The sequence below is a fragment of the Desmodus rotundus genome, chromosome 13 (genome assembly GCF_022682495.2).
Source record: "Desmodus rotundus isolate HL8 chromosome 13, HLdesRot8A.1, whole genome shotgun sequence".
Classification (NCBI taxonomy): domain Eukaryota; kingdom Metazoa; phylum Chordata; class Mammalia; order Chiroptera; family Phyllostomidae; genus Desmodus; species Desmodus rotundus.
In genome coordinates, this window is record NC_071399.1 from 42647932 (window position 1) to 42883927 (window position 235996).

Genomic DNA, 235996 nt, shown 5'->3' on the forward strand with positions numbered 1-235996 from the left:
TGTATTCTCTCTGTGGCTCAGATACAAATTCCAGCAGGGGTCGCTGTTTCTCAGTACGTCACAAGGCTGCACGTGGAACAGGCTTTACGTGAGTAGGGAAAGAGACCTTTATCAAGTCCTTCCTATATGCCAGAGTTTGCATTCTTTTACATGTATCTTTATCCACTCCTTATTTATTCAAAAATATTTGTGAAGTTTCGCAGACTGGTGGCTGAAGGGAGGCAGGGGGAAATGAAGGCTAGAAGGGGAAGGGACTAGTCAAAGAACATGTATAAATGACTCATGGACATGGACAACGGAGAGGGGGTTGACTGTGGAAGAGAGGGATGGGCTGGGTGTAGGGGGGAAAGGGAAAAAATTGGGACAACTGTAATAGAATAAACAATAAAAAATATTTAAGTTTCTACTGTTCTCCAGGTATTTATGTAGGCCAGAAAAACTAAAATATGTCAGATGTTGATAAGTGCTATGAAGCAAAAATAAACAGAGTAAGGGGATAGAGAGCAGTGAAGACTGGTATTTTAGCTGAGGTGGCCAAGGAGGGCTTCTCTGAGGAGGTGACCTTTGAGCAGAGACCTGAGTGGACTAAGGCAGCAAGATAAGCAAATGCCTAGAAGAACTTTACAGAAAGGGTCCCAACAAAAGCCAATGTCCTGACATGGGAATTTGGCTGGTGTGTTTGAGAATAGCAAAGAGGCTCCTGTGTCCAGAACACAGTGAGCAAGGGACAAGGGAGAGGTGACTCGGATTGATCAAGTAAGTCCTTGTAGGCCATGATAGGGACTTTGCATTTTGTCTTATGCATGTTGGGAAACTATCAGAGAATTGATTCTCAATACTTCCTGTTCATTAAAATCATCTGAGGAGCTCTAATTCCAACACCAGGGCCTCACCCTATACAACTGGAATCAGAACTCTGGAGTTGCAGCCTGGGCATGCTGATTTTTTTCTAAATGCTCCCAGAGATTCTAATAAGCAACCATGACTCAAAACCACAGCATTCAACAGCATGTGTGAAACCAAAATAAAAACAGCAAAAACATAATGTGAACACTATGATTAATAATATGTGCCTTTCTGGAAGACTTTAGATCAAGTAAGTGCATGGAAATGAGGCATCATCAGTCATTGAAGACAGCTCTTTAAAGCCAACAACTTTAAGTTGGAACTCCTGTCTTCCATCAACACAAATGAATCTTTACTGGGGAAAATGTACTTTCTAAAAGCATCATGAGTCACTCAATGCTATGATGGCAGTCATAATAAACATGGTGGTATAGCTAAAATACAGGCGTATTTTTGTTCCTGTATATTTTTCAGAATATGAAGTTTAAATATACACTTCTCTAAAGCAAGGTTTGGACTTCCATTGTGCCATTGTTAATAACAAGCATAATGAGAGACTGGTGGTCACACCTCTGTAAATTGTGAAACACCTCTCATAACTTGCCCTTCTTCCTGGGCCTCTGCTGGCTTTTTCTGTCCACATCAGCATGTGATCTGCTGAAGGAATCTGTGGAAATAACATTAATTTAATTAAGCGAACGTATTGACTTTGACCTGGAAAAACAAATGTATTGAGGGTCTCCTAAGGAGATTTCACAGGTGCCTGGGACCCTGGCATTGGGTATGTGTAATTTTTAGATAATTTTCTCAAGCAAGATAGGCCAACCAAGACAACTGTGCTTTTCTTTCAACATTAGAACCTCTGCACAGAAGAACTATGAATATTACATATACATGCTTGCTTGGACCCCATTTTACCATAAAATAAAGTGTGATGAGATTCCCTCATAACCTCTGCCCTGGGAAGATAACTGATTACCAACAGGTTGGAACACTCCCTCCATTTCCAGCAACTCCCTCTAGGAGTTTTGCTGAATCCTGCAGGCTCCTCTTCCTGACCACTTCCTTTTTCACCCCACTCCTTCAATCACGGCACCAGCAACCTTCCTAGCCCTGGGCCCAGGAAACCTTTAGATGTAGATATTGGCATTTTCTTTTCCCACATTCAGGCTGAAGGTTGAAATTCCTGTGGATAAAAATCAGATATCACCCTGGCTGGTGTAGCTCAGTGGATTGAGCATGTGCCTGAGAACCAAACAGTCACTGGTTCAATTCCCAGTCAGGGGGCATGCCTGGGTTTTGGGTCAGGTCCCCAGTAGGGGGCATGTGAGAGGCAACCACACACTGATGTTTCTCTCCCTCTGTTTCTCCCTCCCTTCACCTCTGTCTATAAAAACAAACAGAATCTTAAAAAATAAATAAATAAAAATCAAATATTGGTTGGAAGTGACATCTAATAGAGATTAAAGTGCACAAGAAGCGTTTTGATTGGTCTCTGAAATTTTCATGACCTTGCAATTAAAAAAAAAAAAGAATGTTGGATCTAAACAATGTGGTTTGGCACAGAGATAAGAAAGAGCACTCTGCTGGCTAGCCCTTCTTTGTTCTTCTCCAGAGCACCTAGTGGAGTACAAAAGGCACAGTATATGGTGGTGCTCTAGGCTTGCAGATCATAGTCCCTTAACGTTAAGCTTGGCAAAGACTGCATGCTGAGTAGCTGGTCACCTGCTACCCCAACTTTATTTTTACAACATGGAGGTAAAGCACCCAGTCAGCTTCTCGCTGAACTTTGGGTGCATGAAATCTCTCCATATCTACCTGAAGCAAAATGTTTGTCCAAACCCAATCCATCCTTTTGAATACTCTGTATAATGTAGTATATTTTTAAATTAGATTTTATTACTTTTTTTATTAAATCAGTATATGCAAAATCTAAAAAGGCAAAGGTCTCTACAAGATTTGAGTTGAAAAAAAGCAATCCTCCATTTTCTCTGCTCTGCCAATTCCCTCTCCCTGGGGAACACTTCGAATTTTTTTCATATGATTATTTATCTCTAAATAGCTTTCTTATATAACTACTTGTTGGTTTATTAGTTTTAAACATTCTATATTAACTTTCTACTATACAGGATGGGACTTCAGTTCTTTGTACATACCCTGCCATTCACACCAGCAACAATTCACATTTGTCTGTGTGTGGGGACAGGGTGCCCCCATTCCCCACAACAGTGATATAGTGACTTTTGTTAGATTAATATTACTGTTACATTATTATGCTCGTGTGAATTCTATTTTCACATAAGCCACATAGTGTAGTATGATTAGATTTGTCTTCCCTGCACCGTACCATAGTTTGGTTTCCCTGGAATTAAGCTCATTTTAAAATTTTGCTTATTATCTACATATTTTTACTAATTCAACCTCCAAATATCCTGTCAATATGATCAAATACATTAAATATTCTATCTATTTCATCATTTTAAAGTGTTCTTCTGGAACTTTTTGAGGGCCAGAAAGATCCTTTCAAAACTACCTTGGGGTTTCCTTTACCTCTCTACTTTGTCATCTCCTGCATTGTGCACCCTACATCATCTTCTTTCTTGATTTATTCCTTTTTGAGGGTGTTGGGAACATTTTTGTAATATCTTCCTAAGAAATGGAACATGGGAGGTATATTTTTTCTAGGGTCGTGTGTGTAAGAAAATGTTTTTTCTACCTTCCCATTTGATTGACATTTGGCTGGGTGTAGAATTCCACTGAAAGCCATTTTCCTGAGGAATTTTGAAAGCTATTGTCTTTTAGCTTTCAATGTCACTGTTAAAAAGCCGAAGCCATTCTGATTATTGATATTTTGTATGACAACTTTTTTTTTCTTTAGAGGCTTCTAGTAACTTGAAATTTCATGGTGATATATGTTGGTGTGGGTCCATTTTGTCTATTTTGCTGAATGCTCAGTGGGCCTTTTTGATGTGGAAACTCATGGCCTCTGAGTCTGGGCTATTTTCATGAATTTTAAAAAATTGTCCTTCTTCCATTTCCTGTTCGCTCTAGAACTCCTGTTATTTAGACGTTATTCCTCCTTGACCTTATCCTTTCGCTCTGATTTTCTTACCCTTTCTCTCCTAATATTTTTCTTTTTGTTTTACTTTTGAGATTTCTTCAATTTATTTTTCAAACTCTGTAATGTATTTTTTAAATTTCTACCATCATGTCTTTAATCCAAAGTGTTTTTTTAATTCTAAATTGTAATTTATGACAGTACCCAGCTCATATTTCTTGACAACTGCATCTTCTAGTCTAACTTTTAGAATAGTCCTATGGTTGTTTTGAGGGGTCTTCCCCTGTATAGTCCCTATTCCCTCCAAGTTGTTATTCTTCTTATTTACTTCTTTCTTAGTCTGTTTTCCAAATAGCACATTTCCTTTAATGTACTGTGATTCTTGGCTGTCTGCTCATATTTAAGAGGAAGGGTCTTCAATTAAAAAATGGGCAAAGGACTTGAACAGACAATTCTCCAAGGAAGACATACAGAGGACCCAGGGACATATGAAAAGATGCTCAGCATCACTAGCCATCAGAGAGATGCAAATTAAAACCACAATGAGGTACCATCACACACCAGTCAGAGTGGCCAACATAAACAAATCAACAAACAAATGATGGAGAGGATGTGGAGAAAAGAGAACCCTAGTGCACTGTTGGTGGGAATGCAGACTGGTGAGGCTACTGTGGAAAACAGTATGGAATTTCCTCAGAAAACTAAAAATGGAACTGCCCTTTGACCCAGCAATTCTGCTGCTGGGATTATATCCTAAGAACCCTGAAACACCAGTCCAAAAGAACCTGTGCACCCCAATGTTCATAGCAGCACAATTTACAATAGCCAAGTACTGGAAGCAACCTAAGTGCCCATCAGCAAATGAGTGGATGAAAAAATTGTGGTATATTTACACAATGGAATTCTATGCAGCAGAGAGAAAAAAAGGAGCTTATACCCTTTGCAATAGCATGGATGGAACTGGAGAGCATTATGCTAGGTGAAATAAGCCAGAAGGTGAGGGACAAATACCATATGATCTCACCCTTAACTGGAACATAATCAATAGAAGAAAAAAGCAAACAAAATATAACCAGAGACATTGAAATTAAGAACAATATAACAATAGCCAGAGGGGAGTGGGGAGGGTATAGTGGGGAGAGGGGTCTACAGGAGCTACTATAAAGGACACAAGGACAAAATCAAGGGGGAGGGTAGAGGTGGGGGAGGGAGGTGGGATTGGCTGGGGTGGGGTGGAGGAATGGGGAGAAAATGTAGACAATTGTAACTGAATAAAAATTTTAAAAAATAAAAATAAATTTAAAAAAAGAAAAGGCATACAACTGTAATTGAATGACAATTAAAAAAAATTTTTTTTAAAGAGGAAGGGTCTAAACAGCTGATTGGAATCTCTGTTCACATGATCTTTACTATAGGGAAATCTGGATGAGCCATTTTATTGCAGAAACCCAGAAGGTGGCATTTTTAGAATTTTTTCCCTTCAGGTAATCCAGATGGGAGGATGAAAGTATGACTGTCCTGAGTTCCAGATGGGGGAGGAGGAGGAGGAGCTTAGCATTCAGTGTGTAAACCTTCATTTACCCCTTATGTTTGCCATCTAGTACCCTACCTCCAATTATGCCAGCTGTCTCCTGAGCCAGTCTCTCCAGACACTAAACTACACCGAGCCACTGAGGTGGTAGGGCAGGAAAAGGTCTCAACTGTGCAGGGTGAAGAGAGACCCAATGATCAAATTCCTACTTGTTGCTCTCTCCTGCTTCCTAAGGGACTTGTTGTTTTTAATTTTACTTATTTATTTTTAGAGAGAGGGGAAGGCAGGGAGAAAGAGAGGGAGAGAAACATCAATCAGTTGCCTCTCACACACCCCCAAATGGGGACCTTGCCCTCAACCCAGGCATGTACTCTGACAAAGAATCAAACCAGCGACCTTCCAGTTCACAGTGTACTCTATCCACTGAGCCACACCAGCCAGGGCACAATCTGATTTGTTTTATAGCTTCCCTATAAAACAAGCTTTCAATCCAGCTTTCTGAAGTCAGCTAAGTTACTTACCACTGCTTTTTAGTTTCTAAAATTGTCTATATTCTCTTCTCTCCAATTCTTGTGGGCTTATACATTTAAAAGAATATATCTTACCATCTTTGCTGTCATTTAGTGACCTTTAAAGCAGAAGTAAATGTAAATTTATATTTATATTTAGTTCTCATCTCTATCCAGGAGTCCTAATGAAGCCTTCTTTATATTAAACATGCTTTCTGTCTACTCTTCCCAACAGTTTGTTCAAAATACTTGGAAAAGCTATCTTTTCTTCCAGGTGTAGTTTCCTAACCTGTTCTTTTCAAACCCAAAGCAGTCTGTCAGATTGATCCTGCAGAGGTTAGCTCACCACCTGCTCTCCTTCCATTGGGGCTTCAAGCTGTAAGCCAGTTTGTGGCATCCACTCAGGACAGACCCAGAGGGACTGAAAATGCAGGGATCTGGAAAGAGTAGATGTGATTCCTATCAACATCCTGACTGAGAACCAGGCAGCCTCGAATTCTGATCTGGCCACCTCAAACCCACAACAATTATTTTCTGGATTTGTATTTAATTTTGGAGGGTGTTGGGCACTTTTTTGTAATATCTTCCTGAGAGATGGAACATGGGAGGTATATTTTATTCCATCTACTTAGTGATTTAGAAAGAGGAAAAACAGCAGTGATATACTTGCCTTTGGCTGCAAGTAACAGAAACTCCAACCTAAATTGACTTAATAAATGATGTGGACATTTTCTTAGGTTACATAACTGAAAGTCTGAAGGTTGTTCAGCCTGCAGGGCTGTTTGATCCAGATGTTCTACAATGTCATCACTGACTCAGTTCTTAATGGCTTTTCATATTCTTTCAGTTTTTCTCCATCCACATTGTTCTTGTTTCATTCTAAAACCAGTTCCCCTCATGGTTATAGGAAGGCTATGCCAATAGCAGTGCTTTCTGACTTATGATCAATGTGTGTGCACATGACACTGTGGAAGAAAAAGGGGAGGCTTGCGTGGCAGTCTTATAAATTCAGAGACCTAAAGTAACCACATAGGATGGTGTGCAATTAAAATTTCTTAACTAAAATTAAGTCATAGTTTTCTGGTCAAGATGGAGGCATATGTAAACATGCTTCTCCTCCTCGCACAAAAACAGCAAAAAGTATAACTAGACTACAGAACAAATATCACCTAAATTTGTCAGAAAATCAAGCTGTATGGAAGTCCAACAACCAAGGATTTAAAGAAGTCACATTCATCCAGACAGGAAAGAGGGGTAGAGATGCTGAGATGTGCAGAGAGGCATGGAGACACAGAATGGGTGGTCTCCCACATCCATGTGTGGTGAATGAAAGAATAGAGAGGGTTACCTAGGAAGAGAAGGATCCCAGCCCCAGACCAGACCACACCGCCCATGGTTCCAGTACCAGGAAGATAAGTCCCTATAATTTCTGGCTGTAAAAACCAGTGGGAATTGGAGTGGTAGAAGAAACTGCAGGATTCTCACGAGACTCTTCTTAAAGGGCCCACAATGGACTTCGGACTTTCACAGACCCACTCCTGCTCAAGGATTCAGCACCAGGCTAACAGCTGGAAGGGCACCAGTGATATATGGAGAGAAATTGAAGTGGCTAGCAACAAGGCAAATACCAAGAGACAGCTTCCTGCTGGACAAAACTCTGTAAGCCAGGCAGTGGCATTGTCACCGTCCAAGCCCTCTCCCACACAGAGCCACAGAGCAGTGACATGGGTTGCCCCACCCTGGTGATTACATAAGCCTCCATCCCACACAACATACAGGTGTGCTTTTCTATAAGAGGACATGCTACTAAGATGGGAGGCAAAGCAGCTCTACCTAATACACAGAACCAAAGAGGAGGGGGCACTGAAAAATTGAGGAGACAAATAAACATGACCCAAATGAAAGAACAGATCAAAACTCCAGAAAAAAAAAACCTAAATGAAATGGAGATAAGCAACCACCTATCAGATGCAGAGTTCAGACCACGTTATCAGGATGCCCAAAGAACTCATACAGTACTTCAAAAGAATAAAAAAAGACCCAGACAGAAATGTAGGTTACATTAAAAGAAATAAAGAAAAATATACAGGGAATCAATAGTGGAGGGGATGGCCGAGAATGAAATCAACAGTTTGGAACATAAGAAAGAAAAAAAGCATTCAATCATAATGGCAACAAGTACAAAGAATAAAAAAAAAAAATGGGTGTAAACTAAGGAGAGCCTGGGACAACTCCAAACATACCAACATCGGAATCATAGAGGTGCCAGAGAAGAGGAAAAGCAAGAAATTGAAAACTTATTGGAAAAAATAATGGAAGAAAACGTCCCTAATTTGATGAAAGAAATAGACATGCAAGCCAGGAAGCACAGAGAGTCCCAAATAACTTGGACCCAAAGAGGACCACACCAAGACACATCAAAATTGAAATGCCAAAGATTAAAGATAAAGAGAGAATCTTAGAAGCAGTGAGAGAAAACCAGATAATTATGTACAAAGGAGTTCCCATAAGACTGTCAGCTGATTTCTCAAAAGAAAGTTTGCATGCTAGAAGAGCCTGATAAGAGGTATTCACAGTGACTAAATGCAAGGGCCTACAACCTAGATTATTCTGCCAAACAAAGCTATCATTTAAAACGGAAAGGCAGACAATGTGCTTCCCAGACAAAGTAAAGCTAAAGGAGTTCATCATCACCAAGCTATTATTCTGTCAAATATTAAAGGGATTCGTTTTTTTTTTCACTTGAGAAAGCATTAGCATTTTATTTATTTATTTACTTATTTTACTTTTTTAGTCTAAATTATTATTTTTAATTATTTTCAATTTTTTTATTTTTTAAGTTTTTTATTGTTCAATTACAGTTGTATGCCTTTCCCCCCCACCCCTCCACCCCACCCCAGCCAAGTCCACCTCCCACTCCCGCCCCCACCCTCCCCCTAGATTTTGTCTATATGTACTTTATATTAGTTCCTGAAAACCCCTCTCCCCACTTTCCCCTCAGCACTCCCCTCTGACTATTGCTAGATTGTTCTTAGCTTCAATGTCTCTGGTTATATCTTATTTGCTTTTTTCTTTTGTGGATCATGTTCCAATTAAAGGTGAGATCATATGGTATTTGTCCCTCACCATCTGGCTTCTTTCACTTAACATAATGCTCTCCAGATCCATCCATGCTGTTGCAAAGGGTATAAGCTCCTTCTATCTCTCTGCTGCATAGAATTCTATTGTGTAAATATACCATAGGGTTTTTTTTAATTTTTACTGTTATTCAATTACAGTTGTATGCCTTTTCTCCCCATTCCTCCACCTCACCCCAGCTGAACCCACCTCCCTCCCCCACCTCCACCATCCCCCCGATTCTGTCCATGTTTCCTTTACAATAGTTCCTGCAATCCCCTCTTCCCACTGTCCCCACCCCACCCCCCCTGGCCACTGCTAGACTGTTCCCAACCTCAATGTCTCTGGTTGTATTTTGTTTGCTTTTTTCTTCTATTGATTATGTTCCAGTTAAGGGTGAGATCATATGGTATTTGTCCCTCACCGCCTGGCTTATTTCACTTAGCATAATGCTCTCCAGTTCCATCCATGCTATTGCAAAGGGTATAAGCTCCTTCTTTCTCTCTGCTGCATAGAATTCCATTGTGTAAATATACCACAATTTTTTCATCCACTCATTTGCTAATGGGCACTTAGGTTGCCTCCAGTACTTGGCTATTGTAAATTGTGCTGCTATGAACATTGGGGTGCACAGGTTCTTTTGGATTGGTGTTTCAGGGTTCTTAGGATATAATCCCAGCAGCGGAATTGCTGGGTAAAAGGGCAGTTTCATTTTTTGTTTTCTGAGGAAATTCCATACTGATTTCCACAGTAGCCTCACCAGTCTGCATTCCCACCAACAGTGTACTAGGGTTCCCTTTTCTCCGCATCCTCTCCAACATTTGTTTGTGGATTTGTTTATGTTGGCCACTCTGACTGGTGTGAGTGGCCAACATAATTAAAACCTCATTGTGGTTTTAATTGGCATCTCTCTGATGGCTAGCGATGCTGAGTATCTTTTCATATGTCCCTGGGCCCTCTGTATGTCTTCCTTGGAGAAGTGTCTGTTCAAGTCCCTGGCCCATTTTTTAATTGGGTTGTTTGTCTTCCTGGAGTGGAGTCCTGTGAGTTCTTTATATATTTTGGAGATCAGGCCCTTGTCTGAGGTATCATTAGCAAATATGTTTTCCCATACTGTTGGTTCTCTTTGTAATTTGGTGCTGTTTTCTTTAGCCATGCAGAAGCTTTTTATTTTGATGAGGTCCCATTTGTTTATTTTTCCCTTTATGTCCCTTTCTTTAGGGGACGTGTCTGTGAGGATGTTGCTGCGTGGAATGTCAGAGATTTTCCTGTTGATGTTTCCCTCTAAGACTTTTATGGTGTTACGACTTATATTTAATTTTTTTATCCATCTTGAGTTAATTTTTGTGTAGGGCGTAAGCTGGTGATCGAGTTTCATTTTTTTGCACATAGCTGTCCAGATCTCCCAACACCATCTGTTGAAGAGGCTGTTTTTGCTCCACTTTATGCTCCTTCCACCTTTGTCGAATATTAATTGACTGTAGAGACTTGAGTTTATTTCTGGGCTCTCTTTCTATTCCATTGGTCTATGTGCCTGTTTTCATGCCAGTACCAGGCTGTTTTGATTACAGTGGCCTTGTAATACAATTTTTGTGTGTTTTTTTAAATATATTTATTGATTATGCTATTACAGTTGTCCCATTTCCAACCCTTACTAAACTCCATCCTGCCCACCCCCTCCCTCCCACATTCCCCCCCTATACTTCATGTCCATGGGTCATACATAAGTTCTTTGGGTTCTACATTTCCTACACTATTCTTACCCTCCCCCTGTCTATTTTCCACCTATCATGTATGCTACTTATTCTCTGTACCTTTCCCCCCTCTCTCCTCCTGCCACTCCCCTATTGATAACCCTCCATGTGATCTCCATTTCGGTGGTTCTGTTCCTGTTCTAGTTGTTTGCTTAGTTTGCTTTTGTTTTGGTTTTAGGTGTGGTTGTTAATAACTGTGAGTTTGCTGTCATTTTTACTGTTCATATTTTTATCTTCTTTTTCTTAGATAAGTCCCTTTAACATTTCATATCATAATGGCTTGGTGATGATGAACTCCTTTAAGTTGACCTTATCTGAGAAGCACTTTATCTGCCCTTTCATTCTAAATGATAGCTTTGCTGGATACAGTAATCTTGGATGTAGGCCCTTGCCTTTCATGACTTGGAATAGTTCTTGCCAGCCCCTTCTTGCCTGTAAGGTCTCTTTGGAGAAATCACCTGACAGTCTTACGGGAACCCCTTTGTAGGTAACTGTGTCCTTTTCTCTTGCTGCTTCTAAGATTCTCTCCTTCTGAGTAATCTTGGGTAATGTAATTATGATGTGCCTTGGTGTGTGCCTCCTTGAGTTCAGCTTCTTTGGGACTCTCTGAGCTTCCTGAACTTCCTGGAAGTCTATTTCCTTTGCCAGACTGGGGAAGTTCTCCTTCACTCTTTGTTCAAATAAGTTTTCAATTTTTTGTTCTTCCTCTTCTCCTTCTGGCACCCCTATAATTCAGATGTTGGAGCGTTTCGAGATGTCCTGGAGGTTCCTAAGCCTCTCCTCATTTTTCCGAATTCTTGTTTCTTCATTCTTTTCTGGTTGGATGTTTCTTTCTTCCTTCTGGTCCACACCATTGATTTAAGTCCCAGTTTCCTTCGCATCACTATTGATTCCCTGTACATTTTCCTTTGTTTCTCTTGGCATAGCCTTCGTTTTTTCATCTAGTTTTTGAACAAATTCAACCAATTCTGTGAGCGTCTTAATAACCAGTGTTTTGAACTGTGCATCCAATAGGTTGGCTATCTCTTCCTCGCTTAGTTGTATTTTTTCTGGAGCTTTGAAGTGTTCTGTCATTTGGGCCATTTTTTTTTTTTTTTTTTTTGTCTTGGCGCTTCTGTTACTTTAAGGGGTGGAGCCTTAGGTGTTCCCGGGGCGGGGTAACTCTGGTCACTGAGCTGTGACGCTGTGCGTGGGGGAGGGGCCTAGAGGGAACAATGGCGCCCGCTCCACTGTCCACGGTATTGCAGTCACTCCCTCTGCTACCCACAATCAAATTGGGCCCCTCTGGTGCTGGTTCCCGAGTGTATGGGCTTGTGCACTCTCTAGGCCCCTGTGGGTCACTCCAATGAACTCTCCTGTGAGGCTGGGAGTCTCTCCTGTTGTTGCCCCAACCCCCACGGGCGTTTTCAATCGGAGGTTTGAGGCTTTATTTCCCTGTGCTGGAGCCCTGGACTATGCGGTCTGCTTTGCTCCCCGACGTACGTCCCAGTTTATCTGTGTGCGAATGTGTAGCCGGGGGTCCTACCCTCCACTCTGCCAGCCCTGTTCTCCGCCACTCTGAGTCTGGCCCTCTTGGTTTGTCTGTGCACAAATGTAGGGCCATCGGGTCTGCTAGTGGACAGACTGCCTGCCCCGTTCATCCCACACTCCGCCAGTCTCGGTCCCTCCACGGCCACGCGAGTCCTCTCCACCCCGGTGCCCGTCTCTGCCCCTCCTACTGGGCTGGATGTATGTTTCTTTTTTATCTACTTGGTGTCAGACTTCCTTGCCCCTCGATTTTCTGTCAGTTCTGGTTGTGCGAGAAGACTCAGTGTGTCTACCTACGCCGCCATCTTGGTTCTCCTGTAATACAGTTTGATATCAGGTATTGTGATCCCTCCTGCTTTGTTCTTCTTTCACAAAATTGCTGCAGCTATTCGGGGTCGTTTATGGTTCCATATAAATTTCTGAAATGTTTGTTCTATATCTGTGAAATATGTCATGGGTACTCTAATAGGGATTGCATTGAATCTATAAATTGCTTTGGGTAGTATGGCCATTTTGATGATGTTAATTCTTCCAATCCATTTGTTTGTGTCTTACTTAATTTCTTTCTTGAGTGTTGTGTAGTACAGGTCTTTTACCTCCTTGGTTAGGTTTATTCCTAGGTACTTTAGTTTTCTTGTTGCTATATCAAATGGGATTTTTTTCCTGATTTTTCTTTCTGCAGTTTCGTTGTTGGTATACAGGAATGCCTTTGATTTCTGAGTATTGATTTTGTATCCAGCTGTTTTGCCAAATTCATTTATTAGGTCAAGTAGTTTTTTGGTGGAGTCTATAGGATTTCCCATGTACGCTATCATGTCATCTGCACTAGTGACAGTTTCATTTCCTCCTTTCCAATTTGGACGCCTTTTATTTCTTTTTCTGGTCTGATTGCTATGGCTAGGACTTCCAATACTATGTTGAATAGGAGTGGTGAGAGAGGGCATCCTTGTCTTGTTCCTGAGCTTAGGTGGGAAAGCTCTAAGTTTTTGTCCATTGAGTATGATGTTGACTGTAGGTCTCTCATATATGGCCTTTATTATGTTGAGGAATGCTCCCTTTATTCCCACTTTGCTGAGTGTTTTTATCAGAAATGGGTGCTGTATCTTATCAAATGCTTTTTCCGCATCTATTGATATGATCATGTGATTTTTGTATTTGCTGTTGTTGATGTGATGTATTATGTTTATTGATTTGTGAATATTGTACCATCCTTGCATCCCTGGGATGAATCCCACTTGGTCATGGTGTATGATCTTATTACTGTATTGCTGGATGCGGTTTGCCAATATTTTGTTGAGAATTTTAGCATCTATGTTCATCAGCGATATTGGCCTGAAGTTTTCTTTCTTTGTTATGTCTTTATCTGGTTTTGGGATAAGGATGATGCTGGCTTCATAAAAAGAGTTTGGGAGTCTTCCATCAGTTTGGATTTTTTCGAGTAGTCTGTGAAGGATAGGTCTTCCTTAAATGCTTTGTAGAATTCCCCTGTGAAACCATCTGGTCCAGGGCTTTTTGTGTGTTGGGAGTTTTTTGATGACTGCTTCAATTTCATCTGCTGTTACTGGTCTATTCAGGCATTCTGCTTCTTCATTTAGTTTTGGAAGATTGTATTTTTCTAGAAATGTGTCCATTTCACCTAGGTTTTCAAATTTCTTGGCATACAGTTAGTTCTTCGTAGTAATTTCTTACAGTACTTTGTATTTCTGTGGTATCAGTTGCAATCTCTCCTCTTTCATTTCTAATTTTGTTTATTTGGATCCTCTCTCTTTTTTTCTTGATGAGCCTGCTTAAAGTCTTGTTGATTTTGTTTATCTTTTCAAAAAATCAGCTCCTGGATTCATTGATCCTTAGAATTGTGCTTTTAGTCTCTATGCCATCTAACTCTGCTCTGATCTTGGTTATTTCCTTCCTTCTGCTTGGTCTGGGCTGTCTTTGTTGTTCTTGCTCAAGTTCTTGTAGGCGTAGGGTTAGGTTGTTTGTTTGAAATGTTTCTATCCTTTTAAGGTAGGCCTGTATTGCTATGAACTTCCCTCTCAGGACTGCTTTTGCTGTGTCCCATAGGTTTTGGGTTGTTGTGAGTTCATTTTCATTTGTTTCCAGAAAGTTTTTGATTTCTTCCCTAATCTTGTTCTTGACCCATTCATTGTTTAATAGCATGCTATTCAGTCTCCATGATTTTGAGTGTTTTGGGTTTTTTCCTTTGGGTTGATTTCTAGTGTCAGTTCCTTGTGGTTGGAGAAGATGCTTGATATGATTTCAATTTTCTTGAATTTGTTGAGACTTGCTGTGTCCTATCATGTGGTCTATCTTTGAAAAAGTTCCATGGACACTTGAAAAGAATGTGTATTTTGCTTCTTTGGGATGAAAAGCTCTGTATATATCAGTTAAGTCCATTTCCTCTAGGGTATTGTTAAGTGACACAATATCCTTCTTGATATTTTGTTTGGAAGACCTGTCCATTTTTGACAGTGGGGTGTTAAAGTCCCCTACTATAATTGTGTTGCTGTGAATATCTTTCTTGAAGTCCTCCAAGATTTTCTTTATGTATTTGGGTGCTCCTATGTTGGGTGCATATATATTTACAATGTTTATTTCTTCTTGGTGGATTCTTCCTTTGAGTATTATGAAGTGACCTTCTGGGTTTCTCTTTATGGCCCTTCTTTTGCAGTCTATTTTGTCTGATATAAGTATTGCTACCCCTGCTTTTTTTTCCTGTCTGTTTGCTTGGAAAATTTGCTTCCAGCCCTTCACATTCATTCTGTGTATGTCTTTTGTCCTGAGATGGGTCTCTTGTAGGCAGCATATGTGTGGGTCATGTTTTCTTATCCATTCAGCTATTCTATGTCTTTTGATTGGAGCATTTATCCACTTATATTTAAGGTTATTATCGATAGGTAGTTATTCATTGCCATTTTTTCCTCCCTGTGTTCCTCTCTCTTTCTCTTTTCCTTCCTTTCCTTAAAGCAGTCCCTTTAGCATCTCTTGCAGAGCTGGTTTGGTGGAAGTGTATTCTTTTAGACTTCTTTTGTCTGGGAAACTCTTTATTTGGCCTTCTATCTTGATTGAGAGCCTTGCTGGGTGAAGTAGTCTTGGTTGCAGGCCTCTGGTTCTCATTACTTGGAATATTTTTTTCCATTCTCTTCTGGCTTGGAGTGTTTCCATTGAGAAGTCAGCTGCTAACCTTATTGGGGCTCCCTTGTATGTTACTTCCTGTTTCTCCCTTGCTGCCTTTAAGATCCTCTCTTTGTCTTGGAATTTTGCCATTTTAATTATGATGTGTCTTGCAGTAGGCCTCTTTGGGTTCCTCTTGTTTGGGATTCTCTGTTTTTCCTGGATTTGGGTGACTTTTTCTCTCATCCAATTAGGGAAATTTTCCATCATTACTTTTTCAAACAGGTTTTCTATCCCTTGCTCTTCTTCTTCTCCTTCTGGTATTCCTATTATAAGGATATTGTTACGTTTCATGTTGTCCTGCATTTCCCTTAATTCCTCTTCATTCTTTCTGAGCTTCTTGTCCTTTTCTTGCTCTTTCTGGGTCTTTTTTTCTACTTTGTCCTCCAGCTCGCTGATCCGATTCTCTGCTTCATCAAGTCTGCTTTTCATTCCTTCTACTGTGTTCTTCAATTCAGAAATTGTATTCTTCATTTCCTCTTGGCCCTTGTTGATAGTTTCTATTTCCTTTTTCATGTTCATATTGTTTGCGGAGAGTTCATTGTAGTTTCCCTGTAGTTTTTGGTAATTCTGTGTGAGCTCATTAAGCTTCCTTATAACCAATTCTTTGAACTCATTATCTGATAGTTGACTTTCCTCTATTTCATTTAGCATTGTTTCTGAGACTTCCTCCTTTCCTCTCATTTAGGGATTCTTTCTTTGTCTTCCCATTGTTTGTGAGACTCTTCCTGTTAGCCTCTGCTTCTTAAGTTGCTCTATTCTGTCTCCCTGGGTTTTGGTGTAAACTTCTGTGATAGAATACCTGTGAGATTTAGTGTACTGTCTCCTTGATCTCCCGATCTCTCTGAATTTGGTCTTTGGTTCATGTTGCCTCTGTGTATGTCTTTGGTGTTTGGTTCTTGCTGGCTCTTTTCTTTGGTGGGTCTTTTTCACCAGCTGTCCCCCACCTCTTGTTTTCTCTTGTGGAGGTGTAGGCAGGTTGTCTTGGAGCTGGTTCTTCCATGTGTGCAAGGTTGTGAGGCTTTTGTCTTGTTCTTGTTCAGTTGTTTGTTCTTAGTAATTTCTTCACTATTTAGTTGTATTTCCAGATAGGTTCTGGGTTGAGTTAGTGTTACTTCCACTCCCTCCTTCACCCTCTTATGTTCTTAGCTGTTGGTGTTTCCTTTGTTGGTGGGTTTCCTCTTCTAGGAGGTATCCTGGTGTTCATGGCTTCTACCTACTCTTTTTTATGGTAGGTTGTAGGGAGAAGGTGAAATGGTTTAAGAGAGCAGGAGTGTATTATATGTTATTTAAAGTACCAGCCCTTAGAGATGAGATAGGAGATCCTTTGTATATATATTTTGTTAACCGTGATAATCCACCCACCTAGCCACTTTTTAGAAAGGGTGGAAAGAAGATAAGACTTTTGTTGTGGAAGGGAAGGATTGTGAGTTTGATCTGGAAAGCTGTGAGCTTGTGGGAGGTCAGATTATGAGGTAACGTGAGACTACAGGGTAGAAAATATGTGTAATGTGTGAGAGAATAGATTTAACCACATCAGCAATAAAGTTCAGGAAACAGTGAAGTAGGCTGAGATCTGAGAGGGGTTCTATGTAGTATTTACAGATGTATGGAACAGCTATTATTTACAATAGTAATGGAGCAGCAATCATATGACAGAATCTATGTGATCTGGATAACCAGAATAGGGAGTATAGGTCCTAGAGCAGTGTGTTAATGGAACACAAGTGAAGTGAAAGACAGTTAATTAACAATACATTGTGAAAGAGAGAACAAGGGGAAACCAGTCAAACAATGCAAATTAACTATTTAAGCGAAGAAGACAAAACAGAAAGAAGAGAGATACAGAAATACTAATAAAATGAATGATGTAAGAATAATGAAAAAAAATACAAATATATAATATATTGCAAGTTCTCTGGAGTAGCAAAGTAAAATTTGTTTCACTGTCTCAGCTGTTGGGATGCCCCCTCTTTGGGTCCAACTTTTGTCTTTTCAGAGTTCCAGGTTTTATTGTCTCACTTATGGGGATTTAAAAAAAAAATAGATGGAAGGAAGTAGAGATATAAAGGGAGAGAAAGGAGTAGAACAAGAAAGAAGGAAAGAGAGGAAGAAGGTGTTAAAATAAAGAAAAGATAATAAAAAAATAATAATAAAGAATTACTTTAAAAAACAAAACAAAACAAAAAATGGCCTGCTGGCTTCAAACTGGCCAAGCCAGTTTTGCTGGTCTTTTTGGCTGCAGCCAACTCAGGTGGCCTATCGAGCTCTTCTCTGTCCCAACCAGCACTCAGGCCCAAACCCACAGATTCAGGCACTCACCGTCCTCCAGGCTAGGGGTGTGCACTCGTGGCCTTCCTAGATTTGCACTCTCCCCAGTGCCTCTGGTCTCAGGTCTCTCCAAGTTGCACTCTCCCCTCCCCCCCAGGTGCTCACACTCCCTGGTAGGTGCCTGTGGTCCCAGCCACCTGGGACCCCCCTGCCAGATGTGCACACCTTCCCCCCTGTCCCGTGCTTAGGATTTGGGCTAGATACCCACCACAGCCCAGAGGGAGTGTCTGACAGTTGGGAGGAGCAGAGACTGGAGCTGTTGCTGCAGGGGAATTCCCCAAGGTGCCCCCGGGGGTCTTTTTCTTTTTGAGAAAATCCTCCTGCTCAATCCTGCTGCTCCATACAAGGAAGGGCCTGTCCTCTCACACAGCCCACCTCTCCAGCTAGACTGGGGACTGTCTGGGTCAGGGCCCCACATGGCCCAACTCTGCACTCTCCCCAGCCAGCACCCACAATCTCCGTGTGTTTACCACACTTTGTCTTTATTCCCCTCCCTGGAACTTCAAGCAACCAGGTCTCTCTCGGTGATGCTCAAGTCTTGTTTGGCAGGGGAGGGAGCCGTTAACTTGGCTCTCTCCCAGGAATCCTGCGGCAGACCTGGTGGGTGCGGGCCTGGGGCTGCAGTAGCCCTGTTCCCCACGCTGATCCCAGGGACCTTTTTGTCCTGATACAACCCCCTTACCATCTGTTTTTTCAGTGTCCTCTGTACTTTTTGGTCTCCCATCTTCATAAATGCTGGAGTACTGTTGGCTATTCGCTTTGTTCTTCAGTAGATCGGGTAGGTGTTTTACTCATGTGCAGGGGGAAGTGGACTCTGCTCCCACCTATCTCACTGCCATCTTTCCTCCTCTAAAGGGACTCATTTTTAAAAAAGAACAACATTATGAACCTTAAAATGGGAATAAATACATAACTATCAATAAGTGAATAAAAAACAAACTAAGCAAACAAGCAGAACAGGAACAGAATCATAGATATGGGGATCATTTGGAGGGTTATCAGTGGGAAGGGGAAGGGGGAAAAAGGAGGGAAAGGTGCAGGGGTTAAGAAGCACTAATTGGTAGGAACAGAATAGATAGGGGATGTTAAGAAGAGTATAGGAAATTGAGTAGCCAAAGAACTTATATGCATGACACAAGGACATGAACTAAGAAAGGGAATTGTTGGAGGGAATGGGGGGTACCAGGCAGAGTGGGTAAAAGGGGAAAATTGAGACAACTGTAATAGCATAATCAATAAAATATATTTTTAAAAATAAATGAGTCATAGCAGATAGTCACATCCTATGCCAATATCTTCCTTGACAAACATCAATCTTTAACTGGAGTGAACCTGTCTATTGTATTTTTGCTTCTACAATAAAATACCTTTGGAATGTCAGAGTAATCTCTCTTTTTCCAGATCCCTTAGGGCAAAAATCTCCCACCAGAACACCAAGACCAAAGAACACCTCATGGTTATCTTGTTACGCACATACTATCTCTATGTGCTGTAAATGTTCATTGTTAACTATCCTGTACCCACCAGTGTAAAACAAGTATTTCTCTCTTCATTTTACTCTTTATCCCATCTCAGATAATTCCCTGCTTTGCTTTCTTCTGCCCCTTAATCTACCACCAATGAATTTCATGTAACCCTCCTTTTGCCTCCTCCATTGATAGTAATATATAAAATAAACTGTAAAACTGCCATTCTCTGGAGCATTTTCTTAATCCATTGAGATGTTGACTTCCAGAAATTGTTGTCAGTTTGGCTCAAATAAACTCATAAAAATTCTCTACAAACGTGGACTTTTTTTTTACGTCAATAAGAGAGACAAGAAGAATAGGAGACTTACCCCTATCTATTAAATAAAATTCCTTTTCTTCATGCTAATTGTAGATCACTAGCTATGAATGTTTGCACTAATAACTATGAACAGAGAATGCCTTGGCAATTTAGCTCAGGTCTGGGAGGTGGGGAGTTAGTCAGGAGACCAGGACAGGTCAAAGGAAATGAATGCCTTAAAACTAGAATAGCAATAGGGTCAGGACAAAAAGAAGAGTTTTCAGGGGAATATTGAAGTAATTGGGAAATGAAGTAGGAAAACACTTCAAGAAGGTGAAGCAGGAAGAAAGACAAATGGAGGGAGATTTGGGCTCATGGGAACCTAGAGAGAGAGAAAACCAGCCTTAAGACACTACATTTGTCAATCCCAGTTTTGAGTGAACTATATTCCCTCACCCCCAAAAAAGATGTGTTGCAGTCCTAACCCCAAGCACTTCACCTTGGTCCTATTCCTTATTATTCTTATCATTTCTCCTCCACTTACCCTCTGAAAATATTTTTCTTTCCATTAGTCACCTCATATTCTTTTTTCCTTTCATATAATGTTCTTATTCTCTTTCCACCTTCATTAATCTTAGCTCATTTGTGGTTGATAACATGGTAGTGTTTTGGGGGTATGTTTGCTGGTGTGGGTATTGTTTTCTGGACTGTTTTGTTCTGTTTTGGTAGCTCCTGGACAACAGCATACAAGAGGTGGTGTGGGTTGTGACTCTCAGTCAGCCAGGCAGAGGGAAGAACCCACCAATGAGTGTGCCAACAACAACCAAAACCCAAATACAACAAAAAGCCCACATAATACTCTATAAAGGGCATCTTTAGATGCCCTATCCATCTCAGGAGTTCAAGGAGACTGCATCACTGAGAATAAGGACTCCTACCACAGAAGACCACACCACAAACACAGGGAATCAAAGCAGTCAATCTAATATGCCAAAACAAACTTAAAAAGCCACTTAAAAAGAAACAACCTCCAAATTAAAGGAAAGGAGGAATCCCCAGAAAGAAAGCTGAATGAAATTGAGGCTAACAATTTATCAGACATAGAGTTCAAAGTAATAGTTATAAGTATGCTAAAGGAACTCAGTGAGAACTACAAGGAACTGAGTGGGGACTAGATCAGCATGAAAAAAAAAACACACAGAAACTATGAATAAGAGCCAGGAGGAAATGAAGAATACAAATCTGAAATGAAGAATACACTAGAAGGAATTATCAGGCTAGATGAAGCAGAGGATCAAATCAGCAAGTTGGAAGACACACCCAGTCAGAGTAACAAAATGAAAAAAAGACTAAAAAATAGCAAAGATAGTTTAAGGGAGCTGCATGACCACATGAAACAGAACAATATTCACATCATAAGGATTCCAGAAGGAGAAGAAAAAGAGCAAGGGATAGAAAACTATTATTTGAAAAAATAATGACAGAAAACTTCCATGGGAAAAAGTCATGCTAGTTCCGGAAGAACAGAGGGTCCCAATCAAGAAAAACTCAAAGAGGCCTACTGTAAGACATATCAAAATTAAAATGGCAATATCTAAAGACAAATAGAGAATCTTAAAGGCAGCAAGGGAGAAACAGCTAGTATCACACAAGGGAGCTCCGATAAGGCTACTAGCTGATTTCTCAACAGAAACACTAAAAGCCAGAAGGGAATAGAATGAAATATTACAAGTAATAAAAAGCAAAGACTTGCAACCAAGACTACTCCACCCAGCAAGGCTCACATTTAAAATGGAAGATTAAATAAGGAGCTTCCCAGACCCCCCCCCAAAAAAGCGGGGGTGGGGGGGTCTAAAACAGTATATCTCCACCAAACCAGCATTGCAAGAGATGCTAAAGGGACTGCTTTAAGAAGACAAAGAAAGAGAGAGAGAGAACACAGGGAAAAAATGGCAACGAATAAATACCTATCAATAATAATCTTAAATGTAAATAGATTAAATGCTCATATCAAAAGACATGGGACAGCTGAATGCATAAGAAAACATGACCTGCATATATTCTGTATATGAGAGACCTGCCTCAGGTGAGTTTTTCAAGTGAGTAATGGAAAAAACATTCCAAGCAAATGGACATGAAAAAAAAAGGTGGGGTGGCAATACTCAGACAAAGTAGACTTCAAAGCAGAGGTCATAACAAGAGACAAAAAAGGTCACTACTTAATACTTAAGGGAGTTGTCCAACAAGAGGATAATAACCGTAGTAAACATATGCACCCCAAATAGGAGCACCTAAATACATAAGGACAATCTTGGAGGACTTTAAGAAGGAGATTGGCAGCAACACAGTCACTGTAGGGGATTTTAACACATCACTAGCAACAATGGATAAATATTCCAACAAAAACTCAACAAGTGTATTGTGACATGAATAGCGCCCTATGGACCTAATTGATATTTACAGAGCATTTCATCCCGAAGAAGCAAAATATATTTTCTTTTCAAATGCACATTGGACAGTTTCAAAGATAGACTACACAATAGGACACAAAACAAGCTTCAACAAATTTAAGAAAATTGAAATCATATCAAGCATCTTCTTGGATCACAATGGCTTGAAACTAGAAACCAAGCTCAAGGAAAAAACTCAAACATTCACATACACAGAGACTGAATAACATGTTGTTAAATAATGAATGAGTTAATAATGAGATCAAGGGAGAAATGAAAAAGTACCTGGAAACAAATGAAAATATACACACAACAACCCAAAACCTATGGGACACAGCGAAGGCAGTCCTGAGAGGAAAATTCATAGCAATATAGGCCTACCTAAAGAAGATACAAAAATCTCAGATAAACAATCTAACCCTACATCTAAAGAACTAGAGTAGAGAAACAACAACAAACAAAGCCTAGTGAGCAGAAGGAAGGAAATAATCAAGATTAGAGCAGAATTAAATGTTACAGAGACTGAAAAACAATTCAAAGGATCAATGAATCCAGGAGCTGCTTCTTTGAAAAGATTTAAAAAATGGACGAACCTTTAACAAGACTCATCAAGAAAAAAAGAGAGAGGACCCAGACAAATAAAATCAGAAATGAAAGAGAAGTCACAACTGATACCACATAAATACAAAAGATTGTAAGGAATTACTATGAACAACTATATGCCAAGAAATTGGACAACCTGAGTGAAATGGATAAATTCCTAGAAACATACAATCTTCCAAACTGAATCAAGAAGAAGCAGAAAGCCTGAATAAACCAATAACAACTAGTCATATCGAAGTAGTAATCAAAAAATTTCCAGCACACAAAAGCCCTGGACCTGATGGCTTTACAGAAAGCCCTGGACCAAACATTTCAAGAAGAATTAACCCCTATTCTTTTCAAACTATTCCAAATACTTCAAGCAGAGGGATGAGTCCTAAACTGTTTTTACAACACCAATATTATCTTAATTCCAAAACCAGGTAAAGACACAACAAAGAAAACAAAACTGTAGGCCAATACCTCTGATAAAGACATGCTAAAATTCTCAACAAAATAGTGGCAATCCAGATCCAGCAATACATTCAAAAGATCATACATCATAAGAAAGTGGGGTTTATTTCAGAGATGCCAGGATGGTACAATATTCACAAATCAATAAACATGATACACCACATTAAAAAAATGGACAAAAATCACATGATCATATCAATAGATGCTGAAAAAGCATTTCATAAAATCCTGCACCAATTTATGATTAAAACAGTCAGCAATATGGGTATAGAGGGAGCATTCCTCAATATAATAAAGGCCATATACAAGAAACCTACTGCCAACTTCATACTCAATGAGCAAAAACTAAACTCTTTTCCCTTAAGATCAGGAGCAAGACATGGGTGTCTGCTTTCACCACTCTTATTCAACATAGTACTGAAAGTTCTAGCCACAGTGATCTGACAAGAAAAAGAAATAAAAGGCATCCAAATTGAGAAGGAGAAAGTAAAACCATCATTATTTGCAGATGACATGATAGTGTACATAAAAACCTCTGTAGAGTCTATCAAAAAACTACTTGACTTAATAAGTGAATTTGGCAAAGTAGCAGGATACAAAGTCAACATTCAGAAATTGAAGGCATATTTTTTACACCAATAATGAATTATCAGAAAGAGAAACTAGGGGGAAAACTCCCATTTACTATAGCAACAAGAAAAATAAAGTACCTAGGAATAAACCTAACCAAGGAGGTAAAAGACCTAGACTGAGAAAACCATAGAACACTGAAAGAAGAAATTGAGGAAGATACAAATAAATGGAAGCATATACTGTGTTCATGGACTGGATGAATTAACATCATTAAAATGTCCATAATACCCAAAGCAAACTATAGATTCAATACAATCCCTATTAAAATACCAATGGCATATTTCACTAATCTAGAACAAATACTCCAAAAATTTACATGGAACCAAAATAGACCCCAAATAGCCTCAGCAATCTTGAGGAAGAAGAATAAAGTTGTAGGGTTCACAATACCCAATATCAAACTATATTACAAGGCCACTGTAATCAAAATAACCTGGTACTGGCATAAGAACAGATGCATAGATCATTGGCACAGAATAGAGAGTCCAGAAATAAACCCATGTCTCTATGGTCAATTAATAGTTGACAAAAGAGGCATGAGCATATAATGGAGTAAAAACAGTCACTTTAATAAATAGTATTGGGAGAACTGGGGGGGGTGCACATGTAAAAAAATGAAACTTGATCACCAACTCACTCCATACACTAGAATAAATGCAAAATGGTTAAAAGACTTAAATGTAAGTCATGATACCACAAATGTCCTACCAGAAAAGGTAGGCAGTAAAATCTCATGTAGCAATATTTTTGCTGATATATCTCTAGGGCAGGGTGTCAAACTCATTTTCAGTGGGGATCACATCAGCCTCATGGTTGCCTTCAAAGGGCTGAAAGTAATTTTAGAACTGTATAAATGTAACTACTCCTTAACTAGGGGCAAGGAGCTTGGCACTGCAGCCGCATAAAAACAAGGTGCCAGGCAGAATAAAACGAGGTGGAGGGATGTATTCGGCCCGTGGGCCTTGTGTTTGCCACCTGTACTGCAGGGCAAGGAAAATAAAGCAAAAAAATATATAAATAAACAAATGGGACTACATCAAATTAAAAAGTTTCTGCACAGTTAAAGAAACCATCATCAAAATGAAAGGGGAACTGACTGTATGGGAGAACATATTTGCCAATGATACATCAGGCAAGGGTTTAATCTCCAAAATATATAAAGAACTCATATGACTCAACACCAGGAAAACAAACAATCCAATTAAAAAATGAGTCAAGGACCTAAAAAGACACTGCCCCAAGGAGGACATACAGATGACCCATGGGCATATGAAAAGATGCTCAACATCAGTAGCATCAAAGAGATGCAAATTAAAATCACAATGACATAGCACCCCACACCAGTCAGAATGACCATCATTAATAAATCAACAAACAATAAGTGCTGGTGAGAGAAAGCACTTATTGGAGAAAAGAGAACCGAAGTACATTGTTGATGGGAATGCAGACTAGTGCAGCCTCTGTGGAAAACATTATGGAATTTCCTAAAAAAATTAAAAATGAAAGTGCCTTTGACCAATCAATTCCATGGCTGGGAATATACCCTAAGAACCCCTAAATACCAGTTTGGAAGAACTTATGCACCCTTATGTTCATAGCAGCGCTATTTATAATAGCCAAGTGCTGGAAACAGCCTAAGTGCACATCAGTAGATGAGTGGATACAAAAACTGTGGCACATTTACACAGCAGAAAAAAAGAAGGAACTCCTACCCTTCACAACAGCATGGATGGAACTGGAGATGATTATACTAAGTGAAATAAGTCAAGCAGTAAAAGATAAATGCCATATGATCTCACTTATAAGAATAATGTAATGAACAAAATAAACTAACAAGCAAAATAGAACCAGAGACATAGACACATGGAACAGAAGGCCAGCAGCCAGATGGGAGGTGGAAGGGGGATAATGGTCGAAGGAAAGGGAAGAGACTAGTCAAAGAACATGTACAGATGACCAATGGACATGGACAGTGCAGATTGACTGTGTGAGTTGGGGTTGGGCTGGGCAAAGGAGGGAAAGGGGAAAAAATTGGGACAACTATAATAAAATAACAATTAAAAAAAAAACAACAGGTGATCATAAGAGCTGTTCTCTTTTGTCCAGTGATTCTTGGAATTCCTGACCAGCAGTTTCAGCATCATTTGAGAGCTATTTCAAAACGTTCAACTGTACTCAATCAGAAACTCTTGGTATGGGGCCCAGGAATGGCAGCTTTAACAAGGCCTTCAGGTGATTCTGATACACACAAATGAAGTGGGCATAGTATTTCAAGGAAGGCTTTGCTGACATGCTGTGCCCTTCATACAGCTCCTTGTCACCAGGAAAGTGCAGCTGGCCCACTGGGCTGACAGGCCCTGACCATAATCTTGGGATTTCTGGATTGAATCAGTAAATCCCTCAGATACTCAAAGACAATAGTGAAAGATTTCCTGAAACAGTACTCTCACAAAAACAAAAGAGATTCAGCATAAACTCCATTATGTCAACAACACTTTTGGCCCCAACTCTGGGTAGAAGGCCATCATGCTCCTCTGCTCCAGAAAACAGTCCATGTAGTAGTGGCCTCAGAGGGCCACAGAGGGCCCTGATGCAGACCATGGCTGAGCAAATTTAACCTGAGAAATACAGGACTAGGGTAAGGTCCTGACTTTGAATTTTATGCATTCAATAATCATTGAGAAGTAATGCATTGCCTAGCTTTTAAAAAAAAGTGGATCAAAAAATTATGGTACATTTACACAATGGAATTCTACGCAGCAGAGAGAAAGAAGGAGCTTATACCCTTTGCAATGGCATGGATGGAACTGGAGAGCATTATGCTAAGTGAAATAAGCCAGGCAGTGAGGGACAAATACCATATGATCTCACCTTTAACTGGAACATAATCAACAAAGGAAAAAAGCAAACAAAATATAACCAGAGACATTGAAATTAAGAACATTGTAACAATAGCCAGAGGGGAGTGGGGAGGATACAGTGGGGAGAGGGGTCTATAGGAGCTACTATAAAGGACGCAAGGACAAAATCAAGGGGGAGGGTAGAGGTGGGGGAGGGAGGTGGGACTGGCTGGGGTAGGGTGGAGGGTTGGGGAGAAAATGCAAACAATTGTAATTGAATAAAAATAAATTAATTAATTTAAAAAAAGTGAAGTGCTCCAAGACATCTTGAAAGATGTAGGTTAGAATAAATTCCAATCTCAAATTAATAACTATTTTTAATTTATTGACTTTGGTACCAGGAATTGTGCTGGGAGTTTCCTGGTTGCTCCTCAGAACAACTGTGTGTGAAAAATGTGTCGATGGAGAGATGTCGGGCAGTGGAAAGAACTGTGTCTGGAGTCTGAGCGCTTGGGTTGGGGTCTCAGTTCTGCCCCTTACCACAAACTAACTGAAATAAAGGGTAGATGGTACTGGATTCCTGGGTTGTTTGTTGTTGTTGTTGTTGTTGTTTTTCTGATGGGCAATTGAGAAAATGTTTATAGGTACTCAAAAAGTAAGCTTCGGTTATGACTGGTTACTCCCATTTTATACACAGGAACAAAAAGCTTGGAGAGGTGAATCAGAGGTTCTCAATGCTGGTGGCACATTTGAATCACCTGCAGGGCTTTTTAGAAACCCAGTAATCCCAAAGTACAGTAGATAGGATTAAAACCAGCAGGTTAAATGAGTTGCCTGCCATTGTACAACCAGCAGGTGGCAGGGCTGGGACTTGAGCCCAGGCCTACTGACCTACTGATACTGAAACCTAAGCCCTGCTGAAAAGCCAATTCATGGAGCTCATAGTGCAGTAACACCTCTGAGGTGCACCGCAGATGTAGTGTGAGGATTCTGGCCTCTACTGGGCTTCCCCGTGACAATATTTGTCACAGTAAGGATGGTATTTTCCCAGCAGATCCAGTTCAGAGTCTGTCTCAGGTGGCGCTGATCTCAGCAAGAGCAATCCTGGGGGAATAAAGCAAAGCATGAAGTCACAGAGAAGGAGCAAAAGGTTTCCTTCTGACTAAAGGGATTACTCTGCCACTAACCCCCCCCCAAAAAAAAACCTAAACAAAAAAAACTACCTCCTGATCTTATAATGAGCTGTGTGAGTCACAAGGCACATTCATACTTACTTCCCTGCACTGCCACTTCCTAGCTGAGTGTCTTCGGGCAAGTTACTTAATCTCCCTGTTTCTCACTTTCCTCCTCTGAAAAATTGGGGTGATAATACTATCTATCCCATAGTGTTTCTGTGATGATTGGGTGAGATGTTTGTAAAGCACTGAAAACAGGAACCGGCATATAGAAAGCATGCAATGATGTCAGCAGTTAGTAAATTCAGACTTCACAAAAACCTGAGGCTTGATGTCTTACCCCAAGTTAACAGCTGGTAATGCAGAGCTAGTGTCAACCCCAACTTTTCTAAGTCTAGGTTTAAAGGTCCTCTCCTTCTATACCTGTATCTCATAGGTCCTATCTTTGTCATCTCTCACCTGGGCTCTTCAGGGCTACCTACCTGGGTTCCTGTCTCTAGGTCCTTATCCATTTAGTGCCTCTTCCTCCTTTATATTTATATATTTAAAGATTTTATATATTTACTTTTGGGGATGGGGGAAGGAGGGAGAAAGAGAGGGAGAGAAACACCAATGTGCAAGACACATTCATTCATCAGTTGCCTCTCGCATGCCCCCAAGTGCGTACCTGGCCCACAACCCAGGCATGTGCCTGATGGGTAATTGAAGCGGCAACCTTTCAGTTTGCAGGCCGGCGCTCCATCCACTGAGCCACACCAGCCATGGCTATTTATATATTTAAAAGTTTTTCTTTATTTTTTATCTTTATCTTTTTTATTGTAAAAGTAACATACTTCACTTTGCATTATAAAGGTAAAATAGCAGTAGCGAAAATTGTGGGGTAAGAAAAATTTATCAACAGTCCCATTACATCTGACATAAGATCTTACTGCAAGGTTTCACCCTAAGCACACAGTTTTCTCCATCATGGCTCTTATTCTTTAGAGTCCATAAGAACCACGAAGGAAACTTGGTTAAATTTCAGATTCCTGGACTCTAGCCTCAAATGTTCTCATTCAGCAGAACTGGGACTGGAGGCCTACATATTTCTAGTAGCATCAGCTTTGAGAAATATCCTTGTGGCAACATGTACATTCCTGACCTATTTCACAGAAAGTTTTTGCTACAAGCCCCTTTCCTAGTTGCTACACAAGCTTCACACCATAATTTGGCCTCTACAGGGCTTCCATGGGTCTTAATAGTCACTGCAACAATATGGGTGGTATTCTCCTAGCCAGCCCAGTTAAGATTCTTTCTGTGGTTGTGTTGATCTCAGATAAAGGGTGTAGGAATACAACATTCAGTCAGGGGGATGCACAGTCGTATATCTCTGGTGAAATCTTTAAATTAAATTCATTTAAGCTGTCCAGGCAGGTTTGTGTGTGATAAAGCCAAGTGGAGATCCAGAATGGAGAAGCAGTCCCAGAACCTGAGCTGGGCAAAGTCAAAGTGTGCACCAGAAGACTTGAGACTGCAGAAATTCCAGAAGCTGGTGGTCAGAGCAGCTGGAAGAAGGCCCAAACCACCAGGAAGTGGACTAGTGTGAGCATGTGCCCAGGGCTCAGCATGTAAGGAGGCACCTCCCTGCTCGAGCCTTGGAGGGAGAGGACCTTGCTTGCCTTGCCTGGTCCACTATCTCTTAACCAGATTGGCCTTGACAACTGCTCAAGGGATTCTGCTGAGTTTTAAGCTGGAAAACCTTATATGCCTACTGACTTGCTCAGGTTCATCTGTCTGTCCTATGACTCTGATTTAAAAGGCCCTCCTTTTTCCTTACCACTTACTTTCTTGGTTAATTAATGAGGTTATATACTTGGTGGGACTGATGGGAGGACAAAAATCCTTCCATGGGAGAGGAACAGCCAAATAAGCCAATGTATCAGAGGCTTTGTTTTCTAACTTCCCTCCCTCAGTGTTGTCAACCACTAAAGACTGGAAGGGTCTTGGCTTCAGGGAGCATGACTCTGCTGGGCAAATCTGTGCACAGAGACCCACTCATGCTGAAAACCATTTTTGATACCTCGTTACTGATAGACTCCATTGGAAGCAAGATGTCCCTCATCTTGTTGCCATGGAAGTCACCAGAGGCCTCCAGCTCTGTTTCCAGGGTCCTTAGCACTGCAGGTCTTGCAATTCAGACTCTCTGAGGGTGAATGGGCAGGAGTCAGAAAAACCAAAATGCTCACTTATTAACTTATAATAAAAGCTGTCACATCTTTATTTTAGCTAATCAACAGAAAACCATGCATAGACATAGACAACAGTATGGTTATTATCAGAGGGGAAAGGAGTGGAGGGACATAGACGAGGGTAAATGTGGGTGGGGGGGGCAAATGGTGATAGAAAGAGACTTGACTTGGGGGTAGTAAACACACAACACAGTATACAGATGGTGTATTATAAATTGTACACCTGAAACCTATATAATTTTATTAACCTTTTTTTAAAGCTTTATTTATTTTTAGAGAGAGTGGAAAGGAAGGAGAAAGAGAGGGAGAGAAACACCAATGTGTGGTTGCCTCCCACGTGCCTACTACTGGGGACCTGGCCTGCAACCCAGGCATGTGCCCTGACTGGGAATCAAACTGGCGACCCTTTGGTTCACAAGCCCAAGCTCAATCCACTGAGCTAGGGCCAGGGTCAATTGTTTCTGATAATTTCTCTTCTTAGGCCAATTTCCCCTTCACCTCATACTTGGCCTCCTTGTCCTCGAGAGTTAACATAATCAACAAATATGAGATTTAGAAGTGTCAGGGATATGCTGTCAAGCTTGAAAAACAGGTTTTGCGGGAAACTTGCTGTGGTGAGAAGTAGGATTTACAGAAAGGGCAATTGGCACAAAGAAGGCTTGAGTGTGTAAGAGTATATGTCACAGGTGCTATTTCAGGGCAAAGTCCAATTTCCTGTATCCACATGTGAGCACACTCCAGTCAGGTCAGTCTTCATCAAGATAGCTTCCTGGTACCAGATTTCTAGGTCTGATGATGTCACTGGACAGAACTGCAGGACTAGCTTGTGACCCTTTACTTACTTTCTGTGCCCGTTGCAAATGACAGCCTGTCCCCACCCTGTCTTCATTCCGCTTATCTTAAAGCACAGTTTCTCAACTAGATTATTCTTTGCTGTGGGAAACTGTCATATGCATTGTAGGATGCTTAACAGCATCCCTGGCCTCTACCCATTAGATGGCAAGCAACTTTCTCATTTATGATGACCCAAAATGTACCCAGACGTTGAAAAATATCCCTGATGTGAGGGTGAGGGGCCCATAAGAACCATATATGTAAAGGGGAGGGAAAGCAGGTAACACTAATTGCCTCTAATTTCAGGTAGGTGCAGAGAGAGAGAGCCTGGAGTGAGAAAAGTGTTGGAGTGAGCAGGTATATCCTGAAACATTGGGCTCAGATGGTCTCCTGACACTATATCTCAAAAACTTGTTTATGCAGCAAACCATTAAATATGCTTTGTGAAGAAATCTGCCTGTTTATAGATTCTAACCAGTTTTGGAGATGGCCCTGAAGGCTACCCACATCTATTATGTTTATTCACTCTGACCCAAGCTAAATAGGATTTTGAAAAAAAAAATTTTTTGTAATTTTTTTCATTCAGTTACAGTTGTCCCACTTTTTCCCCATTGCTCTCCCTTGCCTCATCACCACCCACTCCCACAGTCAATACCCCTGCCATTGTCCATGCCCATGAATCCTCTATTCATGTTCTTTGGCTTACCCTTACCCTTCTTTCCCCATTATCCCCTTCCCTCCTCCCCTCTGGTCACTGTCAGTTTGTTCTTTATTTCCAAGTATCCGAGTCTATTTTGCTCATTTGTTTGTTTTGTTCATTAGATTCCACTTATAGGTGAGATCATATGGTATTTGTCTTTCACTGCCTGGTTTATTTCACTTAGCATGATACTCTCCAGTTCCATCCATGCTATCGTGAAGGGTAGGAGTTCCTTCTTTCATTCTGCTGCGTAGTATTCCATTGTGTAAATGTACCAGTTTTTTCATCCACTCATCTACTGTTTCCAGCACTTGGCTATTGTAAATAATGCTGCTATGAACATTGGGGTGCATAGGTTCTTTTGCATTGGTGACTCAGCATTCTTAGGGTATAATCCCGGCATATAGGCAGGAAAATTTCAGATATCCCAGGCAGCAATATTTTCACTGATACATCCCCTAGGGTAAGGGATATAAAAGAAAGAATAAACAAGTGGGACTACATCAAACTAAAAAGCTTCTGCATGGCTAAAGAGGAAGGGACAAACAAAACAGAAAGGGAACCAACCATATGGGCAAACATTTACCAATGGTGCCTCGTACAAGGGCTTGATCTCTAAATTATATAAAGGACTCACATGAGTCCATTCTAAGAAGACAAACAATCCAATTAAAAAATAGGCAAAGGATGTGAATAGACAATTCTCCAAGAACATACAGAGGGCACATAGACACATGAAAAAAATGCTCAGCATCACTAGCCATTAGAGAGATGCAAATTAAAACCATAATGAGATTCCACTTCACACTGGTCAGAATGAGCATCATTAATAAATCCACAAACAGCAAGTGCTGGTGAGGTTGTGGAGAAAAGTGAACCCTAGTACACTGTTGATGGGAAGGCAGACTGGTGCACACACCATGGAAAACAGTATGGAACTTCCTCAAAAACCTAAAGATGGATTTTGAAAAAATTTTGAAAGAACAAGACTTTACTTTTTTAAAGTTCAAAAGCAAATTTCTCAATCCAGAATTTACCACCAGCATCTTAAGAAGTATCATTATTGTTGTTGATGTTGGCATTGCATAAACAACATTGAGGATAATAGAAAAGAAAAATTCTAGTCTTATTCTATTCCCCAAATCCAATAGCTTTAATTTTTCAGTTTTCTTCTAGTTCTTCACAATACAAATACATGTTATTCTCACACATTAAACTCTTGAGTAGACCCAACTTTAAATTCTCAACACCATGTTCTAATAAACATTTATGAGATATGCACACATGGGTTGTTCTGTGTCTAAAGATATTTTGAAAGAAAATGTGGACTAATTACATACATTTGCAACCACTGATTCAGCTGTGGCATAACATTTAGTAGAAGGCATCTAGGAAAACAGTTCCAGTTGTTTTTTTTTAAAAAAACCTTCACCCAAGGTTATGTTTATTTTATTTTAGAGAGAGAGGAAGGAAGACAGAGAGAGAGAGAGAGAGAAAGGAACATTGATCAGTTGCCTCCTATACACTCCCCAACTAGGGATTGAACCCGCAGCCTAGGTATGTGTCCTGACTGGGATCAAACCTGCAAACTTCTGGTGCATAGGACAATGTTCCAGGCAAGTGAGCCACCTGGCCAAGGAGATAGTTGCAGTTTTGATTACCCTGATTGGTCCACATCACTCTACTTAATGATAGGACTTTAAACAAGAATAAGTTAACCGTCATCCAGATATGTTGACTGTTCTGCTAAGATAACAGAAGAGTAAATGACAGGGCTGGGAACAAACAACAGGCCTCCTAATTCCCTGACCAAAGCTAATTGCTTTTCACCACACCCCCTTCCTTATTGCATGCCCATAAAATTTACTAAGGAAAGGATAAGTCAGAATGAAACAATATTATTGCAATGAAGCCCATACATAGCTGATTTTCACCAAGTGTTTCCCATACTGCAAGGATTAAGGTTCTGGGTCTGTGACATTTAGTAGAAACTGCCCAAGACAAAAATTAGAAAATATGGGTTTAGTCTGGACTCTACCATTTATGAGAGCTAAAACCATAGCTGAATCATTTAACTTCTCTGAGCCTTGGTTTCTTAGTTTGTAAAATATCAGCAAGTCCTACCAAGTATGTACTGGGAATCTCAAGAACATTCTGTCCTTTGAACAAATAATCCCCCACTTCAGGAATTTTATCATTTAAGAAAAATTTTGGCATGCAGAAATAGCATTATGTACAAAAATATACTATCACCCCTTTATTTATAACTACTATTTGTTAAGCCTGCTGTGTGTGAGTGCTGCTGTGCTGAGTGATGTAATTGTCTCAAATCTTCATAACAAATCATAGAGGAGTATTATAGTGTTTATTATACAAATGAGAAAACTAAAGACCAGACAGGAGAAATGCCTGCCCCTAATTAGACATGGTATGTGGTAGAAGCAGAAGTCAAACTCATAATTGCTTTTCTCACAGCTCATTTTCTTTCCTCTATGCCTTGACAGTTTTTGTAATAGCAGATATTTGGAAACAACCTAAATAGCCAATAATAGGGATTGACTTAAAAATTATACAATGGAGCCCTGACTGGTGTAGCTCAGTGGATTGAGCACAGGCTGTGAACCAAAGGGTCACCAGTTCGATTCCCAGTCAGGGCACATGCCTGGGTTGTGGTCCAGGTCCCCAAAATAGGATGCTCGAGAGGCAACCATACACTGATATTTCTTCCCTCTCTTTCTCCTTCTCTTCCCCTCTATCTAAAAATGAATAAATAAAATCTTTAAAAAAATTATACAATGGAATATTTCCAGTCATCAAAATCCTATTTCTATAAAGTTTTTAATCATTTTTATTAAAGTGCTTAATAAAGTCTTCTACCTGATAAAGATGAAAAGGCTCCAGAGTAGAAGGAAAGGATCTCCATGCTCCACACCTGGATGAGGATGGGAACAGATGGGCTTGGGTGGAGGAGGGTGGCCAACAGGGATGGGTATCAGCCAAGCTTGTGTGACCAGGCATTCACAAAGATGCCAGGCCAGTGGGTCAAAGGACAGAATAAGGATAAAGCCAATGGGAACTGAGTATAAGCTTATGTGAGAAGATGTGTTGTTAGGATTTAAGTTTGGCTGCTCTAAGAGAAACTTTTATTTAACAAATGGAAGTATAATTTTGTTGCAGAGAAATCCAGGCAGGTTCTCTGGAACTGGATTCCTAGTATCAGAGACCCTGCTTCCTTCTATTCTGTGGTACTGCCAACCACCACTAAGCTTCCATCTTATAATTCAAGGTGACTGTTCTAGTGCCTATGTTTTAGTCAAGGAGAAGGATGGAAGGGGAAGAAAAGGAAACACCCTTTTCCTTTGAGGCCACAACCTGAAAGTTATGAGAATCAGTTTATGCACACCCTATTGGCTAAAATTTGGTCACAATACCCATTCAGTGCAAGGGAGTCTGGAAAATGTAGTCTTTTGTAGATCCACCATATGCCCAACTGATGATCCCATTTATATCAAATTAGGAGAGAATCTGTGTTGGGGGACAATTAGCCCAGAAGGCTAAAGAAAAGCAAACAACAAAAGAGTTCTTATCCTGTTATTATCTGTAGAAATTGTCAGTTGTACTCATAAAAACAAGAACATCCTGCCCTGGCTGGTCTGGCTCAGTGGATTGAGTGCTGGCCTGCAAACCAAAGGGTTGCCAGTTCAGTTCCCAGTCAGGGCACATGCCTGGGTTGTGGGCCAGGTCCCTAGTAGGGGGCACATGAGAGGCAACCCCACATTGATGTTTCTCTCCCTCTCTTTCTCCCTCCCTCCCCTTCTTTCTAAAAAATAAATAAATAAAATCTTTTTCAAAAATCCAAAAATCCAATTTACACCACTTTAACTTTTTACAGACTTCCCCTTATTTCACCTGCTTCAAACTTCCCCCATCATCATCTTCTTAAGTGACATTGAGTAAAATCCTACCTTATCTCTCTAGGCTTTTGAGAGTCACAGATGAGTTCTTATTGGATGGAACACCATGCTGAGACTGGTGTGGAGATGATAACGTTGTTGTTTTCATTATATTAGAACCAGGACACAAGATTGCATATGAAGTTGAATCAAAACTTTTATTTTCTTAAATTCATAGGAAAATATTTGGGAGGAAAACACCATTATGTAAGTGCCTGTTTTTGGTTTTAGGATAGTAAATTTTTACACTTAAAAAAATTGTTTTCCAAAATGTCTAAAACTTCCTTAATGAGCACCTATGGATTTTATTTTTAGAAAATTTTAAGTGTTTATTTATAAACAACTATCTTCTTGTCAATCTTTATGTGAAAAAAATGAATATAGTATATGTGAAATTGCTTTGAAAACTATAAGGAAAATTGAAAATGCAACAATTTTTAATGTGTCATAATTGCTTATTATCTAAAGAATGGGCATTACTAGCAAGGCAGTGGATTTAGGTGTTATTGATTCTTCAAATACCAAGGCAGATTAATTGTGTTCTGAAAGATAAAGTTTGCTAGCATACTGGCTAATATATACCAAGTACCTACTATTTACTAGATGGGAGCTTTTCACATATGAAGGAGTTTCTGTCATTGTCCTCTTTTTTTTCTGGCAGAGAAACTAAGGTTTCCAGTTATTAGGAAACTAGGCTAAGATAACATACTTAGTGATCTAATGTATAATTTTCAAGAAAAAAGTACTTATCAACACTAATGTGTCTGTCTAAACTTCTGGCCAAGATGGAGGCATAGGTAGTCTCACTGTGCCTCCTCACACAGTCAAAAGAAGGACAACAACAAATTTAAAAACAAAAAACAAATAGAACTGACAGAAAATTGAACTGTATGGAAGTCTGACAACTAAGAAGTTAAAGAAGAAACATTCATCCAGACCGATAGGAGGGGCAGAGACGGGCAGCCGGATAGAGAGGACTCATGGCAAGGCAGCAGCTGGAAGACAAGTGCAGGCAAGGTGGTGGCTGGTGGACTGGGTGGTCCCACATTTGAGTGCAGATAAACTGGGAGGAACAACTGGGGAGCGTTATAGACTGCGCAACCCAGGCTTCCAGTACGGGAAATAAAACCTCCGAGCCTCTGACAGAAAACACCTGTGGGGATTGAGGCAGCAGAGGGAGAAACTCCCAGCCTCACAGGAGTGTTCATTGGAGAGACTCATAGGGTCCTAGAAAGTATACAAACCCACCCATCCAGGAATCAGCACCAGAAGGGCCCAATTTGATACTGGGCAGCAGGGGAAGTGACTGAAAGCTGACAGAGAGCAGAGCAAGAGGCACTGTTCCCTCTCAGACCCCTCTCCCACATACACTGTCACAACCCAGTGACATAGGTTGCCCCACCCTAGTGAACACCTAAGGCTCCACCCCTTACTGCATAACAGGTGGGCTGAGATAAAAAAAAAAAAAATGGCCCAAATGAAAGAACAGATCAAAGCTCCAGAAAAAATACAACTAAGCAACAAAGAGATAGCCAACCTATCAGATGCAGCGTTCAAAACACTGGTAATCAGAATGCTCACAGAAATGGTTGAGTATGGTCACAAAATAGAGGAAAAAGTGAAGGCTATGCTAAGTGAAATAAAGGAAAATATACAGGGAACCAACAATGAAGGGAAGGAAACCAGCACTCAAATCAACCGTTTGGAGCAGAAGGAAGAAAGAAACATTCAACCACAGCAGAATGAAGAAAGAATTCAAAACAATGAGGAGAGGCTTAGGAACCTCCAGGACATCTTTCAACGTTCCAACATCCGAATCATAGGGGTGCCAGAAGGAGAAGAGAAGTGCAAGAAATTGAAAACTTATTTGAAAAAATAATGAAGGAGAACTTCCCCAATCTGACAAAGGAGATAGACTTCCAGGAAGTCCAGGAAACTCAGAGAGTTCCAAAGAAGTTGGACCCAAGGAAGCACACCCCAAGGCACATCATAATTACATTAGCCAAGATTAAAGAGAAGGAGAGAATCTTAAAAGCAGCAAGAGAAAAGGACACAGTTACCTACAAAGGGGTTCCCATAAGACTGTCAGCTGATTTCTCAAAAGAGACCTTACAGGCAAGAAGGGGCTGGCAAGAAGTATTCCAAGTCATGAAAGGCAAGGGCCTACATCCAAGATTACTCTATCCAGCAAAGCTATCATTTAGAATGCAAGGGCAGATAAAGTGCTTCCCAGATAAGGTCAAGTTGAAGGAGTTCATCATCACCCAGCCCTTATTTATGAAATGTTAAAGGGACTTATCTAAGAAAAAGAAGATGATCAAAGCTATGAACAGGAAAATGACAACAAACTCTCAACTATCAACAACTGAACCTAAAAACAAAACAAAAACAAACTAAGGAAACAACTAGAACAGGAACAGAACCCCAGAAATGGAGGTCACATGGAGGGTTATCAGTGGGGAGGTGGAGGGGGGAGAGAGGGAGGACCGTACAGGGAATAAGAAGCATAAATGGTAAGTATAAATAGACAGGGGGAGGTTAAAAAAAGTATAGGAAATGGAGAAGCCAAAGAATTTATATGCATGACCCATGGATGTGAACTAAGTGGGGAGGAATGCTGGTGGGAGGGGAGGTGCAGGGTGAAGGGGAATGAAGGGGAGAAAACAGTGGGACAAGTGTAATAGCATAATCAATACAATATATTTAAAAAGAAAAAAATAACCTGTCTAGACCTGGCTGGTATGGCTCAATTGGTTGGAGTGTCGCCCCATAGCTGAAAGGTTGCAGGTTTGATTACCAGTCAAGTCACATACCTAGGTTGCAGGTTCATTCCCCAGTTGGGGTGAATGCCATCCCTGGTCCCCATGTCTGGGCACATTTGGGAGGCAATTGATTGATGTTTCTCTCTCACATTGATGTTCCTTTCTCTAAAAGCAATGGAAAAATGTCTTTTGGTGAGGATTAAAAAAAAAACCCAACTAAACTATCTAAATGGACTAATTACCAGAGAAGAAATAAAGAAAGTAAAATTCTACTAAAAAATACACCAAATCCAGATTTCACAGGGGTATTCTATCTTCTATTTACTTCTAAAGATCAGATAATCCCAGAGTTATTTAGCATAGTCCAGAACATAGAAAAAGAAGGAAAATGTCCAAGTCCGTTTTATGAAACAAGTGTCATTTTGATCCCAGTACTTGATAAAGATGGCACCAAGAAAGAAAACTATAGATCAATTTCATTTATGAATAGCAATGTAAGCACATTAAATAAAACATTAGCAAACAGAATCCAACAGCACATTAAAAGTAGTGCACCATGTGGTTGGATTTTGGTGCCAGTTATGTCTTACTCCACCTGTTAGCTGCCATGTGCCCTAAATAAGAACCTACTGAGTATTTTAAAATTATGTTAAATACATAGGGGTGTGTCTAAATCAGAAGTGTACTAGTTGGTAAATTTTCACCAATTGAACTTATCCATGGGTAGCACTCATGTTAAGAAATAGAACATTATTCAAATCCCAGAAGTCCCCCATGCCTCCTTTCTCTCTTACCCCTCATCAGGGGTATCTATTATCTTCATTTCTAGCACCCTGGGTCAATTTAGCTCATTTTTTAACTTTATAAAGGATTCATACAGTATGCATTCACTTGTGTCTAGCTTCTTTCACTTGACATTATGTTTGTGAGATTTAACATTATTTTATGTAGTTAAAGTTTATTCATTCTCAATTTATAGAGTTTTATTTACAACAGTGTGAATATATCAGAATTTCATAGTCCATTTTACTGTTAGTGGTGAGTTGGATAGCTTCCAATTTGGGACTATTTTTATAGTGCTGCTATGAATATTCTTATATATGTCTTTTGTCACACACATATATATACACATTGATCTTTGACATCTACTTAAAACTGTCCAACAGCATTGCATGAATGTCCTTGTTCTATATTCTGACTAACCCTCAATACACATCTTTTTCTATTTTAACCATGTAATAGTGTTACCTTAGAGCTTTAGTTTGCATTCATGATGCCTAATAAGAATGAGAATCTTGTCATGTATTTATCGGTCATTCTTAAAATCATACTTAAATTTGTCAGGCCACTTGAATTTTATCTCACTTTGCATCAATAAAGAGATGTGTGTGTGTCAAAATTGAGTGTTGATGCTTTTTAATCTTTGGTGGTATGACACTTAAATAGCTCTCAATCACATAGTCCAGGCTCAAGTGGTGTGTAATTAAAGAGTCCACTAAAAAATTAATTTCAAAATAATTCAACTTTAATTCTCAGACACTATGAAAAGAAACACATAGACTATGGTAATGCCTCAAATCTCTTTTCCTCTCTTATCTCCACCTCATAGGTTCCCTACCATTTTTCCAAAAAGCATTAAAAAGAATTATAAAATAATTTTTGGTAGGAAACTCTTTTCTATCATTACTTTAAATCCAAAACTCATGTGAGATTGATAAATGCAACCCCCCAAAATTATAACAACAGCAACAAGAACCTCACAGGCTTCTGCATCTTTTTATTTTTTATATTTTTAAAATATACTTTATTGATTATGCTATTACAGTTGTCCCAATTATTTCCCCTTGGCCCCCCTTCACCTAATACTCCTCATTCCCTCCTGCAGCCCCCCACCTCTTAGTTCATGTCCATGGGCCATGCATATAAATTCTTTGGCTATTCCATTTTCTATGCTGTTTTTAACATTCCTATGTCTATTCTGTACCTGCCAATTTGTACTTCTTAACCCAGCACCTCTTCCCCTATTCTCCCCCTTCCGCCTCCCCACTGATAACCAACCATCCAAATGATTTCCATATCTATGATTCTGTTTCTGTTCTGCTTGTTTGCTTAGCTTGTTTTTTAAATTGTTGATGTTTGTGAATTTACTGCCATTTTAATGTTCATAGTGTTCATCTTCTATTTTTCCTTCAATAAGTCCCTTTAACATTTGATATAATAATGGCTTGGTGATGATGAACTCCTTTAGCTTTACCTTGGCTGGGAAGCACTTTATCTGCCCTTTGATTTTATAATGATAACTTTGCTGGGTAGAGTAACCTAGGTTGTAGGTCCTTGATTTTCATCACTTTGAATGCCTCTTCCCAGGCCCTACTAGCCTGCAAAGTTCTTTTGAGAAATCAGCTTACAGTCTTATGGGAACTCCTTGGTAGGTAACCGTCTCCTTTCTCTCTTCCTGCTTATAAGATTCTGTCTTTATCTTTAAACTTTAGCATTTTAATTATGATGTGTCTTGGTGTGGTCTTCTTTGGGTTCATCTTGTTTAGGACTCGCTGTGTTTCCTGGACTTGTATGTTTATTTCCTTCACCAAATTAGGGAAGTTTTCTTTCACTATTTTTTCAAGTAAGTTTTCAGTTTCTTGCTCTTTCTCTAATCTTTAAATGTTGTTACATTTTAAGTTGTCCCAGAGGCTCTTTAGCCTATCCTTGTTTTTGCTTTGTTTGTTTTTACTATTCTTTTTTCTTCTTGCTGTTCTGATTTTTTTTTTTATTCCTTATGTTTCAATCATTGATTTGATTTTTGGCCTCATCCACTCCACTGTTGATTACCTGTAATTTTTTTTAAATTTCCCTTAATGCAACTTTCATTTCCACCTGGGTCTTTTTTATGCCATTGAAGTAGCCAATGAGTTCCTGGAACATCCTAATAACCAGTGTTTTGAACTCTGCATCTGATCAATTCCTTATTTCTATTTATTTAATTTTAATTTTTTAATGTTATTAAATTACAGTTGTGTGTCTTTTCTCCCCATCCCACCACACCACCACAGCTGAACCGCCCTCCCTCCCCCACTTCCACCCTCCCCCTTGATTTTGTCCATGTGTCCTTTATAGTAGTTCCTGTAATCCCCTCTCCTCACTGTCCCCTCCTACTCCCCCCTGACCATTGTTAGAATGTTCTTAACTTCAATGTCTCTGGTTATATTTTGTTTCCTTTTTTCTTCTATTTATTATGTTCCAGTTAAGATATCACATGAGATCATATAGTATTTGTCCCTCACCGCCTGGCTTATTTCACTTAACATAATGCTCTCCAGTTCCATCCATGCTGTTGCAAAGGGTATAAGCTCCTTCTATCTCTCTGCTGCATAGAATTCCATTGTGTAAATATACCATAGTTTTTGGATCCACTTGTTTGCTGATGGGCACTTAGGTTGCTTCCAGTACTTGGCTATTGTAAATTGTGCTGCTATGAACATTGGGGTGCACAGGTTCTTTTGGACTGGTGTTTCAGGGTTCTTAGGGGATAATCCCAGCAGCAGAATTGCTGGGTCAAAGGGCAGTTCCATTTTTAGTTTTCTGAGGAAATTCCATACTGTTTTCCACAGTGGCCTCACCAGTCTGCATTCCCACCAACAGTACACTAGGGTTCCCTTTTCTCCGCATCCTCTCCAACATTTGTTTCTTGATTTGTTTATGTTGGCTACTGTGACTGGTGTGAGATGGTACCTCATTGTGGTTTTAATTTGCATCTCTCTGAAGGCTAGTGATGCTGAGCAACTTTTCATATGTCTCTGGGCCCTCTGTATGTCTTCCTTGGAGAAGTGTCTGTTCAAGTCCTTTGCCCATTTTTAAATTGGGTTGTTTGTCTTCCTGGAGTGGAGTTGTGTGAGTTCTTTATATATTTTGGATATCAGGCCCCTGTCTGAAGTATCATTGGCAAATATGTTTTCCCATACTGTGGTTCTCTTTGTATTTTAGTGCTATTTTCCTTAGCCATGCAGAAGCTTTTTATTTTGATGAGGTCCCATTTGTTTATTCTTTATGTCCCTTACTTTAGGGGACATGTCTGTGAGGATGTTTCTGCATGGAATGTCTGAGATTTTCCTGCCAATGTTTTCCTCTAGGACTTTTATGGTGTTACGACTTATATTTAAGTCTTTCATCCATCTTGAGTATATTTTCACGTATGGTGTAAGTTGGTGATCAAGATTCATTTTTTTGCACGTAGCTGTCTAGATCTCCCAACACCATCTGTTGAAGAGGCTGTTGTTACTCCATTTTATGCTCCTGCCTCCTTTGTCAAATACTAATTGACCATAAAGACTTGAGTTTATTTCTGGGCTCTCCGTTCTGTTCCATTGGTCTATGTGCCTGTTTTTATGCCAGTACCAGGCTGTTTTGATTACAGTGGCCTTGGAATATAGTTTGATATCAGGTATTGTGATCCCTCCTGCTTTGTTCTTCTTTCTCAAAATTGCTGCAGCTATTTGGGGTCGTTTATGGTTCCATATAAATTTCTGAAATGTTTGTTCTATATCTGTGAAATATGTCATGGGTACTCTAATAGGAATTGCGTTGAATCTATAAATTGCTTCGGGGAATATGGCCATTTTGTTGATGCTAATTCTTCCAATCCATGAGCATGGTACATGCTTCCATTTGTTTGTGTCTTCCTTAATTTCTTTCTTCAGTGCTGTGTAGTTTTCTGAGTACAAGTCTTTTACCTCCTTGGTTACATTTATTCCTAGGTACGTTATTTTTCTTGTTGCTATATCAAATGGGATTTTTTTCCTGATTTTTCTTTCTGCAGTTTCATTGTTGGTGTACAGGAATGCCTTTGATTTCTGAGTATTGACTTTGTATCCAGCTGTTTTGCCAAATTCATTTATTAGGTCGAGTAGTTTTGTGGTGGAGTCTATAGGATTTTCCATGGACACTATCATCTCATCTGCAAACAGTGACAGTTTCATTTCCTCCTTTCCAATTTGGATGCCTTTTATTTCTTTTTCTTGTCTGATTGCTGTGGCTAGGACTTCCAATACTATGTTGAATGGGAGTGGTGAGAGAGGGCATCCTTGTCTTGTTTCCGATCTTAGTGGGAAAGCTCTAAGTTTTTGTCCATTGAGTATGATGTTGACTGTAGGTCTCTCATATATGGCCTTTATGATGTTGAGGAATGCTCCCTCTATTCTCACTTTGTTGAGTGTTTTTATCAGAAATGGGTGCTGTATCTTATCAAATGCTTTTTCCGCATCTATTGATATGATCATGTGATTTTTGTCTTTGCTGTTGTTGATGTGATGTATTATGTTTATTGATTTGCGAATATTGTACCATCCTTGCATCCCTGGGATGAATCCCACTTGGTCATGGTGTACGATCTTTTTACACTATTGCTGGATGCGGTTTGCCAATATTTTGTTGAGAATTTTAGCGTCTATGGTTCATCAGCGATATTGGCCTGAAGTTTTCTTTCTTCGTTGCGTCCTTACCTGGTTTTGGGATTAGGATGATGCTGGCTTCATAAAAAGAGTTGGGAGTCTTCCATCAGTTTGGATTTTTTCGAGTAGTCTGTGAAGGATAGGGGTTAGCTCTTCCTTAAATGCTTTGTAGAATTCTCCTGTGAAACCATCTGGTCCAGGGCTTTTGTGTGTTGGGAGTTTTTTGATGACTGCTTCAATTTCCTCTGCTGTTATTGGTCTGTTCAGGCTTTCTGCTTCTTCTTCGTTCCGTTTTGGAAGATTATATTTTTCGAGAAATGTGTCCATTTCACCTAGGTTTTCAAATTTCTTGGCATACAGTTCTTCATAGTAATTTCTTACAATCCTTTGTATTTATGTGGTATCAGTTGTAATCTCTCCTCTTTCATTTCTAATTTTGTTTATTTGGATCTTCTGTCTTTTTTTCTTGATGAGCCTACCTAAAGTCTTGTTGATTTTGTTTATCTTTTCAAAAAATCAGCTCCTGGATTCATTGATCCTTAGAATTGTGCTTTTAGTCTCTATGTCATTTAACTCTGCTCTGATCTTGGTTATTTCCTTCCTTCTACTTGCTCTGGGCTGTCTTTGTTGTTCTTGCTCAAGTTCTTGTAGGTGTAGGGTTAGGTTGTTTGTTTGAAATGTTTCTATCTTTTTAAGGTAGGCCTGTATTGCTATGAACTTCCCTCTCAGGACTGCCTTTGCTGTGTCCCATAGGTTTTGGGTTGTTGTGAGTTCATTTTCATTTGTTTCCAGAAAGTTTTTGATTTCTTCCTTAATCTCGTTCTTGACCCATTCATTGTTTAATAGCATGCTATTCAGTCTCCATGATTTTGAGTGTTTCGGGTTTTTTCCTTTGGGGTTGGTTTCTTGTTTCAGTCCCTTGTGGTCAGAGAAAGTGCTTGATATGATTTCAATTTTCTTGAATTTGTTGAGGCTTGCTTTGTGTCCTATCGTGTGGTCTATCTTTGAAAATATTCCATGTCCACTTGAAAGGAATGTGTATTTTGCTTCTTTGGGATGAAAAGCTCTATATATATCAGTTAAGTCCATTTCCTCTAGGGTATTGTTAAGTGACACAATATCCTTCTTGATATTTTGTTTGGAAGATCTGTCCATTTTTGATAGTGGGGTGTTAAAGTCCCCTACTATAATTGTGTTGCTGTCAATATCTTTCTTGAAATCCTCCAAGATTTTCTTTATGTATTTGGGTGCTCCTATGTTGGGTGCATATATATTTACAATATTTATGTCTTCTCGGTGGATTCTTCCTTTGAGTATTAAGAAGTGACCTTCTGGGTCTCTCTTTATGGCCCTTCTTTGGAAGTCTATTTTGTCTGTTATGAGTATTGCTACCCCGGCTTTTTTTTCATGTCTGTTTGCTTGGAAAATTTGTTTCTAGCCCTTCACCCTCAGTCTGTGTAGGTCTTTTGTCCTGAGATGGGTCTCTTGTAGGCAGCATATGTGTGGGTCATGTTTTCTTAATCCATCCAGCTATTCTATGTCTTTTGATTGGAGAATTTAATCCATTTATGTTTAACTTTATTATCGATAGGTAGTTATTCATTGCCATTTTTTCCTACCTGTGTTCCTCTGTCTTTCTCTTTTCCTTCCTTTCCTTAAAGCAGTCCCTTTAGCATCTCTTGCAGAGCTGGTTTGGTGGAAGTGTATTCTTTTAGACTTCTTTTGTCTGGGAAACTCTTTATTTGGCCTTCTATCTTGATTGAGAGTCTTGCTGGGTAAAGTAGTCTTGGTTGCAGGTCTCTGGTTCTCATTACTTGGAGTATTTTTTTTCCATTCTCTTCTGGCTTGGAGCGTTTCCATTGAGAAGTCAGTTGCTAACCTTATTGGGGCTCCCTTGTATGTTACTTCCTGTTTCTCCCTTGCTCCCTTTAAGATCCTCTCTTTGTCTTGGAATTTTGCCATTTTAATTATGATGTGTCCTGCAGTGGGCCTCTTTGGGTTCCTCTTGCTTGGGACTCTCTGTGTTTCCTGGATTTGGGTGACTTTTTGTCTCATCTCATTAGGGAAATTTTCCATCATTACTTTTTCAAACAGGTTTTCTATCCCTTCTTCTTCTTCTCCTATGCTCTTCTTCTTCTCCTTCTGGTATTCCTATTATACGGATATTATTACGTTTCATGTTGTCCTGCATATCCCTTAATCCCTCTTCATTCTTTATGAGCCTCTTTTCCTTTTCTTGCTCATTCTGGGTATTTTTTTCTACTTTGTCCTCCAGCTCGCTGATTTGATCCTCTGCTTCATCAAGTCTGCTTTTCATTCCTTCTACTGTGTTCTTCAATTCAGAAATTGTATTCTTCATTTCCTCTTGGCCCTTGTTGATAGTTTCTATTTCCTTTTTCATGTTGATATAGTTTGCAGTGAGTTTATTGTAGCTTCCCTGTAGTTTCTGGTTGTTCTCTGTGAGCTCAGAGAGCTAGTGAGCTTCCTGATAACCATTGCTTTGAACTCAGTATCTGATAGTTGACTTGCCTCTTTTTTAGTTAGCATTGTTTCTGAGGCTTCCTCCTTTCCTTTCATTTGGGGATTGTTTCTTTGTCTTCCCATTGTTTGTGAGACTCTTCTTGTTAGCCTGTTCTTCTTAAATTGAACTATTCTGACTCCCTGGGTTTATGGTATGAACTTCTATGGTAGAATGCCAATGGGATTCAGTGGTGCTGTCTCCTTAATCTCCTGTGCTCACTGGTCTTGAGCTGACGTTTATGGGTCTAATATGGTCTGACTCTGGTCTTTTCAGCACTCCAGGTTTTATTGTCTCACCTGTGGGAAAAAGAGAAAGAGGGGGAAGGAGAAGGGAAGGAGGGAAAAAGGGAATAGAAAATGAAAGGAAGGAAGGAAGAAGGAATAAAGAAAGATTGGAGGCAAGATAAAAAGGAATTTTCACAAAAATTAAAACAAAAGAGTAAATAAAAGAAGGCAGGAAGAAGGAATAAAAAAAGAAAGAAGGACAGAAAGGAAGAAGGAATTCAGGGGGAAAGGAGGAAAAAAAAAGTCTTCTGCTGGCTTTAAATTGGTCAAGTTAGTTCTGCTGGTCTTCCTGTTATCAGATCTTTCAATGTCCTCTATCTTTGGTCTCCGATCTTCATATATGCTGGAATACCATTGGCTGTTCACTCTGTTCCTCAGATCAGCTAGGTGTTTCACTGGTGTTGAGGGGAAGTGGACTCTGGTCCCATCTATCTTGCCGCCATCTTCTGCTGTAGCTCTTAAACTCACTAAGTGGTTGTGTCAGTGAGTAAAGCAGAGAAGACTTGCTGGCTCAGTACCCGTCGGCTTCAGAACTTGTCAAACCTGTACTTGATGCATTTTGACAAGAGAATAATGTTTCTGGATTTGTTGCATTTGCTACAACTTGTATGAGTCACCACGCTGCTCCAGACCTGTAGGAGGGGCGGAGATGGGCAGCTGGACGGAGAGGACTCGCAGCAAGGCGGGGGCTGGCGGACCCAGCGAGGTGGAGGATTGTGGAAAGGGGCAGGCCAGGCTGCCGCTAGCAGACCCCACAAGGTGGTGGCTGCAAGATCCTGCGGCTCCACATTTGCACACAGATAAACCATGAGGAACAGCAGGGGAGCCAAACAGACCACATAACCCAGGGCTCCAGCGCAGGGAAATAAAGCCTCAAATCACTGATTGAAAACACCCATGGGGGTTAAGGTGGCAGCAGGAAAAACTCCCAGCCTCACAGGAGAGGTCGTTGGAGAGACCCACAGGGGCCTAGAGGGTGCGCAGGCCCACCCACTTGGGAAGCAGCACCAGAAGGGCCCAATGTGATTGTGGGTAGTGGAGGGAGTGACTGAAATCTGGCAGAGAGCAGAGCAAGGGCCCCTTATTTCTATTTTGTTTAGAGTTTTTTTCTGTTCTTTCATTTGGGCCAAATTTCTTTGTCTCCTCATTTTGTTAGCCTCCTTGTTTGTTTCCATGTATTAGGTAGAGCTGCTTTAGGCTCCCTGTCTTAGTAGTGTGGCCTATAATAGATAAGTGCACTGGCAAGTTGGTTGGGGTGGAGACTTAGGTAATCTCCAGGGTGGGACAACCCATGTGAACCAGGTTTATGGAGCCTCCCGTACGGTGCCACTGCTCTGTGACTTTGTGTGGGGGAGGACTCAGAAAGGGAACAATGCTGTTGCCTGGGTTCTGGAGTTTTGCCTGGGTGGAAGCTGTCCCCCAGTACTCTCCCTAATACCAGACACTTCAGTTTCCCCCTGTATGCCACTGGTGCCCTTTCAGCTGCTGCTCTGGTGCTGAACCCCCGAGGGTGTGAGTCTGCTAAATCCTAAATTCATTGTGGGCCCTTTAAGCAGAGATTCTTGAGAATCCCAGTTTCTTCCACTACCCCATCCCCCACTGGTTTTTATAGCCAGAGGTTATAGGAACTTATCTTCCTGGCACTGGAACCCTGGGTTGGGTGGTCTCGTCTGGGGCTGGGATCCCTCACACCCAAGGCATCCCTCCCAATTTTTATCTACCACACATGGGCATGAGACTCCTGTTCCACCTCTCCACCTCTCCACATCTCCATGTCTCCGCCCCTCCTATCCATCTGGAGGAATGTGACTTCTTTAATTCCTTGGTTGTCAGACTTCCATACAACTTGATGTGTTGATGAATCTGGGCGATAGTTGTTTTGTAATTAAGTTGTAATTTTTTCTGTGATTGTGTGAGGAGGTGAGCCATCTTTACCTACACCTCCATCTTGACCAGAAGTCTCTGCATCTTCTTTAATATCTCACTGGAAGTCCTAGACAGTGAAATAAGACAAGACGTAGAAATAAAGAGCATACACATTGGAAAGGGACCCAAATTGTTTCTTCACATAGATGAGATCATTGTCTATATAGAAAATCCCAAGGTATCAACAAAAAGCTCACTACATATAAGTGAGTTTAGCACATTGCTGAATACAGGTCAATATAAAAATCAATCACATTTTTACATCTAGCAATAAAACATGTAGTGAAATTAAAATATATATAAAATATTTGGGTTTATTCTAACCCAAAATGAAATGATTAGCTATATACCTACAAAATACATATATGATCTGTATGCTAGAAATTACAAAATTTAAATACTAAAGGCATATGAAGAATACCTAAATTAATAGAGTGTTCACAAGAAAAAAGTTCTGGAGGCAGAGAGTAGAAATGATTATACAACAACATGAGCTTGATGCTGTTGTGCACTTAAAAGTAGTTAAAATGGTAAATTTTTTTTTATGTACTTCCATACTTTTTTTTAAATTTTTATTGTTATTCAATTACAGTTGTATGCCTTTTCTCTCCTTCCCTCCCCCCCACCCCAGCTGAACCCACCTCCCTCCCCCACCCCCACCATCCCCCCCGATTTTCTCCATGTGTCCTTTATAATAGTTCCTGCAATCCCCTCTTCCCACTGTCCCCACCCCACTCCCCCCGGCCACTGCTAGACTGTTCCCAACCTCAATGTCTCTGGTTGTATTTTGTTTGCTTTTTTCTTTTGTTGATTATGTTCCAGTTAAAGGTGAGATCATATGGTATTTGTCCCTCACCGCCTGGCTTATTTCACTTAACATAATGCTCTCCAGTTTCATCCATGCTGTTGCAAAGGGTATAAGCTCCTTCTTTCTCTCTGCTGCGTAGAATTCCATTGTGTAAATATACCATAGTTTTTGGATCCACTTGTTTGCTGATGGGCACTTAGGTTGCTTCCAGTACTTGGCTATTGTAAATTGTGCTGCTATGAACATTGGGGTGCACAGGTTCTTTTGGACTGGTGTTTCAGGGTTCTTAGGGGATAATCCCAGCAGCAGAATTGCTGGGTCAAAGGGCAGTTCCATTTTTAGTTTTCTGAGGAAATTCCATACTGTTTTCCACAGTGGCCTCACCAGGCTGCATTCCCACCAACAGTGCACTAGGGTTCCCTTTTCTCCGCATCCTCTCCATCATTTGTTTGTTGATTTGTTTATGTTGGCCACTCTGACTGGTGTGAGATGGTACCTCATTGTGGTTTTAATTTACATCTCTCTGATGGCTAGTGATGCTGAGCAACTTTTCATATGTCTCTGGGCCCTCTGTATGTCTTCCTTGGAGAAGTGTCTGTTCAAGTCCTTTGCCCATTTTTTAATTGGGTTGTTTGTCTTCCTGGAGTGGAGTTGTGTGAGTTCTTTATATATTTTGGAGATCAGGCCCCTGTCTGAAGTATCATTGGCAAATATGTTTTCCCATACTGTTGGTTCTCTTTGTAATTTGGTGCTATTTTCTTTAGCCTTGCAGAAGCTTTTTATTTTGATGAGGTCCCATTTGTTTATTCTTTCCTTTATGTCCCTTGCTTTTGGGGACATGTCTGTGAGGATGTTGCTGCATGGAATGTCTGAGATTTTCCTGCCAATGTTTTCCTCGAGGACTTTTATAGTGTTACAACTTATATTTAAGTCTTTTATCCATCTTGAGTTTATTTTTGTGTATGGCTTAAGTTGGTGATCAAGTTTCATTTTTTTGCACGTAGCTGTCTAGATCTCCCAACACCATCTGTTGAAGAGGCTGTTGTTACTCCATTTTATGCTCCTGCCTCCTTTATCAAATATTAATTGACCATAAATACTTGAGTTTATTTCTGGGCTCTCCGTTCTGTTCCATTGGTCTATGTGCCTGTTTTTATGCCAGTACCAGGCTGTTTTGATTACAGTGGCCTTGTAATACACTTTGATATCAGGTACTGTGATCCCTCCTGCTTTGTTCTTCTTTCTCAAAATTGCTGCAGCTATTCGGGGTCGTTTATGGTTCCATATAAATTTCTGAAATGTTTGTTCTATATCTGTGAAATATGTCATGGGTACTCTAATAGGGATTGCATTGAATCTATAAATTGCTTTGGGTAGTATGGTCATAAAATGGTAAATTTCATGTTAGGTAGATTTTAACTGCAGTAATAAGTAATAATAGGAAAAGAAAAAAAGATGAAGTCATACTTTAGTAGGGTGGAACCTTAATCCAATATGACTGGTGATCTTAAAAGAAGAGAAGAGACACAGAGGGGAGAAGGCCATTGAAGATCCAAAGAGAAACATCAGAAAGAAGTCATTGAGAAGATGGAGGCAGGCATTGGAGTGATACCTCTGTAAGCCAAAGGGCACCAAGAATTTATGGCAGACATCAGAAGTTCAAAGAGCAAAGGAGGGATCTCCCCTAGAGTCTTGAGAGAACAGGGCCCCGCAGACACCTTGACTTTGGACTTCTACCTTCCAGAGATGTAAGAAAATAAATTTCTGTTGGTTTTTTTTTTAATTTTTTAATTTTTTATTTTTTATTTTTATTCAGTTACAATTGTCTGCATTTTCTCCCCATCCCTCCACCCCACCCCAGCCAGTCCCACCTCCCTCCTCCACCTCTACCCTCCCCCTTGATTTTGTCCTTGTGTCTTTTATAGTAGCTCCTATAGACCCCTCTCCCCACCATCCCCTCCCCACTCCCCTCTGGCTATTGTTACATTGTTCTTAATTTCAATGTCTCTGGTTATATTTTGTTTGCTTTTTTCTTTTGTTGATTATGTTTTAAGCCACCCAATTTGTGGCACTTTGTTTCATTGGGCTTAGGAAACAATATCATGTTTCAGGTATTTAAATATAAAAAAGAGGCCTTTGATTATGGAGGTTTGGGGTGGGGAAGGAAAGGAGGTTCTCAAGGGGATGTTCAGAAAACAGTGTTCCATCTTTTCATTTAAAAAATTAGCTACTTTTAAATTTTTTCTGAGAAAATCCATTGTCTTTAGAACTTATTATATATACACTAAAGTGTATTTTTACTTTATACAAGTGTCTCAAAAAGACAATATTTGCATGATGGAATACTATATTATTTTAGATATTTAATATATGGGAAGGTATTTAGGAAGTACACTAAGTCTGAAGGAATGGTTATGATGCTACCTGATTCAACACTTAAAATGTATGTTTGCCAGAGCATTAACATATTTTCTATTTTCTCATGAATCTTTCAAAAAAAATTTTTTGCATAACTTACCTCAGGAATCAGAAAAAAATTAACATCATAATAATACTTTTAAGTTTCAAAATTATAAATAATTTGATAGGTTGAAGTTATCCTCCTGGGAGCCAGCTCTTACAAAACCCAAGCCAGAGGTCCAAGAGCAAGGTGCTGTCCATGGACCCAAGCTCATGATAGTTAGCTCATGTCCCTGGTGCTCCCCACCCAGTGATCTGCACAGGACATTACATGGAGAATATAATCCTCTGTGGTTCCCCACTTATCCTTGGGCTCAGCACTTTGGAAGCAACTATGCTGAGTTTTTCTCCCACCCCAATGATATTTCTGTGTTTGGAGACATTCTCTATATATTTGATTATTTTCTCACCAAGAAAAAGCCCTCTTTAAACTGTTCAGTTTGTATTGACAAATATTGATTTTTACCAAGCACCATACTAAGTGCTGTGTGGGACAGTATAATTTTGTAATTAGGACCATGAGATCTAGAATCAGATTGACTGGGATTTGAATCCTGGCTCTATAATTTCTTAGTACTGCAAATGAGCAAATTACCTAATTTCTTTAACCCTCAATTTTTAAGTCTGAAAAATGGAGGTAATATATAAAGGCATTATTCATTTACTTCTAAGAAAGACAAATATTGCCAATTAAATTTTGGCATGTTTCCTTAAACAATAGCCCTGTATACTGCATGAGTTGGTCACATCAGCCTCTCATTACTTTGAATTTTCTTCCATCTACAACAAATGTCCTCGGTTGTTGCTTTTGCAAGAAAATACATAAGTGAAAACATTTCTCCAACAACAAATTTCCAGCTCTATTTCCATGCTTTTCTGTGTTTACATAGTCCCAACAATGAATATATAACCCACTTAAAATGCTAATATTAACAGCAATGACAAAGTCTGTACACACAGGCAAAGATACCTACTTATTTCTGCTGCCTAGTAATACCATCCCTTGTAAAGTGAATCAAGACTCTTAAGAAGTTAGTGGAGTAAACAAACAAAATAACCCATTGATTTAATGATATCAGTGTTAACTCCCTCTTTGAGTTTTGTATGATTAAATTTATTATACCTGCTACATACTAGGCACTTATTAAATGTTAGCAATTATTACACACATGGTTATAACATAATCCTAGCCCTTCAGAAAGGTATAGGTCCCGAGGTTTGGACCAAAACAAACCAAATAACAATAACAGAAAACCCTAATATGTCTGATTATTAAGTTGAACCCTAGGTCCTTCCCTTGTTTTTGAAGGGATTTCTTTTTTTTCCCATATATTGTATTGATTATGCTATTACACTTGTCCCACTGTTTTCTCCCCTTCATTCCCCTTCACCCTGCACCTCCCCTCCCACCAGCATTCCTCCCCACTTAGTTCACATCCATGGGTCATGCATATAAATTCTTTGGCTTCTCCATTTCCTATACTTTTTTTAACCTCCCCCTGTCTATTTATACTTACCATTTATGCTTCTTATTCCCTGTACGGTCCTCCCTCTCTCCCCCCTCCACCTCCCCACTGATAACCCTCCATGTGACCTCCATTTCTGGGGTTCTGTTCCTGTTCTAGTTGTTTCCTTAGTTTGTTTTTGTTTTGTTTTTAGGTTCAGTTGTTGATAGTTGAGAGTTTGTTGTCATTTTCCTGTTCATAGCTTTGATCATCTTCTTTTTCTTAGATAAGTCCCTTTAACATTTCATAAATAAGGGCTGGGTGATGATGAACTCCTTCAACTTGACCTTATCTGGGAAGCACTTTATCTGCCCTTGCATTCTAAATGATAGCTTTGCTGGATAGAGTAATCTTGGATGTAGGCCCTTGCCTTTCATGACTTGGAATACTTCTTGCCAGCCCCTTCTTGCCTGTAAGGTCTCTTTTGAGAAATCAGCTGACAGTCTTATGGGAACCCCTTTGTAGGTAACTGTGTCCTTTTCTCTTGCTGCTTTTAAGATTCTCTCCTTCTCTTTAATCTTGGCTAATGTAATTATGATGTGCCTTGGGGTGTGCTTCCTTGGGTCCAACTTCTTTGGAACTCTCTGAGTTTCCTGGACTTCCTGGAAGTCTATCTCCTTTGTCAGATTGGGGAAGTTCTCCTTCATTATTTTTTCAAATAAGTTTTCAATTTCTTGCACTTCTCTTCTCCTTCTGGCACCCCTATGATTCGGATGTTGGAACGTTGAAAGATGTCCTGGAGGTTCCTAAGCCTCTCCTCATTGTTTTGAATTCTTTCTTCATTCTGCTGTGGTTGAATGTTTCTTTCTTCCTTCTGCTCCAAACGGTTGATTTGAGTGCTGGTTTCCTTCCCTTCATTGTTGGTTCCCTGTATATTTTCCTTTATTTCACTTAGCATAGCCTTCACTTTTTCCTCTATTTTGTGACCATACTCAACCATTTCTGTGAGCATTCTGATTACCAGTGTTTTGAACTCTGCATCTGATAGGTTGGCTCTCTCTTTGTTGCTTAGTTGTATTTTTTCTGGAGCTTTGATCTGTTCTTTCGTTTGGGCCATATTTCTTTGTCTCTGCATACCTGTTACATTGCAAGTGGTGAGTCGTAGGTATTTGCTAGGATAGGGAAACCTGCGTCACTGTGTTGTGGCACTATATGTGGGGGAGGGGTCAGAGAGGGGACAATGCCACTTGCTTGGCTCTTGGCTGACTTTCGGTCACTTCCTCCACTACCCACAAGCAAATTAGGCTCTTCAGGTACTGATTCCAGGGTGGGGGGTTTGTGTACATTCTAGGATCGCATGGGACACTCCAATGAACTCTCCTGTGAGTCTGGGAATTTTTCCTGCCACTGCAACCCCCACATGTTTTTACAGCCAGAGGTTTTGAGTCTTTCTTTCCCATGCTGGAATCCTGGGTTTCGAGGTCTGTCTCATTCTCCAGTTGTTCCTCCTAGTTTAGTCACATGCAAATGTGGGGCTACCAGCTGCTGCCTTGCCGTGTGTCCTCTCTCCAGGCTACCCATCTCTGCCCCTCCTACCAGTCTGGATGAATGTTTCTTCCTTAACTCCTTAGTTGTCAGACTCCCATGCAGTTCAATTTTCTGTCAGTTCTGGTTGTTTTTTGTTTAGAAATTTGTTGTTGTCCTTCTTTTGGTTGTACAAGGAGGTAAAGTGTATCTACCTACACCTCCATCTTGGCCAGAAGTCTCAAAGGGTTTCCATATACTCTCTCTGACTTCTTTGATCCAGCCACTTAGCAAGGATTTACTGAAATATTATGTACAGTGCTGGGCAAAGGACCCTCTAGATTTGCAATCAACATTCAACAAAATCAAGTCCAGTGACCTGTGATAGTGCCAGATGAAAATGTTTGGAGTCCCTAAGTATTGCTCATATGTGTCTAAAGATTGAAGGTGATTGGGGTGTCAAAAGAATGACTAAAAACCAAGCAGGAGTTTGGGGAGAAAGCAGAATAAAAAAACAAGATATTAAAGATAATGGAAAAAAGACAAGCATTGAATGAGGAATGAGACCTCATTTCCAGTCCTGTACTTCTCCAAATCAATGTATGGCTAACATTTCCTTCTAATATTTCCTTTTTGAACATTGTAAGGAACTGTTGAGATCTTTTATGTCCACATCATTATTTTATTAAGGAGCACAGTGGGGTTGTGACTTGATGAAGACATGGCTTCTGCTAGGTCCACAATAATCCCCACTCTTCTTCCAGATTTTCTATATCTTTAAATTGTTTTATAATGGGTTCTCAATACAATGGAAACAGTGCATTGACCAAAAAGTCAATTGATTGATATTACTTTTCATCATAGCCAAGAGGAACTTGGTAACTAATATACAAATAAGTCCCTAGCTTTTAAGCACAAACCTTAAAGAAAAAAAAAATGAAGGAAACTGTGTCAGAAGCAAAAATCTTTGTTAGGCAGGCTATAGTAGAAGAAACACAAACACCAAATGAGGAACATGAGCTTGTTTTTTTCACTCTATAAATAGACTTTTGTATAAAAGGGCAAAGGACATGAACTTTCCATTAAAATAATTTTTTTTTCATAGCTGTTTTTTTATTTTTTTAATTATATTTTATTGATTATGCTGTTACAATTTTCCTGATCTTTCCTCCTTTGACCCCCTCCACCCAGCATCCCCCACTCCCTCAAGCAATCCCCCCACCATTGGTCATGTCCATGGGTTGTGTGTATAAATTCTTTGGCTACTCCATTTCCTATACTGTATTTTACATTTCCATGGTTATTCTGTAACTATCTATTTGTACATCTTAATCCCCTCACCTCTTCACCCATTCTCCCCCTCCCCCCTTCCACCTGGCAATCATCTGGTAACTAACTTCTTTTCTCTTGCTGCTTTTAAGACTCTCTCTTTATCTTTGACCTTTGGCCTTTTAGTTATGATGTGTCTGGGAGATGGCCTCTTAGTATCTATCCATCATAATTGGAACTCTCTGTGCTTCCTGGACTTGCATGTCTATTTCCTTCACCAAATTTGGGACGTTTTCTTTCATTATTTTCTCAGATAGAATCCCAATTGCCTGCTCTTTCCCTTCTCTTTCTGGTACCCCTATAATGCAAATGTTGGGCATCTTGAAGTTGTCCAAGAAGCTGTTTATACTATCATCATTTTTTGGATTCCTTTTGCTTCTTGTTGTTCTGTGTGGTTGCTTTTAGTTTCCTTGTGTTCCAAATCATTGATTTGATTCTCAGCTTCATCCACTCTACTGTTGTTTCCCTGTAAATCAGGGCCATCCAACCCATGGCCCACAGGCCACATGTGGTTCAGGATGGGTATGAATGCAACCCAACACAAAATCATAAATTTACTTAAAGCATTATGAGATTTTTTTTGTGTGTGATTACATGTCACAATGTCACATAAAATAAATGTGTGTATGCTCTTTCTATTTGTACACATGTGTGGCTTCAGTTTTATACTGGTGTGTGGCTTCCAGTGAGTTATCTTTCAAGCTCAGAGAGTAGAATCGACACCGTCAGACGTTACATGTGCTTGTAGTGACTTAGCGAAGAAGTGATTATCAATCATATTTCAACCAACCATTGCAACATTAGGTGCTTTATATCCCCATGCTTAATAAGTTATTTAGAAGTCAGGTAAGCATTCTTATATGATTATTAATGGTACTTCACACCTCCGTGGCACTTCACACATGGCCCACCACACTTTACAATCGGACCTCCACCTCGCCCTGCATCGGCAGACAAGAGGGCTGTGGAAGAGCCCAAACCTTGCTTTCTATTTTCTTGTCAGTTAATTTTAATAATAAAAGTAAATAAAAGTCCCTTATCTATTATTATTTTTTTAATCCCAGCATGGCTTCTACAATGTCTCAAAGGAAAAAACCCAAAACAGAAAAATTACAGATGAAGGAGGATTGTTCAGTGAAAAGTGGACAGATGACTACTTTTTTTGTTGAGGCAAATAGTAAGGCACTCTGCCTAATCTGTAGGGAATTTGTGCAAGTTTACAAAGACTATAACTTGAAAAGGCATTATATACAAAATCATGCTGCCAAATCCAATGCATATGAAGGATTGTGTCATAAAGACAAAAACAGCAGAACTGAAAATAAGTCTGTCTTTTCAACAAAAAATTTTCAAAAAGTTACAACTCAGGCAGATTCCATTGTAAGAGCTAGCTATGTGGTAGCATATTTAATGGCAACAAAATCAAAACCATTTATTGATGGTGAGTTTATTAAGCAATGCATAGAAAATGTGGCAGATATAACTTGCTCTGAAAAAAAGGGAAGATATTTCTAAAATCAGTTTGTCTCACCAGACTATATAGCCAAGTGAATTGAAGAAATTGGGAAATCAATTGAAAAAAGTTTGAAGAGTAAGGCTGCTAATTTTAAATTTTATGCTTTGGCGATGGATGGTAGTACTGATGCTACAGATACACCTCAACTTGCCATTTTTATTAGAGGTATTGATGATGATATAATGTCACTGAAGAAATCGCTTCTTTAGTGCCATTAAAAGACACAACTAAATCAAGAGATTTATAGGAAGCAGTAAAAAATATGTTAATGCGATTTTCTTTGTCCACTGTCAACATATCTGGTAGTTACTGATGGTGCCCCAGCAATGGTAGGGAAAAGAAAGGGACTTATAAAATTAATAAAAAACAATGCAATTGCCACCCAAAATTCATGTTTGATGAAGTATTATTGCATAGTACATCAAGAAAATTTATGCACAAAAGCTTTAAAAATGATTAACAACATGCAAATCATCAAGACTGTATTTCGTAAGAGCCAAGGGACTGAATCATCGCCGATTTTAGGAATTCCTTGAAAGTATTGATGCTGACTGTGGCAACAATGTTTACTTTTTGGAAGTAAGATGGCTAAATTGAGGCCAGATGTTGAAAATATTTTATGATTTGCAATATATTATCAAGTCGTTTATGGTATCAAAAAGCAAATTTGTGCTGAAACTTAATGATAAAAACTGGCTTACCAATTTAGCATTTTAGTGGATTTAACCACTCATTTAAATTAGTTAAACATGCATCTTCAAAGTGAAAACCAATTCATCAATACCATGTTTCAAACCATAACAGTATTCCAAATGAAACTGAAATTATGGCAAGGTTAAATTAAGGCAAACAATTTTATGCATGTCGACACATTGGCTAAACCCAGTCCTTATGAACAGTGAGAAATATACAACCTTGCTTTTCGATTTGATACAAGAATTAATCTTGAAAACAGATTTCAAGATTTCTGGGAAAATAATCAATATTTTGCTATATTTGTGACTCCATTTTCAGTTGACATAAATATGTTACCTGCCAATTTTCAAATGGAATACATAGAGCTGCAATCTGACATTGAACTTAAAGAAAAATTTGATCATGTCTCTACTGGATTTTCATAGGTCTTATCTTCCTAAAGACAAATATCCCTTGCTTCACAACCAAGCCTTATTCAAATCATCGCTATTTGGCAGCATCTATATTCACGAGCATCTATTTTCAAGAATGAGACACACTAATGTTACAGAAACATGCTCCCTGCCCCTGGGGGTCTTGTTACTCTATGGTTCTTTTTGCCCACTGCTGGTAAGAGTTGTGGCTTTCAATGCCAGAGTTTGGTAAAAAGGAAAGGAATTATTTTATTAAAAGTTATACAGGTTTAGAGTACTGACAGAATGTCACCATTAAATCCCAAAGTCCCTATAAAACACCCCCCCATACACACAGTCCTGTCTCCCATTGTCAAACCAGGCCAGTCAGGGGTACCATATCTTAGGAAAAGAAATAGAAGTCCATAGCTCAGCTATACTCCCATTCTTAATCCCAAATCGCATCTTCATGGTGGGAGCCTTCTGCATTCTTTCAAACTGTGTGGCCAAGAGAGTGAGCTCTGCTCAGCTGCTAATCCTGCTTTACTGCTTTCTAAACTGCGTGGTCAAGAGAGCCAGCTCTCTGCTCCCAAACCACATGGTAAAGCCCCAGCATGGCAGCTACACCTGAGTTTTAAATCCCAGCATGGATTTTCCTCCATGACCCCCTTTCCACCCATACTGGGTTACACTTGTCAGGAGTCTGCCTTTCTTGGATGCCATTGTTAGTCCAGGCAAGCGTGGCCACCTGGTGCAGAAGCCGCCTCCAAACTGCTCTCACAAAGCACAGGAAGCCCCTCTGGCTATATCGCATCAGGGGTTAGAGTCACACCCATCTCCCTGGCTCTGAGCACTTGCAGAGCTTTTTAATGTTATTAAAACACTAGTATAAAGGACACATGGACAAAATCAAGGGGGAGGGTGGAGGTGGGGGAGGGAGGTGGGTTCAGCTGGGGTGGGGTGGAGGGATGGGGAGAAAAGGCATACAACTGTAATTTAATAACAATAAAAATTAAAAAAAAACACTGGCCAAGTTCTTCAGATATGAAAAGTAGCTCTCAGTGGCCCTGCTTCATTTCCCTCATTTCCCCCATTTCCCAACTGATAGCCATCAGAGTTTTCTGCATTTGGGGGGAAGCTCTAGCTCAATACCCCATTACATTAAGAGTAAAATTAGAACGAAAATATCTGATGAGCACCTTGAAAACTCACTGAGAATTGCAGCTACTTCTATCATACCAGATATTGATGCACTAGTTTCTCAAATACAATGTCAAACATCTCACTAGTTTTATGTTGCCCTCTTTTCTTTTACTTTTATAGTAAAAAATATTTAAAAATCAATGATGTTTTATTACTTAGATATGTACATAACATAATTTCTATGTTAGTGATCACAAACTTTGGACCTGCTCGATGATTTTAAAAGATTATTGAGCCCTGGCTGGTGTAGCTCAGTGGATTGAGCATTGGCCTGCAAACCGAAGGGTCACTGGTTGGATTCCCAGTCAGAGCACATGCCTGGGTTGCAGGGCCAGGTCCCCAGTAGGGGGCACGTGAGGGGCAACCACACATTGATGTTCCTCTCTCTCTCTTTCTCCCTCCCTTCCCCCTTTCTAAAAATAAATAAATAATATATGTTGTAAATAAATAAATTATTGAAAGGTCCATTGCATAATTAGGGTTATTATGTGAGGACTTTTTTGCTTATCTGTGGTGGCGGATATCACAAAAATTATGTGCAGACCTTTTTTTTCCTCATCAGTTTTTGTTAGTGTTTGTGTATTTAATGTGTGGCCCAAGATAACTCTTCTTCTAGTGTGGCTCAGAGATGCCAAAAGGTTAGGCACCCTTGCAGTAAATTGTTCTTTATTCCAATTAGTGTATCCTTCATTTCTGACTGAGTCTTTTTTATGCTGCTGAGGTCCTCACTACGTTCTTTGAGCATCCTTATAAACAGTGTTTTGAACTCTGCATATGCTAGATTGCTTATCTCCATTTCATTTAGCTCTTTTCCTGGAGTTTTGATCTGTTCTTTCATTTGGGCCATGTTTCTTTGTCTTCAGGTTTTGTCAGCCTCCTTGTGTTTATTTCTATGTGTTAGGTACAGCTGTTTTGACTCCATGTCTTGGTAGTATGCCCTAATGTAGTAGGTGTCCTGAGAGGTCCAGTGTCACAGCCTCCACTATCACCCAAGCTGGGTACTCAAGGTGTGCCCTTCATGTGGACTGAGTACACTCTTCTCTTGTAGTTGAGCCTTGTTGCTATTGGCAGATCAATGGAAGGGATTTACCCAGGCCAGTCAGCTGCAAGGATTGACTGTGACCACTGACCACCACCCTCTACCCTCCGTGGAGGATCAGCAGCGCAGGGGCAGGGAGGTGGTGCTCCAATGTGGCCTGTAGCTGTCCACTGGGTATACTGCCCCTGGGGTTTCCCAGGTGGTGCAGGCCAAGGTTAGCCCCTACCTGTGTTTTTCCCAGGGCACCCTCCCTGAGCTGTAAAACAATGGAGATGGTGGCTGCTTGTGCTTTGCTTGAAGATTCCCAGGGAAAGCCAAGCTATGAATCTAATTTGGCTGCCACTAGGGCTCATTGAAGCCAGCTATTGCTTGTTTGATAGGATTTAGGAGCCAATACTCTCCATCCTTATGGAAAAGCAGTTTTGGTGGGCCAATAAATTGGGTAGGGCAGAGCCTCCAGGGATTTCCAAGGTGAGTCAAACAGTGTTAGCCAGGTTGATTGAGTCTCAGACATGGCACCTGCTTGCCAACTCTGTCAGGCAAAGGTTTAGCAAAGGGACTATGGTCTCCTCTGCTCACCTTGATGTCAGACACCACTTTCTCCTATGTGCCACAGGTGCCTTTCAAGCTGCTACTGTGGTGCTGGAGTTCAGAGGGAGTGAATCTGAGTCTGAGTCTGAGTAGTTCTTATTAAAGAACCCGTGTGTGGGTTCTTTAAGAGGAACTGCTTGTGGCTCCAGCAGTTTCTTCCACTGACTCAATGCCCACTGGTTTTTGCAGCCAGAAGTTGTGGGGACTTATCTTCCCAGCACTGGAACCCTGGGCTGAGGGGCTTAGTGTAGGTCTGGGACTCCTTGCTCCCAGGATATCTCTCCTAAATTTTTATCCATGTGGGTGTGGGACCAGCCCATTCCACATCTGTGCCTTTCATACCAGTCTGGATGGATGTGGTTTCTTTAATTCTATAGTTATCAGACTTCCATTCAACTCCATTTTTTAGTTGTCAGACTGCCATTCAGCTTGATCTCTGACATTCTTGAATGATGGTTGTTCTATATTTTAGTCATAATTTTGATGTGGTTGTGTGAAGACGCAAGCCCATGTCTGCCTATGCTGCCATCTTGACTGGTAGTCATCTAAAATAATATTTTTAAAGCTGTTAATTACAGCAAAGTTTTGTTCTGGACAAAAGTGATACATATATATATAGATATATACTATTTACATATTTTAATGTATATATTTATGTCATAATAAATATATATTTAGCCTTTCAAGGTCTAGAAACAAATATAAAGCATAAGGACAAAAATAGTATGATGAGTGACTTAAAGTTCTAGAAATTGTGCTAGAAGCCACTTTTCAGTAAAAGCAGAGCCTCTTATGAATTCTAAATTTGTCTTCCTATTAATTTCATCTCCCAAATGCTGACTAATTTGAAATAAATAATCAATCAAAGTGAAATCTTGGGATGCCTGGAGGGCAGTGACTGTGCCAGCAGAGAGGGAATGATGAGTGCATGAGGAAGGTATTTAAGGCAACAACAAGTCAGAGAAAATGACTGGTTCAAGCTTAATCTAAAGGGGAATGTGAGCCAAAGATTCAGGAGCAGGCCCCACAACCAACAAAAGGGAAAGCTTTGGGTCTCATAAGGGACCCGTACTGGGAAGTAGCAATCTCTCAGGCCCGAGGACACTATCTGTTTTTCTGGGCTGCCCAGTTTCCCATTTGTTCTGCATCAGGTTGTTCCAACCACCAAGGGTTTAGGTGTAAATGAGATGCCCCTGGGAGAACTTAGTTGCTGGGAAATAAGAAGGTCAGGGGTATAAATTAGACCTCAAGCTTTGTTCTACCTTAATCAGTGAACCCGGACTTTTGTACTTGGATATTGATCAGTTGATTATAATCTGTGGAAAGAGGGGTGGAGGGGCATAAAGGGAAACAAAATGCCCAGAGGTTTCTTGCTCTCCAGATGGATGGGTGGCTTTGGCACCCAAGGTCAATCCTCAGAAAGTCACTGGTAAGGGTGGTGAGCAACAAGGCTTGTAGAAGCTGGCGATGGCATGCACAGAGCTGCTGAAAGAACCCAAAGGGATTGGGGCAGGGCAACGATTATGTCTGCCATAGTATATCTTCTTCCTTCCCTGTGCCTGCTCTGTTCTTCTCTGAAAACCAACTTTCTCAGCCATCTGTATGCAATGGGCCAGATGTGGCTATTGCAGGCTCTGCTTCCTACCATTTCTCATGCAAGTGTCTGTAAGAGACTGAGAGTCTCTGCTTCCCTAGTCCATCTTCCCAGGAAAAAGAATCTACACGCTTGTTTTGACCAGATCTTTCCAACTAAGACCAACTGACTGTTCATAGGGCCAAGGATGATCTATAGATCAACCTCCGAGTGCAGGGTCTTAGCCTCTGTGTGTGTGATGTTGAGGCACATGGGTAAACGGAGCAACAAATTGTGTGAAAGGGTCAGGATGAACCTGGCTGACCTTGCATTGGATTCTCTGCTCTGGGCTCAGTTAACTTCATACCTTAGATTTTAGGAAAGCAGATGTCAAAAATGTCCAGATGAAGAAATAGATCTGATTCCAAACCCAGAGACTCTAAATGCCTAGTTGCTCAAGAGAGATAAAGGCTTACCAAAAGCAAAATTCTGAACAAGCAATTACCAATGATGGCTTTTTTTCCTGAGAAAAAAATGGGAAGATATCTAAAGAAAATCAGGTTGTACATGAGTGACACCAATATGGACCGATTATAAATGATTGTGTACACAAGATAGAAAGATGTATACGGAATCAAGTCAGTGAAAGTTACGGAACAAAGAAGTAGTACCAGGAACCCAAAGAACAAAATAATCAGGAGCTTAAAAAATAGATATATTTGAAATTAAAAGAATTACCAAGAAATAACTCACTGCTTGATACTGTGGTATAACAATAAAAGAATAATGTGAAAATGCAGGCAAGACATATTTGTTAAGTGGAGAAAGCAAGTTCAAAACATTTCAGCCAGTGGGATATTTGGTAAATGTATAATCATGCTAATACTTATTTATTTGAAAAGAGAGAGAGATCTGGGTGTTGAGTTTATGGGTAGCTTTTTCTTCTCTTGGTCTACCTTTTTTCACTATTTTTTAAAAAAAACTATGAACTTCCATTGTTTTTATAATGACAAATAAAGTTAAACAATGAAATAGAAAAGGAGAGCTGCATAATTTCAATTTCATTTTTTTAATAAGAAATTTTTCAAATGGAATGGGGGGAACAGACATCCTTAAGAGTATACAAACTTCTTGATGAAGGAGTAAAGATAAGATCTATTTGCTTTAAATGAGTTTAAGATTCCAGACCCAGGCCGATTATTCCCCAGAGTCCTGCAAAAACTTTAAAATTATGTCCCTGAAACTACTGCTAGTAAACTAGAGAAATTCAGGGAAGCAACAAAAGATGCAAGATGGATCAATGAAAAGAAGTCAAAGAGGCAGAATTTGCCTTAGATTAGAGCTGTTCAGAAAAGGCATCATTTGCCCCCAGTGAACAGCTGTTTCCTGTGCCTGGACACCATGGAGCAGGAGCTGGGTGACATGTGTGCCCTACGTAATGGAAGTTTGGACCAGGCCAGGATGCTTGAAGAAGGATTGTGGCCCTTACCAGTATGGCTCAGTTGGTTGCACATTATTCTGCAAAGCAAAAGGTTGCCAATTCTATTCCTGGTCGGGGGCACATGCCTGCATTTAGGGTTTTGTCCTCTGTCTGGACACAGATGAGAGGCAACCAATTGATGTTTCTGTTTCACATCGATATTTCTCTCCATCTCTTTTCACACCCTTCTCCTCTCTCTAAAAATAAATAAATAAAATCTTTAAAAAAAGGATTAGTGGACCACAAAGTTCCCCTGATAAACCTAAAACTGATCTAAAAACACAAGTTCTCTCTTGAGTCTTATGAATGATTAATGCACAAATCATTGGTTTTCATTTTACAAACAACACAGGGTCACTTATACATAAGCTATGTGACAAGATGACTTATTGGGGTGTCTCTTCCAACTTCTCACATATCACCCCTCCCATTCTACTAAGCTGGGCAGGACCTTTGTGTCCCCTCACCTCCACAATTAATCCTGTGCCTCAGAGGAAGTTGGGGGCTACTGTACCAAAAATAAAATTACTAAAAAGATGCTTTACCTCTTGGCCTTTATTTTTCTAAAAACCAGAACTCATCAGAGAAATCATGCTCTCATCCTTTGAAGACACCAATGGGAAGAGGAGCATCTTAGAGGCAAAGGCAGGGCAGGAGACAGGGCAAGACCATCATTCTAGCCTTCTGGCTTTGCTCCTTGTGGTCCCCAGCACAAGTGTTGAGATTTAGGAAGGGTTAGGGAGGCTGGACCCTAACTACCAGGCTCCTGGCCTCAAGGAAGCAGAGGCTTAAAGAGACCAAAATTGGTTTAGAAAATGGAGATGACAAAAAGGACACAAACCCCAGGAGAGTGGACTTGCAAGTTCTCTGCCCCACGTGTATTTTTTCTGACTTCTGTTGAGAATCTGGGAAGAAAGGAGAGAGGACTTAATAACAATGGAAATTTAATTTACCTCCTGCCAAGGAGACTGGAGGGTTGAAAGATTTAGTTTGATATAAAGAACTAAAGAACTTTGTTAGCTTCTCAGTGAGGCTGTGGAGTGGGTTGGTGGTGGTGTCCATGCAGCTTCTCCAGCAGATGCAGAGAGGCAGATTGTGGTGAAGACCCTGACCATCAAGACCATCATCCTCAAAGGTGAACCCAGTGACACCATTGAGAATCCCAAAGATAAAATCCAAGGACACGAAAGATGGTGGCGAGATAGGTAGAAGCAGAGTCCACTTCCCCCTGCACATGGGTGAAACACCTACCCGATGTACTGAGGAACAAAGCAAACAGCCAACAGTACTCCAGCGTTTATGAAGATGGGAGACCAAAAAGTATAGAGGACACTGAAAAAACAGACGGTAAGGGGACTGCTTCAGGACAAAAAGGTCCCTGGGACTAGCACGGGGAACAGGGCTACTGCAGCCCCAGACCCGCCCCACCGACCCTGCCGCAGGATTCCTGGGAGAGAGCGAAGTTAATAGCTCCCTCCCCTACCAAACAAGGCCTGAGCAGCACTGAGAGAGACCTGGTTGCTTGAGATTGCAGGGAGGGGAATAAGGACGAAGTGGTGGAGACTAGAGGCCCCCTCCTGGGAGAGTTGAGAGTTGGGCCATGTGGGGCCCTGACCCAGACAGTCCCCAGTCTAGCTGGAGAGGTGGGCTTTGTGAGAGGACAGGTCCTTCCTTGTATGGAGCGGCAGGATTGAGCAGGAGGATTTTCTCAAAAAGAAAAAGACCCTCGGGGGCACCTTGGGGAATTCCCCTGCAGCAACAGCTCCATTCTCCTCTCCTCGCAGCTGTCAGGCACTCCCTCTGGGCTGTGGGGGTTATCTAGCCCAAATCTTAAGCACTGGGGGGAGAGTGCACACCTGAGACCACAGGCAGCGACCAGGACTGTGTGCACCTTGGGAGGACTTGGGAGAGTACGAATCAAGGAAGGCCTGCTCACACACCCATACCCCAGAGTAGGGTGAGTGCCTGAACCTGTGGGTCCCCGGGGGCACTGGAGAGCTGGGCCACAGGCTGTCCGACTGCTGGTCAGGATGGAGAAGAGATAGGCTAGGCTGTCTGTGTTGGCGATAGCCAAAAAGAACAGCAAAACTGGTTTGGCCAGCAGGCTTGTGTTTTCTTTTTTTAAAGTAATTCTTTTTTTTTTAAATTTTTTTCTTTATTTTAACACCTTCTTCCTCTCTTCCCTTCTTTCTTGTTATACTCCTTGTTTCTCTCCCTTTATATCTCTTCTTCCTTCCGTCTTTTTATTTTATTTTATTATTTTATTTTTTTAAATCCCCACAAGTGAGACGATAAAACCTGGAACTCTGAAAAGACAAAAGTTGGACCAAAAGAGGGGGCATCCCAACAGCTGAGACAGTGAAACAAATTTTACTTTGCTACTCCAGAGAACTTGCAATATATTATATATTTGTATTTTTTCATTATTCTTACATCATTCATTTTATTAGTATTTCTGTATCTCTCTTCTTTCTGTTTTGTCTTCTTCGCTTAACTGGTTAATTTGCATTGTTTGACTGGTTTCCCCTTGTTCTCTCTTTCACAATGTATAGTTAGTTAACAGTCTTTCACATCACCTGTGTTCCATTAGCACACTACTCTAGGACCTAACTCCCTATTCTGGTTATCCAGATCACATAGATTCTGTCATATGATTGCTGCTCCATTACTATTGTAAATAATAGCTGTTCCATACATCTGTAAATACTACACAGAACCCCTCCCAGATCTCAGCCCACTTCACTGTTTCCTGAACTTTATTACTGGTGTGTTTAAATCTATTCTCTCACACATTACACATATTTTCTACCCTGTAGACTCACTTTACCTCATAATCTGACCTCCCACAAACTCACAGCTTTCCAGATCAAACTCACAATCCTTTCCCTCCACAACAAAAGTCTTATCTTCTTTCCACCCTTTCTAAAAAGTGGCTAGGTGGGTGGATTATCACAGTTAACAAAATATATATACAAAGGATCTCCTATCTCACCTCTAAGGGCTGGTACTTTAAATATCATATAATACACTCCTTCTCTCTTAAATCATTTCACCTTCCCCCTACAACCTACCATAAAAAAGAGTAGGTAGAAGCCATGAACACCAGGATACCTCCTAGAAGAGGAAACCCACCAACAAAGGAAACACCAACAGCTAAGAACATAAGAAGGTGAAGGAGGGAGTGGAAGTCACACTAACTCAACCCAGAACCTATCTGGAAACACAACTAACTAGTGAAGAAATTACTAAGAACAAGCAACTGAATGAGAGCAAGGCAAAAGCCTCACAACCTTGTCCACACAGAAGCACCAGCTCCAACTCAACCTGCCCACACCTCCACAAGATAAAACAAGAGGTGGGGGACAGACTGACCCTCAGATAACCAACTGGTGGGAAGGACCCACCAAAGAAAGACCGAACAAGAACCAAACACCAAAGACATACACACAGCCAACATAAACCACAGCCCAAGATCAGTAAGATCAGGAGATCAAGGAGACTGTACCACTGAATCTCACAGGTATTCTACCACAGAAGCTTACACCATAAACCCAGGGGACCAGAACAGAGCAACTTAAGAAGCACAAGCCAACAGGAAGAGTCTCACAAACAATGGGAAGACAAAGAAACAATCCCCAAATGAAAGGAAAGGAGGAAGCCTCAGAAACAATGCTAAATGAAATAGAGGCAAGTCAACTATCAGATACTGAGTTCAAAGCAATGGTTATCAGGAAGCTCACTGAGCTCACAGAGAACAACCAGAAACTACAGGGAAACTACAATAAACTCACTGCAAGCTATATCAACATGAAAAAGGAAGTAGAAACTACCAACAAGGGTCAAGAGGAAATGAAGAATACAATTTCTGAATTGAAGAACACAGTAGAAGGAATCAAAAACAGACTTGATGAAACAAAGGATCAGACCATCGAGCTAGAGGACAGAGTAGAAAAAACACTGAGAAAGAGCAAGTAAAGGAAAAGAGGCTCAGAAAGAATAAAAGAGGGGTTAAGGGAAATGCAGGACAACACGAAATGTAATAATATCCATATAATAGGGATACCAGAAAGAGAAGAGGAAGAGCAAGGGATAGAAAACCTGTTTGAAAAAGTAATGATGGAAAACTTTCCTAATCTGGTGAGAGAGTCACACAAATCCAGGAATCACAGAGAGTCCCAAGCAAGAGGAACCCAAAGAGGCCCACTGCAAGACACATCATAATTAAAGTGGCAAAATTCCAAGACAAAGAGAGGATCTTAAAGGCACCAAAGGAGAGACAGGAAGTAACATACAAGGGAGCCCCAATAAGGTTAGCAGCTGACTTCTCAATGGAAACGCTCCAAGCCAGAAGAAAATGGAAAAAATATTCCAAGTAATGAGAACCAGAGGCCTGCAACCAAGACTACTTTACCAAGCAAGGCTCTCAATCAAGATAGAAGGCCAAATACAGAGTTTCCCAGACAAAAGAAGTCTAAAAGAATACACTTCCACCAAACCAGCTCTGCAAGAGTTGCTAAAGGGACTGCTTTAAGGAAAGGAAGGAAAAGAGAAAGAGAGAGGAACACAGGTAGGAAAAAATGGCAATGAATAACTACCTATCGATAATAACCTTAAATGTAAATGGATTAAATGCTCCAATCAAAGGCATAGAATAGGTGAATGGATAAGAAAGCATGACCCACACATATGCTGCCTATAAGAGACCCACCTCAGGACAGAAGACCTATAGAGAGTGAAAGTGAAGGTCTGGAAACAAATTTTCCAAGCAAATGGACAGGAAAAAAAAAAAGCAGGGGTAGCAAGACTCATAACAGACAAAATAGACTTCAAGAAAAGGACCGTAAAGAGAGACCCAGAAGACCACTACATAATACTCAAAGGAAGAATCTACCAAGAAGACATAAACATTGTAAATATACATGCACCCAACATAGGAGCACCCAAATACATAAAGAAAATCTTGGAGGACTTCAAGAAAGATATTGACACCAACACAATTATAGTAGGGGATTTTAACACCCCACTGTCAAAGATGGATAGATCTTCCAAACAAAATGTCAACAAAGATATGACATTGAACAATGCCCTAGATGAAATGGAATTAACTGATACATATAGAGCCTTTAATCCCAAAGAAGCAACATACACATGCTTTTCAAATGCACATGGAATATTTTCAAAGATAGCCCACATGATAGGACACAAAACAAGCCTCAGAAAGTTCAAGAAAATTAAAATCATATCCAGCATTTTCTCTGACCATAAGGGACTGAAACTAGAAACAAATCTCAAGGAAAAAAACCCCAAGATATTAAAAAATATGGAGATTGAATAGCATGCTTTTAAACAATGAATGGGTGAAGAATGAGATTAGGGAAGAAATCAAGAAGTTTCTGGAAACAAATGAAAATGAACTCACAACAATCCAAAACTGCCCATAGGACACAGCAAAGGCAGTCCTGAGAGGAAAGTTCATAGTGATACAGGCCTACCTAAAAGGAATAGAAACATTTCAAATAAACAGCCTAACCCTACACCTACAAGAACTCAAGGAAAAACAACAAAGACAACCCAGGGCAAGTACAAGGAAGGAAATAACCAAGATCAGAGCAGAATTAAATGACATAGAGAAAAGCACAATTGTAAGGATCAATGAACCCAGGAGCTGGTTCTTTGAAAAGATAATCAAAATGAACAAGACTTTAAGCAGGCTCATCAAGAAAAAAACAGAGAGGATCCAAATTAACACAATCAGAAATGAAAGAGGAGAGACTACAACTGATACAAAATACAAAGGATTGTAAGAAATTACTATGAAGAAGTATATGACAAGAAATGTGAAAACCTAGATGAAATGGACAAATTTCTAGAAAAATAAAACCTTCCAAAACTGAATGAAGAAGAAGCAGAAAGCCTGAACAGACCAATAACAGCAGACGAAATTGAAGCAGTCATCAAAAAGCTTCCAACACACAGAAGCCTGGACCAGACAATTTCACAGGAGAATTTTCCAAAGCATTAAGGAAGAGCTAACCCCTATCCTTCACAGATTATTCAAAAAAATGCAAGAAGATGGAAGACTCCCAAACTCTTTTTATGCATTCAACATCATCCTAATCCCAAAACCAGATAAAGACATAAGAAAGAAAGAAAACTTCAGGCCAATATCGCTGATGAACATAGATGCTAAAATCTTCAACAATATATTGGAAAACTGCATCCAGAAATACATTAAAAAGATCATACACCATGATCAAGTGGGATTCATCCCAGGGATGCAAGCATGGTACAATATTCACAAATTAATAAACATAATACACCACATAAACAAAAGCAAAGACAAAATCACATGATCATATCAATAGATGCAGAAAAAGCATTTGATAAGGTACTGCACCCATTTCTGATCAAAACACTCAGCAAAGTGGGAATAGAGGGAGCATTCCTCAACATAATAAAGGCCATATATGAGAGACCTACAGCCAACATCATACTCAATGGACAAAAACTTAGAGCTTTCCCACTAAGATCAGAAACAAGACAAGGATACCCTCTCTCACCACTCCTATTCAACATAGTATTGGAAGTCCTAGCCACAGCAATCAGACAAGAAAACGAAATAAAAGGCATCTAAATTGGAAAGGAGGAAATGAAACTGTCATTGTTTGCAGATGACAAGATAGTGTACATTGAAAATCCTATAGACTCCACCAAAGAACTACTCAACCTAATAAATAAATTTGGAAAGACAGCTGGATACAAAGTCAATACTCAGAAATCAAAGGCATTCTTGTACACCAACAATGAAACATCACAAACAGAAATCAGGAAAAAATCCCATTTGATATAGCAACCAGAAAAATAAACTATCTAGGAATAAACCTAACCAAGGAGGTAAAAGACCTGTGCTCAGAAAACTACACAGCACTGAAGAAAGAAATTAAGGAAGACACAAACAAATGGAAGCATGTACCATGCTCATGGATTGGAAGAATTAACATCATCAAAATGGTCATACTATCCCAAGCAATTTATAGATTCAATGCAATCCCTATTAGAGTACCCATGACATATTTCACAGATATAGAACAAACATTTCAGAAATTTATATGGAACCATAAACGACCCTGAATAGCTGCAGCAATTTTGAGAAAGAAGAACAAAGAAGGAGGGGTCACAATACCTGATATTAACCTGTATTACAAGGCCACTGTAATCAAAACAGCCTGGTACTGGCATAAAAATAGTCACATAGACCAATGGAACAGAACAGAGAGCCCAGAAATAAACTCAAGTCTATACGGTCAATTAATATTTGACAAAGGAGGCAGGAGCCCAATATGGAGCAAAAATAGCCTCTTCAACACATGGTGTTGGGTGAGCTGGACAGCTACATGCAAAAAAATGAAACTCGATCACCAACTTACACCATAGACAAAAATAAATTCAAGATGGATAAAAGACTTAAATATAAGTTGTAACACCATAAAAATCCTAGAGGAAAACATTGACAGGAAAATCTCAGACATTCCACACAGCAACATCCTCACAGACACGTCCCCTAAAGCAAGGGACATAAAGGAAAAAATAAACAAATGGGACCTCATCAAAATAAAAAGCTTCTGCATGGCTAAAGAAAACAGCATTAAAATACAAAGAGAACCAACAGTATGGGAAAACATTTTTGCCAATGATACCTCAGATAAGGGTCTGATCTCCAAAATATATGAAGAACTCACACGACTCCACTCCAGGAAGACAAACAACCCAATTAAAAAATGGGCAAAGGACTTGAACAGATACTTCTCCAAGGAAGACATACAGAGGGCCCAGAGACATATGAAAAGGTGCTCAGTATTGCTAGTATCACAGAGATGCAAATTAAAGCCCCAATGAGTTACCACCTGACACCAGTCAAAGTGGCCAACATAAACAAATCAACAAACAAATGTTGGAGAGAATGCAGACAAAAGAGAACTCTAATGCACTGTTGGTGGGAATGCAGACTGGTGAGGCCACTGTGGAAAACAGTATGGAATTTCTTCAGAAAACTAAAAATGGAACTGCCTTTTGACCCAGCAATTCTGCTGCTGGGATTATATCCTAAGAACCCTGAATCACCAATCCAAAAGAACCTATGCACCTCAATGTTCGTTCATAGCAGCACAATTTACAATAGCCAAGTGCCCATCAGCAAATGAGTGGATCAAAAAACTATGGTACATTTATACAATGGAATTCTACGCAGCAGAGAGAAAGAAGAAGCTTATACCCTTTGAGACAGAGGGATGGAACGGAGAGCATTATAGTAAGTGAAATAAGCCAGGCAGTGAGGGACAAATACCATATGATCTCACCTTTACCTGGAACATAATCCACAAAAGAAAAAACCAAATAAAATATAACCAGAGACATTGAAGTTAAGAGCAATCGAACAATAGCCAGAGGGCAGTGGGAATGGTGGGGAGAGGGGTTTTTAGAACTGCTATAAAGGACACATGTACAAAATGAAAGAGGAGGGTGGAGACGGGGAAGGGAGGTGGGTTTGACTGGGGTTGGGTGGAGGGGTGGGGAGAAAGTGCAGACAAGTGTAATTGAACAACAATAAAAAACAAAACAAAACAAAACAAAAAAACAAGAAAAGGATGGCATCTTGCCTGACCAGCAGTGTCTGATTTTTGCAGGCAAACATTTGGAGGAGTGCTGTACTCTCTCAGATGACAACATTCAATAAAAGCCCACCCTGCAGTTGTGTTTCATCTGTGGAGTAGCATATGGAGCCCTCCCCCCACCAAGTCACCCAGAAGTACAATTATGGCAAGATGATCTGCCGCAAGTTCTATGTCTGCCTGCACCTCAGTGCTGTCAACTGCTGTAAAAAAAGTGTGGCCACACCAACAACCTGTGCCCGAAGAAGGTTAAATAAGGCCCCTCCACCACCTCCTTGGGCCCACAAGATGGCCTATTCCTGAACCCCGTGACCTGGGGCCTCAATAAAGTTTCCCTTTCATTGACTAGAGAGGAAGGAAGGAAGGAAGGAAGGAAGGAAGGAAGGAAGGAAGGAAGGAAGGAAGGAAGGAAGGAAGGAAGGGAATGAATTATTATTTTAATACCTTGAATATCTGAACTAAGCTTTATACCTGTTATTCTCACTAAGTATGCTATGGTTACCATTATAGAGTTAGAAGTGATGCCAAAGCTCTTGGTAAGTTAGCAGCAAGTGTGCGTACTTGGATAGTTGGCATTCTTGCAGTCCATGAAGAAGATGCTATTTATTAAGGCATTAACAGTACTTTCTTGAGTAGAACATATTCTCCAACTACTGCCATTCCTGCTTTATTTATTATTTACTGTTAGTTTATCCACATCATTTTCAATTAGTTTGTCAGTGGGTTCCACAACAATGAACTTCCATCACAATCATTATTTATCTCAATGCTCAGATTACCCCACATTTGACCACTGGGAACTCCTTCAACTTGGTCCCTCTGTTCCTTTGATATATTCCCATTAGGATTTCAGTCACAAGATGGCTGAATGGCGCAAGATGTTTTGGAGTCACTTTGTACTTTCCCTGCTCCAGCCCTGGAGTCAGCCATTTCCAAAAAAACCCCCTGGTTCCTTTTAGTAGAGAGTGATATTTAGAAACAAAGATCTGCACTCTACATGTGCTCGTCATTCCTCATACAAAATTGCTTCCAGGCCCTGTCAGCAGATAGAGTTAGGAAATGTGTGTGAGTGTGTGTGTACAATTGTATACATCCATACATACTATATGTACACATACACATGTAAGTATATTTCTATATATCTATATAAAACCATGAGTTTACTGATACCTCCACTTCCAAACGCACACCACAGGGCACACATTGTAGTCTTCCCTCTGTCCATATTTGTAATTCCCTTCTCCAACAGTGAGAAGCCTAGCTCTCATTATCCTGAATATATCCTGTTTATTTGCTCAAGACCTGAGTACACAGAAAGTAATTTCAGAGTTACTAACCTATACCACTATGAGAGGTAAATCTACTAGCTAGAGTTAAATATGTCTTTTGCTTTTGCTACTATTCTAATCCCAGAATTTCAGAGAAAAAATAGGGTCAAAACAAATATTTAATAACTATGCTTCCTAAGCTAGCTTATAGCAACTTTTCTGTAAATCCTTCCAGGGCTGCTTCTATAAACTCTGGAGAAAATTATATTTCTCATTTCCTGGTGACACCACTTCCCAGATAACATACTTGAATTTCACAGATTAAGATGATTATTGTGGATTAATAAAACAAAAACTGGATCAAGAATGCCATGTTATTTCACAGATATAGAATATACACTTCAAAAATTTATATGGAACCATAAATGACCCCAAATAGTTGCTGCAATTTTGAGAAAGAAGAACGAAGTAGGAGTGATTACATACAATACCTGATACCAAACTGTATTACAAGGCCACTGTAATCAAAGCAGCCTGGTACTGGCATAAAAACAGACAGATAGACCAATGGAACAGAACAGAGAGCCCAGAAATAAGCCTAAGTCTCTACGGTCAATTTTTGACAAAGGGGGCAGCAGTATAAAATGGAGTAAAAATAGCCTCTTCAACAAATGGTGTTGGGAGAGCTGGACAGCTACATGTAAATAAATGAAACTCGAGCACCAACTTACACCATATACAAAAATAAGTTCAAGGTGGATAAAAGAGTGAAATATAAGTCATGACACCATTAAAGTCATAGAGGAGAACATAGGCAGGAAAATCTCAGATATTCCACACAGCAATATTTTCCCTGATATGTCCCCTAGAGCAAGGGACATAAGGGAAAGAATAAACAAATGGGACCTCATTAAAATAAAAAGCTTCCACATGGCTAAAGAAAACATCAACAAAACAGAAAGGGAACCAACCATATGGGCAAACATATTTACCAATGACAAAGGGGTTTAATCTCCAAAATATATAAAGAACTCACATGAGTCCATTCTAAGGAGACAAGTAACTCAATTAAAAAATGGGAAAAGGACTTGAACAGACACTTCTCCAAGGAGGACATATGGAGGGCCCAGAGACATATGAAAAGATGCTCAGTATCGCTAGTTATCAGAGAGATGCAAATTAAAACCACAATGAGATAACACCTCACACGGGTCAGAATGGCCATCATAACCAAAGCACCAAACAAGTGTTGGAGAGGTTGTGGAGAAAAGGGAACCTTAGTGCACTGTTGGTGGGATTGCAAACTGGTGCAACCACTATGGAAAACAGTATGGAATTTCCTCAGAAAACTAAAAATGGATCTGCCTTTTGACCTGGCAATTCCACTGCTAGGATTATATCCTAAGAACCCTGAAACACCAATCCAAAAGAACCTATGCACTCCAATGTTCATAGGAGCACAATTTACAATAGCCAAGTTCTGGAAGCAACCTAGGTGCCCATCAGTAAATGAATGGATCAAAAAACTATGGTACATTTACACAATGGAATTCTATACAGCAGAAAGAAAGAAGGAGCTCCTGCCCTTTGTGACAACATGGATGGAACTGGAAAGCATTATGCTAAACGAAATAAGCCAGGTGGTGAAAGACAAATGCCAACTGATCTCACCTTTAACAGGAACCTAATCAACAAAACAAACAAACAAGCAAAATATAACCAAAGACACTGAAACTGAGAAAAGGCCGACAATGCTCAGAGGGGAGAGGAGAAGGAATTTCAGGGGAAAGGGGTGAAGGGTTTGTAGGAGCAATTATAAAGGACACATGGACCGTAATGGGGGGGGTGGAAACGGGAGGGAGTTGGGGAAGGCTGGGGGTTAGGCTGGGGTTGGGGGGAAAGGAAGAGAACTGTACTTGAGCAATAAAATTAGAGGAAAAAAAGAAAAGAATGCCATGCTAATAACAGACAGGGCCATTTCAAACATAAAGAAATGGTATTAAAGCATCCAAAGATTTGCCCCAATAGATGCCTCAATCTGTTTTTGAAAAGTCTTGTTTGTTCCCAAAGGTAGGACCCTGAAAAGGCTGCAAATGCTTTGTGTAAGAAACCAGGGAAGGGTAGTATATATAAAGAGTAGTTCAGGAAAATGAGTGGGTACCCTCACCCCTCCTCATTAAGGAAATCAGATATAGATTTGCTTTAGAGGAGTTTAGACTGGGTAGAAAAATAGTTTAGAGTCCTAATCTCATGCAAAAGGCAATGGCGAGGACTTCTGTTTACCAGTGTAAAAAATTTCTTCATTGGAGAGTGTTATAAGCTTAATAAGGTAAAGGCTGAGTTGTTTTAATGGTTGATGCTTTAAGCAGAGTTTTAACCTTCCTAACCCTTCCAGAAAACTATAGATAATACACATTAGGTTTGTGTGCTAAGGTAACAGACCATCCAGGGGCCTATTGCATTTACTGGTTCAGGTACATCACTACCACTCATGTCCCTGTAATGCAATGGGAGCCATTGGAGGCTTTGGAGCAGAAGAGTAGCATGATCTGCTTTTATTTTAACTGGATCACTCTGTTGAGCAGGCTCAAGTCACCAAGGACAGAAGTGGGAAAACCAGCTGGGAGCCATTGTAGCAATTCAAGGAAAAAATGATAGATCAGGAAGGGTGTCAAGGCGGTGGTGAGATGTCAGATTCTGAATATATGTTGAAGGCAGAGTCAAATGGATTTGCTGACAGATAAGATATGGGATGGAAGAGTTAGAGTGAAGGCAAAGATACCTCTGGGGTTTTTGACTTGAGCAACTGGGAAAATGGCATGCCATTTACTGAGATAGGAAAGGCAGTGAGAGGAGCAGGTTTTGGAGGATATCAAGGGCTCAGTTTTGGACAAATTAAGTTTGAGATGTCTATTATATAGTAAAGTATAGATGTTTATTAAGCACCTGGGTATCATCCAGACTTGGGAAAGAACTCTGTTGGAGATACAAATTTGAGTCTTCAGGGCTAAATATTGATCTTACGAAAATTTACAACATAGCTATAATGGGAGAATGGTGGAGGAAAATGTATATGTGTGCATGGTGGGGGTGGTAGATAAGAAGTGAAATCTTCATTTTATGCAGCAGGAAGTCAATGATTGATAGCTAACAGAAAAAAAAAGAAGAAATAGCCATATATGAATCATATGAAATTTCTTATCTTTTTTGTGTGGATATTTTTTAGAATTTATTTTAATTTATATTTTAACAGCTTTCTTGAAATATAATTGACATACTATAAAATTCAACCATTTAAAGTGTACAATTAAGTACTTTTCACTATATTTACAGTTGTGCAATCATTACTACAATTTTAGAATATTTTCATTATGCCAAAAAGAATCCCTGTACCTCTTAGCCTTTGACCTCCTATCTCTCCATCCTTCTCCCCCAGCCCTAAGCAACCAATAATCTACTTTCTTTCTCTGTGGTCTTGCCTATTCTGAATGTTTCATACAAATGGAATCATACAATATATGTTCCTGTGTAACTGGCTTCTTTCATTTAGTTGCTTTTGGTTTTTTTGATCCTCCTCTAAGTTTGGTCCTTTCAAGCTCATCTCCAAGCTTCAGGTTCTTCGGTCCCTGCTTTGCAGAAGCTTCACTGTCATCCCTCCTGAAAGTATTCTTAGAAATCCTGCTTTTGCTTGTGGCTCACCCTGTGACACCACCAATGATTGTCATCCAGCACTTCAGATGAATCAGAAACATTCTGAAGGAGTCCCTTAGTCTTCCTGGAAGTATCTTGAGCTCCCCTACCTGAAAGCAGGGCTGCCTGATGACTTCAGCCAACATTTCAGAAAACTTAAAGTTTATCAGCACTACCTCATTCCCCACTGCAAATTATAAGGTATAGAGAGCTTTTGAGGAGTATCTACTTTGCATTTTATATTTTGGATTGCCTTATGAAATATTTCTATTCCAAAGCTTCTCTTTTATATTTAAACAAGTAAAAGGGATATGTTTAAATGAATTTTATGACTCAACAGTAGTGCTTTTCTTTGCAGAGGTTCATAGGTTACCATGACAACAAAAACTTTCGCCACAGTGGCATTTGACATGAGAATTGAAACAGAATGCTGAGCCTGTTTTTAATATATTTGGATAATTTAGATGATGTTCTTTCAAAGAAGTGGACCTCATGCCCAGGATACTGCCTCCCTCATAAAAGATAAATAAAACTAATAAGAGTTTTATTCCATGCCTACAACATTCAAATTTTAATCCTGTTTATCCAGTGGAATTTATCTCTAGCTTTCAGAGCATAATTTGTGGAATTTTGCAAAGCTACTTCTTTAATACTTGAGGGCCTTTTATGTGCATCTGTTATATAAATTAACTAACTACAGGAAATAAGAAATAGTCCCATTTGCAATGCAAACATAACATTCATACAAAAAACAAAATTAGCTAAAAACATTTATTGAAGTTACTTTCTAAAAATTAAAGCTGTCAAATATTTATCTTAGAAGAGATACAATAAAAGTGAAGACAAAGGACAACAATGTCTTGAATCATAGCATATAATAGGAAAAGTATATAGGATTTACTTTATTCTAAGAAAAATAGGAGTCTATTGAAAGGCTTTTAGTATGTGAGTGACATGATTTGGTTTGTTGTGTGGAGAATCCTTTGGAAGAGGCAAAAATAGAAGGGAGATCAGGTGGGGAAGTTACAGACTTTTATGTACACGCAAATCACCTGGGGTCCTCACTAAATGTTCATTTTGATTCAGTAGGTCTGGGATGGGGCCTATGACACTGTGTTTCCAACAAGTTCTGAGGTGAATATGATAATCCTGGTCATGGACCACACTTGAATAGCAAGAGTTAGAGTAGGGCAGTAATGGCACAGATGGAGGAAATGGATGGATTTCAGAGCCATATAGAAGATAGAATAATAGGATTAATTGATTAATAAGGAGAAGTAGATGCAAGCATGAAGGATGAGCCCCATGTTTTTGAGTGAGTGAATTTGTATAGTCTGATTAGTCAGTGTTAAGAACTCAGTAGGAGAAACAAGTTTGTCAGGGAAGATCTTGACCTTTGGAAACATCCAAATGTAGATGGTAGGTAGATAGTTGGATTTAAAAGTCTTGAACTAATGAGAGAGGACTAGAGATATAAATTTGGGAGTCATCTGGATAAGTAACTGGCATAATAGATCCAAGAGGGCAAAGAGGAGTGAGAGGATGAGAAGCATGGAACTGAGCTTTAAGAGCTTCCAGTATATTGCCCTGGCTGGTGTGGCTCAGTGAATTGAGCACCATCCTACAAACAACTGGGTTGCCAGTTCAATTCCCAATCAGGGCACATGCCTGGGTTGTGGGCCATGTCCCTAGTAGGGGTGCGTGAGAGGCAACCACACATTGATGTTTCTCTCCCTCTCTTTCTTCCTCCCTTTCCCTCTGTCTAAAAATAAATAAATAAAATCTTTTTTTTAAAAAAGAGCTTCCAGTATTTAAAAGTGGAATAAAGTAGGTTGAATGCACTGGGGACACTAAGAAAGAGAAGCCTGAAAGATAAAAGGAAACCAGGAGAATGTGTGATACAGGTGCCAACAGAAGAGATGCTTCAAGAAGGTGGCACAGTGAACCATGCCAGATGCTGAGTAAAAAGATAAAAGACTGCAAATAGCCCACGAGATTACCCATCTAGGTCATCGGTGAATTCAGTTTCTGTGGAGTGGTGGGCATATACCAGATTGGAGGGATCAGAGATGGAAGGATAGAGTAGAGAAATTAAACACACTTTCAAGAAGTTTGTTTGTGGAGGGAAAGAGATGGTTGGGATGGTAGATGGGGAGTATGTAGTATGGAGGGAAGGTTGTTTTTATATCTTTTCAAATAGAATAGACATGAGGATATCTAAATGCTGATGGGAAATATTGAGTAAAGAAAGAGACAAGATCCAGAAGTGACAGAGAACAAGAAAGAGCGTAAAGTCATTGAAGAGAGAGAAGGGTGGAGGAAATGGGCTTAGAAGTGGGGAAGGTCATGTCCCTGATTGTAACAGGAAGAGATAATTGGGGCCAATGTCTATAGGTTTGTAGACATGAAGTGTCTACTGAGAGGGTTTTCATCCAATGGCTTCTGTTCTCAGCAAAGCTGGAGAGGAAGTCATCTAGAAGAGTGGCATGGCAAAGGTGGGGTGCTTGGCTGTGAGGACAGTGGGAAGACAAACCCTAGAGTAGAGGAGGTGATGATTTGAGACCAGTGATCTTACATCTGTGGCTAGTCTGCCCAGCACGTGAGATTTACCCAGTAGCTTAACTTCCCAGCTGCAAGAGAGAGGAGGTAGATGTCTAAGGTTGGAGGTTTGCCAGGCAAACATGCAAGAAAAGTCTAAAGAGATACAGAGTTTGGTCTATGGCCATACCACCCTGAACACATCTGATCTCGTCTGATCTCAGAAGCTAAGCAGGGTCAGGCCTGGTTAGTACTTGGATGGGAGAAATAGAGTTTGGTTTCCAGGGGTGTCCAAACTTTTGGCATCTCTGGGCCACAATGGAAGAAGAAAAGTTGTCTTGGGCCACACATTAACTATACAAACACTAATGAAAACTGATGAGCAAAAAATGTTTTAAGTAAATTTACGATTTTGTGTTGGGCCACATTCATAGCCATCCTGGGCCGTGGGTTGGACACCCCTATTAGGGCCTGGCACACAGTAGGTTTAGGTTCATGAAAATTTTTGTGTTTATTATTATAGGAGAAGAGAGACCATTCCCAACCACCTGCCATCCCTCCACTGCTCCTGCCCAACCACCATCACCTATATACACAACTCCAACCATTTGCTCCCCCAAAATGTTTGTACAGAATGTGAAGGTGCTTTTGGAGGTAGATGTGACATTTATTTTACATAGTCAGTCATTTCTCAGGTATTTTATGTGTCCTTACTTCATTATTATCTAGGTGAGTATGTAAAGCCCCAGAAATTGGGTTCTTTGTTCAGTTATTCATTTTACCACTGGAGTAATATTATGTGTGGCTAATTCTGAGTTTCAACAAATAAACCACGGTATGTAATTTATTATAATCATAATAATTTAAAAAGATTCCTTATTGAGAAAAATCACATTTTTCTAAATACAGTGGCACTTAAAGTCTTTTTTCCCCTTTAAAGTTGTTTATTACTGCTGTTGGTCTGTAACAGTTACATTTGGTCTGCTATCTGTATATTTAAATCTATGGAAGAAGTAGATTTCAACATAAATGTCATATTGGGAATGACTAGTGACAAAACTAGAAACATGTTTCAGTACAAGGAATTAGGAAGTTGGGCAAATAACATTGCTTGTTTAAGGCTGAGTTTCTGCACCAGCAAAGTGAGGAAATTAGAAATATGACTTCCAGTATTAAGAGTCTGCACTATCTAAACAGTAGTCACTAGTCACATGTGGCTATTTAAATTTAAATTCATTAAATTAAATTAAATTATAAACTTATTTCCTTAGTCACCCTAGCCACATTTCAAGTGTTCAATAGCTGTATGTAGCTAGTGGGTACTCTATTAGGCAGCACAGATATAGAACTTTTCCTTCATTAGAGAAAGTCCTGTTGAGCAGCTCTGATCTATAATTCAGCATAATTCAGCTGCAACACAGGGAAGATGTTAAGATGCTTCCAGAAGTCATTATGTTATAATTTTTCACTTAGTCCCAATGAACAACATTTCTGAAGTACACCTACATCTCACTTGGCCCAATGGATCAAGAGTGAACTTAAGCCAGGTGATCTGTTGCAATAAAATAATTTCCAGGAAATGGAGAGACAATACATTCTAGACTTTTTTCATGTTCCTTCCTTTCCTTTCCAACATTTTTTTAATCAAGTGCCAAGTTCTGAATCTGCTATTGGGTAGTCAAAGATAACTGATTCTGTCCATTTGATCTGGCAGAAAAATAGGTGATGATAATACAGTGTATCAAGTAAAGAAATATGGTAAAATAATCCTCAGAGTTCTATGGAAATCTACAGGAGAAGCACATAATCCTAATAGGCAAAGGAAAGCTTCCCAGAAAGGGCCATACTTGAGGTCAGTATAAAGGATGAGCAAGAGTTAAAATTGTTTCCAGGGGTGAATATTATGTTTTAATGTTAATTATGATCCTATTAAGACAATTTAAAAAATGATCAATTTGAGCAAAACTAATAGCAAATAGTTGTTTTAAAATTATTAGCAAAGGAAGACCTCAACAAAATAAAAAGACAACCCACAGAATGGGAGAAAATAATCGCCAATACAGCTGATAAGGGGTTAATATCCAAAATTTATAAAGAACTTACAATATCAACACCAACAAACAAACAAACAAACAAACAACCCAACTGAAAAATGGGCAAAGGACCTGAATAGATACTTCTCCAAAGAGGACATACAAATGGCCAGATGACATGAAAAGATGCTCAATGTCACTAATCATCAGAGAAATGCAAATTAAAACCACAATGAATATCATCTTATATCTGTCAGAATGCCATCATAAACAAATCAACAAACAAGTGGTACCAAGGATGTGGAGAAAGGGGGACCCTTTTGCACTCTTGGTGGGAATGCAGCCACTGTGAAAAGCAGTATGGAGATACCTCAGAACGTTAAAAATGGATCTGCCTTTTTGACCCAGCGATCCCACTTCTGGGAATATATCCGAAGGAACCCAAAACACTAATTCAAAAGAACATAAGCACACCATTGTAGCATTATTTACAATCTCCAAGATATGAAAGCAGCCCAAGTGTCCATCAGTAAATGAGTGGATAAAACAACTATGGGACATTTATATAATGGAGTACTACGCAGCTGTAAAGAAGAAGAAAATTTGACCCTTTGCAACAGTATGGATGGACCTGTACTAAGTGAAATAAGCCAATTGGAGAAAGACAAATGCCATTTGATTTCACTCATATGTGGAATATAATGAACAAACTGAATTAACAAGCAAAATATAGATTTGTAGAGAGCAGGATGACAGCTAAAGGATGGGGGAGGTTTAAGGGTGGAGGGATTGAGCAAAAAGGAGAAAGGACCCATGGACATGGACAACAGTGTGGTGATTGCAGTGGTGAAGGGGGCATAAAGGGGCTAAATGATGATTTAAAAAATACAATGGAAAAAGAAAAATAAATTTAAAAATTATTAACATTACAAACTCTCTGAGATGTGCAAAATTTGCAAAGTCACTATCAAAAGGCGAGAATGGTTCTTCTCATCCATTCTGAAGGGTTACCTGCTTAAGTCTTTTTAGTTGCTGTTTCCTTTGTATTAATAGAGCAGTAAGTTGATTCTGCTTTGCTAGTCTCCTCGTACCACTTCCAAACTGCCTTTCTCGAGACTACCACCATTTCAATAAATGTTGCTTCTCAATTCTCTTAGTTTCTCAGACCAGAATCTTTGGAGTTATTCTTGACTTCTTTATTTTTCTTACACTCCACATCTCCTATTGTCTTTGCCTTCAAAATATCTCCAGAATTATCTCCCCTTTCCCTAGTTTCTGTAATATCTCTGTGGGAGTGGTCCAGAGCAAAAACCTTCTAACAATCTTACTTCCATTCAGCTGCCAGATATTTAAAACTTAAATTAGATCATATTGTACCTCTGTTCCAAACTCCTCAGTAGTTTCCCACCACACAAAGATAAAGTTTTAAGTCTTCATCATGGACCATAAGTCCCTATGCGGTCTGTTCCAATCTACCTGATCTCTTGCCATTCTCTCTTGCCTGCTCATACTGCTCCAGTCACACTGACCTTGTTGCAGCTTCTGAGATGATCCAAACACACTGCTTCTTTTTGGACTGCTCAAGTATGGAAAACCACATGAATCACTCAGTCCCCCACTTCATTCAGGTGTCTGTTCCAATGTCCTCAATCATAGAGACCTTTCTTGTTCATCTTATCTAAAACAGTTCAGCCTGTACAACCATCCCACCATTATTCTTTATTTTTACTCTGCCTTTTAAAATTCATTGCACTTATCACCACTTGATGTGTTATATAAATACATATACATTTGTTTAGTTGAATATATACTCCATTAAAGCATGGATTTTGTTCTGTTTACTGCAATATTCCAGTCCAATTAGAGTTTGACTCATGCCTATACAGTTCATAATTGTTAATGAATGAGTGAATGGCATTTATTCTATCTGTCACATTTCATCTGTAATTATATAATCTTCATAGACTGTGAGGACCTAAAAATGAAAGGTAAACTCACTGTGAAAGAAATTCCTTCAGTATATTTCCCTCATACTAAAAATTATAGGATCATAGATGCATATTAATCTTAAGAAGTATTCTGGTCTACAGTCATGCTTTCAAGGAAGACCACATTTAACATTTATTCTATTTTAAAAGACCACCATTGAAGAAGAATCCATAATTTTCTCTGTTTAACAAGTTTTAGTGCCAGGATATTCTTTCTTAAGTCAAATATAAATCCTGTTTTCTTTTATTCCATGATCAGAAGAATTATAATAAATAGAAACTAGTCTTCTTTTCTTCTTTTTCTGTCTTTTATTTCCTTTTTTTACAAGGAATCTGTGATCATTATAGAAAAAAATGAAAAATTTAAAAATTGTCCATAATGCTCAAATATATCCTCTCTTAATAGCCTTTCATATTTGCGTGTAAGTATTCACATATATTTTAACATTTTATTATGTATAACATATACAAAAAGAACTATACAAGTCATAAACAACTTAATGAATAAGATCTACACTCCCTCATTCTGACATCTAATCATTATTCCCTTTATCTCCCCAAATCTAACTGTTCAGGATGTCTAACACAATAGATTAGCTTTGTCTGTTTTTAAACTTTACATAAGTGGAACCATACAGTACTCTGCCTGTACAGTATTCTTTTATGTCTGCCTTCTTTTACTCAACATTGTTTTGAGTTTCCATGTGTACACACACACATGCCCACAAACACTATCTCTCTGTTTATTAAATCTCTCTTCAGTTGTATCCAATCAGCTCTTAAAACCATCATTTTCTAATTAAAATTATATTTTTGTTTCTAGAATTTTCATTTGATTCTTTTGTTTCTCTTTTTGTTGTTGTTCAAGTACAGTTGTCTCCATTTTCCCCCACCACTCCCCCCTGCCCCATCCATCCCCACCTCCCACCCTCTATCCTACCCCGCTTTGGCTTTATCCATGTGCCCTTTATATATGTTCCTTGGTGACCCTTCCCCTCCCACCCCTGTTATCCTCTCCCCAGTCCCTTCTGCTTACTGTCAGTTTGTTCTTTATTTCAATGTCTCTGGTTATATTTTGCTTGCTTGTTTTTTTTTTTATAGTTTCCAGTTTTCTGTTAAAATTCTCCATCTTGTTATTTAAATTCTTGAATATATGCCATATTTATTTTAATGGCCATTCTCATCACCTCAATATGTCCTATGAGTCTGTCTCTATTATATATTTCTTCTCTTGGCTTTCTGTCAAGTCTTGCTTTCTTGTATGCCTAGTTTTATTTTGTAAGTTCTATTTCACTATGCTGAGTTATTTTTTATTGAGTGTCATACATTGATTATGAAAAAGTGTAGAGATAATTTGAGACTCCAGGTGATGGCATCTTCTTCCTGAAAGGATTTATGTTTATTTCTGGCATAGAGCAAGGCTTGGGTATATCATCTTAATTTCTAATTTATAGAGCTGATTTGAAGCTAGACTTCATTTCTTGTAAGAATTGGTCTATTTCTGATTCATCCTTACTCTTAGGATGTAGCACTTCGTAGTCTAAATCAAAAGCCTAGGTTGTTTGCCAGAACTTATCTTTCTTAGACGGCACTGAAATCTAAATTTTGCCCACCAGGCCGGAAAAAGTGCAAAAGTGCTGAACTTCTGTTTTACTGTTTTCACTACTCAGTTGTCTCTTTCAAATTAGTAATTGCCTCAAGGAAAAAAAGCAGCCCCAAATGCCACGTTCAGCTCTCTTGGTTTTCCTTTCTTCTGGGTCTTGGCTCTACAAATTGCCTTACTAGTTCTCTGTTGACTTCTGACACACTATTTTTTTTTTTTTGGTCGTGATTAATTTGTCTATTAATTAATTAGTCAAGCTTTTCTAGTCATTCTTTTTTTGAGTATCTTTTTCTATTTTACTGATTATGCTGTTACAGTTGTCCCATTTTTTTTCCTTTGACCCCACTACCCGATATGCTTCTCCCTCTAGCAATCCCGTCCCTGCCTCCCCTGCTTAGTTCATGTCCATGGGACATGTATGTAAGTTCTTTGGCTTCTCCATTTCCATACTATTCTTAACCTCCTCCTGTCTATTTTGTAACTACCATTATGCTTCTTGATCCCTACATCATTTCTCCCTTTTCCCCCCTTCACCTCCCAGTTGATAACCCTCCAAATGATCTCCAAATCTATGATTCTGTTCCTGTTCTAGTTGTTTGCTTAGTTTATTTTTATTTTTATTTGTTAGATTCAGTTGTTGACAGTTGTGAGTTTGTTGTCATTTTAAGGTTCACAGTTTTGATCTTCTTTTTCTTAAATGAGTCTTTTTAACATTTCATATAATAATGGATTGATGATGATGAATTCCTTTAGCTTTACCTTGTCTGGGAAGCACTTTATCTGCCCTTCCATTCTAAATGATAACTTTGCTGGATAGAGTAACCTTGGTTATCGGTCTTTGCTTTTCATTACTTTGGATACTTCTTTCCAGTCCCTTCTTTCTGCAAAGTTTCTTTTCAGAAATCAGCTGACAGGCTTATCAGAACTCTTTTGGAGGTAACTCTCTGTTTTTCTCTTGCTGCTTATAAGATTTTCTTTATCTTTCACCTTTGGCATTTTAATTATGATGTGTCTTGGTATGTTCCTCTTTGGATCCAACTCGATTGGGACTCTCTGTGCTTCCTGGACTTGTATGTCTATTTCCTTTGCCAAATTAGGGAAGTTTTCTCTCATTACTTTTTCTAATAGGTTTCCAACTTCTTGCCCTTTCTCTTCTTCTGGTACCCATATGATGCAAATGATGGACCTCTTTTTTTTTTTTTTAATTTTTATTGTTATTCAATTACAGTTGTATGCCTTTTCTCCCCATCCCTCCACCCCACCCCAGGTGAACCCACCTCCCTCCCTCACCTCCACCCTCCCCCTTGGTTTTGTCCAGGTGTCCTTTATAGTAGTTCCTGTAATCCCCTCTTCCCACTGTCCCCGTCCCCCCACCCCCCGCCCTGGCTATTGTTAGATTGTTCTTAACTTCAATGTCTCTGGTTTTATTTTGTTTGCTTTTTTCTTTTGTTGATTATGTTCCAGTTAAAGGTGAGATCGTATGGTATTTGTTCCTCACCGCCTGGCTTATTTCACTTAGCATAATGCTCTCCAGTTTCATCCATGCTGTTGCAAAGGGTATAAGCTCCTTCTTTCTCTCTGCTGCATAGAATTCCATTGTGTAAATATACCATAATTTTTTCATCCACTCATTTGCTGATGGGCACTTAGGTTGCTTCCAGTACTTGGCTATTGTAAATTGTGCTGCTATGAACATTGGGGTGCACAGGTTCTTTTGGATTGGTGTTTCAGTGTTCTTAGGGTATAATCCCAGCAGCGGAATTGCTGGGTCAAAGGGCAGTTCCATTTTTAGTTTTCTGAGGAAATTCCATATTGTTTTTCACAGTGGCCTCACCAGTCTGCATTCCCACCAACAGTGCACTAGGGTTCCCTTTTCTCCGCATCCTCTCCAACATTTGTTTGTGGATTTGTTTATGTTGGCCACTCTGACTGGTGTGAGATGATACCTCATTGTGGTTTTAATTTGCATCTCTCTGATGGCTAGTGATGCTGAGCATCTTTTCATATGTCTCTGGGCCCTCTGTATGTCTTCCTTGGAGAAGTGTCTGTTCAAGTCCTTTGCCCATTTTTTAATTGGGTTGTTTGTCTTCCTGGAGTGGAGTCCTGTGAGTTCTTTATATATTTTGGAGATCAGGCCCCTGTCTGAGGTATCATTGGCAAATATGTTTTCCCCTACTGTTGGTTCTCTTTGTAATTTGGTGCTGTTTTCTTTAGCCATGCAGAAGCTTTTTATTTTGATGAGGTCCCATTTGTTTATTCTTTCCTTTATGTCCCTTGCTTTAGGGGATGTGTCTGTGAGGATGTTGCTGCGTGGAATGTCTGAGATTTTCCTGCCAATGTTTTCCTCACGGACTTTTATGGTGTTACGACTTATATTTAAGTCTTTTATCCATCTTGAGTTTATTTTCGTGTATGGCGTAAGTTGGTGATCGAGTTTCATTTTTTTGCACGTAGCTGTCCACATCTCCCAACACCATGTGTTGAAGAGGCTGTTTTTGCTCCATTTTATGCTCCTGCCTCCTTTGTCAAATATTAATTGACCGTAAAGACTTGAGTTTATTTCTGGGCTCTCCGTTCTGTTCCATTGGTCTATGTGCCTGTTTTTATGCCAGTACCAGGCTGTTTTGATTACAGTGGCCTTGTAATACAGTTTGATATCAGGTATTGTGATCCCTCCTGCTTTATTCTTCTTTCTCAAAATTGCTGCAGCTATTCGGGGTCGTTTATGGTTCCATATGAATTTCTGAAATGTTTGTTCTATATCTGTGAAATATGTCATGGGTACTCTAATAGGGATTGCATTGAATCTATAAATTGCTTTGGGTAGTATGGCCATTTTGATGATGTTAATTCTTCCAATCCATGAACATGGTACATGCTTCCATTTGTTTGTGTCTTCCTTAATTTCTTTCTTCAGTGTTGTGTAGTTTTCTGAGTACAGGTCTTTTACCTCATTGGTTAGGTTTATCCCTAGGTACTTTATTTTTCTTGTTGCTATATCGAATGGGATTTTTTTCCTGATTTCTGTTTCTGCAGTTTCGTTGCTGGTGTACAGGAATGCTTTTGATTTCTGGGTATTGACTCTGTATCCAGCTGTTTTGCCAAATTCATTTATTAGGTCGAGTAGTTTTTTGGTGGAGTCTATAGGGTTTTCCATGTACACTAATTGATGGACCTCTTGAAGTTGTCCCAGAGGCTGCTTATACGACCCTCATTTCTTTGGATTCTTTTTTGTTCTTGTTGTTCTGATTGGGTGTTTTTTTTGCTTCCTCATGTTCCAGATCATTGATTTGATTCTTGGCTTCATCTACTCTACTTTTGTTTCCCTGTAAATTGTTCTTTATTTCAATTAGCGAATCCTTCATTTCTGACTGGATCTTTTTTATGCTGCTGAGGTCCTCACTAAGTTCCTTAGGCATCCCCATAACCAGTGTTTTGAACTCTGCATATGATAGATTGCTTATGTCCATTTCATTTAGCTATTTTTCTGGATTTGGATTTTTTTTCCATTCATTTGGGCCATGTTTCTTTGTCTCCTCATTTTTGAAGCCTCCCTGTGTTTGTTTCTATGAATTAGGTAAAGATGCTTTGACTCTGTCTTGGTAGTGTGCCCTAATGTAGTAGATGTCCTATAGGGACCAGTGGCACAGCCTCTCCTATCGTCCAAGCTGGGTACTCAAGGTGCATACTTTGTGTGGGCTGGGTACAGCCTCCTCTTGTAGTTGAGCCTTGGTTGCTGTTGACAGATCAATGGGAGGGATTTATCCAGGCCAGTCAGCTGCATGGACTGGCTGTGACCACTGACCACCACCTCCATACTCCATGGAGGATCAGCTGTATAGGGATAGGGAGGTGGTGCTCTGATGTGGTCTGTAGACATCCACTGGGCGCACTGGCCCTGGGGTTTCCTGGTTGGGGCAGGCCAAGGTCAGCCCCTACCTGTGTTTTGCCGGGGCAACCCTGCCTGAGCTATAAAGCAGTCTGAGATGGCTGCTGCTTGTGCTGGGTTTAGAGATTCCCAGACAAAGCCGATTGTGAATCTAATCTGGCTGTTGCTAGTGCCTGGCCCTGGGCTCACTGAGGCCAGCTGTTGCTTGTTTGATAGGATTTAGGAAGTTGTGAAGCACGAATCAAGACCAACCATTCATACGGAAAAGCAGCTTGGGTGGGCCCATAACTGGGTGGGGCAGAGTCTCTGCGGATCTCCAAGGTGGGTCAAACACTGTTAGCCAGGTTGATGGAGTCTCAAATATGGCACCAGCCTGCTGTTTCCTTGGCTTTTTGGGGGGGAGGGGGCAGAGCTGAGAAAAGGGACATTGGCCTCTGCTCACCCAGATGACAGACACTTCAGCCTCTCCCAGTATGCCCCTGGTGCCCTTCAAGCTGCCACCCTAGCACTGTAGCTCAGAGGGAGTGAATCTGAGTAGGTGAGTCCATCTGTGTCTTCTTTAAGAGGAAGTGCTTATGGCTCTAGCAGTTTCTTCCGCTGACTCAATGCCCACTGGTTTTTGCAGCCAGAAGTTGTGGGGACTTATCTTCCTGGCACTAGAACCCTGGGCTTGGCAGCCAGGTGTGGGCCTGAGATTCTTCACTCCTGAGATATCTCTCCCGAACTTTTATACACCACACAAGTGAGAGACCAGCCCATTCTGCATCTGTGCCCCTCCTACCAGTCTCAATGGTTGTGGATTCTTTAAGTCCATAGTGGTCATACTTCCATTCAACTTGATTTCTGAAGTTTCTTAGTGATGGTTTTTCTATATTTTAGTTGTAATTTTGATATGGTTGTACAAAGAGATGAGCCATGTCCCCCTACATTGCCATCTTGACAGGAAGCCTCTAGTCATTCTCAATGGCAGATGTGTTCTGAAATAACTTAGGCAGCCATTGCCAGAAGCAGAATTCTTCATATACTCGAAGGAAAAATATTATTATAATATTCATATATCCCTATAACTTAGTTTCCTTACACATCTTCATGTGAACTATGAATATCTTTAATAAGTTTGTCAATATTGATTTACACAATAATTTTAAGTTGCTACATAAAATTTATACCTTCTGTGAATGAATCATAATTTTTTGGCCAAAGCTTTATAATTTGATAATTCTCCTATTTTTTCCTCTGTTACAAATAACAATATAATGCTCATCTTCATATATACTCTCCTAAGTAGTTGTAATTATACCCTAAGTATCTTGAAATAAAAATGTAATATTAAACAATATAAATGTTTTTGTTACATTAAGATCCTCTAGAAAAATCACATCAATTTACACTTACACCAGTAGTGTGCAAATGTCAGTTGCCCTATGTTTTTAAGCACTTTGTAAATAGTAGAATTTTAATTTTCAAACTTGCCTGTGTCTGATACAAATAAACAAACATTTACTATGGGTTTCTTCTATATCTATACACCAGGAACACTTTTAGGACCACAAGAAAAAAATTTAAACTTAAATTCTGATCTTAAGGAGCTCATGATTGTTCATAGATATTCTTCCATGACTCCCTTTTCATCATGAAGGTACATAGATAATGTTCCTGGAAGGCCTGAATCCTCAGTATGGAAATTTCCCTCCCTCATGTTCTCAGCACTTATATTTGTAATTTGGACCCTGCCTTTACCTTTAACTGCAATTGTGTAGTATGGACACTTATTTACAGTACCCAGTTAGCGTAACTCCTTTGTCTCTTTCTGTTAACTCTACATATCCATGCAGTATGCTTATAGTTTCTTTTTCCTACTCCATGTACTTCCCTAAACTTGTCCTGTTTAAACTCTATTCAATGGTCTGACATCTCACCCAACTTACCAATGTCATTCATCTAGATCAGGATTCAAAAAAGAACACCCTGGTATAGATCTGGCCTGCCAGCTGTGTTTATAAACAAACTGTCCTTGGAACACCTGTGCTCATTTGCATGCATATAGGCTATTGCTGTTTTGCTGACAACAGTGAAGATCATACAATTCAGTAAGCCTAAAATATTGACTATCCAGCCCTTTATAGAGAGTTTGCCAACCCCTGATCCTCAGAACTCTGTAAGAAGATCCTGAATAAGAAAGATTTCCCCATTGACAGATTAAGCAGCTATAGGAAATGAACGTCCAATTCTCCCACTACAGTGGGTATAGGGCTCTTGTCTTCTCTGTACCCCACCCCCCATCCTCTAAGAATCTGTCCTCTGTTCCTGGATTCTAATGGGATGATTCTGCCTCTCCCACTACTCCAGCCAATTGGAATAACTCCCTGGAACTTATGATAGAACTATTAGGACAGATGCTCTTTTTAAACCTGGGCTCTCAGTCTGTGAGGCTGATGAAGACCTAAGGCTGATATAACCATCCTTTTCTCCTATGGCAAGAGCCTGTCTGACAGGTAATTCAGGCAGAGGCCATTGAGCCAAAATATCAAGACACACATGGTTACTTTCTTTGAATCTCCAAATCAAGTTGTCAGAAGTAGTTTCACCTCTTACAATTTTTCTCTTTGAACTTGACTGTGACTTACTTATAAATACTATAGTCTGCAGTTATACAAGACAATAAATTACTCTTTCTCCTTAAGGTAATTTTAATTGGATTTCTGTCATATGAAACCAAACAAGTCCAGACAAGTAGGAAAACTGGAACCAGGAATGGAAAGTACAAGAGAAAAATTGGGTAGTTGGTATGGATAAGACTGAATGGAGTACAGTAGGAGTCCCTGTATGTGGAGCGCTGGTGATCCCTGACTTGAATGATCCCTGGTCTCAAGTTACCAGTCATGCTTCAGGACCTGGATCATTTGTAGACTTTGGACTCAATAGGTACAAGGGATGAAAAGTTATGACATCCACATCTACATATACTGGTCTAAACAAAAGAGGGTGCTCCCCAGCAGAAGCCACTGGTCTGGAGCTCTGGATGCCTTGGCACTGTCCTTGACATGGATATCTGCCATATTGGAGTGCCACAGCCCAACACTTAACAGGATAAAAAGGTTCAGGTTCAAGGACCCTAATTCAATAGGTTGATGACTTTGGTCTCCTACTTAGTTTACAACTAAGGTAATTATGTCACCAGAGCAATTTACTGACTATTTAATCTCATATACATGGTTCCCAAACTCTACACCAAGGTGCTCTGAGTACTGCAGAGAATTTGCAAAGGTACCATGGGATATTTTAAATTTTTCAGGAAACACGGAAGTGCTAACCATCTATTAGATACCACACTGACAGGTAGTCTACAGTTTTAACATTCTTTTTGATGATGTGATATGTCTGCAAAGTAGTTGCTTTTACATATATTGCAGTTGCTATGAATCAACTGGAAATACCATAAAAATCAACGTGTAACAAGAACCAAAGGTGGTGGAGTCCCCTCTGACTCTAAGGTTTGAGAAGTTGTGCTGGGTCCAACGGGAACACATGTCCCTTAGCAAGTAATTTTGATTACTTAAGAGTGAAATTAAAATATTCTTAAATATTATTAGTATGTATAAATATTAAAAATATTAAACATATTGTTAAAATGTTGTTTTAATTTGCAGCATTATTTCTTCAAATGGCTACTAAGCTATTAAGACAGAAATAGTCAACTTGTTTGTACCTAGCTTTTCAGTTAATTAGACAGATATTTCTTCTGGCTCAGAGGTGCTATGAAAAAATTACTAAGATACTAAGAGTGTTGTGAAGGAAAAAGTTTGGTACCTCTGAGCTAAGACAATCCCCAGAACCCTAAATCCTCACCGGCAGAGCTGGGCTAGTAAAGTGGTGCAGCCTCCAGAAGGACCAGCCCACACAGGTTCCTCTTGAATGTGGCCATGGAGGACTATGGAAAAGGTAGAATCTTCCAAATAACAGAGGCAAGTGTAGCACCAGTGGCTGACCCAGGCACTCCTCCTAATGCCTTATTTTCCAGGAAGGTGCACAGATGATCCTTGGAAAACTTGAGTTTGAACTGTACAGGTCTACTTGTATGCAGATTTTTTTCAAAAAACACTGTAAAATATATTTTCTATCATTTTCTTAATAATATTTTCTTTTCTCTAGCTTACTTTATTGTAAGAAAATAATACATAATATATATAACATACAAAATATGTGTTAATCAACTGTTATGTTATTGGTGAAGCTTCTGGTCAATTGTAGGCTATTGGTAGTTAAGTTGAAAGTTATGTGTGAATTTTCAACTGCACAGGGAGTTGGCACCTCAACTCCTACATTGTTTAAGGGTCAACTATATATTACAGATTATTATTTCCTGCTTATTTCCCTCCCCCCTTTTCATGCGAGTTTTTAAGGTGGTTATCAAACTTTTCTTTTCCATAATATATAAATCACATTAAGGATGTTAATACTTACCATTTAGATATAGATTGCTGGCCTGTGAAATGCCACATCCAGACTTGACAAAGAACAATGCATATTACTCAGAGCCCCTGAATTGGTATGATCTAACTAAAGGGCACTTGGGGTCCGCTTGCTTTGGAGAAGAGATAAGTACATGAATGGATACACATAGGTTGGCTATATTACGTTGGGAAGGGTACAGAAGAAATTATACATATGGAAAAAGAGAATGAGTGTGTGCACAAGTGTATGCATGTGCTGGGCAGCCAAGAGATGGAATGTATCGGGACAGAGTCTTCTCTCCATTGAGAAATTGCCTCTTCCACATTGCATGCTATGTGAATTGGACTGTTTCCTCTCTGTGTCTTCTTGTCCTCTGGTCAGAAGAATGCACATACGCAAATTTGAGTTCCTCCACTAGATGTGGCATATGGACACTGGATAAGAGAAAGTCACTCTCTTTACTCTAGGATTACGAGGACCAAATAGAGTGACTCTTGACACCACACAGAAAACCTATATGAGGATAAAGCCACACAGAGCTAGCAGAGGAGAAGCATAGGGAGGAGGCATAGAGAAAGATAGAGTTCTGTTTTTATCATTGAACCCTCCCTCCTGGATTTATCCAAGCCTGATTCAACCAAGCTTGGATTTCTGTCACTGAATTAAAATTTCCCTTTTGTGCTCATGCAGGTTTGACCTAGGTTTCTGTCACTTTTACTCAAAGACGTCTGGCTGGTAGTATCACTAACACAGCTTCTTAGGAAACCAAATAAATCGGCTGGAAAATCAACCTATGAGACTACATGCTTAGCTTTTTGCAGGTGAAGCCTTGATGAAAGGGTACTGTTTTCATCAGTATTTTCATGAGGGTTCCAAGAATACTTGGTTATGTTCATTCAGGAACCAATGCCTATAACTCATAGTCACATTTTACCTTTGTGTGGCTATATAATCATCTTTATGCACATAACTTCCTAGATCTCCTTGAAATGAAATTAAAATAATTTCCCACAATTGTCTTCCTTGTCAGAAAGTAGGGCCAAGGGCTTTTAAGAATTGGTGCTGCAATTTTTGTAAACTGTAGGATGGATGACATCACCCTTCTGGGGATGATTTCATTTATGCCCTTTCTGGATATATCTTCAGAAAGCAAACCCAGCCCCTGGAGGGAGGGAAATCCATACACAGAGCTTGATGAGTCTTTGTATACTGAAGGCTTTATAAACTGATAGGCAGGGTAAAGGGGCCACTGTTTAGAGGACGACAAATGCTGTTAATGGGTTCTTTGTCAAACAAAATTGTGTGTGAGAAGTTTTCTAGTGAGCCTGTTCTAGAGCCCTCTTCTAAACAGCCTAAACTTCTCTAGTGTGAGCCTCTGGAATTTCCATACTTGGAATGTGTACCTAAAAGCCACTTCCACCACCCTCCCCGAATTGGAATCTCAGACTCCAGTCCTCCTAGTAAATTTCACCTCCAAGTACAACGACACTCATGGGTGAAGGAGGCACTGGAGAGAAAGACAGTCTTTATTAAAGCATAAACTTTTGGATGAAATGAGTATTTATTATTTTTTATGTACTCCCAGCTAAATATTCTGAACTCTTTTCTGGCAGGTTCTTCCATGTATTCCAAATGATTTCTCATCATTAGAAATATTTTACCAAGCAAACACCTGCTTCTATTCCTTGCTTCTGCACTCAGTTGTCCAGCAATTGGAGATTAGTGCTCTGGTTCCTATGGGAGATAAAGTTTAGAGACTACACCCAAGGAAATATGAAGCAATGCTTTATAGCAGAAATATGAACTATGTAGCAAGGTCCGCAGGCCTTGGGAGAGGACAAAGGAAGCTCTTGCTCATGGAGCTGAGCCTGGAGGAACCAGTTACAGAGGGCTGATCAGAAACACATATATAGTACAATAAAATGAGTGCATTATGGGTTGAATCATGAATGTCACCTTTCCCCAGTTCATATGTTGAAGTCTTAAGCCCCAGTATCTCAGGATGTGATTGTATTTGAAGATAGGGTCTTTAGAGAGGTAATTTAGTTAAAATAAAAGTCATTAGGTGAGCCTTCATCAAATATGGTGAGTGTCCTTAAAATATGAGATCAGGACACACACACACACACACATACACATGGAAGACTATGTGACGACACAGGAAGAAAATGGCTATCTACAGGCCAAGGAAAGAGGCCTTACAAGAAACAAACCCTATTGATACCTTGTCTTGGACTTCTGGCCTCAAAAACTGTGAGGAAATAAATTTCTGATATTTAGGCCACCCCATCCATGGTACTTAGTAATGGCAGCCTGAGCCATTACAAAGTGATGCGGGGTGCAACCAAAACTGACTTAGAGTGATGTTGCTGTGAAAACTTGTGCTCTGAGCCTTACACCCACAGAATGAAATTGTCGTTTTGCCATTCCACAGTGTAGCTGGATCTCTTCTGAAGGCTTTAGCATACATTTTCTTGCTGTCACATCATCCAACCATGACTAGGCATGCTTCTTTATATTGATTTTAATAATCTGTCTTCCTATTTTGCATCTTTACCTGCTGAACACGTGTAGAAATTTGTCAAGCCTTCTGTTACTTATCCAAGCTACTCATATTTCTCTTTAAAGTTCACCATGTAAGTCTCTTTCATTAATCTATAAATTTAAATTGCTAATGTGCTACTTGTCTAGCAGTTCTTTATAACGTGGCATTTGGGGGTGTTTATCTTTTCAACTCAGAAGTGAAGAGAGTGATTGTTGAATTCTTGTTTTTGGCTGCATTCTCAGTTCTGCTGAGGCTATGAGCTGGCTTAGGGGGAGTCAATACACAGGGATCTATATATGGAGGGGCTTTATGCAGGGTTATGGAAATGTCCTTTGTGGTCCCAAATATGTGTCATAGCCCAATTCACATCTTTAGGTCAATACAAAAGACAAAAAGGGCCTGGGGATGAAAATAATTCCATGGGTTAGTGTCTCCATGGAAACCAGGAAATGCATAATCTCTATGGAGACCCTCAAAATCTCTCCTTCTGAAATTATAGCAGTATATGATCTTTTGTAATCATAAGTTGAGGGCGGAGGAAAAGTGACAAGAGGAAGAGGATGAAAGGATAACCCCCTTCTTTCCTTAGTAGAAATATAGCTATTGTGACTCTAAATTTAATCAATTGTGTTATTGTAAAATTCTTAAGTTAGGATTCTGGGAGGATAGGGTAAGAGGCATCTGAGAATCTAGTATTTTTATGCTAATGTTTGACCAAATGTCTGACATGTAGTTGGCTTTCAAAAACTGTGTTAGTGTATGAATGAATGTAATGAGTATTTGGGGCTCAGGCCCTGTCTATAATCTCTGCTCTACTAAAACAAATGGAGAGGGCCACTGTCTTGGAAATATTAGGTAAGGTCTGTATATGACTGAGTGGAACACTAACTTCTACTTTGCTTCTTCTCTTTCAAGGAGAATGGTGTTCAATAGTATAAATATAGTAAAGGGAGGAAATGAAGTTCAGTTGTTGTGAGGAGATAAGTAGGGTATAGAGAAATAGACCAGCTAATGAATGCAAGTCAGTGTCCAGATAGATTATATCCCACTGTAACCCACATATTCTTAACCTCACTAGCTTCTGGATACAAAAAGGGACTTGGATTACTTTTTATACCCAGATTATTATGATCCAATGCCCCCTGTGGCTTATTTGTTGGAAATTAGCCCACTGCAAAAAATAAGCCCCAGTGTTTCTTGAGAGTTTCCTACAGTAATGCCTCAGATCAGTATCCAAACATTTCTGTACATTTGTCCTGTTTCTTCCTACTTATCTTCCTTCCATGTTAATGCCCCCGACTGCTGACCCTAAGGAGAGACATCTTATAATGATAGTTTCTACTGGCTGACTACTGCTGACAAAATCATTGTTACTTCCAGAGATAGCCACTGCTAAATCTTGGTTTATATACTTTCAGGTTTTTCTCTGTTTACACATAAAATTATACATATATGTAAATGATATGTATTTAAATATAACTTCATATACATGAAGTAGGTTGAAATCAGACTACATTGTTTTGTACCCTGAATTTTTTTCTTAGTGATATAAAATGAAAATATTTTTCCATAATACTAAATATTGAAATACATTTTTAATGACTATGTGGCACTCACTGTATGAATATACTATCATTTACTTAACAATCTTTGTTAGCGTTTTAACCTGTTCCCAGTTTTTCCACAATTATAAATATCACTGCACTGCATCTTTTTATATCCATTCTTATGCACTTTTTGGTTGTTTCCTTAGCATATGCTTCTGTAAGTAGAATTCCTGGGTTGAACATTATGAACATTTTAAATATTCATGCTCTTGCTTGTTTTGCTGTTCATCTCCTATGTATCCATTTTTTAGGTACACAAAATTTACACAAGATGATAAACTCCTAGGTAGCAGGGTTCATGCTTTGCCAGTCTTCACAGTACTTGGGGCTGGCATGGCTTTAGTGGAGTTAGTGTAGTACCAATTGACAACCATGAAGGTATTTGAAGGTGTCCTGGAGAACCCTGAAGAAAAACTCGCATATTTCTCAAGGGAAAGCAGGTATTAAGTTATAGCATCCATGTCTTGTGTGATCCAGGGCACGGGAGGGAACTGAAATTCTGAGTACAATGACCTCAGAAAATAAACAGTCCTTATCTCAGTGGAGGACTTTTTAGAGTTTTCTCCACTAGTCTGTAAACTCTTTGGGGCTCATTTTTTGCATATTCACCCTCGCATAACAATGGTACAACATGGGCGCTCATAGCCTCAAGGAGGTATCAGCGTCCCAATAATTTGAGGTACAGATAACTTCAGTGGCTACCCTCTATGATCATAAATAAAATACTTTCTGAAGGCAGCACTGTCTCATTCCATCTTATTTCTTTCCTTTAGTTGGAAAATAGAGGAATAAAATGTGGAGACAGTACTGCTGCCCGTAGTGGGGTCTGGGGCTTTTGTAGGCAGTGGAAAGAGGGAGAGAGCTGGGGAAAGCCTAGACTCGCTTCCTTTGATTGTCCTCCCTTTCTCCCCGTCCCTCCCTCCATTTCCCCTTCGCCTAGGTGGACTCTCCTGCTTCGCACCAGAGCCCAGAGGCGGTGGAGTTCAGCCCCTCACTCACACCCTGGCTAAGTTTACGGCGCCTAGCATTCCAAGTGGAGCTGTTTTCAAGTGGCAAACACCGGGCATTAACAGCTCTCGGTCTCTTCCCCTCTCTGTTTCCTCTTTGGGTTGGTTGGAAACTTCACTGAGACACTGGAGAAGCTCCGCCCAGGTAGTTCTGAACCGGTCCTTGCCTGAGGCCCCGCTGGGCAATCTTCCTCCCCGTCTCCCGACCCCAAACTGCCCTCGGGGAGGTCGCCCAGACCCCGTTTCCCGGCGAGTAGATAGGGAAGCGTGCGCTTGCTTGGAGGAGAGGGGGAAGATGGTAAAGATTTGGTGGTAACCGCTTTCCCCTCACCAGACTTCCTAAGCTCCCAAACGGACCCCGGCCGGGGGAGGGGGGCGGGTACCCACTTCTCCACGTAGGGAGGGCACCCAGCTGAGGCCCACTCCTCGCACCCAACAGCCTGCCTCCTCCCCGCTCCGCCAACTGGGGACGAGGGGCAGCTTGCTAGCTACTCGCAGATTCCCCTCCACCCGGCAGGGAGCAGCGCAGAGGGTTTAGGGCGGACGCGGCCTACGGCGCCGCGAGGCCTTGAGCCTCCTCCCCCTCCCGGAAGCGCGGGGCGGGGTCCCCGGCCTGGCGGCGGAGGCGCGCGCGGAGGCCCGGCCCAGGCGGGACGCGTTCGGCGCTATCGGGCTCCGCCGTCAGTGTGCTCCCACTCCGGCTCCAGGCCGCCGGCCTCCTACCAGCCCCAGTTGTAGCGGCGGCGACCCCGCGCCCCTCCCAGGCACTCCTTGGCGCTGTGCATGGAGACGCCGTCCACCACTTGCCGCTGAGGCACCGTTTGGCCCAGGACCCGCGAGGGCTGGGGTGGCTTCAGGCTCCGGCCGGCTGTGCGGAAGCTGGACTCCAGCTTGGCCGGCTACCCCCGCTGCGCAAGGGCTGCGCGTGGCTCGCGGGCCTCGTCGACAGCGTAAATTGGCGCAGCCCGGCCGTCCCGTCTCAGGAAGTGGCCGTCTGGACCGCCATGGCTCACTCTCCGGTGCAGTCGGGCCTGCCCGGCATGCAGGTAGGCAGGAGCCGGGCAGCCGAGGAGTGGGAGGGAGGGATGCGCAGGCCGGGGCGGAAGCGGGGAACTTGGTGGTGTAAACACGCCCACCCCCCCAAGATGCCCCTCTCAGGGTTGCCCCGGCCTCGCGCGCCTCGCTCCCAGCCCCCTAGGGCATCCCTACCCGGCGCGGCGACCGGCTCTTGGGCCTGGGGTTGGGGGCAGCCGGCGCCTGAGGCCGCGGCCTGCGGGCGGCCTTTTGCTGGCCTGGAGTCGCGGTGATCAAGGGAGGAAGGGGGGTGCCGGCCGCCTCGCCCCCGCCGCTACCCTCTTCCCCCAGTGCCTCTGAGCTGCAGGCCCAGCGCCCGCCCTGGCCCCAGCCCCAGCCGCGAGGGAGAAGTGATGTGGGGAAATGCCCTTGGAGGCCCCTGCGCGATCTCTGGGCCCTGAGTGCGGGGGTGGGGTGGTGGAGGCCCTTGTCCTCCTGGCGAGCGGGCGGTGAAGTTAATAGGCGGGAGGGGAGCCGGGTGCGCGCCGGCACTCGTCCGGAGCCGGGCGGGGCGGAGTAGGCTGGGTAGGATGAAGGAAGGTGTAACTGCTAGCCCCACTTTCCGCGTGTTAGTTCCGCGCGCTTCCTTTTGGTGCAGACGGAGGGGAAAGTGCGAGCCTTTATATCTGGAACAAGGCATCATTCGGACAACTTGCACTTGGAGCCGAGACTGACCCGCGGGATCCCCGGACACTGGGCTTTTTTACTTTGAGACTTGATTGGATCCAGATGAGTTTCTTCCCAGTAAACCTCTTGGTTGATACTTGGTGGAATCTTGGCCTACCAGTGACTTTTTTGGAGGGTGGGGAGAAGTTGAATCTCAAATTTATATGAATGCATTAAAGTTTTTCTTCATTTGGGACTGTTTTTCTTCCTTTGAAAAATAAAACCACCGTTCTTGGCTAGTTTGTAATGTTTGTAAGCGCATCAATGGTGGCAAATGATTAAGATTAAAATCTTAAGATGCAGTTTGGGTTTGTCTTTAAAGTTTTACTCTCCCAGTGTAGCTAAACGAGTGAGCCTAAGAAAACAACCACCGTATCCAATTGGATTGTTTATCTTACATCAACCGGCTCATTTTCTTTTCCCTCGCTTTTGAGGGCTGAGAGGAACACGGCTGGCCTCTTAAAAGCCAGGAATCTGTTCCCCTCATCTGACACAGATCATTATCTCTATTTTTTAAACTATAAAAAGAAAACGATTTCATTGTACAGGTTTGAAATAGAAAAATAGTAACATAATGTCAGAACTTTAGTCCACGTTTTTTTTTTTTTTTTAAACTCCTGCATGGAGTAGCAGTTAGTCTCTTAAGAGTGTGCTTAAAGAAAAACTGCCCTTGGATCTCATCTAAGTAGTTTTAAAACTGAACAGGCATTTAAAACCTAAGCTTCTGCTGACGGCTAGGTAAAAATCAGATGTAGTTTCTTGGTATTTCTTAAAAGTTTTTGCTTTGGTTTGGTTTGAATTGGAAGACAGTGTGAACTGGGTGAAAATTATTTCTGACCAGGAGAGCAAGAAGGCACTCTTGTAATGATTAAAGAAAAAAGAAAAAACCCCAAACTTTTACTCAGTACTTCCTTTAGACTGACTTTTATGCTGTGTTAGGTTGCAGTCTAGCACAAATAACTCCTTAGAGTTCATTGAGGCCTTGGTGGAAGGAGAATCAGTTTGAAAAGGTACTTAAAGCCCCACTAGCTGGTGCCCTGATGTCAGAATCAGATGATTACCAGGTGGTTTCTAGTCTCTACTTTTTTTGTCCTCACTTTTTACTTTAAGAGTGTGGACCAACACTTTTAAATCTTGGGGAAACATGAATTTCTTTTAATAATTTTGCCTACCAAATATAGTGTATTTCCTAGATAATGGTACAAGGGAACAATTTTTATTTTGCTTTCTCAGTATAACAGCTGATAAAGTTTTTACTTGGTTGAAACAACCAAATTTGCAGCTGTTACAGTTTCAGGGGTGCGAAGGTGACTTTTGACGGTCTGTGATACTATATTAGTATTGTACACCTACAAACTGTATAATTGTTTTTAGTGTACCATTTGGGGAAGAACATTCCTTTATTGCCCCCACTGTCCAACCCCCCCCCCCCAAAAAAAAAAACAAACCCAACCACATTTATTTTCTTTGAAGTAGCAGCTGCTGCTGTCCAGGGAGGCTTTCCTTAGAGTTGTTGAGGATTAAGTTAAAGGCACACCTGCCTTTGACTGCTGTCTGGGATAAAACAGAAGCATTAACCCTTCTGTGCCCTGTCCTAATAAACCTGAAAGAAACAACATTTTAGTATAAACATCATTTTTCACTGTCTTGCAAATCATTTTTATGTCTCTTGATTCTTACTGGTACCACTCAAAGCATGCTGTTTTCTAGATGTGCAAACCAACAGTCTAATTGAACTGACCAAGGTGTGGTACTGTTATGTGGCAAATTTGTGACTTGAAAACCAGATGTTTTCCTACCTTCAAGAGCATACTCCGCACCACGCTGTATTACTGCTTTTTTATTAGTTTTACATAAAATAATGTTTAATTCATCCCAACTTGGGTTTGCTTAAGAAATTAGAAATGTGGGATTGATGTTTTATTTAGTCAATCAGCAGTTGTTATTGAATGTGCCAGGCTCTAGGTAGTTAATGACTGCAAATCCGAATAACATCATTTTCAATAAATGTTTAATGAAAATTGCCCAAAAGCTTTTCCCTTTTTTACCTCTTACACCCCAGTTTCATATTAACAAAGGGGAAAAAATAGAAATCATGAACTGAATGTAGTAACTACAAATAGAGAAGAAAAAATTAGGTTAATTTGTGGATTTAACTATACCTTGTTCTTCATTGAACATGGTGGCATTTCACTCAAGATTAAAAGAAAATCAAACTTCAGTTGGAGGCAGATGCACTGATCAGCTTATAGTTTGCATAGTTGTAATTAAAAAAATAGATTTTGGCTTATTTTTACTACAGTTTTATCAGTCACTTTAAACTTTTCTGGACTGTGACCCACATAAGAAGTATATTTTACATCAAGACCTGAAACAAAACTTTAAGAAGACAGTCCTAATCATTATTACTTGGTGAAGTAGTTGTGTGATGTATTTTATTTTTTTAAAAAAGCTGGTCATAACGCCGAATTGATTTCATACCTGAGTGGTTTTGATCTAAGTTTGAAAGACACTGATTAGCTATGTCACATGTGTAGTAGGGCCTGAGATCAGTTCGCATGTTTTGAGAATGCCATAAATTTAAGATATTTTCGTATTTGAAAGTATAGACACTTTACAGGAATAGCTAGAAAATTGAAAGTTTCTAATGGTTTGCATCATCCTTCCACTTTTTTAGCTGCTTGGAGAAACCTTTGCCTGAGAATGCCCCTTTGCGTGGGGAGAGAGCAAAGACATTTACCGTATTTTTCGGACCATAAGACGCACCTAGGTTTTAGAGGAGGAAAATAGGAAAAAAAGTTTTGAAGCAAAAAATGTAGTAAAATATTTAATAACAAATAACATAATATTTCACCAATGTAAATGTAAGCTATATTCGGATTATAAGACGCACCCCCATTTTCCTCCCAAATTTGGGGGGGGGAGTGCATCTCATAGTCCGAAAAATACAGTATTTAATGGCCAGATTGAATGCATTGGGAACTTCTCTCAAGTGTTCTTGCTTACCCTGGGGAAACCTGTGTGTTTTGCAAAATCTGGGAAATGCAGGTAAACAGAAGGACAGCTGGATTTAATTGTGGCTTAAGTGCTCCTGTCCTTTCCCCCCCCCCCCTTAGTGTCACATTTCCATAGGTTTTTTTTTTTTTTCCTGTTTCCATGGAAGAGGCCTCCCCATGTTCAGCCTGTTGCCATCTACACTCATGGAAAAGGCTGGCCTATTAAAGAGTGTGGATATCTAGGGTGTTGGTGAGATTTAGGTTCTAAAGCACCTTGAGGGAGATGTTGAACTGTAGAACGTGGCCTGGTGTCTTAGAACTTTGGAGTGGATGGGGAGCCCGCATTCATGCAACACATTTGTGGAGTGTGGTGTCAGCCGCCGTGGGAGGTACAGGTGATAAACTCCTTTGGTCCTGTCCTCAGGAAATCAGCAGCTTAGTGAGGGCTGATTCAAATGAATAACTGAGGTGCACAGAGAGTAGAGGTGTGTGGTTGAAAAGCTGGCTCTTAGACCTGGGGTGGGGAGGGGCAGCACAGGCCCAGGGAAGGGGGCCTGTGTTCCCAGCTATAGTTTGGTAGCATTGTTGAATGTCCTATACTTTAGGAACCATGCTTCCTCAGTAGAAAGTGGAAGGAGTTGGATTTTGGGAAGTGCTGGGTGCCCCTTTGGAGGGTAGTGGTAACACTTTAGGTGAGAGAGGAACCTCAGGAAAGTGAGAGTAGGAGCAGGGAAGACAGTGGCTGGAGGTCCCAGTGTCAGTAGGATAGCCCGGGTGGACCTTTTCACAAGGTTCACTTAAACCTTGGTCATTTGAACTCTCGATGAACATTTTATAGTTTTTTTATTTATTCTTTCCCATCCCCCTTCTTTCGACCCTTTTTGCTGTTTTATGCTGGAGTATTAAGGAAAATAAAGGCACATTTTTTCCAAAACTTAATAGTTGCTTAAGTTTTTTTTTAATACATATTTTGCTATTTCACATTCCTCTTTTCCTATGTCTTCAAAGCTTAACAGTATTAAAAATTTGTTTTGCTTATGAGTGTATTTTGGGGATGAGAGTTGTCAGAAGAATTTTAAAAATTAAAATTAAAAATATAACTTGGAACATTGTTGATAGTATTTCACATAGAACCAATTCAGCTTCAAGTAGAAACTGGTCAGATTAGATTTTTCTAGGCAGCTAATGTAGCACAATTCCAGCAGAGTAGTTAGGGGTAAGTGGCAGCCATTGTCATTGTATTCTTGTTTCTTTTTGTAATTTTTTTGTACTCATTTTTGAGCTGTGGCTCTAGTATGTGCAGCTGAGCTTACTTATTTGATGCAGGTTGACACTGCTTTTCAGTTGAACAGTATTTTTCTAAGACCTTGGTTCAGGATGTAGTGTGAGTGGTTTACTGAAGAAATGAGTCTCTAGTTGCTGCTACTTTCTATTGGAGGAGTCTGATGATCTCTTGAGAAACATGCCACTTCACCCTCTACTTGAGTGATTTCTCCCAGTGATTCAGAGTTGCTGGCTTGGAAATGGACCTGCAGGAAATGCACCACACCCAACCGACCCTTCTGTGGTTTTTTTCCTGTGGTAGCTGAGCGTTGTTATCATTAATGGAATCTTGTGGCAGGAGTACAGGAAATAGAAGTTGCTCTCTGATAGCCCTCTCTTGCTGCTTAGAGTCAACCACTGTCATTGGATCTGTCATTTCCCATAATTCATGTTTTTGCATTGCAATGCATTTAAAACTCTTAATACCAAATAGTTTGGGAAAAATAAAAACATGGCTATCATAACACCTGGCTCCTGGGGGTGAACATGGAGTTTCCTAATCTAAAATTTGGCTCTCTGGTTTCCAGGGCTGAGGTTAGAGAAAACAAAACAAGATGTACCTTTGATTGCTACAAAGTATAAAACATCCCAAATTGTGGATTACAAAGGTACTCTATGTGTACACCCCCGAACAGCCACAAGCACAGCCTTGACTTTAGGTACCTTTCATTATGTTCTCGTGAGGATTCTTGGTCAGCAAAAGGAATCCTATCTGTTCAGCATCCTATTGGTATCTGAGTAAATTGTGAGAACTTTTTAAGTTTTATGCTAATGCTTGTCAAATATGTACCTGGTGTTTATCTTCCTATTATTTTCAGTCTGTTTTTAAAAAGACTTTTCTGCCTTAAGATTTGAAAGGACCATATAGACCCAAATCCTTTTATAAATGCTTAATTATTTAGGATTTTTAATTTAGATCTTATTAAAGAAATTATACATATGTTTTAAAGAATCAAATGGTTTCATAAGGTTTGTTTGGAAAGATAGCAGTTACTTGTCTGTTGTCTCCCTTTCCTCCTGAAAGGCAAGCCCCTTTCTTTCATCTCTTAGCTGATTGTTGTTGATATTCCTTTGTTTATAAAGAACATTTAAAAATTGGAGCTACTTTTTTCCCTAGTTTCAGGCATTATTTCTGAAGATGAGGATTTACTTCTTGACTCGTTTACTCTTATGTTACCTCCCCTTTCCCTCCCCAATGCAGTTAGTTACATTGTAACTTTGGTTAGATCAGCTGAACAAGTAATGTAACGATGTAAACAGTATTCACAGCCCAGCTGTTAGTAAACCAGGATTACTTTTCAAATCATTTTTTGGAAGTTGATTTTTGGTAATGTACTTAGTTTGGGCTGCTTTAACAAAATAGCATGGATTGGGTTGCTTAAACAATATATATTTCTCACAGTTCTGGAGGCTGGGAAGTCTAAGATCAAGGTGCTTCAGTGTCTGGTGAGAACTCTGATTCATTGAAAGTGTATTTTTGCTGTGTCCTCACATGGCAGGAGGGGCAAGGAACTCTCTGGGGTCTGTCTCATTTATAAGAGCATGATTTCCAATCCTCAGGGCTCCATTCTCATGACCTAATAACCTCCCAAATGCCCCACCTCCTAACATTGGGGGTTAGGTTTCAACATCCAACTTTTGAGGAGGGACACAAAGATGCAGTCTGTAGCAGTACTTATTCAACTCCCAACTTGCACCAGTTGTGGAAACCATCTCTTGGGAAGTGCAGGAAGAGCAGACAGGCTATCATTGTCACCTTTCTGCAGAAGGCTTCCCTGTGAGCCTTTGGATCTTCTTGGTATGGACTGGTGATCTTCCATACTTGGTGCACTGCTGGCTTCCTCTGTTTTTGTCCTCCAGTTTCCTCATGCTGATCTCTGTGGGATGTCCTGTTTTCTGTCTCCTGTCATCTTTCTTGGTTTACATCATTGTGTCAGTGGAACTACTTGCATTGTCTTCCTGCAAATGGAGTACATGGGAGACAGGTTTTTGAGGCTTTGAATACCTGAAATTTTCTTTTTCTTTTTTAAAGATTTTATTTATTCTAGAGAGAGGGGGAGGGAAGGAGAAAGAGAGGTAGAGAAACATCAATACGTGAGAGATACATGGATCGGTTGCCTCTTAGTTGCCTCTCTCACTCCCCCAACTGGGGACCTGGCCCACAACCCAAGCCATGTGTCCTGACTGGCAACCTTTCAGTTTGCAGGCTGGCACTAAGTCCACTGAGCCACACCAGCCAGGGCTGAAATTTTCTTTATATTTCCCTTCCATTGATATTTTGGTATGTAATAGAGTCATAGGGTGGAAATTATTTTCCTTGAATTTTGAAATCACTTCCTCACTGTTTCAGCTTCCAGTTGCAATGCCACACCAGTTTTGTAGAATCCGAATTTTTCTTGTCTCCTGCATTCACATAACCTCCCTCACTGTCCTCAACATCTTTATATGGGAGTCTACTTTTATTTTTTTGTGATAGGTACTTTGTTAGGTCCCTTTAAGTGGTCAACACAGGTCTTTTTTGTTGAATTATTTCTTGGATTTGCCTTCCCTTCCATTTTCTTTGTTCTCTCTTAAACTCTTATTTTTTGGGTGTTGGACCTTCTGGACTGGTCTTCAAATACTCTTACCCCTTTAAACCTAATCTCTCTGTCTCTCTTTTTTCCTTGGCTTTAGTGATTGTCTCAACTTTTTCTTCTAATGAGCATTTCATTTCTGCTCTTGTTTTGTAAATTTTAAGAGCTCTTTTTGGTTCTCTGAATGTTTCTTTGTTACAGTGTTCTGTTCTTCTTGCGGTTGAAATATCTGTTCTTAATCTCCCTGAGTATATTAATTAATTCCTGTATTTTTTTCTCCCAATAGATTCCCCCCCCCCCCCCCCCCCCCCGCCCTCTTTGGCTGGTTTTGGTCTCTATTGTTGTGGTAGAGCCACCTTCAGATGTCCACTGATATGTAAGAGTGGGGGACTACTAAGATGGTTACAAATCTAAGCTCTTGAAAGGGGCTTTTTTAAATCATACTGATGTCAGGTGCTCTTGCTGGACAGGATAGTTGAGGAATGGCTTATGTCGGTTTCTTTTTTAAAAAAGATTTTATTTATTTTTAAAGAGGGAAAGGAAGAGAGAGAGGGAGAGAAACATCAATATGTGGTTGCCTCTCGTGCGCCTCCTACTGGGGACCTGGCCTGCAACCCAGGCATGTGCCCTTAAGACTGGGAATTGAACTGGTGACCCTTTGATTTGCAGGCCTGTGCTCATTCCACTGAGCTACACCAACCAGGGCTCTTTCATCTTTTTATGCATTTCTCCTTCCTGAGGAAGCCTTGCCTGAGGTCTTCTGATCTGCTCCCATCTGGACTGGTCATCCTTGTTCACACTTTATATACCCCTCAGGCTGATGCCCCTTCTCTGGCCTGAGGCCTCATGCCCACTTGAGTGCTGGAGGGAGTGAAAGGACTGAGTGTGGGCACAGTGTCTTATGTAGCTTCATTATGTGCCGGAAGCCCTCAGTTTCCTTTCCAGGGAATATGCTGTCAGTTGTTTTTTTGATAGGGAAGGCATGAAGCAGTTGCCTGGCTTTGAAGGGTGGGGAAAGCAGTTGGAGTATCAGATCACTTCTTTAACTCCTCCTCACTGTAGGTACTCTCCTTCCAGAGGTTCCTGTGCTCACGTTCCTGGGATTGCCAATGCAAGTGAAGTTGATTCTCTCTCTGCTTTTCCCACTTGTCTTTTAGCATTTGTTTTCTCCTCTCCATTTTCCTACCATCCACTTTCCAGCTTCTGGAATTTCATTGCTGTTGGTCTTCTCTCCCTTCTTTGTACACAGAGATTTCAGAATTAATCAAAATAGAAGCCCATGCTCAGTGTGCGCTCTACCTGGAAGTCACTGTCCTTCAACTTATAGATGAATGAATGGAATGAATAGAATTTGAATTCCAATGTCAGGATTGTTTGGGCTGCATTGTTCCCTTCTTCTGTGATTGTGCCTTCTTTTTTCTTTCTGTAAGTGTACAGAAATATAAACATATGCTTGTTTTTCCATATCTCTAGTAGTCATTGACCTCCATCTCCCTCACTTGAACTGAGAACCTGCTTTTCTACATTTTGTCTTGTTTACTGGCCCCAAGATCTTGCAGGCACAGAACCAATTTAGAGAGCCCTCTTTGGAGAAACATTTGCTTAAGTTGATTGATGTATTCGGGGCTCAGGCCATGGTCCAGTATTGAGTGTCTGCACAGCACTCAGGCGCACAGGTGCACAGCAGATGTTGAATAGCTTTCCAGGGTGGGTTCAGGAGCCTGTGTGGCAGATCCAGTTTGTCACTCGTCAGAAGATAGTGGACTGAGGAATGGAAAAGGGTGGCGTGCTCAGTGCAGAGCGCAAGCTTGGTCACTGCACAGTGTTGTTCCTTACATATGTGACAACTGTGGATGAATGACTCAAGGGAGCAAATAGAAACAGGGAAAGCTGTTCTTTGGGAGACTGCCTTAAAATGATTTCTGACTTAAGTACAAAATACTTTTTGGGGGGTAGAAACTTACAGTAACAAACTGCTGAGTGAAAATGAAAAGTAATCCAGAATCTGGGATTAGCCAGCAGCTATTTTAGGCAGAGTTTTGTAGAACTGTAAAATCATTTTCACTTGTGGTTAATTCAAGGTTGTTAAATTGCTACCTGAACTCCAGATGAACTGAGAACATGTTGAAGAGAAAGATGTTGTTTGAAAGTTCCTTTGTTGTGTTCATGCACTTTTCATTGTATGAAATATTTCTTGAGAGGTAATTTAAAAAAATAGAGACTTACAGTCAAGATGGCAGCATAGTCAGAAATTGCTTGCCTCCTTGCACAACCATGTCAAAATTACAGCTAAAACAGAACAGCCATCATTCAGAACCATCAGAAATTGAGTAACAACTATGGGATTTAAAGAAACCATATCCACTCAGGCTGGTAGGAGGGGTGTAGACATGGAACAGGCTGGTCTCTCACCCAGTGTGGTGGTAAAAATTCGGGAAGTGTATTTTGGGAGTGAGCAGGCCCAGCACCACACCAGGCCCCTAGCCCAGGGTTCTAGTGCCACGAAGGTAAGTCCCCACAGACTTCTGGCTGCAAAAAACAGCAGGGATTGAGTCAGTGGAATAAACTTCTGGAGTTCCAAGCAGATTCTCTTAAAGAACCCATTCAAGGACTCACCTACTCACACTCACTCCCTGTGAGCTCTAGCGCCAGGGTGACAGCTTGAGGGGCACCAGTGGCTTACAGGGAGAAACTGAAGTATCTGGCGTTGAGGTGAACAGAGGCCATTGTCCCTTTTCTAAAACCCTCCTCATACAGCCTGTAAGCTGGTGCCATATCTGAGACTCAGTCAGCCTGGCCAACACTGTTTGACTCACTTTGGAGATCCGCAGAGACTCTGCCCCACCCAACTTATGGGCCCACCCCTGCTGCTTTTTCATAGGAATAACTGGTCTTGGCTCTTGTTTCCCAAGTTTCTAAATCCTATCAAACTAGCAAGAACAGGCCTCAGTGAGCCCAAAGCCAGGCACTAGCAGAAGCTGGCCTAGATTCACAGCTTGGCTTTGCCTGGGAATTTCTAAGCCAAGCACAGGTAGCACCCATCTCAGATTGCGTAATTTATTTATTTATTTTTGGTCTTTCTTTTTTTGTAAACAGATTTTATTTCTAGAGAGAAGGGAAGGGAGGGAGAGAGGGAGAGAATCATCAATGTGTGGTTGCTTCTCATACGCCCCCCACTGGGGACCTGGCCCGCAACCCCGGCATGTGCCCTGACTGGGAATTGAACTGGTGACCCTTTGGTTCACAGGCTGGTGCTCAATCCACTGAGCCACACCAGCCAGGGCTCAGATTGCTTTGTAGCTCAGGCAGTATGTCCCCGTGCAAAGCACAGGTGGGGGCTGACCTGGGCCTGCACCACCTGGGAAACCCCAGGGCCAGTATACCCAGTGGATAGCTACAGACCACTTCAGAGCACCACCACTCTGCCTCTCCACAGCTGATTCTCCAGAGGGTGGAGGTTGGTGGTAAGTGGTCACAGCCAATCCTTGCAGCTGACTGGCCTGGGCAAATCCCTCCCATTGATCTGCCAACAGCAACCAAGGCTCAACTATTAAGAGGAGGGTGTACTCAGCCCACATGAAGGGCACACCTCGAGTACCCAGCTTGGGTGATGGGGGAGGCTGTGCCGCTGGACCCTATAGGACACCTACTACATTAGGACACACTACCAGACATACCTAATACGTAGAAACAAACACAGAGAGGCTGATAAAATGAGACAAAGAAACATGGCCCAAATGAAAGAATAGATCCGAACTCCAGAAAAAGAGCTAAATGAAATGGAGATAAGCAATCTAGCATATGCAGAGTTGAAAACACTGATTATATAAGAGGGTACAGCCGGGGGGACCCCAAAAGAAGGATATGTAATGGGGTCCAGAACTCATGGTGTCCAGGAAATATTAAAAATACGGGATGTCCTTACTCCCACAAGTCTGAACTGGGGTTGGGACACATGGGGCAGGGCCATTGAGAGTTGTTTTGAATAGCAATAGTTTTGCAGATAACCTCTAGAATGGTCATTTAACATATCTATAACCTTTAACTGGTTTCATAGATACGTTAAATAGATGTGGCCATGCTTTGAGCCAGGGGGATGGAAGTAACTTCCACCCAAGATACAGTTGGGAGGCAACTCCCCCTGGTTACAGCACCTGCGTGAGAGCTTGGAGATGATTGGCTTCACACCCCAGGGCCACGCCTGCCCAGACTTACTATGGCAGCCCAGTAAAACTGGAAGAATATAAGAATGCTGGCAGGGGTAACTGATTGTGGGATGAGTGGGAAATGGGGCTGCAGAGGAAGAGTGGCACTGGGATTTAAACCCAGGTGTGACAGCCATGACAAGAAGAACCACGTGGCTTTGGCAGGGGAGAATCACGGGGCTGTGGGTCTTCCTTTGCCATGCAGCTTAGGAAGCCAGAAAGCAGGATGTAGCAGCAATGCGGAGCTCTCTCTTTAGCAATTCGGAAGAATGCAGGAAAGATGCTGTGGGAAGGAAAGGGGTGAAAGGACTCTTGCAAGTGGGCCATGAGAAGGTGCCATGTGGTTTTGGATTAAGAACGGGAGATCCCGGCGACACAGCTGATGGTGCTGGGAACCGAGGGAGTTCTGCCAGCCGAGCAGAGGTTACTGGGAAGAGCCAGGGGCTACCTGAGCCACGGACTTCTATTTCTTTTCCTGAGATACGGTACCCCAGACCGGGCAAAGGGGGAAAGGAAGGACTCTGTGTGTTTGTGGGTGTTTTAAGGGACTTTGGGATTTTAATGAAGACATTAAGTCACTACTCTTAAGTCTGTATAACTTTTGAATAAATAATTCCTTTCCTTTTCACCAATCTCTGACATGGAGAGCTACAATTCCCTGGCAGTGAGCAAGGTGAACCTAGTACAGAGGACCCCAGGAGAAGGGGGGCTCCATTCGTAACATTGTGTGACCTCTCCTCTGTTGGCCAATCAGAAAATCATGGGAGACCACATGCGCAGTAGCTTTAAAGTAATATAATTACTTGTACATATGCAGTAAAAGTCCACCAAAACTAGCCTGGAAGGATCCACCCTATAAGAATAGAATCCCTCCAGCCCATGAGGTCAGTCTCTGCTTGGAGTTGGTTTGCTCCAATGTTCTCTGCTATAAACTCTGTGTTTGGTTCAATTCTTTGTTCCAATCACCAAGAACATGGTTACCTGTGCCTACTTGTGACAGTTACAAGGATGCTCAAGGAACTTAGTGAGGACCTCAGCAGCATAAAAAAGATCTAGTCAGAAATGAATTAAACACTAATTGAAATGAAGAACAATTTGTAGGGAAACAACAGTCGAGTGGATAGAGAGGAGAATCAAATCAATGATATGGAACCTAAGGAAGCAAAAAACAGAACAACAAGAAGAAAACAGAATCCAATAAAAAGTGAGGATGGTATAAGCCACCTCTGGAACAAGTTCACAGTGTGCAACATTTGCATCATAGGGGTGCCAGAAGGAGAAGAGAAAGAGCAAGAAATTGGAAATCTATTAGAAAAAATAATGAAAGAAAACTTCCCTAACCTGGTGAGGGCAATAGACATGTAAGTCCAGGAAGCACAGAGAGTACCCAGCGAGATGGATGCAAAGAGGCCCACGCCAAGATACATCATTTTAAAATGCTAAAGGTTAAAGATAAAGAGAGAACCTTACAAGCAGCAAGAGAAAAATCAGAGTTACCTACATAGGAGTTCCCATAAGACTGTCAGCTGATTTCTCAAAGGAAACTTTATAGGCTAGAAAGGGTTGGCAAGAAATACTCAGTTATGAAAAGCAAGTACCTGTAGCCAAGATTGCTCTATCCAGCAAAGCTATCCTTTAAAATAACAGGGCAAATAAAGAGCTTCCCAGACAAGAAAAAAGGAATTCATCATCACCAAAATAGTATTATATGAAATGTTAAAGGGAATTATTTAAGAAAAAGAAACATCAAAACTATGAACAATACAATGTCAAAAAATACAAATCTATCAGCAGTTGAATCTAAAAAACAAACTACGCAAACAAGAGCAGTACAGAATCTTGGACTGGGAGAGTGTTTTGATGGTTGCCAGATAGGAGGTGGGTGTGGGGGAATAGGTGAAAAAGTGAGGGCATTAAGAAGTACCAATAGGCAGTTACAGAATAGCCATGGGGTTGTAGACTACAGTATAGGTAATGGAGTAGCGAAAGAACTTACTTGCATGACCCATGGATTTGAATAATGGTGGGGGATTGCCTGAGGGAGTGGGAGGTGCTGGGTGTTGGGTGGTAAGGTGGGGGAAAACCAGGACAACTGTAATAGCATAATCAATAAAATATTTAAAAAAATAAAGATGTGCAAGTACAAAGAATTACTTATTTCCGCAGCACTTCCCTACTGCTAGAGGTTTTTGTTTTTCCTTCTGTTCCATTGTGTTACTGAATAGATAATTGGAAAAGTAAACATGCCTTGGGCTTGCCGTGTTGATGTCAATACAATACGAATTTGTTGGTCTTAGTGGAAGCTTTGTAGGATGGGAACTGCATTTTATTTTCTCCTGAGGGTCGGGCACTGTGGTAGGCTGCTTATATGTCCTTGAGTAATCCTTTGTGCTGCTGTTACACTAGTTTTATAGACAACAATCCTGAGGCTCTGAGCTTGCCCAGGGCCCGTCAGAGAGAACACAGCCCCGTTGGTGTCAGAGCTCTAACTTTTGGTGCAGGCCATTTGTGTTCTTTCGCTTCTTTGCACTGGCTTGCCTCCTACCAACCATTTCAGATCCTGTTCCTCCACTATCTGGGTCCCCATGGGCTCCTATTTCACTTTGTGTACAGCTTCATTGAAACTGTCTCAATTCAGAGCTAGTAACTGATGGCTATTTTTAGGCACTTTCATTTCCACTACTTTTTTTACTTTTAAAGAAGATTTTGTTACTGTTCCTGTATTATTTTTAATTGGTATCTTGGAAGGTAGGATTGTGTGGGGGGTAGTGACTTGGACTTTTGATGTTTTCCCTGTTCGTCCTTTGATCTGTTCTTTCTAGAGATAAAGCCCTTAGGCCTTCCTCTGTTTATTGCCTTTCAGGTATTGCTCAGATTGTTTTGAACTGTGAAGCAATAGTAACCGAAAAAGTACCCTGTAAATCTAGCATACTAGTTTTCAGATTTTGGCATTTATCTTAATTACCTGGAGGCAGACTGCTGGGCTGTAACTCTGGGATGGGGTTTTCTGTTTCTAACAAGTTTTCTAATATATGGCTACCTAGTATTAGTGTTACAGAACAGACCTGGGAGGGGTGGTGAACAATATACTATTACCGAAAGGACCCCCCTTTCTCTCTGGGGGTCCCCCCCCCCCACCGTACTAGGTTCGCCTTGCCCGCCACCAGGGAGAAACGTCTCTCAATGCCAGAGATTGGTGAAAAGGAAAGGAATTAATTTATTTAAAAGCTATATAGACTTAAAGAGTAGTGACTTAATATCTTCATTAAAATACTAAAGTCCTTTAGAATACCCACAGATGCACACAGTCCTTCCTTCTTCCTTTGCCCTAGTCTGGGGTACTGTATCTCAGGAAAAGAAGTAGAAGTCTGTGATTCAGGCTCCCAGCACCATCAGCTGCGTCGCTGCCATGATCTCCAGTTAATCCAAAACCATGTGGCACCTTCTCATGGCCCACCGGCAAGAGCCCTTTCACCCCTTTTCTTCCAGGCAAAGTCTCTCCTGCTGCCTAAGCCACATGGCAAAAGGGAGCACCCTAAAGCCATGTGACTCTCCCTCTTGCCAAAGCCCCAGGGTCCCCACTCTGCCAAAGCTGTGTGGTTCTCTCCTGGGTATGGCTGCCATGCCTGGGTTTAAATCCCAGCGCCAGTCTTCCTCTGCAGCCCCATTTTTGACTCCTCCTACAATCAATTACACCTGCCAGCATTCCTGTATTTTTCCAGCTTTACTGGGCTGCCATAGTAAGTCTGGGCAGGTATGGCCCCATGGCATGGAGCCAGTCATCTCTAAGCTCTCACGGGCAGGCACTGTGACCAGTGGGAGTTGCCTCCCAGTTATATCTTGGGTGGAAGTTACTTCCATCCCCCTGGCCCAAAGCATGGCCACAGCTATTTAACATGTTTATGAAACCAGTTAAAGGTTATAGATATGTTAAATGACCATGCTAGAGGTTAACTGCACAGCTGTTGCTATACAAAACAGCTCTGAATGGCCCTGCTCCATGTGTCCCATCCCCCAAGCTCAGACTTATAGGGGTGGGGACATCCTATATATATATATATATATATATATATTTTCTAATATTTCCTGGACACCATGAGTGCTGGACCCCATTAGAAATCCCTATTTGGGGCCCCCCTCTTGGCTGCGCCCTGTTATATTAGAACCACTGCATTGGATAATTAAAACTCCTTAAATCCCTATTCTCCACTGTGGAGTATACTACAGCAATCCCCAATGAAAAGCACCTCAATAAAAATGGTGCTTGGGACTATGTATGTCTTGAATTTCAGAAGACCTGCTTGGAACCACTGGTCTCACTTTAGGAGTTGAATAGGCTTTTAATTGTAAGAACTCTTAGCGCCTTTACTATTTTACCATGTGTTGTACAACTGTTGAGGTGTACAGGAAGGCATGTGTTCCCACGTCTTTATGATCTTGATAACCTTATTTTTTAAGAAACGCATCTCTCAGAACTAGCATTCCTTGGTTATTTTGGAAAATCCTGAACCTGAACAAAAGCCCTGAATCTGATAATCTTCCACTTCCACTGTAGTTTTTACATTGTCACTCCCTGCTTAAGAACCTTTGGTGGCTTCCTGTTGCTTCCACATCAAATGTAAACTCCAGTTTAAAATTCATGGTCTGTGTTAATAATACCAAGTTTCCTCTTGGGCAGCTTTCCAACCACCTCTCCCTATCATCTCTCACCTTGTTTTTGCTTCCCTGTGCTCCTCCTGCCTCTGAGAACTTACTGATCCCTGCAGGCTGATTGCTTGGTAAACCCCTTGTGAGTTCTTAGTTATTTATATCATATTTCCTCTCTTGGATATTAAGGAAAGACACAGGCCCTTTGTTGAGCATCTGTTGGGTTTAGGGGTCCAGTTAGAATGGGTTCTCTTGGGCAGATTTGATGGTTTTTTTTTTTTTTTTTTCCCCTGTAATTGTTCTGTTTAACACTTAATTGAAGATGTATGTGTATCTCTGAACTGGGAAAAATATTCTGGACTAGTAGATCTTTTAACGTTTGGGTTGTCAGAGGTTTCTATACTTAAAAAAATATTTTATTTATTTATTTTTAGAGAGAGGGGAAAGGAGAGAAAGGGAGAAAGGAGAGAAACATCAGTGTGTGGTTGCTTCTCATGTGGTACCCAATGGGGACCTGGCCTGCAACCGAGGCATGTGCCCTGACTGGGAATCCAACTGGCGACCCTTTGGTTTGCAGCCCGTACTCAATCTACTGAGCTATACCAGCCAGGGTGATTTTTATGCTTTTTATGTATATGAGGAGGACCCCAGAAAACTGGAATTTATTTATAAAAAATTGTGTACTTATTCTTACATGTTTAAACTTCAGTGTCCTTCAAAGTAATTTCCTTTTGATTCAGTACACCTATTGAGATGTTATTTTCCAATACTCAGAACAGTTTTTGAACTGTAAATTTGATGCCTTTTAGTGCTTCTGATGTTTTTTGTTTTGTTCTGTTTCATCTCTTCCACATCGGCAAAACATTTCCCTTTGAGGACTTTTTTTCATCTGGGGTAACAAAAGGGAGAAAAAGTCCCTCCAGGTGAGATCAGGTGAATAGAGAGGGTTGGGCAGGCGGTTCATGCTGTTTTTGGTGAGAAACTGCCGAACATTCAGCACAGTGTGGGCCGGTGTGCTTGTAAATTACCCATTATGAAATGGGCAAACTTGTTGAGTCTTCAAAAAAAATTCACTGAAGTGACCTCTCACAACAGCGCAAGCTGGTACACTGATGCAGATGGCTTCATAGAACACTCACCCAGCCTGGGAAGCCTGTACAACAAGGGGCCTGCTGGCCAGAAGATAATTCTGGTTTTTTTTGGGTCTTCTCTCGTAAATAGTTGATTTGATTTTTAATTGAAACAGTGATCTGTATTAGCAGTCTTTTATTAGCATGTACTGCAATTAGCTAGACTTTGATCTTACCACACTTACTTATTTGAGGTTTTTTTTTGGGGGGGGGTGGGTGTTGGTGCTTGATTTTTGTTTTTTAAGTGCACTGTTATTATTCTTTGGTTTGTTTTGGCTTTTTCCAATATAAGATAAATGGCATATTAAGCAGTCTGAGGGCATGGACTGCGACAGGAAAGGAAGTTGTGAGGTTTGGACTCCTTTCATTTGTCAGTGAAGAATCTGAAGTCATTAAAAAAAAATCCTGTTGTGTCATTCAGAATGCTTTCCTCCATATTGTCTTTTTTAAGAAAAAAGGAAGCACTTAAAAGTGAAACTGCTTCATTTCCTGGCCTTAGTCACACAGGCTGTCTGTATTTATCAGTGAAGCAGGCTGGGATATGATTGGAGGCTACTCACCTAATAACTGGAGGTCACCCCCAAAGGGGCCTGGTGCTGTTAGTGCCAGTAGCCCAAGGGTGTGACCCTAGATACTGTGGGATGGAATTTCTTCTCCCTGCAAGGCATGAAGCAGAGCCATGTTTTAAGGGATCATATAATTTAAAACTGTTTTGAGTTGAAAAGCAGTTGACTCTTTCCTCTTGAATGAGTTACTGTTTATGTGGAACCAATGGTTTTTCAGAGCAGATTTTCTTAGCTCTCCCCCTCCCAAATATATATGCACATATGTGTTTATGTACGTGTGTGTGCATAAAATGTGTTATTTTTTGTAATTGTAATCTGACTTTATTAGTCAGTAGCCTAAAAAAGCTCATGCTATAGCACTCATCAGAATTAACTTTCCTCCCTATTTCCAAAAGAAACAAAATTCTCAACATTCTGAAAAATCACTGGAATAAAAAGTTACTTAAGGTAAAATATTTCAAGCTTTTTTAAAATGGTAAAATTATCAGTGTTTTTATACATGGTCTGTTGCATGGATTATTTCTTAACATGTTAGCCAAAGACGTCAAATAAGGTTGTAAAACCCTGTGAAAATTATTCTTCCCTTATCAGAGTATCTGTAATTCATTTGTTTCTGCTGGGGAATTGGTGGTGGGTGGTAAGGCCCTTTGAAACCGAGTGGAAGGGTCCTCAGTTGCTTCTCTGCTGCAGTGTACCAGCCCCATTTCCTACCCTGGCCATGCTGTCTGAATAAGCTATTAAGAAGTAATATGAAGTGGGGGGGGGGGGGGGGGTTGGAGATTGGTGCAGAAATGGGAGCTTTTTCCTCCTCACTAGAAAAACACTCTCACTTTACCCTTCATTAAATTATTTTTAAAGCAAAGACATCTATAATCACATTACTTAAATAGCTGCTTTCTATTTTGTTTATTTTCTAGTTGTTGTTTATGTATATACCATATTTTTCGGACTATACGATGCACCGGACCATAAAACGTACTTAGGTTTTAGAGGAGGAAAGCAGGAAAAACCCCTGCTCTACTGGGGCCCTTCCCCAGTCGTCGTGTCCCCCCCCCCCCCCCCCCGCAGTGAGCTAGGTAAGCTACATTTGGACTACAAGACGCACCCCAGTTTCCCTCCCAAATTTGAGGGGGAGTTGCGTCTTATAGTCCGAAAAACACGGTACATGTCTTTAGGTAGTTGCAGTTATACACACGCACTTTTATATTTTCTGTTCAGAAGTGGATCATAAATATTGTTCTCTATTTCTGTACAATTTTCCTGATGATTATTCTAATGTGTGAACTGACTTACCCTTGCCTCCTTTGGACACAAGAGTTATAGTCAGAAACAAGTTCCTGTTTGGCTCTCTTGGTTAGAAAGAGTGATCTTGCTGCTTTCTTTCGCCTTTGGGGAAAGAAAAAAATTAACCATTCTCTTCCCCAACAGTATTATTGGAAAACAGTGTTATTGTTATTTAATGAGGTTTTTGTAGTTAATTGTTCTGCTCAACATTGATAGGCTAGACCATTCACCCAGTGCTACTACAAATTTACCCTGGGCTCCTTGCCCCTTGACCAGTTGTACTGTAAACAGAGGACAATACAGTGGACTGGGGCCCACAAAGTGTGTGTGAACATTAACTGGGAACAACAAAACCACTCTCCTTTCTGGGCCACCTCTTCTAAGCTGTCAGTGAAGGGGCCTAAGGAAGATGAATGGGTAATTCTGCCTGACTGAATTATATTCTTCTTAGTTGTCCTCCAGATGAATACATTGTATATGTGATAAATATTTGTTCTAAAATAGCTTTAAACAAAAGATTTATTTATTTGTTTTTAGAGAGGGGGAGGAAGGGACAAAGAGAGGGAGAGGAACATGGATATAAGAGAGAAATATTGATTGGTTGCCTCTTGTGTGCTCCACAACCAGACTGGAACTGAACCCGCCATCCACTTTTGCTTTGCAGGACGACACCCAACCAGCTGAGCCACACCAGTCAGGGCTAAAATAGCCTTTATATCCTGTATGGTGAAAAGTTGTAGAAGACATGGACATTCCCAGGACTATGATAGGCGCAATATTGTGACTTAATATTATTGCTGTGTGAATATTTATTCCAAAATGGGACCAGTCTGTTTTTAACAATTTCATATTACGTACATTTTAAGTGAGGGGGCAGTAGTCATTGAGATAATAACATACTGTGTATACATGTTTTCTTCCTGTGCAAGGTGCCTACATGAGTAAGGGACTGCTGGCAATAGTGGTGACAACCATTAAAGACAGGACACAGGATGCCTGGCTGCAAGGAGCAGCCCATGGGGCTGGAGCAGTGGGTGTGTGTTAGCACTGAGACTATGAGTCTGCCCCACATTTATTCCTGCCAAATGTTTTTGGATCAGTTTATTTATTTTTAATATTTTATTGATTATGCTATTACAGTTGTCCCATTTTTTTCTCCCTTTTATTCCCCTCCGCCTTGCACACCCCCTTGCACCCATGTCCTCACCCCTCCCTTGGTTCATGTCCATGGGTGGTACGTATAAATTCTTTGGCTTCTGTTACACAAGAAAGGGTGTGAGCCTTGGGTATTCACCAGGGTGAGGCAACCCACTTCACTGTGTGGTGCTGCAGATGGGTGGGGAGTGTCCAAGAGGGAACAACACCACAGCTTGCTCTCATCTGGCTTTCAGTCACTTACCCGCCCTCCCCCGAAGCAAATTGGGCCCTTCTGGTGCTGATTCCCACATGGGGGATTTGTGTACATTCTAGGACCTGGTGGGTCTCTCCTGTGAGGCTGGGAGTTTCTTCCACTGCCACAGGTGTTTTCAGTCAGAGGTTTGAGGCTTTATTTCCCCAAGCCAGAACCCTGGGTTGCATGGTCTGTCTTGCTCCCCAGTTCCTTCTGGTTTATCTGCATGCAAATGTGGGACTTCTGGGTCCTCCTCCAGCCTTGCTGCAGTCTTCTCTGCCTGGCTGCCCCCTGTCTAGCTGCCCCGTCTTTGCCCCTCCTACCGGTCTGGATGAATGTTTCTTCTTTAACTCCTTGGTTGTCGGACTTCCTTACAGTTAGATTTTCTGGAAGTTCTGGTTATTTTTTGTTCTTAAATTTGTTATTGTCCTTTTTTTGGTTGTGCAAGGAGGCAGAGTGTATCTGTTTTCAAATCAGTTTTGATCTTCCCTCCAAGGAAGTTATGAAAACTGTTGATTTTTCAGAATTTTGGATAAGGGATGCAGACCTGTACTAGTACTCCTCTATTATATGTAAATATGTCTCTATATAGATACATATATTTAATGAGTAAGAAAAGTAAGAAATAGAAGGTAATAGCACAAGACTTTAGCATTTCTGAATTTTGCTGCAACACATTTGCTTTTTTCTTTATTAAAATTAAAAAGGTTTTCTACATTGTATGATTTTTAGTTATTTGTTTAACTCTTATGAGAGTAACACAGAAATGGATACTTTTTGTCCAGAAGTACAATTAAAGAAAGAGAGGAAGTGTGTCACAAAAGATTTTTGCTATTTTAAACTGAGAAACTGTAGACTTTGACTATTTACCTTACAGTAGTTTTTTTAAAACAAAAATTAACAAGGGATATTTTGATTGTCATTTTTTTCTATGATCACCATGGTTCCAGTTTGATGCAAAAAGAAGCAAAATTTTCTGTGAGTCATAAATAAAGCTTAACATATGAGTAGTTCCCAACTGCATTTCATATTTCATTTTTAAGTTTGTTGGTTAGAATAGAAGTCCAGTATGTTTTCTTATAGAAATGAGTTTATTAATGTAGTAAAGTTGAGAGGTTAGGCTAGAAAAGCCTAACTGGACTATAATGTTAAGAGTTAAGTTCATGGTTCTGGAAGGAGGAAGCTAGTTGGTATAATAGTTGGAGGAGAAGAATTTTCTTGACTTTTCTTGGTGCAGGACTGGTTCTGTGCAATATTTCTGAGTTTGGATTGGTCCGTGCTAGCCCTCACTGTTACCTCCAGTCCCCTTTTCCTCTATTCTATAGTTCTTTTCTTGATACCGTGGCTCCAGTGAGATGCCCTCTTTACTATATCTGTTCAATAAGTTTCAGTAGTTCCCAATTAAATTTCCCGTTTATTGTTTTAAAATTGATTTTAGCTAGGTGTTGGGAAAGCATTTATACAGTTCGTACAAGGTTGTAGTGCTTTTAATTATAGGAAGAAAGAATGTGTGTTCTATTTAGATATCTAATAGGTGGAATATCAGGCAGTGAAAAATTGATGGTTTTATTAAGAACGATGTTTGGTGTTGACGAAGAGGAATCTGCCACGTGTCAACAAACCCTGTGCTGGGATTGGGATTAGGAAGATAAATGGTAACCTTCTAGGAATTTACAAGTCTCTTAGCAGAGGCATGTATGTGCACATACATTTCAGTGGGATAAATGCAGTTGTAGAAGGAAGTATTGGGTTGGCCAAAAAGTCCGTTATGTTTTTTCCATAAAATAAAAGATTTTTCATTTTCACCAGTAAATTTTATTGATTTGGATATTTGGAGTATAGTAATGTTGGCTGTCTCCTGCTATTGGCTTCTAGTGGGAAGAGGCTAGAGGTGGTGCTAAACGTCTTCCAGTGCATAAGACAGCCCCACAGCAAAGAATTATTTGACCAAAATGTTAAGAGTACAAGAAACTTCATAAACTACTTCTGACACGTTCAGCCAGTCACAGCACCATCTCCATAGACTGCACAAATCTTTTTTGCATTTCAGTTGCATTTTTACCTTTCTTGAAATAATAAAGTACAATATGCTGAAAATTTTGCGTATTTTCATCCATCTTCAATATTAAAATAGCTGCATAGACATTCACTAATTTTGCTAAGTTTTCTTAATTGCACACTGGTATGAGAGCTGTCTCAGTACAGTCTAACAAAATTGTTTCCAATGAACTTAAAGACAACTAAGTACTATTAGAGCCATCAAACAGAAAAAAACAAACCCAACTTTTTGGCCAATCCAATATAAGGCACAGAAATAGCACAGAGGAGGGAACAATTAAATACCAGGAGACAGCAGCTTGAAGATTAATAAGGAAATGATGCCTGAGCTCTGTTCTAGAAGAAGAATTTCTGTTAAATGTGGAAGGAATCCAGACAGTTTTTTTTTCTTTTTTTAAAATAGCATGGAGTGTTTGGAAAAGTATAAGGAATTCAGTTTTGCTGGGCTTCAAAGGGAAATAAAAAATGAGACTTGAAGTTGAAGAAGGTGTTGGGGGACCAGTTCGTAAAGGAAGGACTTTTCTGAATAGTTTGGGCTTTAGCCTATTAGGTGATAAGGAAATTCCCAGGAAAGTTTGAAGTGGCAGAAATGAGACCAGTTTTGGATTTTAACAGTTTGGTGGTTGGACTCTAGGAGGCAGAGGCTGGTCCCTCAGCCTGGATACCATTGCTGTGGCCCAGGGGAGAGCTTACTGGGATTGGACTGAGTCACCTGTGGCTGGGTGAGGAGGAAGGGGAGGAATTCAAGAGCGACCTATGGGTAGTATGGGACAGGTTTGGTTGTAATGGAAATAGAAGGAGGCCTATTATGGCTTCTAGGGTTCTGGCTTGGGTGTGTCAGTCACCCAAGCATAGCAGATGAAGAACCTATGTAGATAAGGTGTTCTATTTCAAAAAACTGGAATGTAGATGGAATTAATCAGTAGGTGGGTCTGGCTGGAGCGTGGGGGAAGAGTCCACGCTAGGGACTGAGGCTGGCAGTTTATTAATTGGGGCACCAGTGGTGGTTAGCAATATGAGAACAGGTGTTGTGAGCACTATGAAAAGGATCGAAAAGGGAGGATCCCACATTTCAGCTCTCACAGGCACCTAGATGCTCCACTTGGCTTTACCTGCTATTTGCAGTGAGTTCAGACTGCTCTCATAGTGCCATTGTGATTTCCACATGTGGCCCAGGTGGATGGATCAGAAGAGAGGGGTGCTGTGGATAGCTAATCTGTTATCACCAGTGGGAGCAGATCATGAGTTGATTGTAAGTCAAGAGCAGCTTGTATGTAGTTTAAGTGACAGAAGTTACTTTTTAAATGCTTTATTAGATAAATCATATGTCAGAGCCCCAGATACATAGTAATTACTTATTTTTGACCTGAAACTCATTACTGTGTACTTCAATGGAGGTCACTCCTAAAGTGGATCAGAAAGTAACTTTTGATTGAGTTGAATAGAATTTAACAAGGAAGTTCTTAAGACTGGTTATACTTGCAAAAATTGGTGTAGAAGCCTCTTGCTTAACTAAACCAAGGAAGCTTTCATTTTAACCCAGATGGATGATACCAGGGTTCCTGTGGTGCTTCTTTACCTCACCTGGCACAGCCTGGAGATTAATCAGAAAAAAATGAACACACTGTTAGGGGTAGGATATTTTAAGTTGATTATGTTATTAAAATAATTTTATTTAATATTTATACAATTTAAGCATTGTAAAATGCTTTTTACACGAGAAAGGGATTTTGGAGTTTCATCTAGTTGGTTACTTTTAGTTGATTAATCTCTAAGAGGCATGATATTTTAGATAACTTGGGGGTCCAAAGATGACAGTTTATTAAACTTGGCAGGCTAAATCAGAATTCCTGTTTTATAACTACTTTAACCAGAGGTAATTTCCGTAATTAAAGTGAAATGGTCCATTTCAAAATTCTGTTCTATTATGAACAATGGGCATTAAATGTTTTAGGGAAGTGTGGGCTGTTTGGGGATTAACTGGAATAATGGGGATATTCTTTTAAAATAGAGTATATCTTAGAAAAGTTTTAGGTTAACAGCAAATTGAGTGGGAGATACAGAGATTTCCCATTTACCCCCCTTCGTCCTCCATCAATCTCCTGTACCATATTATATTTGTCACAATTGGTGAACCTACGTTGACACATTAGCACCCAAATTCCATAGTTTACATTAGGGTTCACTCCTGGAGTTGTACATTCTTTGGGTTGTAACAAATTTTTAATGACATGTATCTACTCTTATAGGATCATACAGAATAGTTTCACCCCCCCCTAAAAATCAGTGATGGTATTTCAAAAACACATCATTTTGAATTTCTACTGATTTTTTTCTTGTATATACCATTTTTTTCTTTATTGGCTTTTTTAGTTTTTGACTCAACCAGAAGTAGTTTCTCTTGGTGTGGTGGTGCCTGAATTTCCCTTGGTCTCTATCATCACAAAAGCTCCACTCAACTTGGGGTTCTCAAGGTGCGAGTGTCTGAAATTAAATCCTGAGACCTTAGTGGCTCTTGGCAGCCACCCAGAAACCCAGCAAGGGAGGAGATTCTAATAAGGCAGTTCCTTTTGATCTTTGCCCCTCCAGTTATTTTGAGACTGTTAAATTAAAAAGCAAGTGTCCACACTGAAAATGGAGGTCCCTTTTTCTCTGTATAAATCTCCCTCTTTTTATATTGACTCCCTAAAATTCCCCTTATCCTTTATCAGCTGGGTCAAGTGGAAGGAGATCTCACCCCAGGGATGGAATAGGTGCTCCCTTAGCCTTTGTAGGTGATTTGCCTCTGAGCCTCTCCTCCTCCACTACCTCCCTGCTCTTGTAGCTCCTGAGGCCCTGTGAAGCTGCCCTCACCTTGTCCTATCCTCCATGTCTCTCATGTTTCTGACCTTGGTTTAGTACATAGGGTCTGTCTAAATCACTTCCCTAACTCCATATCTCGTGGAAGGCTGTTGGTGATTGTAAGGAGGGAAGAATACCACATGATGCTTCTTCTCTACGCCCCACCCCCATTAATAAAAAGTTTTGTAAAAAATTGAGCTATTTCAAATATTAATTCATTTGACATATTGTAGAAATCATACATAACTAATTATAGAATAATCAAACTGTACAGAATTGTATGATTTTATTCCCCAGGGGTAACTGATGTTGAGGGTATATATTCTGTGGTTACCTTAATTGCAAAGAATTGTTCACTATCCACCATTTAGAACTGAAGGGAAGGCTGAGAATTCCATTTGATGTTTTGTTTTCTTCCTTACAACAGCAGTTTTATCAGAAATGTCACTAACCTCTAACCAAGACCTCTTAAGCAATCTACTTTCTACCAGCACTTAAGTGCTTTTCAAACTCCTGATGAGGCATGATATTCATTCTTCAAGGAATAGAGATTTATTGGATGTCTCCTAGGTTTAATTCACCATGCTAGAGGCCAAGGGAATTGATGAGCTATTCCTGCTGTCCTTAATACAGGCACAGCCCAGCTTTGTTGGGCAGGCATTTCAGCAAACAAGTGCTGGGAGTACAAGGTAAAATTAAACAAAGTGGGTAAAAGAAAGGAAGTCTTCCTGGAGGAAGTGGCATTCAAGTATGTATTTAAGCAGTTCTTTAAGGAGCTAGGGGGTAAAGGCATTCCAGGCAGATAGGGCGTGTTTATAGAATTGTCTGTAGTTTAGGGTGACTGGTGTAAAGAAGTAAGGCTCAGTCAGGATTTTCCTTCTTCTACCTGAGAATGGGAAAGAAGAGGTATTAGAAACATTTTAGTTTGGAGTGGGATAAAAGTACTAAACAAGAAAGGAAATATGATAGGGGGTGCTTTTCCTTAATGGATTGGATATCTGGATCAATCTCATAGTGATCTTGGTGGCTTCTTACCATATTTCTGATTTGCTTCAGGGACAGATAAACAAGGAGAGATTGGAAACCTAGGTAGGTCTTGATTTTTATAGGCTGGTCATATATATGCATATTTTTAAAAATTGAGCCAAATACACTTGGCTGTATAGATGGTTTCATTTTATTTTCATACTTAGAGTTGAACCTTTAGAACTAAATAGAATTTATACAAAAATAATATGCAAATGAGTGTTTTACCTTTGAGCCAAGAGTTTTGGGGCTTTCGTAATCTCAGAAGAGAATAGCAGGGCCTGTGAGCTTTTATGGGAAGCCAGTGTATTAGGAAGCATGGTTGGACTTCAGTGATGGTTACTGGTGGTTTGTCTTGAGAAAATCACAAAACTGCAGGAAGGAGGCTGTGTGGGTTTTTTTTTTTTTTTTTTTAAATTCAGAAGAAACAAACACTTTGACCTTATCTGTAGAATCACCTCAGTTGGCAGTGACTAACAGTGTTAGTGATGTTTCATAAATTAGGATGAAAACTTGGCTGTTGAGGTTGGAAACCTGAAGCATTACAACTTTAGTAACTGTAAATAAGTGTATTAATATGTTAAATGAGTAAGTGAGGTTCCTGTAGAAAAGTTGAGATCATTAAGTTGAAGAGTTGTAATGTATGTAATGTATGATTTCCTCTCTGTCAGGTTACACCAAGCATAGGCAGGCAGGGGAGAAGAGAGGAGGGTGGCCTTAGGCTAATGGAGGAAGTTGTTCAGCTCAATTGATAATTTGCTGAATATATTACACATGGTTGGAGCAAAACATTCCCTTAACTGAAATCTTTGTGTTTCATAGCAGGTATGCTATCTCTGTGGTCTCAGCATGGAGCTGCTGGTTGAGCTATTTTAGCAATAGCCCAATTGCAGAGGCCCCTGAACCATGACCATTGTGGTCTTAGCCTGGGGTAATGATCTCTATTTTAATTACTTATAGAGCTTGCCTGAAAGATGCAGATGTACATTGAAGGTCATAGAGTAGATAAAGTAGTTTATTGATTTTCATTGAGAAAGAAATGGCATGAGGGAGAATAGGGACATGTGTACATGGTCAGGTATATGATTTAATGATAAACTCTTGAGATGTGTCAGTTCCTTGACACTTGCATGATTCATCTTACCATATCCAGCCATCACTTGAAATTCACTGTGCGCCATTCATCTGTGTTCCAACTAATAATGCCTATAATTTTGGCACTTGTGACTCAGAAGAAAAATGCAACTAAAGTGCAACTATAATGGGAACATGGGAATATTTGTTATGTACCAGGTTTTCAAAATATTAGTTTTGATATTTTTTTCCTCAGGAAAACTATAGTATGTATGCATTTTAACTTGTGTTTTGTAAAAGAGTAAACTGAGGTCTAGTGAAACGAGTAACTAGTAAGAGGTAGAGATGGATTTGAATCCACATGCATCTGGCACCATGTTGTTTTCTTCACACTGTGCCAAGTTCTCAAGAGTGAGGGTTCACCAGCAGGTTGTTTAGTATGGATAAGAACTACAGTTGGGGATTGATTTATTGGAGTGTTTGCTTGGATAGGTGATTGAGGCTATGGTATTCAGATATAGAAAAGGTTACTTACATGTGTTGTGCATTTTTTCAGTTGGTCAGAAAGAGCTGGCGATAAGGCCAAGGTTGCTGTGATGATAGCTGAACAAAACTGGGAGCCTGGCAGAGGAACAGTGACGGGCAGTTAAAGATTACACCTCCCCTCCCCCACCTCCATGGCATACCCTAACAGGAATCCATGGACAAGAGATGTCTTGGTACAAATATTGGGAAAACAACACACAACTAACACTCTATTGACTTTTTAATCTGTTTCATCTTATAAGTTTTTTAAATATAAAAAGTTGTGCCTTAAAACAATTAGATACAGGAAGAAGGGGAACTGGAGATGTTAGAGAGCCTTAGAGATCAAGGTGTAAATAACTCTATAAGGGTTCACATGACAAGTGTGAATAGATTGTGTTACGTCAGTTTTTTAGTTGAGAAAATCCATCTTCTTGACTCTTTTGAGCCTGTTGCTTGGTTCTCAACACCTTTTTGGAAGTGAGAAATGGGAATTTAACTTTTCATGGTGCAGGTTATGCTACCTGCTTTTGTGGGACTGGTGATACAAGAAGGCCTGTTGTGGGTGATAATTTGGAAGATGAGTGGCCAGCCTGCTTGTCCTTGGTTTGGTTGAAAGGAAGCCAGGTAGAAGGACAGCAGGCAATCTGGTGATGGGTGAGGCCTTTGCTGCCTTTGATAAGCACTTGAGTTGATCAGTAAATGGAAGAAAGCCTTTGTTCACTGTATTCTTGGCAGAGTTGGTCACCTTATGACAGTATCATCCCTAGTTTACACTTTCTGACAGGTCAGATAGTTTCGTCATTTAAAAAAAAAGAAAACACCCTGCCTGGTGTGGCTCAGTGAATTGAACACTGATCTGCAAACCAAAAGGTTGCTCTTTCAGTTCCCAGCACATGCCTGGGTTGTGGGTCAGGTACCCAGTTGGGGGCATTCGAAAGGCAACCAATCTGTTGCTCTTGCACATAGGTTTCTCTCCCTCTCTCCCGTCCGTCCCCTCTTTAAAAATAAATCTTAAAAAAGAAACAAAAACACAGAAAACAAAGAAAAGCAAAACCAAAAATATAAGAAGGCTTTTACAATAAATTACTCCAATAGTGAGTTTTGTAAAATTGAGTGGAAAGAAGGTAAGTAGGTCTTTGAAAGTAAAAAGGTGGGTTCCCCCCCACCCCCCATTCATGGGCTTGGCCATTTGAGATCTGCCTGGACTGGTAGGGACTTACCTGAAGGGAGAACAGTTTTTGGGAGCAGGTGATCAATGCCACGTGTAGGCCAAAACTTTACCAGGTGTCCACTGTAAAAGGTGAATCATACTTATGATGGGAACCCCTGCAGCCTCCTCAGCCTTTACTACTGTGATATTTGTTTTGCCACATCTTATTCTTTGCCCGAAGAAGAACCGTGTCATTGCTTTTAAATTTAATGATTTCGCATATTGAAGTTACTTCTGTTTCTTCAGTGAAACCTAGAATGACAAATTAAGAGTAGTATTGAATTATACCATATCTTAAGAAATTCTCACCCTGACTGCTGTGGCTCAGTTAATTGGAGCGTTGTCCTGTGCACCAAAAGGTTGGGAGTTTGAATCCCAGTCAGGGTACATACCTAGGTTGCAGTCTCTGGTCGGGGTGTGTATGGGAGGCAACCAGTTGATGTTTCTGTCTTACTCCCTTCCTCTCTCTCTAAAATCAATGAACATATTAAAAAAAATTGTTATGATCTCCTAATTTTTAAACAACACGTTTCTTTTTTACCTTCTGAATAAAAACTTAAATGGGTTTAAAAATAAATGCAAACATAGCGGGAGTTAATTTTTCTTGAGGTTTTCAGATGAGTTATTTTTTAGTATTTCCATTTTGTTTATTGGCTCTCCTTATGGAGAGAATTGTTTAAAAGTAATGCAGTAATTACAGTGTTTTGGTATAATATAATTCAGGATGTTTAATACAGGGACATTTGCTGCATTTAACTTCTTTATTATCCAGATTGATTTAGGACAATAGATTAGAGATATCTAATAACGAATATTTTGTATTTTTGTAGGCAGAATAGCTTGGTCCAAGAGTTCTGAGCCATGAACTTAAAATCTTCCTGAAATCAAGCCTGGTCTTCTGTCATCTTTTAGTGTATTGATGTGTGGAAAGGTTATATAGCTCCACTTTTCTTAGCATAATACGTTCGTAAGATAACCTTATTGTCGACAATTGGGACAGTGCAGAAAGACATCGATTAAAAAAACAGATAAGTGCTGTTAATATTTTAGTGTACATTCTTCCAACGTTTTTTTCTGTGTTATCCCTCTCACCCCCGACACAACAAAAATGGAACCATTCTATATGTACTGTTCTATAATGTGCTCTTTCCTTATTAAACATAAGGATGGTTTTCCAAGGCAATGAATCAACATCTTCAGTGGCTGCTGGTATTTCATTGTATAGCTGCAGGACAATTCCTATAATTAATCCTACATTGACATCTGCTTAGTTTACAACTTAAAAAAAATTACGGAACTCCAATGGATATATGAGTGTTTCCACTCACCTAATTATTTCCTTAGGATAAAGTAGAAGTGAGATTTTTGCTGCTTCCTTACTTGCATTTTCAGGTACAGCACATAGTCTTTGTTGCTTCAATAGGTAGCATCTTATGTGATTATTTACAGCTTCTTATTTTTAGGTGAAGTCTGTCCTCTCTCTAATTGTTTTTTAGCAGTGTCTCTTACACTTTTGCTGCTTTTAAGGTGATACTTACTTTGGTAATGGTTTTTATTGTCTCCATCTGTGTTAACCTTTTTTTGAGATTGTTAGAAAAGAGCATTGCAGTTTAAGTTCTCTGAGAGTCAAGAGAAGTATTTGAACAATTTCCCCTCTCCCTTGGGAATTCCTCTGAAATGTCTAGTTCCTTCTGCCTTCGGCTCGTTGTAGTTCGTTTTTACACCCCCTTTTCTTTTACAGGCGTCTCTGCATGCCCCTACGTGGAGTCTTTTGGCTTAGGAGACATTGCTGAAGGGGCAGTTCATCTGGGCCTAAAGTCTGCCCCGGACTAGTGCAGGGACATGGGACACACGTCCCATCTCTTAACGCACCTGCCCATCTAGGTCAGCTCTGTCCCCTTACACCCTGTCTGACCCTATTTTCTGCCTGTCAAGGACCATGCCTCCACTAACTCTTACTTGATGATCCAGGTGGCTCATTTGGTAAGGGTTAAATGGGCTACTCTGCCTTAGGTCTATAGCGGGAAGCTGGCCTTTCTTCCTGTTTGGGGAAGTGGAGATAGCCCTCATCAGCCAGGCCTCCCCCAGGCCTCCTGGGTGGCTCTGTGGTGTGAACCAGGTGCCCACAGGTTGGATGGATACTTACCACCCCAGAATGCCGCCCACAACCTCAGCCCCTGCCATTCCTAGAAAAGGGCAACTCAGTTTCAAAGAAGCCTCCACTTGCCCCAGGCTTAGCAAGTTGTGGATTTGTTCTCTATTCTTCCTTCACTTTGGTTCAGTTGCCACTGCATTTTGCAGGTTGTCTTTGCTATCTGTAATTTTTGGTTTGGTTGTCCCTGTATTTTTGGAGCTAGTCTTTGCCCTCTATGGTTTTGGGTTATGGCTCTTTTTTAGTCTTGCTGTAGATGGACTTTCTTCTCATTTTTATTATTTTACTTATTGCAGTGTGAATTAGAGGAGAGAAGCATACATGTGCCTTTCATTTTGTCTTCTTTACTGGAAGTGTCCTCATAATAATTATTTTTAAGCTTAAGTTCCATCAACATGACCGACTTCGAATTAGAGCCAATCTGTGTTGCATGCTCTTCTCATTAAGCATAGGACCAAGAAGGACTTAGAAGTAAAATGAAGTTTCTTTTGTATAATATGTGGTTTATCTAGGGTAGATGTGTGGGTGACTGAGTCTACCAGATATCTAGTAGTAAATGGTTAATGATTTTGATAGGAATCCCTTTAAAGATATGCCTCTTAATTTAAAGCTTTCTTTGACAGTGTTTATTGATCACTTTCCCATTGGTGGGAGATCACGTGTGTCATTGTAATCAGTTGAGATAGTCGGAACCCTGCACTCACTGGTCCTCCTCTGTGGTCTGGTTCTGACCCAGCCTGCCCCACTTACTGCAGCAGTGCGTACAGGAGCCTGTACACAGCTTCCTTATAGAAGGGACCTTACAGAAGTACCTCCCCAATTCCATTTGTAGAATTGAAATATTGAGAAGAGGATAACTTGCAGGAGAAACTGGGGCAATATCTGGTATCTTTTTGTATTAGAAGCAAATCCTTTTGGGGGGACATACATCTTCATTATTTCAGTAGGCTGTTTTCAGACTTTACCTTATGGGGGATGGCTGGCATTTCCTCTCATAGGTGGGGAGGTCTCCTGGGTCATACTTTAACTCAGCAATGTCCTTGGGAACTAGCTGGGAATGGAGGGGTTTGGTGCTACACCAGAGGGCCTCAGATAGCTGTCCTCTGTCCTCTGTATTTTCTCTCTTGATAGAAATCAAAGCCACTTCTTAGGGTTGTTGCTACCCTTGCCCATTCCGCTGCTTCTAATCTGTTGTGGGATAGGAACCCAGGTATTTGACCTTTTTTAGAGTGTGTGTTGATTATGGTCCCAAATATTCTGAAATAGGGTTGGGTTCCAATCTTGTGAAGAGCAGTGCATGTGAATTCAGGACCCAGGATTCCTGACAGCTATTTCTGTGCGTGGAGACCTAAGTTTTTGCTTCATGCTTCTGGAAAGTTAAGGTTTCTATAATCCGACCTCTGAGTCAAAGTAAGAGTTGCTGTACTTGAATAGGTGTGTGCGCTTCAGTTAGATATATGCATACCTCTTTTCTGAGGCCAGCCAAGGGGAGCAACTTTGTTGCATTACTCATTTGATTTTCTCCTTAAGTGTTTTGTTATCTTTTTTGGGAATGTATAAGCTCTGTAGGGCAAGAGTATCCAACCTTTTGGCATCCCTGTGCCACACTGGAAGAAGAAGAAGAGTTGTCTTGGGCCACACATTAAATACATTGTGACATGTAATCACAAAAAATTCGTAATGTTTTGAGTAAATTTATGATTTTGCATTGGGCTGCATTCACAGCTGTCCTGGGCTGCATGTGGTCTGTGGGCCACGGGCCGCAGGTTGAATACCTCTGCCAGTATAGGGTCTTGGGTAGGGAGAGCTTTCACTGGAGCTGTGAACTTTGGGAGGATTGTATCACTGGCTTTTTTTGTTTGTTTGTTTGTTTTAAATTCTGCCAGAGATGAGCCCTGGCTTGTCTTCCCTCTTCTTTTACCTTTGCTGGCATTTTCAGGCCCAGGGTGGCTTTGGTTAGGTGGCTTTTCCTTATACACTGTCTGGCTGGAGGGTTTTAAGGTACTGTGGACTAGAGGGTCTGAAATTTTTCTCTCCCACTATCTCCACAAACACAGCCATTTTTGGCAGGCTGTATGTTATGACTTTGAATTTGGGAATTATGGAGTAGGAATTTAAACAGTTATTGAAGCTTAGTGAGTGTTAATGCTTGGACATGTAGATAGAGAAATATAGTAAAACAGAAAGACTTAATGAAGTCAACTCCATTGTCCACTTTACTAGTGGCTGTGGTATGCTTTGCTTCCCCTCAGTTTCCTCTTCATGAAAAGGGAATTTGTTATAGAAAGGTGCAGTGGAAATTAGTAGCTAGGAAACCTGAGTGTTTATTAAGCTCAGCCATGTGAGTTTTAATGCATCTGTTTCTTAATCTGAAGTAAATGAACTGTGTTAAGCTGTGTCTTGCATCTAAGAAGTCATCGATAGGATGGGTGTGAGAGATAACCACAATCCAAATAAATTGAATCCAGAATCTGTTAGGTTGGCTCAGTTTTAGTAACCATCAGTAAAAATGCAGGGCTGGGAGGAAGTTGGAACTGATCTGCTATTAGAGATTGATATATATGCTTTTTTGCCCTTACCTAACATACAATACAAAGTTGGCCGGAATGCTTCTGACTCACCAATATTTATTTAGGTTTGCACACCTTCCAAAAGGTTACTTATTTAAGTCCTCATTTATAATACTTCAAAATGGATGAGTACCAATCTATACTGGGGTAGTGGAATGTGGTACCAAGAAAATACTAAATCATGAGAGCTGTTACCATGTCCAGAAAATAATGCAGTCTTGTGAAGACCTTAGTCTTCAAGCTGGGATAAGAAGTAAACTATAAAAAGCCTGTGAATCATTGAATCCTCACTTTTTCAAAGTTAAGGAAACCATAACACAAAGGTTAGATGAATTGCCCCAGATCAAAACAAACATGTAGTAGAGACAAGATTTGAACCAGTTTCAAATCCATAACCACTACACTTCACACTTACACATAAGGAAATGTATTGTGTTTCTATATCTGCTTGACGGATACTGGTGTGACTGAAAACTGGGATTAAGTAGGACATATCATGTGGAATTCTAGGTGGCAGTACGTTTTTACTCACTACTGCTGCAGTACTATTTAAGAAAATAAAATCTTTCATTTCAAAGCAAGATTGGTATTGTTCTTCCTTGATATTCAATAGTGAGGGTTTACTGAAACAACGTCCTCTTGGGAGCTATTCGGTGCACATAAAACAGCACAGAACCCAAGTGAGGCAAAGTATATTCCATTTCCTTAATTCCTTTGGGACAGTATCTGGTGCATTTATTAAATAGGTTGCTTCTAAGTCAAAAATAATATCTTTCATGAAAATATAAGAATTAAGTTAGATTATAATTTTCCCAAACCTCCACCTTTTCTGAATCCAATCTTACTTATATCATGCTTTGTTTTCTATTAACAACCCCAAAGGTTATCATAATATTGCTATTATGAAAACATAGGAAACAATTTTTCTTTTTAGACTTTGAACAGAGGCAGCTATTGCACTTCATAAATAGTTGGTCAGGTTACATCTTGAAGTGTTGGGGTCGTGTTTTGATCAGCTTGAGGCTTCCTGGACACATTTGCTTTGAGGCTTTTACAGGTTGTTCTGTTTTGGAGTTAGATTGGGTAGAAGAGTAGATAAGGATGTGAAGTCATGGCAAACCATGAACTTATGGAAAAAGACTTTATTTTGTTTTTCAAAAAGTCATTCATTCATGGACATTTAGCACTCACTCTGTGCCAGGTAAAAATTTTGCTAGATGTTGGGGTAAGATGAACTGAATGAAGTCTTTGCCCTTATAAAGACTTGTAATCCGTGCTTTTTCTTTTTACAAATCTTTGCTGTGACATATTTTACATGTCATAAAAATGCCCTTACAGGTGGTACAGCCATGACCACAAACCTGTTCAGAATATTTCCATCTCCCAGTATCATCCCTTATTCTCAGGCCCAGAAAACCCCTGATTTGCTTTTTGTCTCTTACCAGTTTACCTTTTCTTGACATTTCATATAAATGGAATCATACAGAATGTGACCTCTTGTGACTGACTTCTTCCACTTAGCATAATGTTTTTGGGTTCATGATATAGCATGTATCAATAGTTTGCCCCCATTTATTGATGCATATTATCCCATTGTGGAGGTACCACATTTTGTCTATCCATTTCCCAATTGATGGACATTTAGATTGTTCCCAGTGCTAGGCTATTATGAATAATGCTGCCGTGAACATTAGTGTGCATGTCTTTGTGTGGACGTGTGTTTGCAGTTCTCTTGGGAATTGAGTTTCTGGGTCATGGGGTGGTTTAACTTCTTGAGAAATTGCCCAATTGCTTTTTGAAGTGACTGCACTATTTCATATCCCTCCAGCAGTTTATTATAGGAAGGAACAACGTACTGTGCTTTTAACTGGTTTACCACTATTTCAGTAAAGCATCAGTATGTTATGTCAGTATGACAAAATGGAGAAAAGCAACCAAAAGCAACAAAAAGTCATGTTATGTGATTTACTCTTTTGGAGGCATTTTAGTGTTGTAGCCAGCTTAACCCACCCATGGAAGAGGTGTGTGGTTCAGGGCAATATGATTGGAGAGAACAGAATGGAAATTGATAGTAGTGTACAGAGTGGTCAGCAGACTGGCATTTTGTCTTGTTTTGTCTTGGTGGGTGTCAGGATTTTTTAAATAATACTTTATATTAAATTTTGGTTATTAAATTCTTTTCTTTTAATCATCTTCCAGTCCTGGACTCCTGTGTCTCCTCATTTAATTTTCCTTATGGTATCCTCCAGAAATTGTGACAGGTTTTGGAAGGATCGAACAAAATATCTTTATTTTCTCAGTAGCAATGAAATTCTTTCAGGTTAGTCTGGTCTAATTAAGGAGCAAAAAGGAAGGAATGCCAGTGGCCCTGTGGGACAGAAGTAATGATGAGGTGAGTCTAGGAGGTTAGGTGGCAGGTGGGACTGTGCTTTAAATTAGCATTTTCCTGATGGTTAGTGATGTTGAGTATTGAGCATCTGAATATACTGTGGAGAAGTATTTATTCAGGTCCTCTGCCTATTTTTTCTAATTGGATTACTTTTTTTGGTGTTACTTTTACTGCCTTTTTACTTTTTATGAGTTCCTTATAGAGTTTGGATATTAACCCTTTGTTGGGTGTATCATTTTCAAGTATCTTATTCAGTATGTTGTCTTCTTTGTTTTGTTTTGTTTGAATCCTCACCTGAGGATTGTTGGGTTTTTTTTAAGAGAGAGAGGAAGGGGGAGACAGAAACATCAATTTCAGAGAAACATTGATTGGTTTCCTCCCATATGCACCCTACTGGGGATGGAACCTGCAGCCTCTTGGTGTAGGGGATGCTGCTCTAACCAACTGAGTCACCTGGTCAGGGCCAGTATGTTGTCTTTTTGTTTTCTTGGTGGTTTCTTTCTCTGTGCAAAAACTTTTTAGTTTAATGTAGTCTCAGTTTTTAAATCATTTCTTTTGTTGCCCTTGCCCGAGGAAACATCTAAAAAGATACTGCTAAGAGTGATGGCGAAACACGTACAATATACTCTCTAAGCCGCCATTTTCTTATCTATAAAAGTAGCTTCTTTAGAGGGTTGGGTGACGAGATGAGACTAACCTCAGTGAAGAAAGCTCTGGGTACAGTGTTAAAAGTGCTCAGCCCGTCATGTTTCTTTCCCCTGATTGCAGCTAGAGGACAGGGAAAGGAGCCTGGCAGGATGGGGAAGAGGGAGGGGTATTGTTGGTGCTGTTGAATGATGCATGGAAATTATTTCTGAGAGGTCACAGACAGGTCCTGTGCCTGCTTGGAGCTGGTACTGGTTCCTTCTTCATTGGGATTAGGCAGTGTTACTAGTATGATAGGTGAGGGACGTAGTTTCATGTTTTGACCATCTTGATTGTCTAGCATGGGGATGGGTAAACTACAGCTGCCTTGGCTCATTTTTGTCCTCTCTTTTTGTATACTCATGAGTTGCCGGAGTTTTTACATTTTTAAAAGATCATTAGGGGTTCCGGTCAAGATGGAAGTGTAGGTAGAAACCCTTCGCTTCCTCACACAACCAAAAGGAAGATAACAACCAATCTAAAAACAGTTAACCAGAAGTGCCAGAAAATCAAAGTGCATGGAACTCCCAACAACCAAGGAGTTAAAGAAACATTTACCAGACTGGTAGGAGGGATGGAGACAGGCAGCTGGGTGGGTGGAGAGGATGCAGGGCGCAAAGCAGAGGACCACGTGGGCAAGGCAGCAGACTAGCGAGTGAGGTGGGGATGGCGAAATGGGAAACTAGACACAAGCTAGCTGTAAACTACCGCGGGGGTTGCCACGGTGGGAGAAACTCCCAGTCTCACACAACAAAGTGGGGTAGAGCAGAGCAAGCAAGTCGCATTGTTCCCTCTCTGACTCCTCCCCAACAGAGAGTGCCACAAAGCAGCAAAGAGGGATGCTTAAGGCCCCGCCCCCTTACAACAGAACAGGTGCACTGAGACACAGAAATATGGCCCAAATGAAAGAACAGATCAAAACTCCAGAAAAGGAACTAAGCGACAAGGAGATAACCAACCTATCTGATGCACACTTCAAAATACTGGTAATCAGGATGTTCAAAGAAATGATTGAGCTTGGTTGCAAAATAAAGGAACAAATGAAGGTTACCCAAAGTGAAATAAAGCAAAATATACAGGGAACCAACAGTGAAGGGAAGGAAAGCGGGACTCAAATCAATGATCTGAAACAAAAGGAAGAAATAAACATCCACCTGGGACAGAATGAAGAAACAAGAATTCAAAAACATGAGGAGATGCTTAGGAGCCTCTGGGACAACTTTAAATGTTCCAATGTCCGAATCATAGAGGTACCAGAAGGAGAAGAGCGAGAGCAAGAAGTTGAAAACTTACTTGAACAAATAAGGAGAACTTCCCCAATCTGGTGAAGGAAATAGACTTCCAGGAAGTTCAGGAAGCCCAGAGAGTCCCAAAGAGGAACACACCAAGGCGCATCATCATTAAGTTACCCAAGATTAGAGATAAAGAGAGAATCTTAAAAGCAGCAAGAGGAAAGGAGACAGTTACCCACAAAGGAGTTCCCATAAGACTGTCAGCTGATTTCTCAAAAGAAACCTCACAGGCAAGAAGGGGCTGGAAAGAAGTATTTGAAGTCATGAAATGCGAGGACCTGCATCCAAGAAAACTATCATTTTAGAATGGAAGGGCAGATAAAGTGCTTCCTGGACAAGGTCGAGTTAAAGGAGTTCATCATTATCAAGCCCTTATATGAAATGTTAAAGGGACTTACTGAAGAAATAGAAGAAGATAAAAAATTATGAACAGTAAAATGACAATAAACTCATAACTATCAACAACTGAACCTAAAAAAAATGATAATAAAAACAAACAACTAGAACAGGAACAGAATCAGAGAAATGGACATCACATGGAGGGTTTTCAGTGGGGAGGGGGAGGGGGAGGGGAAGGGGAAGAATGGGGGGGATAAGAAGCATAATTGGTAGGCATTAAATAGACGGGGAGAGATAAAAAATGTAGGAAACAGAGAGGTCAAAGAAGTTATATGTACAACCCATGAACATGAACTAAGGGCGGAGGCTGGAGGGTTGGGGGTGCAGGGTGGAGGAGGGATAAAGGGGAAAAAATTGGGAGAACTGCAATGCATAATCAAGAAAATATACTTTAAAATAATAACAAATTAAAAAATGGAAAAAAGGTCATTAAAAAAGAATGTACACCAGAGACTACTTGGCCCACAAAGCCTAAGGTGTTTACTATCTGGCCCCTCATAAAAAAAGAGCCCCTGCTCTAGTCTACTGCCTGAAGAGCCTTTAATCCTCTGAAGATTACACAGGACAGCTGATTTGGCAGCATTCATCTTACTGATTGACACAGAGCTGCAGGACCTTTGTGAAATGTAAGATTAGGTAACACTGAACACATCTCACACTCTCTCTTGCCCTTGCTGCCCTCTCTAGGGATAAAAGAATGCTTAGTGACACTCCTCTCTACCCTAGTGGGCAGGATTCATATATTCCTGTTAGTGACAAATCAACCTTGTCCTTGACTTGAGCATTTCTCTTCCAGCCATTTTCCTCCTGATGCCTCTAGAAGCTGAAGGATTTTCGGGTAAATGAAATGTGATTATTGATTTAAATATACATACACCAAGACTGTTGGGTCTGGTTTTTAGAATAGGCAGTTTCCTGACAGTCTTGTGACTGCAGACTGCAGATGCAAACAGGAAGCTGAGTTTACCTGTAGGGAATTGGAAGTAGTGTCAGTGTGTCACTGTTGCTGATTGTGTCATTCCAGTGTGATAACCCAAGGGCATTCCTTGCTAGCTAGGTTGTCTTAATCAGGCATCCTGCCAAGCTTTCAGCTTACAAGCACTTTTTAGTCTGGAGGATGACCCATGATATACAGACAGAGACTTAAATCCTACTTAATACCTGGGGGGACCTTGTTCAAGTGACCTACTCTCTGTTCCCAGGTTTTTTCAGCTGTGTCATGCTCTCTTTCTCCTGGGCTGGTTGTGATGTCTAGAAAGGAATAGTTAGGAAAACTTCTTAGCATGGAGCCTTTGGATGGAGGAGCTTTAGGCAGTAGGGTCAGAATCTTTTCCATGATTTGTTTGTTGTTTATGTTTTGGTTTTAATAAAGGAGATGCCAGGATTCATTTCTCAATGAGCTATATAATTTATTTGGAATGCATTGATTTTTTTCAACAAGTGAAACCATCCCGATTTTACTATTTGTCTTGGTGTGTCTGTCTGCTTGTCATCTCAAGGAAGCCCCAGGCCTTCATCTTTCATCCAGGGAACCTTTTATTAAAGAAGGGTGAACCCAACAAACACTGGGAGAACCTGCTGAGGACTCAGGGTGAAGAAGTCTAGCTAGAGGCTAGGACTTAACATGGAGCTCTGTGACCATCAGCAAGTTACTTCTGCTATCAGTCTTCTTGTGGACCAGGAGGAATGTGAATGAGCAGAGTGGGGGTATTTGATTTTTGGCAGGCAGTCTGCAGAACAGTAGCTGGTGCCTCAGAGCCTTTTGTTCAATCCACACTGAGAAAGAGCTCGAGGCCAGGTGAATGAGGGCCTGAGAGTCTCTCTAGGCAGCTTTCCAGCCTGGACCCTGGATCCTGTCCCCTGTCCCCTGCACATGCCAGGAGTACTTGTCCAGACAGCCGCGCCCCAGGTCTGAGCATGTGCTCCCTAGCATGGCTTTTCACTGAACTCTGACCTCAGCTTCAGACAGTGTTTTCCTTAGGTTAACAAGCAGGGATGTGTGTATGGGGGCAAGGGGTTTTTAGATACTGAGGCTAGAAATAATACATTCACTTTGGTGGTGCAGACATTTTTTTTCCTATTTTAAATGGTTTTTAGAAAATTGTATTTGCATTTTTCTTATTAGCTAAAGCAGTTTCTACTGTAAATAAACATCCACTTAAAGATGAGTAGATGCTGGGACTAGGATTCCTTGAAACTCCTGATGGTTTGGATTCATAGGATATAACACCTGCCTCAAATTTCTTTTTTTGTAGAATATTTATTCACCTTCTTCTAGATTATGCAGGGTCGAAGTAAAGAGTATAATGTGGGGGAAATGAATTTACTAAGCCAGATTGTGGGGGCATTTGTAACATGCTTACAAGAGTTCAGGTAGAGAAAGTGAGTGTTGTCATTTAGAAAAGGAAATGACCTGTTCATGGCTATGTTCCTTTTAGTGATTAGTAGATTTCTTATAATGTGGAACAAAGTATGTTTCTGTATAAACCTGTGACTTGGGCTTTCAATGAAAAAAGAGATCTTTCATTTAGCTAGGAATGAGACTTTTTTTGCTAGAGAATATTTGGGGATTGGGAAATCTGTCACTTCTTTGAGCTAATTTCAGCCATTTGCTATTTAGATGTTTTTATTTGGTAAATAAGGTTTTTATTTTGGCGGTTTTAGATTAACCAACTAGTTAGTATGCAAAACACACATTGGGGCTTGAGGTGGAGAATGGGTATGCAGGGTCAATGACTGGGTTGTCAGCTGAGGCAGTGGAGGAGAGGATTGGAGAAAAAAAAAAAGAAAAATGTGAGCTGCAAGGGAGGCACTCCCTGCAGTGAGGGGGTTCCCTCCCAGGTGGAGAAAGTGGGTACTCCTTTGAAAGTTATCCAGGTGTTTCCAGGTGCATCCTAACTTCCTGATAAAGATTGCTCCATGAGCTTGGTGCTGGTGTCCCATCCTCAGAGATGAGGATTTAATGGCTGGGGCACCAAGTGGTTTAAGGCTCTCCAGCTGCCCATGTTGTGGATCGCCACACACAGTGGGGGAGGACCACCCTGTAAACTACTGCTTGTGACTCAGTTGCGGTTGCCCAGCAAATGCGGCTGCTCTTCTCATTGCGCCCTTCCCCACAGGGTCTCCTGGCCCTACTTACAGTACTGCATCTGTGTGGTTTTGCTCACTTCTGAAGGAGGCTGAGGCCATCTTGGAGATGGCAGACACCGTGGGGTGGTTAGTTGTTAGTTTGTACCTTTTTGGTTTTAAACCTCGCCCAAGGACATTTTTCCCCCCATTGCTTTTAGAGAGAGGAAGTGATAGAGGAAGGGGGAGAGAGAGACACACACATAGAAGCACTGATTGGTTGCCTACCGTACGTGCCTGCAACCTAGTATATGCCCTGACAAGGAATCAAATCAGCAACCTTTTGGTTACAGGATCATACTCCAACCAAATGAGCCACTCTGAGCCACTCTGGCCAGAGCTGTTTGTATGTTTGAAGGGTGCTGGCTGACTCTATAGGATACTATATTGCAAATTTTCTCCTCCTCTTCATGAAGGAGCCCTTGTGTTCTGAGTCTGCATTTGGAATAAAAGTCCTGACCTTAGATTTTTTTTTTTTTTAATCAAGTCAAAATAAGGTGCTCCCAACAGGTTTACCCTCTTCTGTTCATGTCAAAAAGTGTCTTAAGTTGGCTTTTTTAGGTTTCTAGGTTTTTGGGGGTGTTTATAAGCTTTACATTGGCCTTGGGTACATATATTTCTATAGGTTTTTATTAAAAGGGCAGCTTGATTTTCAGATGGGGGAAGCATGGGGGAGATCCTGATAAAGAGTGAGCTTCAAAGTTGTAGAGGGTGAGAAAAACTTGACAGGCTAATAGGCTTGGTTAGACAAATTGCCCAATATTACGTTCAGTACAGAATGCTTCTTGAAATGAAATGATTAATATGATGAGGTGGGTTTCCAGGGCATTTTATTTGCTTGTAATTAGCCTTAAGATTTCTTATTTATGGGAAGAAGACTAAATTGTATAAAAATAGGAAAATAAAATTCAGCCATACTTAAAAACAATAGTTTTTAATCTATTTGGCACTGTGTTGCATTGTGTTTGTTATACATAGTATGTTCTCAGTAAGTGTTTTGGTCAGTGTTTTAATGGTTTCTAAAAATGTCTCCAAAATCAAGTGCTGTTTTAGAGATGACCTCACTTAAATGTGCTTGCTGAAAGTCCATGCCAACTCTAGCAAAAGTAACAATCAAACTACTTATCTCTGCAGAAGGTTTTGGAGTGGCCTCACTTTTCCCGCTCTTACCTTAGGCTCATTTGATCCTGACAAACCTGTGAGGTAAATGAACACTTCAGGTGTCATTTTTCTGTTTTACTGAGAAGTCAAGAACTTGTTCAAGGTCATGCAGCAAGGTATTATGGCAGGAGGACAATCAGGTCTTTTGATAATTAATTTTGTGCTCTTTCTCTTGTATTTTGCTATCAGAGCTGGGGAGGTAGTAATAGACCTGTTCAAACTTTGGAATCAGATGGCCATCGGATTCTAGTTCGGGGTCTGTCATATGCACTATCTCCTTGGACAAATTGCCAAGCTGCTGTAGGTACTCACTCAGTAATGGTAGTAGTAGTTTTTGTTACGGCTTTATTTTTCCTGGGCCACATCGAAGACCAAAGAGTTATACAGCCTCTGACTGTAGCTTTTACCTGATTTGTGACATAGGGAAGGCCAGCTCTTTTATGTCTGTCAAAATGTAGCTGCCTTATGTATTTGAATCTTCTGCAGATTGTTTTGTAAGATAGTCTCTTAAGTTTAAGTTTCTGCTCAGCAATCATTAGTGAGGTTCTGTCTTTCACAAACTGTCAAAAGGTAAGTGCTTCTGCTTGGGAACCACGTGGACCTCTTGACAAGCTGGCTGGGTGAGTTTTGTCCCCCAGGCCAGTGCATTTTGCATCTTGCTTTCTTAGCTGTGATTCTCCCTGGACATGGGCCTGCTATCTTTTTTCCATTTGAAGTCTCTTCTGCTCATCTAACTTGAGTCCCTTCTCCTGAGACTACCTATAGAGTAGAACCTTCTTTCTGTTTTGATATTAAGGTATTTGGTAGTCAGTATTATAGGAAAGTTCTCATAGCCATCCATGATCTTTTGTTCATAGTTTCTAGCATCATTGCTTAGACCTAAGAGTCTTATAATTCGGGTTGGGGTCATTGCTTCAGTGGCTCAGTGTTCTCTCCAAAAACCACATGCTAGAACATCACTCAGGCTACATAGGGCCCTCTGGCCTCCCTGGTGGGTGATTAATTAACCTGTATCATGTGTGGGTTCTATCATACATGGCCTCAAGAGGGTCAGCCTCTGCAATTTAGGAGTTGTTGCAGATGTTTCCTTGTCTTTTTCTAAGGACGCTCACTCAGGCCTCCTAGAATTCCCCTTGACTCTTGTGCGGGAGGAAGGCCTCATTATTTTAGTCGATTTTAGGATAGTGCAGTAGAAAGTGCACTGGTTTTGTGAGTTTGTTGATCTAGGCTTTGCTTCTGGCTCTAGTTAAGTGAAATGCTTCTAAGGAACGACTTAATCTTGAACAAGTGGCTGTCAGAAAGAATAGCTCGGTACAACTACACCAAAAATAACTACCACAACAAAAGCAGTTTCTACTTGTTACTACCTGTTGATCAGCAGATACTGTCTAAGGAGCTTTCCTTATGTTCCTTATTTTATCCTAAGGAGTAAGTAGTGTTATCCCATTTTACAGATATGGAAACAGGCTGGGTTGCTCAGTAACTTGCTAGTAATTTGGCAGGGCTGAGGTGAAATTATGTTCAGACACTAAGCCTCTGGCACTTAGGAACCATAGTTTTGGGCAAATAATTTAAATGTTCAGAAGGACAATATTGAATAACTCTGTCCCATAACTTATTTTGGGGATGTATCTAGTATCTTACCTATTTAGGTTTTGTATAGCCACTGCTCCAGATGAAATATTTTGCAAAATTAGAATAAAACAGCTGTTTGGTGCACATTTGGTTGCAGTTTTTTAAGCTATGGCTGTATTTTCCTTGTGTCCATGTAATGCTATGAATTTGAGCTGGGTTTTTGTTTTAGATTATTTTGGTATGTCCAAGACTGCTTTCTAAGGAAGTCTGTGTGTGGCCTAGAGGCACAGTTAGCAAGATTATAAGATACAATTTTTAGTAGTAGATCATAATCTGGAGGGGAAACAACCTATAATGTTAATACACTTTTCAACCCAATGCATAAAAATGTGCTCTGGGAAAAAGGAGACTGCAGGTATTTTTACTCAAGGGAGTTGTCATGTTTGAATGGGTATTTTATTTTATTTTATTTTATTTATTTTTATTTTTTTATTTTTTATTTTTTATTTTATTTTATTTTATATTTTATTTATTTTATTTTATTTATTTTTAGAGAGGGGAAAGGAAGTGGGGGAGAGAGAGAGATGCCTCTTGAGTGCCCCCCTACTGGGGACCTGGCCTGCAACCCAGGCATATATGCCCTGACTGGGAATCAAACTGGTGACCCTTTGGTTTGCAGGCCGGTACTCATTCCAGTGAGCCACACCAGCCAGGGCTTGAGTGGATTTGAAACAGCAAATGGGAATTTTCCACCTATAACGGTGAAATAAGAGTGGCCTCTGTGAGACAGAAGAAAAGTTGAGATTGGGCTTTAAAAAAAAAACATTTCTGGAATTCTAATAACTTTATTTTTAAATAGTTTTAGACTCCTAAGATGTTGCAGCAGTGATGGGTAGTTTCTGTGTGCCCGTGTATTTAATGTGTGGCCCAAGACAACTCTTCTTCCATTGTGGCCCAGAGGTGCCAAAAGGTTGGACACCCCTGTCTGTAAAACCAAGGAAGTTGATGTTGGTGTAGTTCTGTTAATTCAGGTGCAGACCTCAATTCAGATGTCACCAGTTTTGGCATGTTCTTTTGTTTTGACTTGCAGTGCTGTGGTTCCATCACCACAAAGAATCTCCCTGTGTTACCTGTAACCCATCACCCTCTTTCTTCCTTTACCCCACTCCCAGCAGCCACATATCTATTCCCTGTCACTCTAATTCTGTCAGATAATTTTCTATAAATGAAATCATATAGTATTCAACCCTTGATGCTTGTACACAGTGTTAAGAAGTTGGGTGCTGGGAATGTAAGTGGGAGTAATGGTAGAAAGCGGGACTAAAAAAGAGCTTATAGGGTTTAGATTCACAAGTGTTGGTGATTTTGGTCTGAGATTGTATGTTCTTGATTGTTTAAAGCAGTGAAGAAAACCCTTGGGCTTTGAGGAAGGTAAACTTTGCCAGTAGGGTATAGGTATGTCTTGAAGTCGGTTGGATGCTCGATTGCTGTGGGTGAGGGAGGGCAGGGTGTGGAGTCAGGCAGGGGTGTGGCGAGGGACTGCATGGACAGACATTTTGGAAGAATGAAGGGTACAATTTGGATGTTGGTGTAAGCACGGAATTTGGATACAGGGGGTTCCACCTTTGGAAATGGGAGGTAATAACACTGCTAGCAGTGAAAAACATGGGGGCAGCCTGGTTGTGCAGATATGGAAGGATATGATGATGGTGTAGGCCATGCAGAGACCTACAGATAATAGGGCTATATCAGGCTAGCAAATAGGTTCCACCTGTCTGCTCAGTTGTCTGTCTTGGTGGTGGCTCCCTAGAGTGGTGGGGTGAGAGGGATTCTGAGGCCCAGTTCAGCTCAAGGAGGAGAGTGCTGTGGTTTATTAGGGATGCTTGCTAAGTTCAGTAGAAGGGAGGGGGCATACCTGCCACAACTTACCTTTCTGGTCTAGACCCCCCAAAACGACAGTGTTTCCTTGTCTTTTGCTGCAGGGATAGTGATGTGTAAGTAGCAGGAATTAGAACACATCAAACTTGGTTCCTTTCTCTTTTCACGGAAAAAAAACAAAGTGAAAAACTTGGCTTTAACCAGAGTGGTATAGTGTGGTTGGACTCTGCAAGTGGTACATCTGAAACTAAGAAACTTTGAAAGGTGATTAGTAATGCCAAATGCATTTTTCATTGCCAGAAATGATCAAAAGAAAACAATAATAGCTATTCAGGTTTAAAAATAAAAAATACGTAAGTCATCATAAAACTGTTTGATTGAATTTTCTCAAGGGATTTTGAAATTCAGTGAATTATTGTAGAAGCCTGAGTTCCAGAATGGCCTAGCTTTGAAATTTCTGTAAGTCTTGGAGTGAGCAGCAGGATATTACACTGTGGATTTTCTCTTCAAAGGAATCTTGAAGTTTTAGATGGCCTGCCTTCTTGTGCCATGTGGCAGTGTTTGACAGCTACTTGTGTGGAGCAAATGTTTGTTCTTTTCTCATAGCTGGGGTTTCTAGGAGATCCCAGGCTTTGGGGTGGTTGGTTGCCCCCAAACTTCCTTACCATATCAGTGAGAAACTTGTACAGAACAACTGATTTCAGATTCACCTGGGGCACTTTCCCTGGCTCTTCGTTCTTCCCATGATCTCCAAGCCCAGTAAAGGTTTTCCTGGAGGAAGGGGCTTAGGAGCATTTTCAGAGGGCCTGTTGCTTTGGGAAAATTTATCTTCTGCTTATTTTGGTTAGTTTTTTAAGGATCCTGACCTTGATACGATTAAGTTTAACAAATGCCCTGGTTTTCCTAGTCTTGTAATTAAAACCAAACAAGACAAAGTGTGACTATGTAGGAAGACCCAGAATTTAGCAGGCTATAGAGACAGCCCAGTGTTGTCATGAGTAATAAAAAAGACAAGAAAATGAAGCCACCAGAAGTAGGAAAATGAAGTGACAGTTTCCCTGAGGTTTTCAATTAACCATGAAGCTTCTCTAGACTGGAAGTTGGGCTCTTAGGTTTTGAGGGAACTTGAGAGTTGTGATTAGAGAAGAAACCTTCTATTGCTGACATTGCACTACCTATGTCAAATATTGTGATGGGTAGGTGCTAGATTCCCCACTATAGTCTCCAATCCAGAGAGAGACTGTTATTTCAATTCTTATTTCTCTATCCCCTCAACCCTTCCCTCAGAGGAGGAAACAAAGATGTATGGATGTTGATTAGCTTATGGGGTCACCACTAAAGGAAGCTTATACCTCCATAAATGAAATTCATACCTCCATCACGAGATGCCCGTCTTCCTTCTTTGCCTTAGAGCAATGATTTGCAGCTGATGTGCAGCAAGAATTTTTAAAGCAGGCAATATCTGACTATTTAGTAAAGGAGCACTGACCTCTTTTTTCCTTAGGTTGTCAAAAACATGACAACAGCCAATACAACAATAGCCATCCTGTGTGAATGAATCAAAATTATACTATTTTTTTTGTCAGATTGGCAAAAAATATATATTCTGGTGTACCACAGAATTTTGGTAATTATAGGGTTGGCCAAAAAATTCATTCTATTTTTTGGTAAGATGGCTCTAAAAGCGCTTAATTGTATTCAACTTCATATGGAACAACTTTGTTAGATTGTGTTTTGACAGCTGTCATATCAGTATACATAAAAAAATCATTGAATTTTTGTGTAGCCATTTTAAATATTGAACAAGGAATAAGCAACATTTTTGGCATATTATGTTTTATTATTTTAAGAAAGATAAAAATGTAACAGACATACACAAAAGGATTTGTACAGTGTATGGAGAAGGTGCTGTGACTGATAGAAAGTGTCAAAAGTGGTTTGCCAAATTTTGTGTTGGAGATTTCTCACAGCTCCATGGTTGAGTAGACCAGTTGAAGTTGATAGTGATCAAATGGAGACATTAATTGAGAACAATCAGGGAGGGTGGGGGGAAAAGGCAGAAAACTGTACTTGAACAACAATAAAAAATGTTAAAATAAATATATAAATATATAGAAAAATAAAGTTATACGATAATAAAAAAAACAATGAACATTATACCATGTGGGAGTTAGCTGATATACTCAAATATCTAAATCAATAAAGTTATTGGTGAAAATGAAAAATATGTCTTTTATTTAATGGAAAAACTAAATGGACTTTTCTGGCCAACCCAATAGTTTATGTTTGCCATGAGATGAAAAAGATTGAAAATCCCTGCCTTAGAATGATAATCTCCTTGCTCAGCTGTGGGAATGGGAAGTTGCACTGACCACTGGTATTTTTGATTGAGGAGTCTGGGTCCTGAGGACTGGGATGTTTATGTGCAGGCAGCACCCATCCCCTCCCCCCTCCCAGCCTCTTAGCCTCCTCTCTCTTTAAGAAAGGGGCGTGTAAGGGGAGATTCCCCTGCTTTTACATTCAGAGAAGGCTGAGCTACAGTGACTCATGAGCCAGACCCTGTTGCCTTTCAGGCACTTGGGATGGGTGGAGGCCTTCCTAATCCGGGGTGATGACCTGTCCTTAGTTCAGCAGAAACCTCGCTGAAAAGAAAATCCTCAAAATGGTTGGCAGAATGGTACCTTTTCTACCAAGGAAATCTCCTTTCCTCAGAGAGCAGATTCTGGCAGCAGAATATTGAAGGTCCTTTTTGAAGTAGATCATTGTTGGCATTGATTTTTCTTACAGCTATTGGGCTACACTTCACGTAATCTCAGTTTATGCAGGAATTGCCAAAAGGCAGGGAACCCTGCTTGTTTAGTGCCCTTCTGTTGCTATCTTACCAGATGTCTCTATTCTCGCCAGGGACAGTTTTTAGCCCAGTGAACAGTTGCTAACAGTGACAAAGAGTGTGGAATGATACACTACACTTGAGCAGATGCAAGACTAAGCAATTGCCATTAGCTTTATAGGCACAGACTCTGGGGGGGCCTTTGAGGAAGATAGTCAAACAGTAGTGAAAAGTTATTTCTAAGCTTAGGCCAAGCAAAAGGAAAATCAGGCAGTTTTTATGAATGGTTAAAATGAAACCTGTCCAGTATTAGTACCCTTTAAACACTTTCCTCCTGCAGTGATCTCTGTTGAATCTGTTCTGTATTGTGTGGCAAATCACCACAGAACTAGACTACCTAAAATAATAATGACTTGGTATTTCTCATGGTTCCCCAGGTTGACCAAGGGTTTTTCTGTATCTCTTGCTTGGGCACACTCGTGTGCCTGTGATTAGCTAGAGAGTTGCTGACCTGGGCTCAGCAGGGACAGCTAGGAAGCTGGGCATCTCTCTCCATGTGTACAGTGGGCCTGTGTGTGGCTAGTGCCTTGGATCTCAAAGTCCACCAGCAGCTATATTACCTGGGTACTCTCTGTTTCTTGAGCCCCACACCAAATGTACTGAATGAGGAACTCTGGAGTGGGACCAGGCAGTCTGTGTTCTAAGTTTCTCTAGGTGATTCTGATGCTAAGACTGGAGATTCACTGCCTCTGAGTAGTATTAAGGCTCTCAGCCCCTTTTCCTTACCCTTATTACCATTCCCTGCAGCTCTCTCTAAATTGGGATATTTATTGTGTCTGACCGCATCCTGTTTGTGTCAGTGTAAGGCTGGGGTTTTCTTAACTGCTCACGGGACGTTTATTGACCTCAGCTATTTTTCCCAGACACATTGGTATAGAGGTGGGTGAGATATGGTCCTTGAATGCCCTCAGTTTATATAGTCTGTCAAACGTATAGAGTGCTGTGGGAGATCGGCCAGCTAGACGGGAAATAATGAATTCAGTTTGTACATGTTGAGCTTCCAATATCCAGGTAGAAAGAAATATCTAGCAAGTAATTAAGTGTAGGAATTAGAACACAAAAGGCAAGGCTGGAGCTAACAATTTGAAAGTCCCTGTGTACACCATGATTCAAAACCAGTTTTCCTCAAAGGTGACTATTCATTAGAATCAATTGGGATCTTTTAAAAATGTGGATTATGCATCCCCCACCTCCCATGTCTGAAGTGTTTGAGATCTCTCAGAGTCCCAGATGTTTCTGACCAGCTAGATTTGGGAACATGGCCCCAACCATGAAAGTGAATGACAACCTGGGGATGAGTAGAGAAATAATAGGAGGCTAAGTCTGGAACCTTGTGGGAAACTGCCTGTGATTCTGGGTTGACATAGGTAGAGTCTGAGTGTGAAGACTCTTCTGGGACTAGGGTAATTGGAAGAAGATGAGTGGAGAACAGGATTGTAGATGCCAAGGGACTGGAGAGTTACTAGGGGAGGGTGTTCAAGAGGAGGATCAGATGTACAACACTGCACCATTGGTAGCCAGAGCTGGAGCCAGACTGTGGTGGAGACCAGTGAGAGGTGGGGCACCTGACAGGTCTGGATGACTTTCAGGGAACTTGAAAGGGGAGAGAGAAAGAAGGAGAGGGTAATTGATGAAGCAAAGCAAGGCTTTTTTTTTTTTTTTTTTTTTTTTTTTTGAGAGAGAGAAACCTGAGTAGCCTGCCTAGGGCAGAGAGGCAGTAGAGAGGGGTAAATGCGAGATAGTTACTGATGAAGCCACATCCTGGAAGAGAGGATGGTTTCAAAGGCCCAGCTTTTAGGACTGGCCTTCAAGAAAAGGAGAGCCACTCTCTCTCATCCTGGAAGAAAGGAGGTAAGAGAAAGGGTATGAAAACAGGAGAAATTGTAGCTGCTGAAAGTGGATGCGGTTTCCCTCATGTCCCTTTTTCCTGGTGCATTTCTCACTTATTTTGTTCCTTTTTACTGATAGGCTAGGTGGGTTTTGGGCATTTCTACATTATTCATTACCTAGTCTCAAAACAGGGCCTCTTTGGTGTTAAGTGAGGCCAGCCATGACTGTTGTTTCTGCAGTGTTAGAACTGCGGCACCCCTTGACCTCCACATTGGAAATGGTCTGGCTGGGTTTCAGTAGTTCTCTTGTAAAGCACTGCTTGGGACTCCGTGTTTCACTTTGGAAAGCAAGTTAGTGGTTAGTGCCGGGTTAAGCCCACCAAGTTCATCTAACTGAAAATGCTGTAATTCTGTGTTTATGATAACGTTTAACCATCTATAGATCCCTTCTCTTCCCATGCATGCTATTCTTCCTCCTTTTCAATCCTCCTTTCCTTCTCTATTCCTTTTCCCATTAGTATTAATTCTTGAAGGAGTAGGCTTTGAAGCTTGGCCTGGTGTCCTCTTGCTCATGTTCAGTGTTTCTAAGGGAAGGGGGTATCTGTAAGGGTTGGTGGCTGTCAAGATTCTCTTAACTTTATGGGGTTGCAGGCCATTGGTATTTAGGGATGGGCAGTTCCTCACGATGAGAAGTGCAGCATCCTTAAGCTCTCCTTGTTAAATGCCAGCATTGCCGCTAGTTTGTGACAGACACCCTCTCATACCATTTCCAGATGCTCCCTGGGGATGACAGGTTGTTGCCCATTGAGAACTCAGCTCTTCACACATCTCTGTGGTCAGGGAACTGTTAGGATGGGTATTGTAGTCCCTACAGCTGTATTCCTTGGAGATGTGTACTGTGTATGTGTTTTCAATTAACCAGGTTGGTAGATAAGAGCTTTCAGAGGCTATTCCAAGGGTATGATGTGTAAACGACCAAAGAAGACAGGTTGCTTTTTGTTTCCTGGGATCTGGTTAAAATATTTAGTTAGATCAGGGCAGGAGCTGTAAGTGAACATACGTGGCACAGTATTTGTTGGACTTTAAATCATAGCCTGTTAGGAAACAATTAAGTTAGGGTATAAATATTTCTTCCTGTTATATGATAGAGCTATTTAACCTGTGCTTTATAATATACCAACCTGAACTTAGAAAATTGAGGGAGGGGGTGGGGAGAAAAGTAGAATTTTTGTTAGACAAGAGAGATTTTTCAATAAATCTATATGTCATAACATAGGCATAGTCAAATAAGTGTTTTGATATATATATTTTTTGCTTTAACTATACAAATGCTGGAGCATTTTCCAGTTTTTATAACCTGCATATTTGTTTACATATTTGTTCATAGTCTAATGCACCTCTATGAGACTTAGAAATCTTTAAGTTCTGAATATGAAGAACTGTGGTCACAACCAGCCTGGTCCTTAAATGAGGAAGATGGATCAGTACTTGAAAGACTATGGTCTGGCTCTTTCCAGGTAGCTAAGTTGGGTAGAGCATCATCTGAATACGTCAAGGTTGCGGGTTCCATCCAGGTCAGGGCACATAAAAGAATCAACCACTGAATGCATAAATAAGTGGAACAACAAATCCATGCTTCTCTCTTTCTCTGTCCCTCTCCCTCCCTCTCTTTCTCCAAAACTCAAGAAGGAAAAAAAAAAAAAAAAGACTGGTCTGTGTGTTATAAATAAATACAAGGAAAAAACAATCCCAGTACTGTGAGTTATTGAAGTTTGCCTTTTCTTTCTTTCCTATAGAACCTAAAAGCAGATCCGGAAGAGCTTTTTACAAAACTGGAGAAAATTGGAAAGGGCTCTTTTGGTGAGGTGTTCAAAGGCATTGATAATCGGACTCAGAAAGTGGTTGCCATAAAAATCATTGATCTAGAAGAAGCTGAAGATGAGATAGAGGACATTCAACAAGAAATTACAGTGCTGAGTCAGTGTGACAGTCCATATGTAACCAAATATTATGGATCCTATTTGAAGGTAAGGCTTAAAAATAAGAACGTCATTTTCTATGATGCAGCACTTGACTGAGATGTGAACAGTGTATGTGAAGGACTTCAATAAATAGCATAGCAAGGTTTCAAAGGTAGGATAAATGTTTTGACCTTTGCAGTCAAAAGAACTGAGCTTTGATAGTTTTATCATCTTGAATGTCACTATAGAAATATATTTTGGTAAAAATGTTCGATATGGAATTGCAAATACTCAAGGAAGTATTTTTGAGTGGCACTTTGTCATAAAAAATGCATTTCTTACTAAGTTATAATGATTACCGTTCAACACCTAATTTCAGCACAGTTTATGATAACTCATGCCAACCTAAGCGTATTAGTCTTGATATTTAATGTGGTTTGATTTAACACTGTTTTAAAAAAATTGCTGCTGAGAATTGATAATGTTGATTAGTGAGCAGTTTATTTACATTGGACTTTTAGGAATTCTAGGTAAGTAAATAATTACTTAAAATAGTAGTTATAGTATGACACTATACATTGTCCTTGATCTTCACCCAGCTCTTTAAGTGGAAAAGAACAGTATTAAAACTGGTTTTTCAGTCCTACATGGAACCAATATAGATGCTATAGGGTAAAAATCATGTCATAACCACTAAGAAAGTTCGAGACTATCCCTGTGTTTCAAGTTCCTTGACATATACCTGTTCTACTAAACTAAGAAATGTATCTTTCAAAATGGGTTTTTGGAGATCTAAGAACTAGTGAAAAAATTTTGAAATAATTCTCGTGGAAACTAGAACTTCATAGGTAAAAAGCAAGTATTTCCTCAGGGAGGCAGCGATTAAGTCCAGATAATGCAAGAAAGACCAGGCCTCCTCCTGTCCTGGGTTTATCTTCTAAATTCTCTGTGTTGCTGATTGCAGCTTACTCTATAGTCAAAGGGACAGGGCAGGCTTCCGTTTTGTGGAAATGTGATAATACAGTATAAGTAGAAGGATGGACGTTTTAAGAACCATTGACTCACTAAAATAAATATGTAAAGGAAATCAAAATTGAGTGGTAAGTAATCCTATTTTTTTCATAGCCTAAAGTCTGGCAATATGTAATAGGTTAAGTGTAGCATTTTGAAATGGAAAGGATAAGTTTAGGAGTCAGATGTCCAGGACTAGAATCTTGATTGGGTGTGTACAGGCCTTGAGCATTTTTTTTTCTTTTTAATTTTAAATAACTTCTCTGCTTTCTCATTTGTAAAATGGAAAACAGTGGGAAAACCTCATTGTTGCAAAGATGAGATAGAATTGTATTAAAGTACCCAGCATGTAGTAGCTACTTAATGAGTGTTAATTTCCTTCCTGAATTGATTGAACTGAACTTATTCATACCGCATCTCTTAAATTACATTGCAATGAAGGACTTATCCAACTGAGGTCAAAGCAAGGAGGAGGAAGTATACCAACAATAACAGTGTTCCTTTGGGAGCGCGTCCACTTTGGGTCTTGATAGGGCATAAAGGGAAGCACTGTACATTTTGTCATTCTCATGACCAAGAAGAGAGCCCATGCAACATCCATGTGGGAAAGGAAAGGTCTTCTTGATATTAAATTTCTTTTGAGAAAAAAAACCAAACATCTGAAGAAACCCAACTTGAACTCTGTCTCCTGTATCACTTAATATCCTTTGTGAAATGACTTCAACAATATTTTTAAGTAAATTCAGAATTGGATTTCATGTGGTATTCTAATGTTGTGCTTTAATATGAATTATGATACCTTTGGCAGTGGAAGTACGGGAGATCCTCACAAACTTTTGGTGATTAATACCAGCTAATATTTAACTATGGCAATTAAGGATCAGTGGTTCAAAAGTATCTTCTTCGACCTTAGCTGCTCAGCACAATTTTTACTTCATGCTGGAATATATTGCTTTATTATGACCAAACCTGGTGTAATTTATGTAGTCAGCATAAGGTCAGCTGCTAGAATAACCCCCTCATTTTATAATGGTTCAAGTATGATAGATATTTATTTCTTGCTCACTGGTAGCCCTGATTTGTGGGCAGTTTTCCTCCAAACAGTGGTTGAAGAACCCAAGTTTCTTCTACCTTGTTGCTTCTACCTTCTTCCTTCCATTTTCCACATACGGCTGTGCTTGTCTGCCTTAAGTCATTGTGGGGGGGGTGGTGGAAATGGAGGCTCCTGTGGGATGTTTTCATGTGTCCAGGCCTAGACATACAGCCCATTATTTCTTTCTGCCCATATTGCCCTGGCCAGAAGTCAGTCACACAAGCACACCTAACTCAAGCAAGGCTGGAAAATGTTACCTAATCATGTGCTTCATGGAAGAGGAAGTGGGCTTGGTGCTCAGCTGGCCATTCCTTTCCAAAGCCATTTACTATATAAAGGAAGTGAAATAACTGATGGAATGATTTTCCCCATTGACTGTCTTCAGGTAGAATGAAAAGTTTTGATAATTTTGTCTGCAGTGTCTTGGATATTTTAGTAGGCAGGTTTTTCTTTAGAAAATATAACTGCCTCAGGAATGCCAGGAAATCAGTTATACCAGAATTGTGAAAAGTTGCCTTGATTTCATTTTTTTCTTTTCTCCCCTCCTGTCCTCTCCCCTCCCCTCCTCTTTTTCTACTGTCACTCAAGGACATGCTTATTGATTTTAGAGGGGGGAGGAGGGGGAGAGAGAAAGAATGAGAGAGAGAGAGAGAGAAACATCAATCAGCTGCTATTCATAACGTACCCGATCTGGGGACTGAACCTGCAACGTAGCTACGTGCCCTGACTGGGGATCAAATCCACAACCTCTCCATGCACAGGACAGTGCTTGAAAACTGAACCACATGGCCAGGGCCAGTTGTCCTAATTTCTTAAACCATGTAAAAGATGATTCTATCTCATTTGACTAAAAACATAATGAATTACTGTTGTTAAACAATATTAACTATGATGAATGAGGACAAGAATCCAGACCTGTGATTTTTTTTCTTACTGGGTATCAAGATTTATTATAAAGCAGTAGTAATAAAAACAATGTTGTACTGGCAGGGGGAGAGACTAACCCGATTTCAAAATAATATAGAAGATGCCCTCAAATTCATATAACTAACTATACATTAAATAGGCCAAATTTTTCTGTATATAAATTATATTTACATAAAAGAACAAAATGGCCTTATATGTTTGAGTGTATTTCTGGACTCTGTTTTGTCCCATGTTCTTATGCAACATTGTCTTGAATACGTAGTTTTCTATGTATTAAGTCATGAAATCAGGAAGTAGTAAGTACTGCAACTTTGTAGTTTCTCAGTTTTGCTTTGGATATTCTAGGTCCTTTCTTTACATTTAAACATAAATTTTAGAAGTCGCCCATAAATTCTTTCTATTCTTTTTGGTGAGGGCATTTGAGTTCTACTCTAGTAAATTTCAATTACATAACAGTTTTATCAATTTATTAAAAAAATTAACCTGAACAAACCTTAGTGGGATTGTGATGGGGATTGTGTTGAATTTGTAGATTAATTGGAGGATTTGAGGTCTTAATATTGAGTTATCCAATCCATTACCTTGGAACTTGTTATATACATGAACATCATTTATTTAGATATTCTTTAATTTCTCTTACCAGTATTTCATAGTTTGCAGTTGAATGTCTTGGATGTTTCTTATTAAATTTATTTTTATGTATTTTGTGCTTTTGACATCATAAGTGGGATTTTAAAATTCCATTTTCCATTTCTTTGCTGCTAGTAACCAAAATAAAACTGATTTTTGTGTTTTAACCTTGGATCCTGTGAACTTGCTACATTCACTTAATAGTTCTAGTTGCTTTGCAACTTAATTGAGGTTTTCTATGTAAACAATCATGTTATTTGTAAGTAGAGAATATTTGAAGCCTTCATTTCTGCTCTTTATACCCTTCATTTCTTCCCTTTGCCTTATACCACTGGGTAGGACCTCTGATGATAATATTGAATTTAAGTGATAAGAGTAGGCATCCTTGCATTATTCCCAGATTTAGGACTACAGGGATATTTATACATCTTTTTAAAAACATATATTTTATTGATTATGCTATTAACAGTTGTCCCACTTTTTTCCCCTTTGCCTGCCTCCACCGGGTACCCCATTCTCTCCAGCAATACTGTCCTGTCCCCCCACCCCCTCCTCCCGCCCCCACTCCACTGCTTAGTTCATGTCCATGGTTCATGCATATTCTTTGGTTACTCCATTACCTATACTGTTCCTAACATCTCGTCCACCTGTCTATTTTGTACCTCCCCATTGTGCTTCTTAATCCCTGCAACTTTCCCCTCATTTTCCCCCTTCCCCTGCAAACTGGTAACCCTTCACATGAACTCCAAATCTATAATTCTGTTCCTGTTCTGCTTGTGTACTTAGTTTGTTATTTGGATTCAATTGTTGATAGTTGTGAATTTATTGCCATTTTAATGTTCATTGTTTTGATCTTCTTTTTCTTATATAATTCCCTTTAGCATTTCATATAATAATGGCTTGGTGATAATGAACTCCTTTAGTTTTACCTTGTCTGGGAAGCACTTTATCTGCTCTTCCATTCTAAATGAAAGCTTTGCTGAATAGAGTAGTCTAGGTTGTAGATCCTTGTAGATCCATCACTTTGAATACTTCTTGCCAGTCCCTTCTAGCCTTCAAAGTTTGTTTTGAGAAATCAGCTGACAGTCTTACAGGAACTCCTTTGTAGGTAATTCTCTGCTTTTATTTTGCTGCTTGTAACATTCTCTCTTTATCGTTAACATTTGGCATTTTAATTATGTTGTGTCTTGGAGTGGTCCTCTATGGGTCCATCTTGTTTGGGACTCTGTGCTTCCTTGACCTGTACGTCTGTTTCCTTCACCAAATTAGGAAAGTTTTCTTTCATTAGTTTTTCAAATAAGTTTTCAATTTCTTTCTTTTTTTCTCTGGCACTCCTATGATTTGGATAATGGTATCTTTAAAGATGTCCCAGAGGTTCCTAAGCCTGTCCTTGTTTTTTGAATTCTTTTTTCTTCCTGCTGTTGTGAATGCTTTTTGCTTCCTTATGTTCCAAAACATTGATTTGATTCTCAGCTTCATCCCCTCCATTGTTGGTTCCCTGTAGATTTTTCTTTATTTCACTTATGCAACCTTCATTTCCTCTTGGGTCTTTTTTATGCCATTGAAGTACCCAAGGAGTTCCTGGAACATTCTTATAACCAGTGTTTTGAACTCGGCATCCGATAAATTGCTTATCTCTATTTTGTTCAGTTCTTTTTCTGGAGTTTTGTTTTGTTTTTTTTCATTGGGCCATATTTCTTTGTCTCCTCATTTTGGCAGCCTCCCTGTGTTTGTTTCTGTGTATTAGGTAGAGCTGCTTTGACTCCCTGTGTTAGTAGTGTGGCCTATTGTAGAAAAGCATACTTGTTAAGTTGTATGTGGCAGAGCCTTAGGTAATTGTGAGGGTGGGGCAACAAACCCTGTTACCAATCTGTTGTTCTTTGTGGGGGAGGGCTCACAGCACGGACAATGCCCCTGCCTGTCCTCTGGAGTTTTGCCCTGGAGGAAGCTGTCTCCTGGCACTGGTACTTCATTTTCTCCCCATACGTCACTGTTGTCCTTTCAGCTGTTGCCCTGGTGCTGAATCCCAGAGGGGGTGGGTCTGTGTGTCTTAAGCTGGTTGTGGGGCCTATTAAGAGGAGTCTCTTGCAAATCCTACAGTTTTTTTCTGCCCCCACTGGTTTTTATAGCCAGAAATTACTGGGATTTATCTTCCTGGTGCAGGAACCCTGGGCTGGGTGGTCTGGACTGGGGCTGGGATCCCTTACTCCCTAGGTATCCCTCCCATTTTTTAGCTACCACACATGGATGTGGGACCACTCATTCCTGTTTCTGCGTCTCTCCATGCCAGTACCACTCCATATCTCCATGCCTCTCTGTGTCTCCTCCCTCCTACCTATCTGGATGAATGTGGCTTCTTTATATCTTTGGTTGTCAGGCTTCCACACAGCTTGACAAAGCATGAGAAAGCTTGACTTTCTGACAAATCTGGGTGATATTTGTTTTGTACTGTAGTTGTATTTTTTGCTATAGTTATGTGCGGAGGTGAGGCATTTTTACCTATGCCTCCTCCTTTTTTTTTCTTTTTAACAATTATATTTATTGGGGTGACATGGGTTAATAAGACTGTGTGAGTTTCATCTGTACAATTCTGTCACACATCATCTGTATATTGCATTGTGTGCCCACCACCCCAAGTCAAGTCTGCTTTTAACACCGTACCCCCTTCTTCATCCTTCCTCCATCCCATTACTGCTCTGATAATCACCATACCGTAGTCTGTGTCTATGAGTTAGTTCATTTTACTTGTTCACTTGTTACTTTCTGTTTTATATCACATATGAGTGAACAAAACAGTTCATATGGTTCTTGTCTTTTTCCATCTGACTTATTTCTCTTAGCATGATACTCTCAAGGTCCATCCATATTGTCAAAAAGACTTTTATGGCTGAGTAGTATTCCATTTTTGTGTATGTACTACATCTTCTTTACCTAATCATAGAACAGAGGACACAGGTTGTTTACATGTCTTGCTATGCCTCCTTCTTGACCAGAAGTTCCAGACCTGTGATTTTATCTGCCCATTTTTGTATAAGAGAGTTTCAAGAATTTTCTTGGCCCAGAGGAAGACCCTCATGATGAGCCAGAGGCTGTTTTCTTATTATCTCAGTAGGCTTATGATGTTTAAACTAGTATAATCTTGTCAAGTAAGATACAAATTAAATTGCTATGTAAGGACAAATGGGTCTTGGACACACAATTGAAAATAATTGTGGTTTATATGGCTGGTTTTTTTTCCCATTAAAAAGTTCCCCATAGTATTGTCAGGGGTAATATTCTTAGTTTTTTGAAGTAGTGATGGAGGAGGGAGCTTAGGATTTCATCTCATGTTAAAGGGCTTTTACATAGCAAGATTGGTCAAAGAGGAAATTAGCTGCAAATGGTTTCTTCATTACTGGGTTATCATTAAAAGATCTCATAGTGTTTTGGTTTCAGTGATGTAGTCTAGAAAAATACTGAAAACAATAGGTAAATGGTGTAAATTTATGAATGTTGTTGAAGATTAGGGGAGTGGAATTGATTTTGACTGTGTAGTTATGATCAAATCACAGCGCTGCTCTATAGCATGTTTCCCCTCGAAAGATTAAACACAATGACAACAATTTAGGGAAGAGAAGGAATAATACAACAGTGAAAATTTGTTTATTTTGATGACTCTGAGGACTGGAAAGTTCCTGATAGATTATGACTTGCCATAGAAGAACTTAATTTGTTGTGGTTTAAATGTTTACTTTTTGGGAAATTAAACCAGTTAGAATATTTAATTAACTAGAGACCTCTGTGTCCCAACAATAATAGCACTGGAGGTTCCCCCTTCTCCCCCAGAAAAATACCATCCACAAAGTCATAGCGAACCTTTGTGTATTTGTGTGTAAGGGGGTACTTTGGGAGGTGTACAGGAAGAGAGAGAGGATTTTTTTATTTTTTATTTAATCAATGAAGACATACTACAATGATACAAGATCATAACAGAGGACAGTAATTGTTGTTGTAGGATTCTAAACCTTTTTTTTAAATGAAGCTTTCACAAGTTTGCTTGTTCTCTTTAACAATATAAATCTCTAAGTTTTTTTTTTTTTTTTTTTAAAAAGGTGCCAGACTATTAAAATCTCCATTTTGAGATTTACTTAGAGTTAAAGCCAGGGCTTTAGTCAGATCCTAGTGTAGGTACTTAATTATGTGGGTGCTCTTCAGGATGCTGACTTCCTCAAAGATAAAATGCAGATAAATGAACTTACTTTACTGTACTACTAATAAAGATTGAAATTATATATAAGCAAAGTGCCTGACATGTAATGGAGGTGATTTTTAGCAAATGATAACTTAATATTTTTAATAATAGAAAAGTTACCTGTGTTACCAGGGATGTCAAACTCATTTTCACCGGTGGCCAGCCACATCAGCCTTGAGGTTGCCTTCAAAGGGCCGAATGTAATTTGGGACTGTATAAATGTAACTGCTCCTTAACTAGGGGCAAGGAGCTCGGCATTGCCGCTGGATAGAAACAAGGTGCTAGGCCGGATTTGGCCCCTGGGCCTTGTGTTTGCCACCTGTGCCATATACTGCAAAAATCTTTGTGTGTGTTTCAGTTGTGTTTTTACTTTTCCTGAGATAATAAAGCATAGTATGCCAAAAGTGTTGTTTATTTTCTTCCACTGAAAATGGCTACACATTCACCAATTTGGTAAGTTTTTTTAAATGCACGCTGATATGATAGCTGTCACAATAAAGTCTAAGTTGTTTTGAATGAAGTTAAAGACAACTAAGCTCCACTAGAGCTATCTTACATAAAAAGAATCCTAAACTTTTTGGCCAACCCAGTAGTATGACTATAAAGGAAATATATCTGTAAAGTGAATATTTGTCTACCAGTGGATTCAGGTCCCCAACTTCATAGTAAGTTTTTTTCTAGTTCCTAAAAATTTTTAGGGTAGTTTTACCCATTGGATTCACTAGGAAAACTAATGTGAAAAAATCCCTTGATGCGTTTTAGAAAACTAAGTCCTTTATGTAAGTGCATCTTATTTTGGTAAAGGATTGATTATATTGTATACATTATAGATGTATGTACTTCGGCATAATTTTTTAAAGTTATATTCTTTTGACTTGGTCATTAGAGTAGTGTTAATGAATGAAGAAGCAAGGAAAATGCTGATTCATTCCATTCCTCCCTCCCTCCCTTCCTTCCTTCCAGATGGTGTATCATTCATAATGCTAAAGCAGAGATCTTCCCACTATAGCCTCTGAGCTTTGGGCTAACTGCCCAGCCAATAAACTGTCTTATTTTAAATCAAGTGATTATTTTCTTACTGTGTTTCTTTCCCCCTTTTCCATTTGTGGACATTAGACGAGGGAAGTTGAGTTTGATATTTTTCGATTTGTGGCACCATCATCATTGATCTGTGTAAGACCCTTGTTCTCTTTTGATTCATTTTAATATTTCGTTCTTCATCCCCACTGCATTTCTCTTTTGTACCACAAGTTGTTTTTTAAAAAATATTTATTTATATATTTTTAGAGAGAGGGTAAGGGAGGGAGAAAGAGAGGGAGAGAAACATTGATATGTGAAAAATATCGATCGGTTGCCTCTTGTACTTTCCCAGACTGAGACTGAACCTGCAACCCAGGCATGTGCTTTGACTGGGAGTCAAAACAGTGTGACCTCTTGCTTTGCAGGAGGACACCCAACCAACTGAGCCAAACTGGTCAGGGATGTACCACAAGTTCTGATACGGCTTACCACCTGTCTGCTCTCTGTATATATGTATTTTTTTTAAGTTTAGATTCCACATATGAAAGAGATCTTACAGTATTTGTCTCTCACTGACTGACTTCACTTAGCATAATGCCCTGAAGGTCCATTCATGTCGTCACAAATGGTAAGATTTAATTTTTTTTGTTATGGCCGAATAATAACTCTCATATATGTGTGTGTCTCACAATTTCTTTATTCATTTGTCTGTTGATGGATGTTTATTTAGGTTGCTCCCATATCTTGGCTATTATACGTAATGCTGCAGTGAATATGGAGTACATATTTGAATTACTGTTTTTGTTTTCTTTGAATAAAGACCCGAAGTGGAATTGGTATGTCATATCTTAATTCTGCTTTTAATTTTTTGAGGAACCTTCATACCATTTTCCATAGTGTTTTCAGCAGGTTACGTTCCCAACCAAAAGTACACAAGGGTTCCCTTTTCTCCACGTCTTCAACACTTGTTTTCTTTTTGATAATAGCCATTCTAACAGATGTGTGGTGATATATCATTGTGATTTTGACTTGCATTTTCCTGATGATTGGTGATGTTGAGCATATCTTCATGTGTCTATATGTCTTCTTTGGGAAAATGTCTATTCACATCTTCCCATTTTTTATTTGAATTGTTTGCTTTTTTGCTGTTGTTCTTTATGTATTTTGAATATTAGCCCCTTATCAGATATATGATTTGCAATTATTTTCCCCATTTTTTAGGTTGATTTTTTTATTTTGTGAATGGTTTCCTTTGTTGTACATAATTTTTCCACTCTCTCAGGTGGAATATAAGATTTTATTATGTGTATTTGCATTTCTACTATTAATAGTAAGTTTGAGCATCTCATATTCTTAGCCCTTAGCATTTTCTACTTTGTTGAGTTATTTGTTCATATTTCTTCTGAAGTTTTCCGTTTCATTTTCTGTTTTATGGAAGCTTTTTACACTTAGATGTTTTGAAGTAGGGGTTTTATTTTTCTCCATGTAGTGGGACAGATTTTCGCTTGCTCTTTTATAAGTTATCTTTTCCCCACTCATGTATGATGTTGTATCATACCAATGTCTCATGTAAGTTCTGTCCAGAAGGTATCCAGCCATGTAATATGAAAAATAGAGACATTTATTGAAGAAGATACAAGAAACATTGTACACAGGACAATGATGCCTCAGTCTCCTTCAAAGTAGCCACTTTGGTACCTCCCACAGTTCTCCCATTCACCATCATCTGCCCCTTCATATTTTCCCAAATCTCACTGACAGTCTTAATCTCTTCCCTTTTTTCAAAGGTGATTTTAGTTTTGGGAAAAGGCAGAAGTTCTCAGGGTGCCAAATCTTGGGTATAGGGGGGCAGAATCACCTGGGTGATTTGATGTTTCTCCAAAAACCTGCATGAGACATGATGCATGGGAGGGCATGTTGTCATGATGAAGCCACCAATTACCAGTTATTACCCATGGCTGTGGCCTTCTGAATCATCCGAATGGTTTCCACAGAGGAAGTTCAAGCTGAACATAAAATGTGATGCAGATTTGTTCCTCTACTCGCTCAATCATTTTGAATGTGATGGCCACACAGTACACATGCTCATCAACAGTGTCTACCACCCCCACTGACCACTACAGTGAAGTCATCATTGTTCACGCATGTGCATTCCAGTTCGCTCTCCTTCTCTGCCAAGTTACGTAGATGTGGCACCAACTGTTCTCATTATATTAACAATGGCTGGACCTTTTCCAAACAGACCTTGTGTATATATGTATATGTTTGTATATATGTGCATATATGCACACATACATACATATACACGTGTGTGTGGCTAGGGCTGTTTCTGGATTTTCTGTTCCTGGGCCAGTATCATTCATGGTGTGTGTGTGTTTTAAATTTTTACCTTGGTTTTGTTTTAAGCCTTAATATCTGAAAGGGGTAACCCTGTTCACCTCTTCCCACAGACACACTTTTACTACTTTAAAGAAGTTTATGAAGTCTTTAAAGACCTCTCATCTTTTATATAAGGTTTAGAATGTTTTTACATTTTCTGTTTAAGATCCTACTAAAATTTAAAAATCAATCTTAAGCCTTCCCATCCTTGAACATGAATGCCTGTCTTTTTGTTTGGGTTGTTTGTGAACTTTAATAAAGTTCAAAACTATCCTTCATAAAGATCTTGTGGATTCATAAGTCAGTTCCTAGATACAAAGTTTTTATTACTATTTTAGTGATAGGTTTTTGGATTGGTTATTGCTTAGTTAAGGGAATGGTGATGATTGTTTTCACGTTGCATGTGATGATCTTGCTAGTTTTCTATGCATGTGCTTATATCTACAAATAATTATATTTTTCTGCCTTATTTTCCATCCTTATCACCACCTTACATTTTGACCATGATCTCTGGTACTGTGTTGCCTATGTAGTTGACTTTGCAGACCATGTGTGCTTTGTCCATGACCTCTCTAGTGTTCTGTTGATTATATAGTGATAGGAAGGATATATTTTTGTTCTAGATCTTAAAAAAAATGGATCTTAAATTTTTCTTTAATAAGTGTGGTATTTACTCTAGAGTGTTGGTGTACAACCTTTATTTTTTTTTAATTAAGGATGTCTGCTTTTATTCCTAGAGGTTTGTTTGTTTATTTTTAAACCAGTCATAGCACATACTTTTTACTGTAGTTTTAAAGATAATGTGATTTTTCTCTTTCAACTTTGGTGGGAATAGGTGGCAGTTGGCTAGATTTAAGGTGTGCCCTTTCTGACTTCTAAGAAAATTGGTAGAGTGAGGAAAGCCTTTTAGTTGATGTTGCTAAGGAAATCAGAGAGTTGGCTTTATTAGTTAAGAATTTTGCTATCCTCATCTAAGGCAGCTTCTTACACCGGTCTGCAGTTTTGCACAGTTCTCATATACCCAACAGAGAAATAGAAGCTGATCTTGCTTTGGACAGTAAGCTGTTGGAGAGGCCCCTTCAATGCTTCCCTCCCTAGTATTTCCTTCCTGGCTATTGGGTAGGAAGGATGCCGAGGCAGAGAATTTTAGCCAGCAGTTCTGCATGTCGGCTTCTAAACCTTCTCTGAGTTCTTAATGTGGAGGGCTAACCTGGCTCAAAGTGACTAAACTGAAAACACTGCACTGGCTTGTATGTTCATTTTGAGCAGATGTTTTCAGTTTGTGGAAAGTTTTTGTATTTGGACGTGGCAAGAAGGGACTATTTGTCTCCTTCAGAGTCATTCAGATGGTGCCTGGGAGAGGCTCTGGGTGGTCATTGCTTCTGTGTATGCAGCTTGGAATGATTTCTTCCTTTGTAAGAGTCTATGAGGAGGAAGGAAGGATTCTGGGTGGCCTGGACTAGCATGGTGAACCACACAATTTTTTATATTTTTGAATTGAATATAATACTAAGTATTCTTCATATAGTAGCTTTCAAGTACACTTTGGTACTTTTTTCCCTCTGCTTTTCGGGCCAGGCGGGCTCATGGGGTAATGCAGCTCCAGTGTGACTTGGAATGGAGGTTTGTGGATTGGGAGAAAGGTCTGCAGATTTGGTTTTGGGAAATAGCATAAAGGAGCTAGGGAAGAGACCTAGTTAAAAAGGAGGAAGACTGTCTCTACCCATCACTTTTCTGTTCTTTGATAGCCATTTCTGACCCTAAGCTCTAGGCCATCTAGAGACCTTCTGTTGAAGATCTAGTCCTGGCTCTGAATGAAATCAACAGTGTGGTTACCTATTCTTGGGCCTGTGTTCTCATCTGCAAAATAATGAGATTGGATATGTTTGTCTTTTAAGTTTTTTTCAGTCTCTGTTTTGACTTAGCTTGCTATTACTAAAGTATTTCTTGAGCACAGTCAGAGAAATTACAACCATAGATTATTAGAAGAGGAAAGGAACTTGGAGGCACCTGGCCCACACTTTTTATTCTCTATAGTAGAAAACCAAAGCACGGAGAAGCTGAGTGATTTCATATTTTCCTAGTGACACAGGGTTGGTAAGTAAGCTAGAGTTCAGTGCTGGAGGTTCCTCGTTCATGGTTCACCATTGACTTCCCTGCACTTGACTGTTGTCTTACCAGATATTTCTCCTGTTTGCCTTATTGGATTTCTTCTCTGTGATGGCTTGTTCCCCTTTCTACAGAGTATATTTCAGATGTCTTAGGCAGTAGCTGGGCCCATTTTACTTGAGCGAAACCAAAACCATTCAGTCCTGAGGAAGGGGTGCATTACCCTTGCATCCTTTCTCCCCTTAGGGGAGATGATTGATCACCTGCAGGAGTGGGATCTTGGCATCACCTGGGAAGGTTAAAAACTCCTTAGGGCTGATCCTGTCTTGAGATTCCAGTTTTTCATCTGTGGCATAGATGGTGGGGAGTTTTAAAAGCTCCCCAGGTGATTCTGTGTGAGGTCAAGGGTGAAAACCTGCTGATCTGTAGGATCATCTTGAGAGAAAGGGATCAGCACACAGAAGGTTGCTTTCAGTGTTAGAGAAAATTACCACTAAGGATGTTTTCATTGTTAGAGAAAGTACCAACTCGGAAGGTTTAAACAATAAGGGTGTGTCCTTACACAGCACAGTATTAGCACAGTATTCCCAAAGAGGGGTAGCTCCAGGTTGTAGTACAGCTGGTGATCAACAGTGTCATTGAGAATACAGGTTTCTTCTTTCTTTATAGGCTTTACCCGTGGACAGAAGAAGAACCATTTTTTTTTTCTGGAAGAATTTTGCTTCTTCAGGTTCCAGAAACCTTTCTCAGAAGCCTCACCAGACCACTTTCCTCATATTTAATTCATCAGAACCCACTGTAGACTGATGCCTTAGTCAGACCCTGGCTTGGAGGTTGGGGCCACCTCATTGGCTCCCACCAAACAGGATTTATCTCTGGAGCTGCGAGAAGGGTCACTGGAACTTCTCCAGAGTCACAAAGTCAGGGGAGAGAGAGAGAAAGGTGGAGGTGTTGGTTGAGTGGATCAACCATCAGCACCTCTGACAAGGAGTTCTGGTAGGTATTGCCTTTGACATGCCCATTTTTTGAATGTCTGCTCTTTGCCACCACCCTTCTGGGTAATCTGGCATCTGCTTACCTGTGAGCACTCCCTGTGCCTGTGGCCATTGGGATCCCAGTAGAAGCTTGAGCAAATTAGCCAGACAATGGATCTGTAGGCTTTTAGCCCAGGGTCACCATTTCACATTTGCCTTGAATCAGAGGCTGTTGAATTTTCATTAACTTCTTGGGTGGTTCAACAGAGGAAATTCTTGCCTACTATGTATAAATGGTTTTATTTAATTTTCATTGCATAGGTGATATTTACTCTTACATCTTAAATGAGTGGATTTGCATTAGAATTTGTTCCAGTAACTGTGGCCCACTGTGAGATAGATCCAGACATCCAGCCAATGCCTAAAAAATCTTAACTGTGTTGTTGGGAAACTGGACTCTTGCAAATGGAGAGCTGCTTCAGCTGCCACACAGGGTGCCCTTTGCTCCTTTGTTTATACCAGTCTCTGCCAAGAATCATTTTGGTTTTGTGGTCCTGTACCTTTCTTTGTCAGCATGCCCTTCCGTGTTTTTCACCTGTGGATGGTTCTCTGGTGGCCCATAAAACAGTCTGGCTGAGATGACTTTCCTTCTCCTTATAGCCAGTCCAGTTACTCATTAGCAAACTGGCTTTCTGAAGAAATGAGGTTTCCCTGACAGCTTGTGTTTTTTCTTCACCCTTATATCGTAGTTCAGGTCCCTGGTGATAATACTGCTTTTTTATCTGACAACTGAGAACTGTTGGGATCTGAAGGATAGAATGATGTGGAGTTAGTTCCTGGTCATTTCAAGAGTGGGTGAAATGTGAAGGGGTTTAGATGTTTCCCTTTTGAAAACCTACCAGACCTAAAGGTTTCATTGGTCTGTTTGGGAGTCTTTTGGTCCCTGTTGTGCTGATTCATCTTAAAAGAAGTAAATTAATTTGTTGATACCTTTTCTCAATCCTCTCTGATTGGATATCTAAAAGATATATTGAATCAAACCTTTAAAACACATTCTCCCTGATTACGAGTAGATTGTTTTTTCCTTCTCCCTTTCTTTCTATGTGTGATGCACAGATAACTATAAAAAGAGTATTCTGACTTACTATTTGCATTACTGTGGTGGCAAGCATCAAACATCTTTAGGTATTTCTTTTCCTGAAGGAAAGAGGATTTTTTTTAGAAAGGAAATTGTGAGATGATATACAATAGAAATACACACAAAGAGCTTTGCTAACTCTGCAGTCATTTGGGAAGAGATATCAATGTTTTGGCATTGGTTGGTTATTGGCATACAGCAGATTGAATTGCTAAAAACAATTTATATAACTTGTTAAGTAGACCAAGCATTGTTACACTGGATGAGGTACCTAGTTTCCTGAATTTTTATGATTTTTGGTTGACTTAGTATGAGATTGTTTTTGTGATTCATTATATGTTTCAATTGGCTCTAATGACTTTTCCTTGTATTTATCAGTGGAATCAGTGGAGATAAGTCAATGACCAGTTTGATTATAGACCAGTGTTTACAGAAGTTAATGACCTATGACCTAAATGAAAAATGACCTATATTTTTTTTTACTTCTAGCCAAGGCTGGTATAGGGTGGCACATGGATTTTGGAGTCATCATGGGTCACGTATTTTAAACTGGTGTGATGAGTTGGCTTGTGTTGAAATGTTTGGTAGAAAGCATTGGTTCTTTAAAAGAAACTATTGATTTATGCCTCTTCTTTGGGAAGGAAATGCTATTACGCTGACTTTCTGCCCTGAGGTATAGCATGAGGCTTCCTGCCTTTGTCTTGTCTCTTTTATACCTAGGTAGTTCTATATTTTTGGATGCTTTCTTTTTGAAAGTTAAGATTCATTCAGAAGTCTTTCAGACCTGTCCCTAAAAGAAAGGGCATAAATATGCCAAATGCAAAACCACAATGATTTCTTTGATTGCAGGGACCTTTGGGCCAGCTTGCGGTAAGAACTTGCCTTTAGAAGATCCTTTGGTTCCCATCAATGTCTCCCTCTCCTCAAAGGGATGGCAGTCCGATGGACAGTGGGCACATGACCCTGACATCGACAGACTTCCACAGAGGTAAGCTGCTCTGTCAGTGTTGCCCAGACAGACATGCATCTTCCTCATCAGTCCCGAGCCCTGCCTCCATCCACACATTGTACACATGCCGTCAAAGAACCTGAGTCTTTTTCTCTTGTTTCCAGCCAAGGCTAGGGTTCTGGCTCCTCAGGTAACAAATATCCCTTCTTCTTTGGGGCTTAGGAATAGGTGCAGTGAAAGATTGCTGTGGCAGCTTTCTTCTGGTTGAGATGGTGGTCTTGAACTTACGGTCAGTCCTTTATGGCTTTGTGTCTGTCTATCATTGCACATTGAACTTAATTCTGGCCACTGGTGGCATTTGGGGTTAAGTTGCAAAGAGTCTCTTTCCCTTCTCATTTGTATTAGGAGATAAACTATTGATGGATTTGCTGTTAATTACTGTGGTGGGTACCTAATAACTGCCTGAGTCTGATGCTAATGTGCTTGAATTTTAGAGACCAAGCTCTGAACTTTTTAGAAAGTATTGCTCCAGATCTTGACCTAGGGAAGGCATACTAGACCAGAATCATCTCTCTAGAAAGTGGATTGCGACCCTGGACAAGTTGGTTGTTGGCAGAGATTCTGTTTCCTTCTACTGTATTGCTTTATTCTTAAAGAAATATATATATCAGAAATTAGTGTGTTTACTAGCATATTTTTGTTGTTTAAATTGTGTTAAAATTTATCCTCTTTTCAATATTGTAACCCAAACTTGTAATTAAAACAAAAAACAATTTAAACAATAAAAATATGCTAGGAAACACACTAATTTGTTCTGATTGATATCTCTCTCTATATAGCTATGTATCTGTGTCTATATCTGTCTGTCTATCTGTATATATATGTCTTTAAGAACAAAGCAATACAGTAGAAGGAAACAGAATCTCTGCCAACAACAATCAAGCTTGTCCAGGGTTGCAATCCACTTTCTAGAGAGATGATTCTGCTCTAATACGCCTTCCCTAGGTTAAGATCTGGAGCAGTACCTTCTAAAATTTTGCTTTAATGACAAGCTTAGGTTACAATATTGAAAAGCAGGGGAATTTTAACATATCTCCTTGGGAAAATCCCTGGGAATGAACCTTTACTTTTACTATTTTAATGTAAAACTTTAGGAGTTTAAGAATGGCTGCTAAAATTGATTTTAACCCGAGTATGATCTCTTTAAATTTAGTAGAAGTCACATTTGCCTTTTTGACACTAATGAGAAGAGTGAGTGTGTTTGGGTGTTGGAGAACTTGGGAGCTGTTGATGGTTTAAGAAGTCACAGTGGTTTTTAGCAAGGCTCTCTCCCACAGAGTATGAGGTGGACTGCCAGAGAGGCTGTGGTGCTCACTGCCTGTTGGCTTTGGTTGGTGAGATTCATTGTTCTTTAAGTGACCTCACTGTGAACATTTCCTTACAACAAGTTGTACCCATTTTAAAAAAGGAAAAATCTTGGTTAACCTTTTTTTTTTTTTTTTTTGCCTTTTATTCTTCTAACCCATTAAGATCATCTTTATGACTCTTGTCAGGATCTCCTTTCTGAGCTCATGGGCATACTTAGCGGCTGTGCTCCTGTAAGGCTCTGGCCACTGTAGAATGTATTAGGAAGATTATCTCCTGGTTCCTACATGTTCTTTTACTTTTCAGGTCTCCTACTATTGTGTTTACTTTCTAAGAGGCACATTAAGCCATGTAGTGTCCCTTGCTTACTCTTTCATGGGCTGTGTGAGCAAGGAGGCAGCAGCTTTAATGGAAGGTAGCCACAGTGAACTTCCATGTGATAGCAGGTGTTTATGAAAAGGTTATTAAGTGAATTTAATTCTAGCTTCATGTCTTGGTAATGTACTAAGTTTGATACTGCTTTTTCTGATTTTAATCATGTTTCTTTCTCTATTTTATAATTGGGAAATTAGAACTGGTCCATTGGAATAGCTATCAGTAAGAGGGGCATGTTCTTAGTCTCTGCCTTTCTGCTTTCTTCTTTGAGCAAATAATTATTGAGTCCCTTAAACCTACATTGGAAGTACAAGTGTGCAGAGTTGTGTCCATCTTTAACTTGTTTTTAGAAGTTAAATCTCTTATTTGATAAATTGGGATCTCTTATCTGGTTTAGGACTGGAGCCCATAGAACACATTTAACTACTGAGGAAAACATGCTTGGAAAATATTTCCAATATGCTCAACATGAGGTATGTGAGCCCTTAATTACCTGGGATCTGAAGTGTCATCCCCCACAGGTAATTCTCACAATATTTGCTTTTAAAAAATTGTTAATGGGATTTCACATATGTGAAGAAAGTACTTGGGATTACCAGTGCCACCATCTCCCTCCGGTAGTGTGTTACAGCTGTGTTGAAATCATTTCTATGTTTGTGTCTGAAGGTCATACTCTCTCTTGATCCTAAGACCCAGTTTCTAGGGCTCTAAGACTTGGCAGCAGGCCCATATCTTCTTCCTTGCTATATCATTCATGGCTCCCTGATGCCTGATTACTGAGCTTTCAGAACGCTGCTGCTCAGCCTTGGGACAGGAATGCAGGTGTGGGCCCTGTACCCATAACTTCTTTGGTGTAGTGAGGGAAAGAGACAAAATAAACATACAACAAACAAAAGACAACTGGTAGTTGTTACCTGAATAAGTACTCTGGCAGGGCACAAAGTTGTGCGTGGAGAACAGGAGGGAGCACCCATCCAGGACAGGATGGGGGAGGTTAGGGTGAGGGCAGAATAAGATGAGTGCAGGACTCGAGGATCCTTTTCTTGGAGTTGCTCTAGCACTGACTTAGGAGTAGTAAGCCAAGAGACCAGCTCAAAGAAAATAGCCTTGATTGGTGTTGGAGACTCTGGGAGAAGCCTGGGTAGCAGATGAAGGAGGTGGAGGAGATTTAAGAGATAGCTGTAAGGACCCTGGCTGGTGTGGCTCAGTGGATTGAGTGCAAGCCTGTGAACCAAAGGGTCACTGGTTCAATTCCCAGTCAGGGCACATGCCTGGGTTGCGGGCCGGATCCCTAGTAGGGGGCACATAAGAGGCAACTACACACTGATGTTTCTCTCCCTCTTTCTCCTTCCCTTCCCCTCTCTCTAAAAATAAATAAATAGATAAATTCTTTTTTAAAAAAACTTTAAAAGAAAAAGAGAGATATCAGGGAAATTTCTTAGTAAAGACACTGAACTGAAGGAAGGAGAAAGGAAAGCCAAACTGGAACTTTGGGCCATGAGAGGAAGCTGTCATTTAGGTGATTGCTTATTGTACTTGTCCCACCATAGGAGTTGTAGGTGGGTGTTGTTCAGTGTCAGATAACTTTAGTTTGAATTGTATTTGATCACACTAGGCAATTCTATTCATGCACCCGATTTTCATAGTTTATTATACAGATAGCATGGTTTTCTGTTCCTAAATCTTAAAAAAAGGAATTTCACTTGAAAAATTTTTCCTCTGAAAGTTTGACACAAGTGGGTGTCAGCCTGTTTGCTGTCCCATTTCCCTACTTGGCTACTCCCAGTAACACCCCCGCCCTTTGGCTGTGCTGTGTACAGCCTCAGTGACCCCAGGAAATGAGAGCAAGTAGTGTGCAGATTCTTTGTGGCTCCAGCCTGTGGTTGCTCTGTTCCTGGCAGACCACATAAGCCTGTGAGGCTGTGCAAGTGAACCCTAATTCGGATCCTGAAAACAGAAATGTTTTTAGTCACTTCAGTGAATTAGAGGCACAGGAATTTCAAACCACACATAACAGGTGTGAGTAATGTGATATAAATACTCTTAAAACCCTCTGTTATGGTTTCTTTTTTCCCCCCCTTGTATTGTCATTTCAAAGTTTAGGCAGTAACTTGAATGATCAGGTAGTTTCTAGAAAGACTGTGTTGGCTAGCCTGACATGGATATACCTGTTTTACTCATATGTAATAAGAAAAGGTGTGGACACTTGAGAATGTTGAGGTGTGTGACTTTCGACTTTCAAAGTCTAGACGTGTAATTAAAAAATGTGTGTCCCCTGTTGTTTTCATGAGTCTCTTGAATAATGAAATTTGCTACTAATATCATTCATACTGTATTATGTCAGGCCTACCCAACCTTTGCATGCTGAATCTCATTATTAGGCACATAATTGGGCTCCATGGTGGTGGTGGGGTGGATGGGGAGGGCACGGATTGGGGTGAGGTGTGAGAGGAGATAATGAAGGGTCTCTGACTGGTGAGCTGAGGGACAGCTTCTAGCCTATGGATAGCTCCTTAGGTTGGTTTGAACGGGCTCTTCTGGAGGACTCGCATTCTTGGAGATATTAGTAGGTGCTACCTGATAAAATTCTGGATGTGTTTGGTGTAGCAGGTTTCTATTACTGTATTCTCAGTGTTTTGAGACTTTCTAAGGGAGGTAAATAAGCAGCATTTCCTGATTGTATTTTATTTTGGGACCCTTCGTTCTGTCTCTCTTTTTTAATGTCTCTCTTTTTTTTAACCATTAAAAAAGAGAGACAGAATGGCTTACTTTCATTCATTCTATACCAAGTCCCTGGCAAATCTCTTTTGAAGTAGTTCTTTAGTCAACATGCTTGGGAAGATTAGCCTTAGGAAACATCATGTCGTTAAGAACCTAATAAGTCTGGAGATGTCAAGTTAGCTATAAGTAATAGCTATCTGCTGGTCTCCTGCTATTTTGCTGTCTTTTGAAAAGCATTCCTTAAAATGTTGGTGTTTTGAAAACTGGATGAATTAACAAAGACCATGAAGCAGTAAATAAAAGGTAACTACTGAAGTAGCATGTTAATGTTTTAAGCAGTTTTATTTTTCAGTGAATGATTTTCTGAGTGATATTGTGGAAATATTTGGGCATGTTCTGTTTCTTAGGAAATTAACATTACATAAAACCATGAGCTGAAACCTACATAGATTAAAATTTTTAATGAACAGAAATTTTGGGGGGATTGAGAGGGTTCTGATTAATACCATATTACCCTAAAATCTTTTTGTCTGTTTTTCTTAAAATCTTTCTAAAGATATAGCTAAGATTCCTCTACCTCAGATGAGCGTGGTTCACTTTGTTTTACTTAGTGAACATTGGAATGTTAATAAGCCACTTTGTTGGCTTTGTGAAGTGCTGCAGTAGGCAGAGCAGCGATGATCCTTGCTCCCATGTCTGGGGAGCATGACTACCTTTCTCTGATCAGAATTTCTAGTGTCTCTGTTTGCCATTCTTTACTTTGGGTCACTATTAGTGGTTAGCTTGTTCTCCCTGCTTGTGTTCTTGCATGCTCATCTTAGGCTTGTCTTTTAACCACTGCCTGAACTTCCAAATCTTAGCTCCAGACTGGGACCCTCTCTAAACCACAGATCTGATTATGGAAGCATCTGCCAGACAGCTCCCCTGAGAACTTCACAATCAACATACCCAAAGTAGTGAAATCTGATTGATGAGCTGGGTCTCTGTAAGTCAAAAGTTACCATTACAAAGGGATTGATTAGAAGGTGCTTATTTACTCCAGAGGTAGTAACTTAAAATAGGGACATATGGGGCTTTGAAAACTACATATGCCCTGTGCCACCCCTGAGCTGGGATCTCTAGGCAGTGGACCTGGTTGTGTTCATGAGTGACCTGATTTAAATTCCTCGGTGCAGGATCTATCTGCATTGAAGGTACCTTAGAATTGTGTCAGTGCTTTGGAAGAGTGAGTCTGTGGAGGCCTTTATTTAAAGCTATTTTCCAAGGAGCCATTTTGAAGACCCTCATGGGATCAACCAATGGTCTCTAGGAGACCATCTGGAGGCAGCTACCAGAACATTCTTTACAAGCTGCTGTCTAGGATGGATGCTTAGTTCTCCTTACATCCTGCTTTCCCTCTCCTTTCTGTTGTGTTGCTCCTGTGCTCTCCAGGTGGGGAGTATAGGCAGGTTCACTGAAGCAGGTGACCCCTCCTGTCCCTTTGAGGGAGAGGCAATGTGGGAGGGAAGTGATAGCCCTACAGGCTGTTTCACAGCACCTACCTGGCAGGGGGCTGGGGATGCTGGGTACTTCCTGAGGTTACTCTCAGTTTTCCACCTCTGTGTAGCTTGTTCCCCTTGCTTTTTCTTGCTGGTGTAATTGAAGGATGGAGATTACCTGTCCTTCTTGGGTCCATTGTAGTGCCAGTCTCTCTACATATCTTGTGATCCACTCACCTCTACTCTAGGGATGAGAGGAAAAAGCTTCCTTTTTTCCAAATGGAAGATGAGGGCCAGGGTTTAGGTGGTCTGCAGAATTTAGGGGTAAAGGCCAGCAGGGGCCTGGCTGATTTGTAGGCAGAGTGGGCTTTGTGAGCTTTGCAGCAGGAACCCCACCCACATATCTGGGGCACTTATTCAGTTAAGTTAAAGACCGTGGCACATAATTTGAGGTGAACAGTGTGAGACTGGGAAAAATGGGTTTTAACCTCCATAAATTTGTGGGGTATCACTGTTTTTGTGGCATGGAAAGTAAAATCAGTGGTCAGAGAACATTTGGCATTTTACTTTCATTGATTGGGTAGGTGTGGGAAAAAGAAATAATCCAAAAGGGACTTTGTTGACCATCCTCAAAGTGGAAGACAACAAAACAATGCATAAAAATACATGGTGGATCTAACTCTGGCAGGTGCTGTAGGGGCTGCAGTGGTCAGGGAATCTCCCAGGAGGTGGCTATGAGCAGAGGGACCTGTAGAAGGAAGGCAGGAAGCAGACTGGCTGTTGGGAGGGAGAGTGCTGTGGGCTGAGGCGATGGCGAGGTGCAGGCCTGGCAGGTAAGGAATGCTTCCACACCTGACCTGTTTGCTTCCCTGGCCTGTGCCAGAATCTGGTGGAGTTAGGAGGAGTCTGGAATATGCCTGTTGCTTCTAGAAATGCTAGATTAAACTCAATACACTCTTAAGTATATTAAAACTTGGAAGGGAGACTGGAATGTATGCCAGGAAATATGATTTGTCCATGTGTTTTGTAATTCTTTTGGGTTGTATGTGTGTGTGAGTTTTTTTAAGGTTTCTGGCTTATTTTGATTTCAAGGTTACTTCCAAATAGCTGTCTTGTTTCCATGCTTCCTATTTCTATTTTCACTATGTATGGGCTTTAATTAATCTCCTACTCTCTAAAGAAAATGGGTTTTGGGTTTATGATTCTGTTTAAGGACTTCAATATATTGTAGTAAATAGAGTCCCTTGAAAGAACGAATTTATGCACACTTTAATAAACATGATCAGATGCACAGCTCTTTGAAACCTCCTTTGAGTGGTAATTTCCCAGATGTTTACATTGGGTTTTTTATTTTGTGGAGGAGGCGGCACAACATTCTTTAAGAAGGACCAAACTGTTGATCCTACATCCAGGGGAGACTACTGATGATGACCCAGGGCGGAGTCCATCTGATAGATGCTGACTTGTTTTAGTCATTGGTTTGTGGTCATGCAGACAACTGTCAGCAACATCCTGTCGCTGGTCCTGCAGCGCTGCTGGGATAGCTTTTCCTTTGCACAGTAGAGTCTCCTCATATCTTCTGTCTGACATGGCAGTGCAGATTTCTTTTTTTCCATGAGAATTTCCTTTCTCTGAGCAATAAACAAAAGTAAACAAAAGCTTTATGCTTGTGACTCAAGCAAGGGTTTTAACCATGATCTCTTCTACTTTTGCTGCCTTGTCAAGACTTAGAGCTCATACTTGTCGATTCCAGATTTGAGAGAGGATGTCTTCAGGACTTGAGAGTGTGCTTTCTGTCCCTTGGCTAGCAGAGTCATCATTTCCCTGCGTTAAAATAGGTGCTCATCTGTGCAGTCATCCAACCAAATGGGTTCTTGGTTGGAACAACAGAACTTCTTCCTCTTCCACATGCATGCACGCACACAGTGGCCGCGGCCTCCAAGTCTTCCGCTACCATTTGGAAGTCATCTGCTGCATTCCTCATTGGCCTGAACGGCTGCAACTTCTGGGAGAGGGAGAAGCACATGTGTTTTCTTGGGGAGTGATTTTTACTATGTAGGAATCTGTCCTTATGTTTCTGGGGAAAATAGAAAAGATACATGGAACCCATGGTATCAGAGACTACAGAGTGATTATGGGTAAAAGCAGAACCACTTAACTTTTTTTTGAGGGTGAACTAAACAAATCTGCAAGTAAGTCTTGCTTTGAAATCACATGGGAATACATTTCATTTTGCAGTCAGTCATGGGAAAAAATTGTAGGCCCCATGCCAAAGATAACATAAAATGTTATCTGAAATGTTTCTGAGGATGGGGACTGCAGATTCTTTTCTTTCTCCTGAGCATGCTGTCCTAGTGTAACTTAAAGTCCCTGAAGATACTTGGCAGTTCCATTTTATGTTTTTCTACCCAGAAAGTTGAATGAATTAAAATTTCAATTAGGCTAAATATTTTACTTCAGGTAGAAACTCAACTCTGTTTTCTGGCTGTTAGATGTATTAATTGTATTTCTGGGTCTCTTTTTCTCAATATATTGTACATGTTCTGTATATTTAAACCTCTGTCTGCAGTAGCCAAGTATAGCTGATATATTTATTTTTTATTTTAGAGAGAGGGTAAGGGAGGGAGGAAGAGAGAGAGAGAGAGATATCAATGTGAGAGAGAAACATTGACTGGTTGCCTTCCGTGTGCACCCTGACCCGGGACAGAACTTGCAACCCAGGCATGCACCCCAACTGGGAATCGAACTGTCTACCCTTTGGTTTGCTGGATGATGCCCAACCAACTGAGCTATACTGGCTGGGGGCACTCAGCTGATATATTTAGCTAAAATAACTAATTATGCCAAATGCTTTTTTCCCCTTAAAACTTTTATATTTGAGTAAATTTCTAAAAAATGGTGTTATACATGACATCACAAATCTTAACTAGATTATGTAATGAGCTGGTTGGTATGTAATTAAGGAGAAGACTGATTCCCAGTGAGGTGAATATACTTTCTCTTGTCCTGTGGTTTATGTAGCACAGCATGACTTTAGGCATTTAGGTAAATGAAAACATCTGTTTCAAAATAAGAAAATTGGGCTGCTAGAACCAAGCCCCTTTATTGAATCCTGCCGAGCAATTACATGTTGTCATGATCATTGCTGACTGACCATGGCTTGCCAGGTGTTAGAGCAGTTACGCTCCTGTTTTGTAGGTGTCTGCAAGGAGTGGTGTGGATTTTTACAGTGGAGTTGTGAGCACATGTTTGCTCACCATCCTTGGGCTGTGAGTCTTCTATTGCCTGACCTTTGAGCCATAGGTCTGCCTCAGTTGAGGGTGTTACCAAATGAAAGTGGGGTTCGGCTGCTCACTGCCACCCATAGACGAATTCTAGAGGCAGAGGTTTGTTGAGAAAAGGAAAGATGGTCTTTTATTCAAAAGCTACACAATCTGGGAGGATGGCAGGCCCCTGCTTCAGAGCCATCCCCTCCAGAAAACTGCCACCCTCTGCCAGACCAGTCCCAAGCTGCACCCAGAGTTCCTTCTTTCATTAAAAATACTGTCTTTGGGAATTGTAGGTGGCTGCTGAGTTGCCCTTTAAGCAGCTCAACTTCTCTCCCTGCCACTGTCGGGTTTCAGGCTTCCTTCTTTTCAGAGTTGCCCTTTGCCACGCAGCTTCCAGGGTAAGTCCGTCCTGCAAAACACTGACCTGCATGTCCCTGGTGGAGGGACCAAGAGAGAGTGTCTCTCCCCCTTCAGTTTATATAAGCTACCCATGGGGACCATGAGCTCCAACTTCGATGTCCTTTGGTGGGGCCTCTCCCAACCAATCCTGTCTTCTCAGACTGGACTGAAAGGTGTTCACCAGACTGGAAGGGAGTAGGAGCTTTTTCCCTTAGCCAGTCACCCTCACTAGCCTGGAGCATGCTCAGTGCAATGAGTTCCTCGTGCACTGTCATGCCCTGGGGTGGGGTGGGGTGGGGTGGCGTGCGCTCCAGGCAATGCAGCACTGCCCCAGCGGGCCCTGCTTTCTGCTTTCTGCTCTCACTTTTACTCTAGGCACTGGCCTAGATACCAGCACTGAACAGGTACCAAGGGCACCTTAGGATTTGCATGTCTGATTATAAATTGAGAACATGTACATGTATCTGACTGTAGAATACACCTGTGCAGAAAATAAACATTAGCAAAGTGGCCAGAACTTTGGAAGAGAAGCAGAGGGTTCACAATAGCAGAAGCATTTCCTCAGTACAGTCAAGCACTGAGCAGTCACACATATTAAAAAGTCCCTTCGGTAGCTATTTACCTTTAGGCCAAACTCCACATATGGCAGTAATAGTATAAACATTAATTTGCCACCCATGCATTTGAAACACATCATTTGTTTTTTGTGAATTTACCAATTCTGTAAATTGTCTGATAATACTAAAGGCACCTCTTTAAAAATGTGTAAAACACAATGAAGTCTTTATTCTTTCTACCTCAGCCACAGCCACTGTGGGACTTGGTCTTGTCTGATCTCTTCAGGCTGGGTTTTTATCAAAGAATTAATGCTAAGTTCTCTATAATAACTTGGTTTTATGGTTTTTGTGATTGATATCTGACATATGTTGCATAAAGACCACTGAGATCTTCACCTAGCAGAAGATAATCTTGTAATTACTAAAATGTTTCACCTTTGCAGAAAGAACACGTTAGCTTCACAGCAAGGTTTGTGGCATAGAACTTGTTTGATATAGCAGTTTGTAATCATTGACTGGTGTTTTCTGTTAAAGAAAAATGCTTCTCTTTTACCTCCCAGGGTACTTATTTCCTATTTCTCTTTTTTACTTCTTTCCCCTTAGATTTAGATTATTTGTGAGTGTATTTTTCTCATAACCTTGTAAGTGTCTTTAAATTTAAGCAGTATTTTTATTCATCTTAATATCTATGAGCATTCAGCACAGGAACTTTCCTTTAATAGATTTATTACTGTGTTGTGTCAAATTTATGTTGATGGAAGAGAGGGGAGCATCCCTACCCATCAGGGAGACTTAATTACTATTGGGTTGGCCAAAAAGTTTGTTCAGTTTTCCGGTAAGCTGGCTCTAGTAGCACTTAGTTGTCTTTAACTTCATTTGGAACAGTTTTGTTAGATTGTATTAGGATAGTTGTCATATTGGTGTGCATTTAAAAAAACTTTTCAAAATTGGTGAATTTTTGTGTAGTCATTTTAATATTGAAGGTAGAAGGAAATAAGTAACATTTTTGGCATATTATGCTTTATTATTTCAAGAAAGGTAAAAATGTGACTGAAACACATAAAACAGATTTATGCAGTGTGTGAGAAGGTGCTGTGACTGATGGAATGTGTCAAGTGTTTTGCCAAGTTTTGTGCTGGGGATTTCTCGCTGGACGATCGATGGTGGGGTAGATCAGTTGAAGTTGATAGTTATCAAATTGAGACATTAATTGAGAACAGTCAACATTATACCGTGAGGAAGATAGCCAACTTACTCAAAATGTCCAAATCAATAATGTTGTTAGTGAAAGTGAAAAAATGTTGTGTCTTTTATTTTATGGAAAAATCTTAACTGGACTTTTTGGCCAGTGCAATAAAATATGTGAACATGTACACACAGTTATACGGCAGCCTCTGCCAGAAGAGACAGTCTTGTGACTTAAACCCCAAGAAGAGCTTTTTAGGGAATGCCCGGTGTTCTTTCCAACTTATTAAAGGACATTAGGACAAGAATTCTTAAACTGGGTATGATTGAGGGTGTGTGAATCCCTCAAATTACAGGCAAAAACTATTCTTCTCAGGCAGTCAGATTAGATTTGATTTCTAAAAAGAAACTCATGAAACAATAATTAAGTTACATTAGAATGTATTTTCCACACTGGGATTCTTTAGAAATTGTTGAGAGTCTATGATTTTTGTTACTGTAATTCTTGTTTAGGTTTCTGACTCAGTGTCAGAATATCTGGATTTGACTCTCGGCTGGTATCCTTCCTTTCCCTTGTCTAGGTATGTTAATTTGTAAAATAGAAAAGACAGATTACCTAAGTAGACAGGATGATTGAATCAGATGAACTATTCTCTCTGAAGGTATTTAATAATCTGTGGAGTGTCGCTGCCTTTCACTAATGTAATGATGGTGGGGATCTCACCTACCTGACCAAGAGGAAGACACTAGAAATTCTCCAGTTGTTTCTTCTACTAAAGAACCCGTTGTGAAGGAGAATGTGGCCATCCCTAGAACTGTGGAGGACTTGGCCCTCCCTTCCTTGAATGAACGTTCCCTCCGGACACTGGTTCACAGCTGAGTTGGCCCTAGTGGTCGGAGGGGATGGAATATGGCTTTGGAAGACAGCAGTTCCCCCCACAAGAAACCAAGAGTTGACTTCTCTTCTTGTCATTTCAGGTTTCTGCAAAGTCAGGGCTATCTGTTTGTTATGGAGTAGAGCAGATACAGAGGTGAGTTCAAGCCTACTGAAAGCAGACCAGGCTGTGCTGTACTGAGCAAATCCTGAGAGTTGGTAGGGGTAGGGCAAGTGATATTGGAAAATTAGATGAAAAAATGTATGTATACAGAGACTATCATAACTAACATTCATTTCCCAAAGCACCCTTTTCTTCTCTAGAAATAATCCCCTTTGGGCCCAGGCAGTGCTGCATCCCTGCACATAGAAATGCACTGGTTGCCGTAGTACCATACCTCTTCCTAGGAGTTGTGTTCATTCCTTAGTAGGAACCTTCTCCACCTCCTACTTCTGGAGTTTTTCCACAAGTAAGTATTACGTTGTTATGTCATGAGAAGTCCTGTGTGTAAGGGCAGTTGCTAGAATAATCTGTTCTTTTAAGGTTCAGAATTTTTCAAGGACAAAAATCATCTCAACTTCTTGCTGTCTGTCCATTCTTTTGTGTGTGTGTGTGTGTGTGTGTGTGTGTGTATTCAGAGGTTTATTGATCAGTTTCTTTAACCCACCTTTTTCTGCCTGTAGTTCTTATTCTTTTTTGAATAAATTTTAATTTATAAATTACAAAGAAATTATCTCTTTCATTCTGGATTTTCAAATTTACTGTCATAAAATATTGTGATGTTTGCATTTAAAAATTTTTCCTCTCTGTAATAATACTCTGTTTTAAGTGTTATATTAATGTGTTTGCCATTTTTTTCTTGATTACAGTAACTGGATGTTACCTAGTACTCTAAAAAATTTTCTTCTAACATTTTCTATTAATTAATTATGCATGTATCTTTATCTTTATTAATTCCTCTTCTTTGCTTTCCTTAGGTTGATTTCTTTCCTTAGTTTTCTGTCTGCCTTTTTTCCTTTTGGATTGAGCACTTAAATATTTTTCTTTTTTGGCTTGGTAATAGAAGTACATAATGGTGTAAGTTTCCCTTTGAATAAATCTTCAGGTCTTTTGTGTAGCTTTGGTGTATGTAGCGCTGCCAACAGTACTTTTAGCTAATTTGTAGTTCTGGGGTTTTTTGTTTGTTTGTTTGTTTGTTTCGTTTGAGCTAAGGATTTGATCCAATAATTTTCAGTTGATTTGTTTCTATTTGTGCTGTTTCAGGTTTTATTGTAAAACCTGTTCTTAGTTGATATTTGTGTATACCGGCCTTTCTCTCATTTCATAGTTGTTTCCAACACTGGAAGACTTTCCTTGCCTTGCAGTACTGATGTCTTCCTATTAGGGCCACTGAGAGAAGGAAGACTGGAGTTTCTTTTTCCTACCCTTTTACTTATCATTGGGGAACCCCCCCCCCAGTGCTCTTATCTTTAATGGGCTGAGTGATTCGTGTCTGTTGCTCAGGTTTACTTTGGGGTGAACAGAGAAGGGGTGTACTAATGGAGTGAGAAGTGGTAAGGCTGAGTAAAGGCTTCAGGATCTGTTGTATTCTAGGATCTGGCAAGTTATTTTACTCTTTGGACTCCTTTTCTAGAGCATGGGAATACTACAATGGAAACATAGGAATGTGGTAAGCACTGGTAGAAATAATGTATGTATGGCATCTCGTACTATATCTAACATATAAAAGGTGCACAACACCTACTTCTCTCTTGCTGTGGCCAGGCAAAGTACAGCTTTCTGTGGGGCAGTCTGCTCCCTCTACACCTGTCCTGGGATGCTTAATAGTGCTTGTTTTCTTCCAAAGAACTACCTTGGGCTGGGTCCCTATTTTTGTTCTTTACTCCAAGCAGCCTCTTCAGACAATGTTGATAGAAATGATTTTCTATGAAACTTCCTTTTTTTATGTTGTTGTTGTTGCTGTTGTTTTTAATGTAAAGCCTTCTTCCCTACTGGAGTATATCAGAGGTAGACAACTGCTGTGTGAGCCTGAGTTGGGGTATGGAGGGAAGAAAGCGGGAGAGTCAGCCTCCTCCTTCCTACCACAATGTCCAGTACTAGGTTGGCTAGTTTTGATAATGGTCATGTGGGGAAACTGAAGCCTCCCCCAGGTGAAAGTTTTGACCCTGAATATTACCAGTTTCAGCATTGTTATTCTTCCACCCCCTTCAAAATATGGTTGAGAACCAGGGTAGCCAGTGGGGAAAGTGACTCACAGGGATTTAAAGTTCTCATGTGCTTATGGGGCCATCTTATTAACTAAAGATCAGTAAAATGATAGGGACTGACCTTTATTTACATGGGGTGGCTTGCATACAGGGATAGGCAAAAGTAGGTTTACAGTTGTTTGTACGACAAAATCTATAATCCAAGAATAAATATAATACAGAAATAAACTCTTGTGTTTCGTATACTTAAAACTGTAAACCTACTTTTGCCTACCCCTGTATGTTCTGAGCACCTGTCCTTCAGCTGTTCAAGGCTGGGCAGGTTCACATGAGATTCGGGCAGACAGAACAAAATTCATGGAGCTGTCCGGATGTCTGACATGCCTTTATTCCAGGGTAGGGTGAGCTACGTTAGCCGCACCAGGAGGTCCCGACTCCCTTATGTACTAAATGCACACAAAGATGGCAGGGTGCCAAACTATTATATAACAGAGTTTGATTCTGTGCATGCGGGCTCGTACTCAAGGTGATACGAACGCTGTTAAGTTATAGTTGACCAGATATCCGGGCGAGGGAGCCTGACTCACCCCATTTTCCCTGTGGCACCCCTTCAGGTAAAAACTTTATAATATATCACTTATTAGGAAGAAAAAAACCTTTTCCTTTACCCTCTTTTGGACTAGGGGGCCTGCAAATCGAAATGGCAAAAGACAGATTAACAGGAAAATTTATAAGAATGCCTACTCATTAAATGATTAAAGATAGAGGCTTATATCTTAACTAGTAGGGGAAAGGGAGAGGAAGAACAGATGTGTTCCTTTAGGAAAGTCAAATGAAACTTTACAAGTACAAACAGGAGATAAGAAAATTGGTGGTTTGTCTTTAAAAAATAGGAAAGGTCTTGCTTCCTCCTTCAGGTCCTGAGGGGGGACTTATGATTGGTTTATTCTGTTCTTCCTCCTGAGAGTAGACCCATCCCCAAAGAGGGGATTTGTGGCAGCCTCATTTACTAGAAATAGCTTCTTTAGTCAGATCAGGGAAGCTCCTAGAAGGCTTCTTTCTGCATCTGTTGAACCTCAAATATTTGTATTCAGCTTAAAGTAATTTTCATACCAACCCAAAGGTCCTCAGTAGTTCCCTATACGCTTTCTACTGTGTATCAGTTATCATCTCTATGCTGATCCTAGTCTGTCTCCTGAATTTCAAAACCATATTTTCACCTGCTCTGGTGTATCTACCAGACCATTTCATAATATTTCAAAAGTACAAAGAGCCATCTCTACTTCCCTCCCCTGTCCATCCTGTTGTCCTCTTTATGACCTTCACATTTATATTCCTCAAGTCCTCACTTACTGGGGCTCAAAATAGTGGGACAGTTTTGATTTGTCTTCTCAGCAAATGCTCATCAATGCCATTTTTAGAATGTCTGTAGGTCTTGCCCTGACCTTCTGCTTTGCTTTGTGATGATCTTCTTACTCTTCTCTCCCCTTTCATTCTTTTTATTTTTTAATTGAATTTATTGGGGGTGATATTGGTTAATAAAATTATAGGCTTTATGTGTACAATTCTGTAACACATCATCTGCATGTTGCGTTGTGTGTTCACCACCCCAAGTCAAGTCTCTTTCTCGCCTCATTTGTTCTGTAGTGTAGGTAGTTGCTGGTTACTTATCCTTTTATCTAAAACTTTTGGTGATTTCCTCATTGCTTGTTAAGTTAAGCTGAAGCTTTATGAACTGGCATTATTTTCAGCTGCTTTAGCTGAACAGGATCACTTGTTTATTCCATGACCATCCACTTTGCTTTCCCACGAGTCTGCCAGAAACACATTCCTTGTCATCCCTGCCCCAGTCTGTCACCGTTCTTCAAGGTGCAGCTCAAATACTTCTCTCCTGGCACCTCATCTAAGCCTTCTTATTCAGTTCAGATGGGCCTCTCCTCTCAATATCCGTGACATTTTGTGGCACCCACCACAGGCTGTCTGATTGTAGTTATTTGTCCACTTTTTCTTTATGACTTTAAGTTCTTTAAAGTCAGAACCTAGGTATTTATTACTCATTTTTTTACCCCTCAGTGAGACCATCTGCATAGTAGCCGTCTATATCATTTAAGAAATGCTAGGATCACTGAGACAGGCAGTTAAGTTTTTGAGGTCAGGAACTGTGTTCTGTACTTGAATATAATTGAAGGGGGCTGTGATGTCAGGGAGTCACTGAGAGACTGGTCTCAGGGTCATACCGATTGTAAGGGTCAGACAGGAGTCAAACCCCACCTCAACATTCTTTTAATTTTTATTTATTTAATTTTTGTATTTTATTGTTGTTCAAGTACTGTTGTCTCCATTTTCACCCCAGCACTTTCCCCACCCCAGCCATCCTCACCTTCAACATTCTGTATTCATGCCCACATCTTAACAGAAAAGTATTTCTACTTTAAAAACTATATTCTTAAGGAAGTCTGTGACCATGTGTTGTTTTAAAAAAAACTTACTGCATTGTAGATAATTCTTGAGCTCAGCCTCTTGTTACAGCTAATGAATTTGGAGGCCTCTGAATGCAGTATAGATGCAAAGCAGAGTTAGTTCATTTTAGAATTCCTACTTAAAAATCTTGTTAACTGCAGAATCTACCATCCTGTTTACTTCCTTTTAACCTTTCTGTCATGTGCTGATATCTGTCAAGCCCCCTTTTCCCTACTGAAAAGGGAGCCCCCATTTTGAGTCACCAATTCCATGTTCTTAGGAAACAGTTCCAAACAATTCCGAGCACATTTACATGTAGGGTGGTGGTGTTGTGGGAGGCTTCATTCTTCTTGCCAACCAGTAAAGAATTATACATCAGCAAGCCTGTTTGCATATAAACAAAGTTTATTAGTGATACGTTTTCAGGAAGAGAACAGGCCTAGCTGAGGCGGTTGAGAAAGGCATAGGCGATTGGTCTCTTGGTCCTTCGGGTTTATATAATTTGTGGGGTGGGGTGAGGAAATAACATCAGTTTGCTGGGAGAACGGGGGTGTGTGCTCTTTCAAGTGAGGGTGAGACTTCCTTGACGTAAGTATAGGTGGAGGTCTATTAACTCAGTTTTTTATCTTGGTCCAGACCACCTCTTGTTATCCTGTTAAAAACAGATACTTGGTGGAAGCAGTTAATCAGTCATTTTTGAGCTTTTTCTGCAAGTACTGTGTACCCCCTCCCATGGCTCCTCCTCCTCCTAAACTTGTACCTAACAGTATCATTATTGATGTTGTGTCGCCATTAATTTCTGCAAGGAAAAAGTACCAAAAACAATCCAAAGACAAATGAGGAAAATGCTGTGTTTGCAGATCATATTACAGAAGGCTAATTTCCTAAATACCTTAAATAGCTCCTGTTTTTAAAAAATATCTTTAACCCAATAAAAAACAGACAAAGGAAATAAATTGAGGGTTCACAGAAAATGTGCATGACTCTTCAATATGTAAAGATGTTCAACTTTACAATAAGAGAAAGATAAACTTTCTGAGATACCATTTTTTCTCACTTGTGGATCATCTTCGTTTTCTGCCACAACAAAGTACCACAGATGGCATGGCTTAAACAACATAAATTAATTTATTTTCCCCCAAATCTGGAGCTTACAAGTCTTGAGATGAAGTCAGGGTTGGTTTCCCCTCAGGCCTCTCCCCTTGGCCTGTAGTTGTGTATCTTCTCTGAGTGTCCTCACTGGTTTTACCTCTGTGTGTGCCTGTGTCCTCATCTCTTCTTATTAAGGGCATCAGTCAGATTGGATTAGGGCCCATCTTAATGGCTTCTTTTTAATTTAATCACCTCTTTAAAAACTGGATCTCCAAATCTAATCACATTTTGAGGTGCTGGGGATTAGGACTTCAAAATACAGATTTGAGGGGGAACACAATTCAGCCCATGACAATAGGACCCCGAAATAGTTTGAGCCCTGGCTGGGTGGCTCAGTTGGTTGGAGGGTCATCCCATATACTAAGGGGATGTGGGTTCTTTTCCTGGTCAGGGCACATACTTGGGTTGTGGGTTTGGTCCCTGCTTGGGCCATGTATGAGGGGCAACTGATCGATGTTTCTCTCTCACATCAATGTCTGTCTGTCTCTGTCTCTCTCTCTCTCTCCCCCCCCATCTCTCAAATCAGTAAGCATGTAAAAAATAGTTTGATTACACTGTAGTAAAGGGGAAATGAAGATTCTCATACATTGCTGGAGGTAGTATAAATTGAAGTAAGCTCTTTGAAGAGTCATTGGTTATTACTATTACCTGTTAAAATTCAAGTGGTTTCCTTTGACCTAGCAGGATTGGGGAATTCCAGTAATTCCCAAAATGAGAGGTTCTGGTGAGCCAGCTCATAAAAACAACAAAAATGGTAAACTTAATGTTGTGAAATAGGGCATGAATTAGTTATGGTTAAAAAAAAAAGTCCTTTATGGACAGGTATTAAATACTCTAATGAAAAGCAAGATACAGAACAGTATAAGGAATGTTACCATTTGGATATAAGGGAAGAGAGAGTTTCTAGGTACGCATTTGCAGAAAATACTACTGAGGTTACGTAAGATGTGATAACTTGTTGGACGTGGAGACTGGACTAGGGGGCAGGGATGGGAAGGAAGATTTTCACTGCATATATTTGAGTATCTTTTACATTTTGATCCTTAATTAAATAAGCCATTTTCTTTCCCTTTTAAGAAAATTGTATTCATGACTTACATTGTTTGAGGTCATTTTTAAAAAATGAAATTATTCTGTTCAAAATTATTCTCATTTTAAGATTGCCTCACAGGTCACCATTTATAAGGTTTTATAAGGGCATTTGCATTTGGGCAGTGACTGTGTGGTCATTTGGTCATCGAGAACAGGCTAAGGGTATCCTTGACCAGACTATCCTTTTCAGACACTCTTGCCTGAAGTCTGGTAGAACAGTAATTATTTTTTCATTCTAGTATAGAATGTGTAGGAATCATTGTTTCACTTTTTTTTTTTCCCCTCAGAAACTCCTATGCAGAGGAATAGTATTTGTTCAGTTAATTTGGCTTTTTGGGTTTTAGCAGGTTATTTTAAGGCACTTATGAGTGATGATGTTGATAAAGCTTAAAACACTTCCCATGTGTTTAGTAACTTGAACTTTATAAAGTTTTTAAACATTTATTATCTCATGTTATTGTCAGTTGAACTGTGAGGTTTGGAAACACAGATTATTACCATTTTTTTTATGGATGAGGAATCCAAAGCTTTGATGTATCATGGTGAATTACTGGTAATCTTTTAGCTGGAGGTTTCAGGGTATGTGCAAAACTGATTCTGCTAGAATAAGGAGGGAATTATTTGTCAGTGTTTCTGGTATAGTAACACTTCATGTTTATCACTGTTGATCATACAGTTTAGTGGCTTTTGATGACTGGCTCCTAGAGGTCATTGGAAATTTTGGAGAAACTTTGGATCATCAGAACTGGAGATGTGTTGTTACTGGCAGGGATGCTGCTTACACTCTGTAGTGCACCAGACAGTGCACACAAGGAAGGATTATTCTCCAAATGTCAGTAGTGCCAAAGTTGAGAAACCCTGATGTAGCTAGCTGCATGGCCATTCTTGGGTGGAGGATGAGACCGACTTCTCTCTGAGGGGAGAGGAAGAGTGAGGACAGATGTTTGGATCTGGAGAATGAAGTATGGAGATGGATACCCTAAGTCATCTCAGAGGATCAGAGGGAGCCGCTGTGCAGAAACATGCAGGTGTTAGGGTTACATTCCAGGGGCATGGTGCAGAGCTCGTGGAAATGAGATGAGGAGGCAGATGGCTACGTGCTTGTGATTGGGGTAGTTCCCTAGGCCAAAGAGTTTGGAAGTCATAATAGAATTTAGTAGAAGCTGTCAGATATTTTTAAACCAGGGTTTTGTTATTTTTTAAGATAAAGGAGATTGACTCACTCTCTATAATGTTGGGTGGGGCATCTTTATGTCAGACCTCTCATATTCGCACCCTCTTACCTCCTTCCCCTGTGTTGCTTGTCATTAGATGGCACTGCCAGGTGTTTATTTGAGTGAGGCCAGTGCCGGAAGTCACTTTGACATTCCTGTGCACCATGGAGTCCTGCCACTTCTGCCTTCTAAGCCTCTGCAGATGAAATCATGTTCACCTTTCACCTCTTCTCTCTCCTCTCCGCAGACCATGCAAGAGCCTTTAACTATTTCCAGCCCCTTCTCACACACATTGAGTGCCTGTTCCAAAATGAGTATCTGCTTTGGTACCCTTCGGAGATTTTTAGGAGAAAGTCTGACATGTTTGTTCCCAGCTACTATAAGATCAGCCTTTCTCTGTGGTTTTACTTCAGGTTGCTCGCCACCAGGCCCCCTCCATGTGCCTTCTTTCCCTTAGGTCCTGTTTCCTGCATTGCAGCTTCACTTTTGCCATTCTGGTTGCTGACCTGTACTTCTTTCCCTGGTCCCCTTCCTTAGTTTCTCCTGACCCCAGTGCCAACTCATCATTCGGCTTTATTTTAAAAGGTACTTGGTTCTGACTTGAACTGGCAGATCCCTGCTGTACCCTGTCATGGCACCCACTTGTGAGTTAAGATTCGTTGGAGGTTGTCTTTAGCTCTAGAACGCAAGCTCTCTGTGGTAAGACAGGTGCTCACACTGCTTATTGCTGCCTTCTGGTGCTGGCCCCTGAGAGAGGCTGCCCAGTGGCAGCTCATCTGGAGTGAATGGGGACTAGTCGACTGTCCATGGCAAAAGTCAGTGACATACCCAGTAAGGTTGGAAAGCAAGTTCAGGCAGTAGGTGGTAGCCAGTGGAGCTTTTCATGATGCAAATTCCATTCTATTCCTCAGTTAGTGGATTAGTGGTGCTGATGGAATTGGGGACAAAAGTCATAGGCCCAAGCCCGGGTACTTAAAAATCAGTGGCCCAAATAAAGGACCTAACACTGTTTTCTTAGATGCCCTTGAATCTGGTGGACTTTGTGCTTGTATAGCATTCACACCTGAGTATGTCTGGTACTGGGAAGCAGCTGGATGAAAATAGAGGCAGGCTGGTCATTTTACTGCATTACCTCTCCAGGAAGGTGAGGTCTTAATGAAGGGGTGGGGTTTTAGCCTTTCAGCTAGGGAGCACCTAGTTTGCCACTTGTTCTGCTGTTGCTTTAATGCACCCCTGTGGTATTATTAGGGCACCACTGGAAAATGTGTCACTTATCCCTGAAAAGAGGATGTAGTTATTTTTAAAGGGTATTTTGTTTCCTTGGTAGTTGCTGGGCTAGCCCAGCGGGGATTTAGGAGTTTGGAGTGTTGGAATGGCAGACAAGGTGTGGCCACTTGGCTTCTTGCTGTTCCAGGAAGCAATTTCGTGACACTGTAATCTCCAGAGTCAGCAAAGATTGTTCCCAGGGTGTGCTATTGCACAGCTCCCTGCAGGTTGGGAGTGTGGCGAGGAGAGATTACCTGCCTGTTGAAAGTTTACCTTGCTCTCAGCAAACTTGCCCCTAATGCCCATAAAATTATAAAAAAAATAGGAGCTGGGTCAAACAGCCCTATAAAAAGGGAATGGGAATAGAAATTTGAAGTTCTAAGTTCCCTTATAGAAAAACAATTTGATCCTGGCCAGTGTGGCTCTGTTGGAGTGTTGTCCTGTAACTCAAGGGTTGTAGGTTCGATTCCTGGTCAGGGCACATACCTGGGTTGTAGGTTCAGTTACTAGTCTAGAAGTGTATGATCTCTTGTCTGGGCGTGTATGGGAGGTAAGCAATCAAAACTTCTCTCTTTCATTGATGTTTCTCTCCCTTTCTCTCTAAAAGCAATGAAAATATGTCCTCAGGTAAGGATAAGAAACAAACAAACCTTTTATTAAAAAGAAAAAATAAAAGAAAAACAATTTAAGTTTCCCATATCATTGAAAATGTATTAGGTGTTCTCTAGAATACTTTATTTCTAGTTATCAGACAAGATGCTTTTGAAATGTTCAAAAGGAGCAACACAAATGTTCTCTAGTATCAAGTGTTATAGAAATCTAACATTGAGCTTATTTGAGAAAGGAGAAGAAGGCTAGGGAATACTCCTTCTGATAGGAAGTTCTCTTTAAATCAGAACCAGGAGGTGATTGAGCCCATTCAAGGCAGGTGTCCTTGACCGGATGGATGGTTATTAAGTGAGTAAAATCTTTGTATGGATACAGTGAATTCCAAACATACCATTTAAGTGTTCTGTGCCTTTCCCAATCTAGATTTAAATTGTCTTCATCATATTAGTAGTCAAGGGCATTAAAAAGCTTGAGAAAGTATTCTATATACAATCAAACTTGGACTTTTTATTTATAACATTATAGAATTGACTTCAGATGTCAGGATTTATTTTAAATTTCAGAAGGAGTTTATTTTACAAATGTGGAGCATGCCTTTGTTGCCTCCCTGAAGTGAATACCCAGGCAATATAACTTACCCTTCCTTGATGACAGAGTACCATAACTAACCTTTACAGGGATTGAGCATACCACACACTGTCCCCTGGCACTTGTTTGTTGTCGGTGGGAAACACAGACAAGTAAATCTAAAATGGAAGTCAGACCAGTAGGTGCTAAAGCAGAAGTCTACACAGCATATGGGACAGATGAGGGTTTTCCTGACAGTAAACTGCTGAGGTGAGAGGCCAGAGTCAGTATCATTAGAACTATGGAGTTGGATGAGTGCTTGGCAGAGGGGCCTTCTTGGGGATATTCTGAAGTGTCAAGGCATGGTTCCATCCTGAAGGTACTAAAGAGCCTTGGAAAGGTTTTGTTTTTCTGTTTTCTCCTGATGCATATAAAAGTTACATAAAATACTGAGTTAGCAATGAATCATGCTGATAAAAGGATGCCCATGATTATAGCTCCCAGGTAGCAGGCCAGAATACCCACCAGTGTTGTGCTGGGTTATCTCCCACCAATACTCCTGATGGGTTACTTGCCACTGGTGCTGTTACGGGTTATGCATGTCACCAGCTGTTGTTCTGGGACTTAGTTAAGCTCTCAATCAGAAGCTTAGAGAGGAAATAATTTTCCTGGCCCCTCAGATAGTAAGGAGGGGTCAGAATCTCAACCCTGGTCTGGCTTATCCCCAAGCCCACATATTCCCAATCACCACATAGGCACTCCCTCTCGGGGAATGGTGCAGATACGTGCTTGCTTGCTTGTTTGTTTTCAGGGGAGAATCAGTTTGGGATTTATGTCTAAAAAGAGAACTCCAGCTTCGTGAAAGACAAAAGGAAAACACAGAGTCACAAGTGGCACCTCACCCTCTGGTGAAGGGGGAACTAAGGGACACACACAGGTACAAAGCTCAGTAAGCAGAGGTCTGCTTTCCTGGAAAGCTCCCTTGAAGAGAGGACAGTAGCTTTTGGGGGGGAGTCTGAAATTGGCCGCCTTCATATGAAGCTCACGTTAGCTGCCATCCCACCTTTGCAGTATTGCCTTTCCCTTTGCTCACAGGGACTGAGGGTCAGTCCCTGTACCTCAGAGCTGCAAGACACTAGCAGGGAAGTGACTTGATCCCACGTGTGCTCTGGTACCTCCTGGCTCACACCAGGGTGGAACTTGTGTGACAGCTGCTGTCCTTAACTGGCTTTGGAAACTGGTTCTCAAACCTTACTGTGCTTCTGGGTTACTAAGGTTGTTTCAGAATAACACGCCCTCCTGTCCCTTCCCATCTTCAGAGATTCTGGTTCATGAGGTCTGGAACACACTGCCTGGAAGAGTCTGATGCCGGGGTCCCAGCCAGACTGTGAAAGTCCTCCTCTGAGATTGCATAGGTCTTTCCTGCACATGACTCAACTTGGACATACTTTTCTTGTTGTATGCGAATTAGAAAAATTACTAGTTCCAAAATAACAAAAAGATACCCTTAGATTATTTATTTTTTGGAGGGGTTTGCTTGTTTTAAAAGTAATTTCTCTTATTTTGTTTTTGTAGGATACTAAATTGTGGATAATAATGGAATATCTTGGTGGAGGCTCTGCACTAGATCTAGTAAGTATTAAGTTGGAAGGTGGTACACATTAAAGCTCTTCTCAGTAAATCTTGGTTTTAAATATAATTCTGTGCTGTTTCTTTTATGTTCCATGAAAAATGGACTAAACTGTTTGTTATAATATGTATTTCTGCTTCTGATATACTGAAAATTATAGGTCTACTTTTGAAACCAGTTTTGTTTCTTGGGAAATCCACGAGTTCATTCATAAAAGCTGAGAAGGATTTTGTCTGTCATTATCTTACTGAAGAACAGTTTGTTAGTTTTCCAAAACTGGTTTTAACTTTTGTAGAGCTGAAACCCCATCATTGTCTCAAATTTCAAATCGTAACTTAGCTTGCAAAATATGTGGGTAATATTTTAATTTAGAATTTGTTAAAATTAGAATTTTTAAAAATTAAAACATTTTCAGGAGTAAGAGACTGGCAGTGTGTGATGGTTGCAGTGTGGTGCCACATACGACAGTGGTGGTCAGGTTATGAGTGTGTGTATGGTGGAGCTGTGCCATTAGTGTGCACCACTGTCTTCCACACAAGGTAGTGGAAGCTAGGTATAGCATGACCTTAGAGTCACAGTCTGTGACTTGTGTGTCATGGTAAAACATGGTTTACATATCACTGATGAGATGCTCAGAAATAACCAGTGAATCAAAGCATTGCTTAAGTATTCCTTGATGCGCAGTATAGGCAAAACAAATTTTTTAAAGAACTCATACAGTTGTTTAGCACTTGACATCTCATCCCCACTGTGGTTATGCAGTGAAATGAATGTAATCAGCTCTCTTTTTCTACCTGAACAGTAAAAGCTGGGCTGCGGGATGAGTGGTGCTTTCCAAGACAAGCCTAACTTAATCATTTTAGTGTTAGAACGTGGGTCCTGCCTGATAGAAAGTTGTCAGGAGATGGGTCTGCATTATTCACGGCCCTCAGAGTGAGAGCTGAAAGAAGCCCATGTTTTTTAGTGATTATAGTCTACACAGATTTTATTCACTGAGGAAAGAAGTGCACTTTGATTAAAAGCAGCTTGCTTTCTCGTAGTTACAGTAGCAAATCATAGATTTTTGGGGAAGGTAAACCTATAAAACTGTAAACCTCTAAAAGACTTGAATACCCAATTTAAACAAAATCATCTAATGTTATAAACCATAAATGCAATTGGTCAAAATGATGTTCAAAGGAAAGGTAAAGAAAACAATTTAATATGCTATAAACCATTACATTAAAATGGGAACAGAGAAATAATGGGAGGAAGATGGCGGCGAGATAGGTGGGAGCAGAGTCCACTTCCCCTCGGCACCAGTAAAACACCTAGCTGATCTGAGGAACAGAGCGAAGAGCCAAATGGTATTCCAGCATATATGAAGATTGAAGACCAAAGATAGGGGACATTGAAAGCTCAGACAGTAAGAAGAGTGCTTAAGGACAAGGTCCCTGGGACCAGCGCGGGGACCAGGGCGGCTGAAGCCCCCGGCCGGGGTGCGGGGTCTGCTGTAGGATTCCTGGGAGAGAGTCAGGCTGGGCTGTGTGAGAGGCCAGGTGCTTGTTTGGGCTGGGGGGCTTGAATAGGAGGAATTTCTCCAAAAGAAAAAGAGAAAACCGAGGCACTCAGTGGCTGTTTAGAGAATTCTCCACAGGAGCCTTGGCTTCTTGCGCCCGCACCCCTTTAGCCCCTGGACTGTGAACACTGGATAAGCAGCCCCGGCACACACCGGAAGCCTGGTTGGTGCGCCCCCAGATTAGCGGTCCAGCTGCCTGGGTGCACAGGCCCAAAGCCCTCGGGTGGGTGCGTACACTGATCAGCGGCCTGCGAACCCACATCTGAAACCTCGGGTGGATGCTCACTCTGATCAACGGCCCAGCTACCTGGGCGCACAGGCCCCAAAGCCTGGGATCAGTGCACAACCCGATCAGTGGCCTGGCTGCCTGTGGGTGACCACGCCTGAAGCACCTGGGACTGAAGACCTACCACCTAGCCCCTGCACACAGAGCCTTGCAGGGCCTACTCGCCCTCTTGGAGGAAGGCCGAACGCCGAGCAGAGGGGAGCTGCAGGGCTAGGGGAGACTGCAGTCCCCTGAAAGACTTGACCCAGTAAGGGGCTGAACTACCCTGAAGGAGCACCAAGGCCCCTAGCATCTAGGAGAGCAAATAGCAAGAAGGTGGAGTGTGAGTTGCGCCTAATTGGTGCACCTCAAGGACAGCACAACTGGTGGACTAAAGGCCTAGGGGGGAGCAGAAGGACACTGAGGAACTGGACTGGAGGCTGGACAACCACGAAGAGTGTGGCTCAGGAAGGGAGAAGAAAAGTGAAACCAATCCCTCCACCTACCCCATCCTGTTTCACAGACAGGAAGACCAGCAGAACTAACCTGACCAATTTAAAGCCACCAGAAGACTTTTTTTTTCTTTACCCCTAAATTCCTTCTTCCTTTCTGTCTTCCTTTCTTTTTTTATATCTTCTTCCTTTATTCCTTTACTTTTGTATTCCTTCCTCCTGCCGCCTTTTATTTTTTTATTTTAATTTTTGTTAAAATTCCTTCTTATCTTGCCTCTGATCTTCCTTTACTCCTTCTTCCTTCCTTCCTTTCCTTTACTATTCCCATTTTCCCTCCTTCCTTTCTTTTTTTATTTTATTGCCCTCCTTCCTCTTTTTCCCAAAGGTGAGACAAGAAAACCTGGAGTGCTGAAAAGACCAGAGTTAGACCATGTTCCACCCATAAACGTCAGCTCAAGATCAGTGAGCACAGGAGATTAAGGAGACAGCACCACTGAATCCCACTGGCATTCTACCATAGAAGTTCATACCATAAACCCAGTGAGTCAGAATAGAGCAATTTAAGAAGCAGAGGCCAACAAGAAGAGCCTCACAAACAATGGGAGGACAAAGAAACAATTCCCAAATGAAAGGAAAGGAGGAAGACTCAGAACGAATGCTAACCGAAAAAGAGGCAAGTCAACTATCAGATACTGAGTTCAAAGCAATGGTTATCAGGAAGCTCACTGAGCTCACAGAGAACAACCAGAAACTACAGGGAAACTACAATGTACTCAGTGCAAACTATATCGATATGAAAAAGGAAATAGAAACTATCAACAAGGGCCAAGAGTAAATGAAGAATACAATTTCTGAACTGAAGAACACAGTAGAAGGAATCAAAAGCAGACTTGAGGAGGTAGAGGATCGGATCAGCGAGCAGGAGGACAAAGTAGAGAAAAACACCCAGAATGAGCAAGAAAAGGAAAAGAGGCTCATAAAGAATGAAGAGGGATTAAGGGAAATGCACGACAACATGAAACGTTATAATATCCGTATAATAGGAATACCAGAAGAAGAAGAAGAAGAGCAAGGGATAGAAAACCTATTTGAAAAAGTAGTGATGGAAAACTTTCCTAATCTGATGAGAGAAAGAGTCACCCAAATCCAGGAATCACAGAGAGTCCCAAGCAAGAGGAACCCAAAGAGGCCCACTGCAAGACACATCATCATTAAAGTGGTTCAATTCCAAGACAAACAGAGGATCTTCAAGGCACCAAGGGAGAGACAGGAAGTAACACACAAGGGAACTCCAATAAGGTTAGCAGCCGACTTGTCAGTGGAAATGCTCCAAGCCAGAAGAGAATGGCAACAAATATTCCAAGTCATGAGAACCAGAGACCTGCAACCAAGGCTACTTTTACCCAGCAAGGCTCACAATCAAAATAGAAGGCCAAATAAAGAGTTTTCCACACAAAAGAAGTCTAAAAGAACACACCTCCACCAAACCAGCTCTGCAAGAGATGCTAAAGGGCCTGCTTTAAGGAAAGGAAGGAAAAGAGAAAGACAGGGGAACACAGGTATGAAAAAATGGGAATGAATAACTACCTATCAATAATAACCTTAAATGTAAGTGGATTAAATGCTTCAGTCAAAAGACATAGAATAGCTGGATGGGTAAGAAAGCACAACCCACACATACGCTGCCTACAAGAGAGCCACCTTAGGACAAAAGTCCTACATAGACTGAAACAAATTTTCCAAGCAAACGGACAAGAAAGAAAAGCCTGGATAGCAATACTCACAGCAAACAAAATAGACTTCAAAACAAGGTCTGTAAAAAGACACCCAGAAGGTCACTGCATAATACTCAAAGGAAGAATCCACGAAAAAGACATAAACATTGTAAGTACACATGCACCCAACACAGGAGCACCCAAATACATAAAGAAAATCTTGAAAGACTTCAAGGCAAATATTGACAGCAACACAATTATAGTAGGCCACTTTAACACCTCATTCTCAAAAACAGATCTGAAAAAGAAAATATCAACAAGGATATTGTGTCACTTCACAATACCCTAGATGAAATGAACTTAACTTATATATATATATATATATAAACCTATATATATAGGTATATATGTATTTATATATGTATTTATAAATATATATATACCTATATATATATATAGGTATATATATGTGTATATATATAAATATAAACTTATATATATATATATATATATGTTTTCATCCCAAAGAAGCAAAATACACATTCCTTTCAAGTGTACATGGAACATTTTTAAAGATAGACGACATGACAGGACACAAAGCAAGCCTCAACAAATTCAAGAAAACTGGAATAATATCAAGCATTTTCTCTGACCACAAGGGGATGAAACTAGAAACCAACCCCAAAGGAAAAAACCCAAAACCCTCAAAATCATGGAGACTGAATAGCATGCTATTAAACAATGGATGGGTCAAGAACGAGATTAGGGAAGAAATCAAAAAGTTTCTGGAAGCAAATGAAAACGAACTCATAACAACCCAAAACCTATGGGATACAGCAAAGGCAGTCCTGAGAGGGAAGTTCATAGCAATACAGACCTACCTTAAAAAGATAGAAACATTTCAAACAAACAACCTAACCATACGCATACAAGAACTGGAGGAACAATAACAAGACAGACCAGAGCAAGCAGAAGGAAGGAAATAACCGTGATCAGAGCAGAGTTAAATGACGTAGAGACTAAAAGCACAATTCTAAGGATCCATGAATCCAGGAGCTGGTTCTTTGAAAAGATAAAGAAAATCGACAACCCTTTAAGTAGGCTCATCAAGAAAAAAAGAGAGAGAGGATCCAAATAAACACAATTAGAAATGAAAGAGGAGAAATGACAACTCATACCACAGAAACACAAAGGACTGTAAGAAATTACTACGAAGAAGTGTATGCCAAGAAATGTGAAAACCTAGGTGAAAATGGACACATTTGTAGAAAAATATAACATTCCAAAACTGAATTAAGAGGAAGCAGAAAGCCTGAACAGATGAAGAATAGCAGACGAAATTGAAGCAGTCATCAAAAAACTCCCAACACACAAAAGCCCTGGACTAGATGGTTTCACAGGAGAATTCTACAAAGCATTTAAGGAAGAGCTAACCCCTATCCATCACAAACTATTCGAAAAAATCCAAAACGATAGAAGACTCCCAAACTCTTTTTATGAAGCCAGCATCATCCTAATCTCAAAGCCAAATAAAGACACAACAAAGAAAACTTAAGGCCAATATCGCTGATGAACATAGATGCTAAAATTCTGAACAAAATATTGACAAACCGCATGCAGCAATACATTAAGAGATCATCCACCGTGACCAAGTGGGATTCATCCCAGGGATGCAAGGATGGTACAGTATTTGCAAATCAATAAACATAATACATCACATCAACAACAGCAAAGATAAAAATCACATGATCATATCCATAGATGCGGAAAAAGCATTTGATAAGATACAGCACCCATTTCTGATAAAAACTCTCAGCAAAGTGGGAATAGAGGGAGCATTCCTCAACATCATAAAGGCCATATATGAGAGACCTACAGCCAACATCATACTCAATGGACAAAAACTTGGAGCTTTCCCACTAAGCTCAGGAACAAGACAAGGATGCCCTCTCTCACCACTCCCATTCAACATAGTATTGGAAGTCCTAGCCACAGCAATCAGACAAGAAAACGAAATAAAAGGCATCTAAATTGGAAAGGAGGAAATGAAACTGTCACTGTTTGCAGATGACATGATAGTGTCCATGGAAAATCCTATAGACTCCACCAAAAAACTACTCGACCTAATAAATGAATTTGGCAAAACAGCTGGATACAAAGTCAATACTCAGAAATCAAAGGCATTCCTGTATACCAACAATGAAACAGCAGAAACAAAAATCAGGAAAAACATCCCATTTGATATAGCAACAAGAAAAATAAAGTACCTAGGAATAAACGTAACCAAGGAGGTAAAAGACCTGTACTCAGAAAACTACACAACACTGGAGAAAGAAATTAAGGAAGACACAAACAAATGGAATCATGTACCATGCTCATGGATTGGAAGAATTAACATCATCAAAATGGCCATAGTACCCAAAGTGATTGATAGATTCAGTGCAATACCTGTAAAAGTACCCATGACATATTTCACAGATATACAGCAAACATTTCAGAAATTTATATGGAACCATAAACGACCCCGAATAGCTGCAGCAATTTTGAGAAAGAAGAACAAAGCAGGAGGGATCACAGTACCTGATATCAAACTATTACAAGGCCACTGTAATCGAAACAGTCTGTACTGCCATAAAAACAGGCATATATACCAATGGAACAGAACAGAGAGCCCAGAAATAAACCCATGTCTTTATCATCAATTAATATTTGACAAAGGAGGCAGGAGCATAAAATGGAGTAACAACAGCCTCTTCATCAAATGGTGTTGGGAGATCTGGACAGCTACGTACAAAAAAATGAATCTTGATCACCAACTTACACCATAGACAAAAATAAATTCAAGGTGGATAAAAGACTTAAATATAAGTTGTAGCACCATAAAAATCCTAGAGGAAAATATTGGCAGGAAAACCTCAGACATTACATGCAGCAACATCCTCACAGACACGTCCTCTAAAAGCAAGGGACATAAAGGAAAGAATAAACAAATGGGACCTCATCAAAATAAAAAGTTTCTTCATGGCTAAGTTAACAGCAGTAAAATGAAAAGGGAACCAACAGTATGGGGAAACATGTTTGCCATTGGTACCTCAGACAAGGGCCTGATCTCCAAAATATATAAAGAACTCAATGACTGCACTCCAGGAAGACAAACAACCCAATTAAAAAATGGGCAAAGGACTTGAACAGACACTTTTCCAAGGAAGACATACAGCTGGCCCACAGACATATGAAAAGATGCTCAGCATCACTAACCATCAGAGAGATGCAAATTAAAAGCACAATGAGGTACCATCTCACCAGTCAGAGTGGCCAACATAAACAAATCAACAAACAAATGTTGGAGAGGATACGGAGAAAAGTGAACTCTATTGCACTGTTGGTGGAAATGCAGACTGGTGAGTCCACTGTGGAAAACAGTATGCAATTTCCTCAAAAAAAAAAAAAAAAAATAGAACTGCCCTTTGACCCAGCAATTCTGCTGCTGGAATTATACCCTAAGAACCCTGAAACACCAATCCAGAAGAACCTATGTACCCCAATGTTCATAGCAGCACAGTTTACAATAGCCAAGTACTGGAAGCAACCTGAGTGCCCAACACCAAATGAGTGGATCCAAAAACTATGGTATATTTACACAATGGAATTCTATGTAGCAGAGAGAAAGAAGGAGGTTATACCCTTTGCAATGGCATGGCTGGAACTGGAGAATATGTTGCTAAGTGAAATAAGCCAGGGGATGAGTGAGAAATACCATATGATCTCACCTTTAAGTGGAACATAACCAATAAAAGAAAAAAGTAAACAAAATATAATCAGAGACATTGAAATTAAGAATATTGTAGCAATAGGCAGTGGGGAGTGGGGAGGGGATAGTGCGGAGAGGGGTCTATAGGAGCTACTATAAAGGACACAAGGACAAAATCAAGGGGGAGAGTAGAGGTGGGGGAGGGAGGTGGGACTGGCTGGGGTGGGGTGGAGGGATGGGGAGAAAATGCAGACTATTGTAACTGAATAAAAATAAATAAATTAAAAAAAACATTGAGTAAAAGCAAAAAAAACACCCCAAAACAATAATGGTACATTTACCCAATGGAATTCTATGCAGCAGAGAGAAAGAAGGAGCTTATACCCTTTGCCACAGCATGGTTGGTACTTGAGAGCATTATGGTAAGTGAAATAAGCCAGGCGGTGAGGGACAAATAACATATGATCTCACCTTTAACTGGAACATAATCAAGAAAAGAAAAAAGCAAACAAAATATAACCAGAGACATTGAAGTTAAGAGCCATCTAACAATAGCCTGAGGGGAGTGGGGAAGGGATAGTGGGGAGAGGGTGTTACAGGAGGTACTATAAAGGACACATGGACAAAACCAAGGGGGAGAGTGGAGGTGGGGGAGGGAGTTGGATTCAGCGGGGGCGGGGTGGAGAGATGGGGAGAAAATGTAGACAACTGTAATTGAATAACAAGAAAAATATTTTAAAAAATGGGAAAAGAGACAAAACATCTGGGTAAATGTTATAACTTGCTGTGTTGCTTTTTGATAAATATTCACATTACAGCAGGAAATTTTCATTTTGTTTTTTTACTCTTGTGGAAAATGCTACAGGACTGTAGAAAATTATCTCATTTTTTATAATTGAATTTAATATTAAGTGAATTTCATTTGTGACGTATACAAAGTTGTTTTCAGGGACTTTTTTTTGTTTTTCTGTCCTTGGCTTCTAAGAGCAGTAATTCTCTCCAAATGTTGTAATTTATTCATTCTTAAAGCCACGGTAATTTAACTTACTTGGTGGTAACTTTCTTTGAGCTTCGAATTGAAATATGTGAAATTTTAGACTTTACAGTTTAAGAAATGCAGAACTCTCCAATTTAAATAAAATCCCATATTGTATGAGAGTCCCATCAGACCGCTATCTGCCTTACACATCAATGGTCCTGGTGATGAGAATCAGGCATCCCTTTTTGGAGACCCATAATCTTCTTATTTATATTGATGATGAAATGGAGACAGTAGGAAGATAGGTGTCACAGGTAGCCAACAGAGCTGGACTTAGGCCCTTTTTGTGACCAGGTGTAAAGCCTGTGGCCTTCCCTGACACCATGCTGTCCTTCCCCTCCCTCTGACTTTGTTGTACCTTTATTCATCTTCTATCAATTTTTTGTTGGCTGCCTGCACCCAATTCTCTGAGAAAAGGACATGCTTTAATAATGGGATACAAGAATTTTTTTTTACATGTTGAAAACTGTTAGTATTATTTTGAGATGGTCTTGTGTTTATAACCGATTTAAAAAAAAATGTTGTCACACATAACAATTTGATACTATGTAGAGATGTTTTACAAAATTAAAAATGTATCTGTAATGTGTTTTTAAAAAATGAGATGGCATATTCATTAGGGTTTGAGTTGAGCTACTGTTGTAGTGGCCCCAGCGCCTCACACATGATAGAAGTTTATTTCTCTTCCACATGTGGGGTCAGTGGACTCTAGTCCACATTATCATCAGGGTCCTGCACTGGTGGGTGGGTCTACGCCCGGTAAACTGTGGCTTTCTATGGTCTTTAGTCATTGTTCTCTCTGGCTGCCAGTGTATCAAGGCCAAGACCAGGAAGGGAGCATGTGTCACTTCTGCTCATACTCCATTGGGGAGAACTTATTCACATGGGCAGACTTGCTGTTACAGAGGCTGGTATGTGTGGCCTCTTGTTGGGTGGCCATGTGCCTGGTTAATAGTCTCTGTTGCAGAGGAAGAAGGAGAGGGAATTAGAAGTCATCCAGAGATGAGGTACAGCCTAATTTTTTTTCTTGGGAGTCTTTTCTTTTATAAAGATTATTTGAAGATATCTTCAAATAATCTCTCTATCATTCTCTTAATGATAGAGACTACCATATTTATACTGTTTAGAGACGGTGGAGAATGCTAATATGTGACTGCAAGAAGTTAGCACAGCCTGGTCTCACCCACTAGTGAGGATCTCCGTGATGTAGAGAGCAACTGAATACCGTTTATAGTGAATTTTGACACCGAAAAGTACCTCTATTTTACCCCCTTCACCCTGGTGAATAAATCATTGGTGGGTGGTGTTTAGGCCACATTTAAATACATACATTAATCAGAGAGCCAGTTCTCAAATATGCAGGGGAAGATTTTTCTATTAGTTTTTCTCAACTCTTATCTCCCCTTGCTAAAGACATGAGGCTGCTCTACCGTTTCTTTCCAAGACTTGGTAATAGAAGGAAAGTTAAAGTTAAGCACAAGTCTAGCCAAATGTTGCTGATAAAATTGGCTTGGGGCAAAATGTGTTGGAAGAGGAACTGGAACTTACATTCTGTGATAGGATTTTGAACAACTGGATTATCCTTCTGTGTTCTGGTGTTGTGATTAAGAGCAAATACGCCAGCCTCTCTGCCTTTCTTCCTCTTTCCCCTATCTTATGAGAAAAAAGTGCCTTTTCCTCATTTTGAGTATTAAAATTTCTACTTTGCATGAACACTCAAAAATAGATGTGAAGGGAGGGTTCCAGACTGTGCTCTTTGGAACAGTAGTTCCAGTGTGTGTTTCTTGAAAATAAGACTCTTGGTCAGATAACTGGGGGAAGTTAGTTTCTGTGGAACAAAGTGTGCAACATGTTGCCTCTGAGGTAATGTTTGGATAGTATCTTAATTAGAATTTGTGATAATTTCTGACAGGCTAGTTGGTCCAAGCAGTGTGACTGAACTTATACAGTAAGACTACAGTGAGCAGCACCATCTTCTTACTTACACCTGTGTCCTGAAGGTGAGGGAGCTGAGGAGCTGCTGCCCAGACAAGCCAGCTGACCTCACCACTTTTCCCCCAGACTTTGTGGATTTTTGTGTAGACCAGGTTGGGCGAGTGAGCAGAGGAGACATAGGTTACTAGATGAACCAGAAAGCAGTTCCAGGCACAAGTAAAGCTGTGTGAAGCAGTAATTGTGTCTCAGCTACTCCCTGCCTTGGGTCCCATAAACAACTGTGCTGTCACCATTGTCCCAGTGAAGGCCATGATACAGGGAAGTAAGAGCAAGAATCAGAACTCCACTTTTCAAGTAGCATCTTAGTTTTTATTCTCTTTGGTCTAAAGCACATCTATCTTTTTAAAATTTAGTGAATGTCACAGGTTTGTGTGAATTTGGGTTATGATGGCTTTCATTATGATGTGAATTTGGGTTATAATGTCAAATCTGAAAATGCAATACCAAGGACCATTGTTCAGAAGAAAAACTAATATTAGAATTCTGACACCCCCCCCCCCCCCCAGTTCCATTATTAGTTCTTTAGGGAGTGTTCAGTTGTTTTGCTGTAATTGTGAAGTTGTGGTTGAATTTCCTGCTGTGCAAGTGATGGTTGGATCTACCCAATTTGAACTGAGCTTTAGAGCCTAATTTTTTCCTTTTAAAATGGGCATGTTTCTTGACATTTCTCCCTTACTTCTTTATACAATTGTGGCTATTAAGAAGTCAATATCAATTTCTTAGAGTTTCTCAGAATAAAAGTTTTCAGAGGAAATTATTATCTCATTTGGGATAATATAATAGTAATTTTTATTTATATATACAAAATACAGCAAGAAAATCTCAATAATCAGGAATTGAGTTCTTTCTGCTGTCTTCCCCATGTTTTAAAATTTAGGCTTAAAAAATTCTGGTGCAGGGGTAGCCTCAGAAAGTAGTGGGCTCTCAGGCCTTCTCTTTTGAACTACTTGTGTTTTGATTACCATTACATACATTAGGACAGGGCCAAGCTGCTTTGTACCCTATCCAGCAAGTGCTGTGAGTTTCTAGGCTTTTGCTTTCTGGACTAAAATCCATTGTAGCTCAACTTGTAGCCATGGCAGTGCTGACCATGGGCTTTCTCACTGGTCCTACTTTAATTCTTAGCTAGCTTCGCTTCATTCAGAAAAGTCATTTTCTCTGGTTCATTGTAGTTATTGTTTTTAGGGCCCTTTAAAGTAGATTTTAATTGGACAAAAATGCCTGTTTTGGAGTGGAGGAGTTTTTAGATTTTAATTATTGTCATCTATTTAACAGGAGTATTAACTTTGTTTTATCATTTCAAACTTCTTATAATTCCAGAAGTAACTTTAATACTTTTTTTTTTTTGTTAGTTAGAACCTGGCCCTTTAGATGAAACTCAGATTGCTACTATATTAAGAGAAATACTGAAAGGACTTGATTATTTGCATTCGGAGAAAAAAATTCATAGAGATATTAAAGGTAAGAAAGCATATTGTTTTTATTCCTTTGAAATACCTAAGGTGGGTAGGAACGTGCTCCTCAAGGGAGGTTGTCCTGTGGGTTTTTGTACAGTACCTTCATCTGCGTGGGGGTGAGTTGGCTTTGAGGGGTGTCTAACCAAAAGCATCCCTTGGTGCCTTTTCTTACTGAGCACATGGTCCCATTGGGAAGAGAACGTACACATTCCTAAAATGATAATGGATGGAACAGAGCAGCAAACAGTTCCAGGAGGCATCTCGGTTGTATTTTGCAGCTGCCAATGTTCTGCTGTCTGAACACGGAGAGGTGAAGCTGGCCGATTTTGGAGTGGCGGGACAGCTGACAGATACCCAAATAAAAAGAAACACCTTCGTGGGCACCCCTTTCTGGATGGCACCCGAAGTCATTAAACAGTCAGCCTATGACTCAAAGGTTAGTGCTGACACATCATGCTCGCTGGGTCTGGAGAGTTCTCTTCTTTTGTATTTTTACTTTCTAGTTTTTCCAGTTAGGGTGAAGACTGGCACCTTGAAGTAGGTCATAAAGGTCATTCTTGGGCCTTGGTTAAAAACAGGTTTCTTCTTTGTCCCCTACTATATCATGTAATACCTTTTATTTATCCAGTCCACAGTTAATGAGTTTTTTAGCTTAAACAATGTCAGCTTGGTGGTGGTGGGGAACAACGAGAGAGGAGGGTGTTTGAAGGTGGGTGTGGAGGGATGGAGGATCAAGGTGGGGCGACCATGGTGGAGGCACCCAGTAGAGGCATGTGGGGTGTGGGCCCACAGAGAGGGATCCAGGGTTGTGAAGAGGAGTGAGTGAAAGAGGAGGACCTTGGACCATATTTGGAATGATATTTTAGGGGCAAGTACAGAAAGAGATCCTACAAGTGACACAGAAAATCCACAAAAATGTAAGACCAGATTCTAGAAAGAATAGTGCTTTTAGTGATTGCTGCAGATTCTTTCTCATTTTTAGTTCCCAATTAGTATCTGAGATTTCACAGGCTCCTAGCCATCATGAGGCAAAATTATAATTCCTTTTTTCCAACCTCTTGTACATGTCATATATTATATTATTCCACATTTTCCTGCATTTCCCCCCCTGTTGCCCTTCAACTCTCTTAACCTTTTTAGTATAGACTTAAAATCTAGAGACCATGCCTCCTGGATCTCAGATTTTTAGTCTCCCACAGGCTGTTCTTTCTCAGCCCCCAGGATAGGAGAGCTGTCTATGGTGTGTTTGTTGCTTGTTAGGGCTTTGCCCTGTGTGATGGATGGATTACCCTACAGCTGTTTCTTATCTCTGCAGGCACTTTTGATAATTGGCCTTTTCCTGGGGACATCTCATTTTAGGCCTCGATAGGGACTTACATGGTCAGTCTGTTCTCTTTATTTTAAGCTCAGGTTCATTTATCAAAATTCATAGGTCTAGATTTTGGTAGGGAGTTGAATCCATATTTCTTAACTCATTTGATTGTACCACACTGATTATTCTCTTTCTAGTAAATTAGCTGATCAACTGTGGCACATGTGACTCAGGACTCAGATCTTATATTTTCATCATTACCCACCATTGTTCACTTCACAGTTATTCTTCAAGAATTGTCCTGGCTGCCCTATTTTCCTCCCCACCTTTCTAACTAGTACAGGGTCTCTCTGGATGTTTGCCAAAGGCAGGCTCTGAGCAGCAGAGATTTTAATATATCAAAAAACTTTACCACCTTATTTCTTAGAGTTCCCTCCCCCTGCCAAGTGTTCAAGATCATAATATTATCTGATCAGAAGATGCTGCAGTATTCTTTTTATAGATTGAAAGATGCTGTCTCTCAATAATAATATTAAAGAAGAAATCAAAAGATATCTTGAAATGAATATGAGGATACAACTATCCAAAATCTGTGGGACACTGGGAAAGCAATCCTAAGACAGAAGTACATAGCATTAAAGGCCTACCTCAAAAAACAACAAAATCTCAATTAAACGATCTAACTTCACACTTAAAGGAACTTGAAAAGGAACAATAAACAAAGCCCAATGTGTGTAGAAGGAAGGAAATAATTAAGATCAAAGCAGAAATAAATGAAATAGAGTCTAAAAAAATGACACAGAAGATCAATGAATACAAGAACTGGTTCTTTGACAAGATAAACAAGACTGAGAAACCTTTAACCAGACTCATCACGAAAAAAAGAGAAAGGACCCAAATAAATAAAATCAGAAATGAAAGAATACCAAAGAAATACAAAGGATTATAAGAAAATATATATGAGTGATTACATGCCAACAAACTGGACAACCTGGATGAAATGGATAAATTCCTAGAAACATACACTCTTCCAAAAATAAATCGGGAAGAATCAGAGAATCTGAATAGACAGATTATATGTAATAAAATTGAAGTAATAATCACAAAACTCCCATCAAACAAAAGCCATGGACCAGATGGCTTCACAGGTGAATTTTACCAAACATTCCAAGAACTAACACCTTTCCTTCTCAAACTTTTTCATAAAATTCAAGAGGAGGGGAGGCTCCCAAACTCATTTTACGAGGCCAGCATTATCCTAATTCCAAAACCAGATAAAGATACTACAGAGAAAGACAATTATAGGTGTGTATCACTGATGAACATAGATGTTAAAATCCTCAACGAAAGTGAATACAGCAATGCATCAAAAAGATCATACACCATGATCAAGTGGGATTTATTCCAAGAATACAAGGATGGCACAACATTCACAAATCAATAAATGTGATTTACCACATAAACAAAATGAAGGTAAAAACCACATGATTATAGAAAAACCAAAAGATACAGAAAAAGCTTTTGATGAAATCCAGCAACCATCTATGATAAAAACTCTCAGCAAAGCGGGAATAGAGGGAACATAACTGAAAATAATAAAGACTATGTATGACAAACCCAGTGCCAGCATCATACTCAATGGGCAAAAACTCCCAAACATTCCCCTTAAGATCAGGAATAAGACAGGAATGTCTGTTTTCACCTCTACTATTCAGCATAGTACTGGAAGTTCTAGCCAGGGCAATCTGACAAGAAGAAGAAATGAAAGGCATCCAAATTGCAAAGGAAGAAGTAAAACTGTCTTTATTTGCAGATGACATGATACTGTACATAGAGAACCCCAAAGATTTACCAAGAAGCTACTAAAACTGATAAATGAATTCAGCAAAATATCAGGATACAAAATTAATATTCAGAAATCAGCTGCATTTTTATATGCCAATAATGAACTAACAGAAAGGGAAGTTAAGAAAACAATTCCACTAACAATTGCTTCAAAAAAGAATAAAATACCTAGGAATAAACCTAACCAAGGATGTAATAAAAGATCTGTACTTGGAAAATTATAAGACACCGAAGAGAGAAACTGAAGAGGATACAAATAAGTGGAAGCACATACCATGTTCATGGATAGGATGAGTTAACATCATTAAAATGTCCATACTACCCCAAACAATCTGCAGATTCAGTGCAATTCCTATCAAGATTCCAATGTTGTATTTTACAGAACTAGAATATTTCAAAAATTTATATGGAACTACAAAAGGATCCTCATAACAGTAGCAATCCTGAAAAAGAAGAACAGAGATGGAGGAATCATGCTACCTAATATCAAACTATATTACAAGACCATAGTAATCAAAACAGCCGGGTACTGGCACAAAGACAGAAACATAAATCAATGGAATGGAATGGAGAGCCCAGAAATAACCCCACACCTTTTTAGTCAATTAATATTTGACAGAGTAAGTAAGCACATACATTGGGCTAAAGATAGTTTATTCAGTAAATGGCGTGGGAAAAATTGGACAGGTAAGTCCAGAAAAATGAAGCTAGACCACCTTCTTACACCACACACAATAACAAATTCAAAATGGATCAGAGATTTGACACCTCTGAGTTTCTGGTCAAGATGATGGCATAGGCAGACATGGCTTGGCTCTTTGCACAACCACATCAAAATAATTACAACTAAAATATAGAACAACTATCATTCAGGAGCATCAGAAATCAGGTTGAATGGAAGCCTGACAACTACAGAGTTGATGAAACCATATACATTGAGACTGGTAGAAGAGGCGCAGATGGGGAACGGGCTGGTCCCATACCCATGTGTGGTGGATAAAAATTTGGAGAGGAATATTTCAGGAGCAAGCAGACCCAGACCCAGACCAGGCCCTCCTGCTGAGGGTTCCAATGGCAGGAAGATAGGTCCCCACAAATTCTGGCTGCAAAATCCAATAGGGATTGAGTTGGTGGAAGAAACTGCTGGAGCCCCAAGCATTTCCTCTTAACCCACAATGGACTCACATACTCAAACTCCCTCTGAGCTCCAGCTCTAGGGTAGCAGCTTGAAGGGCACCAAGGGAATACTGAGAGAGGCTGAAGTTTCTGGCATCAAGGTGAGCAGAGGCCATTGTCCCTTTTCTGAGCCATCCTCCCCGCAGAGCCATGGAGCAGGAAGGCTGGTACCATGTCTCGGACTCCATCACCTTCCTAACACTGTTTGACCTGCCTTGGAGATCCCCAGAGACCCCGCCCCACCCAATTTATGAGCCCACCCAAGCTGCTTTTCCATATGAATGGCAGATCTTGATTCATGCTTCACAACTTCCTAAATCACACGTGCAAACACAAGGCCCACAGGCCTAATCTGGCCCTCTACCTTGTTTTATCTGGCCCAGCACCTTGTTTCTACCTTGTGGCAGTGCCAAGCTCTCATTTAATTGTTAAGGAGTAGTTACATTTATACAGTCCCAAAATTACATTCGGCCCTTTGAAGGCAACCACTTGGCAGATGTTGCCCCCAGTGAAAATGAGTTTGACACCGTTGTCCTAAATCCTATCAAACAAGCAGCAGCTGGCCTCAGTGAGCTCCAGGCTGAGTAGTAGCAGCAGCCAGCTTAGATTCACAGCCTGACTTTGTCTGAGAATCTCCAAGCCCAGTAAAACCTGCAGCCTTCTCAGATTGATTTATAGCTCAGGGAGAATGGCCTTGGGCAAAACACAGGTAGGTGCTTACCTTGGTCTGCACCACCTGGGACACCCCAGGGCCAGTGCACCCAGTGGACAGCTACAGTCCACATTGCTGTACCACCACCCTGGCCCTGCACAGCTAATCCTCCGTGGAGGTTGGACTCCATCATAGGGGTGCCAGAGAAGAAGAGAAAGAGCAAGAAATTGGAAATCTATTTGAAAAAATAATGAAAGAAAACTTCCCTAATTTGGCAAAGGAAATAGACGTACAAATCCAGGAAGCACAGAGAGTCCCAATCAAGTTGGACCCAAAGAGGACCATACTAAGGCACGTCATAATTAAAATGCCAAAAGTTAAAGAGAGAATCTTTAAAGCAGCAAGAGAAAAGCAGAGAGTTACCTACAAAGGAGTTCCCATAAGACTGTCAGCTGATTTCTCGAAAGTAACTTTGCAGGCAAGAAAGGGCTGGCAAGAAGTATTCAAAGTCATGAAAGGCAAGGACCTACATCAAAGATTACTCTATCCAACAAAGCTATCATTTAGAGTGGAAGGGCAAATAAAGTGCTTCCCAGACAAAGTAAAGGTAAAGGAATTCATCATCATCAAGCCATTATTACATGAAATGTTAAAGGGACTTACTTAAGAAAAAGAAGATAAAAAGTATGAATGCTAAAATGCGAACAAACTCACAACTATCAACAACTGAATTAAAAAACAAAAACAAACTAAGCAAACAATCAGAACAGGAACTGGGAGGCGGAAGGGGTTGAAAGGGAGAAATGGTGTAGGGATCAAGAAGCATAATTGGTAGGTACAAAATAGACAGGGGGATGTTAAGAATAGTAGTATAGGAAAGGGAAAGGCCAAAGAACTTACACACGTGACCCATGGACATGAACTAAGGGGGGGTGTTACTGGAGGGAAGGAGGGTGCTGGGCAGAGGAGAGCAAAGAGACAAAAAAATTGGGACAACTGTAATAAAATAATCAACAAAAAATACTTTAAAAAATGGATCAAAGACTTAAATATTAGACCTAAAACCATAAAAATCCTAGAGGGAAACATAGACAGCAAAATCTCTGACATTGCTGGTAGAAATTTTTTATTTGTTATATTGGTTATATCTCTGCAGGCAAGGGGAGCAAAAGAAAAAAAATAAACAAATGGGACTTCATCCAACTAAAAACTTTTTTCACAAGAAAGGGTATATCAATAAGATAAAAAAGACAATCCACAGAATGGAAGAACATAACCGCCAATACATATGATAAGGGGTTAGTATGGAAAATGTATAAAGTACTTAGAAATCTGAACAGCAAAAACAACTAACTAAAAATGGGCAAAGGACCTGAATAGACACTTCTCAGAAGAGGACATACAGTTGGCCAGTAGACATGTGAAAAGATGCTTAACGTCACTAATCAGAGAAATGCAAATAAAAACCACAATGTGATATATCCCAGTTGTCAGAATGGCTATCATTAATAAATCAACAAACAACAAGTGTTGGAGATGATATGGAGAAAGGGGGAACCCTTTTGCACTGTTGGTGGGAATGCAGATTGGTGCAGCCACTGTGGAAAGGAGTATGGAGGGAGATACCTCAAAAAATTAAAAATGGATCTGCCTTTTGACCAGTGATCCCACTTCTGGGAATATGTATCTGAAGGAACCGAAAACACCAATTTGAGAGAACTTAAGCACCCCTATTGTTCGTTGCATCATAATTTACAATTGACAAGGTACGGAAGCATCCTAAGTGTCCATCAGTAGATGAGTGAATACAAAAAACACTGGGCCATTTACACAGTGGAATTCTACTTGGCTGTAAAAAAGAAAATTTTACCCTTTGCAACAGTATGGATGGACCTGGAGAACATTATGCTAAGTGAAATAAACCAGTCAGAGAAAGATAAATACCATATGACTTCAGTCACATGTGGAAACAAATAAACAAACTGAACTAAAAAGCAAAAAAGACAGACTTATAGATGGAGAACAGATGACAGCTAATGAGTGGGGGCGGAATTAAGGGGGTGGAGGGATTGAGTAAAAAGGAGAAAGGACTCATGGACATGGACAACAATGTGATTGCTGAGGGGTGAGGGGACGTAGGGAGACTAATTTGTAATGGAAAGAATATCATAAAGATTATATATTAAAAAAACAAATTACATTAAAAAAAATGCTGCCTGAAATACACGCTTGGTTGGGACCTCGAGAATCTGTCACCTGACGTTTAATTACTTTACTTTTTCCTCTGTCTTATTTTTAAAGTAAAATCTTTCATTTGCTTGGGTCATAACCAGTGACTTAATTTTTTTAAACATTTTTTAATTTTTTAAAAATTTCCAATGACTTTTCTAGAAACAATCTGTGAAAACATGTTCATGTGAAATATACTTCCCAGGTTTGTTGACCCAGGAGGTGCGGAAATTACAGATAAGGATAATGTGTCTGAGAATTGAGGCTTATCAGAAGGATTTCAGACGCTGGAGCCTTAGGGAGGATGACACACAGATACCTTCATTGGTTTCGACTCTGGGCTAGCAGCTCTTGTTATAAGCAGTGCCTGAAAAAAGGGCCTTTTCCTGAGGTTGCTTTGTGGAATATCCTTCCAGTGAATGCATGTTCTCAACACAGCTTTTGCCTGACAGGACAGTTTGTGTTCCTTGAGAGGCGCTGTTGCTCTTTTGGTCACTGGTCTCCAGCTGCACAAGTTTAATTCAGCTTCTTTCCATTTGTCCCTTCCATTCTTCTTTGTGTATCTTCTGGACATTCTCACAACTGACTGGCCTCTGCATCACAGGCAGAGCTTAACAGCCGTAGGGTAGCAGGGTTCGTTCTGTTATCGTTGTTATGAAAGCATGCTCCCATCAGTTTCATCTTTGGTATGCACAGTGATTTGCAGAGAAAGATCAGGCTGGGCAAAGAAAAGGATTTATCTGCCTCACATCTCGCTGAACTAAAAGGGAATATAAGTCTTAGTTTTTCTTAAACTTTATTTTTAGAGAATATAGAGGAGGAAGAAGGAGAGGGAGAAAAACAGTGGTGTGAGAGAGAAACATCGATTGGCTCCTTCTCACACATGTTAATTTTAGATGTTGATAAGTAATAAAAACTACTGGCAAACTGTAGTACTTGGGGAAAATGTCATGACATTTTTTATCTATTTGTCATACACTACAAAACTTGTATTGATGATTATTAAATTCATATGATAGGTATATGAGGGTGCATTATATGAGTATTTTCCACTTCTTTGTGTGTTTGAACATTAAATTCTGGGTGTTGTGTTAGGCACCTTGCACAGTCAACATGTTGTTCCCATTTTAGAGATGAGGGAACTAGGTTCATAGATTAGATCTTTTGTCTTCACGTCACAAGACTTTTGTGATAGAGCTAGCATTTAAACTTACAGTCTGTGAGACCCAGATGGCTGTTCCCAATCTCAGAGCATTACATTAGTTCTAAGCATTGCTTAATTGGCAAGCACACTTCCACTCCCTGAATCTGCCCTCTCTGCTCAACTCTGATGGCCTACCCTACTGACTGGCTGAGGGACTACAATTGGCATTGAGTGTGTTATACCTGCAGCAGCGAGCGGAAGAGGAGTAATCGTACAAGCTGTCTTCAGTTCAGAGATAGAAGATGTTTTGTATATTATATTAAATTTTCTCCTGTGCGTTGCCTATTTTGAAATTAAACCAAAAGCTTATATTTTTTGTTTTTGGTTAAAAATAATGTTTTCAAAACCTTAAAAGTATATTGAGAGGTAATTTTTTTGCTAAGAAGTATGAGATCTGTCTGGAAAAAGTTTAGCCATTGTTAATATAATGAGAATGGTTTGTACAACATTGATGTAACCTGGACTGGAATGTGCATGCATGAACAATGATGACTTCACTGTACTAGTCATTGGGGGGTGGTAGGTGCTGTTGAGTGAGCATATGTATTCTGTGGCTATGGCATTCAAAATGACTGAGCAAGTAGAGCAATGGATCTGCATCAAATTTTGCGTTAAGCTTGAGCATTCCTCTGTGGAAACTATTCCAGGGATGCAGAAGGCCTCAGCTATGGGCAACTGGTGATTGGCAGTTTCATCATGACAAAGTGCCCATTCATGCATTATGTCTTGTGCAGAGTATTTTGGCAAAATATCAAATCACCCATGTGACTCAGCCCCCCCACAGCCCAGATACGGTGTCCTGTGACTTCTGGCTTTTCCCACACTCCCACACTACAGTCACCTTTGAAAGGAAAGAGATTTTAGAGCATCAATGAGATTCAGAAAAATACAATGGGGCAATTAGGAGAACTGTGTGAGGTCCCAAAGTGCCTGCTTTGAAGGGGACTGAGATGTCATTGTCCTATGTATAATGTTTCATGTATCTTATATCTTCTTAAATAAATGTCTCTATTTTTCATACTACGTGGCTGGGGCTGGATACCTTCTGGACAGACCTTGTATATTTATTTGAATTTACTCCTGCTTGAATTTATTCCTACTTGGTAGGTCTCTAAAGATATTTTTTTTTGTTGTTGCAGGCAGACATCTGGTCTCTGGGCATAACAGCTATAGAGCTTGCAAAAGGGGAACCACCTCATTCTGAGCTGCACCCCATGAAGGTTTTATTCCTCATTCCAAAGAACAACCCCCCGACACTGGAAGGAAACTACAGCAAACCCCTCAAGGAGTTTGTTGAAGCCTGTTTGAACAAGGAGCCGAGCTTTGTGAGTTTCATGAGATCAGAATGAGCAGGCACCTTTTCATGTGTAGCCTGATTTGGTCTAGATACATCTTAGTGGAATTTTTTAAATCACTCATGTCAGCTGTCTTTCACAATCTCAGTTTTTTTCTTTCTAAATGGGTAAGATTTGTATCTTTGCATTGCAATATGTTTTTATTTGTTTTCTTGAAGGATTAAAATTTTTCAGATTTTTAGCATCTCATACCTTATTGAGCTTGAAGACTGTTCCTTAATATTATGTGTATAATCATAAGTTTTTAATATTTATGGTGGAAGGTCAGGCTATAAACTATTAAGGTTTTTTTAGTAAGTGCAAAGTCTGGCCTGAAGAATAATGGCTACATTTTTTAGAGTAAATGTTTTCAGTTTCTTCTTGGCATGTGCCAGGAAAGGAAAAGCAAATAAAATGTAAATGAACCACCCACTTCTCTTCCCGCCCCTTCTTTCTTTTTTATGTTTGATTGACTCTGGGAGAGCTGTGTAGCAGTAACAACTACATAGCTTTAGCCTAATTTTCTCTCTGCATTAGGACATTTTTTGAAAGCTATCTGTGTATTTTGGTGTGTATAGCACCATATGTCCTTGCTTTGCTTACGAACTTTTCCAGCAGGGTTAGCTGGACCCCCTTTTTATTAACTCTTATTTAAAAATGGGTGATTAGTTTTACAAGAGCACCATGGTTTGTTAGAGCATTAAAAGGGGGGTGCAGCATACTCTAAGAGCCTCTTGCAGGGGTGGCCAACCTGTGGCCCATGGGCTGCATGCAGCCCAGGATGGCTGTGAATGCAGCCTAACACAAAATTATAAATTTACTTAAAACATTATGAGATTTGTGTGTGTGTGATTACGTGTCACAATGTATTGAATATGTGGCCCAAGACAACTATTTTTCCAGTGTGGCACAGAGACACGAGAAGGTTGGACACCCCCGCTAGGGGATGCAGAATATAGCAGGCATCGGTGGTATGGGGCTGTTGTTCTACATGGCCATGGTGTACCGAACTTTGTATCCTGATGTTAGCTCCTAGTCACAAGGCACGAGCACTCAAGAAGATACACCCATACATGTATCCATCTTACCATTAAAAATACCCTGCTGGTATTGGCTTACTTTCTCTACTCCTTCCTTGAGCCCAAATGCATCGAGAAAAGGTTGAGAAGCTGAGAATGTGAGCACTTCTGAGATACTTGGAGTTTCATGATCACCTGGACAGGGAGAGAAAAGTACCTGAGGTGGCCCAGTTTTTTCACAAGCTTGAATTTGAGAAACATGTCTGACTTTTGTTAATAAAGCTTTAGTAATTCGTAATAAGTGGGAGTTTTGTCTGACTCTTGTTGTTTGTGTGTTCCCGCTGCCTGTTCCAAGTTGGGCTTCACTCAACTTCCTTGGGAAGCATGCTCCCTATAACTTGTTTTGCCAACCTCAAGGGCAAAGCAGTTGGTCAAGTTCAAAGGATGCTGTCTGGCTGTGGCCATTCTTAGCCCAGGGTCTGGATGAAGTCCTCACCCTGACCACCACAAAAGAGGCAGACCTGGGAAACCTGCATTTCTAAATTGGGAGACCTGGATGACTAAGAACTCAGACACTCTTTCAGCAAACAGGAAAAGGGTAACTCTTATCTCCTTTCTAGTTTTTTCTAGGTGGAGCCAAGTGAACATTTTTCTTTATTTGGGGGGGTGGAGCCAAACATTAATATAGAAAGTTAACAAGGTAATACAAAATATTTTTTCTCTTTTGCCAGCATTTGCAATAAAATTTTTATAAAAACTAGGAGGCATATTCTAGCTCTTTTGAATGATCTTTGTGAAATTCTTTGGATTGTTTTCTAGGTAAATGCTTTTTTCTGTGTAAGTTCTCTTGCTTTCATTGAATGGTTTCCTGAGAATTTATCGTTAGATAATAAACGCTATGTCGAGAGAACCAAGATGGCGGCGTAGGTAGACACACTGCGCCTCCTCGCACAACCAGAACTGACAGAGAATCGAACGGCAAGGGGGTCGGACACCAAGGAAATAAAAAATAAACATTCATCCAGACAAGTAGGAGGGGCGGAGACGGGCAGCTGGGGCCTGAGAGGACTCGCGTTGCTGTGGCGGTACTGAGACTGGCGGAGTGTGGGACCAGCGGCGCAGGAACTCTGAGCACTAGCAGACCCTGCGGCCCCACATTCCTGCAGATAAACCGAGAGACCCGGACTCAGAGTGGCGGAGAGCAGGGCAGGCAGAGCAGTGGGTAGCACCCCGCGGCCCCACATTCGCACACAGATAAACTGGAGGAACGGCGGGGAGCAAAGGGCGGGGAGCGAAGCAGACCACGCAACCCAGGGCTCCAGCTCAGGGAAATAAAGCCTCAAACCTCTGATTGAAAATGCCCATGGGGGTTGGAGCAGCAGCAGGAGAGACTCACAGGCTCAGAGGAGAGGTCTTTGGAGAGACCCACAGGGGCCTAGAGTGTGCACAGGCCCACCCACTCGGGAACCAGCACCAGAGGGGCCCAGTTTGATTGTGGGTAGTGGAATGAAGGACTGAGGTCTTGTGGAGAGTGAAGCGGGCGCCGTTGCTCCCTCTCGGCCCCTCTCCCATGTACAGCCTCACAGCCCAGCGTTACCCCGCCCCGGGAACACCTAAGGCTCCACCCCTTAAAGTAACAGACACGCCAAGACCAAAAAAAAAAAAAAAAAAAAAAAAGGCCCAAATGACAGAATACTTCAAAGCTCCAGAAAAAATACAACTAAGCGAGGAAGAGATAGCCAACCTATCAGATGCACAGTTCAAAACACTGGTTATCAAGATGCTCACAGAATTGGTTGAATCTGTTCGACAACCAGATGGAAAAATGAAGCCTATGCTAAGAGAAACAAAGGAAAATGTACAGGGAACCAATAGTGATGCGAAGGAAACTGGGACTCAAATCAATGGTGTGGACCAGAAGGAAGAAAGAAACATCCAACCAGAAAAGAATGAAGAAACAAGAACTCAGAAAAATGAGGAGAGGCTTAGGAACCTCCAGGACATCTTGAAACGTTCCAACATCCGAATTATAGGGGTGCCAGAAGGAGAAGAGGAAGAACAAAAAATTGAAAACTTATTTGAACAAAGAATGAAGGAGAACTTCCCCAGTCTGGCAAAGGAAATAGACTTCCAGGAAGTCCAGGAAGCTCAGAGAGTCCCAAAGAAGCTGGACCCAAGGAGGAACACACCAAGGCACATCATAATTACATTACCCAAGATTAAACGCAAGGACAGTAAAAATGACAGCAAACTCACAGTTAATTAACGACCACACCTAAAACAAAAACAAGAGCAAACTAGGCAAACAACTAGAACAGGAACAGAACCATAGAGATGGAGATCACATGGCGGGTTGTCAATAGGGGAGTGGGAGGGGGAGACGGGGGGAAAGGTACAGAGAATAAGTAGCATACATGATAGGTGGAAAATAGACAGGGGGAGGGTAAGAATTATTGTATGTAGGAAGTATGACCCATGGACATGAACTATAGGGGGGGAATATGGGAGGGAGGGGGTGGGCGGGATGGAGTGGAGTGGGGGGGGAAATGGGACAACTGTAATAGCATAATCAATAAATATATTTTTAAAAAGTGCTATGTCCACACTGTACATGGTGTCCCACACAAAGGTGCTAAATGACTACTCATTGAATAGGTCTGACGGGAAAAACTTTGAAGTACAACTTGATCTTTAGGTATTAGTGTGGTTGGTTGATATTTTGAGGTAGAAGTCTGACGTTTGAGATAGAATCAAGTAAAATGTAGGGACTTCATCTCATGCTTTCTCTGTTTTCTTTGTTTGGTGGTTTGTTTTTCAGAGACCCACTGCTAAGGAGTTACTGAAGCACAAGTTTATAATACGCAATGCAAAGAAAACGTCCTACTTGACTGAGCTCATTGACAGGTACAAGAGGTGGAAGGCCGAACAGAGCCATGAAGACTCTAGTTCTGAAGATTCTGACACGTAAGTTGGTTCCTCCTGAGTTGTGCATGTGTGTGTGAGCCAGATGGTGTGTCCATGACTGCTTTGTGCCTGAGCTGCAGGCATTGGTGGGGTTGGGGGGGGGGAGTGGCCAACATGGGCTGTTTGTTCTAGTGTCTTCTTTGGGTGGGCTTTAGGTCCTTCTCCTTCTCCTTCCTTCCTTAGTTAATCCAGGTTGATTGTACTCCTTGTGTTAATAAAGTATGGGGCTATTTGGGAGTTTTTTAGCCTCTTTTTGTTGTCAGTGGTATTTTCCTGCATTAAAGTCTGTGATAAAACTTCATAAAGTGAACTTGACCTGGTTTCTTTTGCCTTTGTTATACTTCCTGCTCTCAAAATTCTGATCAGATGAAACTGCTTTAGGTATATATTTTAAGAAGGTACAATTGTGTTTTAGTAATATCGTGTTGTGTTCTAGTAGATGCTGGGCATTGTAAAAACTCTGTACTGTGAAGTTACCAGAAACCAAGTGTATCAAGTTAAGCATCTATGAATTCTGTTAGCTAAAGAGATGAGTTAGGTCTAGGAGCCATTTCAGTACATAAAAGAGGAAGGGAAGCCAGGCCAGTTGAATCCAAGTTTCTGAGCATGAGACCCAAGTGTTTTTTTAAGGTCCCAGGTGATTCCATTATAAAGCCAAGAATGAGAATCACTGATTTGGAATTTGTTGAGGTGATGTTGAGGAATTAGGGTGGTAGCCATGGGGATGGAAAGATGAACAGAGAACCTAGATGTGTCCATGGATTTGGGTAAAGGAGGAGGAGACAGTCCTGGCTTCAGCAATGTGGTGGGTACTGTTGAGATGATGATGTTGGAAAAGAGGCTGGCCTGGGGAGGCCAGGGTACAGGAAACTGAGTTTGATGTGAGACGTGTTTGAATTGCTGATAGGATGACCAAATGGGTGTGTCTAGTTGAGAGTGGCACTGAGATTTAGAGTTCAGGAGAATGTTTTGGTAGATGATACCGATTTAGGAATCACCACTCTATAAGTGGTCATTGGAGCCATGAGAACAAATGATGTCATTCATGGCATACCTGCAGAGTGAGGAGGGCCTGAGGCTTAGGACAAAGTATTAGGAAATGCCAGCATAAAGGGTGAACCTGGGAATGACATGGGTCAAAAGAAATTCAAACACAATGTGGCCTCAGGAGTCTGGAGCATCTAAAAGAGGTAGGTGTGATCAGCAGGATGATTTTCTGTTGACAGTTCAAGCAGGGTAAGGATTGACCAGTAACTCCTTTGTCTAGTGGTATATAGAGGCTTGGTGGCCTTGGCCATAGCAGTTGCAGGTGTGGGGTGAGTTTTAGAGTGAATGGAAGGTAAGAAATAGAGGCAGTAAGTGTAGTAACATTCAAGAGCTGTGGCAGAGAGACTGGCTGAAGGTAGAAGGGAGGCAGTGTTGAGTAAGCGAAAGAAACGCATTTTGAATCTTGGGTGGGAAGGAGCTTAAGGGGAGAAAAATCCAAGAGAAAAGGGGCTATCAGTGGAGGAGAGGATTGTTCTGTAGGGGAAGAGACCCTGCTTGCCATTTGAGGAAGAGGTGGGAGAGGTGGGTGTGGATTCAGCTGGCACTGTGGGATGTTATGGGAACCACATTCTGATGGTCTCTCTTCTCTGTGAGGTAGGAGGCAAACTTTTCTTCTGCAGCCCAAGAGGGAATGGGACTGGGTGTCACTGGTGGGGAGTGGAGAAGATCGGAAGTAGCTGTGGAGTGTGAGTGTGAGACAGAGAAGACATGCATAGTAGCCGGGCAACGTTAAGTACTCAGTTGTGGTTTGAGAGGCCTCCAGTGTGTCTCCTCCATGAAGTGTTAGTCCCTGCAGAGCCAGGTCAGTCATGGAGTTCTCCTGGGTTTCTGTGTTAAGGGAAACGGACACAGATGGCCAAGCAGCTGGAGGGAGTGACTCAGGAGACTGGATCTTCACAATCCGAGAGAAAGATCCAAAGAGTCTTGAGAATGGAGCTCTTCAGCCGTCGGATTTAGAAAGAAATAAGGTATGTTTTTTTGTTACTGGAGTGACTAACACATGTTATTAGTCAGCAGCATTTTCCAGTCACTTTTCTGTGACTGTGTTAGCGGGCTAGGTGATCCCTCATGGCATCCTGTTTTGGAATTTTGCTGTCTAAGAGAATTGACAGTAAGAGATTTTGTTCTGTCTCGTTACTCAGAGTCAGACCTACAGTGCTAATTTCTGCTCTCTGTCCTGCTGTCCTGTGGAGTCAACATTTCCTGACACTTGGACATATAGTGGGAGTCATGGGCTGTGGGGTGAAGTTTCGAATATGAAATAACTTTAAAGCTCTCTTGATAGGACTGGGCCTATTTTGCATATAGGGTCATTCATATAAAGTACTAGAATTTTGGGATTAAGTTTTATTTGAAGTCACTAAAACCACAGTGAGATACCACCTCACACTTGATAGAATAGCTGTCATCAATAAATCAACAAACAAAAAGTGTTGGTGAGGATGTGAAGAAAAGGAAACCCTTGTGCTTTGTTGGTGGGATTGCAAATTGGAGCAGCCACTATGGAAAACAGTATGGCGGTACCTCAAAAAATTAGAAATAGAACTACCATATGACCCAGCAACTCCACTTCTGGATATTTATCTAAAGAAATGCAAAACACGATTTGAAAGACTATATACACCTCTATGTTCATTGCACCATTATTTATAATAGCCAAGATATTACGCAGCCTAACTGCCCATCAAAAAACAAATGGATAAAGAAGATGTAGTACATATGTAGAGTACTCAGCCATAAAAAAGGGTGAAATTTTACTGTTTGTGACAACATGAATGAACCTAGAGACTTTTATACTAAATGAAATGTCAGAGAAGGACAAGTACCACATGATTTTACTTACATGTGGAATCTTAAAAAAAAAAAAAAAAAAAAAAAAAAACAGAATAAATGAACAAAAGAACAACTTAGAGAATTAAAATAATGGTTGCCAGATGGAAGGGAGGGTTGGGGGGCTGGGTGAAAATGTTAAAAGATAAAGAGGTACAGGAGAACCAAGATGGTGGCGTAGGTAGACACACTGCGCCTCCTCGCACAACCAGAACTGACAGAAAATCAAATGGCAAGGAAGTCCGACACCAAGGAAATAAAAAATAAACATTCATCCAGACTGATAGGAGGGGCGGAGACGGGCAGCTGGGGCCTGAGAGGACTCGCGTTGCTGTGGCGGGACTGAGACTGGCGGAGTGTGGGACAAACAAGGCAGGCAGTCTGACCACTAGCAGACTCTGCGGCTCCACATTTGCACACAGATAAACCTTACAAACAGCAGGGAGTGAAGCAGACCACGCAACCCAGGCAAACCTCTGATTGAAAACGCCAGTGGGGGTTGGGGCAGCAGCAGGAGAGACTCACAGCCTCACAGGAGAGGTCATTAGAGAAACCCACAGGGGCCTAGGGCGTGCACAAGCCCACCCACTCGGGAACCAGCACCAGAGGGGCCCAGTTTGATTGTGAAAAATTGAAATCGGGTGGAGAGTGGAGTGGGTGCCATTGCTCCCTCTCGGCCCCTCCCCCACTTACAGCGTCACAGCGCAGCCACCAGCGTTACCCCGCCCAGTGAACACCTAAGGCTCCACCCCTTTAAGTAGCAGCCACGCCAAGACAAAAAAAAAAAAAAAAGGCCCAAATGACTGAACACTTCAAAGCTCCAGAAAATACACAACTGAGCGAGGAAGAGATAGCCAACCTATCGGATGCACAGTTCAAAACACTGGTTATCAAGATGCTCACAGAATTGGTTGAGTTTGTTCAAAAAGTAGATGAAAAAATGAAGCCTATGCTAAGAGTAACAAAGGAAAATGTACAGGGAACCAATAGTGATGCGAAGGAAACTGGGACTCAAATCAATGGTGTGGACCAGAAGGAAGAAAGAAACATCCAACCAGAAAAGAATGAAGAAACAAGAACTCAGAAAAATGAGGAGAGGCTTAGGAACCTCCAGGACATCTTGAAACATTCCAACATCCGAATTATAGGGGTGCCAGAAGGAGAAGAGGAAGAACAAAAAATTGAAAACTTATTTGAACAAAGAATGAAGGAGAACTTCCCCAGTCTGGCAAAGGAAATAGACTTCCAGGAAGTCCAGGAAGCTCAGAGAGTCCCAAAGAAGCTGGACCCAAGGAGGAACACACCAAGGCACATCATAATTACATTAGCCAAGATGAAGCAGAAGGAGAGAATCTTAGAAGCAGCAAGAGAAAAGGAGACAGTTACCTACAAAGGACTTTCCATAAGACTATCAGCTGATTTCTCCAAAGAGACCTTATAGGCAAGAAGGGGCTGGCAAGAAGTATTCCAAGTCATGAAAGGCAAGGGCCTACATCCAAGATTACTGTATCCAGCAAAGCTATCATTTAGAATGGAAGGGAAGATAAAGTGCTTCTCAGATAAGGTCAAGTTAAAGAAGTTCATCATCACCAAGCCTTTATTATATGAAATGTTAAAGGGACTTACCTAAGAAAAAGAAGATCAAAAATAGGAACAGTAAAAACGACAGCAAACTCACAGTTATTAACGACCACACCTAAAACAAAAACGAGCAAACTAGGCAAACAACTAGAACAGAAACAGAACCACAGAGATGGAGATCACATGGAGGGTTGTCAATAGGGGATTGGGAGGGGGCGATGGGGGGAAAGGTACAGAGAATAAGTAGCATAGATGATAGGTGGAAAATAGACAGGGGGAGGGTAGGAATAGTGTATGTAGGAAATGTAGAAGCCAAAGAACTTATAAGTATGACCCATGGACATGAACTATAGTGGGGGAATGTGGGAGGGAGGGGGTGGGCAGGATGGAGTGGAGTGTGGGGGGGAATGGGACAAGTCTAATAGCATAATCAATAAATATATTTAAAAAAAAGATAAAGAGGTACAAATTGTCAGTTATAAAATAGTCGTAGGGATGCAGCATAAGGAGCATAGTAATATTGTAATAACTATCTGTGGTGTCGTACTTACCACAGATAAGGTAGACCTACCAGGGGTATCACTTTGTAAATTATATAAATGTCCAATCAGTATGAGCAACACCTGAAACTAATATTAAATAATACTGGGTGTCTACTGTAGTTGGAAAAATCTTAAAAACAAATGTATTGCTTTTGATAGTTATATAAAACTTTATTTTGATTAATTGATTTCATGCCTGTTTTAAATTTATGGAAAGCTGTTTTTAGGATTTTTTTAAAGCGCAGGGGTGTAATTTCTCTCAGACAGAGTTGACCAGTGGCTGTCCCTTGGTGTTATGATAAGTCCTCCTTTGATAAGTGGATGTGAGTCATTAAATGTTCAGATAGAGTTTGCAAAAGTGAAAAATAGGCTACTGTTTTATGACAGCCACTTGAAGTAGCCAGCTCTGACCCTGGAAATTGACCTCAATTTCCAGGGATTCATTGGTCAAGTCCTCCTACATAGGTAGCACGGTGGTACAATTCAGCATTGCCTGCATCCACAAAGTGCCGTTTGTGGACCCCTATTACCTTTCCATGTGGAATTCAGACCATGGTTTTGCATATCACTGCTAATGGGACTTTGTTGTCCAGAGAAGGATGTAAAACAGTCCTATTCAGATTTTGTACAGGGTAGAGAACATTGCAGACATTATATTTGGATAGAAGCTATTAGAAGTTTATGGAATTTCTGCAAACTTGAATGTTAAATATTTCTAATCACCTTTTTTTCCCCCCCAAGATGAAAGACATCCCAAAGAGGCCTTTCTCTCAGTGTTTGTCTACAATTATTTCTCCTTTGTTTGCAGAGGTAAGACACCCAGTTGACCCTTGGGGGAGCTGAGAAGAGAAGAAAAGAACTAGAGAACAGGGCACTCCTCTGTGACAGTGTTGCCAGTAGAATCTCAGAGGTTAGAACATGCAGGAGAGTGTGCGGTTTGCTCCTGGAAGGCTGGCTAGAATCCAGCCTCTTGGAAATGTCACCATGTTACCGCCTTGAGTATACAGACAGGGCATCAGTGACCCAGCCTAAGTCCGTATGTTACCAAAGCAGTTTTTAACTTCAGTTGTGCTGCTTTCAGTGAAAAGTATTTGGGTATAACCTGATCTGTCTGTCTCAGACACATTTATGGCAGTGTAAAAAGTCAGTTTTTATTTTAAAGGAGACACCAGGTTCCCCAGAGTCCTTGTGTTTCCCATTGAGCCCCCAGATTAATCCTAACCCTTACTCAATACCCAGAGTAGTCAACGTACCCAACAGGGTAACTTGTTTCCCAGGTGAGGGCCCTTTTCAGTTCCTTATTCTGTGACCGCATCTTGTGCCCATCTCCCTGTTCCTTCTCAAGGAGGCATATAGATATCTACATCTATATGAGAGGTCTGTATGCATACTATATGCATACTGTGTATTTGAGATGTTTTAAGAAGAGATTTTGTGAGAATGAAGATTTTTCATTTGATTAGTATCTGAGTGGGAAAAATGTTGGAAATACCCCTTTCTTTTCATTTTCTTGTGCCTACTTCCTTGCTCAGGTGGCCTTTAAGATAATTCAGACTGAGTCACACTAGTCAGTAACTTCTGTTTGTGTGGTGATTCATTGCTGTCCAGGAATGCTGTGTCACAAAACCTTCAGACTTGAGGTGGGCTGTCAAAGGTAGGAAGGAAGTGCTCCCCTTGGCCTGAACCCTCTCCCCAGTGCCTTCACCTTGGCAGTGCCCAGGGTGCTCTAGGCCAGTCTCTATCCTGCTCCCTCTTTTAGCCCCTCCTACCAGCTCCCACCCCTTTCCCAGCCCAGCAGCTGCTTTCACAAGCTTGCTTAAGGGCCCTGCCTTCCACCCAGGCAGACTAGGGTCCAACCCTGTAACCACTGAACACACTGCCTTTAATTGGAAAACTAAACAACACAGGTCAGGTAGAGGCCCCTTCTGTGTTGCTTTCTGGCTCTAGCCTTGGTTAATTTTCTGGATACCATTGTTCTTCCTAGGATGACCATAAGACCCCATTTTGCTCTTTTTGTGTATTGTTTGGAAGATTCATCCTTCAGGTTTTCTAGATGCTCTCTTGCTTTCCTGAGACCCTTTATTGTGACTTTACTGGGATCAATCAGGCAATTAGGGAAAATGGCATATATTTTCTTACATGTCTGAAGCTGTTTATTTGTTACTGGGCATATGAAGAAATCATTATTCAGAATTAATGGGTAATCCTAGCTGTAATAATACTTTCATTTTTTATTCTAGCTAAACTTAAAGGTAAACTCACAGGGCAGGCCTTTCCTGTTGTTCTGTGTGTCCCTTTAGCAGGGAGAAGGAGAAACTATTATTTCTTGAATGAGACTGATGCTGGGAATGATGGCATGTGTTCACAGCAGCTTTAAAAACCAAAGCTATTTTGTAAACTATTTCTTAAACATGAAACTGAGGAGGAAGACTCCTGAAGAAGAAGTCATATTTTTTTTCTCTGCACCTGCCAACTGGAGCCTGTTCCAAGTGGCCCTCAGTCCTGACTTGGCTGCTCCTTGACCCGAGCAGCCCCCTTTCTGCGCTGTACATATTGGTCACATTCCAAAAAGAGACCAATTTGACCTTAAAGTGAGGAAGGTGCCTAAACAGATTGTCATGATACTGTCATGATTTCTCAGGGGAGCAGAGGTGTTAAGAGGGATGTTGCAGATTCCCAGAATTTAGGGCTGGCACTTATTTATATGAAATAGACTATTTTGAGACAAGAGGACCAACAAGACAGTTTCTTGGCGTCTGTGAACCAACCATATTAATTAATATTAATTACTAGTATTAATAAGCTTTATCTAATTAGTAAGCTTTAGATAGCCCACATGGCAGCTTTAGTGTGGAAACTAGTAATTTTGAAATTGCTTTTCTGGTATAAGATTAGATTGAAGTGGAAAAATAAAACAGAGGATGGATTGCCATGATCACATTTTGAAAAGATGCACAGGATGCTAGTTGTCTCTCTTCACTCTAGTGAAGGTGATGACTTAGGTCTAAATAATGACCTTTCTATACATAGTGTTCTCAGCATCCAGAAAGCTGTTCATTGAAAGAAATGGGAAGTGAGCCAGTCCTGAGCTGAAGCCGCTGCCAGTACTCACGTGGCTGCAGTTGTTATGGATGCACACATTTTGTTACTCTCTAAAATAGATGCTCGTTGATTCCTATGATCTTCACATTTGTGTCTTTCAAGTTGAAGGAGAAGAGCCAAGCGTGTGGAGGTAACATGGGGTCCATAGAAGAACTGCGAGGGGCCATCTACTTGGCAGAAGAGGCATGCCCCGGGATCTCGGATACCATGGTGGCCCAGCTGGTACAGCGGCTCCAGAGGTAACTGCCACCAGTGCTGCAGCTGAGGTCACTGCCTCCAGGGAAGAGAGCCTCATGGAGGCCATACCATTTGTCCTCTGGCTTTTGCAGAGGGTGTGGGAGCATCTTCAAACAGACTGCTCTTCTATACTCCGTTTGCCAGTTTGGCGCTTTGTTCCTACTCTGTTTCTGTTCCCTGGTTCTGAATGATAGAAATCAGTATGAATGAATGATACGAATCTGGAAACGACTGGGAAGGACCACAGAAGTTTGTGCCACATGAGTACAAAGTTACTTTAAAATGTCTACTTTAATGATGTAGCCTAATTATATAGTCCTTAGCCAGATGTTGGTAATTATCTGTTTGGTTTTATGCTTTAAAGTCAAGTGTCCAAAAATTCTGTAAGTTCGGGCTTGGTGAGTTCCATGAGGAAGGATGTGGGTCTGCTCTTTCCCTTGTGTTGCCATGCCAGATCTCAGCTCTGCCTCTTGCCCTGAAGCTTTGTTGTGACTCAGTACACTCTGTCTGCACCAGCCTGCAGGGTGCTCCTGGTCCCCACTGGTGGCCCTGGTTGCGGGTGAGGAATAATGACCTGGTATTCCTACCCGCTCTCTTGAACTTGATTTAGGAGACTCCTTGACTGACACCCTGGCGTAAGTAGTCATTTGGGGGTATTTAGAGAGAACGGATGGGTGCTGTCCAGAGTCTCTGTGGCCCCATCTCTCCTCTACATCCCAAACCTTCAACACCCTGAGCACAAGGCATGTCATTGCTTTGACATTCACCTTCCCAATGATGACTGAGCCCTGCCGAGAATTTGGAACATTTCAGGTATGTTGTGAGATGTCAGCTTGATAGCATATAAAAAAGTTTGGGATACATGGGGTCATCTTTGCCACTTCTTATAAGTGATGATTGAAGGGGCTTCCGATATCCTGTGAAGAGTCCCTCTAAAGAGGGACATCAAAGGAAAACCTTAATTCTTACCCTTCAGTTATATTCTCCTGAATTCTCAGGTTTCTTTGTAAAAGACATCCCAACATTTCTAACTTGCTCTGAAGGTTAGGCTAGAGAATACAGACTGTTTACTTGTCTTCTTTCAATTTTGAAGTAATAGGAAGAATTGTCCTCTTTCCCCTGCCCCTTTTGAAACTAATGAATTACAAAAATAAAGGAAAACAGAACAAAGAAGTCACCACATCCTCACACAAACACTGTTGTTACCATGTTGGTGTGTATCTGTCATGTGTATGCAGTTGGTTTCTAGCAAAGCTTTGTTGTAATATTCATCGACTGTTTTATATCATCATCACATAAGCTTTTCTCCTCACATATAATGGTCCATTTTTCTAATTTCTCAAAGAAACTTGGAATCACCTCACACTTCATTTTAGTGACATTTACTTCTCACTAAAAATAAAAAAGCCTTAAATCTCAAACAAAGAGAACTTAAACCAGAAACTGGTGGCATTACCATCTTGTTTTTGGTCTTGTTTTTTGCTTTTGTAGTGCCACTTTTAGGGCTGATATTTTCCCAACTTGCCTGAAATTGTTACTAATGATTCTTATACGTGCCTTGGTTTCCCTGCATCTCCAGCACTCAGGTGTGGCCTGTGCATATTTAATCGGTCTGTTTGTGTTCCCCTTGCTTCAGTTGCTGGTATGAGTTGATCTGTACCAGCACTAGTAGGAAAATAATGTGAGCCACACATAGAACTTTAAATTTTGTAGTAACCACATTAAAAAAAAAAGTAAAAGAGGAGCAAGTGAAATAAGTTTTAATATTAAATTTTTTAACCCAGTGCATCTGTAGTCTTATTTTAAGATGTAATCAATATAAGAAACGTATCAGTAAGGTATTTCACATTTCTTTTGGTGCTAAGTCTTTGCAATCCAATATGTGTCTTATATTTCACAGCACATCTGTTGTGAACTCTCAATGTGTTGTGAGCACATTTCAGATGCTCAGCAGCCATATAGTACAAATACAACTGTCCACATTATGTTTGAGGTTTAACTTTCCAGTGATGCATTAGGCATACTAAGTTAGCATTCTTTCTTCCCCAGATGGCTCTCTCTTGTTTTTCCTTCTTTTTGATTGTGAACCCTCCTCCTCAGCCATCAAATGACCTTCCTTCCTGGGGTCCCTATCTGCTTCTTGCAAACCTTGGCTGGTACTGTCCATTTACTCCTTCTGGACTCCCCACTCTCTTCCTACATGTCCCCACCCAAATGCCGCCAAACCACAGAGGTCCTTGCTCATGCTTCGTAGTAATTTTATTCCCAAATGCCTTAGTTCAATGGATCACCTCAAAAAAAAATGAGAACTCAGTATTGTCTAAAGCATTTCAAAGGCTTCCTGTACATCTTAGTTTGAATTAATGTGTGGATCCTTTTGTATGGCACCAACTCCTCCTGTGACTAAGGCATTTATGTTTTCTGAAAAGTCAGTCTTAGGATCTGTGGCTAAGGCATGCTTTTTAAGAGGTTCTTATGTAACTGTTCTCTGGGAGAATGCCAAGTATTACAAATACCTGAAAAGAAGCGTTCTAGGTTGGAATATTTGTGTAAGTCCTATTAAATGGGACTCATGTGCTGTGACTGGGTCAGTTTTGAGGTGTTGAAGAAATCTTAGTCATGAGGGGACCCTCCACCTTCACCCTCATCCTTTTTTATATTCCAAAGCAAGAAATACTGTGGAATTTTTGGAAAACAAAAGAAATTGTACATGATCCCACCCCTCTAGCCCAAGTACCATTGTCGTTATTTTTGGTGTGTTGCCTTTCATTATTATATATATGTCATGAACTTACTTCTTTACATTTATGAAAATTGTAGTGCACATATAATTTCTGCACATTGTTTTATACTTAGGATAAAGAAATTATAAAACTACATGTATAATTTTGTGCACACTTACTGTGTATAGTTTTCATATTATTTGAATATAATTACAATTTCTGATCTGTTGTTTTATTTAGATGCTTATTAACTGTTTCTCAATTATTGGACATCAGAGTTGCTTCCTAATTATTATAATTACAAAAAAAATCTAAGAGACCTTTTTAGGAAGTGGATTACCTGAACAACTGTCAGTGTTTTTGTGGCCAAAATAGTTTCTGGCACTAGTACTGAAACCAGCCATGTTTTATGTGTTCCTGGAATCTTATTGTGTTGTTGGGTATTACTGATTTTTCAGTTTCTAAAAATTGATTATAAGTAAAGATGTATCATTTACTGTTGTATTCACATTTGTTTTTTTTCTTCTGGAAGGCTGAATCACATTCTCACTTTTTACCTATGAAAATTTTTGTGTTGGAGTCTGGATTTTCTTAATTGTTATGAATTCTTGTTTTTGAATGTTATGTATCTTTTTTATTTTCTTAGATTTTATTTGTTTATTTTTTAGATAAGGGAAGGGAGAAAGAAAGGGAGGGAAACATCAGTGTGTCATTGACTCTTACTCGCCCCCCACCTGGGGGCCTGGCCTGTGACCCAGGCATGTGTCCTGACTGGGAATCAAACTGGCGACCCTTTGATTTGCAGGCTGGCGCTCAACCACTGAGCCACACCAGCCAGGGCTGAATTCTTTATATAATTAATTCATTGATAGTTGCTTTGTTGTTTTATGACTTGGGAATGTTTGTAAAAATTAGGATTTTGGGTTTTTTTAATTTTTGCAAATTAATTTTTTAATTTATAGAAATGGCATTTATTTACTTCTATTTCTCTCTTTGTTTTTTCCTAGATATTCTCTAAGTGGTGGAGGAACTTCATCCCACTGAAATTCCTTTGGCATTTGGGGTTTTGTTTTTACTTTCTTCTTTGTCCTCCTCCTTCAAAAAAGTCAATGAGAGCCTTTGCTGACTTTGCTGAAGATATGCACCATTGAGGGGCTGTCCCCCAGCCGAGGCTGCCTGTCCAGGGCCACAGGTCCTTCCTCACTAGCCTTGGCCATATAAGTCTCTAGATGAGATGGAGAGCGTCAGCGCCTTCAAGTGATCATTTTATTTTATTATTCTTGTTTTTAATTTTAACCATAGCACACATATCAAGGAAAGTATCTTTAAAAATAAAAATCAAACCTGGAAATGTATATTTGGGATTATGAAAGGGCATCTGAAGAAATGAAACCTCAGGTATCCGGCTTTAAGTTGTAACTCCCCTCCCTGGGAGATGGAGAATCGCTCTGGTGGATCAGTGTATAGATTTGTATATAGCGTCATTTTTACAGAAACCTTTTCAGCGTGCATAAGGAATCACTGTGTACAAATTGGCCAAGTGCTTCTGTAGATAATGTCAGTGGAGTAAATATTTGACAGGCCATAACTTGAGTCTATTGCCTTGCCTTTATTACATGTAAATTTTGGATTATGTGACCAGTGATTTGGGTTTTATTTTGTATTTGCAGGGTTCATCATTAATAATAATTAATGCCCCTCTTACAGAACACTCCTATTTGTACCTCAACAAATGAAAATTTTCGTTTGCCCTTCAGCCCTTTTGGTACACTTAGAAGTTGATTTCCTTTTTCATTGATGGTACTATTTCTTAATGTTTTCAATTGGAACATATCTTGTCTCATGAAGCTTTAAATTATTATGTTTTCCCCCAGTGAAGTGCTCTCATCTGACATTCATTTGGAATTGTTCCACTGCCAGCCCTGCGCCAGCTGTACCATTCTTTCCCATATGATTTTGTTGTACCTTGTAGTGAAATTTGCATATCACCTTTCCCACCTAAAAATGTGTGAATGCTTCCACGAATAAATTTTATAACACTTACCTTGCATACTCTCCTTGAAATGTGACTGTTGTGAGGGTGCAGTGCACCTGCTGTATTTGTGTATGTGAATGTGTGACTTGGTGTGTGATGAGACATTTTGGAATACTCTGGAAAGAAGTGCCCACATTCAAAATGCTGAATGTTCAGATCAATTCTCTATGCAAGTTTTAAAAATTGGTCATTGAGAAGATAAAGATGAACACTGCTGATTGTAAAATTGCTCTTTTTCTTCCCAGGGACCTCAATTAAGGGTTATTTTGTTCTCTTATAGGGGCTCGTGTCTGCTAGTTTGTCAGCCAGGTGTATACTTTTCTTGGCTTGTGGCAGGATTTTGCTTGCCAAGGGGGGGAACCTCTGGGTCTCTGATATGAGAATTAGGGTGTCTTACAGCAGTTCTTTACTGTCTGATTTATGTATGTGTGGCACTTTTAATATTTGTTGATATGAATCATTGTCATCTCTTGTTGGAGTAGCAGTTCTTGAGGGGGAAGACAAAGGATTTTTGGAGGCAAGGAAGTTACTGGGTAAACTTCGGGATGGAAGGTCAGATACCTGCTGGCTTTGTGGCTTGGAGGCTACAGGAAGAGGACAGAGGCCTGAGTCAGAGACGTTGGAGTGGGTGGTTATTGTTTAGGTTTGTTAATGGGGTTTAATTTTTAAATTCTGAAATAAATTGTTTTTAATTAGAAGTACATTTGGGTTGAATTTCTATAAAGGATACTTTTTGGTTATGGGAAATAGAACCAACTTGCTAATTCTTATTGTGCATGTTAATTCTGTAGCAAGACTTAACAAATAATAAATTTTAAGAATACTTCATTTTGTGTGTCTGAGAGTATGAGGGAACTTTGATTTCCCTATGAGGCATGTACCAAAGATCAGTTTTGTTCATTATAGGAGAATCACTCAAAGAATGAACAGTGTTCCACCACAGTGCTTGTGTAATTTTAAGAGAGACAGAAGAGACAGACAGCAGCTTTCTGATTCAAAGTTCCTGTAACTGGACAATGACATACAGGATCTATCCGGAAAAAGTCAAGCCATTCTTAATATAACGAGAACATTTTGCACATCGATGTAACCTGGCAGCCAAAGAGAGTAGACTAGAATGTGCCTGTGTGAACAATGATGACTTCACTGTACTAGTCAGTGGGGGTGGTGGATGCAGTTGAGTGAGCATGTGTACTGTGTGGCCATTACGTTCAAAGTGGCTGAGCAAGTAGAACAACGAATCTGCATCAAATTTTGTGTTAAGCTTGAACAGTCCTCAATGGAAACTATTGGGATGATTCAGAAGGCCGCAGTTATGGGCAACTGGCGATGGGCAGCTTCATCAAGACAACACGCCTGCTCATGCATGTCTTGTGCAGAGTATTTTGGTGAAACATCAAGTCACCCAGGTGACTCAGCCCCCCACACCAGATTTGGTGCCGTGTGACTTCTGGCTTTTCCCAAAACTAAAATCACCTTTGAAAGGAAGAGATTGCAGACCGTCAGTGAGATTCAGGGAAATACGATGGGGCAGCCGATGGCAATTGGGAAAACTGTGGGAGGTCCTGAGGTGCCTACTTTGGAGGAGACTGAGGCGTTATTATCCTATGTACAATGTTTCTTGTGTCTTCCTCAATGAATGTGTCTGTTTTTCATATTACTTGGCTGGATACCTCTGGACAGACTTTTGTATCAAGATGAAGCTGAAGCCAATCGCAAATACAAGTAATGGTTATGCTCATAGGTAGACTGGATTTCAGTCAAGCCTATTGGTATAAATGGTTAGAG

At 40.4% G+C, this 235996-nt stretch overlaps 1 protein-coding gene across 2 annotated transcripts; it reads left to right on the forward strand.

Annotated features, from left to right (window-relative positions):
- Positions 1-100149: 100149 nt before the first annotated feature.
- On the forward strand, positions 100150-234216 carry STK24 (serine/threonine kinase 24). Of its 2 annotated transcripts, XM_024578917.4 has the most exons (11): positions 100228-100811; positions 154098-154328; positions 195090-195146; positions 207272-207380; positions 207655-207812; positions 216934-217119; positions 220966-221111; positions 222997-223126; positions 226853-226921; positions 229316-229452; positions 233181-234216. In XM_024578917.4, exons 1-11 carry the CDS (start codon positions 100770-100772, stop codon positions 233215-233217), a joined length of 1302 nt encoding a protein of 433 aa, XP_024434685.1. In that variant the 5' UTR covers positions 100228-100769; the 3' UTR covers positions 233218-234216. The 2 variants fall into 2 exon arrangements, with proteins under 2 accessions (XP_024434686.1, XP_024434685.1); XM_024578918.4 differs by lacking the exon at positions 154098-154328 and having other exon boundaries at positions 100150-100811.
- Positions 234217-235996: the final 1780 nt, after the last annotated feature.

What these genes read in the sequence shown, in the direction of transcription:
- STK24 (XM_024578917.4), top strand. Translation starts at nt 100,770, where the DNA reads ATGGCTCACTCTCCGGTGCAGTCGGGCCTGCCCGGCATGCAG. An exon ending in TGAACAAGGAGCCGAGCTTT is followed by an intron (nt 217,120 to 220,965) that starts GTGAGTTTCATG and finishes TTTGTTTTTCAG; the next exon opens with AGACCCACTGCTAAGGAGTT. An exon ending in CTGGTACAGCGGCTCCAGAG is followed by an intron (nt 229,453 to 233,180) that starts GTAACTGCCACC and finishes GTTTTTTCCTAG; the next exon opens with ATATTCTCTAAGTGGTGGAG.